The sequence below is a fragment of the Etheostoma spectabile genome, chromosome 3, assembly GCF_008692095.1.
Source record: "Etheostoma spectabile isolate EspeVRDwgs_2016 chromosome 3, UIUC_Espe_1.0, whole genome shotgun sequence".
NCBI classification, from domain to species: Eukaryota; Metazoa; Chordata; class Actinopteri; order Perciformes; family Percidae; genus Etheostoma; species Etheostoma spectabile.
The window spans coordinates 16,332,003-16,589,348 of NC_045735.1; the positions used below are offsets into that span (position 1 = coordinate 16,332,003).

The window sequence follows — 257,346 nt, forward strand, 5'->3', positions numbered from 1 at the left end:
GCTTTTTGACTCGTAATTTGCAACCAGATCGTTCTTATCCGGATGGAAAGCGAAAGACGGAGAGAAAGGACAACAGCAACAAAAAAAAAATCCAAACCAAAATGCCGTGAGTCTTGAAGTTTAGGGGCTTTGTGTGTCGGTGGATTCTCCTATTTTGGCGACCAATCGCTCACTTTAAATGTACAGTTCTTCCTAGTCGGTTCTTACTATTTAATAAGTGTGGCACATTCGCGATGAAGTGAGAAGACATTGTAGCTTATACCAGCCATCGATAGAACTGAAGTTGTGCGTGCTAAGGTTTCGAATCATCCGAGGGCTTCTTATTGAATGTCATGCATCCGTGAGCAGAGGTCCAGTTGTTAAGCAAGAGTGGATTCATTCCAGCTGCGAGTCCACGAGCCTTTCATGTGTGTAAATCATCTCAGTTTTTAATTCTAAGCTGAAACAGGAAGAAATCACTCATACAAATCTGCAACATTGGGACTTTTTTATGCCTCTGTGGAACCCAGAATGAGTTTATACTGACCTGATCTTACTTTGTAGACAAGTGTCTTTGAATCTTTCCCCTCTCTCTCATCACTTTGACGGATAATTGTGCAACCTTTCAACAAACAGGCTACACCGTCTGTCTCTGGGGGGACTGTGCGTGCACTGGAGTATTTGTCTTTCCACATGGGATCCTAGCTGAGTCCATACGTCTCGTTGTCTTCCATGCCCGTACTGTGGTCCAATCTAAGCTCAGCGGACCTCAGTGTAACCGGCATGGGAGAGGCGACCCCTGCTCAGTCTGCCGCGGGAGCGTTCGTGCCCATGTTGGGTGTCGGTTTAGGAACTGTGCCCGGCGGGGTCGGCAGCGGGCCGGTGGTGGCCCCATCCAGGGGCTCCGCGGTGCCTCAGCTGCACAACGCCATAGTGGAGCGTCTGCGCGCCCGCATAGAGCTGTGCAGGCGGCACCACACCACCTGCGAGAACCGCTACCAGAGGGGCCAGGCCGAGAGCTCGGACCGGGAGCACGAGAGCACGCTTCACCTGCTCAACATCGTCCATCAAGGACCCGGGACCCGGAAGGCAAAGGGAAGCCGGGGCTCGAACCAGCAACCTCCAGAGTACAGCAGGGCCAACGGGGAACAGAAGGGCTCAGAGGGGGAGCAGAAGATCAACACGCGCATAGCGGTGAGTTTGGCCCAATTGGTGATTGTGTGTGTGTGTGTGTGTGTGTGTGTGTGTGTGTGTGGGGGGGGGGTGATACTGGGTGATCACCAGTACCAATAACACTAAAGATGAGTATGATGAGTATGTTAATGACGTTAAAGCTTGTGTTAAGAATGATGCCATTACATTATAAGCATTATAAGCTGTTTTTTATCAGTTTATTAATTAATTAATCACCAATCACATGCATGCAACCCATACTAGTAAAAAGCCAGTAATGGATGGGGTGCAGGACTTTAAACCTGTATGACCTAAGTGACCCGAAATGTCACAGTTGGGATGTCTCCTCCAGGTTTTATTTTTTCTTAATGGCATACTCCTCTTTCAGGTAAAGTTGTGCTTTTATGTTATTCCTAACCTCACAAAGGACAAAAACCATCAAAAAGCAACAACACTTCCTTACAATTCAGACTCCGAGCGTTCATCAGTTCTGCTCAAACCTACAGGACAACTAAACTCAGACCGTAAGAAATTACAAGCATTGTTTGTGCGTGTCGATCTGCCGGTCAACTGAGAGCTGTAGTTTCTATATGACAGTAAGTAATGTTTCCACACAAATTACTCAAAAATACACCGCTCTGACTCTTGATCAAAAAGCAGTTAAGGCTCTGTCCAACCTTACAGGACAACCCAATCCAGGCCAAATGGCAGGCGATGGTTTAAAACCAGAATAATAAACTCTGGGTTCCTGGTTGTGCTGATTACAGAGGCCCTGGAAGTAGATGGGATGATACCGGATCACAACGCTTGTTTGCGAAGCAATCCATTCAGAGGAAATAGTTTTGGGGTCATTGGGCCATGGGGATGTTTTGCATTTACCGCAAAACCTTGTCAGCCTCTGTACGGTGCAGCTGATCCAAACAGATGGATGCAGATACATTCTGTGGCTTCTTTGACCCATTTCATATGCACCATTATCTCATTTTGCAGTACAGATACGTCAGTTTCCTTTGTGTCACCCAGATTACCAAACCCTCAAGAGGATGCTACCTGTCATTGAACAGGGTTTCTCAGAGTATTTCTTAACACGTTTTTTTTCTTCTAAAGGATGCTGTTAAGCAAAAAGCGGTGTGACTTTATTTTGGGTAGTTTTAAGAATTTTCTGAGAAAAGGATATTGAGCATAAAGGACAGTATAGTTTGCATGTTCTCCCTCAACATCAGAGCCTTGCAAAGAGCGCAGGGTTGGGAAACTCGACTGTAAAACACAGCGGGGCTTTCTGTGTGCCTGCTAGTGCTGATAGGACTGACTTCCTGTATGGCATCTGTTAAGGGCACAGCCAGTAAGATGGAAGATTTATTTAGTTGTTTTTCTTTCATTGGGCATGAGGGAGCGCAGCATCTAGACTATAAATTATTTCCCAAGCAGTGTTTCAATATAATGTCAAAAGGGTGAAAGCTTGCAGATGTTCCTGCTCTAGATTTGCTTGAGATGCTGGATGGAAAAATAAACAGTGTAATATTGTTTTTTTCTCCCAGTAAAGCCATAAAAGGACAGAGATGATTGTTCTGTCAGTTCATTTATTGTCATCACTAGAAGTGAGCACGGGATATCCTCTACATATCATGCAACTGTATTAGCTTAAGCCTGGATCGGGACTTTCACATCCAAGAAAAGTTGATTTTCCTGTGATTTATAGTGCTAATATAAAGAGCCATTTAGCCTTCCACATATTTAGTTTTCATGCTGTTAGGTACAGTACAGCCTCAGAAAATGGTGTTTTCCGGGGCAACCCAAAACATCAGTAATATTTACTGTCTTTTAAAAAGGGTCAGGGAACATCATTAAACATGTTGTTTCAATTTTTTCCCATTTGATTTGGGAAATAGCGTGTTCTACATAAAACTGATGAGTGCGCAAAAGGGGAGGAAGGGGGGAAAAGAAAGTTTCCCGGCGCAAATTTTATACCCCCCCCGGGGGGTTTTTAAAATGTTTTCCAACTGAGGTTTTTGAAGCAGGAAAAAAGCAGCCCCCCTTTTTCAAAAAATCCCCCCCCCAAAATTTTGTATGGATCTTCCGCTTAACCTGCAGAGTTTTCTGGGGTTTTTCCAAAAATTTAAAGGAAAGGGTCAAAAAACTCTTTCAGCCAAAAAACTGAAAAAAAAAACTGCCAAAAAATTAAAAAAAAAAAAAAAAGATTAGTTGTCAAAGAATCGTAACTTTTTTTATAATTGATGTTTAGTTTGGGGTAAAATTTTTTCGAAAAAGGAAAACAACTTGTGTTTTTTAAATATGTTATTTGGGGGGCTTTTAGTAGTTGACCGTACCACATTCTTCTGAATTGAAACGTAAGGCTTTTACAATGGCCACATCTGTGCACGTTATTGACTGTTCACATTGGAAATGGAAATTTGCGATGGAAATGTACACCAAGTGAGGGGCAAACAACACAATGGATTATGACTGGCTGGGAGTGCAGAGTGAGCAGCACCTAACAACGGCGCTCATTGAGACCAGATTAACAAAGGATATTCTTTTAGATGAAATTGGAGAAATGGGAAAGAAGAAGGGATGAGAGCTGACTTATCCAACCACTCAGAAAATGATTTTCCATAAGCGAAAAGTGAAAAAACCCCTTCCCCAAAGCTTTGGGGGAATCCTAGATTAATTTGATAGGGGGTTCCAAAAAACCGGTTTTCCCGGTTTTTCCCTTTAACCTGTATAAGTAGATTCATTCAGCACAAAAATGGGTCAGAGTAGAGCTTAGAAAACATTAGCCCTGTATTATAATGTACAGACGTTAAGTTTCATCAGATCAGTATTCAGCAACCATCTTACATTGTCTATCAGCAGATAGAGTACACAAACTAACGGCTTAACAAACAGTGACACAGCCGCGCTGCATGTAGCATGCCATGCATTGTCATGCCCTATTATCACGCCTTTAACAAATGGCTCACTAAGCACCTTCTTGAAAGATGTGCTGGCCATGAAACTGTTTGAAGCACAAGGCCCCCATATAAATGTTTGGAGCCACTGAATACATTTCCTGCACGTGTTTACTTTAAGTCCAACAGGCCTTGAAAAAGCAGTAGGCGAGGGATGCCTGGTGATTAACAGTCCTGTGTGCACTGGGAGGATTTTGTTATTTCCCAGTCTTGTTCTAGTGACAGATTTGAGAACTATAGGCCGAGAGCAGCATGCGCTCGCAGAGAAAGTGCTCTGTATGCTGATCTGTTTGCCCACTACCACACGGCAGCAGCGCTTTTTTAAAAAGCCGGCGTGCGAGGTCTCAATATTGAAATCACGATTGTTTACTTATTGACTTTTGGAAAGATGTTGCAATTATTGAATTAAAAAAACAACAGTGAAATAGCTAAACATACACACAGTAAAACACACTAAACTGTGAAATTTCCCAATCCCCCCTTCAGAACGCAAGACAAAATCAGAGTGTACCTGTAATAATGTACAAAAAAATTGTTTTTTTGATTGTTGTCATTAGATTAGATTAGATTAGATTAGATTATACTTTATTCATCCCACGACGGGGAAATTCTGTCGTTAGAGTAGCAGCATAGCAGCAACAGCAAAAAAAAAAAAAAAAAAAAAAACTACAACACCAAACAAGTAAGCACGAAAGAAATACAGGGCAAGAAATACAGGCAAGAAATAGACAATGAAAATATGGTAGACTGAGTAAGTAAAATGCCGTCAAACAAAAGGAATTTTAAAGTGCGGTTGCCATGATAAGAGAAAACAATATTGCGGTGTAAGTGACGTTAAAAATTAAGTTGAATGTGTAATTAGAGCAAAGAATCATTATCATTATCATTAGGACCCGCAATGGTGATCACGATTAAAATGGGATTAAGTGCACAGCCCTAGTGCGATGCATCTTGGTCATCTTCCCAACGTGCCCAGTTCAAATCCGGCCGAATAATTTAGTCTTTGTCATCGGCGTCTCTCTCCCTGTGTGTCCTGTCAGTGTCTGCAGCGAGGGGCCCAATGAAGGCACAATGCCAAAATGCTCTTTAAGCTTTATGTGTTTGGCCCGATTGCAGCACCCTGCACAAAAGGTCAAAACTGGCAACTGCGGTCAATTGTACTTTTGTTGACAGATCGGATGTTTCTGACTTGGGGTTCAGGACCCCCACAAAAGGGTTGCAAGATAAATTGGTCAACGGGAGGAAAAAAAAGATGTTTTCTTGTTCAGACTTTGCTTATATTAAGACTGTTCTTTTACCATTTCTTTCATATTTCCCTCTTCCAGACTTTAGAAATGGTTATATAAAAGAAAGATGGTTGCAAACCACTTTACAATGCCATTGGCTGCTGATTACGGTCGATCAAGGCCAATGTGCAGAATGTCATTTTCTGCTATTACATGAATTAATTATTCTTTTTGAGCAAAATAAATGCATCACTTCTTGTACATCACTCCACTTTTCATAAGGAGAGTGTTACACCCTTATCTCACCCTAATCTTTTATTTTTTCCAGATTATTCTTTGGGCATTTTAGGCCTATATTTCCACAGGACAAATTAAAAAGATCATTATTATAACAGACATTTCACAATTGTTGTTTGAAAAAAATGTATTATGTTTTTTTTCTTCTCCTTACAAGCAAGGAGACAAAGACAGTCCTTAGAAATGTGTCCTTTCAGAAAAAATGTCCCAGAATACAAGCGAGGTGAAAGGTGAGAGAGAGGGGGGGGAATGACATGCATCAAAGGGCCGCAGGTCGGAGCCGGACCCGCAGCCGCTGCGTCAAGGAGTACACCTCTATATGTGTGCGCCTGCTCTACCGACTGAGCTAACCAGGCCACCCACAGTATAATTTTTGTGTGACATTGTTTGTATTTACATTTAAGTACATTTTGTTACAATTGATTGTGACAATAAAACATAACAATCACACCTCTTAGTTAATTCATCATGGCTGAGGTAACCACCAACTGACTGGTGGATTGACAGCTTGCTCCAATAGCATGGAGAAAAAGAAATTCCTTGTACTCTCTGGTGGTCATGTATGATGGAGGGTGTGTGTGTCTGTGTGTGTGAGTGGGCTTGGGTGTGCACTGTAAGTGCTTCCTGGCATACCCTGTTTGGCTGTTGAACTGCCTGAATCCGAGCTGCCGGTGGTCTGATCTCAGCCGGGCTCGCCTGTGATGTGAAACAATTAGCCCTGGTCCATGGGGGCCACCCACAGCGAAGCCCTCAGCTTTACCCAACCCTATGGGTGCAGCAGGAATCCATGTTCACATATGCACAGATCCCATCCATGCTGTCATGGGAAGGCTAAAGTTCTTCTTAGCTGGTTCTCCGTTGGTCCGCTGAATGAAGTCCCCTTCAGGGAGGACTGGAACGGCCGCGGCTGCTGTTTATTGACAGCACGACTGCACTGTAAGCCTGATGTGATTAAGCTTGTCTCATTGTATACACTGTAGCTGTGAGATGAGTGGAGCAGCTCACAGTGCTCTGATTAAAAGACATTAAGATAGGCCGGCGTATACTGTAGTGAAGCCATCTGCTAATCTCCTCCTTCTATTTGGGATTAGTGCTCATTCCAAGGTATGGTTTAAACACAGCCACAATCCCATTCTAATTAAGCATAGTGCCGTTTTGGGTGTGGAATATGTATTTTAAATGTCCTGTGTACATGAAAGTTTTTTTAATATAACACTTACATTTTGAATGTAATAACTGTCACAATACGCTGTTTTCATAATGTCTTCTGATATGCATCTAAACTATCTAATATATTCTAATATACAGTCTACACTACACAGTCTACACAGTCTATAATCTAACATACAGTCTACACTGTATACTATGATAGTTGAAAAAATATATAATTAGTTTTGTCAAAAGGGTGTTTTTTGACAATTTACCTAAATAGAGCTGCAACAATTAATCGGTTAATCAAATAGTTGTCAACTATAAAATTAATTGCCAACTATTTTAATAAAGGATTCTCTGATGTCAGCTTGTAGAATGTGAATATCTTCTAGTTTCTTCTCTCTGTGACAGTAAACTTAACATCTTTGAGTTGTGGACAAATCAAGACAGTGAGGACCATTCGCCATTTTCTGACATTTTATAAACCCAACAACTAATCCATTATTCCAGAAAACAATCCACAGATAAATTATATATTATTTTATTATTATAATAAAAAATAATCGTTAGTTGTAGATAGACATCAGCCAGACTTACTGACTTGTGTAATAAAAATGCGGGCCATGTAACATTGTGTTCTGGACATTCCACAGTCATATCCAAGGAGAGTTCATAAATAGTTTTTACACTCTTCTGTGCAAGCACAGCTTGTTTTTTTGGAAGGGGGAAGTAGTAGGTTCATATCATATTTGTTTGGACGGTATGTTGATTCTGAGCATCATCTTCTGGTTAAATGGTGCATGAAATGAATGTCTCTGTTCCCCGGTAAACATAGATCTATGGCAACATCAGCGTACACATGTTTGAAACAACTTAGCTACGCATAGGGTTTGTGATGATGATTGCTATGTCCTCGAGGGAGAGCGGGGTACAAGCTCCAACAGGCTTCTCTTTTGGGAGCCAACCCAGACACCCGGGTTTTAAGACAAAAAACTCACTGATGACTGACATTTCTCAGAGGAGCTTTATTTTCCAATCCCTTTTGAGTTAATGAATGCATATACTAAATATATTACACAGACTGCATTTCCAATCTTATAAACTGCAGCTTTTAGTATTATCCAATGTTATGATGCCACAAGTCAGGATCTTCAGCACATCATTAGTTCTAGCATGATGATGTCTGAATATGTCAAATGAAATTGTAAGTGGTTGTCCAAAAGATTCTGGTTTTTTATTTATTTTCGGGACTTCTTTAGTGCTAAGCAGTCATTTTTCCTTTTTTCCTTGTCTACCTCCATGGTAGCTGTTGTTGACTACCCTGTTCCAAACAGTGTTGTTGCCAGAAAACATGTCTCACTTCCTGTGCACTGGCGGGTTTTCCCACAAAAGACCTACGAGACAGTATGTACACTAAAAGCTTTCATTAGCTGAGTGTAAGTTACATCAGCAAATGATAAGGAACAGTGAAATGTCAGATAACTCAAAGGCCTTGACTAAAGGAAAAAATGCCCAGGGTTGTGTTGCTCAGCAATGCAAAGTAAATATGTATTGATTATGCAGCTTTAGTCATTAATAAAGATGTCCTTATCCTAGTCCCTTTTTTGTGAACTGCAACACTTAGTGAGCCTTCTGATTAAAGAAATCAATGTAAGTTGATATTATTCATTTAACGCTATTGTCATACTCTTATTGGATAACACAATTAATGTTAGAAAGAAGTGGTACATTCAATATAATATTCCATGCAGCAGCAACATGTCAGAACCAGTGCTGTGTGAATCTGGGACATCTCTGTACCTGGCAGGATTTGCATTCCCTTTTCCTGCTGAAATGAGCACACATTCATTCTTTTTCTGGACTAATTTGGATTTTGTTAACAAGTTCCATGCGACCAAAAAAACACATACATAGAAAATTCAGAAAACAAAGAAGAAAGTATGAATCAGGACAGACAAAAGCTTTCGGAAACCCAGCAGGGCAGTGAGGATGTGTGTCAAATCAAAGGCATTCGCGGCTCATCTGTTATACAGTATGTCTAATAGCTAATAGTGGTGTCTTAAGAACCCCCGCTCCCTCCTTCCCTCCTCCCACTCCCCCACTCAACCACCCATCACACACACACACACAAAACCCACCCTGCTGCACACGCCTCATGTTTAATTCAGCAGCCTATGGGATGGCTGTATCTGTCTTTGAAGAGGGCTGCTGAAATCATGTAGTAGACCCATCTCATCCTCGGTCTTCAAGGGATGATACAATCTAAGTGAGTACATGCTCAGAGGAACATAGGCCCCTGACAGTCCAGGTGGGCCAGGTCTGCTGCTGGATGAGCTATATAAAAGCCCGGCCTTCAGGGTAAATTTAGCCTGTAGTTGTACTGGAACTGCTGCCCGTCCCGGGTTAAAAGCCTTTCCTCCGTAGACGTGTTGCAGTCCTTGGCTGTGGTCCGCGGCCTCTAGCAGAGCTTGCAAGGTAACAGCTTTACCTTCAGACACAGCGTTGACATAGTAGAAAATACATGATCAGCATCAACCTTGCAACATCTCCTCCCTGGTGGTGCAGCTTCTGTTTGTTTTTGTGTCTACTCTGCTGATTCACCCCCCAGCAGTAATACATCACAGGACACCTATACGTGTTCACCATAGTTTATTCTCACATGATAAAAAAAGTATAATGTGATATGTCTAGTGCTGAAAAAAACAATTGATTCATCATCAATAGAAAAGTAATCTATGGCAATTTTGATTATTGTTTGATCATTTTTAAATTTGTCATTTATCAAGCAGAAACACAGAAGATTTGTTGGTTTCATCTTCTTTAATGTGAGAATTTGCTGCTGTTGTCAGTTTAATGTTATTGTAATCTCGCATTGCCAGACCTTCCTCTACAGCGCTGCTAGTGCGCACTGCATTCTGGGATGGGAGAAAAACCTGCTCTGGTCTATTGGCACCTCTTTAAACCAATCATATTTGCCTTGGGCGGGGCTAGGTGCTGGACGGAGCCACGGTACCTCTGATCAATCTCCTCGGGGAGGTAGTTGTTTTGGTGGAAACTGTCCTTGTTCAAATGTTTTAGTCATGCAACAGGATCTCAGATCTGGCATCTAAACAATCCCTATAATGTAATGCCGTAGATACAGACTAAAGTTATTCTAAATGGAATATTTAATGGCCTTGGATCGTTGGTTGGAACAACAATTTGTTTCTCTCAGAACTGTAATGGGCATTTTTAAGTATGACAATTTGTGAAAAATAAATAAATTAATATAAATCTACAGATTAGTCAATAAGAAAATACTAATAAGTTAGTTGGAGCCTTACTTGTGTCAATATATGTATCTAATGCTCGAACCTGCAAACTGATGAGGTCCCCTAATGTGAAAATGAGTTCCAAAAAAGCTGCACAATTGTTTGAATTTCCTCGCTCATCCTCCGACTGCAAATTAGGCTGTGCAATAGACTCTTGAGAATATGTGTGGATACTTGTTTCATGTTTTGAATATGAATTACCTCACTATTCAGTGTTTTATCCAAGTGAACATTTCACTGGATTGAAAATACCTCCATTCCCAAGGGGTTTGGATTAGAGAGTCCCCACTGTATCCCTTTGTTTCGGATTTGTGCTTTCAGCATGCTTCCGGTTACTGCCAGCACTTTGTTAGAATATCGAGCATTATGTGGACCTCAAGACACAAAAAAAATCTCATCTGTGCAACTGAAGTCAATTTTAGGCCGACTAATATATAAGAACTCTATCGTTGCTATTACATTCATTTGACTCAGGAAACATGTTATATTTTTCCATAGCTTTTCATCATCTGGAATTTAGACAGAAAAATATATGAGAAGCTTGGGGCAATCACTAAGCAAGAAAAGGCCATGTTTATATACATCTAGTATATGTTCAGAGGGGCCTTGTAGAGGTAACCATTCATGCCTGATGTGATTTCTTCTCCGAAGAGAGCCTCTTTGAGGTTTGTCAGGTTTTTCCTGCTTGACTTAATTGAAGAGAGGGGCAGGATTGTGTGGAGAGGGGGGGGGGGGGGGGGGGGGGGGCGGTGAGGGGGGTGGAGGGTATTGCCTTGGAGTGTCTTTCCACAAGTGCTTTGCTACCCAGTGCTGAAACTGGACCCTGTGGGAACCAGCATGTTCAGGTGTATCTTACGTGCAGTGCGTGGAAGGTGAATCGAGGGGACAAATTGTACGCAAAAGGAAACACAAGCAGTAGCAGTATGTTGCTGCCTTGTTCACGACAAAGCCTAGAAAATAGACACCCAGTTTTCCTGTTTTATGTTCAATTTTTCCATTTGTATTGTGCACCAATTTAACAATGAATGGAGATTTTGTTTTAGAGCTGACAGTTGTGTGATGCTAGGATAAACAGGCACTTATCTATCTAACGGTTGTCACACTCATCTGATGATCAACCCCCTGATATGTCACAGTTTCCTGGACTTGTAGCTTCAGTTGTAAACAGATCTGATTATCACAGTTGCCCCTGGGGAACTGGGTGTGGATGTCCACTTATGCGTTACCATGTTGACATAATTTCCTCACCTTGCTCGTATTCTTTACTCCAGCCTGGCTTTATAGGTCCACAACAAGATTTATTTATCGGACAAAACCATTCGAAAGCCTAACATAATCAGCCATCTCTCTCATCTGCTGAGGAACAATTGGGTTCAGAGCTAAGCAGCTTTCTTTGCAGGACTTCAAACAGCCCATTCTCCTCAGGGTCATTACCCTGCTCAGGAAATGAGAAAGTGGGCTCCTGATGTCACTGGCAAGCCCCTTGCACAGAATTCCGGGTTAAAGTGGGAAGGGGGAGGGGGAGGAGAGGGCCATGCTAGATCAGAGTTCAGACATGTTTACATTACAGCTTAGGATATTTCTCAGAGCCCGGCCAAGCTGCTGAAGTTCCCAGGCTCCAGAGCTGCGGAGTGCTGAAAAGAGGCACAAGCATTCACTTTTTCTTCTCTTCTCTCCCTCCCGCTCCTGTGCTCTGTGGTCTAAGTCACAGTTCAACCCAATTTGCATAGTGGTAATTTTCTGTTCTTTGCTGTTGTCCTTTGGGGAATATTATAGATGTGAATTATATGCAAGGTGAAAGTCACAAACGCGAGGTTGCTGACATTGTTTTTGAAATGAAGGACAGGAACTAATAGCAAATTCCTCTCAAGTTTACATTGTTACAGTTTTTTGTTTTTACAGTCTCTAGTCCTTGACATCTGCTTTTCTGCATCTTCTTTTCCTCTGAAGAAAAATTGTTTAATATGCATACCCTTTTCTCTGTCTCAGCAGTGACAATAACAACATGTGGAAAAATGCACAAAGTGAACACCGTCCTATCTTCTAAGCATTTAAATTGGAGTTAAAACTACAGATTGAGCTTATGTTGGAGTTTTATCAAATATCAGGCCTAACCACAGAAAATTAATATGTTTAATTGTTTTTTTTATTTTTTGCCAGTTGTGCAGTGTGGTGGGAATTTATCTAGGAGCATCATGGATGGCACAACGGCCTTACCTTGCCTTATGGAGATGCTTCAGTGGAGAATTTAAAGGGTTTTTCAATTTTGTTTAACATCCTGGATCTTATTTTCATAGTTTGGGCCATTGCTTTGTTGGTTTTGATAATATTGTACCCACCAAGATAATATTTGGGAAGGTGATGACATTGCTGAAAAGGAATCAGACTAGGCAAGAAATGAGACCATCAGACTTCAGGTTAGCCAATTTATTTGGAGGCAAAACAAAGTCAACCCAAATGACATGACAATTTCACTGGGATCTACCTTACTTCCCTTAGTTGTGTGCACACAGTGTTCCAATGCAATAAGGGATTAACAACTCTAGGGATGTGCTATGACCTTTGGCTTTACCTCCAAATAAATTGTCATTTAATCTGGCTTAACTTTAAGCTGTCTGATCATTTGACCGCTCATTTTTTGCCTCTTCAGACTCGGTTGTTGCGATGCTACTGTGATCCCAGATGAGTACAATAATAGTATAACCAATTTGTTGCAAGACATGTAATAAACTGGAATTTTCTTATAGTAATTGCAATGTTAGAGGTTTCCCCACCCGTCTGAGTGTAGAAAGCTCAGGGAACAACTAAATCCTTGTCATTTCTGAGCGTGACCATGGTTGTATATAAAGCAACTAAATATCAATCACAATATTCTGGCGATCAACTGCTTATAAAATATAAGCATCTGTGCTATATCCGCCTTCAAAATCCCACAGCTGTCAAATCTGAATTCAAACATTTCAGTGCTAGACCAGCCTGTCTGGAGCATCAGATCAGGGTCTAGAGGAGGAACATAGATGCTCTTGTTTCTCGCCTGGGCTCTGCCAGTAAGGCTGAGAAGTGGCAGCTGGAATGTTTGTGTTAGTGCTGTGCTGTGGTGAGATGTCACGGTGCTGAGCAACGCTCCGGCGCCTGCTCTCTCTCTCTCCACCGTACCTACAGACACACAGACACTGCTGTTGAATCTCCAGCACACAGGAGGTGAAACCAGGGGACGGTCTCTGGGCTTTACCTTCCCCGACCAACCCTCTACAGTCTGGTTTTAACGGGAAGCAGGCCTATAGTGGCAGGGCAGCTGCATGGGGGTAATTGCAGACTAATTTCAGCCTGTACTTATAATGGCATGTATTTGAACACTAATGCTTACTAATTTGATGATTAAAATGATACCATGGCTCCAGTTTAATATCAAAACGTATTTTTATTTTTCACTGGATTTTTAGACAAAGTCCTTACCTGCAGATGTCCTAGTGGCAAACAACAGCAGTTCCTCTAATTCAAATGAGGCCAACAATTGATTCTTGAAGTGGAATGTAACGTGCATAATGTTTCACAATGTAAACGCTATGTGGCCTTTGCAGTACACGTGAGAGAAATCTGTTTTCCCACTGTGAAAGGATTACATGAAGGGGTAATGAGCAGGAACATGGAGCCTCGCACTGAAATCGTGTAGCAGACAGGAACAGAGTCTTGCCTGGATGATGGATGGGAGGACATATTTGCCTTCAGCCTCTAAGTTTTAGTTAAAGTTTGTCCTTAATGTCAGCCAATTTGTGTAAGTTGTGTAAACATAACTGCAATATTCATCTTGAGTTCCTGTTGTGATTTGCCTAACATTTATGGCAGCTTTGATTAGTTTAAGCATCAGATACATATACACTGTGGTGTTGTGCTGGATTACATGCAGAGTGGTTTCTATGGTTTTTAGGTGCATTCTAATCTTACAGAGAAAAGAAAAAACATATTAATAAAGGGAAGTTCAGGAAGGTGATTCCTATCTCTGTAAGGGCTTTCATTTTCAACCTCTTCCTCTCTTTTAAAGTCCTCTGCACGCTCTCACGGGAGTACAGAAATGGTTCCTAATTCTCTTAAATTGTTGTTTTTAACCCCTTTACGTTTTCTTATCTCAGTTTTCCACTCTCAAAAAGTACAAAGTATGTCTAATCCATCTGGTAAAGCCAGGTGGGGAATGTTGCCTCCAGGAGATGAGAATGAGTCTTAAAGCAATTAAGGAGGTGAATCCTATAAGTATATAGCGGGATTGTGGAATAAGTCCAAATGGGGCACACTATCTTAGGTAAGCATTTTCATTATTGCACCATAATGTTGCAAAGTTGGGGCAAAACCAGATCACATGTGTAATCTGCTGATTGGACTAGGGTAATTTTGGTATTTTTCAACCTGGACCCTATTTTCCCATGCGTTGGTGTCTAAGCGACGAACAAAAGCCTTTGAAATTGGTCCAGTATTGAGCGAGAACGCTGCAACCAGCCATAGACCGAGCTGCAATGTAATCCTAAAGGGCAAACGTGCATTCTCAATGTATAGTACGTCCACTAAAAGTGCTGTTTATTCCACTGGCAGGATCAGACTGTTACTGAGTGTCTGACAACATTGTGGAAAGGATCTGTACAGAGATAAACCTTTTTTTCAATCTTAAGAATATTTTGTGGGCATTTTCAGCCTTTACAGCTGAAGACACAAAAGGGGAAAGAGAGAGGGGAATGACTTGCAGCACAGGGCCGCAGGTCAGAGTCGAACCCGGGCCCGCTGCATCAAGGAGTAAACCTCTATATATGGGCACCAGCTCTACTAACTGAATTATCTGGGCGCCCAGAACCTTTTGTGAAAGAGTAACAAAAGATAAAGATCCTTTTTGTTTAACCAGAAACAGCCCTGAAGCCATCTCCAAACTCACCAGACTCCATTTAATAATCATACTTTTAGCGTGTACAGAGCCAGTATACTTTCACATGTAAACGGCTGAGTTAAGGAATTATTTCAACCAAACCAGAGTGGTGATTGTTGGAACAGTGGAAAGGTGAACCGAGACGGCTTTTGACAGCATTTTGTTTCTGTCAACCTTGAATTGCTGTTTACATAAATGGAGTCTGGTGGGTTTGGTGATGGTGATTTCGGGGCTGGTTCATGTTAAACTAAAAGGATCTTACTCTTTAACAAAAAAAGTTGACCTCTGTAGAGATCCTTTCCATAATGTTGTTATATACTGAGCACGTCAGTGGCAAAACAGTTCTTAAATGAACTGACTTAAATTAATGGTGCTTAACTGCCCATTAATGTCACATCGCTGCTTCTTTCACCGTTGCTTTCCTAGTACTGGACCAGGTTCAACAATTGTTGTTATAGTCACTTAGACACAAACACGGCACATGAGTGGTCTACACCAGAATCAACTTTGATTAAATGTATGCTAGCTAAGTGGACCCTTAAAAAAAAACTTGCATCATATCAGACTATATCTGGCTCAGGATGGGGACGTATGTGAAGTGCTGCCTCCTAATGATCATTAATCAATGAATTATTAAACTCTTCTCCATCAATTTCCCAGTGTCTCAGCCTGTCCAAAGAATGAGACGTATTTATGCATGCAGCACGTGAGATCAGACTGAATTCTGAGTAAAATGAAAGAACATTATCAATGTTGTTGTTTGAAAAAGATTTTTCTGTCTCTTTTATGTCAGAGATACCTAAAAAATGCTTAATCACGCAGTGTGAGTACATAGCCAGAGGGAGCGGTTCCTGTCATAGGGCCCCTTGTAAATTTATTTGAGCCAACTGGTTCTTTTGAACTGATGGCAAACGATCGTTAAGCAAGTAAAGGCTTTTTCTGCTACCCTGCCCTTCTGCTTACGGAGAGTAAACTGTGCTGCTGCATTCTTTTCATAGCTGCTAGTAAGAAAGTGGGGTTATTATGTGTGTGTATGGATGATAACTAGAGGGAGAACGAGAGTGAAGAGAACATTCCTTTCTCACTCCCACTCTCCACCACCACACCCCCATCGCTGCTCAATGCCACCCCACCCCCAGTTTCCTTCCTGTGCTTTTTTTAGAGTCTATTGGATGTTTTCCCCACATCCGGCAACAAAGCCAGCCTTTTTATGCCATAAACTACCAGCATAGTGTTCTGTGGTTCAGTTGCACAAGAGCATGGTCAAATGGGATCAATAAATTGAAGCCCACTCATTCCTAACCTCACATCCTTGTTCTCTTCACTTGACAGATTGCTTAGGTAGTGTAGTTGGGTGGGGTGTGTCCTTAAAGAGCAGAATTTTCTCTAATACTATAGAATTATTTCTGTAGTCAGTGTCCTGTAACAATGGAAGATGCTAATACTGAGATGTATATCGGTTGTCATATCTTGAACTTCAGCCTTGGCACTACATAGGAATTTACGACTGCAGACCCCTTTCTTTTGAGATTAGTTTTCCCAGAAATGTAACAAGATCAGAGAGCAGCTTGAAATCTTGAAAACAATCCAAATATTTACAAGTGCTGATAGAATGTGTGAGGGAACGGTTTTATTGCTTGAGGTCTGGACATAATATGCTAAGTGGACCATATTTTTTGTCCTATTTCTTAATGTAAGAGGTTAACTGAGCCTAATGGAGCTGGTTTGTAACTCACAGACTGCAGATTCTCCTCAAGGTAGAGTGCTTGGGAAAGTAAGAAGGAAATGGATAAAAAGTTGTGTAAATATAAAACCTTTTTTGTAGTTGAATGTGTCCTGTCAACAGTTTTCCAAACTGTTTGCTTCTGTGTTGCAGATCCACAGTTAGCCACTTGGACAACATATTGGCAGCAAGGCTGAGTGGAACCTAGGGATGCTAATTTAGTATTTTAATTAGTATTTTAATTTTCTGACCAATAGTCGACCCTCATTAACCGATCATTAGCCATTAACCGACAAGCAGGCAAATTAGTCCCAGTAGTGCAGACTTGTACTACTAGCGCAGCCACAATGTTGTTTGCATTATTGTGGACATCCGCCACTTTCCTGGAACCGCTTGTGCGTCCAACGTATTTTGCACGTGCTCTGTAGGAACATGTCCACAGATGGAAGATGGACAGCACTGTGTGCATGGCTGATTTAAAGAGACATATACAGTATATGGCAAAAGTGCAACAAACAGGAGAGTCATAGAGCTTTCTCTACTGTTGATGCTGGGAGCAGCAATGGTAGATTGGGTGGTGAGGTTGTCCCGACTTTCCGAGTGGGAAATCCGACTCCAGTTGACATTTCAGACTGGAAAATTTAAAATTCTGACATCCCAGTTCAACTGCAATGCACCATGTGTCCGAGCCTGCCTCCACCGCATCCACCTGCCAGGCTGTCAGCTGTGTGTCTGCCTGGCATACTCCATGCTACGTGTTTGAGACGGCTGATTTAACCCGCCAGTCTTCGTTGATATAGTACATATAGTGATATAGTGTGTCCCAGAGCACTGCATTGTGACCAGTCAGCCGTGAAAGCCACAAACTGGACAGAAGAAAAGCTTAGAACCCAACCAGCTAGTGTCAAGTTAGCTTTAACTATCAAGTCCTAAATGGGGCTTGTAACTAGCGGTGGCGAGTATTACCTTGTTTGGTCCATGGTCCTTGTTTCCATGATCCTTTTTAAATGGATCTAAAATAAAACCATAACAGCTAGAGCATTATTTGTGTTTTCAGCAGAAAGCTAAGGCTTCATTCGTTCCTGATCATCACGATGCACGCTCGTGATGACGTCATCACGCTACGTGACAAAACTATCAAAACACCTTTCCACTCTGCTCTTAAAAATTAGCATATTTCAAAAACTAAAAAATTTACATAGTTCAAATAACTTTTGCAGTGTTAAGAAATATTTTGTCCATGTTTGTCCTTTTGAAAATCCTTTGGTCCTATGTTTTGTGTGTTTATTTAGAAAACTTTGATGAAAACACATGTCTTTCTTTCTTTTATTTATGGGTTTGACTTTAATACTTTTATTAATTATTATGGTTTATTGACTTACATAACCTTTTAGCTTAGGTTGTAATGATTTCAGGGATGTAAAGCATTTACGCCAAGAAATTACATCACAATAAGGAAACATGCCAATGTGGAGGAGCTTTTCTATTGCAGTTCAAACGGTTAAACGGTTAATTATTGACATCCCCAGGAGCACCTTATCACGCTCTCATTTATAAAGTTGCCTCTTACAGGCAACAATGTAGTGGCACTGTTAACACATGCCCCACCTAGAAGGGAGTGTTAGAGCTGCAGCTGCTCCTGTCCTGCAGATTGGTGCCAGGGGTCGGACTCCACTGCAGAGCCAGATCTGTCTGAAAGGGATCGTTGGCCCTGCTATTGGTACCATGTGCTTCATTTACATCAATGACACGGGCCATTTAAAATGACCTGCAGTTTAGTATGTGTTCACCATAGATTTTATTTAGTGTCTTTAAATTGTCACTTAAATGGATCAACGACCTACAGAATATCCAGGATTTATAAATATGTATAATGTTTAGCCTTTTCAGTAGTTAGTTCATTATACCAGAATAACCTTTCAAAGCACTGACTAAAATACTGACACTTGTGTTTATCCGCGTTGTCCTCTTTGTCATTCCCAGTGAATTAAATCACTTGGTAAGAGGGAATTTTCCCCTCTATAATGCTGCCTCGGCTGAGTTTGAATCACCAAGCTCATCTGTTTTGCCTGAAGTAGTCAAAGCAGGGGAAAAAAACAGCTGTCTAGTCAGTGAAGGGACGCCTTGCTACTTGAGCTGTGAAATCCACACAAGCAAGCAGGATAATCTCTTCCACCTAAACCAAATATCACATCCGGGGATGGAAATACAGAGAGTTCCATGTGCACAGCCTTGACCTAACAGGGTGTAATTTAATGTGACAGCAGGATAACGTTGAAGTAATATCCCAAAACACTCACATCGGCACTAAAAGTAAATGTTGCTTTTTGTTGCGATCGCATTTCTAACTGCAGACCAAGGTAACCTCAGACAATGTTAACTTCAATAATACACATGCTTAGATCTTCTTAATGTATTAAATTATCAGATTTACACAGCCTCCAGTAGCGACATTACGCTAGCTGGGGAACTTTTGTAGAGTACACCGTAAGTGAGAGATTGATTAACTCCCATTTCCGCTTCCCAATCCAATTTCTCCAACTTGGCCCATCGCTGCAATCTGCCACTTTATCTGCCACATGACAGCCTCTGTCCGGTTAGGTGAGGCTGTTGTTCTACAGCCCATACAGACTGGGCAGAGGGAGCAGGGCCACATTGTGTGCTTCCTCCTTCCTTTAGCAGATGCTGTGAGGATAACCACATGGCCGCGAGTCCCTCGTTTGAGCAGTTCTCTTTGCTATGTTTTCAGGATTCACTCTGTTTAGTTGCAGCATACACTAATACAAACTACTTTAACATATAGTGCCAGTTGAAATAACAGCAGCCGGATTGTACTTTTCATAGTAAATGGCTTTTTGAATTTAATTTACTATGGAATAAAGAACGTAGATATGTATTTGGCTGTAGTATACAGTATGTTTTTATCACTAGTAGAATTGGGACTCGGCCTTTAAACTGCTGTTGTTCACCATTAAGAACAATTTGTCTTTCCAAGCAAATGATTTGATGTGTACTTGACTAGATGCCACTACAGGTACAGAGGGCCTGCTTGTAATTGCCATGGATTAGTTTTTTGGTTGAGATAGAATACTTACGATACCATTTCTTTCAGCACGTGTCTTTATCAGCACAAATCTTCTTAATCAGGTTGATCACAGCGGTTGCTTTGTGTTTCTCTGAACTTTGAATGAATGGCTGTGATCACATCATGGGAAAGTATTTTTTTTCCTCTTGGACAGATTACCTGAGAGCACACTGTCTCTTTCTCACCAGCTGCGACATGTAAAAAGCATTGACTCACAAGGCCCACTTAGACACGGGCAAAACACAGGAAAACACACACACACACACACACACACACACACACAGACACACAGAGCTGGCTGCATGCAGAAACTTGCTTCGAGATGTACAGTAGGCTCTGATGAGCCAACCTTGAACTCTCCCTGCCACAGTGAGAGCTACCGCTTGCCCAGAAAGTGGTGAGCTCAGAACCTGCAGGGCTCTATGGTAAGGCAATTTAACCAACCCTTGAAATAGAGTTATTTTTTTATTCTACATGTGCAGGACTTTAGACATTTTACCTTTTACATGAAAGCTGTGCTTGCTAGCCTAAATTTCAAATTGTGGCAAGGATAAAGAAGAGTGTCCTGTTGGCCCTTTCCTGCAGCACTTTGCAGTTAAGGCGGCTGCCTAAGTAAGACGCGCATGCTGCATTGACTACATTGTCCCAAAAAAAAATATGTATATGTATATATATGTTTATTGCAATATCCGCCGTGTTACGCATATTGACAGCGAGTGGAGCTGCGACAAACACACACTCACACACGCGCAAAGGCATGGGCAAACGACATTGGCTCTGCGGCTTTGTTGAAGTCACAGTGAGTCACAGCAATGGCCATAAAGTGGTTAAATATGTGGTTACAGTTTTTCAAACACTACCACCTAAACTAACTAATTAACTAATTTCTGCGGGAAACACTGCTGTCTGTGCACAGGAAGTCTCGCATTGCCAGATATTCCTCCATCGCCTCGTGGAGGAAGGAATTTATTAATAGAGCTTTAAGAGTTCCAACCTGACACCTCAGTTACGTCACACCAGCAGCGTTCAAAGTTATCTAGTGCAGCTATTAATTTACTGCTCTACCTGATGATTCCCCTGGGTTTCTTTTTCTTTTTGTGGCAGTCAAACTTGATCCAAAGACTTTTCACCAGTCTGAACAGTGTGAAAACCAGTTGGGTTTTAGGCCACATGTGTCCAGAATCAAGACCAACAGTTTTGAATTTAACTGATTTTTTTGTTTGTCATGGACGATGGTACAGTATCTAACTAATATCTAAGATACATTATGTGATGTTTTGTTTTTGTCCTTCTGGGAAATGTCAGGCTAATGATAAATCTTTAGAGGTCACATTTTCTGCACCGCAATCCCCAGTGCTCCCCCCCAAACACACACACACACACACACACACACACACACACACAGTTTTTCCTTGGTTTGAGTCTGTGAGAGCTCTGCAGTGTTTTCTGTGTCCGTCTCTGCCAGCACCGGTCTACAGACCTTATTTGGAATGTCAGAACTGATAGGAGTGGGAGTCAAACAAAGCTTCCCACTCATTTATTTTTTCTTCTTACTTTCTAGCTGCAGCAGTCCCTTTTTAAAACCAAACTAGTAGAGGATTGTTTCAGAGCGTGCGGATTAGTGCGACTGCTTGCCAGTCTAATGCATGTGTGTGTGTGTGTGTGTGTAATTGAAGTGAAAGCTGAGAGAGATGACAAAACTCAACAAGTATACCCTTTACAACCAGTGGATTTTTCCAAGCTTTCTCCATTGAAGCGGTTTAAAACACTAAATGTGTTTCCTCTGTCTAAAAGCAGGAGGCTTATCAAGACCTGGCTGAGTGAAGCAGCGTTAGCACAGCATTAACCACTCAGCCCAGGTTTCCCACGGGATGGAAAATGGATCCTTGTTTCACTGGGAAATCGCCACAGCAATGCTGCTAAAGAGCACTTTCCTGCAATCAGATATTGACCAATATTGTTTCCTGATTTGGAAAAGCAGTCACTGAGCTTAAAAAGGAGCATCAAACAATTCATAATTCATATAGCTGTGATAGGACATAAACAGCTCTTAAGTACTTATAAGGTACAATTAAAGATTAGCTAATCAATAGATGCTGCAGACTAGTGGGCTGCTAGTAAAGCTAGATGGTGGTTTTCTTTCTTGTGGCCAGAGATATGAATGGAATGGCTCAGGACTGTGTTGCTCAACTCAGCAGTGGCACTGTTGGCTCTCACCGTGCTGCAGCTGCATGCTGAAGAGCAGCCAGATGTTGAGATGGCGAACTGAGCCTAGCGAGCAGGAAACGGCTCCGCATGCCATAGGAATCGTCTTTGAAAACAGGAAGGGAACTTGTTCCCTGCTTATGGGCCTTTTCCTGTGGCATGGCCTGAGGCAGGCCTTGTGTTTGACGGTTGCTGGGAAAAAGGTACTTGTGGTTGTATGGCAATGGCCTTTTAAGGGTACAAACATTCTCGGAGAGTTTTAGACCTGTTTAACAAGGGATTGGTTTTCAGAGAAGCTGAAGTCATCACAGTGTCTTTTATCTTTATCTTTGCACATGATTGTTTTACCTCTGCAGTGGTTACATCTTGTCTAATGCCATAGAAAAAAATTCTACAGAACCTAATGTGTTAATCAATGTCATATAGCCCCAGGCTGCCTAAAGACACATGTTTCAGTGCTAGTATTATCCTGGTTTACATTCTTTAAAAAACTAATTCCAACACCCAGGATTGTGAACTTGAGGATTTTTCTTTCCTTTTTGTCATGCTCACAGTGACCTCTGGTGTCTGCAGGGTTGATCAATTCTTGTTTTGAAGTCTTGGCTGTTAGCGATCCTTTAATGTTCTGATTTATGTTAACCCACCCACACCCTCAAGCTGTTTTTCCCCATCCTGAAAATAGTTCACCTCCTGCCACTTACATTTAAGCGGGCACAGTTCATATACAGTATACCAATTTAAAGAAACGTGTCATTGCGTCCTTTCATTTTTGGTGCACAACATGCAGCACTTTTAAATGTGGGAATAGTAAAAAACTGATAAAGGGTGTTTCCTGCTCAGAGGGTGCTGGACCAATTAAAACTAAATTAAACCCTTTGCGCAACCATAGCATCTTAGCCTATATGCGGTTGGATTGTAAGATTATTATATTATATAAGATTGTTATATAATATGTTATCTGTGACTAGCTCTGGGCTTGTTAAATGGTGGGGTGTCTTCCTGCCCATCGCCTTTCTCTCACTCACAATGACTAAGTGAAGACAAAGGTGGTGGTTGCTTTTATAGGAACAAATTGTCCTGTGGCCAAAGATCAGGATGTGGCAGTTCAACACGGAAATTATTTTTCAGTTTTGCTAAATGTGCATTTTGAAAACGTGCTGTGGTTTCCTACTTTTAATCATTTGTTGAAGGCATCCCTTTTACTCTGGAAGCTGCAGTGAAGCTTGCTGCATGGGATTGTTCCTGAGTCCTCAGTAAATGTCTCCGTGGTTGAGAATGACATGTGGATGAGAGGCGACAGCAGTGTCAGAGGCTCTGTGAGCCACATGGCCATGGGTGATGTGATGTGACGGCTTGTCACTGCGATGTTGGTGACCTGTGGTACGTCTGCAGTGGCGTGGCCTAGCTGGTGCTGCGCTGATGCCTTGACAGAGCCGGCCTAACCCCCCCCACACACACACACACATACCTACACCTACCCCCTCCTACACATCCTACACACACACACACACACACACACGCGCACACACACTCACGCCCATATTTGTTCCCAGGGTCACTTTTACTGTAACTCTGCCATCTTTGATATCTGACAGGATAATATACTCTATGGAAGTGATGTAGGCTGCTGTTGGCCATTCAAACTACCGGACATATTATCATTTGTTTTTAGACGATACAAAGCGATGGAATACATTTGTATATAAAATTAGCTTTAATGACTCAACCTATCCAAGAGCAGCTTCACACACCTTGTCCTCTCACTCTCAGTTCTTAGCCAAGGCTGCAACTAACCAGTATTTTCATTGTTGATTTTCTTGCTCAATCGAACAAGGGTTTGCTCCATAAAATAGATGTAAATGTCAAAAGAAAGGTTAAAAAAATGTCAATCGATGCATTCCAAAGCCCAAGACGACATCCTCAAATATCTCACTTTGTCCACAACTCAAAGACATTCAGTCTACTGTCACAGAGGAGAGAAGAAAACAGAAAATCTTCTCAAGCTAGAGTCAGAGATATTTTTATTTACCAAAAATGACTCAGATGAAAAGATGATCATAATAGTTGGCATTTGATTTAATAGTTGACAATTAGTCTATCATTCTTTACAGTTTGTCTCTCATCATTGTGATGGGTGTGCAGGGGTCGGTGATGGCATAGATAGCAACATTGTTGCTTTTTTTTTAGGGGCCCCACGTATTTCTTTTCTGGGGTCCAAGCATATTTTCAGAGCTGCTTCCTTTCCCTTTTCTAGCCCCGGGGATATCACATTAAACTCATCTGCTTGATTCGGAACAAAAGACACGGCAAAGCAAGAACTGATTGGAATGCTGGATTTTCTTTGCATTTGGCCCACATTTGAATGGGAAATGTCTCCAACAATATGTTTTCATGTGCAAGCTGCCTTTGATTAGAATAGCAAGTTTCTCCATGGAATGTTGAAGCAGAGTTACATTAACTGTTAAAAAAAATTCCTCCTTCAGTAAACATAATGGATGAATTCTCTTCAAAGGAGCTCTTATCATCTCTTCCCATTTCCCAGAGGCTGGCACAAAGCTGCCTCTCTTTTTTTTTTCTTCTTCCTGCTGCTACTGCTACCGCTGCTGCTGTTCATCCTTCTCTCCTGCCTGCTCTCTGGAGGGCAGCCTCAATCTAATACAACTGTGTCAGGAAGTGTGGGGATGCAAAGTGCTGATGAGCCAAAAGTAGCCCACCTCTGCAGTGTGCTGCTCGGCTCCAGCCTGATTAGGGAAGCACACCATGAATCTATACTCACATCCTTGTGCAACCGTAAGCCACACGCCCTGCAGAAACAGATTCAATGTGTTTCTTTTGTTTCAGGAATATGATTTCTATTCCTATTTTCCTATGTGTTTGCCAGCTATTATATTAAAAAGGTCTATTTTGTTCTTGTTTTTTTGTTTAATTTAATGCTAAAAGTTGCTGCCAAGATTTCCAAGAGACAGCTATGTCATTTGTCTGCTAAAACTATCTAGTTCCTGTTATATTGTCATAAAACACACCTTTGCTGGTGTTTCTTTTTTAAATGTTAACTCAGTTATAATTGCTTGGTGCACGGTTTAAAATTATATAATTTCCATTTTTCTTATGCAAATCTTGCCTTCAAATTAAATCTATGTAAGCCTTAAAGCCAAAAGAAATCTTAAACTTAGCTTAAACTCAAACTAAAAATGCTGAATTGTCAGTATTGAGTTTGTATTTTCTTCTGTTTGTAGCATTTAATCGCGGCTATCCTGGAACATATTCAGTTGTGCACACCTTGCTGTTACCTGAAATGTGCTGGTTAAAACCACGCCGTGGACGGGTGGTCAGTTGGTAGAACAAGCGCACGTACATAGAGATTTCCTCCTCGGTGCAGTGGCCGCGTGTTCAACTCCAACCTGCACCCCTTTGATGCATGGCATTCACCCCCTCCCTGAAAATAAAGGCCTAAAAATGCCCAACAAAATAATCTTACAAAAATAAAAAACAGCTTACAAAGAAAGCCCAGGGAGAATGTGACAACCCCTGACCTGCTTTGACTGAAACTATAAATTGCCTTGTACTACTATTTCTAACACTGTACCGCCTCAGCTTTCTTACCTTCCTTTAAATAATTCAACTTGATAGGTTATCCAGGATGTTTTATTCAATTTCTTTGGCTTACAGCTAGTAGAAACCCTATAATTACTCTAAGCCCTCCACACTGTCTCAGTATTCTGCAAGCTGATAGCTGAATTTTGTATGACAGCTGATCATTGGCACTGGTCTGAGGGCTCTTGTTTCTTATCTGGCAATAAACGAGCTGAAATCCCCTCTTGCAACAGTATGCAACCTGCAGAACCGCATAAATATTATGTCTCCTTAGGAACACAATAGTCGTATTTATTCCTTTATTTTGGGAATGTTTTTTTCTTCCATGTCAAATGCAGAGAGGAAGGTTTCAAACTCTTACAGGAGCGGATTGCAACATGTTTTAAGGCTCTGGTGAATAGATTAAAGGCTGGCGAGCTCCATCTTTTGTTGAGCCACCCTCTCATAGTCAAACACAGGCCCAACGCCTCCGAACAAACCTCAAACCTATACTCTTTAAGCATGCATGGCTCTGAGCGCTGTGCCACTGGACTGACAGATGGTACCAGGAGGCTGGTGTTGCGTCCCTGTGACGGCTCACCCGGAGCCCCATCCACAGTACTCAGCATCACCACACTGCTCAGCGTGACACACGGGCTAGCAGCCCTTCAGCTCCCAGGAATAGATAGCTTCTGTTGACATGGTCAAGGTCGGGTTCCTCACTGCCAAAGTCAAAGGGCATCAATGAGCAGCATTGGAAAGGTTATAGTCAAAAAATTACAGCCATTCTTGACTCTCTTAAAATTGTTTTCTGGGAAATTGTTTGTCCATACGTAGTTCAGTTAAAGCACGTAGGATGGATGGATTACACAAATAAGTTACACCAGAATAGAGCCCGACCGAGAAAGGGTTTTTAAGGCCGATACCGGTACGAATATTTGGTTATTTAAAAATCCAATATGCCGATATATCTCCTCTGATATTTCTACTATTTGTGCAACTGCAACACAGAGTTTCCCTTCGGGGATCAATAAAGCATTTCTGATTCTGATTCTGATTCAGCCAATATACAGTACTTTTTTTTACAAAAAATAAACAGATTTTTACCAAAATAACAGTAGTTATTTGTAGATATTCACAAAAATAATATAATAATTTGTTTTATTGTCACAACAAAAAAGAAGAACATCTAAATATGTTAAAGGTGGAAGAACTTTTGAGGCATATTCTATCCAAAAAGACTAAAGGTAATGTACCAGAAAATGATGATCTTTGTCTGATCGCTCTGCTGTGCTGAGAACTGATCATGTGCTTTATATTGCATCGTCCAAAACTGTTTAAATCCATGTGCGATTTAAACGTAGGTTTTATTAATGAATAGTATCTCGTACATACAAGTTACATTTTTTAATTCCTAATGAGGCTGTTTTAAGGGCAAGAAAGCCGTTCTGAAGCACTTATTGCATGATGCAAAGGGAATTGAAAACAAATGCAACATACACAAAAGGTTTTAGCTTCTTAGTTAGCAACAAATGTAAAACGTGATGGAACTGTGTGTAGCGCTGGTTGGGTTAAAGTGTCCGATGTCAAAGACATGTCATTTGTAGGATTTCACTGTTGCTGCTGTGTAATGGAAGCAGATGACTGAAATATAGGCTCGCTACATGTTTAGGCCTGTTAAACATCGGCTTGTTTCCCTTCTTCTTCTGGCTTTCGGGCAGACTACATGCCTTGCGGCACATTGCTGCCTCTCACAGGTCAGCTTATTTAATATTTCAAGGTTTTGGCCGACGACACCTTGCCTTTCAGGGCTTCCATACCAACAAATTCTGGTGGAACCATGAAATTCTTGAGTACACGTTCTGCTTACTCCTAATCTAGACGTTGACACTGGGTGAATCACTTTTTAATCAACACAGAAAATAAATACTAGCAGTTATTCTTTCATCTCTTAGATGATCAGTATATAATACATATAGTTCATTTGAGCCTCTCGTGCAGCAGGAGTCACTTTCATGTGATTCAGAGCTTCTAAGCTCATTAAATGTTAATCAAGAAATCTATTTTCAGATCACATGGAGATCTGTCATGAGGATTTCAGGCAAGCTAGGAGGCCACTGCTTCTGTGTAGTGAGCGCTGGGTGAACAGGATGGTCCTTTATCTAAGATCAAACACACTTTATTTTTTCAATAAATATATATACCGTATATACATATTTTTTTAGCCAAATGAAGGATGCACAGATTACAGTGATCTAACTAAATCTCCACTGCACTTCTCATGAAGCTTCAGTTTTGAATTTGAACTAAAAACTACTCCTGACAAGAGTCCATTTTTAAATGGCACAGAAGCAGTGCTTTGGCAACCCTGTCTAACTATGGCTTTTTGCAACACATCCACTGTCCTTTCCATTATTCATGATGTGTTTTCCCAGACAGTGCCTTGAACCATGAGGAGTACTCCTGTCTGTCTTCTCCAGAAAGAGCCCTCTGGAACGAGAGAGAGAGAGAAAGAGTGCATGAGCTGCACACACTAGAAAGCCTGTTTTTGTCTGCATTTGGAGAAAAACAGATGTCCAGTAGTCTGGAGAGAGGCACAATGTTTAATAGTCTGGATCTCAGTTAAGATGGTATAAGGGAGCTAGTGAATGAGCCCTACTGTAGATGCACTTATGGAACATCTCCAAGTTAAAACTGTATGTGTCTCTGTGTAATTCTCTGTATTAACTTGGCACCATCCAGCCTGTCATTACATCACCTGACAAGATTTCTCTCTCTCGCTCTATTTTCTGTCAAGAAATTTTCTACTGAGGTTTGCTTTGTGGCAAAGTGTATCTAACTTCAAAATAGCAGTTGCTTTTCTTTTGACAAAAAAAGCTAACTGTGGTAATACACTATTTATAAATATGTACAAAAATACCATTAGGCAAAGACAGAATTACACTACACTTTACACAGGACCATATTACTTTAACCACAACAACATTTCTTGCCCATTAAGAACAAATATTGTGGATTTTACATCAATAGTTAACTAAGTGTTAAAGGCACGGTTGAAAACTTTTCCCATATGCACTTTTTTATTGTTTGAGAGGTTTTTACACCCCAAAACAGAAATTTAAAATAAGAATTCTAAAAAAAAATAGAAAAAAAGCTTGTCTTTGGCATTGTTTAACACGCCTCGGGGTCATTTTGGAAAGAAAACCAATGAAGTCTCCTTGTCCCCCCCCATGACACCCGGAAATAAAATCCCTTCCCTGTAAAGAGTAGTTTTTTTAAAAACATTCTTCTGATAAATGGGCTTTTTCTTATGGTGAATGACTTTTAAAAGGGGAAAGGGCGCCCGTCCCCGCCCTGCTCGCAGCAGCCCCCACGGGGCTCGTGCAGTCAGTGTGTGGTTTGGAGCCCCCGAGAGATGCACTTTCAAATTTTTAAAAACCTTTTTAAGTTATCAAACCTGCCTAAGGGAAAAAATTAAAAATAGTTTTCCATCCCTATCATCCCATGCACTGTAGGTTGAAGCTCTGTTTTTTAAAGCCCTTTTGTTTAATGAAGGGGCTATTTGATCAAAATATTATTATTATATTATATATATTTTAAAATATAATATTTATATATAATTTATAATATATTATTATATATAATATATGTAGTGCCTGATTTAAATGGAAAAGTATTCTGAACAATTTTTGACCAGATGCCAAACTCTGTTTCTTAGCCACATGAGCTTTAAAAAGGGGCTGGGGGAGTTGACAGGTATATGAACACATAATCTGAAATGTGCCTTGTTTTGAAATTATCTCTAACATTGTTAACCAGTAGCATGAAATAACAAAGTCTAGTGAACTGCAGGATTCACTCCAAACCCTCAAGCTATGAATCATCTTAATATAATGTGTGCCAGCAGGTGGAAATGACTCAAATTTGTTCCCACAGTGAAATATGCTCCACACTGATTCTCCTCTCCTGCGCTGTGCTGTGGTTGGTTGTACGATCATTTTGTTTCCATGCAGGCACCACAAGATGGTCAGATAATCAGTCATTTTATGTGTATATAGCAGTGTTCCAGTATATTCCACTGGATAGACAAATTCTCTCTGTGAATTATTGTTAATGACTCATATGCTCAATAGCCATTGTTTTGTTGAAATGAAAAGAAAATTTTCCCCCGAAAATACAAATAATCTGTTTTAAGCATGATACAGACATTTTGTTTTGGGGGTTTTTTAAAGCTTTTAGATTTAGGAGAGTTACTGAGTGGGTTTGATTGTGAGTGAGACAGGGGGGTATAGGACCAAAAAAAAGTCTGATATCTCCACCAGAATGTTAAGCAGAATCTCAGCCACAAAGGAGGAACCCTATCTAAGGAAGCACAATGGAAGAAAATATAATGTATGCAAATGAGGGAAACAAAGACCCTATTCTTCTCTCTGCAGTCTGCTGACTGTATCAGATTCCCAGCTATCTTTTCAGCCCATCCTCTGTGCTCCAAGTACATTATATCTAAACATGTTGCCTCACCAAGTATTAAAATAAAACTATAAATGAAATGTATGTATCTGCTTGATTTAACAAAGTGATGTGACTGGCTGATTTTTGTCAGAATACCGCATTTGAGATGTCACCACTGTTGTAAAATCAAGCTATTTTACTGAATGAAAACACTGTCTATTAATAAAAGTAATCATCCTAAATTCCACAAGCTGGTCGAGTGTGCAGCATCTACAGGCCCTGGAGCGAACTGTAAAATCGAATTAATTTACATAGTGATACTTTGAGCTGCATGTAAATGTAATGTACCCATACTCAGAACTATCACCAGAATTTAAATTGGATCACAAGACCGCTTTTGAACCAAGTACAATAATTAAATTCTTGTTATAAAAATGTTTTCTTGTGGGTAAGGCTTCTCATGAAATTCAAACTGCTTTACCATGGAAATCTTTTTTTGAAAAACACTTATAACACACTTATTAACACCCTGTAAATATACATGGATGAAATGAAGATGAGGTGAAGGTACCCGGTATTTTCTTAAGTGTTTCTTATCCTCATTCTGATTTGTTTTGCAGCTTCAAGGATCTTTGCGAAGAAAGATTGAGGGACACGCACCAGGACACGCACCAAAGCAGAATGGGCTCTCCTGTGGTTTCTCTGGATCCGACTTTAAGCGGGTCCGTGTGGATACTGGTGGTATGGGACACGGGCCCTGCAACCATAACATGACACAGTCTCATTCTTTGCAAGGGTCCTCAACCATGGGCATGCAGAGGAAGAATTACATGATGCCGCATGGAGTGGGATCAGACATATTCAACATGACCCTGAAAGAAATGAAAAAAGAGCCTATTGAGGTCCAATCTTGTGGCCAGTCGAACGCAGAGATGATTTTCGACTTCAAAGACGAAGGTGGTGGTCAGATTGACCCAGAGCTGCAGGATCTTTTTGATGAGCTGACAAAGACAGTGCCAACACTGAACGACCTGGAGTTTGAGAAGATGCTGAAGCAGGATGATACATTCGGTTTGGATCTAGGCCGGCCGAGCTCAGCAGGAGCAGCAGCCAGTCTGTGTTCCCCAATGGATAAGCCCATAAAGATGGAGCACTCCCCAGACTTTGGCCAGGTTCACGGTGGCTCCCCACAGCTTCGACCAGCCTCGGCCGGACCCTCTTTCACGTTGACCAGCACGTCTTCTACCGCCACGTCGCAAAAAGCTAACACTCAGGCAGGACACCCCAGAGCATTGCCCTGCTGGCCAGAAATATCCCACGCAGAGCAGCTGAAGCAGATGGCGGCCAATCAGCAGCAGCCGAGCTCTCTGCTCCATCACCACCATCAAACGCCACCTGCAGGATTGACCAACTGGGCTCCTGCCATGAGCACCCACTCCTCCACCAGCGCCTTCCCCCAGGACAAGGTCTCCAGCCCGGCCCCGCTTAGCCAGCAGAGGATTGGCTCACAGAGTAAAGGGATCAACAACTGCCTGTACAAGTCAAATGGCCACAATGGCTCCCATCATTTGGACATGAAGGTTCTCAGCACCAAGCCCACGTTGCACTTCAGCCCCAAAGCCCCCCATTCTGCCAACCAACCGATGCCAATCATGGCAGGCTCAGTGAACAAGACTTCAGGCCAGCAGCAGCAGCAGCAGTCACCGTCAACCGGCCAGAATCAGCCACATTCAGCTCTCCACTTCCAGAACCAACAGATCTCCACATCAGGGGCTCTTTGTCTGCAACCCAAGCCGGTTCCCGCAGGGCTGCCATTCAAACTGTCACAACAGCGACAGGTAAGAACTTAAGGCTTTAAAACGGTAACACACAGACAGCGGAAGGTGAGGGCTACCGGCGGAGGCAATTGTCCTGAAAATAAACTGTCAATGATTCAGACTAATAGTGCCCCAATAAAGTGCTGTGGCTTAAATGTAGAGTTTTGACTATTTACACATTTCTTGTATTATTTATTCAGCAGACGTTAAATGTCTGTCACACTCGATATACAAGGTTAATACTTGCATCTTTCTACTGAAGGTAGAGCAATCAAACTCACTCGCGTTAGTCTTCTTCATCAGCCTGTCTGACACAGCAACAATGCAACGCTGTGTGTTTCGGGGCTCTATTTGCATTGTTCTAGCTGCCTGACTGTGCCTTTGCCGTTGTGACTCCCTTGAATATGCATTTCCCCTGAAAGTGTTTTGACGATGACACAGATTGCCAGAGCATGCTAGATTAACATGCAGGACTTCTAATTTCTTTGCTTGTCATGGTGGCTCCCCGTCAGGGCACAGATATGCACAGCGGGATTTGCTAATTGGAGGTTGTTAGCTACAAGGGACAAGTGGTGGAAAATGACAGTAATCTGCTTAGCCTGGTGCCGGAGGTTGAATCACTGATTTGTTATGATTTGGGAGATTTAGACCGTCCCCTTCTTTCATTTTTGCTCTAACAGTATCTGTAGCTGTCTTTGTGTGAAATGATAATGCGAGCCACACAAGAGAGCTCTCGTAACCTCTACAGATCAAGGGAAGTGCTTAAGTGACTGGTAGAGGGTGGGTGGGTGGGAGGGAGGGAGGGAGGGAAGGAGGGAGTCACACAGGCGTGTAAGTAAACAAGGTAGGATGAGAAATAGTGTACGTCGTCACACATGGGTAAAAGAGAACCCGTTTTACCACTATACTGTACCAGAAAGACATTTACACTCTAAACAGGACGGGTGGCCGTGTGTGTTCATGGTTTTCTTAAAACATCCCTTAAACATGTTATGGTATTAATGTTATTAGAAGTTTTCTATGAATGAGTGAAATATACAAAAACCTTTAAAATGAGTGAATTTCAGGACTGTTTTCTATACACACAATCATTAAATAATTTTTATTAAGGTACAAATGGCAATTTGAAGAAATAAGGGGAAGAGACTTAGAAGAGCTGCATATCAAAAGCTTGAATTGATATTGAATAAAATTATTTTAAAAAGCTGCTAAAAGTAAATGCTCAGTCAACGTTGGTCTTTAAAATGCTGATGTGACATGCAGTCGTGCTCAGGTGTAGAATAGTTACAGGCTTGGGGAGATAACTTTCCCAAGGACAGTGTGTTTTAATGTGCACTTTGTTTGATCAAATAATATATGCAAACATGAAGCTAGGCTTATGACAGCGTAGGAATTAGGAATGACCCCTTGAGATGTACCATATCGCTTTCAAGGGGGTCCTTAAAGGCACAATATACAGTACATCCACCATTAGACAAGACAAAACAGCTTGAGGGGACCTCAAGAAAAACATACAGTACATACATACAGTACATACTGACAGACAAAAGACAAAAGTGCTCCATCACACCCTAGCCACTCATATCCTCCCCATTCCAACCATTAGATATTAGACCATAACCAGTTAAGGTCATTCATATAGACAGTTAAAAAAAAAAGGAGGAACCATAGTTTTAGAACAATTATTTGGGGTTTGTGTTTTGCAGTCAGCATTAACAGGGTTAAAAGTCTAGTGAATGAGGAAGGGACAGCTCACAGAGAGGAGAACAGAGTGGAGCCTTTTCCCACAGTGAATTGAATTAGTAATGGCAGAGAGAGAAAGGTCCTGCAAGAGTACCCTGATCCCCTGTGTAACACTAGCAAGTAGCAGCGGGCTTCCTCCCACTGAGTGAAGCCGAGGAGCCTTTTTAAAACAGCCAGAGACGTGAGCTTTGCTGCTTGTTTGAAGCTTCTTACAGTTTAATAATCGGTTGCTGAGTCAAACATGTCAGAATTCAAATCCACCACTCTGCAACTCTCTAGCTATGAGGACACGCACCACACCACACACACACACACACACACACACACACACACACACACACACACACACACACACACACACACACACACACACACAAAGTAGGAATCTTACAGTAGAGGACACTGAGGCATTATGAAACCTGAGTTTCTGTGGTTGGTTGGCGATGCTATTTCTAGGACAAACTGTAGCTAGTCCCATCAGTAGTGGAGCTGTATGTTGTATTTAAGATTTAACAAGAAAATGGGATCCATTTTAGGGATCCATGACAGTGTAAATAGCAAAATAAAACACAATTCTGGTGTAGTATTACAGGTATTTGTTATGTATTATGTCTGAAATAAAAGGGATTTCTAATTCTTGCCACTGTAGAAAACTATTGGTACCCTCGCAGTTAAAAACCATATGTCATTTACTGGTAACTAAATGCAATACAGCCATCATACAGTAAAGAACTACTTTAAAGGCATATTTAAACTACATGTTACAACAACACTGTGTTTGACCTATTTACTCATCTCCTAATTACATTTTTAACATTCATTTTCACAAAAGGGATTATTCAACGGCATACATTTCATGTTATCTATTTATATTTTGAAGCATCTAAAGACGAGTTGAGTCAAAACAAAGAATTTACAGTTTTTTGTATATTTGACTTTTAGTCTCTAGCGGTACACTATGTACTAATATGCTTGTATTTTTAATTATACCTAAGCATTTACATCCTTTAGCAGACAATCTTATCCAGACTACCTTACACTTCTGCTCAGCATAAGACAGTGCTGTTAGATCAAGTGAAGACAGACATTTGGCACCAATTTCATCATCCCAGTGATTCGCTTCAGCTCACACAGATTTCCATTTAAATGCTACACAAGAGCTTGTACTTTGCTCTCCGCAGAACAGAGTGCTCTCTTTACTGAAAATGCAGAACCCCAGCTTTCAACTGCAACTTAAAATAAAGGTTTGCTTGCAGTGAATAATGACTCCTCAACTTTTGTTGATGGTCTTGTGGCACCACATCCTTCAGTTAGGATACGAGTGGGGCCACGGGGTTGGAGCCTACCAGGTCATTCCGCCAGTGCTGTGAAGGGAGTACTTGTTTCCTGGGAAAGGGAGCCGCGGCCAAGTCCAGATGCCGAGGCACTCCCCAGGGACAGTGTCCTGAGTCCAGACTGGAGGAAGTGCAGTGTGAGAGCCGGGAAGGCTGGGCCTGGATCACTGTCAGCTGCTTGCACTGCCACAGGATGGGAGACTAAATCACTCCGCTCCTTCTTGGAGGCCGGGGCCACATGTGGTATTCATTAACAACAAGCTTGTGAAGAATGAGAGGGGGGGGGGACATGGAAAACAGCTTCATGACACATCGGGATGACAGGGAGGATTACTCAGTTGTAGATGCTCAAACACCGCTCATTGGGTTTTTCTTACAATAAAGATGGAATAAGCCCTCTTCAGTGTACCTCTGCCGGGAAAATGTCTGCGATGGTCACAATTTCTCACAGTCTCGATAAGTGGATACACTGAATCAAAGCCAGTGACTGCTTTCTGGAGTAACAGGAGGTAACACTGTTGCCATGCTTGGTTTGCTGTGTGGGTTGAAGTCGGTGAGAAGGCGAATATTAGCTCACGTGAACTGACTTGTGACTCCTGATGAGTTTCGACTTCCCTCATTCTCAAACCCTGTCTCGTTAGTTCCCCAAATTTCAGCTCTATTCATTATCACACACACACACACACACACACACACTTCTCTCTCTATTTTCTCTCTCTGGGTCCACAAAGTCACCACCATGTAGAGATTCATCCTCTGCGAAGAATCTGTCCTCTAAGTAATAGCTTCTGCTAAATGCACTGTTGGATCTCTAATCCATTTCAACACAATGACTGACGTTATGTACACAGCGTATGTTGACTTGGATTTGGTGCACATTAACCTCCCTTACAAATGCTTGCACTTTTTTGAATCTTGAGCATAGTGAGAGTGTCCTTGTGTCCACAAGAAAGATAGGTTTTACTTGGAGCGCTTGGATGGGCTGCACAGCTGCCTAAATAAGCTAAGAAATATGCATTACAAGGACATATAACATCTCATACACCCGTGGTGGGGAAAGCTTATCCGCAAAAGCATATGTTCAGGACAAGACTTCAAACCAAATGCTAGTTTGGCTATCTCAATTTGGTTTGAGTGCTGCCGACTCCAACATTTTAATCAGTGTGATAGTGTCAGGAGCCAAATGGGTTTCTAGTGGATAGAATGCCTCCCTGCCAAACGCAACACAGTGATCAGTAAAGGAGAGCTTATTAAATGGAGGTAGTCATGGTGCTGGCGCTTAACCCCCCATTGGCACACATTTCCTGCTGTCTCAGGGATTCTTTCCACTCTCTTTAGACACAATTATCAAGGGAGAAGCAGGCCTTGAGGAGCGCTCGCACTCCCCCTTCCAAAAAAAGCCTCTCTCTGAGTCTCCCTTTTTCATCTGCAGAGGGAGTAGCCTTGACCACATTCTGGAGGTTGAATAGGATCTTTCAGACAGATCTGTGATGTCTTGTAGAGTTTCGCCCTCTAGCGGTCCATTTATATTACTGCATTATTGTATTTTTCCCTTGGCTCTAGGCATTAATCAGAGAAGAGAAAAAAAGACGTATTTAAGAATGATGAAGTAAGTCCACTTACATTAGTGTTTTACCATCATATGTCTCTTTTTCAAAGGGTGTTCCTCCTGGTCCGAGGCTCCCCACCAATGGAAGCTTAGGAGTCCTGTCAGCCCAGTCCCAGCCACGGCCCCCAGCACCCAACAACCAGCAGAAAGGCCCTGCCAAAAGTCAGGCCATGCAGAGACAGCTTAATCAACAACAGCACACCATCAGCAATTCAGTAAGCTGCACCTTACATCATACTGCTTTCGCTAATTAATAAGCAGTTCAGATTGTGAGGAGTTTGTAGAATTGATCAATCACATAACCAGTATTCCCAACTGTGTCTTTCCTATTTCAGGACAAAGACAATGCACATGATCAGTTCAATCGTCATCTCACAAGACCGCCGCCTGATTACAAGCAATCGAGAAGTATGGTGGGAGTTCAGCAAGGAATCTTCACAGGTACTGTACTGTTCTGAGAAGTCCGAAATGCTTTGCATGCTGACGAGTGACCATTATTATAATCAGTATTTGTTGCTATATCTTTAGGTCCAAACTCATCCCAGTCTTCCAGCAATGGCCTTGAGAATGACCTCCAGTCCCTGCCTTGTCAACTCCCCAGTGGGTCTGGTCCGAAGATGATTCCTTCACCATCGGACCGCAGATTCGGTATCGGGACTGATTGCCGTCCAAGTTCTTGTATCGGTCCATTCCAGCAGCATAACAATCAGAATCGCATTGGACTAAATCAAAATAAAGCTAGGTTCCTGGGGCCGAGCACGCATGGGAATTCTTTTGGGATGAACAATGTAGCAGGTGTCCAACACACAAGAACCACAGCTGACCTGCATTCCTCAGGGGTACCAGGACAGGCTCTCGGGGGCTTGATGAAAAATGTCAACATGGGCTGGGGCTCAGCCAACAAGCACGTAACAACTGGACTCGGTGTTAGGGGGCTACTCAATCCTCTACAGTCTCAGGGGGCGCACCTGGACATGCCAAACCATCCGTACCAACAGAGGCATATCGGCCCCCCCAACCAGGTAGCACCAGACATTGGGATGCTCCCTCTTAACCCTTCGATGAGAGACACAGGCCCGCGGCCAGGCCAGCCAATGATGGGGTCTCCATCAGCAGTGGGAAACCTGAACCAGGCCTCTCCTGAACAGAGGGTACCAGCAGGCAACTTTGCGGAGCCCAGTCCCAGCTCGAGCAGCTACCAGAATAACCGGGCCAACCGACTGACCTTTGACTTCCTCCCCGAGGGAGACAACACGGTTCCAGGGATCAACACAGACCAACTTCAAACTTCTCCTCATTCGGGTCTGGATACGTTGATGAAGATATATTTGGATAATCCTGGCATCCCTTGAATTTGGGTCCCATTTTCAAAATAAACCCGATTTAAAATAAGGGGTTAGGATTAGGTAAGGGTCACTTTGTAAAAAATTTAAAAGGGGAATTTTAAACCATATTTTTTTGTTATCCAATTCTGTATGTTTTGTATTGTATTTACTGTGAACTGAATTTGTGTTCTGTCCTCTACTCGCATATTTTTTTTCCCGGAAATTTGGGCCCAAAGAAAAAACTTTCTTTGCAGTTACTTTTTTTTTGTTTGCAACTCATCGTATGCGTCGTATAAATAAATACCATATTCCACGGGAAAAAAAAACTTTGCGGGTTTTTGTTTTAAGTTCATCTTGGACCCAAGTTAATTTTCCCAAAAATCTACATCCACTATTTAGCATGATATGGTATTTACAATCGGACGTTTTGCCTCCATAAACAGAGAATCTCGCAACAAAAAATTTCCTCACTTTTTGTTTTTTGTTTTTCATCTTGGTAGTTTTTTTAGCAATTTAAATATTACCTTTTTTTTTCCGGGATTTAATACTTTGGGGAGTAAAAGGGCATTTAATACGTTAATTTAAAAAAATATTTGAAAAAAAATTAGGTTTTTGTTTTCTTCTTGAATAGATGCTTTGTTTTGCCTGATCTCTGTGGCTTATACTATATTATTGAAATAGAGTTATTGTTTCAAACAGTATTATGCAATACCTTATTAAAAAAGCTGTAATTTTTTTCTTGGTTATTAAACAAAAACGTATGATGCCAATATGGCCAGCTATACATATCAGTTACAATTTGCTTTAACTCTCAATGATAGCTCAACATCATAAGCTTCTTAAACAAAATGTCTGGCACTGCCTCAGCATGAAGGACTTTTAATGGGTTTCAAAAGTAGAAACTGATATCTGTTTTTTTTTTTGTATGAGGTTGAAACAAAATCCATGTTGTCTGGTTGAGAAAGAGTACACTGCAAAAAATAGTCCATTCCATGCCCTGTCAGAATGATTTGTAGAGAAGTGCACTGAGCATCTCAAAATATACAAATTTATCTTTCCATGTTCCAGTCAAATACAAAGCAGGCAACTGTACGGCCAAGTGTGGTTGCAGAATGTTCTTTTCAGATCCAATCTCCTTGCACCAAACATGAAATTAAAAACTCATTATCTTTCACATCCAGGGTTATTTATTGGTCGCAGAGCGCCTGTGACACAGTTTAGATCTGGGAAAAACCACTGTTCCTTCACCGAGAATTACACAAACATGGAGATCTAGAGACTAACTTAGCTCATTGATAAGGGAATATTATATCTTGTTAATGAGTGTTTGCACTGTTATACATTATAAATGTACATACAGCTTTGTCCTCCATTTGTGTAAGCCACGTCTGATAAAAGACTACAATACCCGTAATGTTAGCTATTATATAAAAATCTTACGTTATGTTGAACAAAGTCATAGTATGTTGGAAAAAGTGCTCCAGGGATCCATGTCCATCCTGGACAACTCCTCCCACCCACTCCACAATACACTGGGCGGTCTGAGGAGCACCTTCAGCACCACAATCAGACACCCACAATGCAACAGCCTGTGGCCATTAAACTATATACCTCCTCCTTCTGAGTAGTCTTTAAGTTTCTGAGTATGCTTTAAGTTTAGTTTTATCTTGGAGTTAAAACTGGTCCCAGAGCACGCATCCCCACATCACAATATCGACATACTATACCATGACTTTTTCCTACATACTATACTTTGATTTGTTGTCACATTTTTTAACATAATACACAATGATTTGTTTCAACATACTACAATTTCACTTTTTTCGACATACTGTGGCTGTTTATCACTTTTTTTACTATGACTTTTTACAATGTGCTATACTATGACTTTTTTCTTCTTACTATACTATCACTTTGACTTTTTTGACATACTATACTATGACTTTTTTATCACTTTTTTGACAAACTATGACTTTCTTCAAAATATTATGATATGACTTTCAACATACTTTTCTATGACTTTTTGGAACATACTATATTCTATAATCTTTTATCACTTTTACGAAATAATATGCTATTACTGGTTTCAATGTACTACAATATTACTTTTTTCAACATACAATACTATGACCGTTTTCAAAATACTATACCACGACTTTTTCCAACATATTGTAAGATATCTGACTTTTTCTTCATACTATTACTATGATTTCTATCACTTTTTTCTTGATACTATACTATGACTATTTATCAATTTTTCAAATAAAATACTATGATTGTTTATCACTTGACATGACTTTTTGTCATACTATATTATCACTCATTATCCTTATCATGACATACTATACTACGAGTATTTATCCCTTTTTGATGTGCTACACTATTGTTTTTTTTCTTCATACTATACTTTCACTTTTTCTCAATTTTTCCAACATACTATACTATGACTTTTTTGAATTTTTACTATAATATGATTTTTATCACTTTTTGTGCTATGATTGTTATGATGCTATATGATTTTTTTTTGACATACTATAATATGACTTTTTTTCTTTTTAAATGCTATACCCTGATTTTTTCCCAACATACTATAAGATATATGATTTTTTCTTCATATTGTTACTGTGCATTTTGTATCCTTTTAGTCGTCATACTACACTATGGCTTTTTTCTTCATACTACACTATGTTTTTTCTTCATACTCTACTATGACTTTTTCTCATACTATAGTATGACTTTTTTTTCTTCATACTACTATTGACACTATATAGTGCTTTCTTCAGGTAGGGAATGAGTCCTTACCCCAAGTGAAGGAGTTTAAGTACCTTGGGGTCTTGTTCGCGAGTGAGGGGACCATGGAGCGTGAGATTGGTCGGAGAATCGGAGCAGCCGGTGCGGTATTGCATTCAGTTTATCGCACCGTTGTGACGAAAAGGGAGCTGAGCCAGAAAGCAAAGCTCTCGATCTACCCTCACCTATGGTCATGAAGGCTGGGTCATGACCGAAAGAACCAGATCCAGGGTACAAGCGGCCGAAATGGGTTTCCTCAGGAGGGGGGCTGGCGTCTCTCTTAGAGATAGGGTGAGAAGCTCAGTCATCCGAGAGGAGCTCGGAGTAGAGCCGCTGCTCCTTCGCGTCGAAAGGAGCCAGTTGAGGTGGTTCGGGCATCTGGTAAGGATGCCTCCTGGGCGCCTCCCTAGGGAGGTGTTCCAGGCACGTCCAGCTGGGAGGAGGCCTCGGGGAAGACCCAGGACTAGGTGGAGAGATTATATCTCCAACCTGGCCTGGGAACGCCTCGGGATCCCCCAGTCGGAGGTGGTGGATGTGGCTCGGGAAAGGGAAGTCTGGGGTCCCCTACTGGAGCTGCTGCCCCCGCGACCCGATACCGGATAAGCGGATGAAGATGGATGGATGGATGGATGGATGACTATTTATCACTTTTTTGATGTGCTATAATATGAGTTTTTTCTTCATCCTTTACTATGTCTTTTTTCACACTTTTTCTGTTATGATTTTTTTTTTTTTTTTTTTTTTACATATTGGCACATACTACCATATATCATACTCTTTACAACATAAAAGTCAAAGTCACATCAATACTTTTTTTTATCAATACTATGCTATAACGTTTTCCTTCATACCATACTTAGAGTTTTTTCTTCATACTATACTATGACTATTTATCACTTTTTTTGACATACTAAACTTCATCACTCTTTTTTCAAAATAATATACTATGACTTTTTTCAACATACTATACTATGACGTTTTATTGTTTCATTATTTTTTTGACGTACTATGCCATGACATGTTATGACTATTTGACATAATAGGACTTTTATGACTTTTGTCAACATACTATCCTATCACTTTTAATGACTTTTTTGACATTCTCTACCATGACTTATTTTCAACTATTTTCAAAGTACTGTACTATGACGTTTTTATGACTTTTTCAACATACTATACTATGACGTTTTCATAACTTTTTCAACATATGATATTAATAAAACAAGACCATAAACATTTCTGGGGGAGAAACTTATACTACTAATGCTTCCACTGGGGAATTAGCTCCGATGGTAGAGCGCTTGGTTCACACATGAGAGGTAGTGGGATCGATGCCCTCATTCTCCAAAGAGTTAAAGTATCATTAAAAAAAGTCAAAAATAGTCATAGTACTTGTATGCTGTGAAGAGCCAAAAGTCATAGTATAGCAAATAAATTGTCAAGGAAGTCATAGTATAGTATGTTGAAAAATATCATAAAAAGTGTTTGACTTGTGACACATATTTATCATGAAAAAAGTAAACTATGACTTTATTTCCCGACTGAGAGAGTGTTGTGTCCTCCTGTGGGTTTGACTTGTGACCCAAATGTAACTAAACCCTGTAACTGTGTGTTGGTTTCTGGAGGCTTTCCAACCACGTCCTGGACCTGGTTTACTTGAGGAAGAGATTGTTGTTCTTGACCAGTGGTTCCCAAACTTTTTCAGCTCAAGACCCAAAAGAGAAATTTGGTGTCTCCCCGGGACCCAAATTTACAAAAAAAAATACCATGAATCATTGTAACATCTACATTTTTTAACTGTGGACAAAGGACGGAACAAACCATGAATTTAAATGTATGTGAAGTATAGTTATTCCATTATGAAAGTAAACAAAAACAGAAAAGGTCTCTATTCTCCTTTCTGTGTCTCACCCCTTTCTCAACTCATTTTCTTATCGCCCAATAAAACGGGTCTGCGACCCATTCTGGGTCCCGACCCTAAGTTTGGAAACATTGTACTATAATATGACTTTTTTCAATGTACTATACTACGACTGTTTTCGATGTACTATACAAAGACTTTTTTCAATGTACTATACTATGACTTTTTTCAATGTACAATACTATGACTTTTTTTGATGTACTATACTATGACTTTTTTTGACTTTTGTTAATGTACTATACTATTACCTTTTTGACATCAGATACCATTGAGTCAGCTGGCTGAGTGGTTAGCAGTTCTGCCTCCCATATAAAAGATTGATGGTTTGAATCCATCTCCTTCCAGTCTGGGTTTTTTTTGTGGAGTTTACTCTGACTTGTTTTCGATGTACTATCCAGTAATTTTTTTGATGTACTATCCTATTAATTTTTTCGATTTACTAAACTGTGACTTTTTTTTAACTTTTTTCGATGTACAATCCTATGACTTTTTGCAATGCACTGTTCTATGACTTTTTTTCGATGTACTATACTATGACTTTCTTCGAGGACCAATTTCTATGGGTATTTCGAAGAATATTTCAAAAACTTTTTCGATGTACTAACTATGACGGGTTTTTTGATGTACCAAAAACTTGAATTTTTTCGATTGGGGGTATATTTGAATGTTTTTGATGTCTTTCTATGGAATTTTTTTTTTTTATTTTACTATCCCATGCTTTTTACAATGTACATATAAGAACTGTTTTCGATGTACCATACAAAAACTTTTTTGATGTACTATACTAGGACGTTTTTAATGTATATACTTGGGGGGAATGGTTTTTGAAAAATACTTCCGCAACTTTTTTCGATTTTAAAATACTACGACTGGTTTTTTTGATTGTAATATACAAAAAACCTTTTTTGAGTATATATAGACCCTTTTTGAGGTAATCCAACGAATTTTTTTTAGTAATATACCTTTACTTTTTTTATGGACATGACTGTTTTCGGGTGTACTTTATATGGGTTTTTTCGATGTAATATATTACTTTTTTTTATTTTTCGATGTACTATCCCAAAGATTTTTTTTCTTTTTTTTGATTTTTCTATACAAAGACTTTTTTTTGATGTAATTTCCAATGACTTTTTTTTAAATTTTGTTTTTATTTTTATACTATGACTTTTTTCAATGTAATACCCATGATTTTTTTTTTTGGGGAATTTTAAAAACTTTTTTCGATGTACTTACATGATTTTTTTCGATGTCCCATTCTTTTTGGTGTTTTTTTTATGTTAATATACTAGCCCTTTTTAAAAGGACCCATAAAAATGATGTTTCGATGTAATATTAAAAAACTTTTTCGATGTACTATACTGTGATTTTTTTTCGGAATTATGAAATTTTTTAGGGACTATGATGTTTTCGAGGGGGTATACATGGGGGGTTTTTTTGATGTACTATATATTACTTTAAATTTTTCTTTTTTTTTATGTACTATCCAAAGATTTTTTTTGTACTATCGATGAATTTTTTTTGATGTACTACCTAGGATTTTGTTTGGTTACTATGCAAAGACCTTTTTCGAGTAAATTTCTAGGGCTTTTTTTATTTACTTACTAGACTGTTTGTGTACTATTCAAAGATTTTTTTTGATGACTATACACAAAATATTTTTAAGTACTTACAAAGACTTTTTTTTGATTTTACTAACCCTTTACGTTTTTTACTTTTTGTTGAGTACTTACTATGACTTTTTTTTTGATGTCAAAACAAAAGACCCTTTTTTTTTGTGCTATTTCTGTAAATTTTTTTTACTTTTTTTGATTTTTCTACCATGACTTTTTAAAACTTTTTTTTTGTGGGACTATAAAAAGCTTTTTTCGAGTACTAAATTTTGACCCTTTTTTAGGGCATATAGATTTTTTCGAGGGAATATTTAGGGCTTTTTTCGATGTTACTATTTCTAGGGCTTTTTCGATGGACATCTATGAAATTTTTTTGTGTCATCCCGGATTTTTTTTTGTAATAACAATAACATTTTTTGATTACTTACCATGAAATTTTTTCGATGTAATATCCCTGAATTTTTTTACTTTTTTTTGATTTACTTTTATATGCTTTTTTCAATGTAAGATCAAAGAGTTTTTGATTTTGTACATACTTTTGATTTTTTTCGATGTAATTCAAGACCTTTTTTTTTATGTACTATACAGGGCTGTTTCAATGTACTATACAAAGACTTTTTTTTATTTTACATTTATACTTTTTTTTGAGGTACAAAACTAAAGATTTTTCGTGTACTTCCCGGGGTTTTTTTGATGTAATATAAAATAAAATTTTTTTGTATATAATAGGGCTTTTTTTTTATGACTATACCAAAGATTTTTTTTTCTTTTTTTTGGGTTTATAACTATGATTTTTTCAATGTTTCATCCTATGCCCTTTTTTTGATGTACTCTTCAAAAAAAATTTTTTTGAGTATATACAAAGACTTTTTTCAATGTATTAATTGAATTTTTTTAAGCCCAATTTTCTTGACTTTTTTTTATGTAAATATAATAGGGCTTTTTTTGACTTTTGTTTAAGGGAATATACTTTCCCCCTTTTTTAAATCAGATACCATTGGGGTCAGTGGGTGGTGGTTAAACATTCTGCCCCCCAAAAAAAGATTTTTTTGGGTTTTAATCCAAACTGTTCCCGTCGGGGTTTTTTTTTTTTGGGGAGGGTTTTCCTGAATGTTTTGATGGAATATCCAGTTTTTTTTGATGGACTATCCTATTTAAATTTTTTCCCATTATAAACCTTTTCTTTTTTAAAATTTTTTTTATGTACAATCTAGATTTTTGCAAGGCATGTTCTATGACTTTTTTGATGTACTATACAAACCTTTTTTTTCGAAAACTTACTAGACCCTTTTTTCGAGTCAATGTAGACTATTTTTGAAAAGGATATACAAAGATTTTTTTGATGTTTCTATCCCATTTACTGTTTTTTGAGTAAAATACCCGGGTTTTTCCCATGGTTTCTATACTTTTACTGGTTTTTTATTTTTACAACTATGATTTTTTTCGATGTTTAAAACTATTTACTTTTTCCCAAGGGAAGTACTCGATGTTTTGAGTACCTTTCAAAGGGCTTTTTCGATGGAATATACTAGGAATGTTTTTCAAAGTACTATACTTTTGGAAAGTTTTTCGAAAAAACCTTCCCGCAAAATTTTTTGAGGAATATACTAGAAGTTTTTGATGGTTTTACAAAAAACCTTTTTTGATGTATTATACGACCGTTTTCGTGTAATCCAACGTTTTTTTTTTAGACTAAATATGGGCTTTTTTAGGGACTAGACGTTTTTTAGGACTTACTATGATTTTTTTGATCTTCCTTTTAAATTTTTATTTTTCTTTTTTTGATGTAATCCCATGAATTTTTTTTCTTTTTGTTTTGGGCTATACTATGACTTTTTTTTTTTGTACTATACTATGGTTTTTTTAAGGGAACTGTTATTTTCTTTTTCTTTTTCGAGTGCTTTCCCATGACTTTTTAAAATTTTTTTCGAGGGACTTAAAACTTTTTCGAGGGGGTATTAAAAGGGCTTTTTGTGTTTTCTTACTATGACTTTTTTTTATGTTCCTATATTATGACCTTTTTTTTGATTTTTTTACTTAAATAGACTTTTTCATGTACTTACTTGACTTTTTTTGGGTTATATCCAGGGGTTTTTTGATGTAATAACAAAAAAAATTTTTTGAAAAAATACGAAAAACCCCCCCACTTTTTTTAGTAATATACCTGGGCTTTTTTTTTCTTTTTTGATTTACTTATATGACTTTTTCAAGGACACCTATGAGTTTTTCGATGTATTTACTATGACTTTTTTTCGATTATTTTTCAAAGGCCTTTTTTTTTATGTAAATTTTAGGGGGTTTTTAATGTAATTCCCAAAAAATTTTTTGTGGACTTATTATGGAATTTTTTCGATGTACTATACTAGACTTTTTTTTATGTACTATTTCCCGGGGTTTTTTTAGTAATATCCCCAAAACTTTTTTGAAATACATACATGACTTTTTTTGGTCTTTTCCAGACTTTTTTTACTTTTTTGGGTTTACTATTTTTGGGCTTTTTTCAATGTACTATCAAAGACTTTTTTTTTTGATTTTTAATATTCAAAAACTTTTTTTGATGTTTCTTAAAAAAGATTTTTTAAAAAGTTTCTATCCCAAATTTTTTCAATGTACAATACTAGACCTTTTTTTTTAGTACTATACTTGGATTTTTTTGACCCTTTTTTTAATGGTTTCTTTTACTATTTCCTTTTTTGGGCTCCCGTTTCCATTTTAGTCCGCTGGCTGAAATGGACAGTTTTTGCCTCCCAAAAAAAAGATTATGGTTTGAATCCGTTCCCCTTTCCCGTTGGGTTTTTTTGTGGAGTTTTCTCGAGGTTTTGAGGACTATCCCGTAATTTTTTTGGTGTACTACCATTAATTTTTTCGATTACTAAAAATGGGATTTTTTTTAACTTTTTTTTGGGGGACCCAATTTCCCATGAATTTTGGGAAGCAGTTTCTAGTTTTTTCGAGTACTTACAAAAACTTTTTTTGATGTACCCATAAGACTTTTCGATGTTTCAAAACTATGACTATTTTGAAAGTACTATACCCAAAAACTTTTTCGATGGACCCATACTATGAATGTTTTCGATGTACAATAACCCATGACTTTTTCGATGACTATTTTGGCTGTTTTTTAGGGATATACTAGACCCTTTTTTCGAGGACATACTAGGGTTTTTTCAATGTCTATTTTAAAAGACTGTTTCGATGTACCCTACAAAGATTTGTTCGATGGACTATTCTAGGGAAAGTTTTTTAAAGGGACTATTTTATGGGTGTTTTCGAATTATACTGCAACTTTTTTCGATGTAAAAAATTTTTACGACTTTTTCGATGGCTATACAAAAACCCTTTTGATGGACAATTTCTCCCACCCCTTTTTGATTTTTACTACCCAAAAAAAATTTTTTTGATGTACTAAAACTATGACTTTTTTTTATGTACTTTAATGTTTTGATTTTAATTCCCATGGGCTTTTTTTGATTTTTCTATACATTTCTTTTGTTACTTTTTCGATGGACATCCCAAGGGTTTTTTTTTTTCTTTTTTTGATTTACTATTTCATGACCGTTTTCGATTTCCCATACCCCGACTTTTTTTTTCTTTTTTTGATTTACTATACTATGACTTTTTTTCAATGGAAATATCCATGACTTTTTTCGGTGTTTTATTCAAAAACTTTTTTGTGACTATACATGATTTTTTGGGTTTGGGACTATTTTAGGAAGGTTTTTTATGTACATATATGATTTCCCAAAGGGGGGTTAAAAATGGGCTTTTTTGATTTTTACTATTCAAAGACTTTTTTTTGAGGGACTATTTCTGGGACTTTTTTTCGTTTAATTTTATATTTTTTTATGTTTTCTATGACTGTGTTCGGTAATACTATGACTTTTTCGATTTTTACTTTTTACTATTTCTGTATTTTTTTTTCGAGTTTTATCCCCGGGGTTTTTTTTATGAAAATACGATGACTTTTTTGGGGTTTCATCCTATGAATTTTTTTGGGTACTAAAGCAAAGAATTTTTCGATGTACTATACCCGACTTTTTTTTATTTGGACATACTTTTGAATGTTTGCGAGTCCCATTAAAGACTTTTTTGATGTAATTTTTACAAATTTTTTTCAAAAAACTAAACCCAAGACTTTTTTCGATGTTTTTCCCTTTGACCCTTTTTTTACTTTTTGTTCGATTATACTAGGGCTTTTTTTTGATGTAATACTTGACTTTTTGATTTACTATACTAGATTTTTTGAGTGCTTTCTGTCATTTTTTTACTTTTTTCGAGTTAATTTTCCTATGCTTTTGTTTTTGTCCCATGCAAAAAACTTTTTTGTGTATATATATGACTTTTTCATTGGAATTTTAAATGGGCTGTTTCGTGTTTATTCAAAGGGGTTTTTTTAATTTTCTATTACAACATTTTCAATGTAATACAAAGGGCTTTTTTTGATTTTACTTTTCCCATGGAATTTTTTTACTTTTTGTTTGATTGTACAAAACTATGCTTTTTTTTAGGGAAAAAACTATGAATTTTTTCGATGACTAATGACTTTTTTTTATGTGGATACGCACTTTTTTTTAATTTTTTTGTGTCATCCCCTTTTACTTTTTTAAAAATTTTTTTGAGTACCCTAAAAGACTTTTTTCGATTTCTATAATAGGGGTTTTTTTATGTACTATAAAATTGCCCTTTTTTTTGAGTATAATTTTGACCCTTTTTTTGATTTTACTATACTATGATTTTTTAAACCCCTTTTTTGGGTAAATACTATGACTTTTTTTGATGTACCCCTTTTTGACCTTTTTTTTGATGTAATAACTAGGGCTTTTTTGATGTACTTTCTATGACTTTTTCGAGGATATCCGGGGGTTTTTTGGGTTTTACATCCCAAAATTTTGTTTATTAACCTTCCCCTGACTTTTTCGATGTACTTAACCCTGACTTTTTTTTCTTTTTATTGAAAAATTTTTTTTTTTTTAAAAAATTTTGACTTTTTTTAAGGGATTTTCCCAGGTTTTTTCCCCATGGACATTCTAGGGTTTTTTTTTTAATGTACTATAATTGGGTGTTTTTGATGTTAACTTGACTTTTTTTTCGATTTTTACTAAAAGAATTTTTTTTTTGGGGCCTTTCTGACTTTTTTCAATGGACTTACAAAAAACTTTTTGATGTATATATTTGACTTTTTGGGGTCGATACTAGGACTTTTCGATTACATCCAGGGTTTTTTTAAGTACTATACAATAAATTTTTTTGATATCTATACTATGCTTTTTGTGAGGGACATACCAGGGCTTTTTTTTTTCTTTTTTTTGTTTACCCATACCCAGGTTTTTTCAATGTAAAATAATATGACCCTTTTTTTTCGAGTACTATTTAAAGACTTTTTTTGTTTTCTTTATATGAATTTTTTTTGATGTTAAAATTTTATGACGTTTTTATTAAATATACTAGGGCTTTTCAAAAGGATATACGGATTTTTTTCGATTGTACTATTTAAAAAAATTTTTTTGAGTAATAACTGTGACTTTTTTTTGATGTACATTCTATGCTTTTTTTTGGGCTATTTCGGGCACTTTTTTTTTTCTTTTTCGATTTTCTATACAAAGGGCTTTTTTTTTTACGTAATATGACTGTTTTGAGGGGCATCCATGGAAAGTTTTGGGAAAACAAAACCCCTTTACTTTTTTGGGTTTTTTTTACTATGACTTTTTTTAGTCCCAATTTTTAATAGCTGGTGAGTGGTAAACAGTTTTGGGCCCCCCAAAGGTTTTGGTTGAAAAACCATCTCGTTTAGGCCGTTTTTTGGGGGAGTTTTCCTGACTTTTTTTTAAAAGTACATCCTATGACCCTTTTTTTGATGTTAATATCCCCTGACTTTTTTTACTTTTTTTTGATTTACATACTATGACTTTTTTCAATGTACTGGCCCATGATTTTCGATTTAAACTATGACGTTTCAATGTACTATACAAAGACTTTTTTCTATGTCTTTTACTAAGAGTTTTTGATGTACTACCTATGATTTTTTTTGTACTTTACTATGACTTTTTTTCGATGTACTATTTTTGACTTTTTTTTTAGTATATACTATGACTTTTTCAATGGCATACTATGAGTGTTTGAGGACTTTCAAAGCTTTTTTGATGACTATTAAAAAACGGTTTTAAATTTTAATCCTATGACTTTTTCGGTTTAAAAAATTTTGACTTTTTCGAGGGATATCCCAAGGGCTTTTTTTTTAGGATATAAAAAATTTTTTTTGGGGGCTCTTTTCGAAAAGGATATCCCATGATTTTTTTATGTACTAACTTGACTTTTTTGTTACTATACTTTTGATGTTTTCCCCCTGTACTTTCAAAGGGTTTTTTTGATGTATTTTACTAGATGTTTTTTATGGACATCCTATTTACTTTTTTGATGACAAACTATGCTTTTTTTTTTTTGTACTATACAATTTTTTTTTTTTTTTTGACTGTAATAAAAAAGCCCTTTTTTGATGTACTATCCAAAGGGGTTTTTTTATGTACCCGTTTCTTTTGACTTTTTTTTTCGAGACTAACCCTGACTTTTTTCGATTTTTACACCAGGGCTTTTTTGATGTAATATATGACTTTTTTTCTTTTTTTATAACAATACCCATAAATTTTTTCCCTTTTTCTATACCAGTGGTTCCCAAAATTTTTTAGCTCAAGACCCAAAAGAGAAATTTGGTGTCTCCCCGGGACCCAAATTTACAAAAAAAACACCATGAATCATTGTAACATCTACATTTTTAAAATGTGGAGAAAGGACGGAACAAACCATGAATTCAAATGTATATGAAGTATAGTTATTCCATCATAAAAGTAAACAAAAACAGAAAAGGTCTCTATTCTTCTTTTTGTGTCACCCCCCTTTCTCAACTCATTTTCTTATCCCCTCCTAGGATAAGAGAAGATAGAGAGAGAAACACCCCCCCCCACAGCATCTGAGCTGAATAGACCAGTGTAGCAAAAAGGAACGCTCTTTGATTGAATCCAAGATTGATATGCATTTTACTCTGCCAATTGGCGACCCAATAAAACGGGTCTGCGTCTCATTTTGGGTCCCGACCCTGAGTTTGGGAAACATTGTTCCAGGCTGTTAAAACCAACAATGTCACATAGTATGTTTGTTCAACATACTATATTGTGACATTTTATGACTATTTTGACATACTATAGTAAGACTGTCACTTTTGTTGATGTGCTATAACATGACTTTTTTCTTCACACTATACTATGACTATCTATCACATTTTTCAATAAAATATACCATGATTGTTCATCACTTTTTTCAAAATAATATACTATAACTATTTTCGACATACTATACTATGACCTTTTCAACATGAAGTACAACATTATGACTTTTTTGACATATTATACCATGACCTTTTACAACACAAAAGTCAACGTCATAACAAGATATTTTTTGACTTCTTTTAAAGCTTTTCCTTCATAACATACTCTGACGTTTTTCTTCATACTATACTGTGACTGTTCATCACTTTTTTATTTATAATACACAATGACTTGTTTCAACATGCTACAACATCACTATTTTTGACATACTATAGCTGTTTATCATTTTTTGGACATACTATACTATGACTTTTTTCAATGTGCTACACTATACATTTTTCTTCATACTACACTGTTTTTTTCGTCATAGTAAACCGGGATGTGTATCACTTTTTTCGACATACGATACTGTGACTTATTCACACTTTTTTGACGTGCTACATCATGACTTTTTTTGTCATATTATACCATGACCTTTTCCACATAAAAGTTACAGTCATAACAATACGACTGACTTTTTTTAACACACTATACTATGACTTTAGTGATGTGACTTTTTAGACTTACTATACATTTTATGACTATTTTGATGTACTGTAGTATGATTTTTTTTCTTAATACTAAACTCTGACTATCACTTTTTTCAACATACTACAGTATGACTTTTTTCTCCATTTAACACTTTTTGATGTGCTATCCCGATACCGGATAAGTGGTCGAAGATGGATGGATGGATGATGTGCTGTAATATGCCTTTTTTGACATCGTAAGCCATGACTTTTCTCACACTTTTTTCTACATTATGAGGGTGTTGTTACTCAGTATCACATACTTTTTTCAACATAGAAGTCAAATTCATAACAACATGACTGACCTTTTTATCACTTTTTTCAACATACTACACTATGACTTTTTTGTCACGCTGTAATGTGACATTTTTTGACATGCTACTATAATACAACTTTTCTTGCTGTGACATTTTATGACTATTTGACATAATATGACTTTTATGACTTTTGTCAACATACTATCCTATCACTTTTACAGACTTTATTGACATACCATACCATGACTTATTTTCAACTATTTTCAACATGCTGTTGCGGTTTGGGTTTTTGTTGGGGGCTATTTTCCCTTCCCTGTGTTTTTGTCTCGGTTTTCTCCCTAGTCTGGTGTTATGGATCCTGTCTTATGTTTCCCTGGATCTGTGTGTTCTGCTTCCTGTTTTTGATAGTCAGCTTCCTGTCTTGTCTTGTCTAGCTTCACTTTGTTTGTCTGATTGTCCCGCCCCGCCCTAATGTGATCCACCCGGTGTCTCACCTGTTCCCCATGACCTTGTTACCTCTTGTATTTAACCCCAGTGTTCCTCTTGTCTCGTGTCAGATCGTCCTGCCAGCCTTGCCAGTCTACGTGAAATGTTTGTCTTGTTCGTCTACCTTCCTGCCCGACTTTGCCTGCTGCCTGTTCCCGTTTTTCCGTGAGTTTTTCACTGTGGAGTTTTCCCTGCCTTGCCATCGCCTTCCCCTGTTTTTGGATTGTGGATTTTTGGATTTCGTTTTGTTCCCTGTGCTTGGTTGGACTGTTGTTTGAAATAAACCCTGCTTAGTTCCCTGCTACTCTGCATTTGGGTCCTCCTTCCGCTCCCATAACACATGCTATACTATGACGTTTTGGGCTTTTATCAACATATCATACTATGACTTTTTACAACTTTTTTATGACTTTTTTTTTTTTTTTTTAAATACTATGTAACAACCTTTTTCTTCCTTCCATACTTAGTCTTTTCTTCATACTATACTATGACTATTTATCACTTTTTTCGACATACTATACTTCATCACTCATCACTTTTTCAAAATAGTATTCTATGACTATTTCGACCTTTTCACATTTTTTGAAGTACTATATTATAACTTTTTGTGACACGTTATACCCTAACCTTTACAACATAAAAGTCAAAGTCGTAACAAAATATATATATATATATATCTTTTATCATTTTTTGGACATGTTTAACTATGACTTTTTTCAATGTGCTGTACTGTGATTTTTTTTTTTTTTTTTTTTTTTTTTTTTGTCTTCATGTTATACACTGCTTTTTTTGTCATAGATACCATGATGGTATCACTTTTTTCAACATACCATACTATGACTTATTACGTATATTTTTTACATACTATACGACGATTTTATTTCTTAATACTATACTCTGAATATCATTTTTTACACATACGTTGTATGTACGAATGACTTTTTTCTTCAAACTGACTATTCATCACTTTTTCTTCATACTGTACTATGACATTTTTCACAATTTTTCTATATTAAGAGTTTTTTTTTTAGATATTATCATATACTACCATATACCATACTTTTTCCAACATAAAAGTCAAAGTCACATCAATATGACTAACTTTTTTATCACTTTTTTTGTCCTATAAACATTTTCTTCATACTATACTATGACTATTTATCACTTTTTTTGACATACTATACTTCATCACTCATCACTTTGTTCATCACTTTTTCAAAATAATATACAATCACTTTTTTTATTTATAATATACTGTCACTTTTTTTATTTATAATACACAATGACTTGTTTCAACATGCTACAATATCACTATTTTTGACATACTATAGCTGTTTATCATTTTTTGGACATGCTATACTTTGTTTTTTTCGTTATAGTATACCATGATGTGTATTACTTTTTTTGACATACCATACTATGATTTTTTTTCTTAATACTATACTCTGACTATCACTTTTTTCAACATACTATAGTATGACTTTTTTTCAACATCCTAAGCCATGACTTTTTTCCCACTTTTTTCTACATTATGAGTTTTTTTTACGTATTACCCCATCCTACCATGTACGTACTTTTTCAACATAAAAGTTAAATTCATAACAATATGACTGACTTTTTCATCACTTTTTTCGACGTACTATACTCCATCACTCATCACTTTGTTCATCACTTTTTCAACATACTATACTATGACATTTTATGACTATTTCGACATACTATACTATGATTGTTTACCACTTTTTTCAAAATAATATACTATGACTGTTTTTGACGTACTATACTATGACCTTTTCACACTTTTTTAAAGTACTATATTATGACTTTTTTGACATATTACACCATGACCTTTTACAACATAAAAGTCATAGACATATGTTGTTTTTGATTTCTTTTATCACTTTTTTGACATACCATACTCTGACCTTTTTCTTCATACTATACTGTGCATTTTTTCTTCATATTATACCATGACTGTTTATGGTATCACTTTTTTATTTATAATGCACAATGACTTGTTTCAACATGTTACACTATCACTATTTTTGACATGCTATAGCTGTTTATCATTTTTTGGACATACTGTACCATGACTTTTTTCAATGTGCTACGCTATGAATTTTTTCTTTATTTTATACTACGTTTTTTTCGTCACAATGCGTATCACTTTTTTTACATACTATACTATGACTTTTATTACTTTTTCAACACACTATACCACGACTTTTCTTGACATACTGTACTTTAGCATTTATGACTTTTTTGACATACTATGCTGTAACATTTTATGACTATTTTAAAGTACTATAGTAAGACTTTTTTCTTAATACTATACTCTGACTATTGTTTTTTTCAACATACTATACGATGACTTTTTTCTTCAAACTGACTATCACTTTTCGATGTGCTATAACATGACTTTATCACAATTTTTTCTACATTATGAAGGTTTTTTAGATATTATCACATACTACCGTATGCCAGACGTTTTTCAACATAAAAGTCAAATTCATGACAATGTGACTGACTTTTTGTCACTTTTTTCGACACACTATACTAAGACCTTTTTGTCACACTGTAATATGACTTTTTTCTTTACATGACCTTTTTTTCATACCGTACTTAGAATTTTTTCTTCGTACTGTACTATGACTTTTCATCACTTTTTTTGAAATACTAGACTTCATGACTCATCACTTTGTTCATCACTTTTTCAAAATATTTTCTATAACCTTTTTAAACATACCATACTATGAAGTTTTGGGCTTTTATCAACATGCTATACTGTGACTTTTTACAACTTTTTTATGACTTTTTTTGACATACTATACTATGAATTCCTTTGACATGCTATACTATAACGTTTTTCAACATGTAATACTAATAAAACCAGACCACAAACATTTCTGAGGGAGAAACTTATTCTACTAATGCTTCCACTGGGGAATTCGCTCAGATGGTAGAGCGCTTGGTTCGCTTGTTAGAGAGGTAGTGGGATCGATGCCCTCATTCTCCAGAGAGTGTTGTGTTATTATAAAAAAAAAAAAAAGTCAAAAATAGTCATAGTACTTGTATGCTGTGAAGAGCCAAAATGTCATAGTATATCAAAAAAAGTGTCAAGGAAGTCATAGTATAGTATGTTGAAAAATGTCATGAAAAGTGTTTGACTTGTGACACATATTTATCATGAAAAAAGTAAACTATGACTTTATATGACTTTATTTCCCGACTGAGAGAGTGTTGTGTCCTCCTGTGTGTTTGACTTGTGACCCAAATGTAACTAAACCCTGTAACTGTGTGTTGGTTTCTGGAGGCTTTCCAACCATGTCCTGGACCTGGTTTACTTGAAGAAGAGATTGTTGTTCTAGGCTGTTAAAACCAGCAATGTCAATACTATCACTTCATAATCAGTTTGTTCAACATACTAAACTATGAATTTTCTTGGCATATTACGCTACGACTTTTTCGACATACTATACAATGACTTTTATGACTTTTTAGACATATGTTATGACATTTCATGATTTTTTTGTCATACTATACCATGCCTTTTCTTTACATACTCTACTCTGACTGTAGAATTTATGACTTTTTTGATGTACTATACTATGACCTTTTTTGACATGATATACTATGACTTTGTATGACTATTTTGACATTTTCTTATAATACACAATGACTTTTTTCAACACACCATACTTAATAATAATAATTCCTTAGTGAAGTATTAATGCGTTTGCAGCTGGTGGAGCTGGAACACATTTCAACTACTTCAGGTGAAGTAGTTTAATCTTTTCACATTTTATAAATTCATCATAGTTTTTGTTTGTAAAAAAACAAAAAACATATTGAATACAGTATTTCCATCTGATTAGCGGAATTGATTAACTAGTGGAGCATAAGAATAAAGTAAAAATAAATCAAACGTAAAGTAGTAAAGTGATAGTACCTCTATATATCTTTATAAATGTATTTAAGAAAAGAACTCGAATATACATGATTGATTGTTGATTTGGAACATTGTTTACTACCACCTACTGGTCATAGTGAGAAACTGCAACACATAATAAGCCTTTCCGGTGAATAGTTTCAAAATAAAACGTCATAAATGGAATAGAAAAAAAGTGTACTTTTCTAATCGTGGTGATCAGTTAAAGACAAAATACTGCGTAGACCAACACTGTTGGCAATTTGTGTATGCTATACGTTTAAATCTGCATTGCCATCTGATTTATTGATATGCACCATGTAATGATCAATGTTAGCATTCTTTCATAAGTTTCAAAGTTATTCTATTAAATCTACATTTGATGTAAAAATGAGAACCAGCTATTCATTCAAAGCTTTTAGGGTAGGTACAAACAAGAATATCTTATGTATGTATATTTAGAATGATGCAATACAATACCACACAAGGAAAATATTACCACAAAGTATATGCTTTATTTCAGGCCAATTTCAAAGTATCATATGAAGCAAGATATAATGTAACAGAATTTATTGTTCTAAAACACATGCACATAGCTATCAAAAAAAAAAAGAACAGATCATTACTGAATATAAATTCATTTCATGTGCATTTAGAAAACTCTAAATACAAAAATCCTTTAACTTGTGTGATTAGTTCTACTGTTACAATGACAGTCAAAAGCTAATACGCTCTGACAGTTACACACTAAGTAAGCATAAAATCAGGTTTGTGTGACAAAATGCGTCATTGCATCAAAATGAAAACTCTGTAGCTGTGCAATACAAGCACTGTAGTGTACCACTCGTTTTAGTTGCATTGTTCTCACCAACACTGTTTATCCACCGTAAATCCATCAACACGTGATTTAAATGATCAATAAAATCAAAACTAAAAACAGGTTTCTTCACACAGAATAAAAAAAAATTGTTCATGATCTCTGATCTACAAAAAGAAAATCGTTGTTCCATCAAGTTATTAATGCTACCAATGAAGTGTTGTTTGGCAACAGAGTCAGTGTGACACCATGCAAGGGCATGCAGTTCCTGCAGTCATGGTGTAAACATGAAAATAATGGGATTATGAGAGAATGGCCAGTGTGTTGTCTCCACTGTGGCGCTCAGCAGTTTTATGCTCCGAGATAATGTAAACATGTGAATCGCTCGCTTCTCTGTTCTGAAACCTCATCCTTAAAATCTCAGGGTTAGTCACTCATAAACAACCATCTCGTCTAGAAAATAAAAAAAGAACCTCTCAGCTAGACCTATTCAGACATGTCCATGAACACTTTAAACCTACACCGTTTTCTCATTAGCTTATACAGTGTGTTCATACAGAGGCTGATTTACAAATCTGGGAAAATGGAAGCGAAAATAATACGTGTTAGCGTCATTACAAAAACATCTTTGGAATCTGCCACAACAATTCCTGACTTGAGATAATAACTGATTGTTTCTTAATTACTTCACACACACAAAAATTCAACAATCTGCGTAACTCACCGCTGTCAGTCAAACCCTGGCCTTCTACACCGCCCTCGACGTGACTCTTAAAACCTGCTTTAACTTGTCCCAGCTGTAGTCTCTAAACCCCCCCCCCCCCCCCCCCCCTCAACACACAGCATCGCACAGAGGGGTCCGCTCCCTCCTTAGGAAGACAAACACAAGACTGAATGGATCAAAGAGCTGTGGTTTCTGTTTAGCCAAAAGATCTGCCTTTTTGGTTCATGTTTAGGAAATATAGTCAAAGCTGCATGTGATCAACAAATAGACAATAACACTAATATGTATATAGTAAATCACAGAGACAAGAAGAAAATCAGCTAAATGGTTAAAAAGGCCTAACTGAAGCGTTCTGTCTGGGCAGACTTCATCATTTGTGAAGCGTTGTGCTGTGATAACAGTCGACCCGGTTAAAAATGCATTAAAAACAATAGGCAAAATGCCATTTGATCTAAGCTATCATAGATATGTACTAACCTAAAAAATAAAAGAATACTATTAAAGATAAAACAAAGGATGAATCATGAATTAGGCTTCGATAAGACTGAGATACTTAGGGTTTATAGAAGGGTTTGAAGAAAAAAAAAACTAAACAGAAATCCCTAAATCCCCTTATGATGTGTTTATGAAACAAAAATACAATTTTGATTACTGAACAATAGATTGAGGAAAGTGTGGCTGATGTATATGAATACAGCCTAATGCTTATTGCTGCGTTACAGAAACTTTATAATTGTTCGCGTTGCGTCTCAAAAAATACAACCGAAGGCACTTGATCTATCAAAAGGTTTAACTTAGACTTGCTGGCACAGCCAAGCAGCAATGTAATCGGTCCCCAGGCTCCAACCCCCCCCCCCCCCCCCCCCCCCCCCACTCACCCAGCAAAGCTAACGCGTGGGCCTCACGTTACCTTTCCTCCAAATCAGTATTGTTCTTTATGCTTCAAATACATCATTTTTGGTTGCTCAGGCTCGTTGAAAACACACAAAAAAAGGAAGAATAAAAACATACAAGGCCAAATAAAGCTAATTAAGCTAGATGCATTAGTCCCAAATGCAGTTATGTAGTGCTGCTTCATGCTATGTTCCAAGAAAAACAGGCACCAGAGCCTCCGGGTGATGTCTGGTGATGGCGGCCCTTGAGACCCGGAGAGTGCATGCACTAGCTCAGCTCAGCTATGAGGGGGGACCAGGGGGGAGGAGCGACCCCTGCTCTAGGGAAAGATGCCCTAGAATCACGGACAGACCTGTGAAAAATTTGGGGACCCTCGTGTAATTGTCTGTTCATGGGCCAGCCTTGAAGACACAGACAAAATAAAGAGATAACACACCAGTGAAAAAGAAAAGAACAACACTGCCTCAGAAGAGGTCGGCCTTACACGCCGAGCCAGAAACAGAAGTCCAGAGAGGCTCGCTGAAATGTCTTGTTTAAAAGCATCTGTGGCTCCTTCACAGAGTAGAGCAGGCAGCAGTTCAGAGTGTGGCGAGGAGTACGGCGCGCCCTGCTCAGATCTTCTATAACCACGTGAGGAAGCTCTCCTTGTCAATCTTGGTAGCTGCCAGCACTGTCTCCATGTCGTTGAGGATGTCGGAGCTCAGGGCCTCCTGGAGACTGGGCATCAGCTCTTCGCCCTCCACCGCCATGCTCTCACTTTCCAGGGTGCCCAGGTCCACGTCTGTTCCCGGGATGGCGTCCAGGTAGTCGGGGAAACGACTGGGCTGTGTTGCCATGGAGGGTGGGAGAGAGTCCCCTAGCAAACAGGAAAAAAAAAAAAAAGAAGTCATTAAAATGATTTGACTATGAGCATGTTTTAAAGATAAGGACAATGGAGTTGAAGCACTACTGGGTATACAGACACTTTGCTGATTGCAATAGAACATATGTTGTTTACAGACTGTGGTTGTTTCTATGTAGGCCGAGTTGCAGAACATAAAAATGCCACCCGCACATAATTGTTATTATACTACGGCATTACAAATGGGACATTTGGAAGTCATGGTGTTAGAAGTGGTTGACATTAGAGGACTACTCTAATGCAATACTTTTTGGATTGTACAACTGAAAAGCAACAAAATACCCCAGCCTTAACAATGAGGTAGACTTTTCTCCTTTTCTGTGAAATATCACTTCAACAATATCGGGAAAAGAATTGTATTACACATATGGAACTCTTCATTTGTAACCCTTGCCCTCATCTCCTCCTCTCTCTCTCTCTCTCTCTCCTATTAGTACAAGCATTTTGTGAGAAAAAAAAAAGGTGAATCTCCCACATATCTGACAAATGATTATTCATCAGAAAGGTCTCCTCTATAACATACAGTATGAAAAGAAATCCAAGTGGTGGAACGTATTGAAAGCCAATGCATGGGAAAATAGGGTCCAAATTAAAAAATGAACACAATTATTTATGTAAATTGGCACATATCTAATTAGACAATGCCTAATTTGCATAATTAAACATAAGTTCAGAAAACATGCAATACAAAATATTATTGTCTTAATGTCAGTAGTCTACTGGGGAAGTTTCATGGTGATATATGTTAGTTAAAATAAATCACCTTAACGTGGGCCGAGTTCAATATTCAATACTTTCCACCACTTGGATCTCTTAGGACATTTATACATTATAGAGGAGACTTATGAGATTTTGTCCAACCAATAGTCTTGCACACTACACAACCCCTCCACTGATTAGTATAACACAAAATAGGTGTGCAAGCTACTGCTAACAATAACCGTGAAGGAGACACGTGTTGTTGGTTGTGTTAAATGCACGTTGCCATTTTTCAGTAAAGGCGTTTTCATTTGGTCTCAAACCCTACAGTGTGCCTCGGATTGGTTTTTTGAGGGACACTTGCATTTCAGACCAGATTCTACCCATGCACGGAGCCCTGCACACGATGGAAATAAGCATGTTTTGAAGATTTTGTCAGCTTGGTGCTTTACAGTAAAGACAATAATTGGAAGTGTATTTCTATTCCTTTTTGTACAGACTGTAATTATGAGCAGCCACGTGAGTAAAAAAACTAAACGGTCACAATGGACTCCTAGTGGTAATTACCAGCAGGAGATTTGGGGGATTTCTGACAGCTACAACATCGCAATATCAACAAGCCAAGGCGGCTAAAAAGCTACAAAGACAAAAGAACTATTAACACTACTACAGTCTATTCAGGTTTGTTTTGCACTAAAATAGTTCATCTGAGCATCTCGTCCCGTGTACAGTATGAGAGTAGCTAGAGATGCAGGTAACCATCTATGAATAATAATCCCCTGTCGATAATAACAGGCTACTCTCCTGTTCTTCCTATTTGGCAAACATGACTACAATGTGATGTTATAAAAAACTAATCAAAACCAAAACAAATCACCAACTACAGAAACTTCACATCGCTGCTTATCCAAGCAAAGAGCTGTCCTAACACAGACCACGCTGACGCCGTTCACATGCACATCGTAGTCTCTTTTTTGCCCTTATTCTGAAAAGACCATATTCTGACTAAGCTGTTTAGAGGGCTAATGAAAGCTGTATTCCACTTACATTCCTGTAAAATTTTCAGTGTTTTTCTTGTTCGACCGTGCAAACACAGCCTCCCTATTTCATTGCTTCAACCTTCTAGAAAAGGTTGGCGTTGCAATGTTTTCCACAAAAAGTATTTCTTAATGATAAAAGGTGTGAACTTTTACTTTGGGAAGCATCTCTACCGCAACCGTGCAAACTGTTGAGAGCTGACTGCAGGCCGTAAACAGGCTAGAGGCCGTAAACTTTCACACACTGCAGCAAAAACCCTGATCAGGACGCAGATTCTGAATGATCAGTACATGTCCAAAGAATGCCTCTAAAACCTGAATAATACCAGAATATCCCATATGATTTTATTAGAAAATGCTATTTTCAAAATATCCAAACAGAATATGGTGTTTACATGATCTGTATCAAATTTAGTGTACGTAGTATGTAAATGTAGTGAATGTCTGACATGTGATTATGTTTCCAGCCTCACCTGTGTCCATCTCGTCCACACTGTTGAGGAAGTCATCTGGAGTGCGAGGGACGCTGTAGCTGCTCATACTCAAGCCGCTGTCTGTGCTCTCATCCCTGGAGTGGTAGGTCCCGCTGGAACATGCAAAAATAAAGAAATCTGGGTTACAAACTCCACACAATGGCTAATAAACATTTCCCATTTCCATCAATCCCGAATGAAAATAAAAAGCTTTTTGTCTGTGGATGACCTTAATGACCCACACTGGAAAGTGAACTACGTGAATCTAATTAACTGATCCAACAATGCGAACACACTCGGTTATTAAAAGCACACAGGCTGAAAAGTAACAGTGTGGCCTTAATTCCCTTCTGCACACATCCAAGTTTCAGCAGTTCTGTTTAACGACTGTGGTGACCGAGCTGTCCTGTTCTCGTCCTTTATTGCAGAATATGGCAAAAAGAGCAACGGTGAACGGGGCAACAGAGAGACAAAGAGGCAGAGAGAAGACATTTGACAAGCCTATACTAATTAGCAGAGGAAAAATATGTAGGCAGAGTATGGCGGAGGCAGGATGAATGAGGCCATTGTGAGAGGAGGGGAGGAGGGGAGATTAGGTTGGCCTGTCTACTGACTGGACCACATGTTCTCATGGCCTGCTTGCTATTCATCCCTTTCCTCACTTCATCCGCTCACAGAAGAACTAGAGCTTGAACTGCTAGCAATGATTTCCCAAAATGCCATGGCGCAGCCATTTTTTTTAATCTAGTGTCAGTCCATGGGGCAGTTTTGTGTCTTTACTACTTGAATTGTGGAAGTTGTCCATCCCCAGTTTGAATACAAGTGTGGATTTATTAAAGTTTGTTTCACAGGTTACATCACCATTTAGGTCGGGATTGCCTTTATTGCAGCAGTTGGACACCAGAGGTCCTCATTGTGCAGTGAACCCCGGCACAGAGCTGCTGGAGTGAATGTGACATTACCATGTGAGGAGGGTTAAGAGCCCCCCCCCCACTCCCCACCCCGAGACCGGCCTTCTGTTTTTACTCGAGGAGCTCTCGCCACAGCTCAAAAGGGCCGAGTCTGACGAGCCAAAGCGCCTCGCCAAGCGCAACTCGGTGTGAGCCGTGTTGTGCGTTTGCTCCACATACACATCGACATACTCCTGGGCTCTGTACGGAACCAACCTGTTGAGGAATGGGTCAGAGCTGTTGGTGGTCATGGTCCGGGCATCCTGGGCCATGGGGGAGGACACAGTGTTTGTGCTGCCATCTTGATCCATGCTGGTAGGAAGCTGATTCCTTATAGCGAGCTCCTGTGGACGATAAAGCACCAAACCCATGAGCAACACAATGGACCCCACACCTAACCCCAGAAGCTAAATATACACAGCTCCAGCTTCATTTGCCAACTGTCTTTTAGCCCTGCTGCTCTGCTGTCGCTGCAGAAAAAGTTAAATTAAGGAATTACACACAGATGGTGCTCTCCATTTCTGCCCATACAGAGTGTCAAATTACATGAGGGGCCGACAACAGTTGGAGACAATTGTGTTCGACACATGCTCAGATCATGCTCTGATCAGATAAGGCTGCGGATATGAAGTCATGCTGTTCTTTTTCACCTCCTTCCCCTAGACGTCCTCACAGGAAGGAGGACCATTTTGAGATCTCATTCAATGTTTAGAGTCACAGGCGACTGAGGCAACCAATACGATGTTAAAGAAATGGATACTATTTGAGGCAAAAAGATGGATAAAAAAAAAATCATATTTTTGTTTTTTCATTATTTTGTTTTTATTTCCGCTATGCTCGAAGCAGTGCTTGAAGGTGTTTCCTCCTCAGACATTTATCCCAGAATCCCATGCACACATGTAAACAATCTGGTTTTGATTTAGAGGGAATATCAGGGCTGTGTACTGTAAACAACCTTTATGGTTTTATTGGCTTGCTCTTTTTGTGCGTGACAGAGCAGCGTCAGCACTGGACTGCCACCAGCAAGTTGCATACATCGCCAGCCGTTCCTCATCATATTTCTGCCATGTGGAAGCCATTTGGGTGTGGCAAGTATTGCCCCAAAGCTGAACTCCCTACATAAAGCATATAGCTTGCACGATTGCAAAATGTCCTGCTGTACTCATGCTCTCACATATTTGAGAACCCAGAATGTTCTCTGTATTCCGAACATTTTGTATCTGAGAAGTTACAGGAATGAGGCGTTTACTGGAACATACAGTAGTCTAGTAGCCTGTAGCGCTTGAAATGTATCCCGTCTGGTCTGCAATCCCATCTCCTCCTTTTATTATTTTCCATTAAACTCACTGGTGAATATGGGTGTCTGGAGTTTGGATAACCGAGCTGCTCATGTGTCATCAACTCTGTGTTTTCTTTGCATCATTTATTAATTCCATATCTTTTTCTACATATGCATGCACACAAACCAGGAGAAATTAACGTAGGAAGGCAGGGATTAAAAAAAATGCATGCAGTGATATAACCTGTTACTGTATGACCAATGTTTAAAACGCACAAACAAAGGCGTGTAACAACCAAGTTTGAAATCAGTTTAAAGGAGCTTGGCGTGGCTAAGAAATCAGGATTCTCCAGCAACAATCTATCTGTTCTAACCATGTTTCTCCTAATCCTTTACCCCATTATGCAAACCAGATTTCTCCCTCACATGAGCGTTCAGAAAGTCAAAGATAGCCAGGTTACTCAAAGGGTAATTTTGGTATTTTCTAACATAGACCTTATTTTCCCATGCATCTGTGTCTAATGTGAACTAAAATCTTTGAAATTGGTCCAGTGCTGAGTGAGAATGCTGTAACTGGCAGCTGCGAACCTGACTGCAATGTAACCTCTAGCCGCAAATGTGCATCGTTAATTTTCTCCACTTAAAGTGCTGTTTTTGCCACTGACAAGCAGGCTCGGGTTGTTATTCTTAGTGTCTGGAAACATGATGGGAAGAATTTCTACAGAGATAGACCTTTCTTTAAAGAGTTTGCTTAACCAGAAACAGCACAGAAATCTGCATTTAAATACACTACATGTAGCGTGTATAGAGCCAGCATATTTTCACATATTAACGGGTGAATTAAGGGTTTATTTCAACCAGACCAGAGTAGTGATTGTACAGTGGAAAGAAAAAACCAAGATGGGTGTTGATTTGAATTTTCTGGGTTTCATGTCAACAAATAGGATCTTACTCTTTAAGACAAAGTCAACCTCTGTATAGATCCTTTCCATAATGTTGTCAGACACTATATATAATCTGAGCAGGTCAGTGGCAAAACAAGCCCTTTTAGTCAACGTAAATTGAAGATGCAGTGCAGCTTGTTTCGCTGCTGCTGACTAGAGGAGTCTCGCTTAATACCGAACCAATTTTAAATATTGTTGTTCCCATCAGTCACTTAGACACATACATGGGGAAAAGAGGTTAAACAATACCAAAGTTACCCTTTAAGCATGTAGTGCATGTGTACAGGACTTTCAGTCAGGACAGTCCAATCGTCTCTGGCCCTCTACAGTCTGGTGCATGAACACGCTCAGGTCCCTTCCTACACGGTGAACTTTAAACAACCCACGTGAATGGCACGGTAAACAAAGTCCCCAGCACCCTCATTCATAATCATAAAGCTCTGTTTCTGCTAAAGTGACACGGCCTTGAGTAAACTACTGCACTCGGTTGCACCACCCTGTGTGGGCGGCACACTGACACATCACAGTTAGGAAGTGATAAAATGACCACATATGACTCACGGGACGTCATCACAGGGTGGTGTTAACAATAACGATTGATCAAAGGGGCTTCAGATCCAAGGCTATACCTATAAAATGATGACTCATTTTTAAAGGAATATCCAAAATGTACATTAAGTTTTTATTTATGACATTAACATGCTGCTGATGTCCTCATTCAACTAGTGAGCACTTGTCCAGTGTCTCGTAGTGAAAGTATTGACCATGTGGTGTTTTTTTAAGATAATTCTTTTGACATTTTTAGGCCTTTATTGTTGACAGTACAGCTTAGACATGAAAGGGGATAGAGGGGGGGATATCACATGCAGCAAAGGTCCTCTGTATCCGGGTGTGCGCTCCACTAGGTGAGCTACCCAGGCTGCCCTGACCTTGTGATGTTTTTGATAACAGTGAGTTGTTCCTCCACGGGGCCACCGTACATGGCAGAAGAAAAGCTTTCACTACGATTACTGACCTGTGGCCTCTGCCGAAGCAGCTCCTGTTGCTTCAGCCGCAGCCTTTCCTTCTCGATCTGCTGCAGCCTCATCTGGTTGTTGCCTCCCATGATTCCGGGAGGGAGCTGCCCTCCCTGCTTCACTGGAGCACTCTGGGAGATCCTCTGCTGGTTCAGGGCTGCAAAAGAGAAATATAAGAGTTCAAATATGTTGCTATTGTATAATATTTAGTGCTCATTTTAAACTTTGCATACATAGACACTATAAATACAAATATAAGTACAAATGGGGTGGCAGAAGCTCAGTCAGTAGGGGGTCGGGAACCGGAGGGTCGCTGGTTCAATTCCCGTACGAAACAAAGCATGGTGGTGGACTGGTAGCTGGAGAGGTGCCAGTTCACCTCCTGGGCACTGCCAAGGTGCTCTTGAGCAAGGCACTGAACCCCCAACTGCTCGGGCGCCTTTCCATGGGCAGCCCCCCCACCCCCACCCCCACTCTGACATCTCTCCATGTGTGTAAATCTGGCGTGTGTGTAATAACAACAGAGTGTAAATTGTAATTTCCCATAGCGGGACCAATAAAGTGTACATTACATTATGATATAACATTTAAACTTTGTAAAAATGGTCTACGACTTTGTTCTATCAAAAGAACTCGAGAAGACAAGGATAAACCAATGGTTCCAGCTTTGTCTTCCTCCTGAAATATCCAAAACCAACAGCAACATTTCTTTGGGGCGAACAGAGGAATAATCTGTGTCACTACACCCCGACGAGGGCTCAAGCCAACACGCGTTTTAATAACTTGCCAAAAGAACTAAAGGCCTTTTAGTTTTTTTGGAACCAACCTTGAGTGCTTGGATAGGGTTTTTGTGACTTTTCTGGTCATTATTCTTCTCCTCTTCAGGAGAAAAAAATCTGCTGGTCCTCGATAGGACAGCTTCGTTTTTTGCATCCCCATTCTATGTTATGCTAATAACCAGGCAGCAGACAATGTTCAATATTGGATGTATAAATAATACATATACTGTATGATCTCCAGCAGACTATAAATACACTACCATCACTGCAACTACACGTTTTAATGCCTGGCTGCATTTAAATGCCTCATAACAAGACTGACAACTTGAGCGTTTTGTGCGTCTCACTTGAGAGCCAGTGCAGCAGGTTGTGTGGTGTGTGAAACAACCCCTGTTCCTGTAAGACCTGATCCCCTCCCACTCACTGACTAAGACAGCCTTTGTTAGTTTTGTACATTGCATCAGTTATGACTTATCCATTCATTGTGCGTTTGGTTTCCTTCTAAACAAATCACAGATTGTGCCTCCTAGCCCGGGCCTGAAGGGTCCAGATATCAGACGGTTGGAAATAGACCTGGATCAGGTTCTGTAAACACTGTCCCACTACCAACTTTAGTTTTAAAGTTCTTTTACCCCAACACATGTAATTGGATTGTAGCTAACTACATGTTTACATTATCAGAAGTAATGGGTGTGTGTTGAAAACACAGCTGTTCCCCAGTGAAATCTTTGTTATTCTTCACTCTAGCATGGGTGGGAATGAAAAAAAAAAATGAATATAAAGCAACACAGCAAATGTATGCATGCAAAGTAGGTCACACATTTTATCACTATAGTAAAGAAAGAGACGCAAATGAGGTTTACCACGAGGGGAGGAACAGTAATGTAACCAATGAGGAGGGGTGTTTGCTTATGCGCTTGAAGCACCAACCAAAACAAAGCCTTGACGGGGGCACAATTTTCATGCGGGTGGGGGGGCTCTCTGTGCTGTCCTAACCACCCCGGCACCTTTCTCATCACCATTCAATCACCGTCTGTTTACACTATCTCAGGAGCTGAATGAACCGCGGCTCAGGGCTCTCCCTGGGAAGCTCTGGAGGCCCCGCCCTGCCTGCCGTCTACCCCCCCGCCCCCCCCCCCTTAATCCCTCCCTCCCTCCCTCTCTGTCCCTGCTGCCTCCCCCAACATCCCCACCACAGCACATACACATGCAGACAAACACACACAGAGTCTCGGAGCCGCCGCCGCCTCTCTCCCACACACATCAACTGAAGCCATGGGAGAGTGTTACTTCTTATCTTTGGCAGATAGCGAGGCCTTTTGTGGCTGGATCACTCCACCATACGGGCACCATAAGCTGTTTCCAATGGTAGAGGTGCTGCACATGGGCCATGTCAGCCGCTGTAGATCTGCTAAGGCCTGCGCTTTGAAGCAGAGGCCTATGGAGAAAGATTCCCTGATACAGACCGATTAGTTGGTCCATTAGTTGTCAGCTATTAAATTAATGAACATTAAACCCTCATGTTGTCCTCGGGTCAAATTGGCCCGTTTTCTTTTATATCAATGTTCTTTTTAATTACCCAAAATAACATGATTGATTCCACACAACACTCTCTGGCAAGTACATATCTTTACTTTCATAAATTTTGGGATATCTCTTTCAATTTTATAGCATTTGAAGAAAAAAATGGAAGTGTTTTTGAAATAGTATTGAGTAAAAGTTGACATATTCCAGTTTGTGATTATCCATCAACATCCATTCCTTTAATTTTAGTCTAAATAATTCCTAATTTATGCTTTTCTAACTCAAACATTAGGTATAATTTCCTAAAAATTAGGTTTATTGAACATAAATTCCAAAAATAACTGTCAAACTAAATTTAATAAGTTAGTGTTAAAACGTAACAAACAAGTGACAAACATTGAAAAAAGGGACAAAAGTGTAAGAAAAAGTTAAAAATAATGATTAAAAAGCTAAAGTGCTGATTTTTAATTTTGACGGGAAGACAACAAGGGTTTCATAAGTAAACTATTTTGATAACTGTTTGATCGATTGGAGTCATTTTTTAATGAATAAAAATGGTCTCTGATACCAGTTTCTAGTGTCTTCTCTCCTCTAGGACAGTAAACCGAATTTCTTTGAGTTGTGGACAAAACAAGACATTTGAGGACGCCATCTTGGTATTTGGGAAACACTGATCCCCATTTTTCACCATTTTCTGACATTTTATTGACCAAACAACTAATCCATTCATTGAGAAAATAATCTACAGATTAACTGACAATGGAAAACCTAATTAGTTGCAGCCCCATATTGTACTCATGTATTAACGCTAATAGGAAGTCTGACGGGGCAAGAAACCGCAATCAGACATCTAAACCTGTTTGGAAGAGAAAGTAAACCCTTGTAACTTGACTTGTTTTACTTGTTGTAAAGTTATCCCCATGAGAAGTTTACAGACTACCAGTTTCATCTTTAATCAATCTTCCCATTACTTTTTCACCACTGGGGATAAAACGCTGGCTTGTTTACAACTGTCTGATCGTCGACTTGCTGGGGTTTCTTGCCCCGACTGACTTTATTTTATTGATACGTGCGGCCATGTTCCCAGACGTAAGCAATCACTATGGTGGGTACAATGTTCCCGTAGCCTATAGAAACCACGGCCAAAACCATGTCAATATAACCCCAGTTGAAATCAAGTACAATGTTCCTTTAAGGTGGGAGTTTTAAAGAAGTGTATGCATTAAAAAACCGAGTAGGACATGTATGCACAACCGTATGCTGGCGACTGCAGTCTTACAGCTGAGTTTCTACTGAACCACCACGTCAAGGACACCCCCCACACAGACCAAACAGCTAACAGTAACCAATGTTACTGGAGGAACTATGCACAAACAATGAGCATATCGACGCAGGGAATTACATCTGATAGGAGCGAAGGACGGGTTCAGCTCAGGGCCAGAGTGATAGCATGAACCATGGAGTCCAGGTCTGTGTGTGTGTGTGTGTGGGGGGGGGGGGGGGGGGTTTGGAGGGGGTGGTTAAGACAGCAGCACATATGGGCGGTGATAGCTGGTGGGCCATGCAGATAAGAGACAAGTTAATGCTGTCTGCCTTTTGTCTTCTTCACGCACCCCTGCAACACAACAAGCCAGCAACAGAAGCCCTTATCAACCGATCACACCGCCGGGCTTATTACACCACCAAGATCACCTGGGGCAGGTAGGGTGGAGGGTGTGCCAGCTGTGTGAAGTAGTATATGACCAGGGCACAGCTCCTTTGAAGGCTCTGTAAATATGTGTCTGCCGTCGATTTAACAAGTTAAGAAATAAAAATCAAAAAGGCCCCTTGGGAAGGTGTTGTGATTTTAGCGTTGAGATAAGCAAGGTGGAGAAACAGACAGGATGTGACACAAACACTGTTTCATCATTGTGTACAGCAGTAAGGTCTGAGTAAAGCCAGCAGCCTGTGTTGACCCGACTCGGCTTGGCGAGGAGATGGAAAGAAAAGGGAGCCAGCCAGGACACATCGACAGTGTGGGCCAGCCCAAAGGGGCATTACTTACACAACAGCTTCAAATTGGAAGTTGCGTTGGATTTACCCATTGGATAGAAGCACTGTCGTGTTATTAATAAAAGTTTTCAAACTGAAAAGAAAAAAATAGCAATCTGATGAGTTTTGTTTTTATCACTTCAACATCTGTGAAGAAAACCTGAAAGGTTTCCCTGTTAAAAGGGTCAATGTCTCCAATAAAAAAGTATTCAAACCGGGGTCAGAGGGGTCAGTGAGTTACGTAAAATAAGTGACATTGTTTTTGAAATAACAAGTTGCTGAGTTTTTTGAAATTTTCCAATGCCTTTTGCACCACAATCACAATTCAGTTCACCTGCACAGTACTGACGTCAGTCAGCGGGGGCTGAAATCTGTTGTTGAAATCTTCAGCCGCTAAAACCAACACTGTCCACAAAGATAAACAGCTCTAGGGGTGAGTTAGAAGATCCGAACTGACCCTTTAAAGTGGCTCACTGCTGCCTCACACGACTTTTTCTGACAGCAGAGGCAGCAAAATATCACGTGACAAAGAGCTTTACATTAAGGCGTCAAAGCAAAACCTCAAACTCTGTCTATATGTGCACTCCAGTACCCTACTAGTATGTTTTCCCCTGCTGTTCTTCTAGACTAGTACACACAGAAAACAACGAATCCACACAAAGCCCTTTCAGACTCAGCCACAGCGCACTCATGGCCTGTTTGCTGTTCACCACCTCCTTGGATCTTAAAGAGGATGCATGCTTATCCCGTCGGCATTTTCCCTCTGTTCCTCTGTTTTTCTTTCTTCCCCTTTCGCCTTGCCTCTCCCTGCCCCCCTCCCACCTCCCCGCTCACATTGGAGTTCCTTGACTGAAAAGGTCTGGAACAGATTAAGAGTTGGACCACAGAATAAAGAGGCCTGGCAGAGATTCAAGTTTGTCTGGAGCTGGAGCAGAATGGGGCTGTGCCTTCACTGGGCCTCACGCAGGGGAAAGCCAGCCGCCAACAGGCCTCAGTTAAAGGCGCTCTGCTGCTTTTCTTCTCAAAGCTCAAATTAGCCTCCATTATCAAAGCAGCTGGCTTAGGACTGGAGACCTACATAGCAGCAGTATAGATGCATCTGAAGCTGAGCAGCCCATATCTATTCACAAAAGTGAAAAGAAATATGATTGGAAATAGAATTCAATAGACACACAAGAATACAATTAGGGTTTCCTTCAAGCACCGAGCCACACTTGTGAAATATCAAGTAGCAATCTTTCTAAAATCTAAAAGGAATCAAAAAACTACAAACAACAGCACATTTGCAACATGAGTACAGAAAAGTTTCCAATGCAGAACAAAATTAGGTCTGATGGCACATAATGAGTTAACATGATCTCCTTCTCCCTCTCACTGGCTTTCAGGGGCCCAGCAGCCTTGTGTGTTCAAGACTTAGAAATCTTCAAAGAGCTCTGCCGATCAGAGCCGCCATCTCTTCCCAGCTGCTCCCCTCCCCTTACAACTCTGTTTTGAACTTTCCTGCCTGCCTTCAGAGTGAAACTCACAATTGCCTACAGAAAGAAAAAAGAAAAACAGGCCCTTTACGTGCCCAGGCTTGATAAAAAAAAAAAGTAAAGCTAAAATTAAAGAGGATAACAGGCTGTGTGCTGATTCACACGTGTTGCCTTTGTGAACCGGGGTGAGCTTCCCTGGGGAATGCTGCTATAATGAAGGGATGGCACCTGAAGCGTGAATGAGTCAGAGTGACATACGCAGGAACCCTTCATCTCTGGAAGTCTTCCTTTGCACAGGAGGATTAGCTCATTCCCATGGCCACAGAGACGTATCAACACATGTACCAGGTCCTGTCACTAATTCACCAACCCTGGCCACCGCGCACTCAAAGCTGACTGTCAAACCGAAGCTTGGCCTGGGGGATTAATGGCCAACTCAGCTGTTGCTCCAACACTAAAATGGCTGACAAAAGGTTAGGTGTGGATTTGGAACGGGTGGGGGGGTTCGATGAAATCGGATTTCAACAGCCAATGGTGTGGCTACTTGGTCACTCCGAAACAATGTAGTGTGGTTAAAACGCACAATGAATCACACAGAACTCTACTCGCTATTTCAATTGTAACGATACATGCATCATTTATGGATTAGCAAGGGCTTTCTACTGGGGAAAGTGAATGGCTGTCACAAAAACCAGGTGTGCAAGAAACTCTTTACAGTTGAGGCAGTTCCTGGTATAACTCTCTCATTTTACTTTAAAATATAAATATTGTTTTTAAACTCAAGTAGCTATCTTCAATATTTTTGCACATCCTGCCCTAATCCATACAGCCTCTTTTTTTCCTTTCTTTAAATTACATAGTTACATGTTTGCGTCATTTGTTTCTGCATTTATTGTTTATTTATTTCTTATTACTGTTCAAAAAAAATGTATGTATGCGCCATCCACCAAGGCAAAGTCCTAGTAAGTGCTACTTACCTGGCAATAAATTGATTTTCTGATTCTGATTACAATAACCTCCGCTTGCCCAAGAGTAATCTGCCCTTATTTAATAAATAGAAAATTTGACTTCAATCGAGAACTGAAGATAGACCATAAATCCCCGTCTACAGCGAACTCACCGAAGCGTGGGTCAAGTCGTGGGTCGAGCCAGGACGTGGTCTTGTTCTTGTGGTTGATGTAGTAAATTTCTCCCTCAGATGTAATAGCTTGTTCCCAGCCCTCAGGGAGAGGACCTGAGGGGTGACAGGGGAAAATAATGTTGGAGACATGCCAGGGGGGGGTTCCCTCACTGCTCAGAGTTGGATTTTCCTTTCATAATTGTGCAACATACAGCAACATTACCCAACTAGAATGCGTGGTTGGGCATACATACAGCATACTGTAGTTAGATTAGCTAGGATACATATATATATGAACTGCAAAGATGAATTGATAGGTTGTTAACTATATATTCATCGCCAAATATTTTGATAATCACTTAATCCGTTTGCATAATTGTTTTTACAGGAAGAAAGGAAAAATCTTAGTTTCCAGCTTGTTAAATGTGAATATTTTCTAGTTCCTTCTCTCCTCTGTGACAATAAACTGAATATCTTTGAGTTGTGGACAAAATTAGGTATTTGAGGACGTCACCTCGGGCTTTTGGGAAACACTAGCAAACAACTAATCCATTAGTTAAGAAAATTAGCGTTAGTTGCAGCCCTAATATAATATATAGTATATATATGCTGAGTTGCACATGCAAAAATAAACTATAGCTATATTGGAAAATGATGTCCAGACAAATAGCAGCACATTATTTGTCATCTTTGAAAATGTAATAACTCTTTGTCATTTGTCACTGATAACCCAGTGTGTAAACATCGGAGGCTATTAGATTTACTCAAAGGTTTCCCGATAGAACCCAAACGATATGCGAATGCAAAGAGACTTCATGTGTAAACCCTGTAATCTGTGAGTCACGGAGCTCCCCAAACATGTCAGACAGGACCTGTCATGTTCTACCTCCGTCTTACCTCACCTAGGGCAAATTCCAACTGCACGGCCCCAACTGTGCTACACACAGTCTTTGGGACATGTAACGACTAGACAAGGCTGCAAACTCCTGACTTCTACTGTATGCGTATCAACGTATGGAAATGCCCAGATATTACCTCAAAGAAATGTAAATCTAAGTTTATTGCTTAAAATCCTCACAATGTGATGAACATGACCTGTAATACATGCCAAGTGCTGCGTTTCTTTTTCATCATTTAAAAGGTAGAATGTAATATTAAATGTAAACAGATAAAATGTGCATTAAATCATGGGGTTTTCAAAAATACACTTATTATTAAACTCTGTTTAACGCTGAAAACCCCCCACAACATGATGACCAATTATCCATGTGCAACAAGTTCCACATATACTGTACATACCACTGGCTGGGTTCATAATGTTCTGTTGCTGGACTGGCACAGAACTGGGCGGGGGGGCCTGGTTCATCTGGAGCAGGGCCTTGCGAGGATCCTGCCAAGTGGTGGTCTGATCGATGTGGCTGTAAGGAGACGAGACAACATAAATAATTCTAAAAAGGACTTATCAAGGCGTTTCTGAGCAGGAATCAGTAGTAAGGTCGAACCAAGGGCCATATCAGAGCAAAACAGCAGGTCACATGCAGGAACCGATGACTCAGACCAGTTTCAACAAGCTCTTTGATGAAAACACGGAATCTAACCCCTGCTTTCTGTAAATGATGACTGTTACAGGAAGCCAAGCTCAGCTGTGTCTGTTTGGACTCAGTCTGACCCCACAACTCAATCAAGATTCACACAAGGCTTTCATTCTTAGCTTTGATTAGACGGTGCTACTTTCTCCTTATAATCCACTTTAGGTTGTACACAGATCCAATCGGTACCCTTTTTTCAGTGATTATCCACAATGGAAAACTGCAGAATTCAGCGGACGTTTTTTCTGCTTGGTGTGGATTCTATTTTTTATTTATTTGTTTAAGATCTGCAAAAAAGCTGTAGAAAATTTTGCATCTGCAGATTCCGCACGGCCCTGGTTGTACGAAACGAAGGAGAATGGATAAATCTGACCCTTGATTATAAAAAAAATAAATAAAGTTAGACATAAGTAAGACTAAACCGACAGTACACCACATATATATATATATATAAATCAAGTATGTGACTGGAGGTCAGCTGAACACTTCTTCTAGAAGCCGTCCAAGAGGCTATGATGAGTTACTATTGTAACGTCACACAATGTTGCTCCATCTATTTCATGGCTTGTCTTTGCCGGGACAGGAGTGGGGAAGGGGGGGGAGGGGGGGGGGGGGCATTGTGTTGCATTCGGTGAAGGCATTGATAATTAGTGCTTTGTTGGTACTTGTTGCTTGATTAAGATGGAAAGCTAATACAGGAAGCCCTCCTCTCCCGAGCAGGACCCTCTCTATTGAGGGAGGGTCAGTCCCAGGGCTCAACGCAGGGGGTCCTTTTTTCCTGGAAGTGGCTCCGACACTGTGGAGTGTCAGGGGCTTTAACAATCTGGCGCCACATTAACAAAGCTTTCACCTGCTTGACAAAGGCACAGACTGAGCTACGACCTAAAACCCCACTATTCACTTGTTCTTTTTTTGTTTGTTTTTTGAAACATCCCATTTAAAAAGACCCCCCTCGCCTCAAACAAATAGGCACCAAGCTCCAGTAGCTTGTTTACGCAACACCACAACTCTTGCATTCATATTGTTGGGAGTGGCTGATTCACTGCTAAACTGTGTCGTTGCTAAAAAAACAGTGACAATAAATCTCTTTTCTATTCATTTCAGCACTCATGACAAAATAAAGAGAGTGTGTTCACAATGCAATTACTCTCGGCAATCTATATATTGTACCCTGCAATAATCGTGTTCTGTCACCCACTGGGATTCTTTACGACTCGCTGTTAATTTGATCTCAGAGCGCCATTAGCCCAGATTTTGGAACAGCTGTCTGAAGTGAGAGATTGGGAGTTTCTCTTGGCCTCTGCGGTAATCCCAGCCTGCCTGTCTGCTCTCTATCCCTGGCCAGAGAGCGAGAGGGCCTGACTCAGCACTCCTCCCCCCCACACACACACCACACACACACAATGCAACCCATTTTGAAGCCCCCTCTTGTTTATGCTTTACTGATCAAAGGAGCTGCCAAATCCCCTACCCCCACCAACACACACACACACACACACACACACACACACACACACACACACACACACACACACACACAAGATTGGAGGGGGCCCCTGAGAAAGAGGGGTTCACAGGGAGCTGGTGAGACAACTACAGAAAAGAAGGAAAAAAAAAAAAAAAAAAAAAAAAAAAAAAAGAGTGAAAGAGGGGGAAAAAAAACATCTACGGAAGCAATCCCTCTGAATTCCATTGGCTGCATGAGTTGCTGTGGTCCTGTTACACTCTGAGCGACCGCCCTGCCCCCTACCCACTCTGGAAACTATGACATTTATTATAGAGGGGAGGGGAGAGCAGGGGAGGAGACTGGGAGAGGAGCACTGGGATAAGGAAAGGGAGGGCTTATCGTAAATAAGAGGCCTGCACATCCTGGTACACCAATGCTGGACAGAAATGCTACAAGTGGATGGAAATATGCAACCTCAAAGCCTCCAAGAAGTCAGATTATAAATCATTACCCACACCGCTTAAACATGTGCTTCTATTAGCACAGATGAAAGTACAAATATTGGATTTCCTATCAAACCCCAGCCCTGGAAGACTAATGTGTGTAACTCGAATCAATCAAGACAGATGTAAACAAAGCCTTGGTTCAAAACAGAGGAGATCATAATCAAAAAGTGTGTGATAAAATCCACACACTGAGTCAGCACCGCACTGTATTTAAAGAGCCTGTCTGTGGGAACTCAGAACTGGTAAATAAGTTACCGAGAGCCAGTAATTCATCACCAGATTTTAGAACTAAAAGATGATCCATTCAGTCAACCTGCCGTGAACCCTCGCCAGGGCTATACGCTGCTTCCTGTAGGCGAAACATGAAACAAAACAATGTCATGGCAACTGTTGGACCACAACGGCTGGAGGCCACCAGTTGCTGTTAGGAATTGCTGATGATCTGCAACGTCCACAGTCACAACTGCTCGGTGTTGTCTTTACACGTCTCTGACACCATGGCGAGCTCAGCGGGGAGGCCACCACACCCTCCCCCACACCTCCGTCCCCGGGGCAGGGCAGCCCACTGGGTACATAGCAGACCGCTGGTGGGCCGGGCCCGTCCACAACAATGCAGTTACATTTGAGAACAACGTTGACGTAGGGCTGTCGATTTCCCTTTTCGGCTCCTAATGTTCCCAAAAACAATGTTATTGAGAAGAACAATAAACTTGCACTTTACGTGTTGCAAGAAACCTCTCACTTTGGTCTAAGGCTCTGAATGACACATGCACTTTGGCCCCTCCCAAAGGCTCAACTCCCTCAGCCAATATTTGAATATAGTTTTTATATACAATATATATATTTATATAAAACGGGAAAAGAATTCCGGGACATTTCACAGTTCAAGATGTTTTCACTGCTGATTTGTTAAACTGTTGAACATCTTTCCAAAAGCCAACGAGTAAATCATTTTAGTTTCAATATTGGCCGAAATAATTGTGGTTATGATTATTTTCCACAAATCGAGCAGCAGTTTGATAGTTTTCTAAAAAGGGTTGCTGCCCAAACTGACATGCCAAAACATTAAGAGGATGCTTTAAGTGATAATCTTGATGATTTGTATTTCAATAAATGTCTGTTAAGTCCCTATCCATCACCCAATGGTGACTGAGCCTGTAACCCACTGATGAAAGCCAAAACATTTGCAGTGTTACAAACTGAGCGTCTGTGGCGACATTACTGGGAAAAATCACAAGGTTCCCATCACCCAGCAGCGGTGGGTCCAAAGAGGGTAGGAGGGGCTACAACGCAACACATCCGTTCTTCAGCTCACCTGTGTATGAAGCGATGGTTGTTGTTTTTTTTTTACTGTGGCCCAACAATGAAAATAGCAATGACAACCAACTGACGTCACACAGGCGACACTGTTTGGATCACTGGGTAATGAGATCCAAAAAACACACTGCAATTACTGCTTATCGCCAAAGAGAACAAAATACAGGTCTTTGAGATTGTTACTTTAAAGTAAATCTATCTTTGGAGTCTTCATGAAGAACTATGGCTTTGGTCACATGTGTGGAGAGCAGAGAAGTGCATTCCACTCTAAGAGCGGGTATGTTACTCCTTAACGCCATTAGTAGCTGACTGTAACTGATGTAAATCCCAACTAGCCAGTTGCTGCTTATCTTTACCAAGAAGCAAACTACCCTCTTTTACAGCCACCTTTCAAGCCTTGAGAGGAGATGGCAGCTTTATACAATTTCTGCCAAGTGGTTTACCCCAAATATTAAAGCTCTGTTTGATGAATGGAGCACTCCATTTCTTTCATAATCAACCACTTTCAAAATGTTTTCAAATGAGTGTTATTGATATAAATCAAATCTGTTAAGTGTATCTGTGAAGTGTATTGCGATAACTCTTGTTATGACGGGCCAAAACAGTGAAACAAATCAATGTATCTGCATTATTGTTATTAGGGACATGGTCTTAATCTGATATTTGACATTCTGATTACAAAACATACCCCATCATTAGCTTCTTCATGAGAAACTCTCAGTAAATAGGCAGGTATTGCAGCAAAGCAGAGCCGTGTGGTTGCCTGCGGTGCCGTGCCGTATCATCATGGTCGACTGTGGCTCAGAGCACCGAGTAGGACTCTTGATCCACCCAGGCACTTGACATCTCCTTGACTGATGGCCCAATTATCAAGGTGGCGTTTATTGTGCCAGCGTTATTTATAAGGTGTCTTGCTGAGGCGGAGGGCGGGCGACCTTTCGCATAAAGGCTAAACTTGACTTTGCTTAAACGATTTGGCATCTTTTCCGTTTGGTGAGTTTCACATGTTTTCACATTCTAACTCAAGATAGAGTGTCAATGAAATCAGCAGCGACTGAATCCAAAGATTTGACTGGATTCAGCTCCAAAGAGTAGCTCAGCAGCGGTTCATTCTTTAAGAGATCTCAAGTAAAGAAGTTTGACTGTTGCACTTGTTTCACAGACCTCATCGGATTACAGGAGAGTGACAAACTTTCCCAACAGAGATTGCCTGTTTACATCCATGAAAGCTGTGGCGTTCACATCTGGCATTGAGGAGAATGTTCTATCCAAAAAAAAGTCTGCTCCGTGGTTTAAGTGTCTCTAAAGAAGCTCTGTACCTGCCAAAACAGCAGATCAAAGCTAGATTTGACTGAAATTGACTCTCTTCACAAGCCAGATGTCAAAAGCTGCATTGCACTGGTGTGAAACAAGGGAGTGAAGCTATGGGTGGTGCAGCAATAATGAAGCACACCCCACAGCTGAGTTGTCAAATGTTAAAAATGGGATCCTCAGGCCACAGTGGCTCCACCCAGGGAGTATATGCTTAGAAGGTGGTTGAAGCCAATGACTAAAGAGTGCACTGAGGGAGGCAAGATGTAATCAGCCTCTAAGACGAGGATGACCACCTCCACACTGGGGATGCCTGGCTGCCCCTCTATCAGCAGGACATCATCAAGAGAGATTATTGGGGCAACCTCTGTGACCCCATTGTGGCTTTAAGTTTCCCTTTGAAGGAGGGTTTGTATCATCATACTTCCTAACGAAGCAACTAATTCACAAAGGACTGAGTGGAGCTTGGGAGGTTTAGTTTGACTGCTGTTTATTTTCAAAGAGGAATTCAAAAGCCTCATTTATTTAAGTGGCATTAAAGAGTGCCATGTGAGATTAATCAGTCAGTTGGAGGTTGTTGCTTTTTTAACAAAACCTGTGGCTAAATTGTGTTGACCACACTACATATAAGCACCAAAGACTCGCATGCAATATCACAATTTTCATACATACATTAAAAAAAAGGAACTATTTCAAATGCATGCATGCAGCAAAAGACATAGATTTTTATATGTCCCACCCCCAATATTTAGAAGCGGTAGATTTGTTCCCCCTCAAAATATATGAAAGATAACCAACTCCCCAAGAGGGGTAAAATAATCTGAAAACAAGAAGTGTGTCTACCTTGAGGTGGTTAAAGAACACAATTTAAAGTGTGATGTTTTAAATATGCAGAAAGTTCAAACGAAATAATAATTTCCTCTACTTACATAAAGACATGTGCACCATACAATGTTGCGTACAAATTCACCAGAATGCAGGAAATGATGCGTTTGACGCTCAACATTTAATTGGGTAAGACCCCCAGACCCTCCGGTTATAATGTGTCTCCCCCCCCCCATTGTTGAAGCTAAACCTACGCCCCTGTATGAGGTGCTATGGTTAGCTTTGGGAACTGTAAACCCCACCTGAGCGGCTCCACTTCTCAGCTCCTACATCTCTGTGGAGATGCCCTCAGTGACAGGGCAGGCATTGATGTCTGGGCCAGAGGTGTTACATCAAGTCTTTGGTAAACACTAGCCTGACTTTCTCACAGTCCCATTTGTGTACTGAGCTGACAGGCCCCGGTTGAACAGGAAGGGCCTTGTCTGTGTGTGTGGTCAATAAACCAAAACTTTGTCAAACACAAAGTTGCTCCGAATGAGGGCTTTAGGCCGGCTCACGGCCCAGTCTTCCCAGGACCGTCTGGGACTCACCGAGTTTCCTCGGTTCATAACAGCTTAGTTGAAAATCCAATTTGCGTACTTATCACGTCAAGCCTTAAGCAGGTTAAAGTAAATTAGTTGCTACTGAAAATATTTAGGTATTATGTATGATGTTTACATAAGATGTTGAGTATGGGATCAGTGTTAGCCAAGCAATAAAACTGAAATCCATTTCAGACAATGGACGGACAACTGTGATACAAGACAAGACGTCAGCAACAAATGTGATGCAGGCCAGGTCAACTTCATATAACAAAGCCACGGCATGTGGGTATGTCTCTCAATGGACTGTGGGTATTGTAGTATTCAAATACGCCATAGATGTATATTTATGCATGAAAAAAGTCATTTTCATTTCACACTAAAGGGAAAAGGGATTGCAAAGGGATTTTTCTTTGCTCACTAGTGTTAAGAGATTTTAAAATAAGAAGCTACCATTTTTGCTTCACACAAGCAAAATATTACTATGAGGTACATCAGTCCGCTGGAAATCCCATGATGATGTCATAGACACAGATACTGACTGCATGCAATGAGAGCATAAGGTCCAAATAAACACTTGGTTGATCTTTCCTGCTCCAAACAGGACCTCTTGTATTAAGTGCAACAGATGTTCAGGAAACCACACACACACACCACACACACACACACAACACACACACACACACACACACCACACACACACACACACACACACACACACACACACACACACACACACACACACACACACACACACACACACACACACACACACACACACACACACACACACACACACACACACACACACACACACACACACACACACCCACACACACACACACACAACACACACACACACACACACACACACACACACCACACACACACACACACACACACACACACACACACACACACACACAACACACACACACACAAAAGTGTAAAAACACAGAAAACACCAACCTACAGTAAATTACAGTATGAAATGCAGAAATGAATAAATGTGCTCACAGGAGTAAAAAATGATTATTCATCATTATCATAATCATTGTTCGGCGTATTTAGGAAAGTTAAATTTGGAAAAACATGATTCAGCCGGAACTGGTTGCGGGAAACTGGCTCATCAAAACAGTTTAAAATCCAATTGTGGAGAAGACAAAAGTGTCCATCAACACACAGCTCTACCTGCCCCTGAGGGCAGACAATAGCTGCCCCCCCCCACAACCCCCTCCCCACCCCCAAAGCTTTCCTCTGCTCAGGGCTGACTTCCCACGGACTAAAAGCTCATTCAAAGCTGCATTTAATAAGCGCCCGGAAACAGTGATTACCCCTCCTAGTTGGCCGGTGTGTCTAAATTAGAAACCTTCATTAGTTTATGACCCAGCCCCGGAGAAGGGCCCTGCCCCCACACCAGCACCGAGCAAGGTGACCCAACCTCCCTGCCCCTGCCGTCATAAATCAAAGGCCACAGCAAACTGTTGGAAGAAAGAGGAGGAAAGGTCAACAGACTGTGTTGACATTCTCCTCGTCTTCTCCCAGCTTTAAGCTTATTCTTATTTGTGTTATAGTCAAAAGAAAACTGGGATTTTTGCAGCAGACTGCTCATACCTGACTCCTATTTCAATCAGATTATTTACATTGTTAAACTGTAATTTTTTTAATTTATTAATATTTTCATCACAATTTCCCAGAGCCTAAGGCGACGTCTTTAAATTTGAACAGTTTGAAATACAAAATACAAAAAAAGATTTAAAAAAAACTGAAAACAGCAGAAAGTCCTCACATCAGGAAAGCTGTAAACAAATATAATTCAGCTTTTTGCCTTTACAAATGAATCAAATTATTGATTATCGAATGTCACCGATTAAGTTTTTGAGGACTTAATAATCAAACGATTTACCAAATTGTTTCAGCACTTCTTATTAATAAATACATTTTTTTTTAAACTCAAGCTGTCTGCGCTGTCTCCCTTGCACAAACTCCGTCACTTCTAAACTCCAAGCTGAACATTTCAGATGTGAAGATCGTGGTGCAGCTCTTAGGAAGCCGCTGCCCTCTCTCACCGCCATCTTTAAAACTTCATGTCAACCATTTGTCTATTTTGGGAGGGCTCACATGAGTCTCAACAGGCCTGTGGTCTGAATAAAGATCACTGTTTCAGAGCTGGGACAAAGGGGAGGGCCGGAGTTTCTCTTGGCCCCTCTTCTAGTCATCTCCACATGGCTGCCATTTAACTCCATTGACACAAAAGAGGCACCATCACAGCACCACGGCTCCATTCATAGCAAAAACCCAGCCTGGCTTTTTTTAAAGGGAGTGGGACATCGGCATCCGTAGCGCGGCTGTGACTCACTGGGGCCGATCACCCCCCCCCCCCCTCCCCCCGTATGATCCTACAGTGTACTAGTAAACAACAGAGGTGGAGAAACACATTACTTAAAAAAAAAGAAATTATGATTTATCTCTAAGGACATCTGCGGCCACCTGAGTGAAATGTGACCCCCCCCCCATCCCCCTGCTCTCTCCTCGGCCATGCAAGCTGGTGACAGACTACCCACCCCCACCCGTCCGTCCCTCTGTCCATCCGCCCACCCACCCACCACACTCTCTCTCTCTCTCTCTCTCTCTCTCTCTCTCTCTCGCTCGCTCGGCTTCACTCCTCTGCAACGCGCCTCGGTCAGACAGGCCCCGTTTATAAATAGGGGAGTGTCTCTCCCAGCAGCTCTGCTGAGGCCGCCTGTATTCCAGATCAAATATCTGCACTTTGATGTGCAGGCGCATGGAAGATGTCTCCTACCGTTTGTCCTTACTTGAACACAAACACTATACTACACTCGCGCTGGTTGGATAACACAGTTCTTAACAGAGCCACACCACAAAACAAGCTCCGGTTGTAAAATAGACAATCACATATGAGCAGAGACTTCCTATGATCTTCATTTTCTATGAATATTTTCAACATTACACTTTTAAAAACAGCATAGCGTTGATATTTCGAGGATTTTGAGGAAAATGATTCTATTGTATAGAAATTGACCACCTGTTGACATATGGTACAAACCTACATAGTGAAAAGAAGGTCTTCCTTTAGATTTCACTGTGCCTTTATCAGTGATCAGTCAGTCCGAGACAGTGGTTTCAATATAATAAACTCAAATACAGCTTTGACAATGACGCAATTGTTACATAACAAGGAAAAAAATTACACATTGTTTCATTTACAAAAGATAAATGTATTCATACAAAGAGGGAAAAAAAAACAATAGCACAACAGATGTTTGAACTATAAGTTATACAAGACTGTTATACGAGACTAACAACATAGCTCCATGGTCTGGAGGCGCTTTAGATCACTCAGTTTCTAAACAAGGGATCTTGGGAGAGAGTCTATGAGAATACTTTCTTCTCTCTGCTAACCCCCCCCCCCCCCCAGTTCTTTGGAACAATTTAAGAAGAGCCTCCCCAAAACGGCCCAGATGTTCTCCAGATGTGAGACCTTAAAACATCTGGTGCAGAAAGCTCTTTCTGGACCCGAGTACATGCGAGGCTACCATGCTGGTTCAGACCCCGTGTACCACAGGAATATTTCCCTTTAACTGACAACATAGATAGATAACATAGAGTAGATAAACCAAACAAAAATTGTTCACTTTTATGAAAAATTCCAAGTTATCTGTTCACTAAACTACAGAGCATTGAGTCAATTGTATAAGAAAGTAAAGATTAAAAAGAAAACCCATCATATGGCAAAATGTTACCAATGAACTCTGCGAAAGGCCTAAAAGGTGCTATGGTATAGCTATCATACATAAGCTATGGTATAGCTACCATACATAAGCTATGGTATAGCTACCATATATAAGCTATGGTATAGCTACCATATATAAACTATGGTATAGCTACCATATATTTATATATATGGTTTAGCTACTATTTAAAAAGCTGACTTTGGCTGGTTACTGTGGACGAGATGTGCCGGTTAGCAGAGTTTTTGCAGAGATGCCTGTCCATAGCTGTCTGGGAAAGCTACAATGATCCATTGTTTCTACTGAAACCTGAGACCAAGAAGCGGAACACTACATACAGCAGCAGGCCCTCAAAAGACGCCACCAAATTTAATAACCTACAATTCAACTATTGCAATTGTCTCTTTTCCAGCACACTGGCCACCATTGTGCACTGTAGCAGATTTGCAAATTAATGTCCACTGAACAGAGCTGTATTATAAGAGTCAAATCTCAAGACCACTTCTCTGCTAACTCGACCATTAGCGCAAATTTCATTTCTGCTCTAAAAAATGTCCAATACGTTTTATAACACACGCTTGTAATGCTGCATGAGTTAGGCATGAGGTAGGCAATGTACCGCTGTGGGTGGGGGCTGCAGCTAAACACATTTAAGACACCTAAAAAAAAATCAGTATCAGTTTAAGTGTACACTACATTCAGAATATGTTCACCGCTTTACTTTGTCGTCTGGCAGCCCTCGTCTTTGGACGTACATTACATCTGACGCGTGGAACATCAGTATTCCTACGCATAAGGAATGTGACTGTTATTTTTATCTGTGTTTGCTGCCTTCATGTACAGCACTTTGTTCAGCTATTGCTGATGTGAAAGCGCTTTATAAATAAAGTGATGATGATGATAAGCGCAACTGTGCCGCGCCATGGTTTATGTAATTAAATAAATACTTGATACTAACTTTGATAATGACAGCCACGAGGAAATGTGATTCACTGTGAAGATGCATTTATGAGCCTGAGTGTACACAAGAACTTTTGCAGAAGGAGACTGAACAGGGATAAGAATACTGATGCTCTATGTTTGAGAAAATCTAGTGCCAAAGAAAAGTAACATTCAATATTCAAAATATAGTGGACGCCTAAGCTTGATTGTTTTTGGGGGCTGAAATACATTTAGCTGCAGCAGAACATGGCTTAGCATCCATGTCTGTACTCCTGCCTGCTTCTCCAAACTGGGGGGGGCGAGCCAACCCCCATCTACTCATGGTGATACACCGAGTACTATTGCTTTTATGACAAATTTTGTTGTTTGCCTTAAAAAAAAAGAAATATCATTAAATATCCTTCATCAGGGTGCGAGTGGGTGCCAGTAGGAGGGACGGCTAGAGAACTGAGGCATAGTGACGACTCTATGAGCTGGACTGTACATCATAAAACTCATTTCAAACCTGGCCGTTCATTTTTCCTAAATATCAATTTAAATTGCAAACTTCACCAATTTTTTCAAGACACGTAGCCTCCAAGAACCATCGAGCTACTCAACAAGCACGGACACACACTTTTCAACTCTTGACTGCACTGACTTGTAGAATGCCCTTAAACATGTATTTATGCATTTTCGGTGGGGGGGGGGGGGGTTATATGTTTGTCTTTTTGACAGGTTATGACTTGCTTTGGGGGGGGGGGGCGGGTTCTGTAATGAGCTCACTGAACCAAATTCCTAGCAACGTATCTGCATGGCAGTTAAATATTGAATATTAAAATTGAATCTAATGCAGGAAAACAGTACTGACACTTGTTGCCGGCGTACTTACTTGAGGAAGTATCTCTGGCCCGAGGCGGTTTTGGCCATCTCCCAGCCGGGGGGCAGGGGCACATCATCAGGAATCTCATAGGACGACTGACGCAGATGTTGGGGGGCAGCACCTGGGGGGGGCATGCCAGACAGACCCGTAACAGCTCCCAGCTGCAGGGAGGCCGGGGACGAGTGTGCACGGACATGGTGGGGGGTGAGCACTCCGCCGCTCCCAGCATCAGTGCTGGCCTGGGTGGGACAGACAAGCAGGGTGAATGCAGGTGCATCGTCTTTTGGAAATACCTCAAAATGTAAAAGTTTCATCTTGTATTGTTATTATGCAAAACAAAAAGTTGGTTTGAGGGCATTACACAAATGGCACTGTACAAATTTGTAAAAGAAATTATAAACTATATGTTATTAGTTTTTGACCATAGTGTATTTGAGGCCAGTTCACAGATAAGAACAGGGAACTGCAGGACCCACACAGGGATTTTTTGTGGACATAATACTAATAATAATACAATAACTGATTTACCAGTTCATTCACTTCTCTTACGTTACTATCACTTAACGTGTTTGTTAGGGGGGGGGGGGGGCGGTTGGTCCTAGGCTCCCTGACTTGTGTGGGACAGAGGAGAGCGCAGACTCGCTGTTCATGAACGCATGCGCACTGACGACAAAACTAACAGACCATAGGCAACAGTTGTGTGTGTGTGTGGTGTGTGTGTGTGTGTGTGGGGGGGGGGGGTTAATAGGACGAACTCTACATCGTATGATCTGCCAATCATGTTGATTACCAACTCTGTTTTAGAGACTGCTTTGATTTATTTCCACATGGTTGGGTCACTTCTATAAATAGTAAGCAGCCATGGATAAACCAAATCCCTTCCACATTATTCCGTGGAGGTTGACAACTCACTTCAAGTGTAATAATGTCTTCCTATCTTCCGCGGATCCATGTTTCCAATAATAACGCTAAAGGACACACAAACGGCTTTGAGCATATTTCGGTTAGTCGAACTTTTACGCACAGGCCCGCGGGCCTTGGCTCCGCACTGATTTGACCGATCTAATTACAACTGGTTGGAAAATGTAGAGCAAGTGAAATAAAAGTTAAAGAGTGAAGGGTGAATGGATAAAAACGGCTACTGGATCCAGCAATATCGGACGGGACTACAAATACCGTGAAGGCTACGACCGACTACAAATCACTGGTGGAATGTAACTAAGTACATTTACACCAGTACTGTACTTAGGTGCAAAGTAGGCAAAGTATAAGTACATTTCACTCCACTATATTCATCTCACAGCTTTAGTTACTAGTTACTTTGCACATAAAACACATAAAGTTAATAAAATACGATGTTTTATTATAAATATAAGAGTCCAGCTGAGATGATGAGACCATTAAGCACACAACTGGTTGGATCCTTCACACTTTCTAACATGGGAGGACTGCATGAGTACTTCTACTTTTAGTACTTTAAGTACATGTCCCTGATGATATATATAGCCTTTTATTATTTAGACTCATGGTCCATAACAAACTTAGCCAATAGTTTTACTTAAGTAGCCTATCATTTTCAATGCAGGACTTTTACTTGTGACAGAATATTGTTTTGTGGTATCAGTAGCCTACTTTTACTCATGTAAAGGATCGGAATGGTTCTGTGTGTAGCAGTCAGTCCCGTACTGTGTGCCTGGGCCCCCACAGGATGGGCCCGGGCCCCCACAGGATGGGCCTGATTTCTGGGAAGGGGCAGAAGAGAGACAGGGCGGGCTTACTTGTCTAGAATGGGACTTTGGTTCAGGGGGTTTGAAGAAGGAGTCTGGCAGTTTCCTCATCCTCATGGGTACGGAAGGGGGCACGATAGTGTTCTTCGGGTTCATCACGGCGTTGAACAGAGCCTCCAGGTCGGTCTCAGAGTCGCCCCGGACGTGGACGATCTGGTGTCCGGCAGGAGGGTTATGCTGGCTCGGATCCATTGTCCCAGAACAGTCGGCGAACTTTACGTGTCCGAAAATGTCGCGTTCACAACTCACAAAAAAAAAAGAAAAAAGTTTGAGCCAATCCCAAACTTTTTTTTTTTTTCCTTCTCCCTTCCACACAGCAGCAGGAAATCTCGACGCCACTCAGCAGCAGTGATCCCGAGTCATTCTAAAGTCGAACAGTCGAAAGTTGGATTTTGTCCCAAAGTGTGTTAGCTGTCGAAATCTGCGGTGAAAGACAGCGCTTTCCTGGTGCTTCTTGCTGGCATACTTGTGAATGTAACAAAGCGCATATCTACTCCACACTGGAATCTGTGTTGTCGTCCCGGACCCGACTTTTCCCCAAAAACAAAAAAACAAAAAAACAAAATATGCAGACGCAGCCACAAAAGACGAAAAAAGCCAACACGCGCTCGGCTGGAAGGGTCTCCCGCTACGAGGTGAAGCTCTTAGACAATATTCATAGTTCGTAGAACAAATCTCTGCAGCTCACTTTCTAGAAAAAAAACTTTTTGCTCCAGTCGGGTCTAAACTTTGGGCAGGACATCAAACTTTATGACTCATGGGATGTCTGCTCCAGGGGCGGGGCTTGGCTCCAATTGGGACAAGAGGCTTTAAAGGTACAGTCTGTGTAAGCCAGGGGCCCCAAATGGCCCAGGGGCCTCTACTTATATTTGCAAAAGTTTTCTGATCGAAACATAAACTTTCATTAATTAGAACAACCCTCCCCCCCCCCCCCCCCCCCCCCCCCCCCCCCCCCCCCCCCCCCCCCCACACACACACACACACACACACGTCACAGCTTTTAATGGGAAAATCCCCTCATCTCCATTTTTTAAAACAACTTTTTTGCACTCACAGGTTGAACATTACAACTTTTGTTTAACAAAAATCTTTTTATTTGATTTATTGGGATCTCCATCAGCTGGCTCCAAAGCCACGGCCATTCTTCCTGGAGTCCACACATGCATAATTACATTAAAAATAATAAAAACTGCTTACTGGTTCCACTATTATTCCATTTATTTAGTATTTAGTCATCATTCTCATTCTCATATCTCACTTATTATCCATTATTTATTCATCATTCTCATTTCCTATTTCAGAACTGTTCATAATGTTCATACTGTAATATAATAACTTAATACTATTTATCCCAGTACCCTTTGCACTATGTTCCACATTTAAATAATTTTATTGGTCTCTTCATTGCACTCATCTCTCTATATTGTTTCTGCTTAGAGTATGTATATTAGTGTGTCTATATTAGTGTGTATAGATTAGTGTGTCTATATTAGTGTGTGTATATATTGTTTGTTGGGTTGTTTGTTTTGAATGTGTAAGCACATTGTGAGCAACTATGCTCCAAAGGAAAATTCCTCGTGTGTGTCTTCATACCTGGTCAATAAAGCCGATTCTGATTCTGATTCTGAAAAACAACCAAACTACATTCAATAAATCACAGACACTATGACAACCAAAAGTAATGAAAGCGACATAACAACATTCAACTCCGCACAACACAGGACCTAGTTTAAATTATTCACAGAATGAAGAGATAAAACCATAATGTTAATCACTGATGGTCAGACCAAGCAAAAACACACATAAAAAACCCTTAATGAGACATTAAATATTGTTAATGCAGAGACGTGCTCCGCGAGGAGTCTGACAGTCTTCATATGTTTTGTTATGTTCATTCAACAATAAATGAGACAACGGAGCTGTCATTCTTACATATTTCCTATTTTGTTGGCAACCCTTTGGCTCCAACAAGGGCCCCTGCTGATGCCAACGTGGGACAACACTGAGTTAGGACTGTGCCAAGGTATAAAATAAATAGAAAAACACAATAAACACTCATGTTCCATCATTTGTTCAGCTACATTAACCTCACTTTTAGAGTTCTAAAAATGCACATGCATGTGGAAAAATGTGTGCGTGGAAGCAACACGCTAACCTCAGCTGAATACAGAATTCTGCAAAACAATTAAAGTTATAATGTACAGGTAAATGTACTTTTTTTTTTTTTTACACTTTTATCTGCTTTTAGTGTTTTTAGGCTTGGGGTTACACAACATTCTTAAATGATTTACTGCATTTTTACAGCTTTTTCAAATGTGTTCTTTTATTTAAAAACAGAAAGATAGAAATAGAATGCCCATATTTATATTTTGGCTACGGATGATGATGATGATGATGATGATGATGATGATGCAACATTTTCACAACTCAAGGATTTTAACAATAACTCAAAGCCACACTCCCATCAGTATATAATAGTACTATTTTCTCTCTCTTCTTTTTTTTTTTTACAGTGCTCATGAAAAGTAGATCAATGCAGTTCCCACAATTGTCATGCTAATGAGGCCCCTCTTCCATTGAGAAATCATTTTGTCAAGATCCACTCTCTTTGGATACAGAGGCTCTGTTTCAGCTCTTTTTCCCATACATGCACTGAATGAATGATTATGAAGGGCCATTGAAGAGCCACAGACACTGTAAAGCTGTAAAGTGTACAGATTAAAGAGCCAGTCACAGACATATACTCTCTGTTATTTAAGTTATTGTTTTTTTTATTATTTGATTTCGACACTTGGGCAACTTTAAAACATCTATGACATAAGCAAAGTAAAATTGTTCAAAAGGTTTTCTTGTAGCGAGAATATCAGTTTTTTTTGTTATCTGTGTGTATTTGAACTTGTTTCCTCTTACTCTTGTTTTATTTTCATCACATTTATGTAATATAAACTTTAACTTGAACTTAAAATATCAGAATGCCACAGGTTCAATATTATGACCTACTGGTAGACAATTATACCATCCCTTGTGGACTTCTTGGTCACTATGTTTCACTATAATTAATTATTCATAAAAATGTCAGAAAGAATTTATATTTCTCATCTTAGTTTCTACTATTTTTACTCCAAAGGATCATATTCAGACCACAGCTGTGTGAGACCTTTTTAAAGTCTGTGCAATACTTATAATTGTTCTACAAGCACACATATTTATATGAAGGCTATGAAAGATATATTCTGTGCACACATGCTGCCAGTCAAGAGATGGCCATTGTTTGGGTCAAAGGGGCCATTTTGACATCATTGTAACACACTCAGACACATTAAAGAGATGGACTGCAGTTTCCCGGCAGCCCCTGGGGGACCACCCACTTAGCAGAGTTTGGTCACTTTTGGTCAACATCTCTTCAGCCCTCTGAAGCCACTCGGTCTCACTGCTCACTGGGCTCTGGCTGGGTGCTGCAGGACTTCAGCAGACACTATTCTCTGCACTCTATTTCACCGAATGTATCTAAGGTCATGAAAGGCAGGGCGGCTATAACAGTCGTCTCTGTTTAAAAGGCTTTGGTCTGGTGTTATTACCGGAAATAGTGACGCACAGTGTTGCTACAGACAGCTGGGGCAGATGGGATCTCGAGTGCCCCCTTCAGTCTTTAATGGGTACACACAGTCTATGGGCAAACTTTGTTTTCCCCTCTCTCACTGAATTCATCTGTTACAATATATATAGGCATACCCACCATGGAAATATATTACTTTGTTAGCTTTGAGTATTTCTTATCATACATCACTGTATGCATAGGATCTTGATGTTCTTTCCTCTGTTTTATACCTCTCCTCTGTTAATAATGTGTAGCCTATATATTGTTATATGATAGAGTAAAAATGAGCCAGCCACTTTCAGTATGTATTCTTCATTTTTAACATTGCTGCTGTATAAATAGCAGTAGCCTATCTTTGTACATGCATCCAACTAATTATGTGGTTTGACAGAAACTGAGCCAGACCAGACGCTCATTCGCTGCATGTTAAATGTAGAAATGATCTGTAACAAAACATGAGATTACGCTTCCCAACGAACCAAACACAAGCTTGAACTTGCATCTGTGGAACTGTCTTCCCTTATTTTCAGCACTCTCGCCCTTTCTTGTTGAGTTTCTGGGTGTTGTGCTTGTTACGGCTTAAATGTCACTGAGCTCACCATTGTATGGTGTAATGACTGCGAACATGATTGCAGGCCAAGGGGAACACATTTCAGAGAAAACCTGCTGTAAAGTACGCTCAGTTAAAGTGCAAAAATCAATGCGGTGGAGATGGTTTGCAGAACTCTTATTGTTCACAATAGTAGGCTACTGGTTAATTTATCGGTGCATTTGGTCACGCACTCACTGATGCAAGTGGAGGAGATAGAATGAACGAAAAGAAAGTTTTCTGCTTTGAGACACACACACACACACATTCAAATATAGTAAAACAGCTATGTATATGATCTGAAATTGAGTTGGTTAAAAAGACAGGTGGAGATGAAGGAGGCCTGGTCATTTGGTCGGGTTGGTTGTGTCAACTGGACTCTTTTTTTTTATTCAGCAGCAATTAAATAAGTTAAATACCAGCATTGACCTATGCAGATGAAGTGTCTCTAATCACCTTCTGCTCATTGGCTTAGAAAGTGACAGCCATGTCCCTCCGCAAATAACCGCAGGGGTCATCTTTTGTCTTTTTAACGAGAGAAGCTTTGTGCACGCAACTCTTCAAAGGGGCCTCTGCTGCCGCACGCAGCATCATGCACCACAGCCGAGCATAAGCTCTCTCTTTGTGTCTCTTCTTAGTTTCCGTGTAAGACACCAAGGAGATGGTGCATGACGCTACGTTCACATCATGGTGTACAGCTCCATGTTTGAACACTGAAAAGCGTATGCATGCATAGAACCAGAAACCTGCTAGTTAACCCCCCCAAAAATGTCCTCACCGACAGGAGTCTGGCTCCTCCAATGAGTTTGGTCTTCCACCACCTCTTGGAGCAGGTCCTAGCAGGTCGACTGAGGGGCAGATCCAGACAAGCTAGTGAAGGAGGGGCAACACATCCATACTCCCTACAGTCCCCCCCAATGCACCTCATTTTTGGTAAGGGAGATTGAGAAACATTTACAGTAAACGGCAACTAAAATTAATTAATAATAGTCTTTAGTTGACTGATGTCACTCTAATTCAAGGACCTTCAATGATTTTTAAGCCAAGAAAGAGAGAAAGATCGGGGACCCCCTACTATATATTGTATTATATTGAGCTGCATATTAAATTGGGCCTACAATAACATTTAAGACAGCCTTTATACATATATTTTTTTGCATAGAATACTAAGCTATTAAAATAGCCTAATAATTGTATGCATGATTTTATAAATCATGTTTTATTGGAAAACATGCATGTGGCACAGTGAATCTTAAGCATGAACTGTATATGTGGATAGACTTAGAGCCTACCTTACATATAGGCCAGAAAGCAGTGGGCTATATTTGATAATAAGTTGGATTCATGTTAAGGCTTTTTATTAATTTTCTTTCATTGTTTCATTTCAAGATCATCTTTTTGGGCATTTTTATTTTCACAGGACAGATGAAGACATGACAGGCCAGAGAGAGGGGAATGACATGCAGCAAAGGGCCGCTGCGTCGAGAAGACTTTTTTTGTAACTTTCAAAAATTGACAATAAGTTGAAGGCCCCCCTGAATTGACTCTGAGGACCCCCTGCATTAGTTTAAGGCAAAAGCAAAAGTGAAGTTTCACACAGATGCAATTGCGACAGAAGGCTGGAATGGCTCACCTTGCTGAGCCAGTAGGTTGAGTCTCCTGCACAACGTATAATTGTCCTTTCCACAGCCGTCGAAGAAAGACAAACACACCTTCAACGTTGCAACACTTCTCTCTATTAACCATTTCCGATCCTCTGTCTATTTATTGACTTTGCAAGGCATCATTGAGGAAATAGTGACACTGCACTGCACCCAGTCAGTTTATCAGTGCGTTGACAAACAGCTTTATTCAGTTCCAATATGGTCCCAAAATAGCTTGCATGAAATTCTAGTTTTCACTATATAAAATAAATGAAGAATGAGACATCTTTGGACATAAATTCAAATATGCAGTGTTTATTTTGCAGTCAATCTCGCCATGCGTCAGTTTTAACAAGGGCCTTTTCTTCATTTGTGAATGAAAACCAAAATGAAACCAGAATCCTTTTCAGAGGCACTTTGATCGTAAGTGGCTCAACAAAAGCTAAACATGTGTTTTTGTTTCCAAGCAAAGGGAGATAATACAAAACTAACTTCCACTCACCAACCTGGTCTAACGATGCTGCTTTATTGCCTCTACAGTCTGTTGCTGCTGATCTTTTAGATCTTGAAGATACTCAAGCAGGCGTGTTTAGTTAGAAATGAGACTGAACTTTACAGGGCAACACAGTCTTTGCTTAGACCGGATGACAGGACCAGTATAATGCACTGATGGGAGAGAAGAACACCGTGGACCACACGCTGTAAGTCACAATCTCTTCTGGCACCGAGAGCGGTTGTTAGCCGAGGACGCTCGAAGCTTGTGATGGTTTGTGCCTTTCACTTCCTTTGTCTGAAAACAGTGGAAAATGGTAAATAATATTACATGTTCACCAAAGTCATCTCATGTGTTAAGGCCAAAGACTGTAAAAACAGTGGACGTAGCAAAGAAATGAATCCCTTAGAAATTCATACTTACAGAGGATGCATCAATAAGTACGAGTCCACGCGTGCCAGCATTACCCCCCACATGTTCCCGCACACCTACAAACAGAAACAGACAGCAGGGGTTCTTCTGCATTGAAATGATGACACATTCAAACTTTTCTGTTTACACACAGATCACAGCAATCAAGTGGATTAGTTCTGGCCTGGTACAAACACAGTGCTCACAGTACAGCTGGTGGTTGAGTCTGTCCAGAGAGAGGAGGATTTTCTGCTCCTCCATGGAAATGGTAGTGAGTCCCTGTTGTTGGCTGCGCTGCTGCACCGTGCCAGGCCTCTGTGTTTGGGCTGTTTCCATGGCAGCCACAATATCCATGTCTTGCGGTGGGCCTCCAGCATGTACTTCAGCCAGGTGTAACTGGGCTGCACTCACCAAACCTGTAAGCACAGTCAAAGTCACAACGGAGGTGTGCATTCTCACCTGGTTCCACTCTACTTTGGTTGTTGTTTTTATGCATTTATGGCTAACATATAGGTAATATATATCTGTGCTGTTGTATTGCAAAATGACTGACAACTGTACTGGGTTAGTCTTCATTTCACTTTCACATTATACCTAAGAACTTTTGGCTTCTTTCAGGGTATAAATTAAATAATATACAGTGGTGTATTCTAATGTATTTTAGCGCGTATACTGTACTATATAAATACATGGACCAGACTGGACATACTATATAAATACATGGACCAGAATGGACATCAAAGTGGGGTGTCTGGATGTCCTTGCCCGGGGAAACTTTGAGGGTCAGAGACTTAATTTCCTGCATTCTGATACACTTTAATACACCAATTTACGGTGGAAAATACCTTCATTTAGCATATTGAAAGAAAACACAGATGACAATTCAAAATGTATATATATATAAAAAAAATTTCACTGTGCATTTTTAAGTGGGTATATGGAAATCCTGGAGAGATTTCCTTTGAAATGTTGAACTCAACAGAAGACAGACATTCTTGTAATACTGGTGATTATAGAAATAAAAAGTGAATTTTCACTCTCATAGAAACAAAAACAGAGACACACAGCGAACACGATACCTTGATCTGGACAGGCCATGTAGTAAGTATTGGAAAACGGTGTGACTGGCTCTGTGGACTGTTTTGTTGGCTACACAAAACAAAATAAACATATTACGTAAGTCTCAGATTAATCTTAAGTAATACTTATGTAACCTGTAGTACACTGCCAAAATTCTAGATAATAGGCATAAAGCATATAATAACAGGTAGAACAAGTTGTAAACAAAAACGTTCATCAACGCTTATTTTTTGTCAAACGCTGACAAGTCCATCCGGAAAGTCTTGTCTTGAGAAGCATAAACTGTGACGTCTAGTCAGTTTTAGTCAGTTTTAGTTTCTAGTCAAATGGCAGCATGAAACTGATTTAACAAGTTCAAACACACGCATTTACTGATCTTCAGCAATTAATCTCCCTCTTCCTTCCCACAGGGCAGCTGCATGCATGTACCTGAGCGGGCTGAGGAAGCCTTCTAGTCACGGAGCCAGGAGGCTGTCTGCTCTGATCCACGCAGGCTTTCCTCCCGACCCGCCCACTGTCCGCCGCCTGTCTCCTAAGCATGGCTTTTGCTGAAAGAAGATATGTTCGTGGAAAGCATAAAAATAACACAAAAAAGTGCATACAAAACAAAATAGTTTCCATCTTTAGCCTGCAATAAAAATGACAGAAAATCACAAGAGATATGTCAGAATCAGAAAGCAGTTTCCTTGTGATTGGGTGCAAGCAAACAAAAAAACATATTAAACATTATCAAGAAACAATAAATACAGAAACAGAGACAAATACAAAATAGCTGTTTAAGTAGTTTACGCGTGGGGATAAAAACTGCATACTGCATACATACCGCTATATAAATACAGCACATTTACATTTACATTTACATTTACATTTACTGAATGTGTTGCATTTTTCCTTAATATGCAAGAAATATTACCACTTTAAAACACGGCACTGTAATTGTTGTTGTATGTTTTCTGTCTGTCTTCCCAAAAGTGATAATGCAAGCTAAATTGAAAATGTTGTCTAGATTTTGCAGCTAAACCTGGATCGATTCAACTGTGCTATTTTAAATGGTAGTGCACAAACATATGATAGGCTCAAATTAAGTAGTTTCATTGAAAGTATTCTTTGAGGCGCTGGAAAAATGTGGCTTTGATCCACTGTTTGATCTCCCCAGTAGAAGAGGTAAGAAAGAAGCCACTCACTTCTGTTCCGGCTTTATTGCGGCTGATAAAATTACCAGCGCTGCTGATGCTAACATGGGACAAATTAGCACTGGGTAGAGGCAAGGCAGACAACAGGCCACTGTGAGGCTTTTAGGGTCACCTAAGTCCACATTTCCGGTATGACTCGCTTCCTTTTGTCAAGTTAAGTAAGCAAGACTTCAACTTCACAGACTTTTCAAATTTAAAACACGAGATGATGCAAGAAGACCAGTATGTCAGTTATTATATTGACCAATTTGAATAAATTGGTGAATTGTGGTCAACACAAAGCGCCCATAGAAGACATGGCATATTGATAAAAATAGATTGAAAAATAGCTTGCCAGTGAAAAGGGAGCTCTTGGGAATCTTAAAGGTGCCCTGCCACACAAAACCATCTTTAAATTTTTTGAAATGTGTGAGGTCCATATGTGTGTGTGTTTTATGTGGTGAATGTGAAGATGAACTGCTTCCTCCTCTATCAGCTCTAGCCACTAAAAAGAAATAAGAGGAGAAATCAGACCAATCACAACAGCTGGTCAGTCTGACGTCATGTTGCCTGAGCTCATTAATATTCATAAGCTGGGTAAAGGATGCTGATAGCCAGGCTTTGATTGGCTAGCTGTTAGCCAATCAGAGTCACAGCTTATCTAGTTGAATATTAATGAGAACTGGCCCAAACGGTGCTGAGTCTTCCTGCAGGTTTTCTATACCACGCTAGAATGGCTTGAAACAAGGTAACCAAGGTAACCAAATTACAGAGTCCATGGTACAACTTACCACAAAGTCATGAAATACGTGTGGCAGGGCACCTTCAAACAACTTTGTGAACCGGCAGTCACACAAACGTCTCGCAGCTCAGTCAAGGTATTTTCTTTTCAATGTAATTAGAAGGACAGTTTCAGATAAAAAGATGGATTCAAAGGACCACTGGGATTGGTATTAAGAATAAAGCATAAAACAGATCCGGGTACAGTACTGCAGTGGTTCCCCCACAGCTTGTCAGATGAACTTATGTACCAGTACAACTATTTCCAATGTTTTCCTAATGTATTATACTATTTATTGAATACAAGTAGATCTTTTTTCATACAAGTGAAATGTCAATATTTAGGTTGGTTTGGTCAGCAATCAGACTAATAGTACTTGGAGTGAAGCTGAATGTGTCAACCATTTATCCATTACTTTTAGCTAACTATTTCAACTGTTTAGTCAGTAGTTTCAGCTAACTATTTCAGCCACTTTTGGAATACTTTAAGCTATTTCTTCCTACCATGTATGTATTTATTACTTTTAGCTACCTGTTTAAAATTCTTGTGCTCAGGTGTTACAATTGATATTTCTTTTAAATTAAATCATAATTTCTACATTTTTCCAACTAGTTGAGCTGCTTCAAAATCTTTCATGTACCCGCTGGCACTTGCAGAAGTAGCCCCTAGGGTACAAGTACCCCTGCTTTGAAATCATTAGAGTACTGTAGCCAGAACCCACATTGTTAACTTGATGTTTGATAGCGTACGGTTAGAAACAAATAAGCTTAAGAGAAACGACATGTACATTTGTCTGACACATCTCTGCAAACACCCAAACCAAGCCTGAGCTGTGTAAGTGGCTGTCAGCCAAAATATATTACCTTCATTGGTGGCTAAGGCAGTGCGGACACCGAGCCAGAGCTGCGAGATCTCCTCATCTGTGGGAGTGCAATCTAAACAGAGGCCTTTATCATTGTACACCATCCCTCTTAGTCTGCTGCAGCCCTGAGCATCCTGATGACCTGTGCTGGGCGCGGCCTTCATGTTGCTCTTTGACACGGGGTAGGCATACGAGGGTGGTAGTGGTGTGTACATAACGTTGCTATCTGCTCTGATTACATTATGTGTGGAAGGTGAGGGAAAGTCTTCAGAGATGGACTTGTGCAGGGCATGCTCTGCAACCAGAGCTTGTTTACAGCAGACACCAGCATGGTCCACGCCATATGGAGTCCTAGTGATGGACAGTGTCTTGTCCTTCACCGATGGATCCATCCGAGGAGGTGGGCGGGGCGCCATGATCTTCCCTTGGGTTTTGGCAATCTGACTCACCTCGGTGGCAGATTGAGGTCGTATGACAGTGCCCTTTCTAGTCCGCGAGGAAATAGGAGCCGCTGCAGCTCTGGAAGGGCGCTCTCTCCGAGGGACGTTAGGGCCAACAATCCGGGTGCTACTCTGTGCCACCTTGACCTCGTCTGACCGTTCTTGGGGCAAGCTGACTTGAACCCCAACATCTGCCCACGCTTGTTTTGTAAAGTGATAACCAGCAGAGGCCGGAGGGGTCAAGCTGGGTCCAAGCTTAGAAGCCCCTGAGACTGTGGCTAGACTTAGCTGGTGGTCCTCAGAGCTGTTATCTGACTGAGAGAGAATGGAAGACCTGCCTTTGATCTGATTCATAATGTTCTGTTCTCTGTCCTCTTGTCCCTTGTGTACCTCATCAAACCAGCGTAGCTTCTTTTTGACAGAGCTGCTGCTCTCTGCATCCTTAGTTTTGGCCCTAGTCAATTCCACACTGTCTCTAATCGCTAAAGCTACTTGTTTTGCAAAAATAAAATGTCCTGAGCCATACACACATGTGTATGGCTCATCTCCTGACATATATTTGGACTGCTTTTTAAGAATTCCTTTAATGAATCGGACACCACATGCTGAATGAGATGTCCTGTCTGAAACAGGCATTTTTTGCACTTCTTCCTCAGGACACTTAAGGCACTTAGGAGTGTTTGATTGAATGTTAGATAAGCATGTGCGTTGCAGCAATGCTGCATTAATGGGCTTTTCAGGTTTGGGCTCTGAGTTTAAAACCTTATTGAGGTTGTTTATGGAAGTTCTAGGCTCCTTAAGGGATGACAGATTGTGTTTTTCTCTTCCTGTTTGCTGAAGAGTCCCGTCTTGTATGGCATTATCTGTTGTGCTATTGTTCAAAAAAGGGGGAGCCTCAAACAAATTGTCTGCGCTGTTGCCATTTTTGTCACGTAGAAGAATTTCTGCAGCTGATGGATGTTTTGATTGTTTGTCATCATGCACCCCCTTCTGCCTGAGATCCAACAGAGCCTCTTCCTTAGGACATGGAGACTCGAGTGCTATGTTGCTGGTAGAAACTATATTTGTAACAGTATTTTTGTCGTTGGGATTGTTTTGTGAGGAGTTCACCTCAAAGTGCTCTGGGTCTGCACTAATCATTTCACAAAGAGTTAATAAGTTGCAGTTGTGCGGAGCAAGCTGTGTCTCCGTTTCAGGTGTTTTCTCAACAGATGTGAACCCCCAAGAAGCTTTGGGAATGTGCATCTTACTGTTGGGCCCTTCCGAATCCATTGGTGTTTTCTGCTTTGGATCATGCAGTTTCCTTGATTGTGGAAAGTCATCAGCAAGCAGCATCATCGCTGAGAAAGCATTAAGGTCTGATGGTGGACACAAATCATTTTGCTGTCTCAGGTCTGGTTGGGGCTTCTCTGAGTCAAGCGAGAATGATGAATAAGAATGCTGTAGATTTTTTGTGCTGAGGTTGTGGTCCTCATTCTCCAAACTGTCCTTACTAGAAATGCTTTCAGAATTACAGCTATCAGACAGTTGGCTGTCCTGAAATATGGAAGCAAAAGAGAAGAGATAAGTCAAAAATAATGATATGATTTACATATGACATATATATCTCGGCCTGGAACCCAGATCTAAAATAATAGTTGTGTCTGAGAGGGAGAGAGTGGATAATAGAAATGAAGGGGTTACAGTGTTGGATGGGCCATATACCTCTCTTAAAGTGCACTTGTATGATCTGGTGATGCTAAGCTAAATATTAGTAGGCAATTACAAGGCTAAGATTACATTTGTTTCTTAAATGTTTTTATTTTTCTTAATGTTTTTTCCCCCCCACAAACCTCCTAAAGCGGTTTTGCAGATTCACTTTTCAAAACTTGTTTCTCAAAGGTGATAAGAACTCTACATTTTCCCTTTTATATTCCTGTAATTTCTGAAAAATAATTTTACACACATTTCACCAGAGGGTGCTAAAGCCAGTAGCAGCCAAAAGGGGTGTATGTGGTGCAGGAAAGGGATTACGTCACACTGCTTCCCCCTAGGGGTAGACATTTGAAGTGCCCAAGTGTAGCCAAGCAAGTACTTAAAGGTCCCATGACATGGTGCTCTTTGGATGCTTTTATATAGATCTTATTAGTCCCCTAATACTGTCTTTGAAGTCTCTTTTATATAGACCTTAGTGGTCCCTAATACTGTATCTGAAGTCCCTTTTATATAGACCTTAGTGGTCCCTTAATACTGTATCTGAAGTCTCTTTTATATAGACCTTAGTGGTCCCTAATACTGTATCTGAAGTCTCTTTATATAGACCTTAGTGGTCCCTTAATACTGTATCTGAAGTCTCTTTATATAGACCTTAGTGGTCCCTAATACTGTATCTGAAGTCTCTTTATATAGACCTTAGTGGTCCCTAATACTGTATCTGAAGTCTCTTTTATATAGACCTTAGTGGTCCCTAATACTGTATCTGAAGTCTCTTTTATATAGACCTTAGTGGGCCCTAATACTGTATCTGAAGTCTCTTTTATATAGACCTTAGTGGTCCCCTAATACTGTATCTGAAGTCTCTTTTATATAGACCTTAGTGGTCCCCTAATACCGTATCTGAAGTCTCTTTTATATAGACCTTAGTGGTCCCTAATACTGTATCTGAAGTCTCTTTATATAGACCTTAGTGGTCCCCTAATACTGTATCTGAAGTCTCTTTAAATAGACCTTAGTGGTCCCCTAATACTGTATCTGAAGTCTCTTTATATAGACCTTGGTGGTCCCTAATACTGTATCTGAAGTCTCTTTTATATAGACCTTGGTGGTACCCTAATACTGTATCTGAAGTCTCTTTATATAGACCTTAGTGGTCCCATAATATTGTATCTGAAGTCTCTTTCCCGAAATTGAGCCTTGGTCCAGAATTCCAGCCACTAGAGCCAGTCCCACAATGAGCTTCCCTTAGTATGTCCCATTTCTGAGTCTATAACTTTTGAGGAGGAGAGTATTTTAAACTTATAATCTTTTAGCAGCATACAATGGAGTATTGGGGCTCCTGACACTCCCTGCGTGGCGTGAGCGTGGCGTGAGCGTGGCGTTTCTGTTGCGTGGCAGCTGTGCGGCGTTTTCTATGTCTTTGCACACCAGAAACACGTCTCCGACGCCGGGCTGTTGCTGCTAGCCTTGTCTGTACACATATATGTTTACCATTATCTCTGCATATATGTCAAAACCTAGAGACTTTCAAAGATCAAAATGTTATTTATTAAATGTATTTGTGCCAAAATGACAACATTTTTGTATTCTACTTTTTGCCTGGAAATGCTTCCAACACTCTTGCATGTTGCGTGAAAAATAGGCGTTGGTCCTATTTCTAGCATGCACAGGTTTTTTTTCCGAGCCGTGTGTGTCACGCAGGCATTGTGCAAGCTCTAACCTGTTAACAATGGAGCTGAAATAAAAACAGACACGCCACGCAGCTGACACGCTCATGCCACGCAGGCAGGAGCCCTTAGTGGGGGGGGGGGGGGGGGGGGGGGGTGTATCTCTGTATGAGAGACAAAGCAGCTTACAAGATTTTTGTATTAATTTTTTTACCAATGAGTCACCTGAATATTTTCTGTTCATACGATACCGCAGTGACCACATCATGTCAAATCATATTTTTCCAGCAAAACAGAGTTAAAGCAGAAAATCCATGTGATCTTTACAAATGTAGTAAATGTCAGACTGACATTCTTCTTAGAAAACAATGTCTAATTATTCAACTTTTTGTTAAAGAAGGGGGAAAAAAAAGCAATACTCAATAGTATCGAATCACAATACTTCTAGAATCGGGAATAAATGAAAATCGCAATACAAATCCAATCGAGAACCCATGTATCATAAAAGAATCAATTTGGGACGAAAGTGTATCCTCCCAGCCCTAAAAAACCCGGGAGGGTTAAATAACATTTCTTGTGCAAATTGTTTTGTTTCCTGCTCATTCAAATGAAATAGGCAGCATACCTGTGGACTGTGATCTGGTCGTTTCTCTTGTGCCTTTTCAGAGGATTGACTGCTCTGCTCCTGCAGCAGTTTGGTGTAGGCCTCCACAGCAGAGAGGGCATGGCGGTGGGAGGATTTAGAAACGGTGGGAGGCTTAGGGGACGGAGAGCAGCTTCTTTAACAGACAACAGACAAAAAACTATTAGTGCAAATGTGTGATTGCAAATCAAAATGTATGAGCATAAATACTGTGTGAGGTTTTAAATCCAACAGCAGTGGCTGGGTTATTTAGCATGTAGAGTAGGCCACATGAGAATAATGAGAAGCAACTTTTTTTTTACCTGCTAACGTTAGAATTGCTTGACAAGAAAGATGACTGGCGGGTGTAGGAACTGAAGGAGCCTTGAAGTTCATTGAGTGCATCTTCAATATTTGGGACGTTTCTTCTAAAAGCTGAAACACCATAAGAGGAAAACATACAAACCAACTGAAGTGTATTAAGACTGTTGTGCCATATTTCTCAATTCTAAGAGACTATATATATTTAGAGCTGCAAAAATTAATCAATTAGTTGTCCAAAAATCAGTTTGATTTTTTATAAAAAAAACTGAATAATTCTCTGATTCCAGCTTCTTAAATGTGAATATCTTCTAGTGTCTTCTCTCCTCTGTGACAGTAAACTGAATATCTTTGAGTTGTGTAAAAAACAAGACAATTGAGGACGTCATCTTGGGCTTTGGGAAAAACTGACACAGATGTTGTTTTTTAACCATTTTCCTTTCACATTTTCATAGACCAAACAACTGCTTGATTAATCTTCAATGAAAATAAAGGTTTGTTGCCGCCCTAGCAGCATCACTAACATTGTCTACGTCTCTGAGAAGGCGGTAAATGGGCTCTCTGGAAGCGCTCGGTAGCATCCTGTACTCGCTGTCTGCGTTGCTTCAGGATGTTCTCTATCAGCCGTTGCTCCTGCACATCCCTCTGCTTCCGCCGCTCCTCCTGAGCCCTGAGCCGTTAAAGAAACAACAGGGCATCAACCTGAGGCACAGTGTCATTGGTTAAAATGTAGACTGGCCATGTTTTAGATACAGAAACCTGAGTCTGCTCATCCAGACATGTTTTCAACACAGCCATTAATAAATTAAAGCTACCACTCAGTACGCCACAGAGGAAGCCAATCATAATATCAACGGGGTCGATCAGGTTCAGCATTTGTGTTTTTGGTGGTCATCAGAGCTGGGACCATGTGCCTTTGTCCCAATTTGATTCTTTCCCGATTCATGGGTGCTGAATGGATTTGTATTGCCATTTTCCAAGTTGCGAAGTGCCATTGCCAAGTGTTACTATTTGATAGTATTGAATATTGCGATTTCTTTGACAAAAACAAAAGTGGAATAAAACATTTCTAGAGACAATATATCATGAGACATTTCTAAAAATCTATTTTTTAAAGAAGAATGCACATCACATGTCAGTCAGTCAGTCTGACATGTATTTCATTTGTAAAGATGATCACATGGATTTTATGCTTTTTTTGCTTTAACTCTGTTTTGCTAGAAACGGGTACGATGTGGTTGCCGTTGGCGCTACCGTATGAACAGGAAATATTTAGGTGACTCATTGTTAAAAATAATAAATTAAAAAAATATTGATTCTAGGGAAAAGAATACATTTGCAAAAATCCTGATGCATACGAATCCCCCCCACAAACCCCTACCCACCCCTAGTGGACGACGTTAACAAGAACAACATTTTAAAACAGTGTTGAGAACTAAAAGCAGCTCAAGTTAGTTGACATATTCCATTTCAATTCAAACTTAACAGAATCTTTATTGTCTTATATTTATTAACTAATATCTTTATAGGACTAGAAAGATTGGAACTCCAACATTTTGATTAATAAAAAGCATACCATTTAAACCTAATAAGGCAAACCCAATCATCCACTATGAAGATGTGTTACATTAGTCATTATAGTTTAAATATGCAAAGGTTGCTTTACAATGAACACTTTTTGTTTATAATGTATCTTCAAAGTTGGAATCTTTTCTGCTTATTTAATACCATTAAAAATATATATATAAAAAAATGTATATAAAAGCAGTCATGTACCCAGGCAGTATTTTGGTTAGCAGCATCAGTGTGCTATATTAATGTTTAAAAGGGATCTCTTGTATTTCACATCGATTTTTAAACTGATAATCTATAAAAAGTTTGTTATAAAGTTTTCATTCAGACAGTTTTCTGCTGGACATTTTTTTTCATGTTCATGTAATGTTGGAAAGCTTATCCACCTCCTTTAATTTGCATCATTATTTTATTATTAATAGACAGGTTGAGGAGGTTCTTTGTCCCCAGGGCTGTCCAACTCTTCAATCCCACACAAAGTAGGAGGGGAGAAACGACTGTCCCTCTCACCTTAGCATTACATCACTTTGTCTGCTGTCCACCTCTCTGTCTCATAGGTTATTGGTCTTCCCACACAATTTGGACTGTGGTCATAACATCTACTTCTTATAAATTGTTCCTGGTTATATATTGTTTTTTTAAGTAAAATATTTTCTTGTTAGCTTGGCAATTCTATTATGTTCACTTTCCTGTCTTTTCTTAGTCATAGTTAATTTTTAATAATAAGCTAGTGCACTGTTCCCTTGTGCACTATCACCACTGCACACACTCTACTATAGCATCCTATCATGGTCATTGCATCACATGGTCAGTCCATACACGACATTTGTAATCACTTCACACATTGTTCATTTTTTAAATTACTGTGAGTGATTTTTATGTATGTGAGATATATGTGTGGATGTGTGTTTGTTGTGTTATGGTTGTCTAAGCTACTGGATGCCTAAAATTTCCCTCCGGAATATATCTATCTATTTATCTATCTATCTATCTGTCAATCTGTCTGTGATCACCTGCCTCTGTAAAACCAAAAAACGGTCTCTGATATAACCCCCCCCCCCCTCCCAACCCTACAGCATTAACATACTCTCTCAAGCTCTTTCAAACAGCATCACTCACTTGTAGCCGCTGTTGATAACTATGGAAACACACATTTAGAAGGTTATTAATGTCTGTAAGGGATTTGAGCCTCTTAGGGTGCTGAATTTAGCAGCTTTAGTTGTCAGAGAGGTGGCGCTTCAGTCACAGCTCGGGCCCACAGCTACCCTCTGGCCAACAGATCTATTTCCAGGTCTAGACTGCAAAATCCTGTCAGCAGCGCCTATCCCTGAAAGGTGCTAAGCCTAGGACAGAACCATAAGCTGTCTGTCCAGGAGGTAGACACTGTACCCTGCACCAGCAGAGCAGCCTCTGCTTCCAGGAAGAAATGGGAGATGCTCTGTAGACAACTCTGGGCTGCAGAAGGCACACACTAGTCATCAGTTACTGAGATGACACATCATATTAGTGTTCGAACAAAAACAGCAATGCATAGTTGTTAGTTACACTAGGGCTGCACGATATTAGAAAAATATTTGATAGTGTGGTTGAATGTGGCCATAATGATATTACTTGTGATAAAGAGATATTTCAGAATTCTATTCAATTTAAAACAAATGAAAGGAAATCATTTCCAACATTCTTGAATTGAACAATTGAACATTTAATTGAATATAAAAGGCACCACTAAAAAAAGAATGAATTACATTATAAAGGGTCAGTTTTCTACTAACATAAAAAATCACTGAGTCTTTTGCGATATTCCGCAGCCTTTTTGCGGTGTGTGTATTGCACCAGTTGATACCGCGATGACGATAAAAGAAAACCGACATATTGTGCAGCCCTGTTATGCACTAAAACTGACTTCCTGCGTCGGTTGGTTTCCAGCGAGAACTTGCGAGCTCGGGATCTGCATAACTTCTGCTCTTCGACCAGAAGTTGTCTCTCATCTCCGAGGCCTCCATCAGCTCCCAACCTCGAGTCTCTGGAAGTGAGCGGCTAAGGAGATCAGGGAGTGGAGATATGTCACGAAAACCTAATGTTGACCTTTGATTTGAGAGAAGGAAAACTGATTCACATTATGTTCTCATGAATTACAGGCTGCTGGTGGAAAGTAACAGAGTACATTTATTTAAGTACTGGACCTAAGTATAATTCTGAGGTACTTGTACTTTACTTGAGAATTTCTTTTTTTTGTTGTTGTGCACTTCTACTCCCCTAGCTACATCTCAGAGGCAAATATTGTACTTTTCACCCCACTACGTTTATTTGACAATGTTAGTTACTTTGCAGATAGTATAAAATAAAAAGACAAATGAAAGTAGAATCAACAAATACATTTGGATGTATTCTTAGGGATAAAGATAAGACTGCATTGATCCCTTGGTTCCCAACATCTCAGGCAGTATTTATAGTAAGAAATAAGTCCCTCCCCCCCCCCCCCCTTTGCCAGCTGTAACATCAAAGAAACGTACACATTGATGCATCAATAATTATAATTCAATCATATAATATAATATTCTGAAATAGACTATTCTGAATACTTTTGCTTTTGGTACCTTAGCTAGGTACATTCTGATGCTAATACTTTTGTTTGCTTAAGTAACATTCTGAATGCAGGACTTGTAAGTTGACGTTTCTTGTATTAGAGTATTTCTACACTGATAGTTACTTTTACCCAGCTTCTCTAACGTTAGCCACATTTACACAGGTCTAACGTTAAGTAAGTAGCTAATACACATTTCTTCAGTAACTGTACAAGATAAATAACTCAACAGTTATAGGATACGAGTGGAAGAAGAAGTTGCCCTGACCAACATGCATCCTCCGAGGCTGGTGATCCTTGTTGACACCGGGCAGACATGCAGGTTTAGCCCGCTGCAAAGCTGCTAGCTAGCTAGCTGCTAGCTGCTAACTCGGCTTGTTGGGTCCTTTTTAGCTAACGGCGGCCGTTCTCCGTTCAAACTCCTTTAACCATTTTCAGAGCGAAGATAGACGTCGAAAGGAAATGTGCGAACCCACATCGCAGCAACCTCTCCTGAACAACGACAGCCTTTTTTTGTCGTTTAAAAAAAGTCAGAAATAATTCGGTTGAATTGGGACTTTTCTAGCTACTTCACCTGAGTCTGTCTGTGTAACTTACATGATGGCAACCAAGGACGCAGCTCCTTGACAACGGGCACTGTGGTTGTTTCCCCCCATGCCACATGGGCCCAGGACCTTTGGGGCAGTTTTCGTTCAGTTTTCACCGGAAGTTTCCCTAAAAAAACACACATCAAAAACCCGGTAAATACAACAATGGCAAATAAAAACAACAAAATAAAGGTTTAAAAAATCAAGAATGAAATAAAAAAAGGGTGATGCATTAAGGTTCAGACGGGTTTGAAAGTTTTATTTCACCCGGGTACATAAAGCATATCCTCTTTTAAAAATTTCATTTAAAACCCCGGGGCCTTTTTAGTGAGGCCTAAATCATGAATGATTTAATTTAAAAAAAAACATTTTATTGACCAATGACAAAAAGTTTTTATGTTATCTCCCTAAAATTATCTGCCCACTGGGGAAATCTGCATATAAACATAAACTATTTTAAAAAATGCTAATTTATTTTAAAATTTTTATAAACAAAACTTAAAAAATTGGTTGAAAAAACCCTTTCCCCCCAAGACTTTTTGCACCTTAAACCCCCAACTGACTTCCCTAAAATTATATTTTGGAGAACTAAATATCTACACTTTCATTTTAAACAGAATTGTTTTTGCTTAGCTTAGCTGCTGGGGGATGGTGCCTCTCTCGTGAAATAAAGGTGTGTTGGAATTACCTTTTATATTTGATGGCACCAGAGTTAAGAGGATTTAGGAAAAGCTTTTTTCCAGATTGTTTATGGACATGGGCCACTGCATCAAATAATCTATTTTCAGGGAGTCAAACGCCATATAGAGTATGAGTGGTGATGTTGCCTGCAGCCATCGCACTGACAAATAGCTCGTAATAAAAGTACCTTCGTTTTCTGCCTCAGTTTAAACAATTAAAATAAATGCTACGACCAGTAAGATCATCGCAGTCTGCTGTCCTTAAATTAGTTTATGGGAACTCAAGGAAATTAAATCGAGATAAAACAATTATATAGGCCTAACCTCAAAAACAGGACCCAAGTGTATTCGAGAAATGCTAATATCCTATTTTGTGAAACACACCTTATGAGCTGCTAGAATCCGCCCACTGGGCGTGCAGAGGCAGCGCCGTCAGCATCCAGAGCCATCCAGACCCAAGGTGGGACCAGTGTTATATGCAGTCTATGGGTGGGACGCAGGGTGTCAGACAGGTGGTCTGGAGGCTGACATGGGCTGCAGCTGCTCGCTTTAGGACGTAGTCTCGGCTCGCAACGACTTAATGAAGAGAAAATGAAGTCATTTGGCACACCAGTCGTCTGTGGGAAGGTGAGTGGGCCATCCTGTTTGACTTTGGAATGTTGATGATGTGACACATATAACATGCATATTGAATATTATTGCATACTGAATATAATTGCCTTCAAAAATCAATTGAGAAATATTGGTGTGTGTGTGTGTGTAAGTAAAGCTACAAAGGAAAAGTCTCTGGCCCAGGATATTGCTAAAATGTCACACTGATACTTAGTGATCTCTTCCTATCCAATGTCCCATTGTTTTTAAAATCTCCTATCTTGCCTCTCATTGTCACATTTACACTGATGTCTTCTGATCTCGCCTACATGTTGAGAGATTTGATGTGACTTTTGTTTTTTTAAAGTTGCTACAAATGTTTGGTGTTAATATCACATGCAAATGCACACAGCTCACCTAACGGCATTCATTGCAGAATAAGCTTATCTACAATTTACGGTATAATTAAAGTAGTGATGGTACTTCCAGTTTGGACACTATCATGCTACGTCAATTTTGTTGTTGCTTTTCCATCTCCTAGTACCTCCTAGTTGCCTGTCATAATGAAATAGAGCACGAAAAACAAGGAACTCTCAGAAACCCAGGCAGGTAAATCTACATGGAACAAGCTATGTCAGTTGAAAGGCAAAAAAACATTACAGCAATCTTTTTTTACGTCATATTTATTCTATTTGAGTTGGGATTTCTGCACCGTCCCTGGCTGAACAGCATGGTGCCATTTTTATATTTGATCCTTTCTCAGCCAATACAAACTAAATGCCAAAGACTGGTAACTGGTCTGTATTAGACTATATTCTGTAGGTCACACTATGTGCACTCATCAGATTTCTCAGTCATGTAAAATTGTATTAACACTAATTATGATTGAATGAAGGGGCGTCGTTATCAACCGCCATTATCTGTAAAGAAGCTATTAGCTCCTGAGATAACCACATTACTCAAATGTAATTAGTGAACAGAAATTGCATTATCTCGTTTGACAATGACACAAAATAGAATTAGTATTAGAGATGGTCACTGTCATTTGATAGTATGTGTTTCATGAAGCAGGACCATAAAGCAGAGAACAGCAGGCGGGCAGATGAGGTTTCAAAACGGAGTCCAAGCAAAAAACTAAAACTAAGGAAGCGGGAAAAACAAAAAACCGGAGCACAGGGGCTGGCAAAAACCTCACAGGGAAGGTAAACTTGCAGGAAAGACATGAGATGGTGAAACGTGCTGGACCACATAACACGTCAAACAGAAACAAGGATCCGACACGGGACAAAGAAAGCACAAAGACTAAATCCAGAGGGTAACGAGGAAACAAGAGGCAGGTGACAAGAGGGCTGGGAAACAGGTTGAAAACATCAGGTAATCACGGAGGCGGGAAAACACAGGAAGTAGAACTAAATACAAGACGAGACAGAGACCCAGACTTCAACATAAACACATACAAGACCATACACAAAAAAAACTTACAAAAAACGCAAGACAGAACCAGGCTAAGAAACATGTACAGGAAGACTAAACAATAACACAGGACATGAACACCAAACCACAACATTATGGTCATTAATGAAGATAACACCATGATTAAATAAAAGTTTGCAACTGGACTTATGCTCAAATACTTGATGACGCTGTGTACTATTCCAGGAAGGCAACATGTATTTGGTAACTACCAGGCAGAGGCTGAGTGGATGACAGTGCCAGGCCATGAAACGCAGGAGAGCAGATGATGAGTCTGTAGGTGGTGTCACACATGTAGGGCAAGTTATAAATCAGCAGAGACCAGCTGTCCGTTCACTACTTCAACTAATCATGGAGAAGCAGCGTTCAGTAATCATGCTCCACATATCTGGAACAAACTCCCAGAAAACTGCAGGTCTGCTGCAACTCTCAGTTCTTTCAAATCGGAATTGAAGAATTATCTTTTTGATGCTGCCTTTTTTAATGAATTGTTCATTTTGTACACTGCACTGCAACTTTTTTTTGTTGCTTGTATTTCACACCTGTCTTATTTAATTTGAGCAGTTTCTAAATTCTCGTTAACAAATGTTTTACTGCTTATTGATGTCTTGAATTGCCACGTTGCTGAAATGTGCTATTCAAATAAAGCTGCCTTGATTTACCTTACTTAGGTCGGTGTGGTCTCATTCACGAGGCCTTTTTTAAAATATAGCTGGAGCCGATGTTAATTTACCTGAACCGGTAGACTAATCAAAGTAGAGTGTCTGCTTTGTAAGAAAAATACATTTAAAAGACAGGTAAGGACAGGGTATGTGATTTGGATTTTGAGAGTGGAATTTGTATATATTAATATTTTGGCTTACATTAAACATAGTATGTGATGTTAAGCCAATACACTTTTTGTCAAATTCAGCGACTATCTCCTCACTGTCACCTAGCTCTCCATTTTCTGTTGTGATGTTAAGAAATACACAGCCCTGGCTGTGTAAAGTGGAAAACGAACAGAAAGGAGGGCATGAGCCAAACCACACTATTCCAGCCAATCAGCAACCGTTGATTGGGGGGGGGGAGGAGGCAGCACGTGAATGTGGTAGTAGTTATCTTTCCATGAATCTGGAGGGCAGAGCTTTTGAAGGGGGGTTCTATTTGTTTGGTATAGTTGAGTTCAAATTCCAAAGGTCTTTGCCCAGCATCACTAACTGCACCTTTAGTGAATTTACAAAGAAAAGGTCTTCAGCCACATGCTTACCTGTGTTTAGGTGGAGCAATGAAGGGGGAGCCATGATGCAGCGGCAGCAGGCTGTAGTCAAACCCAGGAGACAAGCGCTACGGGGAGCCGGTTACCTGTACCATGCTCAACCCTCCTCCTGCCTTTCCCTGACAGAGGAACTCTTCTTAGAAGCTGCAGAATATGGCAACATTCCAGAAATCAGGCGGATGCTGGAGGAGCTGCCAGACCTTAACGTCAACTGTGTGAATTATATGGGCCAGAATGCACTGCAGCTGGCAGTTGCCAATGAGCACTTTGAGGTAACAAAGCTCCTACTTAGGAAGAAAGAGCTCTCTAGAATAGGAGACGCATTGCTTTTAGCCATCAGTAAGGGCTACATCCGTATAGTGGAGGCCATACTGAGCTATCCGGCCTTTGCAGATGCTCAGAGGCTGACTAACAGTCCCAGCCAGGCGGACACAAACGACGACTTCTTCGCCTATGACGAGGACGGCACACGTTTCTCTCACGACATCACTCCCATCATCCTGGCCTCTCAGTGCCATGAGTTTGAAATCGTTCATATACTGCTTATGAAGGGGGCCCGTGTAGAGCGGCCCCATGACTACTTCTGCCAGTGCAGGGCCTGCAGCGAGCAGCAGAGGCATGACTCATTCAGCCATTCACAATCTCGCATCAATGCATACAAATGTCTGGCCAGTCCAGCGTATCTGTCCCTGTCCAATGAAGACCCAGTGATGGCGGCTCTGGAGCTGAGCAATGAGCTGGCAGTTCTGGCCAACATTGAGAAGGAGTTCAAGGTGCAGTATTTCAAACAACATACTTGTTTTTATACTAGAACAGGGGTCTGCAACCTGCAGAACCTAAACCCCTCTCTAGTTGCTCCTACAACTTTGACAAAAAATGATATTGAAATGACTAACGGTTCTTTTTAGCATTTTAATTCCTCACTGTTATGTTAACCTTGTCATCATTGTTACTCAATCAATATATATAATCAATTTACATTTCACTCAACTAAAATGTGCGTCATGGCCAACATCCCTCTAAGGCCCAGTGCCTTATCCTCTAAATCAGGGGACTTCAACGTTTTTTAAGCCAAGGACCCCTTAACTGAAAGAGAGCTGGAGCAGGGACCCCATACTACATTTATAAAATTAAGTTGGATATTAAACTGGGCCTACAATAACTTGTAGGTCGGCCTAAAGCTTTATACATTCCATTTTTGCATAGAATACTTAATTTCTATTAAAATAGTCTTTTAATCGTTGCAATGATTTTATAAATCTTTTTTTTTTTCCTTTTAAAATATACATGTGGCACAGTGAATCTTTAGGACTAACTGTATCTTTGGATGGCTACCTTAGAGACTACCTTACTTATAGGCCAGTGAACCTATGTTCAGTGGGGATTTATATTTGCTAATAATATGTTGGATTCATTAAAAAACTTTCAAATTTTAACAATAATTTGCCTCCCCCCTTGCACTGATTCTGAGCACCCCCTAGGGGTCCCGGTCCCCCTGTTGAAGCTCCCTGCTCTAAATGTTGCCCCTCTCTACAGAGACTGCCAGAGAAATTGTTGACAGGCTCAACTACGTTTTGCAGCTCCAGACAGATTAAAAACAAAAAACAAAAAAAGTCAAAAAAATTTGACAGTAAAGGTTGCTGACCCCTGTACTAGAATTGCAGAGACGAGACGTGCATATCAAAGATGCACTTAAAACAAGACTTGAGGTTTTGTGGTGCTATAGGGTGCTATCAATTGATAGGTTGCCTTTGTCTGTTATAGAATGATTACACAAAACTGTCCATGCAGTGTAAAGACTTTGTGGTGGGACTCCTGGATCTGTGTCAAAACACAGAGGAAGTGAAGGCCATCTTAAATGGGGACACCGAGTCCAGTCAAAGGTCTGAGACCGTCGGCAGACAAAACCTCATCAGGTTAAAACTTGCAATAAAATATGAAGTTAAAAAGGTAAGCATGTGAGAAAAGCAATTTCATTTTTTTAAGGGTTAGAATAGATGCACTCGTTTTTCAACCTTGTGTTTTTCTTGCACAGTTGTGTCTGCAAATAATCCCCCTCTCCTCTCATCTCCTCTCCTTTCCTCTTCTCTCTCCTCTCCTCTCTTCTCCTCTCCTCTCATCTCCTATACTTCCCTCTCCTCTCCTCTCCTCTCATCTCCTAAACTTTCTTCTCCTCTCAGTTTGTGGCACATCCAAACTGCCAACAGCAACTCCTCTCCATCTGGTATGAGAACTTGTCAGGACTCCGTCAGCAGACCACAGCAGTTAAACTCCTCCTAGTCCTTGGTGTTGCCCTTGGGTTGCCTGTCCTGTCCCTCATGTACTGGATAGCACCGTCAAGTAAGGTTAGTTCAGAAAAAAGTAATTCTTTGTTTTACTGTAAGAGTTAGATTCAGCATTTATGGTTTTGTCTTTTTGGGAACATCTTCAACCCTTCTAACGGAGTTAAAATAGAAGTGACATGACTCTAATGTTGCTCCATGACACTTAATAAAGTCAAATGTTGTTCTGTTTGCCTGTCTCTGACTTGTGTCAGATAGGGAAACTCATGTGTGGACCGTTCCTGAAGTTTGTGGCCCATGCAGCGTCCTTTATGATATTTCTATGCCTGCTGGTCCTGAACGCAGCAGACCGCTTTGAGGGAACGTCGCTGCTGCCAAACATGACCATCCACGATCACCCCTCCCAACTGTTTCGTATGAAGACCACCACCTTCACCTGGATGGAGATTCTCATCATATCCTGGGTCATAGGTCATAAGTGTAAACACCCCCACCCCCCACTCTTTCCCATGTATACAATCACAACTAGCTGTCAGATCTTTTACTATGACGTTCAGTATATCTTTTCCCATCTCTTTGTCACTCACACACACTCTGTTGTTGGAAGGCCAAGGATATGACATGCCCAGGGTTATAAACCCCCAAACATCTATCACGCTAGGAAATTGCCCACATAGATTATTATGTATTCTTACAACATCTACCACGATAAATCAGACTGGTAATAAGGCGGTTTCCAAAGGCAAAAAAAAAAAACAAGGTGACACTTTCCTATATCACTACAGGCAAGACTTTGTAGCCATATCACACACGCTTTTCCAGCATTCAGAATCAATAAATCCTATGTGATTTGACTATCAATTCAAGCCTTATTTATACAAAGATATTCAAATCATATCAGCCATAGCTTCATTTGAGAGAGAAAGAGTGTGACTGTCAACCAAATGTGTGATTTCCTTTGCCTACAGGGAAGATCTGGGAAGAATGTAGAGATATTTGGTCGCAGGACATCCGGGAATACATCTCAGAACCCTGGAACCTTCTGGACTTTAGTATTTTGACCATTTTCATGACTTCTTTCATTGCCAGATTAATGGCTTTCTGGCATGCATATTCTGCCCAGTGTTACGTTGACAAGCACTACACGGACCTGTCCAACACGACCTTGCCTTTTGAGATACAGTATTTCCAGCTGGGTAAGTGTGCTCCAAAGAACTCAAATATTATCACTACATTCAATAAATGAGTTTACACACACACACACACACACACACACACAGTCAAAAGAACAAAAAATGGTGACGCATCGCACAAAACGTACAGAAAACATAAGCATACATTATCTCATCCGAATGTGATCAAAGAAATCTGATAAACCTCACACAAGACCCCCCTACCTCCCCCCTCTCTCACAGAAGAGAACCCACAGCATATCCTCCCCCTCATATTCTACTTAATTCCACCCAGATTGCACATTTCCCCTAAATCATGCTGGGATCAATAACTCATGTACTGCACAATGCCGTGTCAAATTAAAAAATATTGCACCAGTACCTTACCAGATATTGCACATCCTACAGTCATAATGGTGAGTACCACCCCCCCCCCATTCCATACACACACAGATCTTATCCCTCAGTAGCTTGATTGAAAGCCACACTAAAGAGAAATTCAGCTTGCAGTTTGGTAACCTGTCCCTCCTGCCTGATGGCGTTAGATCATTCTGATTTGGGTCACCGCCTCCTCAAAGATCTCCTAAAGAAGAATTGATGGGCTCTGGCCAATTCTTTTTCCAAGCCTTTTTTTATCAAGTTTAGGAGCTCCAATTAGTTTGATTGACAGGTTACCAAACCCTAATAATGCAATAACAAACAATAAATTCAATGTCTGCCGTATAGCATGATGTCTTTGTCCACGCCATGAAGTCTACTTCATGGCGTCTTCTTAAAAATGACTTGGTTGCATCAGATACACTGCATGAATTAGTAGTATTAAAGTATTGATCCGAGTCAATTAATCTTTACCGGATTCTTTTTTTCATCTTCATAATTTTGAGACCTAGAACATGAAATCCCTAACAATAAATAAAGAAGTGTAATGTATCTAACTGTCTGGCTATATTGTTACGGAGAAATGCCCATGCTAAATGTAGTCCCCTGTTTGAGTTCTATCGAGGTATCCAAATGGAGTGTAAAACATGAAAACTGCGAAAACAACATTGTATAAACATTGTTTTGCAGCTCGAATCAACTGGGTTCCCTCAGACCCGCAGCTCATTTCTGAAGGCCTGTATGCCATCGCAGTCGTGCTGAGTTTCTCTCGCATTGCCTACATCCTTCCTGCCAACGAGAGCTTCGGCCCTTTGCAGATCTCTCTGGGAAGAACCGTTAAAGACATCTTTAAGTTCATGGTGATTTTCATCACTGTATTCGTGGCTTTCATGGTGGGAATGTTCACTCTGTACTCGCACTACCTCGGAGCCAAGCACAACGACGCCTTCACAACGTGAGTGATGACTACAGACTCTTGCAATTACGCTTTTGCCTGAAAAAGTAACTAACACGGTGGTTGCACTACACTTATTCAATTCCCATTTCTCTGTTCCTCCAGACTCGAAGAGAGTTTCAAAACGTTATTCTGGGCCATCTTTGGCTTGTCAGAAGTGAAATCAGTGGTCATTAACATCGACCATAAGTTCATTGAGAATACCGGCTATGTTCTGTACGGGGTGTACAACATCATCATGGTGATTGTCCTGCTGAATATGCTCATTGCCATGTTCAACAGCTCCTTCCAAGAAATTGAGGTACGCCTTAACCGTTCATATATTAGTATTAATTTATGTGTCTTGTATACTGATGGAAGCTCTGAAAGGAAAGGTGAAAAAAGAAAATATGGGCAATGTTTCCCACACGTTTATCTCCTACGTAACAGATGTTTCCTCCTAGAAGATAATACCATAGAGTGTATTTTCTTATTAGGAGACACTATACCATACGTATTTATGAGATAAACTTTTAGGCTTAAAGCTGTAGTGTCTAACTTTTTGATATTAATAAACGTCTGTTACATTTAAGCCATTGTTAAATGAGTTGCTACAAAGCTAATTAAGACCATCAGCTCCACACAACTCTCTCTGGACGTCTTAGTATGGCTATGTTCAGAAGATGGTGGCACCCAGCGAGTGGAGATAAGGACCTCTTCTGATGAGTTCATCATGTTTTTTTAATCCTCCGTGTTGTCCTGGTGGGGGGGGGCTGTATTATGTGGATGCGCCGACAGGTTGGTGCCATTACTTAGAATTGTTCAGGGGGGTGACGGAAACTACACACTTTAGCTTTAATTAGGCGGTTTTGGGAGCGAGAAAGCCGTGCAGAATGAGGCACTTGGTGCACAATACAAAGGGAATTGCAAATGCATCATAAACAAAAGGTTTTACCTTCTCAGTTAACTACAAATATCCACTCTCAAACATAAGGAAACTGTGCATAAGCTCTGACTTAACAGACTGACTTAACAGATTTAACAGTGACGATATGTAGTCTGATGAAATCATGTTGTGTGGAAAATTAGGAGATACACTTTGAGGTATTATCTCCTACGTGGGAGATCAAATTAGGTTTTGGCGAACTTTGCCATATTTGTTTTCCACTTATCCTTTCAAGGCTAACGTACAGTGATAATAATGAGCATTTTGTTGTAAGACCACAATTATTTGGGAACAATTTAACTTGACGAAGTGTCAATCAACGTTTTGATTTACTGCTGATTCATGCCAAAGTTTTAGTTCAGTTTTGAATAGGTGCTGTATATGTAATGCATACAATAATATTGCAGATGTAATGGACAAATGTAGATGAGTCGATGAAAGTGGCACATTAGACATACAAAGTTTCCCCTGGCTAGTACCCCTCCTTACCGATTCTTCATGTGGGGGCAGGATGATGCTGATGTGGAGTGGAAGTTTGCCAGAGCTAAGCTCTGGTTCTCGTACTTTGAGCATGGCGGCACGCTGCCTGTGCCCTTCAACCTCGTCCCCAGCCCCAGGGCTGTGGTGTCCCTCTTGCTGGGGATAAGGAGATTTCTCTGGGATGTACTTAAAGGCAAAAGCAAAGAAAATGCAAATGATGAGCCGGAGCTTAACAAGGTGAGACAACAGCTCTTGACACAAGTGATATTTCAAGCAGGGAAACAACTACATTTACTCTGTTGAATGGATGGAAATGAATAGCTAGAGACATTTCTAATAGGTCTGGTAAAGTTGACCTATGTTCTTTGATACAGATCTACAGGGCCCTCTTGTGTCACATTTATAAGTTGCAGGTGTAAAAGTGTCTCAAACATTCAGTGCTTCTTCTCTTTTATCTCGTGGTCTTATCTTAGTTGAGGCAACAGGAAGATCTGAGTGTGGAAGGATCGCTTTGTCGTCACCAAGTAAAGCATTATTCATTTCCTAATTAACCTGTTCATAACTGTGGGTAGTAGTAGTTTTGTACATATACACATGTGAACATAATATTTCAATGTTATTTTAGTAGGCTACCTCACATCTAGAGGACACTTTGAGGTACTTGCACCAATAAAGCGTGTCAATGAAAACCATACTCTATAACAATAGAGTGAAAAAATGTAATTTCCTCCTGCAGGATCAATAGAGTATCACTTAATTTTAATCTGAATCAAACATGCTCAGTGGCAAGAGTCTGCATTCGTTCTTTTTCCTTCTGAATCTTTAGAAACAATAAGCTCATCAGTTTAAGACTTAAAGCCTCTATTCTTCATTCCAGGATACAATGAATCGCCTCATCAAGAGATACATCTTAAAAGCACAGAGAGATAAAGACAACGATGAAATCAAAGAAGGTGAGTTCAGCAGGTGTTAGATACAGTGTCCGGATTGCCGAATTACGAAACACAATTTGACGCTGATTGACTTCCTGTCCCACATATCATCAGGTGAACTGAAGGAGATCAAACAGGACATCTCCGGTCTCCGGTACGAGCTGCTGGAAAGGGCCAACCACGACATGGAGACCCTGGCACAGCTCATCAGGCAACTGGGAGAAAATCATGTTTAGCAGAAAGAGGAGCAGAAGAATGAGCCGGCTATACTCTCCTGAGAAAATATAAAGATTGGAAATGTATTTACTGGACACACTGCACTGAACACACACTACTAAACCAAAACAACTGATAAAAATGGAAATTCTGCTTTTTTTTTTTTTTTTAAATGGTTAACATCCTTGATTTTTATCCCTTAGTGTAAATGCATGTACTGTACCTGTCCCTATCAGTACAGTTCTGATATACTAATATGCACTGCTGACTGCTGACATATGATGGTGCTGCCTATTCCCAGCTGTTATATGATATGGTTTTACTTAGAGAATATGGTTTGAGGAGAAACGCTATACATCTAGCCCAAGAAAGGCCAGCTAAGTGACCAGGTTGGGACAGTGTGGAGGCAGGAGCAGACAGGAGGACAAAGGCATGCAACTAAAGCCATATTGGGTAACACGTCTCACCCTCTTCAGTTATTCCTCATCCGAGTGGAGGGTCAAAGGGTAGAGAGGATGTTGTGTGCTGTAGAGATTGTAAAGTCCCTTGAGGCAAATGTTTGATTTGTGACATATAGATATGTAAAAAATAAATTGATTTGACTTGGCCTTGTTGTTCTTGTTCTGCTGTACAGAGTCAAACTCCTTGTATATGCTAGGCCAATGAAGCCGAAGACACTACCAACTCCATAACGTGAATGCTTCACCCATCGTCATCCTGGCAGCACACAAGATCTTTACTATCACCACAGTTTCAAGATTAGTGTCACCAGTTTATCGGCTCAAATGTGAAATATGGTCCCAATCTATCCTTTTGTTACTACCATGGCCAGAGAAGAGAACATTATGACTAGAGCTGAAAAGATTAATTGATTAGTAATCAACTATTAAATCAGACACCAACTATTTTAATAATCGATTACTTGGTTGGAGTAATTATTTTAGAAAGAAAGTCAATAATTCCAGCTTGTTAAATGTGAATGTGTTCTAGTTTCTTCTCTCCTCTGGGACAGTAAACTGAATATCTTTGAGTTGTGGACAAAACAAGAGATTTGAGGACGTTATCTTGGACTTTGGAAAACACTGACCCATATTTATTTTAAGTATTTTTCTGACATCATACTGACTACTTAACAACTCGATAAAAATAACAACACAAATAAAATAAAATAGTCTACAGATTGAGCAACAAAGCCCTAAATATGATGTCACAGTGAAGTTGACCGTGGAGCTAATGGATATAAAAAGTAATTTGATACTGTACAACATTAGTGGGAAATGTAGTCATTGACAGCGTGTTGACAGCACGGCTGTGGCCGGCACAGAGGTGTAGGAAAATAAGAAGCATGTGTTTGGATGTGTCTGTGACAGGTTCATCAGTCAGACACAACATAAAATTAAATGAGAATAATTACTGCTCTCAGAGCTTTCTGTGACTCTCAAGTTATGAGATTTCAGTTTTTTCTGTTATGTAGTATCAATCAACAGGATTCATTTTCCTTCAGGACATTAGAATCTTTAATGTGTGTTATTAAAATGTTGAGCACTTAAACATACCGTTTAATGAATATAATGAAAATATATGTTGATTATCTTCACTTTAATGGAGCGCAGAGGGTTTGTGGGTTTTTAAAAGCGTGGCAGAAGATGCTGTTGTGCTCTCTCATGCTCGCTGTGAAGCAAGACAAATGTCTGGGAACAGTCTGACCTGGCACTGAGCCAAACAGCTCACCTCCATCTCAGCCAGGCCCGGGGTGGGAATGCTACCACCGGACTTTAGCTGTCAAGTCCCTGAGCAGAGCTACTGTGATGCCTTTAAACCAAGGGAAGCTAAGGTACGGTACAGCAGTTATTACAGCAGCCACACTGATTAAAAAAACATACCAGTTTGGTATAAGATTAACACCATGTGGTCCAGTAAAATGCATTTAGTGACTGCAATATTACTTTTGATGAGGGTCCATAGGGATTGTCTTTAAAGTTTTCTTAAATAAATGGTGATGCTGCAGCTAGAACAGTGTGCAGGATTTTCCTTTTCTTCAAGTGTCTGCAATTTTTGGAAATGTGATGTTAAAAAGTAACAGAAGATGGGTTTGCATAAGAAATAGTCTATATCTACGATGTTCGACTTCCAGGATTGCTTCAGTGCGGCCTGAAATTCCGCCGGATGTCAAACTCTTTCCAGCCGGATGTCCGTTACCTCCCCCTTTCTATGTGTTGTAGGTTAATATTAAACTTCGATGGATTTATGAGGACTAGGTTACCTGGTCCTCAGATCTCTGCAGAGTAAATCCAGACAGCTAGCTAGACTATCTGTCCAATCTGAGGACTATGGTTACCTGGTCCTCAGATCTCTGCAGGGTAAATCCAGACAGCTAGCTAGACTATCTGTCCAATCTGAGGACTATGGTTACCTGGTCCTCAGATCTCTGCAGGGTAAATCCAGACAGCTAGCTAGACTATCTGTCCAATCTGAGGACTATGGTTACCTGGTCCTCAGATCTCTGCAGGGTAAATCCAGACAGCTAGCTAGACTATCTGTCCAATCTGAGGACTATGGTTACCTGGTCCTCAGATCTCTGCAGGGTAAATCCAGACAGCTAGCTAGACTATCTGTCCAATCTGAGGACTATGGTTACCTGGTCCTCAGGTCTCTGCAGGGTAAATCCAGACAGCTAGCTAGACTATCTGTCCAATCAGAGTTTTCTGTTGACGACTAAAACTACTTCTGAACGTACACCTGTTCCACCAAAACAACTTCCTTCCTGAGACTATTAAGCAGAGACCCCATGGCTCCGTCTGGAACTTAGCACCACCCAGGACCATTGTGATTGGTTTAAAGAAATGCCAATAAACCAGAGCACATTTTCCTCCCATCCCCAAATGCTGTGTGGACTGGTCAGACCCTCCTCCGCAACGCTGTGGAGGAAGGTCTGGCAATGCAAGACTACACAAAAAAATGAAGGCTGGTGGAGCCATGGGCGAAGTAAAAGTAGGCCACAGCATGACAATCCTCTCTGATATCGTCCGGACAAATGACGTAGGAGATAGGGCCAAGGCCTATGTGTGCATCATGAGCACATGCATCAGCAACATCCGCACTCAGCTGATTAACTTGAATAGGAGAACACTGGCTGTAATCTCACCAAGATAACAGAAATGTAAATTTGACGAGTACAAAGCAGGTGAGAGTGCCGTATGTTCTTAAGATAGAGCACCACCATACAGAAGGCGCATTTGAAAATATTCACACTGACCTAACATAACCCTCCATGACAGGGGAGCTACGCCCACAGAATGCATTCTTCCTATGGTCAAAGGCATTCTGATAAAACACTAGTGAACATGAACAACTCTCTCCCAAATCCAAAAACTAGGGTGGTGAAACTTAAATTTGTGATGTCATCATGTAAAAGCGTGGAAGCGCTTCATAGACAATAAATTGGGACAGATGTTATAGATGAGTCTGAAGGCATCCAGAGGAATATTCTGAGTATGTGGGAACATTTTCTATTTTAGAAATGAGAACACTACAAGAGAATAATTTTGGATATATATTTAAAAAAGTTTTTTTTTTAAATCAGTGTCCCAGTCATTGTCTATGGAGCAGCTCCACACTCTATAACTGATGACATCACAACTTTGAGACTTGATTGATTGAACTTTGCTAGGCCAGAGGAATAAAATGGAATTCTTAATTTAGGTGGTGTTCCCCTTTAACTTAGCTCACTGTCACTAGGATTGCAAGATGTCCCAAAGTAGAAAATACAACTTCACCTCCACCTGTCTATTGGTTACAAACACCATTCACATGGGCCAGATACATATATACATACTAATAATGACAAAATTGGGTTTTGGCCTACAGTTGAACTTAGGAGGGCTGGTAAGAATGACTGATTGAGTTTTGTAATAATGATTAACTTATTGAAAGCATTGTAGTATCATAATGATAAAATGGAAACTTTTGCAAACAGTAGTAAAGGCACATCCAACAAATGGTCAACATTCATAACATCATATAATGGATATACTCTATAAGTAATATAGCTACAAATGTAAAAAAAAAAAAAAAAAAAAAAAAAAATCTTATCCTTTTGTATATTAAGGAACTTGGTACACATACTTGGTTAATCGGCATGCCCCGCCTCCGTGTTGTCATTAACATGTCAGCAGGGTCCCTGCTATTTTATGGAAATGTCTGTGTTTCCATTAACCATAAATTAAATCTTGTTTGGAATCCATGATTTGGAGAAACAAATGGGAGAGGATATTTCAACAAAAAATATTCTCCTGAACAATCTGCCCCCTTCACTTCTGAAATGACGGATACACCCCTGGTATTATAGTCTTACCTTCAAAAGGCACCAAGTCTCCAATATCTTCTCATTTGGCCAAACCATAGGGCCAAACACGTCGTCATGGGTGGAGTCTAGTGACCCTGGACATCGAGGTGATCCATTCTCCTCATTGGCTGGCTGTTTGGCAGTAAGGGTAGTATAACGCCATACATCTCTGGAGTGGATGCGCATTGATTCAGACCCTGGCACCTGAAGGATGGACTATTCAGTCTGAATGAGGAAAACTAATAAGAATCTGTAGCAAAAAGGGAAAAGAACCCCCCCCCCCACACACACACACACATTCAGCTTTGAAACATGACACCTACAGCCAGAAAGGGGAACTATAGGCCTACTTGTAATATACTTAAATCTGCCAGGATTATTTTCTGAAAGTACTCATAATTGCGCACGTTCCATCCCCATCAACGGCTGCCTTTCTTTATTTTCAACTGCAGTTACATTGTTCAGAATACCGTAAATCTGTCTGAGTGAAAGAAAAGACATAGTCACAGCCTTTCTCTCGACGGGGAGGAGGATTACAGGGAAGTCTCTGAGCGATAACCTCCACACAGTCCAACCTCCGCGCGCACTCCAGTCTCCGCTGTGCGCTTCACGGTCCACACCATGGAGAATAAAGCAAACGGGAGAATGAGCACTATCAGCACTTCGATCGCGGACTCCACCGACACAAGAGTAAGTGACTTGGTGGAAGCTGGCTACATGAACACTAAGTTATCGAACGAGTCCCAGTCTGTAACGTGCATTTCCTCCTCCGTGCGTCATTTTGGAAACAGCGGCGCACTGTTCCAAGGTCTAAACTCAAGCGGCGACAACGCAGTCTCCCTACTCGATGGTTCACCTGTCGGGAAACATTTTTATGACCGCAGCAGTGACTATGTGAAGTGTGACAGCGTGCCGTGGGAGGATTTCGCTGAAGTTCAGAGGACGAGTGTGGCCGCATCCGAAAGGGGAAGCCTCTCCTCGATGACCGGAGCGTGCAAGTTCATCAAAGATGAGAAGGAACCTGCTGTGATTATGGACAGCCCCTGTCCCAGCTTTCATCCATCATCGGACATGCCTGTTCTGGACCCCTGTTGTGACAGCGACAGGAAGCAGCAGCTGGGGCTCAGTGACGGGGAGTCGGCCGCAGCCGTTCCTATACCGGGGCTGGACGGAGCTCCGAACTTTCTGATGGACATGAACCAGTCCGAGTCCAGCCAGCTGAGGACGGACTCCAGGTGTGCTTTGTCCGGGAAAGCACCCATCAACTTTGACGCAAACGCGCACGCAGCCCAGCATCTGGCCATGTACAAGAGCGACTGTCCCCGCTGGCAGACGCACACGGCTCCGGCTGAGCCCCATCACTGGTGCCAGTCCGTAGGGGGGCCCGAGGACCCGTTCTTACACGGCAGCGGCTACGATGGGATCCAGAACCAAGTCCTGATCCAGAGGAACCCGTCCCCGTTCTCCACATTCCCCGGGTAACTACCAAACGTTCGCCTGAAGGCACATGTGGAAATATATATAGATAATATTCCATCTGACCTTTTGATCAAAGCTGAGTCAACAAGGAACTTTGAATGTAGGCCTAAGTTTGCTACTTGTGCGACAGTTGGATTTAAAATATAGAATAAGACAGCAGTTTTACCAGATCATAGAGGTGTGCCTACTTAAAGTGATGATCATGGTAATTAATCACGTTTTAGGAAAAATGATTTGCCACTCCACAATAATTCCCCGTTATAAACTCATTTCTGAGTCAAAGAAAGTGGAAAACAAACTAGTCTTATTAGAAGTCATCTCATAGCTGTCTGTCTAAACTGTAATTTGTCTTAAAATAACATTGGAAACGAGATAATGAGAACATCTTATCCAATTTGGTCTGGTTTTAGTTTTGCCACTTAAAAAAAATAAAAAATAAAAATGTTTTAAACATCTACATCTGGATATTTTAATATAAATATGGGCACTAAATGGTCCTTCCTTCTGTCTTTTCCTTGCAAACATAGGAAGAGGCCTCTTAAACAAGCTTCACATTCACTCAAGGGTTAACACACCAATCATGAATGTAAGAGTAGAGAGTAAAGCAACATTTAGTTCTTACCTTTGATCCTACGTGGATCAAACTTTGGTGATGATTTACCCCGCAATGTTACTCAATGTAGCTACTGCCCGTTTCACCCACATATCCCATGTTTCACAGGGGCTTACATTTTAAAATCAGAGTGTTCTCCTTAAAGACACAATGGGCCCGTCTGCCGTGTTGAGATGAGTTCATCACTGTGTGTTTTTGTTCTTTTCTTCAGCATGCCGCCTCAGAGAGTGTGTGTGATCTGTGCTGATGAGGCATCTGGTTGCCACTATGGAGTCCTAACCTGCGGGAGCTGTAAGGTCTTCTTTAAAAGAGCAGTAGAGGGTGAGCATAAAAGCACTCACACCAGTTTTCCACGTTAAGCACAAGTCCTACAATTTCTTTTCTTTTTGTACACACTTTGTCAAATATTGAAGGGGAAAACACTCATCAGCTACAGAAGACAGGTTAACTGCCTTTTCCACAGATTATGTTCTATTTTAAGATGCCTTTCACATCTGGCCGGTGACATCTGATCAAAGGTATTTGATTTTTAGGGGTGCCTGCAAATGGAAATGCTACATTTTTACCTTTCTTCTGTTGATCAGTGGGCTTTGTTTGCAACAACTTAAATAAAAAAGACTAAAGGAGACGCTACAGGCTGTAATTAAATATGTATCTCCACTGGCAGCTATCACAAGTCTTCAGTGAATGCTTTGGTACATTAAAAAGGGAGTTAGTACATTACATTTGACTGACCTTCTTTGCCAGTCATTAGCAACTGTATCACATTGACCAGTGTTCACTGTGTTCCTCGTCTTGGACTTGTTTTTCCTTTTTATCTTGCCATGTGAGATTATATAGGAGTCATTATGTCTCAGCATGGCCGTGTCACTCTGTCCTCACAGCCTTGCCTCTATCTTATTTTCTTCTTTAGCTCTCTCCTCAGAACGCTGCCTCTGTGCGGATGGAGTAGCCATGTTAATAGTCAAAAGCCCCTCAACACTTTCCCCCCTCATTATGTGCCTCTCCTCCTCTCAACATATTTAAAAATTAAGTGCTGTTGAATTGCCTTCTCCTCCTTTTCACTCCACAGGCCATCATAGCTATCTCTGCGCCGGGCGGAATGACTGCATTGTGGACAAAATTCGGCGGAAAAATTGCCCAGCCTGTCGCCTTCGAAAGTGCTATCAAGCAGGAATGATGCTCGGAGGTACTGTTAAGTAGGATTTCTTTTTGCACGCTAACATGGAGCTAATGCACCCATGTGGCACAAATGAAATGAAACCGATTGGTTCTGTAACAACAAGTCACACTTTGAATTCATGATCAGGAAAGAGAATGTTACAAGTGCTCAGATCCCAAAGACATTAATAAATCGGAATCAAACAGGATTTTTTTGCAAAATGGAATTTACTGCGCATAGATAATAAAAGCTCTGCGAAGTTTTGTCGGCACAAATTGGGCTGTTTGTCATCAAATCTAACCATGCCTTGTTCTCATAACACAGGCAGGAAGCTGAAGCGTTTCGGGGCCTTGAAAGCCTTGGGTTTGGCCCCGGCCCTGATGTTCCAGTCAAATATGGCCATGTCCAGCGACAGCCAGGCCATGAACTCCATGTCTTGCATACCAGGGATCCGTGAGGTGCAGCTCTCCCAACAGATCCTCAACATCCTGGAAAACATCGAACCAGAGATCGTGTACTCTGGTTATGACAGCACCCAGTCCGAGGGCCCACATATTCTGCTCAACAGCCTCAACAGGCTGTGTGAGAAACAGCTGCTGTGGATCGTCAAGTGGTCCAAGTCTCTGCCAGGTAACGGCTCTCTGCGGCTCAGGGTCACCACATTTGTCGCCCTAGGGATCTACCTGCAGGTCCGGCCAAAGGTCTAAGCCTTAGACACTTCCTGAGATGGAAGGCTTTGTAACGCCATGCATATCTGTTACAAAAAAAGTGATTCCAAGTGGTATAAAATTAATTTGTCATAGAAAGGTTTTTTGAAATATTTAGCAATAAAGGTGTAAACTGAGAAAAATGTTACAGGAAAAGTAGTCCAGTCTCCATAGCGCTGTGGAGTAACATCTGGCTACGGCGCCCATGCATTCTGGGATAGGAGAAAACAACGCTAGGGATGCACAATATGAGGAAAACTAAATCTAATTGCGATCATTCTGACAGATATTGCAATACGATTCACGATATTAGAGGGCCACAATACTTCATTCAGAACTCTTTGACACACATTTTGCCGTTACCAAATATTGCGCCCCATCTGCAATTTGGATATTGTCCATATTGTGATTTTGATAAATTGCCATTAATTGTGCATTTGCTCCTACCAGTGTATGGCCGTGTGCACTTTGTCCAGAGCAATCCCACCAATCGCTCCGTAAACGTCCAAGTTAGAGATATTATAATAATAATAATAATACATTTTATTTAAAGACGCCTTTCATGGCACTCAAGGATGCCGTAAACATATTCTTTGTAAGTCTTTATTAATATTATTATTAAAGTTTCTGGTTGTTTGGTGAAGCGAAGGGATTCGTAGAGCGAGGAAGGGGCCTTACATCGAGTGCGTGAGCCACCTCCCAGATGTCAGGCTTTATCCTGGAAATGTTCTCCAGTTGATCCCGACTACTGGAAAACTATATACTGCACCACTTATATATGTACTTGATAGTATATTAGTGCACAGATGTTTTGACAGGTTACATCTACTGTGAAAAAAAATCAATAAGTACAGGATTTTCTTTTCTGTCTAAGGGTTCCGTAATCTTCAGATCACCGATCAGATGACCCTCATCCAGTACTCGTGGATGAACCTGATGGTCTTCTCTCTCGGGTGGCGCTCCTTTCAGAATGTCACCAGTGAATATTTATACTTTGCACCGGATCTGGTTCTTAGTCAGTAAGTTAACCGTCATCACACAGGCAACTCATCATTATTCCTGATGATTTATTATTAAGCATTACAGGCATGAGAGTGGTCGTTTTTCACAAAGCAAGGAGTTTGGATGAAAAGGAGCGAATTGTTCAGACACATGAACTATTTTCTGTTTCTGTCTGCCAGGGAGCAAATGAGGAGATCGCCGATTTATGACCTCTGCCTGGCGATACAGTTCATCCCTCAGGAGTTTGCAAATCTTCAGGTTACCCGAGAGGAGTTTCTCTGCATGAAAGCCATAATATTACTCAACACAGGTAAAAGCCAGAAGACGTCCTGAATCAGACTCATGATTCCCTGTTTGTTGACCTTCTTGTTTGAACTAACCACGCTGAGTAATACTGTGTTGCCAACCGAGATGTGTAGCTTTGATGATTGTCTACTGTAGAGCTGCACAATAACGGGAGTGTACAGGGTGACTGGACCATGGCAAGATTTATGTAGCCGCTGCTATCAAGTCCAATTTTTAAACTCACTGAAAAACATTGATTTACACGGCAGCACGTTAGCTCTTAGCAAACCATCATATTTGGGTGGCACCTCAGTTACATTTCCTTAGTGTTCGTTTTCCTTTTTAAAGTGCCCATATTATGAAAAAATCATGTGCTACATACAAACTTGGAAAAAAAAACATCCATGGTGTTTTGAGTGAGATCCGGTTTCTGAATGTCTTCAGTCTCCGGGTGAGCTAGTTTCTACACACCTAATGTTCACAGCCCAGACTAGCAGCTAGCTTCTAGACACCTAAGTAGCCTGTGGGTGGAGATGTGTTAACATTCAGAGTTTTTTTTAATTTATTCATTCATTTCTTTTTTTAAATCTGCAGAAAATTCTGTGGAATTCGACTTTTGCCATGGCCCTGCTAATCATTGTTCTATTTTAGAGAAAAGTATTGTTTAACCTGTGTTCTGCCTGTTTGCAGTGCCTCTTGAGGGACTCAAAAGTCAGGCAGCATTTGAAGAGATGAGACAGAACTACATCCGGGAGCTGACCAGGGCTATCCACATGAGGGACAAGGGCTTGATGGCCAGCTCCCAGCGGTTCTACCACCTCACCAAACTGATGGACGCCATGCACGAGGTAGGCTCTGCTCCCAGCAGCACTGACTCATGTCTCAGGCTACATCTACACTGCTGCGTTTTCATATTTCAGTAGCGTTTTGAGACAGAAACGGGAGGGTGGTGGTGGTGGTGGTGGTGGTGGTGGTGGTGGTGGTGGTGTGTGTGTTGTGTGTGTGTGTGTGTGTGTGTGTGTGTGTGTGTGTGTGTGTGTGTGTGTGTGTGTGTGTGTGTGTGTGTGTGTGTATGTGGGGTGGGGGTGTCTAGACTGATTGATTGACATTTTCCAGAATCTCCGTAGCCCTGTTGCACCTTTTAGGACCAGACAAATGACAGATTCATCATTTTTATTGGTAGAAAAGATTATACTAATGAATAATAATGAATAATAATGAATAAAACTGCATTCCAGACACAGTTTTTAGCCCACAAGTTACAACTTCCAGTCATGAATCACGTGGCAGTAGCTCAGTCCGTAGGGCGTTGGGTTGGGAACCGAAGAGTTGCCGTACAGACCAAAGTACAGAGTGCGGATTAGTCACTTTGGCACTGTACACCCCCCCCCCAACTGCTCGGAGTGGTGGTCCAGCTGGCAGCCCCCTCACTCTGACATCTCTCCATTAGTGCATGAAAAGGAATAACTTTACATTGCCTATTTATTTCTATTTCTCACCGTTAATCACCTGCGTCTGTACGACATTAACAGGCGTCGCCATTGTTGTTTATGTGTGTGCCGTCAAAAACTGTAACCAGGAGTAATAAGATCAGGTATGAGGTCACGAGTAGTAAGTTACGGGTCGTTCCAGGGCACTTTTACAAGTAGAAGGTTGTGAAAACACGGGTAACAGGTTGGTGGAACGTAGCATTTGCTCTAGAAAATGTGCAACCTGAGTAGAGGTCTAATCAGCTGGGAAATCACCTGAGTGGGGTTTGTTCACACGTCACACGCTTTCAGACCATTCACGCACACACTGGGCATGTGCATGGCGGTGTAAACAGGAAGCAGATTGTCTGATGTTACCATGCGGTTGGAAATCATGTAAGCTACCTAACTGATAAGACTGGCTGACGTGGATCAGTCTCACCAAAAGGTCTCTGTTTGGGCCCGTCTAGACTACTAAGCAACCACAGAGTTTTCAAACCAAAACGGCAGCAGCAGTGTTTCCAAGTGTCTCTGTTTTAGGGACTCAGAAACGCAGCAAACGATTATTTTTTTTAAAACAAAACGTAGTAGATAGATAGATAGATATTATAGTGTTTATGTAGCCTTAATCTAACTGCTACTTTAATGAAAACTAAAACAATCATGAATGTCTCCTTTCTGACAGATAGTGAAAAAGGTCAACCTGTTCTGCCTGAGCACCTTCATCCAGGCGGACGCCATGCGAGTGGAGTTTCCCGAGATGATGTCAGAAGTCATTGCCTCCCAGCTTCCCAAGGTCCTGGCCGGCATGGTGAGGCCCCTCACGTTCCACACCAAGTGATGACGCCGGCACAGACATCACTAATCTGCGGAGACATCTTGGGACTGGATTATTCATCCCACAATTACTGGATACTTTATAGCCTTCACTATTGTAGTCATCATTACTTTTCCTAAGGGCCTCTAACGCTCTTAGTCCTTTTACATTACACGGTAAAACAGAATGAACATGTTTAAAATATGTTTTTTAGTACAGAACTCTTCAATTTGATAAATTCAGAGACACAAATCAATAAAGCTCCTGTGTATAACTCTGGTTTATCCACCCTTTACCATCCTACAGCTTCTGTATAGATAGTACTTACTAGCTGATATACAATAGGTTTTAAAAACCACCAGAGATCCTAATATTTTTGTGCTGAAGCTTCAAAAATAAAAATAAATACTTGCTTACTTACCATATTATAACATAAAGTTAATATAGGAGACACTGAGACCTGCCAGTTAAAGGAGAATTACAGTTGATTCCAACATGTAGCTCTGTTGTCTGTAAATGTGGCAGCCTATCAGTAGAGAGAAACTAACCAATCAGGTCTGTCAGTAGAGAGAAACTAACCAATCAGGTCTGTCAGTAGAGAAAAACTAACCAATCAGGTCTGTCAGTAGAGAGAAAAACTAACCAATCAGGTCTGTCAGTAGAGAGAAAAACTAACCAATCGATGCTGCCTACACCGAGTTATCCTCCTGCTAGAGTTAGTACCCAACAGGCTTAAACAGGGCAAGTAATAAACCTGTTTTTAGCCTCTAAATATGTTCAAAATGTCATTAAAAGTGCCCCCCCCCCATGTGCAGTGATTCCTTCTGAGTGAACACAGTGAATCTGATGCTGGAGATGTGACATAAAGGCATGAAATTGGTAGGCAGTTAGAGAGCTTAGGGACCGTCTGAAAATTACAACACAGAAAAGTAAATATGGAGGCTTTCAATTAAATGATTAAATAAGGTAGTGTCTCCAAACTGACCTCAATTATAACTTGTCTCCTGCTAGTTGTACTACAGCCCTTACCTTTCAAAATAAGCATATGCTTATTTTAGAAAATAAGTTTGTATCTCTTTTGTGTTGTAGTTTGTAGACGGTCCCTAAGCTCTAACGGCCTCTCAACACAGGAACTACACACAGCTGAATTAGTACAACTTTCATGTCTTTCTGTCACATCTCCAGCATCAGATTCACTGTGTTCACTCAGAAGGAACCACTGCACATGGGGGGGGGCACTTTTAATGACATGTTGAACATGTTTAGAGGCTAAACCAAGTTTAAAACTAGACCTGTTTAAGCCTGTTGGGTCCTAACTCTAACAGGAGGATAACTCGGTGTAGGCAGCACGGATTGGTTAGTTTCTCTCTCTACTGACAGACCTGATTGGTTAGTCCTTCTCTCTACTGACAGACCTGATTGGTTAGTTTCTCTCTACTGACAGACCTGACTGGTTAGTTTCTCTCTACTGACAGACCTGATTGGTTAGTTTCTCTCTCTACTGACAGACCTGATTGGTTAGTTTCTCTCTACTGACAGACCTGATTGGTTAGTTTCTCTCTACTGACAGACCTGATTGGTTAGTCCTTCTCTCTACTGACAGACCTGATTGGTTAGTCCTTCTCTCTACTGACAGACCTGATTGGTTAGTTTCTCTCTACTGACAGACCTGATTGGTTAGTTTCTCTCTCTACTGACAGACCTGATTGGTTAGTTTCTCTCTCTACTGACAGACCTGATTGGTTAGTTTCTCTCTACTGACAGACCTGATTGGTTAGTCCTTCTCTCTACTGACAGACCTGATTGGTTAGTTTCTCTCTACTGACAGACCTGATTGGTTAGTCTCTCTCTACTGACAGACCTGATTGGTTAGTTTCTCTCTCTACTGACAGACCTGATTGGTTAGTTTCTCTCTTCTGACAGACCTGATTGGTTAGTTTCTCTCTTCTGACAGACCTGATTGGTTAGTTTCTCTCTACTGACAGACCTGATTGGTTAGTTTCTCTCTCTACTGACAGACCTGATTGGTTAGTTTCTCTCTACTGACAGACCTGATTGGTTAGTCTCTCTCTACTGACAGACCTGATTGGTTAGTTTCTCTCTACTGACAGACCTGATTGGTTAGTTTCTCTCTCTACTGACAGACCTGATTGGTTAGTTTCTCTCTACTGACAGACCTGATTGGTTAGTTTCTCTCTCTACTGACAGACCTGATTGGTTAGTCTCTCTCTCTACTGACAGACCTGATTGGTTAGTTTCTCTCTCTACCAACAGACCTGATTGGTTAGTTTCTCTCTCTACTGACAGACCTGATTGGTTAGTTTCTCTCTACTGACAGACCTGATTGGTTAGTTTCTCTCTAATGACAGACCTACATATCTACAGACAGAACTACATGTTGAAATTGACCGGAATTCTCCTTTAAACTAATGAAATTCTTTTCGGGTCATCAGCAGTGACTCACAGGGAGGAGAAGCTGATAAGAAGATAACCATCAGTAAAATATTTGATTAAAAAAAAACTTACTGTTCTCTTAAGTGATTAGATTTGACCCAGTTAGAGCACATCTCCACCAAGGCAGCACTACGCCCTAATCAGAGACCCTTAATGTGTTTATAACAACATATTCAAGAGATTTTAATCTACGTACGGATCTGCATCAAAATCACACAATGACAAATGCTGATGGGATGTATGTGACAGGTTGGAAGTGAGTGCATTAGTTGTACAAAATAGTACAAAAATCCCCCATTTCACAATGTCAGAATGAAACCTTTAAATATTTCGGGTTCAGCCTACAGATCGGAAAAAAAAACATATGATCCCTTTTTCCTTGGCACATGGTCTTACTCTAAATGAAATGGAACTGAAATCAGTTCATATGTTTTTGAGCTGTACGATTAACAAACAAAATTTTAAAAAAAAAGTTACCCAAAAATCAAACTTCCATTACATGGATGTGAAGAGAACTGTATTATCTCTATGTCTTTCAGTGAAAAATACAACCATATACAGCTTAAACTCTCTAATTGTGACAAAAAAATTGGACCACAGGTTGAATAAATCACGCTGTTTATTTAATTTATTATTTTATGAACCGTCAAAACACAGTAGATGATTGCAAGGAAACATGCTTGACATATAAGATAGGATATGAATCATTCATCAATCATTTCCCCCTGAAGATTCAGACTGTAAGGAGTATTATTCCAGCATCAATGTTCAAGGGCACCTCACATTCTTAATGCTGTAAATGGAAAAGAGGGCCCTGATCCAAGCAAGTACCAGACCTCAAATACCTTCTCAAATACATGTACGGCCCCCAGAGAAAGAGTCTTAGTGGGGAGTCATTTTTCAGTTTGTAATAACTGAAGGGTGAAGGTGTTGATTATTGTATTTATTTTATATCTTTTTCTTTCTGAAACATTATTAGAACATTTAACATGAAATGGTATTGTTAACATAGTATAATCTGATACATGTCTAGTTGTCATTAATAGTTCATCAGTGTACTAGTGAGTACAGTACCACAGGAGGCCTTAACGGTGAAAGCTCCACCTTATGAACACAGCATTCATGACGTGATAAAAAACACTTTTAGATAGGGCATATAGCTGGTGTGATCATTTATACTAATAAACACTTACAAGAAGTAAATACTTTTTAAATAGCAACTACAGATGAAGAGCAAAAAGCTAGGGATCGGGTAGTATCAGAGCAGGAAGTATCGGACAGGGAAATATCAGATCGGGTAGTATCGGACAGGGAAATATCGGATCAGGAAGTATCGGACAGGGAAATATCAGATCAGGAAGTATCGGACAGGGAAATATCGGATCGGGTAGTATCAGATCAGGAAGTATCGGACAGGGAAATATTGGATCGGGTAGTATCAGATCAGGAAGTATCGGACAGGGAAATATCAGATCAGAAAGTATCGGACAGGGAAATATCGGATCGGGTAGTATCAGATCAGGAAGTATCGGACAGGGAAATATTGGATCGGGAAGTATTGGATAGGGAAATATCGGAGTGGGTAGTATCAATTCGGGAAGTATCAGATAGCAAAGTATTGGATCGGGTAGTATCAGATTGGATAGTATTAGATCAGGAAGAATCGGATCGGATAGTATTAGATTAGGAAGTATCAGTTTGGATAGTGTTAGATCAGGAAGAATCGGATTGGATAGTATTAGATTAGGAAGTATCGGGAAGTATCAGACAAGGAAGTATCGGATCGGGAATTATTGCATTGGGAAGTATTGGATAGTATTAGATCAGGATGTTTCGGATCAGAGCCGATATGGGCATTTTTTAAACTGATCGAGGAACCCCTTTCTGTATTTTACAAAACTGCTGTTAAATGTATTAAGCTGGTAAACAAAAAAACAGTGTGCAGCTCTTTTATCTAGGCAATTACAAGTAACAGATTTCTGGATCGGGGGTCAAGTAAACTGATGGAGGCATCCCTAGAACGAGCATGGATGTGGAGCACAGTAGCGTGTAGCTCACCAGAAAGTGCACTGCAGCAGGGAGCAGGTTCAGGGGAGGAACACTGATCACAAGCCATACACGGGAAAGTTAAGGTGCAAACCTATTATGCTTTTTCCACTAGATTCTCATGGATTAGATTAATGTCATTATTTTAAATCACAGTTTGTTCAATTACAGCTATAGTTTAGTCATAGCTGTAATTGAACAGCTATAATAGAAAATGTCTATGAAACTACAGATATCTAGAGCCGCAACCAGGATTATTTTCATAGTCGATTAAAGTGTGGATTAGTTTCTGGATGACTGGGTTAGTTGTTGGGTCTATAAAATGTGGATCAGTGTTTCCCATAAAGCCCAAGATGGCGTCCTCAATGTCTTGTTTTGTCCACAACACAACACAAAGGTATTCAGTTTACTGTCACAGAGGAGAGAAGAAACTAGAAGATAATCACATTTAAGATGCAGGAATCAGAGAATGTGTACTTTAAAAATGACCTAATCTGATTGGTCAATTATCAAAATAACTGGTGATTAATTAAATACTTGACAAATAATCGATCAATTGATTAATCTTTGCAACTCTACAGTTTTCCATGAACAACTTGACGAAAGGAAAGTGGGGTGTTTATATAATGGGAAGTTAAAATATAATATATTTCTGAGAATAAAAACTTGTGAAATTGAATGCGATTGTTTTTTGATTCTGTCGGCTATTACTGGGACTAAAACATCAGTGCAGTCGATGGGTGATATATATTTACATCTAACAATAAAATATCATTGTATTACATAGTTCTTTAGCTTCTGAATCTCAAAAAAAGCAATTACTGCCCTGTTTAATATCTGCAAAGACAAATGTCAGTTGCCAGCAAAAACACGCACATCACACACATCATTATTGTGTATTATTAATCTTTTTTTTTTTCATGGATGCCATGAAAAAGATGCAATGTTTCAAATCTTGTTAGAGGAAGACAACATAATTCTCAGGGATTAAACCTTTTTTCCCCTCGTATGTTGCTTGGAGCCAGCCTGGTTCAACAGACGGGTAGACTACAGGACAAAAAGAGAGAGAAAACACTTTAATATCCAAGAGAAGCAGACTCTTGAACCAGTATAACCTGATTAGAATCACTGAGTCTGATTTGGTTCCACTATGTCCAAAACTTGATGGTTGAAAAAAGATGGTTATTGGTAGAAAAATAAACATGGACAGCGTAGCAGATAGAGAGAGACTGCTCTTTGAATTCGGTCCCTATGGAGCACTTTTGCAGGCTTGAAAGCAGCATCGGCCGGCTTAATCACACACATTTAGTATAAGCCGTGAAGACAACCGGGATAAACATTGCACTGATGGACCAAAATTAAGATGACGGCTTTAAAAATGATCTGCTAAGGCAATCTAGAAGAGTTAAGTTGAATAAGGAGGCAGAGAAAAAAAACAAAAAAAACTGGCCTAATATTATTAAGAGCAATAAAAGTCCTGTGAGGGTTTGTTGTGGCTGCTGGCTCTGCTGCGTGTGTTAACAGGGAACAGGCACTAGTGCCTTCCATCCCCGGGTTACAGTGACCTGCCTGCACTGGTTGTGGGCCAAGTCATCTCCTCATGGAAAAAGCAAAAAGGCAATAAAAAAAAAAAATCCTGGACTGTTTCTACTTTCAGCAATGCATATGGGGGTGTCGGGTTGGGAGCAAACCAATGTGATGCCTCCAGGGGTGGAAGAAGTATTCTGATCCTTTACTTAAGTAAAAGTACTAATACCACACTGTGAGAATACTCTGTTACAAATAAAAGTCCTGTATTGACAATGTTACTTAAGTCAGAGTGTGTAAGTATCATCAGAGAAATGTACTTAAAGTATTAAAGAAAAAACACTCAATGCAAAAAAAAAACTCCCATTGTAGAAAGTTTAATGGTCTAATCATTTCAGCTGGACCGTTATATTGTCTGGGAGTTTCATTTATCAACTACATGTGTACAAATCATAATGTGTAAAGTAAGTAACTAAAGCTGTCAGATGAACGGAGTGGAGTAACTAAAGTAACTAAAGTAACTAGTAACTAAAGCTGTCAGATGAATGGAGTCAAAAGTAGGATTTTTCTGTCTGAATTGTTGCGGAGTAGAAGTAGAAAGTGGCATGAAAAGAAAAGACTCAGGCAAAGTACAAGTACCGTTACAATTTGTACTAAAGTACAGTGCTTGAGTAAATGTACTTAGTTACTTTCCACATAACACAGGGAACTAGCCTTGGTGTATGCTGTCAGCACACAACAGACAGGAGGCACGCATGCTGTTTGGGAATACTTCTGTACTACTGTACTTACTAGGAATGTTGAGGTACTTGTACTTTACTTGAGTCTTTTCTTCTCATGCCACTTCCTACTTCTACCGCTACATTTCAGAGAGAAATATTCTATACTTTTTACAGCTTTGGTTACTAGTTACTTTAGTTACTCCACTACATTCACCTGACAGCTTTAGTTACTAGTTACTAGTTACTCCACTACATTCACCTGACAGCTTTAGTTACTAGTTACTCCACTACATTCACCTGACAGTTTTAGTTACTAGTTACTAGTTACTCCACTACATTCATCTGACAGCTTTAGTTACTAGTTACTAGTTACTCCACTACGTTCACCTGACAGCTTTAGTTACTAGTTACTAGTTACTCCACTACATTCATCTGACAGCTTTAGTTACTAGTTACTCCACTACATTCACCTGACAGCTTTAGTTACTAGTTACTAGTTACTCCACTACATTCATCTGACAGCTTTAGTTACTAGTTACTAGTTACTCCACTACATTCACCTGACAGCTTTAGTAACTAGTTACTTTAGTTACTCCACTACATTCATCTGACAGCTTTAGTTACTAGTTACCTAGTTAGTTACTTTAGTTACTAGTTACTCCACTACATTCACCTGACAGCTTTAGTTACTAGTTACTAGTTTCTCCACTACATTCATCTGACAGCTTTAGTTACTAGTTACTAGTTACTCCACTACATTCATCTGACAGCTTTAGTTACTAGTTACCTAGTTAGTTACTTTAGATACTAGTTACTTTAGTTAATCCTCTACATTCATCTGACAGCTTTAGATACTAGTTACTTTAGTTACTAGTTACTTTAGTTACTATTTACTTTACACATTACAATTTCTGCACACAGAACCCACGTAGTGTATAAAACACGTTATATTATAAATAAAACTACCCAACAATATGTAAGCACTTGTCACGTTCTTTTTGACTCTTCTGAAGCTTTTTCTTGACGCTTTCGACCCTTTTTTTGTTTCCGGTTTCTAAAATGTGAGGATTTTTCTGCATTGAGTACTTTTACTTGCAATACTTTAAGTACATTTTCCTACTGACATACGTTTACTTGACAAACATTTTCAATGCAGGACTTTTACTTGTAAAAGAGTCTTTTTACAGGGTGGTGTTTACTTTTACTCAAGCGGAGCATCCTGCCTAGTGGTGGCTCTGCTTACCGTTTGAGAAGTGCGCCCCCTGGGGGAAGCTGAGCTCGTGGCTGTGCTCTGCCTCGCAGGAATACATCGCTTTGGCGTCTCTGGAAAGACAACAAAAAACAGGCGATGTCACGGCAGATTGGAAGAGATGGTAGTTTAATTTATCAACTACATGTGTTGCGTGTGTAAAAATCTTAATGTGTAAAGTAAGTAACCAAAGCTGTCAGATGAATGGAGTAAAAAGTACGATATTTCCATCTGAATTGTTGCAGAGTAGAAGTAAAATACAAGTTACAATTTGTACTTAAGTACAGTGCTTGAGTAAATGTACTTAGTTACATTCCACCGCTGGATGCCTTCACATACCACAGGGAACTACTACTACTACTACTACATACTTTTACTTTGAATACTTTGAGAACATTTTCGTACTGAGTTTACTTAATTAAAGTTTTCAATGCAAGATTGGAAGAGATAGTAGAAGAGAAGACTGTTAAAGGTGGTGTCATGTTTTTACAGCACCTTCCAACTGGAACCGACTGCGGGGAAGTGGCATTTTCAAAAAGCAGAGCTCTGGCAGCGACCCTGAAACAAAATAATAGAAACAGGATTTCAGCACACCTGATTGGGTCAGGGATACAATGAACAGCTGAAAAACAATGTGTTTGGTGAATCATGTCGCTGAAAGAAAAATGTGCTAATAATAAAATACTAGTGTTATCTATTTTGAGATATCATTGTCTATAAAATCAAACCTAAACCAAAACAAGTGAGTCCACTTTCCCTAGGCCCTGGCAGCGTCGCCTCATTGTTCAGAGCGAGGTGAAAGGTCTGACTACACATAACGGGAGGTTTCCTTCCTCTGGGCGACTCGGCTCCAGCACGGTGCTGGACCGAGTAAAACTATGTAACCAAGTTGCTCTTGACCCTGTGGGCAGCACCCTCCGAGTCAACAGAGCCGAGGGCGAGCTGGCTGGGTGCTGTACGAGGGAGCTACTCCAGAGACTGTGTGGCTGCTTCTTAAGTCAAACAATGTGTTTGTTCAGCGAGGAGGAGTGCAGCCTGCTGTTGGGTCACATCAACCCAGAGCAGGCACAGTGGAATCAGAGCCAGAGAGGAAAATACATAAATCTGTCAACACGCACTCATCGGATCTGAGAGAGCTCTCCATGCTCAGTGCTCATAAACAGACCGAGGGGGGGGGCTGGCGGTTAAGAGGGGAGGGACAGAGAGAGAGAGAGAGAGAGAGGGAGAGGGAGAGACGAAGAGATGGAGAGAGGGAAGGAGGGAGAAAGGGGGAGACAGAGAGAGATAGAGACGGAGAGAGGAAGAGAAGGAGAAAGGGAAGGAGAAAGGGGGAGACAAAGAGAAGGAGGGAGGGAGGGAGGGTAGGAGAAAGGGGAGACAGAGAGAGGGAGAGACGAAGAGAGGCAGAGAAGGAGAAAGGGGGAGACAAAGAGAGGGAGGGAGGGAGGGAGGGAGAAAGGGGAGACAGAGAGAGGGAGAGACGGAGAGAGGCAGAGAGGGTGAGTGGGAGAGAAGGTGAAAGGGAGGAAGGGGGAGACGGACAGATGGAGAGAGCGAGGGAGGAAGACAGTAAGAAATGTTGCTGAACTCCTCAAGCCTGATTGACTTGCAGTTATTTTGTGTGGGCACATGAAACTGCAAGTATATTTCTTTCCATAAATCAATGCTCCGGGCCCTCCTTGACATCTGTCTGTCTGTAGGTTTTACAATTTTTTAAACAGTGACGAGGCAATATCCTCTGACTTTGGCGAAGATAAATCGCTCAATATAAAGTTGTCAATATATAAATATATATATATATATATATATATACAAAGACAGCAAACAAACTATTGTGGTCATTAATAATTTATCCTATTATATTTTCCTAGAGCCAAGTTAACACCTTTAAATCACTTTTCTCAGACAGACAGAAAACAAAGTAAAACAGCAGCACAAAAGATAACAGCTGTTAATCAATTATCACAACTGTAATATTCGGCCAAAAGCTAATTGAATATTGAATTTATCATTTCAGCCCTGGGTCTTAGGCAAGGAATAAGAAATAAAATGTCCACAAGACAAGATTTCATAGACGGCATTACACTGCAGTTGATATGACATAGTACAGTATTAGAAGCGGTCGGTAGGTGATTACACTGAGCCGGGTCTTTGGTAGCCGTTGCTGACGGAGGCGTCCGTCCTGCAGCGCAGCACTTGTTTGGGTGGAAGGTCTGGCTGCTTGGCAGGCTTTAAACTCTCACTGGGATCCAGTTTGGACAGACTTTGGACGGATCCAGAGCAGCTCCTAAGGCCTTGAGGGAGACACACAGATAATACGTCTCCTTGTTAAAGACACAAAGTATGAGGGCGTGCCCTGACAGTACCTAGGTAAGGACTACTAGCCAGTCAGAAGCAGAGTATGAGGGCCCTGACAGTACCTAGGTAAGGACTACTAGCCAGTCAGGAGCAGAGTATGAGGGCCCTGACAGTACCTAGGTAAGGACTACTAGCCAGTCAGAAGCAGAGTATGAGGGTCCTGACAATACCTAGGTAAGGATTACTAGCCAGTCAGAAGCAGAGTATGAGGGTCCTGACAGTACCTAGGTAAGGACTACTAGCCAGTCAGAAGCAGAGTATGAGGGCCCTGACAGTACCTATGTAAGGACTTCTAGCCAGTCAAAAGCAGAGTATGAGGGTCCTGACAGTACCTAGGTAAGGACTACTAGCCAGTCAGAAGCAGAGTGTGAGGGCCCTGACAGTACCTAGGTAAGGACTACTAGCCAGTCAGAAGTAGAGTGTGAGGGCCCTGACAGTACCTAGGTAAGGACTACTAGCCAGTCAGAAGCAGAGTATGAGGGTCCTGACAGTACCTATGTAAGGACTACTAGCCAGTCAGAAGCAGAGTATGAGGGCCCTGACAGTACCTAGGTAAGGACTACTAGCCAGTCAGAAGCAGAGTGTGAGGGCGTGCCCTGACAGTACCTAGGTAAGGACTACTAGCCAGTCAGAAGTAGAGTGTGAGGGCCCTGACAGTACCTAGGTAAGGACTACTAGCCAGTCAGAAGCAGAGTATGAGGGTCCTGACAGTACCTAGGTAAGGACTACTAGCCAGTCAGAAGCAGAGTGTGAGGGCATGCCATGCTAGTAGCTAAGTGAGCATTATAACGTGTGTTACAAAGTGACGTATGTTTGTCTCTGAAGTAAAGGCTGGACTACAACAGAGCTGTTTGGAGCAGGTTGTGAACAGTGGTTTCTGTTGAAGTCCCTTTTGGGGGGGGGGGGACTTTGGGCTTTTTCACTTTGTAAACAAATGACATGCACAAATAGATATATAACACAATAGAGGAAATGGGAAAAGCCAAAATGGGAGATTATTATAATTATATTATTTTTTTTTTTGCATTTTTAGGCCTTTATTTGACAGGACAGCTTAGACTTAAAAGGTGGGGGAGAGAGAGAGAGGGGGAATGACACGCAGCAAAGGGTCACAGGTTGGAATCAAACCCGTGGTTGCTGTGGCGAGGACTGGGCCTCTGTACATGGGGCGCACGCTCTACCAGGTGAGCTACCTGGGCACCCTGAGATGATCAATTCTTAATGTAAACATCAATCTGGTGCATTACAGAAAATATATACTTGAGGATTGCTTCTTGCTTGAACAATTTCACAGCATGCATTTTCTAAGAATATCTTTAATGTCAAAACAAAATTTGTATTGTAAGTGATATTTCCCTAACCTAACGGATATTGACTCGGGAATGTAATCCAATCGGGACCTTGTGGATCAGAAGGAGATCGATAGGGGAAATCACTTGATGATCGTCCTACCTTCAGATATATGCAGGGATTTCAGAGAGGGAGCAGCGGAGCGGTTCAGCAGAGCTGGCCTGAGGTCCATGCGGCAGTGCGGGGCTTTTTTGGGGGCGGGAGACAGCCAGGGCACGGTGCTGATTGAGGACAGGCTGAGAGCGTCCTCGGACTCGCCGTCTGTACGCCCGGTGTCCTCCCTGGAGCTGGACTCGGGGCTGCTGACACACACAGCGCTCCTGGGCCCGTCTGAGAGCTGGGACGGCGAGCGGCGGAGGTCCAGCAGAGACTTGTCCTTGGTCTGAGAACAGGAAGCGGTTTTGGAGGAGCTGTTCTGCTCCGAGGAGTGGGAGGACAAAGACTCCATGCTGCCCATGGGAGTGCTGCTCGGACTGCTGCTGAGAGTGTCACCTATGCAGGGGCCAGAGAAGAGGCAGACAGGGCCCTCATTAAAACCTGCGGAGTGATGGAGTGATTACGCTCACAGAAAATGAAAATGTTTTTATTTTTTTTCCTGAAGAAATATTTTCCATCTGGAAGCTCTGCCAGCTTTCCTATGCTGGATGGTGGGGCGCGTACGCGAGTGGCGACACAGTCCCTGCACGTCAGATCCGATCCTGAGTAGTCTACCTCAACCACGTTTCATTTAGGGGATCGTTCCGGTGTCACCGGATGTCCCTCATTTTTGTCCAGATGTCCCTCACCGTCCTCTTTCTTTTTTTAAAAGATTGTTTTTTGGGCATTTGAGGCCTTTATTTATAGGACAGCTGAAGACATGAAGGGGGAGGGGTGTGTGTGTGTGTGTGGGGGGGGGGGGGGGGGGGGGGGGCCTTTGGTGCATTTGGCATGCACCAAAGGGCCACAGGCTGCAGTAGAACTCACAGCCGTCCACTTTCTTTATGTGGGCATTCTAAACTCTAGGACGGGGGAAAAAAGATTGATACAGCATAGTATTGCAATATTTTCAGTGGCAATACTGCATCGATACACAGGCAAGCATGGATCTTTTATAATATACTGTATGTGTTGGTCAGTTCGTACCATTTTAAGCAATAAAATTGAAGTGATATAAACAGAGAGAAAAAAAAGTTTTTAGAAAAAACAGATGTTGACTAAGTTTCCTTTTGGGGACGTCATTGGAAATTGGGAAAAATTTGAAGTTTGAAAAATAGGTTATGAATTGCATTTTATCGCACAATATTGCAACACGTTTAAAACGCAGTAATATTGTATCGTGGCATAAGTATCGTGATCGTGATGCTTTTCTATAGAAGGTTTAATCAGATTTTGAATCACTTATTGCTTGTCAGAACTTGCTATTGTCTTATGCATGGTTTGTATACTGCATGGTCCATACTGACCATTTGTTAAAGTGTTTTCTTTTTCTTTGAGAAGTGTAAGACCACAGGAATTTCCCCTTGCCAGATAATCAAGTTTACTTTGAATTCCCATTTAAACATACTAGAAAAACCACCAGCTATTACAAGTTGAATTTTCAGAAATGTTGTGACACAGTGTGTTCAGATGTGGGAGAGATAATAAAGGTCACCAGCAGGTTTTGGAAATTTGAGAATGATGACCTGTGGCGGTAATCGCTGCTTTGGTACTCACTTTCTGCATCTGCTAGACACAGTGTTGGGGTGTAGAGGCTGCGGGGCTTCCTGGGCCCCGTGGACAGACAGATGGCCCTGCTCCTGCGAGAGCCAGGCCGGCTCTGGGGTTGGGGCAGGGGCACATTGGGGTCCGGAGGCTGGTGGAAGATCTGGAGGTCCAGAAAGGAGCCCTGATTACTACACCATGTATTCCTTACCAATTCAGACTGGTATACAATAGAGACAGACTTTTCTTTTTTAGACTATTTAGCAGAGGCACTGTGGCTCCGTCCGGAGCTTAGCCCCGCCCACGATGATCGGGATTGGTTTAAAGAAATGCCAATAAACCAGAGCACGTTTTTCTCTCCTCCACAGAGTTGTGAAGGAGGGTCTGGCAATATGAGACTATGTTAAACCTGCTGCAAGGTAAAATACAAACAGAGGTGTGATACAATCAAACTTGGTTATTTTATCTATAAACAGTTTCTCAATTTAATTATTATATTTCTAATCTAATAAATCAAGATATGTGGTATATTAATAATGGAATATTAAATTGCATATACCATGATAAAAACAGGCTAAGCTATATTTTCTATCTGCATGCAGTGTCATGCTCAGTGTCTTTTGTCAAACATATAAAAAAAAAAAAAAAAATCTGGTTTTGGCCATAAATCCGTTCTTGGAAATATGATAAAACGTGTGTAAAAGCAACGTTTAGGTGAATTTTGCAATAAAATACATTTTAAGTAAATAAGTAAGTAAAGTTTATTTGTATAGCACCTGTCACAGATAAAAATCACAAAGTGCTAAAAAATAAAATCTGATACAATACAACAAATTAAAATACAAGAACAGTTAAATACAAAATAGAAAACACAACAAACAACCATAAAAACCTCTCGACTAACTGAAAGCCAGCTTGAACAGCAGAGTCTTCAACTGCTTTTTAAACAAGTCGACAGAATCCACATCGTAGAGGGGGGGGGGGGGTCATTCCACAGCTCGGAGGGATGGACCCCCTCTAGTAAGCATTAAACGGCGTACTGTGCGTTCAGAGCCAAACGACGACTTACCTTGTTGAAGTTCTCGATGAGTATCTCCATCACAATGTTCTGAAACTTGATGTTCATCATGGCGGCCACGGTTTCCTCTTGTGACCGCATCAGGGTGGGCCCAAAAATGACCCCCAGGTTGGACACCGTCATCAGGTTGGACTGGCTTTGAGTGGAGACCCTGCAGGTAGAGGACATGGACGTGACATGCGGTCCTTCCCCAGCTGGTGACAGTTACACAAACAGCATTAAAGTGTCCCCGAAATTGTGAAGACAATATAATCAGTCCCAGGCTAGCCATGTCTTTGAGACTGCAGTGGAAGGGATCCATTCCGGGAGAACGTACGTGACAAGGTGTTTTATTAGAAGCTCCAGCATTTCCCTGTTCTTTTCAGGGAGCTTATGAACCAACGCATGGACAGCACACACCCTGTAGTTCTGGTCATCTGACTCTGAGGAAAGGCAAACGGATAGAAATGATCAAGATCACACACTAATACAAACAAAAAATAATTCTGTGACAATTAATGATTTTAGATCAGTCCAAGTGTTACAGTATATGTGATCAGAGCAAAAGAATATTCTAATGAAATCGTTACTATGTAGGCATGGTAATGTCCAGCCAATACAAATGCAGTTGTTTTGTGAAATGTTGTTTTTAATAAAATGTCTGTTTTGTGAAATTTCATGTTTTCTAATATGTTTATTTTTTATTTTTTTTATGTTGTGTTTTGTGAAATGTCTTCATGCTTTGTGAAATTTTTTTTTGGAATGTCATGCTTTGTGAAATGTTTTTTTTTTATTTTTTTAAATATCATTTTTTCTAGAATATCTTCATGCCTTTTGAAATGTTGTTTTTTGGAATTTCCTTATTTGAGAAATGTTTTTTTTTTCATAAAATGTCATGTTTTGTTAAATGTTATTGTGTTCGGTGAAATGTCTGGTTTTGTGAAATGTTGTTGGATATTGTAAAATGTTTTAAATAAAATGTCTGTTTTGTGAAATGTTGTTGGATATTGTAAAATGTTTTTAATAAAATGTCTGTTTTGTGAAATGTTGTGTTTCCTGATATGTCGTGTTTTCTGAAATGTGTTTTCTAGAATGTCTTCGTGTTTCGTGAAATGTTTTTTTTTTGGAATGTCATGCTTTGTGAAATGTTGTTTTTCGTAAAATGTGTTTTCTGATATGTTGTGTTTTGTGAAATGTCGTGTTCTGTGAAATATGGCTGTGACTTTTCCTTGAGGGCCGCCGTAGTAAACTGATGTGGTGCTGCATCATCTGCGGTGTGTGTTTTAAATTTGACAATGCTCTGCCAACTTAAGAATCTCTCTTTCCTGTAGGCATATTATAATAATAAAATAATACACGGTAAAACATATGTTATATCATAGCTCTTACAGGAACGTTTCATAACTTACTAACAGCCAGGACAAAGTCTTTGTGGAGCTTGAATGTCAATAGAGGCTCAGAGAGACACCTGGTGAATAAAGAGAAGAGTGGTCATTGATTTCCTGAGTGACGCGGCTCGTCTGAATGCAGCCCCCTAACGTAGGGAGTAACTGGCAGCCCTGAACGCATCACTAACACCAGGGAGGCTTCACAGATGCATTATGGAGATAATAATGACTCCTGAAAGCTAAGGACAGGCAGACGGTGGGGCGAGCTGACCTGAGATAATTCTTCAGGCCGCTGGTGATAGTTTTGTTGTCCCACGTCTCCGGATCCAGGTCCATATCCACAGGTGCCTTGGTTGCTATTGGAAACACATAGACACGGAGATTTTATAGCACCGCAGCAATAAACTGTGTGAAGAAGCCAACACAACCTGACATGACCTGACAGCCTGCTTATCTGAGCATTAACAATACCGTCTTCCTGTGTAGAGACACTCAATAGGAGCATCTGAAATAAATAAAGTGTGGTGTCTCACAGAGACGGAGATCAAGCTTTAGAGAGAATTTCATGAATCATTAAGACATTTAGACAAGACTACTTTGGGGCACGCATTAAACTGGTAATGACAAAGTAGTATAATATGTGGTAGTGTGGACCAGATGGCTGTTACACTGTCCCACCACAAGGAGGACCTCTTACCTCACTCTGCAGAGTCACATGACGTTTGCTAAAGCTGGTGGATGGTTGTGAAAAATGAATTGTTCATACACTTTCACCGCACTACTGCACTAATGCAACCTGGACATTTGGCTTATTTACATTTATATTTTAGCACATTATTTAAGCAGTTGCACATTTTTGTTCCCCCATCCTGTCCATATTCAAATATTTGTTCTTTTTACTTTATTTCATGTATATTGTATGTATATTTTTCCTAGTATTTCATTTATATTTTGTGCTTTGTGACTGATTTTGCTGCTGTAACACAGGAATTTCCCATTTTTCTTGGGATCAATAAACATCTATCTATCTATCTATCTATCTATCTATCTATCTATCTATCTATCTATCTATCTATCTATCTATCTATCTATCTAGAGCAGAGATCTTCAACAGGGGGTCCGTGACCCCTAGTGGGTCCTCAGGGGGGCTGCCAAAATTATGTTTATGAAATGTATTTTGTAAGTTTCTTTGTTGGAAAAAATATAAATGTATGACAATATACATTAATATGAATCCAACATATTAATTGCAAAGATACATTAGCCTATTTGTGAATAAATGATGTACACGTTGAAGATCTGCTTGCTGTATGTAGGGCAGCCACTGGGATAGCCAAGCAGTTAAGCATAAGGATTCACTTTGCCATCCAAATGTATGTTTAATGTTAAAACATAATGTATACATAATAACCATTTATTTTCATCCATCTGGCCCAGTTTAACAAGCAACTGAAATTGTATTCAATATATTTGGCAGAGGGTCCCTACTCGGTCTCTCTTTCAGCTAAGGGGTCCCTTGCCTTAAAACTGGTTGAAGACCCATGCGCTAGATGGAAGAGAAGATGGCCATCAGGCATCTGGAAATTAAATAAGTATCTATTTATATTTTTACTGTGATGGGAGTAAAAATGTAGGGGTCCTTGAAGGGGTTCCAGGTGGTCCCCAGCAACAGGAGGAATCATTTGTATCACTTTAATTCCATTGATAAGTAACACAATGACATAATGTTCTGTAAGACTACAGTGATTGTTCATAGGATTCACACACATTCTGAAAAAAAACATCTAAAAGCAAGAAACCTATCTGACGGGCGACCCAGGATCGACATCAGGGATGCACCGATACCACTTTCTGAAGATCAAGTATGAGTACCATGCCTTTTTTCTATTGAAAGCTCAGTGTCTGGGTCTGGACATATCCCAGGGCTAGTGGCAATAAAATAAATCATATCATTCCTAATATCAGTTTAGAAAGAATAAAGAACGTAAAGTCCGATGACGTCATTCCCGTGCACGTTAAGTACCCATGTGGATTTAGTGATCCAGACACAGCTGCATCTACTGTCCCCCTATTACAGCTACACATGCATTCATGTTGAAAGTGAAACCTGAATCAGTTTTTTCCTTTGTAGTTTGTTAGTGTTGTTAATGCTTTCATTTGTACGGTTTGTAACCTATCTTGTTCCTATTTTATACATTTTAACCAGTGCTGATTTGAATAAAATGAATGAATTTAAATGAATGCATAAACAAACATGTTAATCAATTGTTATTTGGACATCAGTACAAATGGGTGTCTCAACTGTATCATGGTACTGTGTCAAATGTACCACATATGGGTACAGTTGAGCCAAAAATCACCTTATTTTTATGAGCTAATTGTGGAAATTATAAACTACGTATGGGTATTATTGATTTATAATGTCTTAGTCTTCAAGCTAATGAAATGTCATGTGGCATGTCATGTGGTAATTCACTTCTTTTCAGTATCTATTTTTGTGTGAAAAATCAAAACGCAAAAAGGGTCTCAACTGTACTCAGTCTACCCTCTTATTAATTATTAATGCCTGGTTGTCAAGTGCAATCATGCATTGGGCAAGAGCCCAGTTATTTTTTTTAGAGCCAAAAATCTCCAAACAGCTGACAGCGCTCCTCTTCCGTCGCATACACCTGCATGACGGAGAAGTTACTGTCACATTGCTGTGAGGTGGTATCGGGTGTGGTGGTATCGGAGTGATTTTATGACTGCAAGTACGAGTACATGCGCACGGCATCGGACCAAAACCAGATACTGGATTGGATCTGGGTCAGCTGAGGGTCCTTGATATGAAAGAGTTTGGGAACTACTCCTTTAACCCTTGTGTTGGCGTCCATTCGATCATGCACTTGTCATCCTCCAAGGTCAAAACTGAAAATCATTTAGTTTTTTTGCCACTTCTGGCATTTATTTCAATGTTGTTGTTTTTTTTACATTTAATGCTTCTTTTCATTACCATATTTAAACACCACAAACACCAACTTATTCCTAGTTTTACACTTATTTTTGGAATTTATGGCCAAAAAACCTCATTGATAGGAAATTATGCCTAATCCTTGAGTTACAAAAAGCAGAAATTATTAGACTAATATTAAAGGGAAGATAATCACAGACTGGTATACTGTATGTCAATGTTCAGCTGAAATACTGTTTCAAAACATTTCAATTTTTTTTTTCGAATGCTAAGAAAATTCAATGAGACCAGAGAGCTAATCATCTGTTGTACTCACGGAGCACATTGCAAGGAATCATACTTGTTATTTTTGGTTAATTAACAAGAAACTCTTATTTCTGATATAGAAATTTTATAAACAGGTCAAATTTGACCGGGAGTCAACACAAAGGTTAAACTACGGCTCTAGTTCTTCTTTCCTCTGATTTTCAGGCTACTTACAGAACACCGTGGTCATCAGCTTCTGTACTTTGGAGTTGACTCCTCCGATTCTGTACAGTCCCATTGTAGTTAAGCCTGTGCAGAAATGCAAAAGGAAATGAGCGAATTGGAACAAGGAACAAAGATTTTCTGTTTGGTTAAGACTTATGCAAATGACGCGTGCCGTCATGTCCACTAATGAATGAAACACATTGGTATTCATAATCAGAGCCAGGCTGCATTCAAGCCATTTGACAGATGAAAGCTGAGAGATTTAAATGTCTCACCTCTATTCTCCACCAGGTCAATGCATTTCCTTACGAAGTTAAAACCCGCCTCATTAAGAAATGCTGTAATACAACACGAGAAAAGGGTTGACATGTCAATTACCGCCCGGGTTAGCCACGCATCATGCAGGAGTAACAAGCACTCCCCAATGCCTGTGCTCTGACTAATAAGATACAATCCTCGTGCTGGAAGGCTCCCCTATGTCATTTGAGTGGGTGGATGTCAAGTAATTGTGTTAACGAACAGAGATTTCTATAGCATGTGTTTATATGTGACCGTGTTGGGGATTTTATTCCAAGTCTTAAAAAGCTAAATTTATGCATTTCTATGATGAAAGGGGTTTGGAAAGATTACAAAAAAAACAAACACTTACTCTCCTCCTTTTTGCTTAAAATGGCTGGCAGGTTGTAAATCTAGACAATGTTTACAAAAAAAAAACATGAAGTTAAGAAACCATTTAGTTACAATTGGACAAAATCCCAGAAATCAGAGAATATGAGTCACAGTTTTTACCCAGCGGTGCTGTGCATTGACTGGACTGTCCTATTGTTAGCACAAGCCGACGGTGAGGTCATAGTTTCTTAAGAAGACTTAAGCTGAACCCACCAGAAGAGGGTGCCAGTGACAAATGATTCACTTCTTGGTGGTGTTTTCTTGTCAAACAAACAACTAAAAAAAAAAAACCTCCTGGCCAAACATCAGCCAGCCCAGAATGAATATTTCACAGACCAACAGGCAGAGTTCCTCACCGGCTCCTTGCCATCCATGGCCTCCAGCCACAATCTTCTGTTGGACTCTGACTGTGCCTGCAGTGTCATCACACCATGCCTGGAAGAATTTCAGAGAAAAGCTGCTCTCAGTCTGATTTCATTGGCTTGGGGTCCCTGGACAGACCTTGTTTACACTGGCTGAGACCGCTATAAAAGGACTAGTGTGACTAAAATAGCTCATATGCTAATGCTTGACTTCAAGCAGGTGCCCTCGGTTGGCTCGGTGCTTCACATCCCACTCCCAATTAGATGCCACATGTGCTTAATATTAGAGTGATTTTTTTGTTGTTGTTGTTGTTCACCCAACATGCATACACCTTCACGTCATCGGAGTTCTTGTCTCATCTCAACATGTGTTACATAGCCTGTCTGAGCATTACGTGCAGTTGATACACAGCACTGCTACAGGATGCAGTAAGCTGGTGATAACATTATCTGATCATACTGGCAAACAAGAACACCCCCCACCCCCCACTCAGTAGTGATATTAGTACTAGCATGGAGCCATGTCAAGTTGCATGTGTTAACGGGTAATATTAACCAAATTATGAAAGTAAGCCAACAGATTTTTAACGTTCCCTCTAGTGGTTTCTTGCACTGCGGATAGTTTTGGATTTATTTCACTAAGTTTTTAGATATCTGTGTCTGATTTAAATGCCCCACTCCCCAACACAGTGGAGATGGAAGGAATCTCATTTGTGATGCTCACAGCATTGAAAGCATTCAAAATATCATCTCCTTCCAGAAAAAGGGACTCGTGTTATCAGTTTGCTTTGGAAGTACTTTGTTGACGTCCGTATGAAAACTGCAGACAGTTATGTCTGTGGATTATCTAGAGTACCGGGGACACGCTGCTGTTCAGAATCAATAAATAACATTAATTTCCTTCCTTTGAGCACCACAAACAAAATTCTGTTCATTGGGCAAATCTGGCCAATAGAACTAAACAATTTGCATGGCCGAATTTAGTAATTTGCGTGAAACAAGCATTTAAAGATGAGTTTGGGAGCTAGTTGGCCTGATTGTGGCGGGGCTATAGGTTTATTATAATAAGAATAAACAGATAAGCTTGAAGCTGCCTGGAGCTTAGCCCACATTGTCCTTGTGATGGGAACAAGCATGTTGGGGCATCGCCGTTTATGATAAATGAGTTATCCTGCAAATAAAGTGCAGTTATTGTCCAGGCTCAGCAACACTCACCAAGGGCGAGCAGTGTAGGCAGCGCTGGCGCTGGGCAACACCAACGCCTAGCGCTGGTGAGCTACCTCTGTGTTCTCAAGTACACAGCACAATAATGAGCTCATATCAAGCTCTCATAACGTCTGACTAGATCAATTCAGCCAGAGTTCATCAGCGGGCAGCCAACTTAGCAATGTTTGATCTTTGTCCAATCCCTTATCCTATTCCCTCAGTACAGCACCAAATACACAGCAGTTACGAGTGTTCCCATCCAGCTGAATGATTTCAAACTTCTAAAAAGAAGGCAAAACGATCAATTGATTCTCAGAATGACATCAATCAATGTATTATTTGAGTAATTGCGGGAAATCATTTCAGAGTATGTCTGGTCTCCCTAAGCCCATATTGACCCAAGTGATTTTGTGAATGCAACAGTCTTTCATTAGAAGAGTTGAACAGTGACACTTTACAATAACGATCATTCATCACTTGAGTTAATAGTCAGGCTACAAACAAATAATGAACGTATGGCTGCAACCTGATCTCACAGAATCCCGTGAAATGAACACGGCCCCTTAAGTTGAGGAAAAGGTCGTGGGGGGGGCGGGACAACAATGGGACGGTTGGGGTTAGGAATCTTGACACACGGGACACAATCCCCGGTCTCCTGGGTGAAAGTCCATTGTTGTTTGACCCCCCCACCCCCAAAACTTCTCGCTACAGTTCACGTCATCTTCCCATTGGCTTGACTTTGGCGTGCGCTGGTAACAGTTCCTGATCATTTCACGGAATCCTGGGAGACCTGGCTGTATGATTTATAATCTTTACTAATTATTAGGAATGCTATAATTGATAATCTTATCTTTTGTTTAGTGTAATGTAAAATGATTAATTTGTAATGTAGATAGTTAATACTTTGTCAGTGGATATTAATTGTTTGCAAACAATGGATGGATGCTATTAAGTTGCAACTAATGCTCATATTAATTAACTAATGTTAACAAGTGGTTGATTAAGCCTCATGTGACATTATTTTGGCCCCATTAAATCTTTTTTTTAAATCTCTAAAAGAGAAGATTATTCGATTATACGTGTACTGATAGTAGCTCTCTAAATAACATCAATAAATGCTTTACAAATTATTTATTAACCACTACCCGGGGTTTTAGCCAGGACCAAAGAAAATTCACCAGCGCCAAAATGAGAAAAAAAATAGCAATTCCAATCTTCTCTGAATATGTTTGATGGTATTTTATCAAACAACCGTTGAAAAAGCAGAACATAAACTTCTTCACAAGTTCTTATTTTAAATTGTTTTATACAAAGAAATTTTGTTTTTTTTACATAATAATATATAAATTGTTTTTAAATTGCTAAATGTAAGTGTTTCTATGGGGATTTCCACTTATTAAGCCCCTTGAGAGTTTTTTGGCAATTGTCCATCACATCTTTTTGGGAAACATGTAAATGTAAATGTAAATGTGCTGTATTTATATAGCGCTTTTCCAGTCTTAACGACTACTCAAAGCGCTTTTACATCTACAGGAACCATTCACCATTCACACACATTCGTACAAGGTGCCACCTGCTCATCAGATAAACACTCACACACATTCACACTCCGATGCGCCGATGGGCAACTCGGGGTTCAGTGTCTTGCCCAAGGACACGTCAACGTGGGACTGCAGGGCCAGGGATCGAACCACCAACCTTCCGATTGGCAGGCAACCGCTCTACCACTGAGCCACATATAACACTGTTTTTATGTTTTTGCTGTTAAAATAAATCAAATCAAATAAATCCAAAGTCGGGCTGTGTTGGACTCTACCGGTGATTTTTACGCCAGTATTTAAATATTATTATTACATTTTTAAGCAGTTTTGTTGATTGGAGTTTCATTCACTCAAGCATAATAGACAGTCGTGTTTATCAAATTGTCAGAAATAACATGCAAATGCATAGATTTCTGTCAAATAAGGTAACACGGGACTTATTGTCTTTACTGTACGGAGAACGATCATGCTAAGCCTACTATTGTGCGTAGCCCCCCCGCCCCCCCTAAAAAAAACCTGCTAACAAGGTATTGTAATCATTAGTTGCAACTTTATAACAGCTGGTTTGGAAATCATTTGGTAATCATGAACACATACTAAATAGAATATACAATTTTAATGACGTGTGCAACAATAAACTGTTGAAAGAAAACTTTATAGCGTTACTAATGAATAGTAAAAAGTATATAATGTATATAACGTAGCATTTATCAGTGAAGGTTATTATAGAGTGTAGTTGAAGGGGTGGATTTGAGATTGAGCGAAGGTTAGCAGCACACATGCAGCACATGCAACTGCTCTGAAAGGGCAGCACTGGTCAGTTCACATACCGGACTTTACAGAAAAACTGAAGCGGTCTGAAAAGAGTTCCACGACAGATGTCATTTCTACATCGACATGAACACAGAGAAAAGATGGAATGGGTTCAAAAAGAAAGGGAGTCAATATCGATGTTGAGAGCATACAACAAACAGGAGCTTGGGGGGGGGAGGACCATGCAGGGTACAAACAGAGCTGGAAACATCTGGCGGACCGGGGGTCTTTGAAGATGTTAATCAAACCTGAACAGCTCTTGCAATGCGGAGTACTCCCATGATAATCTAGGTCAATTGCAAGTATCAATTGGGTTCAATAGAACACAAAATGCACGAGTACAAAAAACATCCACATGCGCTTCCTCAGTCTTTATACATGTTAGTTGTAAAAAAAAAAAAACATGAATTTACCACTGTTTGCATGAGGGGGACTTTGGCTTTGATAGACAGTGAAAGGATTGTTTATTCACACCATTTACCAAAAGGCAGTATATTATACAGTATATTGACATCAAATAGATATTGAATTTGGTGGAGTGTAATGTTTTCCTATAGACTGTAAAAATAATGAACGAAGCTTCCGAGTCTGAAAAGTGAAGCAAATGCTGAAGAAGCTCATTTCCAGCGGGGGGGGGGGGGGAGACTCCACAAAAAGAAGTGTTGTTGAGAAGTCTATGGGAAAATGAGCCGACTTCTGTCTTGATATATTACTCAGTAAACATATTCAACATGAGATTATGGTCTCAATCGCTAGTTCTCAAGTCTTCTTCAACAGAGCATGATGTTCCTTTTGTAAATTATGGTCCCATTTATTTTAGAACACACGATAAAGCACGGGACGCTTTGGGACCCGTCAATCAGGACAGTGTGGACATTAAAAAAGACAAAGTTGTCTATGTTTTCATCTCAAACTTTGACCATATAACGTCTTGGTCTCATAAAAAGTCTTAGTAAGCGTTCTGAGAACTAAAATCACTAGCTGTGCTAGTGTTAGCTGGTAACTTAAAGGAACACGCCACTGTTTGGTGGGATATGGGAGTATATTGGGCTCAAGCACCGTCCCGGGTCAATGTCTGCCTAGGAAATGGTCTAGCCTTAATCTGCAACTTACAACATGCTAACTGGCAACATAGGACTCCATTGACTACGCTAGGCTAACTAGCGGCGGCGCTGCCAGTGTAGCACTAGACTAAAACAATGCATGCACTGAGACAGAAAATGCGTTGGCCCACCTGTCTCCAGCTAGGGGAGACCATAATAAGCCCTATTTCAACAAACGGTGGCTTGTTCCTTTAAGGGAAAGTTGGTTTCTCGGTAACGCCGTACATGCAGATGAATCTCGCCAAATCCCGCCGCTCCGCGTTTACCCGCCAGTAAATCTCCGCTGGATGACTCGCTTCAGAAGGGTTGAAAGTCAACAACCCTTCCCCTTCAGCCTGTAGCGCAGCACCATCGCAGACATAACCAACGCTGGTTTGCCCTCGTCATCCTCCCCACCTTCACCCCCTCATCAAACACTAAGATGGCCGCAGCCTACAGCCAAACTCCAAGCTTCAAACCAATGGGTGACGTCACTCTGGGATACTACGTCCACTATTTTTACTATGGTTTTCTTTAAATGCACTCTTATAACTAATGGTGATCAAAATAAATAGAGCTGATGGTTATAGTGTTAAATATCATGTTTTGTGTATGTTTTTAGTCCAGGTAAGATGTAAGACATTTTTAGGAACATGCAGAAGATTCAAACAATCCCAGACCTCTCCATCACTTCGATGTCGAAGCAGAAACGCTTGTCGATGGAGTCCGTTTTCCTCCGAATGCAGGACTTGAGCTTGAACATCTCGGGCTGGTTCACGACAAGACCATTCTGGAAGAAAACACACCGCACAGCCATCAAAACTAACGGCAATGAAGAATTCTGAATTCTAAAAATAGCAACACAATCCTCCTAATAGTAAATACAAAAACTTGTAGGATTGTTGTCTCATAAAGTTTGTACTTATTTGTAAGAGCAAAAAAGGAACCCCAGAGGTGACATGGAGGAAAAATAAAAAAAAAATAATGTATACATTTTTTTTTTAAACATATACTGGGGGACAAACGCTAAACTCGAGATCTCAAGTTTGAAAGTTGAGATCTCCAGTAGACGACATGTTTTTTACTTTTTTCCCCTTCCAGTCGAGATCTCAAGTTTGAGGACTCATTTTTATATTTTTCACTTATTTTATTTATTTTTATTTTTCCCTCCGTGAACGTTAAGATCTCGACTTTAGGGATTTTTTTTGTCTTCATTTTTTTTTCTTCTCCATGTCACCTCTGGGGCTCCGTACATTTGCTTGTAAATGACGTGAATCTGTTCTGTTGAACGTGTAAAACAACACTCTCTCTGCTAAAAGGCGTTCATTCCTTTCTGGTTATTTGTGGATTTTGTTATCTCTGAACCATTTTTGTCAAGCCTTTCATTTTCTGTTCCCATGTCACAGTCCTGTCATCTCGACTTTATTTTTCTTTTTTTTCCCTCTGGGGTAAGACATTCTTAGAAGACTCGAGGGGGTTCGTTGTTTCACCCGCACAGATCATACTTCCTCAGTCGTTTCTCAGCTTTTATCATTTCCACTTGCAACTAAACTGAACTAAAACTAAACTAAAGTACCTGTTTCCCGGCAGATTTGGTTTCAGTGTTGCTCATGGTGAAGGCCTTGCTGCCTTTCTCATATGTGCAGTAGTGACGTGTCCAAGTGCATCCCAGGGGACCTGGGACAGAAAAATGAAGAAAATAGTGCTCGCATTTTCCCCTGAAAAACAGGCTTCTGGAAAGACTTCTGAAAAGCAATTTGCAATCAAAGTGTGATAAATCAAATGTTGTTTATCACTGCAGATAAAGATGTGGGTATCTCTCCCCTTGTTTGAGAGCACATCAAAGTGAATCGGTAAAGAGGATGAATTATGAGCTTCTGTGTGAGAGGATCTTCTCTGCAGAGGCCTGGGAAAAAACTTAAGAGTTTATGGTGATAGATGTAAAACCATGCACTTATATACGCGGTGGGGGGGGGGGGGATGTAAGAGGGCCTGGCTGGCTGGAAGCCTGGCAACAAAAGACTCACGTTTCTCCTGGACGTACAGGAAGCCTTCCATCGTCCACTGGCCCGGGGGTTTATAGTCCTGATCTGCAGACCTTATCCTCTTCATCAGCTTCTCCACTTCCTGCTTAGTGCTCATAAAGTTGTTTCGTGTCTGCGCAGATCAAAACACAGGATTAGGTTATAATTGCATTGACAGAGGAAGTCTTGCGCAACTGTTTTCTGCAACTTCTCATCTCGAGTACCATTATTTTGCTTACAGTACATCATGGAGCAGACTGAAACAGATGAAAAGGAAAGAGATTCGGACAAATGCTGCACATTCGTGCAACGACATGAGAACACCTGGGGAAAAGTGCACATTGGCGAGCCGTTTGGAAATACCAGTCACAGTGTCTAATTGAAATGAAATACATTCATATTGGACAAATACACTTGTTAAGAGGTGATCCAAACTAAGGACAGAGACTCAATTGTTAATGCTCCCAAGAATCCTCTATTTGGGATGGTAAAAGGTCAGTACAGTATAAGGCTGTTTCATATCCCGTACTAGAGAGATGCTGAGACAGCTTCACCTTCTCCGACTCCTATTAGAGCCCTCTGCTTCTGAGGACACGGAGAGAGGGTTACGGAGTGGAAATTGTCAGGGCAATGGCGCTGACATGTTGGGTCAGAGAGAAATTTGAGCCCTCGGGCTGCAAATGGTGAGGTCATGGTGATGGAAGGAGAGGGCATGGCAGCAGCTAGTTTTACTCCTTAATTCTAACTCTTTTTTGACACAGTACCATTAAAAGGCCTGCAGTAACTGCCTGCAATGCAACACTCACAAATATTGATCCACTGTGCAGCAACAAATCTCATTTAATCACACAACTATCCATTTGTGAAAACTGGGCTTGTTATACCGGTGGTATGATAAGCTGCAGAATCTGATTACGTGGCTGGTTGCCTTTGTGTACAACCCCCGAGGTGTTGAGACTTACGTTCTGTAGGTTGAACTGCAGCTGCTGTTTGTACGGCTCGAACTCGTGAGCCAGCTCATATCCTTCATGGTAGAATGTGAATAAGCCCTGGAGGAAGGCCAGGAGCTGGAGAGGAGCAATGTTTAAGGGTGATTTACTGAGTTAATATAGAGTATGATTACTAATTTACATGAGAAAGCACATTTAAAAAAAAGGTACATTGCAAGATAAAATGCTCCATTTTGAACACCCAAAATGATAATCACTACTATAATCACACAATTATCATTCCGTGTCTCAAAATCACAGGGAATCCAGTCTGCAGTGGTTTCTATTTTTCAACCATGAATTTAATTTTAATACTGTTGTGTTATGGTGATAATGTTGTGTTTCCTTTCATTTTGTGCCATCAATCAATTTGTCACCAAATGCCACACTCTGTGGATATCCACTTTTAATTGTAATGTACATGTGGCACTCTCAGCTACAAAGAATTAACTTCTCATTAAACAGGATTTTACTTTGTGGAAAAATTAATTTGCAAATCTGACAAAATCCTATATTTTCATCTCGATGCACTGAATGTTGCACAAAAGAGGCCAAGAAAAAGAAAACTTTTAGAAAGTTGTAGTTCTTTATGGCTGACAGATATTGATCTTATTTTCTGTATAACAGCCTTGGCCGTCGTAGCAAAAAATAAATTTAAAAGGCACCGGCAGTATTGTTGGAGGGAAAGAGCTGATCCCATCTCATAACATGGAGGATCGCACAAACATTAAGCCGCTCTCAGTCAAATCCTCAGACACAAGCACAGATGTGATTCCAGGATGACGCTTGCTATACCAAATGTTCAAGGATGGAGCATATTCTGTGTGCCCAGATTCATCACAGGCAAGGTTGAGCCTTGTCAATGTGTCCCCCCCCCCCACTACCTGGGGCCGGGAGATTTACATGTCTGGCCGGGCTCAGGGGTGAGCTGCCAATGGGTGTGAACTAAATGGGTGTATTTCTGGGATTCACTTCGCTCCAATCTTCACTTCACACCTAGAGAAAAATTGTTTCCTGGTAACATATCTGCTAAATATATTTATTATAAATATATTTGACAAGTACGTGGGGGCTTTTATGGAGGCTTTAATTTGCACTTGCACTTTGTCTTGTCTTGTACAGCCCTTTAATCTAATTTTACCCACTACCGCCCCCAAATGGATCGACTTTATTGCAGAGAATTTATAATGAAGATGACAAATGTGTGGAATACACAACGGTAGACATGTACCTGTTAGAGAGACATAATTGTGCAAGTCTTCAGGAGACAACAAACATCTAAAACTTCATCAATAGTGAGATCAAACTTTTTAATTATATGCCACTTATTCTTTTAGATGCATATTTAGTAAAAAAATTAATAAAGAAAAAAAGAAATACAAAGCAATTACTGCATCTTCATCTTCTTTTCTTACCGGCTCTACAAACTCAAATTTCTTCTTTTCTTGGACTTCTTGTATTTTGAAAACATATTCCAGGGACGCGTCATAGAAGAGTTGTCTCTCCTTATCAATCTGCGTGTCAGCCTACGAGTGAGCAAACGGACCTGGGTTAGTGTCAGGACAAAGACTGAGCACGGGACAGAGAGAGAATGCTTGTTAGGGGTGCACGACTCAGAAAAGGTCCCGATTCCATTCAATATCGATTTTTAGGCTCATGATTCGATTCAAAAATCAATTTTCAATTCAAAAACAATTGTCAATGAAAAAAAGATTCAGAGTATGTACAGTACATGTAGTTACTTTTCCCATGGGATGGTATAATTGCCATTACAAAATGAAAAAAAACTGAATTGATTTTTGGAATTCTATGAATAGATGTTGAATCGGTAGAGCTTGAATCGATTCATAAATGTGATTCGATTTTTTTGCACACCCCTAAATGCTTACATCACCAAGAGGAAACTGTTTGTGCTTAGGGAAGTGATGAGCAAAAAAAGAATAGTGCACAAACAGCTAGCTTTTTTTTTGAGGAGACACTCAGCCATAAAACAGCCTTATTCAAAGACATGTGTTTTTTCACCTCCTGCAGATAGGCTTCCTTCTTTTTGGATGATAAGTTGAGGTGTCTCTCAAGAGTGGAGTAGTATTTCTCTGTTTCCTTGTCGAATTTCTTCTTCCCCTCCTAAAAAAACATCCACAAGACAAATGAAAGTGGGGTGTGTGTGTGTGTGTGTGTGTGTGTGTGTGTGTGTGTGTGTGTGTGTGTGTGTGTGTGTGTGTGTTTGAACTGCCACTAGGTGGAGATCTAACTGCATTTTCCCGTCATTTCAAATTCCGGTCTATAGATTTTTACAGGTCATTAAAGGGGTCACATGACTGTGGAATGACGAGTAGACACCGTTGGCATGGTCAATCAGGACTATCAATAGAAATATACTCTATTATTCTCACCATCACCAGCCACGAGACAGACTGTACATTCACGTAAAAATACACAGGAGTGTATATAATGGATAGCATAATGCATATGGCACTATCACAGACAGGACTGGCTGGCTGGATTGATGGATGGATGGATGGAAGGATGGATGGATGGAAGGATGGATGGATGGAAGGATGGATGGATGGAAGGATGAATGGATGCCGTTTGCATTTTCCTTCCTTGTTATGCTGTACCTGCAAAGACAAGTCAAGCTCCATAGTTGCGAGTTCCACAATTCAGACAGGCTGTCCCAGAAGGCTCTGAGGAAGGAACAGGAAATGGGCTTTTCATGCCAGATGCCCATCTATAAAAGCATACGGACTAAGAGATTGAACATTTCACCCAAAAAACAAGATCCACTTCACAGGCCGTAATCCAACTCTGCCCAAGCAGAGAGAACCTGTCTGTGTGGGGGGCATTCAAGTGTCTCATCTGCAAGTCTGACCTCCAAACCAAGCTCTGCCCACTTAATGCCCATCTCGCTATGCAAACATTCAGAAAGGGGCTAGTGGATGGACATAATAAGAAGCGGGGGTGGGGTGGGGGGTATGGGACAAAACGACCAATGTAACCAGATCCTGCTTGTTTGTTTTCATTCCCATGGCCCTGAAATTTAGCAAGTCTAATCTACTAGCTACTGATATGACCTAGAACAGTGTTCTGCCTCTGCAACCCCCACAGCAGTTAAACACACTGGAGGAAATTCACCACGAGACACTGTAACCCTCCTACATAACTATTACAAGTGCAGCACAAAAATCAATACATAATTTCATGTAGCAGCATCTTATTTCCATCTTTTTTACCATGTCTTGTCCATGAATGAACGATCTTTTCAGGAGTGGGGGAAAAAAAAAATCAATTCAGAAACAAATAGAAAATAAGCAGGTGGATGGTAAAATAAACATATGATTAAATAAGAGGACAGGAAATACATTTCCCTTAAGGATTGAGTGTTTTTTTTAATATTAGAGAACAAAAACAGAGCTGACTGTCTGCCATTATGACTGCTGTTGACGTGACATTATTTTGTGAGCACTCATACTACTGAAGCCCTGGGGAAAATATCCCACACAACACACACCACACACACACACACACCACACACACACACACACACACACACACACACACACACACACCACACACACACCACACACACACACACACACACACACACACACACACACAACACACACACACACACACACACCCACACACACACACACACACCACACAAAACACAGGATCACATTAAATTAAGACCTTTAGGTTTAGCTGAGCCCCAGCATTCACAGCAGGATTCTCCCTGCGTTGCTGACCAGTGCGAGCGTGCCAGAAAGCTCCTCGCAATTTCCCCCCCCACCCCCGAAAAAAATACCTCCGTATGTCTGGACAAACTCTTTCCCACTAACAAAGAGAGCGGGGAGTGACTCAGCGCTGCAGTGAGTCTGTGAGGCAGAGCCAGCCTGATTAAGTCATGCAAAGTGTCCTGCTTTGTTTTGATCCAGGCAGGACGTGTAGAAACTAGCGCTACCGTAATAATACCCTAGCAGAACACCAGGTGTTTGTTGGTGTGCCCCCCTCAATGGTTACATTTATGCAATCAGAGTGGAATATGAGCAATGTAAATTGCACAGACTCTCCTAGAGAAGGAGGGAGCAGAGCAGACAAAGGGCTTTGATGCCCAACACGTAATGGCAGAGGACACAGAAATACTATATATATATATATATATATATCTACACACACCCAGAAAAACAAATAGGGCAGGGGTTTCTGACACACAGCTATGCCAGTGCCCCAGAGTAATCAGCTGGCTGGCAATGGATGAAGCAGAAGCACCTCCCAACACTCTGTGGTGCACAAAACACACATGAACCAACCACTTGGGAGATTTCCTCATCTGATTGCTTTGTTCGGGCTCATGAATAAATCAGATGCAGGAAGAGAATGTTCGGATGCAGATCCCCTTTGTAGTGGAATTTATGACGGGCGAATCTCATGTTGCTGTTAGGAGCGCTTTGATGCCAGCTGTAGTAAGGGTGAGTTTGCTAATGCAGCGTTGCAGGGAGGAAAATGATGAAGGAAACTGCGGGCAGCTTTTCTTCTGGTCATCGGGTGTTCTCGGCGTGCTAAAGAAAGGATGCTGAGAACAGGCGGGAAGACGGCGGGAGGAAGATTTGGACGCTAGCTGTACAGCGCCGGTTTTGACACCGGCCCTAACGAGCCTCAGGGCCATCATTTCTGAGGCTCTCATCACCATGGTAACAGATGTAAGCAGCAAGGGAGTCGAATGTGTCTGTTTTAGAGGAAAGAAGCCCAGATTTCACACACCACACACACACACACACACACACACAACACACACACACACACACCACACCACACACACACACACACACACACACACACACACACCCACACACACACACACACACACACACACACACACACACACACACACCACACACACCACCACACACACACTACACTTCCGTCCAACACCCTGGAATAATGCAAACACCAATCACTGCAGCATATCTCGCCATATATTCCTTGTAAATGGATTCTCCGAGCGGTGACATGAAAGGGAACTCCGCAACCTATCTTGATGAGCTCATTAGAGCAAGCTAAATTGAGCAGGGGTCCAGGATGGAGATTAAATTGCAATAGCCGGGTTGTTTTGATGCTCCACCACACATGAGCCGGGCTCGCTTCCACGGGGGAGACACAGAGAACACAAGGCTTCAGCGCGAGTTACTCTGCTGCAAAGAGAACAAACGTCTCCCTTCTTACCTGGAGACAACTTCCTGAGGAGACATCACACACAGCAAGAAGTTGGCCAATTAACAAGAAATAATTACAAACATCTGCTTCTGCAGAGTTTAAGAACAAACACCCTGACTTCTAAAAAGACCAGATCTAGTGTGTGTGAGGCAAAATGCAAAGTGAAGACTCATCCATGCCTCTGCTCTCTCTGACACATGATGCAATAAATCTAAAGTGATAAAAAGAGGAAAAACTAGGCAAACCTTGCTGGTGAACAAAGAGAATTATTTTTGTGTCTGATCTGAGACCAACTCTGAAAGTCTGAGCAGAGATGCAGGGAGAGAAAAAAAAGCGTGCATCTTCATCAACTTTCCAAAGCGTGTACTGTATCCTCGCCTTAAGCTTCTCCCTACAAGATCAATTTTCTTGAAGACTATGTTAAAATATAAAACAAAACTTCAATTTAAAAACACTGGACAAAAAATATAAAATACAAGATGTTTCCGTGTTCATCCAAAGTAACTCTGAAGCTGAAGGGACACCATCTTCTCTGGCAACCCAAATGGACTCCCTCTTAGCGGTCATGTGACTCCATGCCATGAGATCATGTGACTCCCTTGAGTATTAAGACCAGAGTGACTTCCTGTGCACACTACACAACTGATAAAACGTGTTTGGATGAACACTGAAACATCTTGCATTTTATATTTTTAACCCAGTGTTTTTAAATTAAAGCTTTGTTGATGCATACATGAATCCCCATAGACATTAGGTGACATTTTTTTCATTATTTCTAAAATATAACATTGCAACAACAATGCATAATTCTCCTGTCTTACTTTCCTTTCAGGCCCTCTACCTTTAATTCACTTCTGTATGTTGTTGCCATTTGTATATAAACTAATTTAATACATAATGGCTGCTATATTTGCAGTGGCTGGAGCTGCCTTCTAACAGGTAAAGACCGACCTCTCAAGGTCTACTTTGACAGCCTTGTGAAATTCTAGCGATCAGGAGAAAAAGTAATTACTTGCTGAAAGATTGTTGTAATGGTGTTTCTGCTTTATTGGGTAGGGCACAGTGGGAAATGATGGGACAGACATGAGAATAATGGAAATTTTTAATTTGCATCATCTTATTCATGTGTTTCGTTGTTTTTTTGCAGCAGAAAGTTTGCAGTCACCTTCATTATTTCCACTTCAAACTCTGAGAAGTGTTTTCAACGCCTACTAAAGTTTCCTTGTCTTATCGCAGTGTGCATTTCCTGCTTAATCATGAATGCAAACTAACCATTATTTTCATTGTCGATACATCTGTCGAATATTTTCTCGATTAATCTATAAATTGTTTGCGCTATAAAATGGTGAAAAATGTGGATCATTGTTTCCCAAAAGCCCAAGATGAGGTCCTCAAATGTCTCGTTTTGTCCACAACTCAAAGATATTCAGTATTCAGAGACCAAACAACTAATCGATTAATCAAGTAAATAATCAACAATGAAAATAATCGTTAGTTGTCGCCCTAGTCTCGGATGTCCACACAGCATTCCCAGATGGGAGAAAAAAACGTGCTCTGGTTTAATGGATTTCTTTAAACCAATCACAGTGGTCCTAGGTGGTGCTAAGCACCGCACAGAGCCGCGGTAAAATGGATGTGCTGGAGAAGGCAAGGCAGCTGCAATTGGATAGGCCATTGCAGCAACAGGGCAATTCAAAGTGCTTTACATAAAAAAGAAAAACAAATAAATAAAAACAGAGAAAACACAAGAATAAAAGTTACAGTGTAGAATAAGAACTTAAACATTAAAGAAATTAAAAACCATTTAAAGAAAGGTCTTCAGCCTTGATTTAAAAGAACTGAGCTGCAGCGGATCTGCAGTTTTCTGGTTTGGACAGATAGTCTAGCTAGCTGTCTGGATTTACCCTGCAGAGATCTGAGGACCAGGTAACCATAGTCCTCAGATTGGACAGATAGTCTAGCTAGCTGTCTGGATTTACCCTGCAGAGATCTGAGGACCAGGTAACCATAGTCCTCAGATTGGACAGATAGTCTAGCTAGCTGTCTGGTTTACCCTGCAGAGATCTGAGGACCAGGTAACCATAGTCCTCAGATTGGACAGATAGTCTAGCTAGCTGTCTGGATTTGCCCTGCAGAGATCTGAGGACCAGGTAACCATAGTCCTCAGATTGGACAGATAGTCTAGCTAGCTGTCTGGATTTACCCTGCAGAGATCTGAGGACCAGGTAACCATAGTCCTCAGACTGGACAGATAGTCTAGCTAGCTGTCTGGATTTATCCTGCAGAGATCTGAGGACCAGGTAACCATAGTCCTCAGATTGGACAGATAGTCTAGCTAGCTGTCTGGATTCACCCTGCAGAGATCTGAGGACCAGGTAACCATAGTCCTCAGAGTGGACAGATAGTCTAGCTAGCTGTCTGGATTTACCCTGCAGAGATCTGAGGACCAGGTAACCATAGTCCTCAGATTAGACAGCTGTCTGGATTTACCCTGCAGAGATAAAAACAAACAAAAAGAAAGCAGAAAGAAACGGGCATCGGAGAAAAGAGGTGCATCCTGCAGCTCCAGAGCAATCCCGGAAGTGGAAGGTTAAGGATGTAGACTAGATCGATTTAAATGACAATATTACGCCGCTCTGGCCGGGGCGACCACGCGCACCGTCCACACCGCTCTGACCGTGCCGCATGCACAAAGCATGGAATCCCTTTTACTTTGGCACCATCTGAAGACATTAGGACGGAACTCTGAGGCAACTAACATCCCCACGAATTACTTCAAACAATATCCCAGTCAGCACAATGCAATCCCACTTTTTTTTTTTTATCAAAGTATTAACATGTACTGTGTGTGTATATATATAGACACACACACACACACACACACACACACAGTATATCTGTATGATTGAAAAGTTTATGTGTAGCCTATAGCTGGCGAGCATATCTTCAAACCACTTAAATTGATCCCTTTACCCCACAGCATCTTGATTTGCATATTTTTGGGATTTCATGCAAATGTCATTTCTGCTTCTGGAGACCACTAGTAGCCAAGAATCATCTGACGTCTGTGCACCCTTTGTAGCATGAGGACAGCTCAAATTATCGTGACCATCTGACTCCCGTCTGGGTCTGTCTGCACTCATTCCTCACACTCAGCAAGTGAAGGACCCCTATGGTGCCCCCAATGTTGAAGACCCTTAAAGGGAATATAATATTGTCGGGATTTTCACCCACCCGTTTAACACTTCATGTTTTTTTTTCTGTTAAAGTGTCCCTGGAGTCTTAGAGAATCTGACAACCAATAAAGACACACAGTGTGGACCCAGCTTTAGGCACTTTCCCCTTAATGGTTCTCAGTTTGTGGGAAGAAAAATCGACACAACAACAGGACTATGTGAGAGTTCAGGCCTAAGGTTGAAGTTTTAGGAGATCAGTTAACAAATTAGTGGAAGTGCAGAAGAGCTAACTGTGTTGCAGGCCTAGATGTACCCTGAAACCAGGACAGATTTCCATTCCTTATTTCAGTTCTGAAAGTATTGTTCTTTGCCTGGAAAGTTATCAACTTCCAGTTTACAAAAATGTATCTGAAACTGACAAAAAAAGTCTAACAGAAATGTCAGCTCTACATCCTTGTTTGGCAGCCAGCACATGTGGTAAATCCATGTTCCAGTTCAAATACATGATTGTTTGAATGCTCATGGCTTATTTGATGAGTACTTGTTATACACTGTGCAAAGTTTAAGGCTATTATTCAAAAAACATTTGGCTGAGGCTTGTACGAAGCAGATTGTGCCTATAATATGGTCTGCAGTCAATCTGCTGGTGGGTTATGGCCATGGAAGTGTTGTGCTTGTGCCTTGAAGAAGCTGATACACTGGTACGTAACCTCAGTGGGATTACTCGCAGTATGTCCAAATAAGGCAAGAGCTCCCCGTTTGTCCATCTGACGTCCTCAGACATGAAGCGCAGTAAGTGGAAGGGTCAGACAGCCTGCAGATCTCTCCACATTCTCGGAACAGTGGAAAGTTGCTCAGCCACTCGTGATGTCTGCCTTTTATCTCACTCTTGTTGGGCTAATGTTTAGCGGGGGATGGGCTGTAGGAGGGGAGAGCCATTAGGAGGAAGTGGTGGGAGAAAATAAGAGGTAGTGGGAGTGACGGGGGCTGTTGCTTTTAAGAAACCATTTTATAAACATGGAGAGTCGCTGCAATAACACTGAGCACTGTGATGGGGGGCGGCGGGGGGTGGGGGGCAAAATGTGCCATTTCATTATGGTCGATACATGCAATGGTTGAGACATGAAGCGACAATGGTTTTCTAGTCTGGGCAGTAAAGAGGAGAGTGAGTAATGTTCACACCTCAGCCCTGGGAAAAGAAATGCTTCTTCAACAATGCAGCTTTGCCTGTGATGACACCAATGTGGAAATGTAAATGGACTGTTCTTATAAAGCGCTTTTCTAGTCTCACTACTCAAAGCACTTCTACATACTACAGGAAGCATTCACACGCATTCACACACTGTGGCCGAGGCTGCCGTACAAGGTGCCACAACCCATCAGATACACACTCACACACATCTACACTGCAATGGGTCATCGGGGGCAACTCAGGGTTCAGTGTCTTGCTCAAGGACATGGGACTGCAGGGCCAGGGATCGAACCACTGACCTTCCGATTGGCAGTTACCGCTCTACCACAGCCGCCCTTAAATGTACAGCACCATGTACATTTAGTTATGATGCTATGATGACGCTACCAGACTCAACCAGTGACGTTGTGGGGGTGGAGCTGGACTCTCTGTGGGGGTGTCAGAGAGGAGGACGCTGTCCAAACTACATGTCATCTTGGACAATGTGTCCCACCCACTCCATGGCTTGCTTCTCAAACACAGGAGCACTTTCAGTGAAAGACTTCTTCCCCCAACATGCACCACAGAGCGCCACAGGAAGTCCTTCCTGCCTGTGGCCATCAAACTTTAGAACTCCTCCCTCTAAGTGTCTGACACACACACAGTTTGAAACTGGACAATAATATCTGTTTTGTGCAATAACACTATCTTAAAATTTGTGCAATACTCTGCTGCTACTATTAATCATTATTATTGTTCACCATTCCAACTCCTTAATTATGTAAATACCGTATCATGAAAAATCCTTTAACTATGTAAATATTGTGCATATCCATACTCCTTATATTTCTTTATTTATATATCTTCTCTGATATTTATATACTTCGTGCAACTGTAACACAGAATTTCCCTTCTGGGATCAATAAAGTATTTATGATTCTGTTTCTGATTTTGATACAGTGTGGATATGTGTGACTGTAATAGTTAGTACAGTAACAGTAGTACATCTTGTCTGGGATTTGTATTCTTTTCTTTAACTATTTTAAAAAATCTACATTCGTTTGTAAATTGGTGGCAAGCATGTACAGCCGTCTTTATTATTTTAATGTTAGGTTCTTTTTACAAGACCTCAAGGTTGTTTTTCTCACCCCAGAGGTGCATTTTCTTATGCTATTGTATATTTCTTGTTTTTCTCTTTCTTTTATATGCACAAAAACAGAAGGAAGACAGAATGAAGTTTAGTAAAATGACTACTTTTGTGCAGACCAGTGGCTGTCAAGTCAGATTGGTGAGAGTGTGACTGTGAGGCTGGAATGTGCCTTCCAGCCTTAGGGCGATGTAAAGAAGTGCAAATGATTCACAGAGTTCAGTGTAGAGCGAGCAGTGGACTCAGAAAGTCAGTGGGAGATCTGTTTAAGGGCTCGAGTTCTACCCGCGTGTTCATGTGTGATCTGATCAAGGCACAGACCACAAACACGCTGCTGTACTTTCATTTGATGCCTTTGCGTTGGCCAGGAATGAAAGCATGGCTTGTAGCAACAAGCCCACACTGTTTCTACGCAGTCAACTCCGGCTACAACAACATATCGACTGTGGATGCAGGATGCCTTCGAGCAACACTTTGCACAACCCCTGCTGATAGTCATCCAATAGGTCAGGGAGAAATGCATTGCATGTAACAGGATTACAAAAAAGGTGAATGCAATATAATGCATTAAAATGTCTTGATCATGCAGAAGCATCTTTGAAGGGGGAACAGACTGTTTTTGCACACTTTCGTGTTTGCCTTTGCGTAGAAATGCATGAAATGAAATACTGTGTGATAGGGCTGGGTATCGTTTTATGTTTTCGATACCACTACCGTGACTGCCATACTGATTCCTGAAAGATACTTTTTCCAATACAGGATTTTTAAAAATCCATTTAAACAAAAATAAATGACTTGGTTTTTATATTTCAATTCCTTTACATCCATGTAACGCACACTGTAGGCAAGCCTCAAACACACACGTGGGCCCCGTCTCTGTGTGTATCCTAGTGTTTCTGCTGCATGCACCTACCGCGTGTAACCAAGGTTACGACAGCTAATCACACGCATTCTTAGATCTTGGTTTTAGGATTTACTCCTTTAGGTACTGAATGACAAGGCATTTGTTTCAGCATCTGGGTCAGTGCCTAACAGTATCTAAGTCCAGTATCTAGCCCCTAGGGGTGAAATACAGTAATCAGTTAATTAATGTGGTTGTCAAAATCAAATGTGTAATTTGTGTTAGAAGGGAATTGCACCCACAGCTCTGTTTGTGAACGTGCCTGTGAAAGACACAATTGTGTTGTTCATAGGCGACACATAAGCTATCCGCCTTCAAAAAACGGATTATCTTTTCAACCCACAAGTCGTAATATCTTTTCATATCGCACTCGGAAACTCACAACTTTGCTTACCCCCCTACGGTCTGGTTAAGCCCCTTCTCTTGGCAGTGACATGTCTGACTTTTAATTAATGATGTACATACTGTAGGGGGGGATGAAAGGAGGTGAGGACCAGAGGCTAGAGTGTCAGAAAACACAATATCTTCTGCTTTTCACTTGCTAATTGCACATGTATGTGGTGTGCTACTGTACCTTGGCAGCCCCGATTTGCTCCTTCCGGAATCTCTCCAAGGGAGTGATCAACACATCATCTGCATTCTGAATCTAAAATGAAAAAAATAAAAAAAGGAAAATACAGACACGTCAGACTGAAAGATGGGATCTGACTTACTGGAACCTTCTGAATAATTCAAAATGACCATTAGACGGTAACACATCACAAAACCCTTTAATCTAGCGGTCATACAGATTTATTACAATGGTCTGGCTTTTCCCAATGTGCCAGAAAGTGTATGACACACAGGACATTATAGCACAGAGAATTATCCAGCACAAGTAGAAAAAAATAAATAAATACAGATAGAAAGAGTCCAAACACAAGTGAAGGACAGAGCAATCACAGTCATTAATATCTGTTAAGCCTGTGACAATGGACAGTGTGCTCCTGAAAGGTACCCAATATGAGCACAGCAACGATAAGACATGGAGTCAACAATACAAGAAAATGGAGTCTTTTTATGTGAGCTGTGAAGCACCAGCATTGTCAAACCTGGCTGAAATATGACGCAGCACAGCAGATGAGGGAGCTTTACAACTGCAGCCTGCCATGCATTTTAATGTTTGAGGTATATTTCCAGATATTGGTGACCTCTCCTCCGCCACGACTGGAGTAAAAAGGTCTCTCCTGGAGCCGCTGCCTTCTCATTCCAGACAGAAACAGATTAGGTGAGATGTATTGTACCAATTACAGTCAACGCCCAATCCCTGCGACTGAGAGTTTCAAGGAGAGGTGCCATTAAGGTGCTTCTGAATTTCCCCCAAGATGGGCTTTCACCCACTAAGATCAGATGACATCAGGCTGGTGGCGCTGCTCTACGGGACGCGCCGTCACAAATGACATGGCTCTCAGGTTGATTTAAGGTGGTTATTCTGCGAGGTGAGTTGCTGTGATAAACTAAGGGTTGAGCTCTATGATACTTCCATGATACCGGCACTAATTTAGAGGTGTCGGCTCAGATGCACTCGGCGGCAACAGTCCTCTGAACGCACAGAGTGTCGGGATAGGGTTTTTTGTTTTGAACCATTAATCACAGCGCATTTGCCTTGTCCCAAAATAACCCCGTCAGCTCCATCACCACAGCCAGTGACACCGAGCCAGAGTCATGCCTCTGAATAAGCAACCGGCGAAAAAGGAAATCAACGACATTAAGAGGTCGCTTGACTTTCTCTCTGAAGAGATTACAGGTGTCAGGCTGCAGAAAAAAAAACGTTGGAACTGGTTGCAGAAGTAAAGGCTAGTAAAGTAAAGTTGAAGGCACTCGCCTTCCTACAGCACAGAGTGGCTGATCTAGACCAGGGGTTCCCAAAATATTCAGCCCACGACCCCCAAAGTAACGGTGCAAGTGACTTGCGACCCCCCCACTATAAACGTATATAAGCATTGCGCGTAACCGCGCACGCACTATAGGCGTATCCCAACACAAGCATATTAACACAAAATAACAACAGCCATAACATTATTCTACAGTAATTTACTCATTACTTTAATTTGAACGTAACCTCGCCTAATGAGATGGATGTGCAACATGTTTGGAGCACAGCAAGTCCAGTCTTGGTTTAATGTTGGAGACCGCTACTCGGGAAGAAAGAAAATCAAAAGAGCTGTTCCCTTTTTATTTATTTGCTTGGTTTTATTTTAAATGTAGCCACTCGTTTTATCTTGTGTTAAAATCATGGCTAACATGTGCTATTTCTAATCGTTTTTAAATTTTTATTTTATTTCTGGAAATCAACTTGCGACCCCCCCTCACGGGCTCGCGACCCCCCTGTGGGTCCCGACCCCCACTTCGGGAATCACTGATCTAGAGCACCCAAACCTTGGTTGTACGCACGGGCAGTGGCAGTGACCGACCACTGACCACGATCAGAAGCTCGATGAGCTTTCTCCATGAAGCAACAAGTGACAGCCTTTCTACAGTCCCAGGGCATTGAATTGGACTGTAACACCATTGAGTCTTATCACCTCCTGCCCTGGAGTAATAACAGCCACAAACCAGCCATAATAATGAGGTTTGTTAACACAAAATTCCAATACTGAAACAAGGAAGGAAGTTGAAGGAAACCGACATCTACATGAATGAACGTCTCCCCAAACAAAATGCTGACATTCGCCTGGAAAGCATGATCCTTGAAGCAGCAGAAGAAAATACAATCTACTTCAAAAGGAAGCTACAATCTCTTTGGAGCCTGCAACGTTTCCATCTCCTTTCATATGCAGGGTTGTGAGATGTTATAAGCTTGTACTGTGAATGTGTAGCTTTGTTGTAATAACACTGTAATAGCCATTTATGGTCCTTCAAATATAGACGTTTCACACTCAAGACCATACTTGTCCCGATTAAGGTGGATACATTATGTTACAATTCCAAATATTTGCAGTCCTGCTGCCTACATTATCCCTACATTGCATCTATATCTCACATTAGCCTAACAAGAGTGAGAAGAAAACAGTAGTATTCAATTTATTAAAAAAATAAAGTAGTGTACATGCATCGGCCAATATGGTTTTGCTCCAATTTGGTTGTTTTGCTTGGACTACACACTGCATACATTTTATAATTAGAATTTTCACACAATAAAACAAATGATCAAAAAGCAAAAGTTAAGTGACTAAAGTAAAACCGTGCTGAAGTGATGAAAACTGGCATTCATTCATTAGAGCAACCACATATTTGTAATATGTTGCATGCATATTTCAAATCACTGTATATGTAGCATTGGTTTTGCTGACTGTTGGTCACACTTAGTACTTTATATTTGTCCTCGTTCTTGTCTGCTGGTGTCATTAGGCGCGTTCTAGACCAGGACCAGGCAAGAGTATATGGCTGCAGCCTGGAGCGTCCCATGTCATCCGTCCCGTCTCATGCGGTCTCGTCTCATGCGGAGGCGTGTCCAACGGTAAATCCAGAGGGTCAAAAATGCAAAATCGCGATGTATGTAAAGTATGTTTTTTTTTTTTTACTAAACATGTCTATAAGATAAATGCAGACTATCATACTGATGAATAAAAACACTTAAAATATATGTTTGTCTATAAAATAAATGCAGATTATAGGCAAACTAAAAAAATCCCAGAGTTTCTACTTTTCAAAATAAAAGCTTGCATCTGGAATAAAATACTAATATCTCTCTTACTTTTCAAAGTAAAAGCTCACGTCAACTATCATGCTAATGAATGAAATATGTTGTGTGTTTTTAAATATTTAAAAATATATGTCCGTCTCTAAAGTAAATGGCTGCAGCCATACCCGTCTCGGACCAGGGGGTAACAGCAGGGGGCGGGGGCAAAAAGCTAAGGTCAAGTTGGACATTTCAGAACCTTTTCCAGCAGCCTTCATTCTCCACAGGAAGTCAGAGAAACGCTCACATCCTGTTAGGTCTGATTCAGATGTATTCAAATGTTACCTGTATGTCAGCTTGTACACCGTCTCCAGTTGTTTTTATTCTGACAGAGTAGCTGTTAAAATGCTCTACAGGCGATCTGCCGCTGATGTTACTGTACAGCAGACTGCAGATGATCTGATTGCTGAACATATTCAGTCTCTCAGACTCCTAAACGTCACCATCAGCAACACCATGTGTTCTGTCAACAGAATAAACCTTTAAATCAGACAAATGTCAATCAAAATCTCTCCAATTAAAAAACAATCACACTTTTATACCAAACGACATAGTGTAGAGTCGATTCTGAGCCAATCAGATGTCAGATCAGCTGAGAGCCAGGCGTTTCCCATCATGCCTGCATCAAAACAAAAGGCTTTTGTGTTGCTGTGTTGCAGGTGCTGATGGCAGTGATGAGCTGCACCTGGGCAGCAGTCAAACAGCCGAAACAATTACCTCCTCCGTCTTTTACGAACCACGTCTCCTCAACCCCCGATGGGATAGGCCATGAGGTCAAGGAACAGACGGGAAGGAGAATTCATGAGGGCGTAGGAAAAGACAAGCGCGGTGCGATGTTATTGACTTTGGTCTGCCGTGGTAAATATACACGCTTCCAATGGCTGACTGCAGAATTTGCATCTGGATACTGTGCATTATTTTCCACCTTATACTGCATTAATTATGTCTATTCATGTGAAGCACTGGGTGCATGTCATTTGGTCACTGTAAAGCATTCACCTAAAGGCTATTTCTTGTATGAAAAATTATGCAAATAAAGTTTATTATCATCATCATTGGTTGCTCACGCTCACCCAGCTGTCCACTCATATTTTTCCACATGAATCCCAATCGGCTGATTGTATGAATTATCGGTTCCACTTCACCTGAAGGTATCTACATAAGAGTGACATGACACTGTCATAAACATTATAAACAAGTCATGAACATTTATGACATAATGCTTCTTTTAGTAAGTGTCTTTCAGTTTTGTCATGACAAGTTATGGTTAGGGATCATGTGTCATGACACTCTAATGTAGATACCTTCAAACAATGTTTGCCGACAATAATTGTTACATTTATGCAAGGCTAACAAATCTATGATGCGTGTATTGGAGTTATACTATTAGATGCTTGCGAGTGCGTGAAATAATAATACATCATTAATGAGGATAATATTAATGACATTCTCTAAAACTGTATCCATGACAGAACAGACTCTGCGCAGCGGAACTTCAAGGATTAAATGAAAAGTTGAGTTCTGTTTTCTCTGTCCAGTTAATAACTGGTGTTTAGTTAAATGACCCACAATATTTGCTGCAGGCACATTACTGCGTCCATGGAAACGTTTGCAATAACTGAACGGAGCCTCTGTTTAAAGAAAACACTCATACATCACTGCAATGCATCATTTAAAAAAGCAATAGCCGCCCTACAGGGTAGTGGTGGGGGAAAAAACTGATTCACGTAGTATGTATTGTCAGTTTTTTGGGAGCAGATTTTTTAAAATTGATTCCTTTCCTTAGAATCAATACTTATTTATTCCACCTAAATATTTTCTGTTCACACGGTACCGCCGATGGCGACTACATTATCTCTGTTTCCAGCAAAACAGATCGAAAGCAGAAAATCCATGTGATCATCTTTACAAATGAAATAAATGTCAGATTGACAGACATTTTAGAAATGTCTCATGATGTATTTTCTCTAGAAGTGTTTTATTACCCTTTTGTTTTTGTTAAAGAAGGAAAACTAAATTGCAATACTCAATACTATCGAATCGCAATAAATGAAAATGCCGATTCAAATCTGCTGTTTGTTTTTAACGCCATTTATGGCTTGTCCCCCTCTTACTTGTCTGAGATTTTGACTTTTCGCAACTGTGGCAGAGCCTTGCGCTCCTCGGGTCAGCTTCTGTTAGAGGTCCCTGGGTCAAGACTGAAACAGCTTCTGTTAGAGGTCCCTAGGTCCAGACTGAAACAGCTTCTGTTAGAGGTCCCTGGGTCCAGACTGAAACAGCTTCTGTTAGAGGTCCCTAGGTCAAGACTGAAACAGCTTCTGTTAGACGTCCCTAGGTCCAGACTGAAACAGCTTCTGTTAGAGGTCCCTGGGTCCAGACTGAAACAGCTTCTGTTAGACGTCCCTAGGTCCAGACTGAAACAGCTTCTGTTAGAGGTCCCTAGGTCCAGACTGAAACAGCTTCTGTTAGACGTCCCTAGGTCCAGACTGAAACGGCTTCTGTTAGAGGTCCCTAGGTCCAGACTGAAACGGCTTCTGTTAGACGTCCCTAGGTCCAGACTGAAACAGCTTCTGTTAGAGGTCCTTAGGTCCAGACTGAAACAGCTTCTGTTAGACGTCCCTGGGTCAAGACTGAAACAGCTTCTGTTAGAGGTCCCTAGGTCCAGACTGAAACGGCTTCTGTTAGACGTCCCTAGGTCCAGACTGAAACAGCTTCTGTTAGACGTCCCTAGGTCCAGACTGAAACAGCTTCTGTTAGAGGTCCCTAGGTCCAGACTGAAACAGCTTCTGTTAGACGTCCCTAGGTCCAGACTGAAACGGCTTCTGTTAGAGGTCCCTAGGTCCAGACTGAAACAGTGGGGCGATGGTTCTTTTGCCATCGCTGATCCCAGACTGTGGAACAAACTACCCCCTGACATCCGCACCACTACTGACCTCAGCCTTTTTAAAACGAAGCTTAAGACCCACTTTTTTAAATTAGCATTTAATTCTGACTAGGGCGATACTGTCTCTAAGGTGTCCTCCTTCTGTCTGCTCCTTTCTCTGCATTTCTGGAAGGCTTTTAATGTCCTGCAGCGCTGCACCACTACAGCACTTTTATTTGAATCTGTATGTTTTGTATGTGTTATGTATTGTTTTATGGCTTTGTTGTAAAGCACTTTGGGTACCTTTCGGCTATTGTAAAGGGCTATACAAATAAACTTGATTGACTTGATTGAAATCCAATCGGCACCCAAGCACCGTTAGAAAAATCAAATCGGGACGAAAGCATATGGTCCCAGTCCTACTACAGGGACAGGTAGACATGGATTCCAAAGGATTCATTTTGGGTGTAGGAGCCTAATTGGTTTGAATGCCATCAGAACCGATCCCAGCATTCTCACACAATATTCATACTTTCACACATAGTCAAAATAAAGGAGTCCTATGTGTGTGTGTCTTTATATTTGTATGACTCGTTTCTAAAGCGTTTTCTGGACTTAAAATAAATCCATGTCCAGTACGCTGTATAACTTTGCGTTGGGCGATCCATTTATCATTCCCTTTCATAAAGGATGATCCAGTGCTTGCTATGCTAAAGGAGATAAGAAAGGAAGCATTCAAGCACCTTTCCTGATCACTCAGACAATTTGACCGGCTCCTGTAGTTGCTTAACGTCGGGACTCGGAATCAGGAGCTGGCAATGAAGTCAGACCCGAGTTGAACGCGTTTCATTAACAAGTTGGAATTTTCACTGTGGGGTTTGCTGTAGCCAGGTTAGCCACCGTTAGCAATACCAGTTGATAACAACACATTACACTGTTTTTTGTGCGTACAAATAGCGTGGCAACATGTCCACGAATAGAGGTTGGACAGGAGTGTGTGTACGACTGATTTAGTGAGACACAAATCAGTCCCTCCAGGATTTTGCAGCTTTTATTTGAGATTGCTGCGGCCCTAAATGCCTGATTTTGCGGGAGCTTTTGTAAAAAATTGGGACTGCTGTGATTGGTTGAAGTTGCGGGAAACTCCGGTTCTTGGTCAAATTTGCAGTAAAGTTGCAGTGATTGGTCAAAATTGCAAGTTGTACTGAATTCACAGTGATTGGTTGAATTCCCATGAATTTTTGCAATTGCAACATCGCAAATTCCTGGAGAGATTGACAAAATAAACCATAAGTTACTAAAGCTTCACTGCTGTGGATCCACGTGGCAGCCATTTTGGATTTTGAGCTGGGGGTACTCGGAGGTAGCCCGGCTCCGCCCTCCCTCGTACTTCCGCCCGATTTTCATTTTCCTTCAGTACCGTGTCTGGGTTTGCAGTATATTCTTGTGTTTTTACTCTGGTCAAATTTGGATCAGCCCAATCAGCAAACAGAGGGCGTGGCTGAGGACGATGACGATGAGGCCGTGCGCTAGAGTTGTACTTCTGTAACGGCGGTGGAGAAAGAAGTTAGTGAAGCCATTTTGTTTGTTGTGGAAACGCTGGCAAATATCCAGAAGTTAAAGCCTGAGAAAGAACAACCTTTGCTGAGTTTTATTAGTACGTTGGTTAAGTTATGTTTTTTGATCATTAATGACAGTTGATATGAATTAAAAACGGGTTTCTTTGACGGCCTTTTCTCGCCGTCTCTGTTTTCTTGTCACGTTCTTTGAGCTGGGCGGTGACACTCTATTAGCAAAGTAAAGGACAATTGATGGTCATCAAATGTAGCCGTAAAAATCCCCCAGTGATATCTTAGTCATCATGTTATCTACTTTGTCAACAGCAAGAATTATAGTGCTCTGCCAGTGTGATAATGTAATTTCCTCCGTCTTATCTCCCACGCTCTGTGTCCAAGTATTACCGTGCTTTAAATGTAGATTTCTAACACCATACTGTACTTTTTCATTTTCAATGTAAAGAAGAGGACAATTGAATATACAGCCGATAGTTTAAGTATTTCAGAATGTTACTGATAGCTAAAACCTCTAACATTTGGATGTTTTCGGACCACAGTCAGACTTTAATCTACACTTTAACATGGAATAAGAACAAATTTGTTATCTATCATTCATTTCAAAAGAGTACTGCTCGTGGCAATTAACATTAATTGAAATCAGGGCAGAATATAGACAAAAGAGATTGTAATCATCATGTTAATAATGAAGATTTCAGATCACTTTTGACTATTAATTTCCAGAAAGGTGATTCAGATATTTAGATTTAAAAGAAGACGACTTATTTACGACTCAATGGTTTACTTTCAAACTGGCATTGTGCCCAGTGCCCTCAGCCTTTCTAAAGAGGATTAAATCCATATGAGCGAGCACAGTGTGATGCTTGAAAGGATGCAATAGCGCTAAGCAATTTCATTACCAGATAGGGGAGGAATGTCAATGTGCTATATTTCCTTTGCTCCAGCTTTTAGCAGTCTAAATATCAAGTGGATCAAAAGTGTTGCTCCAAGGTTAATTTGCAGAGACAGACGAGAATGCCACCAAGGCCAGACCAAATTGAATAGTGAAAGGTTTACCAATTGAAATTTGACCGTTTATATCAACTCACATCTGGTCTTCTCGGCCTCATTCATCCATCTACCTATAAAAATGCCCCGATGGATATTACACCTTTTTCCCCCACAGCTTTTCCAACACATTCAGTATATTCCGTCTGACACTTTCTCGTCACAATGTGCATACATAAGCATAACTCGCCATCGTCCTGGTACAGCACTCATCAGTCGTACTTTATTGGATCACAGAACACTGCAAGAACACATTTTTGGACAGAACAATGTTGTTTGTTCTGCAAATGTTGACACTACAGAGGACCAAAGATTCTCTTTAACTAAAGATTGCATTACACGCTGCACCAAAGGTATGAAACGGTCCTAAATGGGCGTGTCCTCGTTTAAAAGTCTAGTGAACCTGGTGTGGATGGATGAAAAGTTACATTTGTATGATTTTTTAATTTTCCTTTTGCTATTGTAAGATATTTACACAGCTAAGAGATGTTCAGCATTACTAAAATTAGTTTTGTTACCAAATAAAAAAACTTGATTACAAAAAAATTTAAGTTAGTTGACGTTAGCATCTCTCTGTGTTGCCAGATCTCGTGGAAAGTTGGTTCCCGAGACAGAAACAGGTCTTAAAAAAGTTCACTTTCTCCTGATGTGTCCGTTTGAAAAATGTAATTATAGCGTCAGAATGTTCTGGAGATATGTAGCATGTGAAGAACGGGTCCAAAATGTGTTTTGGTGACTGCGGGGCGAAAGAATCGCTCAGAATCTGTTCACCTCCTGTTGGAATCAACAAACTCAGGACCTGCCGCCGGTCTCCTAGAGAGGCGTGGCCGTGGTGAAACCCACGTGACACAGAGCCAGGAAACTACTCTGAGTAGGGGTTATAGACCGGCTCTGACAGCATATTGTTTTTCCGATTGAATGAGTTTTAGTGCATCCACTGTAGGATGCATATTTCAGATTCCTTCCTGGGGACCTGTTTGTGTAATTCTGTTTGTAAATGCCTATAGGTTATAATCATCGAGGCATTTAACTGGGAATGGCTATGTCTGGGTACAGCACGCAAGTCTGTAACGGGGAAGTAAATAACTTTTATAGGCGTTTTGCCTGGTACGTTTTGACATTGTCCTCACAATGAAAAGCCATCTTAATGCACCTAAAGCCCCCCCCCCACACACACACACACACACACACACACACACAGCTGCATTCAAGTGAGAAAGCAGATTAAATGTGATTGTTCTTCAGCAATTTCTCTCCAACATACAATATCCAATTAAACGTGGATCCATGTGGAGACGAGATCTGGAAATGGGCAACTGAGCTAGTTTTCCAGTTCAAATCTGCCAACAATGACAATTTAGTATAAGCCAGGTCAAAAAGAAGAGAAAATGTTAAGAAACTGCTGAATACGGGGCGCCCTGGTAGCTCACCTGGTTGGGAGGATCAGTCCTTACCGCAGCACCCTGGTTCTACCCCAACCTGTGGCCCTTTGCTGCATTTCATTCTGCCTCTCTCTCTCTCTCTCTCTCTCTGTCTCTCTCTCTCTGTCTCTCTCTCTGTCTCTCTCTCTCTGTCTCTCTCTCTGTCTCTCTCTCTCTCTCTCTCTCTCTCTCTCTCCCTTTTCTGTCTTCTGCTCAAAATTGAATGCCCAAATGGCCAAAATAAATCTTTAAAAAAATGAAAAATATTGCCTAATTATGCTTTCAACATATCCCTTTATTCTCTTTGTGTAGCCAACTTTGCATAACTATGTTTATGATACATTACTGGAAACAGTACTGTCAGTTTACTTTAAGGGTAAAAGCACCTCGTAATTCTGTTTTGAGATATATTCAGAGATGTTGAAGATGTTTCCAGGTGTTAAATATGTATCGTTTTACCTATGCATACTAAAAAGGGCCTTTGTTCTTGGAGGTGATTGCATTCTCCTGTTAGGTCCTCGCTAAGTTTTGCTATCACGCGTGAATCCTCGACTAAAGCCTCCGACACTCGAATGCAGCTGATATGAATGTACAATCGTGTTAATTTATGAAGTGTAAGATCTCAGTGTGAGTGAGTGTGAGCGTCTGACTTGAATAACTCGGTGGTTTGATTTTTACATGGAAAAACCCTGCGTGAGTGCCGGACACGTGCACTTCTTTGTGATGAGTGGCATTACAAGCTAATGATAGCCAGCAGCATCAAATAAAAACATGCACATCCCTCGCACCAATAATCACAATGACAAGCAGCAACCACAAGGAATTAGCCTCAGTCATTAAAGTAGGCGTGAGCAAAGCCCCCACAACCTAATTAATGTGTTAATGCATAATAAACATTATTGCCCTCATCATTATGACGCAATGAAACGTGCCATTTCATGCTGACGGTGTGATATGACCTTTATCAAAAGAGGGAGTGACCTAGCTGTGTTCAGTCACTTCTGTCTGCAGATTGTTTTTGAGGGGGGGAGGTGTGTGTTTGTGACTGTGTGTGTGTGTATGTGCGTGCATTTTTGTGCGTGTTTGTGTGTGCGTGTTACAGGGGTTGGGAGGGGGTAAAAATCTCATCGCAGAGCTCAATCTTTATCTGCTGCAGCGCTGGCACCTGCAGCAGGCTGAGAAGTCATCTTCCCCTAATTTTTTTTTTTTTTGGGACGAGCTCTGAAATAAAAACAAAGCTTTTGCAGAACAGCGCGAGAGTAAATGTGACACATCTGCCCTACACATTTCATTGGAGCGCGAGCCGTTAAGCACGGATATGAAGCAGCCGCTGAAACGGCGACAGTAGCTGCTTTGTGGGTCCCAGGAGGATTTCCTGCTGCTTGTTTTAAGTACAGTTTGGTTCCCCGTGATATATTGTAATGCTTTTCGATTCCAGAGTTAGGGGCTGCTGTGGCTGTCTATGTGTGTGTGTGTGTGTGTGTGTATCCTTGTGTATTAAACTGCTTTCTTCAAATGAAGGGCTGTGGTACTTTAAGAACATGTCATTATTTTTTGCGACACACATTTAAGGTACATTTACAGTGAATTGTTTTTATTTTTGGCGATGGGGTGACCATGTTTACATTTGGTTTCACAAAACATCACACTTGTATGCAGTTATAAAAACATTTTTTGCAATTTTGTTGTCAATTAATGTGCAAATGGTCAGAAAATGGTGTCCCAAAGCCCAAGATGACGTCCTCAACGGTCTTGTCTAGGGAATCTTATTGATTGGATAATTCATTTATGCAGCACTAATCTGGATTGCACTGTGTGTAATCCTGTGTACTAGGGATAGACAGATTATGGGACCACTTTTTGGCAGTTTGCAGATTATCTGTATCTGTGTTGTATTTGACTGATAATTTTAATGATTTAAAAAGTGTGCTACCTTGGCTCGGCTTCAGCTCTGTGTCTGTTCCTATGCTTCGATTTCACTCACCACTAAGTCTGATTTAATGCCCCCCCACAACACTATCTGACTATCTGTCAATGGGTATTCATGTTCAAAGTTCCTCATTTATGAAAAAACTGCTTAAAGCATGTAAAAGTTTGTAAGATTCCAGAATCTTAATTTCGACTTAAAGGTACACTGCCACACGCATCTCATGACTTTGTGGTAATGTTTGAAGTCCTAACATGGACTCTGTAACTTGGTTACCGTGGTAACATGACGTCAGCTGTTGTGATTGATCTGATTTCTCCTCTTATTTCTTTTCGGTGGCTAGAGCTGCCAGAGGAGGTAGCAGTTCATCTTCACATTCACCACATAACACAACACAAACGAAAAAAATGCAAGTAAAAATGGTTTTGTGTGGCACGGCACCTTTAAGGATTTTCATTTTCACTGTAAATGCATATCGGATCCAGATATTGAACATAAGTTTCATTACCTACTAATAATCTGTTTTGGCCTTAAAAAAACTACTACTGTGTATATGTATTTCAAAATCATACATTTTTGTTGTCTAATAGTGAAACCTTTATTATTCTGAACAGATGAGCTTAAAAAACCCATCCCACTAAACGCAACTTCAGCAGGGAGGAATGACAGCGACCTAACCCTATTATTTACTCATGCTACCTGTGTGTTAAAGCAGGGTAACCCTAACCCTAACCCGTCAGTCCGCTGTGTGAGTTGACCACATTATGTGGAGAGAGACCCTGCAAAAGCACAGCCGTCCCCACGCTGCAGTCCCTAATGCAGCGAAGCTAAACATTTACAACGACAACCCAACTGTCGCCATAAAAATTCAATTGGATCCTAAAAAATGTAGCTAGCTGGCAGTGAGTTAGTAAAGCTGGCAGGCGGAGTTTACTGAGCGCCCTGAGTGAGGGAGATCATTCATCAGCCACGGTAACACAGATATTCAAGCAGCATATTTCATGTATTAATTAATGTACGCCCAGTAAACCTTCAGGTTGATGTATCGTAACATAAAAACCCTCGCCTAGCAGAGGTATTTCAGCACGCCTGGCTCGGTGGGACCCAGTCCCTCCGTAGCAGAGACAAGTGGCAAGAAAATACACGATGTCAGCAAACTGCTAAATGCCTTCTTTGCTCTCCATGCTTTCCAAGAAACAGCCGTCTCCAGACTGACTGCTTAGATCAGAAGAGAAAACGCTCTCCATCAGAGAAATGTGTGACTGTGCTACACTGAAGTGAAGCAGGAACCATAAAGACATCGAGAGCAGTGACAAGCCAAGGAAATCACTGCAGTGCAGAGCAAAACACTGACATTCGATAGCTCTTTATCAGGTTTGTTCTGATGCTTTGTCTCAGCCCACGTGTGATCTGGAGATATACACCTGAGGCTTGTACTACGAAGCCAGGTCAACAGGCCCCGGATTTATTCTCGTTACCCGGCTTCACCTAACCTAACAAGCACGGCTCCGCTTAAGCTGTGACACGACGGTGGTTAACAACCGGTTCACTCAACCCGGGGTTTCCCAATCCAGAGACACATAAAAGAGGTTTTTCTCCATTTGAACAATCCCAAACATGGACAAGAGCCGCATATTTTACACAAGAAGAGCAAACAAAAACCCAACAGAATTATAAGAACACAGACATGTGATACAGGCACAACGCAATACAATCGCTGCTTCCTAAAACAGGAAGAAAGCTGAATATATATTACACCGCTTATCAATATCACTTCCCATCAGTCAGGCACAAGATCTGATCTGGTTTGGTCTGACTCAGGTTGGCCAGAAAATCTGGAGGAAAAAAGGGATTTTGTTTCTTGCCTGAGGTGCTTATCATATCAACGGAGTCTTTGCTGAGGGAAAATAAAGTGATTTTGATCGAGATCCACTGAGATAGGATTTATAGATTAAACCCATTTCCTCTAGCCTTCACTAAGCTGCTATTAAAAGAAACCCGAAGCCTAAATTAGCATCAATAACCCAAATGTAATTTGTTGGATCTCATTACATTACAGTCCTCTTTGTAAAACAGCATGTATTTATGTATTTTAAGACTTAATTTCAGTTTGAATTGGTTGACGGAAAAAAACATCACTTACAGTACTTGCAAAGTTGTGAGAAACATGGTAGCCTTCCAAAGTACTTACCCTTGTGTTTTCAAAGATGTTAAAATCAGAAATATGGGTTTCTTACAACCAAATTGCCCATAATTAACATGGATGAATGGATGTATGGAATATGGAAGCATCCATTTTGACAAATTAATGATTACTTCTATTAAAGTTTGGATGTTTTATTAAATTGTAGAGCACTTGAAAAAAATGTTTAAATGGTTTCCAAACAGTTTATCCTGTTACAAGTTGGACATTCTGTTATAAACTCAATATCCTCTAATCTTAACTATTCGTCCAAATAATTCACAATTTCTGCTTTTTTTAACAACAAAATGTGGTATAATGTAAATAAGGTTTGTTGAGCATGAATTTTAAAAAGCGTTGAAAAAAAAGACAAAATATATTATAATATATATATAATAAGCTAGTGCACTGCTCAATCCCTGCACTGTCCACTTGTGCACTACCCCCAAAGACTGCACACCCTCTACCATAGCACCCTATCATCTTCACACATTGTTTTGTTTTTAAATGAAATTAAATTACATTTTAAATTACATTTTTAATGTATGTGACATACAGTATATGTGTGTATATGTTTGTTGTGGTATGGTTGTCTAAGCTACTGGATGCCTAAAACTTCCCTCAGGATGAATAAAGCATCTATCTATCTATCTATCTATCTATCTAAAAAAACATTTTTTTAAGTGTCAAAAGCTTTGAAGAAGTCTAAAAAACGGGTCATTTTCACTTGACCCTGAAGGACAACAAGCTCATGGTCAACGGGAACAAAGGGTAACACGTGGGTTAATAATTATTTGTTTAAACACTAAGAGAAAATCATATCCACTTTATAAGAAGTAGCTTGAAGGATTGTGGTCCTTTTGGATTCAGTGGTCTAATGGGTCAGAACACATCTGTCTCAGGGGCGGCGGTGCAGTGGAATCACCTGAAACAGCGGTTCACTGAGCACGTTTGAAGGGGTCTTAACCCTCAACCATCAACCATCATCTCCGGCTTTATCCCATGTTTTAGCTGTTTTTTTCTTGTTTTGTTTTTTAATTCATAGCCTACTTTTTATTTTACATTATACATTATACAAAAACAATTTCTCTTTTTTCTGTCTCTTTCCAAAAAATTCAATACAACAAACTCGGTGAAAGTACTCATTAATTTTACCTGAAGAACATTGTATGGCATCCATGTTATTTTTAGGCAATTCGGTTGAAAGAAAGCCAAGTTCCTGATATTAAAAATTAAAAACAAACGGGTCAAATTGGACCTGAGGACAACACAAGGGTTAAAGAAATGGTTACACAGTAACTATGCAGGATTCCCCGTTTCAATTCTAAATGTTTTTTTTACCTTTAATGACCAAGAAAGCTGCCTGCTGTTATACGTTGATTGCATTGTCTGCACTTGTTGGGCTGTTTTGTCCTGTGGAGTGATAGGTGTGTGTGTGTGTGTGTGTGTGTGTGTGTGTGTGTGTGTGTGTGTGTGTGTGTGTGTGTGTGTGTGTGTGGTGTGTGTGTGTGTGTGTGTGTGTGTGTGTGTGTGTGTGTGTGTGTGTTACTTAGCGCTGGCTACTGAACTCAATACTTTCTTTGGCAGTGGATGAATTACCTCCTTAGTATCAAAAAATGTCATTGTCATTCAATACCAAAAGGAGTAAATCTCTTCCGCGTCAGTGAGCCAATCAGCATGCAGCATGCCTCTACCAAGATCTAAAAATGGATGTGATTGGCTGTCTAGTGTTACATGTTGTAGAGACACACAGGAAAACCTCTCGTTACACAGAGAGACAGGGCTCAAAGTAGGAGCTGGATAATAAGTACAAAGATTTGTGCCTTAATGTGTAATTTCTTTTTGTTAAAATGGATCTATAAAATTGATATTGAAAAATGTGTTGTTCAGAAACAATATGAATATCTGGTATTGGCACCAACATTTTTGAAAAGATACCCAGCCCAAGGAGGACCACAATGGAAATCCGCCTTTGGACTTCATTGTGTTTATATGCTGATTTTTAATACATAAAAGGCCTATGTTATTACTCTGTGCAATGTTTTATATGGTGCTTTTTTTAAATCATCAAATAAAAAAATAAAGACAATCAGGTGAGGATTTCCTCTCTCCGTTATCATTGTTTAGACACAGTATACCAGATCAAATTTAGACTTTCAGCAGTGTACCTGATAGAGGTGAATAATGATATAAACAGTGCTATCACGCTACCTAAAGTTAATATAAGCTGTGGCGGCAGATAGCACAAAGGTTTGATACTGTCTGTTCCGAATACCTTCAGACTTTCATTAAACCAGCCACCGTGGGCGTTACCGAGAACAATGGCCGCCTTTATTTCACACTGTTGTTTCAGGGTCAACAGGACATTCCTCAGTTCACAGCTCAGCACACAAGTCACCCACAGAGCCGAGCTGCTGTACTGTTAAATCCCGAGAACAGCAGCGGCACATGCCTTGCCCCAGACAAACGCACGCACACGCGCACCACACACACACACACACACACACACACACACACACACACACACACACACACACACACACCACACACACACACACACACCACACACACACACACACACACACACACACACACACACACACACACACACACACACACACACACACGCACACACTGCTTCCAGCTCTGTGGCATAGACACATTATGTATAATTAAACATGTTTTAAAGGCTGTCAAAGAAAATGTAAACCAAAGGAAAACTCTCAACGTGGGAAATAAATTGAACGCATTGCAGGAAATCAGCATTTTAGAGACTGTGAGGTTTTTGGTTTTTTTTGTTTATCTCATGGAAGAGCAGAGAAATCGGGTCTGAATTACAACATGTATCTTGCACAAATTACTGAGAAAAATGTTGATGCTACAGCTTGTTGAATACTGACTACGGTTGGAGAGAACGCTCTAAAGAAGAGAGAGTTCGCCATGCTTTTTCTCCCAAAACTTTAATAATGAAAAATAAGATTCTTAATAGTGATTTCATGTCAGTCATATCAAACCCCTTAATGAACACTGAACACAAACTACGCCTTTACTTTTTCTCCGTCTGCCATGCATGGGTCCTCGAGCCATTTAAAGGGTCGTGTTCATTTTCAGGAATCCTTTTTGAACATGCAATGACGACTAGCTAAGGGCTTTCTTTGTGTCAAAATACTCTCAACACACTCTGGCTAAAACTGGTAGGACCCTTTTCCTGAAATACTGATCACATTACAAGAGCAGAAGAGGGCATAATAAAAGGCACACAGCAGGTCTCACCTTTAAAAATACATAACCTGACACTATAAGTGGGATATCTGCTTGCTGTAAGTCCTGGTCTATAAGGGGGATTTCTGACCATTTTCTTTAAGAATTAAAACAATTCAGACAACAAGTTAGTTTTCATGACATGTGGTGAGAAAGATTCCCCAAAAAAAATAATAGCCGGCCTAGGAAACAAAAGTTATAATGGAAAGTGGAGCATGGAACAAAAAAAATGAGATAGGAAGCTTTATGGTTAGCTACCTTAGCTAAATCAGCTACACCACATACATATCCTCAAAAATGATTTCTTCTTTGTTTGTTTTGGCAAATCTGTGGAATGGAAGTTTTTTTTTTTCCAATTTCCAAAGTCCGTCTAATGTTCAGCCCAGAGGAGGGAGTCTGATTAGAGTTTGGGAGGTCCAGTTTGATAGAATTTTAAATTGGTATGGTAGGGATGAGGATTAATTGATATTGCAGTTTTCAATGCTGAGTCTATGTCTTTTTTAGCCTCGACTACATAAAAGAGCATGTTAATGATGCCAAGGTGCCACTGCTGTGAAAACTGGGAACAATATTGAGACAGAAATATGCTTGGTGTAAGTTCTGGTCTATAAGTGGGATTCTTGAAAGAATTCACACGTTTATGTCAGCCTGTCGTCATAAACCATAAAGTGCACGGCCGGCTGACTTTCATACCAGGGAGCAGAGTTTGTTCTCACCCAGGAGACGCATGTTCCTTAGGAGTGTTTTAATCCAAACCGGGATCGCTTTCCTAAACTTAACTATTCGTTTTAGCGCCTTTATGTAACTCTCATCGCTGCATGGCGCTCACTTTTTGTTGCCTAAACTGAACTGTAATGTCCACCGATACGACAGGCAGCTCGTGGTGCTCTGTACCCAGCCCACAGTCACCTATTCCTGGGAAACCAAACCACCAACTAGCGCACCGTAGCACCATGTGGAGCACTGTAGCCAGCGTAGCAGAGCTCTGTAGCGGGTAAACACATCTAGTTTCTGCCGCTGATACCAGGAGCTGTGACGGAGGTCTGCAGCCGGCGGCAGGAAGCTCTGTACCAGCTCCAGTCCAATCCATTTTATTTATATAGTACATTTAAAAAAACAAAGTGCTGGACAAGAAATAAAACATGGAAAACACATATGAAAAACCCATAGAACACATAAAACAACATAAGACCACATAGTTCTCATGCTGGGCTAAAAGCCAGGGACTACGAGTGAGTTTTGAGACGGGGTCTAGAAGCTCCGAGGGTCCTGTGGAGGTAGCTCATTCCACAGTGTAGGGGCTGCAGCTGAAAAAGCCCGCTCGCCCCTGGTTTTCAACCTGGTTTTTAGTGACCAACCGAAGTTGATCAGCAGACCTAAGTGACCGTGAGGGGGGGTAGACTTGTAAGAAGTCTGAGATCTAGCGAGGTACCAACTCATTCAGTGATTTAAAAACCAACAATAAGATCTTAAAATGTATTCTAACATGGACAGTCTGGTACAGTCTTCTCTGAAATGTTTGAGATAAAAGAAAGCTTCGAGATAGGGGTGTAATTGGATAAAACCGAGTAATCCAGATTTTTTTTTTTCCTTCTTATTTTTTTTTTTTTTTTTAAATCAGGGGTTCCACAACTGTTTCTTTAACACATGTTGGAACAGCACCTGCTTCCAAACTACTATTTATGATTTCTTGGGACGGGTTAATAGTCTCCCAGGCTTCCTTAAAGAGGCGAGTGGGCACAATGTCAGAATAACTTGAGGGTTTTAGTTGAGTGACAATTTTAGTGCGATTTAAAAGCGACAAACTGAGGACAGTTGAGCAATTGCTAACTATGGAAAGGTCAAAAGCGGGGGGGGTGAGATATGGGCTCTCATAGTGGCAAGCTTGCCTAAAAAGAAGTTAAGAAAATGTTCACAGACTTCAAATGAAGCTTCCAGGCAGGAGGATTTTGGAGAGCTTAAAAAAGAATCAATAGTTTTAAAAGGACCAGAGGGTTTTTTTTTTATTTTGGGAGATTATGTCAGAAAAATATCTTGTTTTTTCAGCTTTGACAATTTTCTGATATTTTCTCAAGCTCCTTTTTTCAACACCTTTGACGCTTTGTTGAATCCTTTGTCACTTTTTTGACGTTTTTAACACTACGTAACTAACTTATTAACTTTGGTTTTACAGTTATCAAACCTCATTTATAGAAGACTATACCTATTGTTTGAGTTAGAAAAGCAGAAATTAGGAATTATTTATTAAAGGAATGAATGTTGATGGATAATCCCAGACTGGAATATGTCAACCTTTACTCAATACTATTTAAAAAGCAAAGCAATTGTTTTATCCAAATGCTATAAAATTGAACAAGACACCTCACAACTAATGAAAGTAAAAGAGCGTTGTGCAGAATCAATCGTGTAAAAGAACATTGATATAGGAAAAACGGGTCAATTTGACCCGAGGACAACATGAGGGTTAAGGACTTCATATGATACAGGAAGCTTGTCCTTTCTCCACCTGGCCCAGCTCTCCTGCACACTGGCCTGGCCTCACGGGTGGGGTCGGTGAGCCATGGCTCAGATTTACGTCTGACGCACCTAACTTTTGGGGAGCAACAGTGTTAAGAATGTCGACACAGGTGGTAAGGAAGGAAGAAAGTAATTGCTCTGTGTCAAGGTTAGCCCGATAACTACTACCAGACGGAGTTATATTAATAAAAGCAGAAGTAAAGTGAGCAGCAGTGGAGGGCTTAAACACACAACACAGGCGCATAGGAGCAGGCAGTCTGAGACTATGAGAGGGCAGAGAAAGATCCAATAAGACAGGCATGTGATCAGAAAAGCAGCACTATGTAATTGGATGTTAGAAATGGGCAACCCATAAGATAAAACAAGATCTAACATCTGGCCATGTTCCTGTGTCGGTCCCGTAACATGTTGTGAAAGATTAAAAGCAATCATATCTAAAAAGTCCTTAGCAAGTGGTTTTGAAGGCCAGCAGACACGTATGTTTAAAAATCACCAGTAATTAAAATCTTGTCATAATCATGATACCAGCCAGGAAATTCTTTTTTCCGTTTCAATGAAATAACAAAAACAACAACAACAGGAAAACACTCTCCTTTTTCCAGCGTAGCCATAAAAGGCTCCTTCCCAGGGGGGTACGATCATCACTCTGGAAGCCACAACATCAGGGCACTGCCCTTCCACTCCTAAATGCCATCCACGCTCAGCAGTGCTGAACCTGCTCAAACCATGCATAACCCAAACCACTTTCACTCTTTTTACGCTGCTGAAAGTGTTATCAACAGGGGAATTAAGGCAGAAATCTTTTTTTTTTTTTTTAAAGATAGATTTTGGGAAGTCTTCCCATTTGAAAGAACACACTTGGCTAGGTGGTAAGCCAATCATAAAGTGCACAAGCAAAAAAAGATTTCAGGGCTGGCCACCCGCCAAGTCAACAGAACAGACAATAAAACGCTTCATGCTCGACAAGGCCGACAGAAATCGGTCTACTGGCAGAGTCTAGCTCATGCAGCAGGGGCACCGTAGGTATACAGTATGCTAGACAACATTCCACAAAAGGACAGGCTCCATTTGAAACATACAGGTTACCTCTCCACCTGCTTTAAATGTTAGAGTTTCAGTGACTCTTATCAGTCTGTGTCCTTCTATTTTTAGTTTCTAGATTCAGTCCAGATGTGAAATGGGAGTAAGGGCAATGGAGGGAATCTGGGTTTGATTTCAGGAGCTGCTGCTGAAAGTTTATACCCACTCAGTGTGAGTGTGACATGTTTCTTTTTTATCAATGCGTAGCTACAGCTGCCACATCTGTCTGCCGTAATCTATTAGCAGTTACATACCTAACAAATAGAAACACCATCTGGGAGCCATTGCAGTAAAAGTATAGCACACAGGCAAGTCTGAGCTAGTATAATTCGCAATATTTCATGTTTGGCAGAGAGTATACTTCCCTCGTTAAGATAGATTTCATACACTTGGCGAACATGTGTTGGTTTGAAACGCGCTAATTGAGTTCTGCAGGCCAACTGTTTTTCAAATTACATAAAAGAGAAAAATAAAACCTTCGGGCCTTCTTCACTCTTCTGCCTTTTCCAGCCAACCAGATGACCCAACCAGAACACGTGACAGTGAACAGTTATCATATGACAAAAGGTGTTCAGTGCAAAGTGCTCTGACGACGATTGAGCGCGGACAGATGAATATGCACGTTTGGCACTCTCTCCCTGACAATCACACATACCTCATCTCTACATTGTACTTTGTGGGCTGTCATCCCTCATTTTGTATCTGTGAAGCTCAATTTGTTTGAAAATGCCATAAACGCATTCTCATGAACAGGTTTGTATAATATTGGTTGATGATATAGTATAAAAACATACGCATATCCTGCGTAATGTTGGCGACTGCCAGCCAGTCACTTGACGGCCAGTCACATGACCGTTAAGTTTAGTGGTCTTTACAGTTGAGTTTAGCTGACAAAAAGTTACTGTGAGCCGGGTACAGGGCTCCGAGTACAGGGCTCCGGGCACAGGGCTCCAGGCACAGGGCTCCGGACACCGGATACAGGGCACCGGGTACAGGGCTCCGGGCAAAGGGCTCCAGGCACAGAGCTCCGGACACCGGGTACAGGGCTCCGGGTACAGGGCTCCGGGTACAGGGCTCCGGGTACAGGGCTCAGAGTACAGGGCATGGAGTACAGGGCTCAGGGTACAGGACACCGGATACAGGGCACCGGATACAGGGCACCGGATACAGGGCTCCGGGTACAGTTCTCAGAGTACAAGGCATGGAGTACAGGCCATGGAGTACAGGGCTCAGGGTACAGGGCACCGGGTACAGGGCACTGAGAAGTGACGGTCCTTTCAGAGGCCGTTCCAGTTGAGTTTAGCCGACCAAAGGTGGCAGTCCTGTCTTTTAATAACTTCCTTAACATAATTACAGAAATGTGCACCATAAATTGATGCAGAAAAGGCACAAAGTGTTGCAGAAAAAAATCTCCAGAATGCAGGAAATAAAAAAAAGTTTTGATAGGCTCAAAAAGTTGGCTCAAAAGTGGAGATCCCCCCCCCGCAGTGTCTCTGCTAATGGTTCTTTGTAACTTTGTATTCTCTGTTGTGGCTTTGCTGAGCTCGGCTGCATTTTTATCAGATGTGATGAACGGTGTGCGGATATGACTCACTGTTAAGTTATGAAAGGGAAGTTTTCACCAAAGATCACTATATTTTCTTTTATTCCTCATGTGCTTTCAACTATTAGTTCCTTTGCCACTAACATGTCTTTTATAGTCAAACAATGAATTATTCAACATCTGTAGAACAATATAAATGTAGTCTATATATCCGGTAGCATCACATGGGCTATCATTCTTATTTATGACTGCATTTCTTTTGCATTTATTCTACAAAAGGGCGCGATTAAAAGACAAATCTGACATTATTTACTTCATCAGAGCATTAACAAATGCTCCTGAATTGCTGCTTGTCACACCAAACGGCGGCCATTTCAGCCTGCGACTTTATGATGGATCCATTTTGTCTTTTGCATAAAGAAAAAGAAAGACTATTTAGAGGACCTGACAGCTCTGGATCTTGCTTGATGAGCATGGTGTATGCAAGCCATTCATCATAGTTCTTTGTCATCTGTAAATCACAGAGCCTGTGGACTGGAGTTTGTAATCCAGCAGCACATAATAAAAGTCAATAGGAATATGTACGCTACTTTAAGAATATGAATGAAGTTAATGCTCAGGGTCCTACAGTGTAAGCAAAATGTGAATTCAAGCTGTATCGAGCTGTATTTCCCAATATTACAACTGCATTACTGCATAACTTGATGTTCAATACATTTCCAAGTAGCTATTATAGTATTTCAAAAGCGTTGACTGAGATTATGACCAGTGAAGTTAACGTAATACATGGGGTGAGAGAAATTCTGAAAGAATAATGGCAGGCATAGGAAACTAATTCTATAATGGAAAGAAGACCATGACACATAAAAAGCAGGTTAGGATGCGTTTAGCTACACCTCAGCTCAGCAGTGGACCACATACCTATCCCGGCAAATCTGTGGAATGATAAGGTTTTATCTAATTGCCAAAGTCTGTCAAATTGGTATGTCACGATTCTCCAATTGTATGCTTTGATTCAATTTGATCTCTTTTTCTTTCCAACAGTGATGGCAATAACACAATAAGAGCCACTGGATGGCAGAAGGGTACACTGAGTTTTGAGAACAGTTAACATTTAATATTGTATAAGGCGTTTTCTTTTGCCAGGTGCAAATGTTCCATTAAAACAAGTTCCTTCCTGAGACTATTTAGCAGATGCTCTGTGGCTGCGCCTGGAACTTAGTGCTGATTGGTTGGTTGAGTGGTTGGTTTAAAGAAACCCAAACAACCAAGAGGGTTTTTTTCTCCTATCCTGGGATGTATGTGTGGTGTAGCCAGACCTTACTCCACACAGCTGTGGAGATAAGTCTGGATATGTGAGACTACCACACCAGTGACTTCAGGGAATCAGGAGGACTTTCTGTTCTGTTGTTTCTCTGTCCTCTCTGACTCCGGCAGTGGCCATTGTGTCTGGAAAAGTCAAGCTAAGCTAACGTCACCCTGTGTCTTTAGCTGCATGCTACCAGCCGGTAAGCTACACTGTGTATTTTGTTTTTCTACAGTCGTGCGCAAGTAGGCAAGGCGTGGCGAGAGAATAAAAGATACTGGAGGAATCGCTGATTGAGCGACAGTCCCAATCAAAATCTCATTTTGATCGTGGCACCCCCACTGCCCAACGTTTATCATGATGCACAACTGCAGGACAGAGCTGGGACTCTGGATAGGGTTTCTTATTTCCACTGTGATTGAATTTTAAATTGCTACAGTGGAGATAAGGGCATTTAATGCAGTTTTCCATGCTGAGATTGTTTATTTGGCCTCGATTTTATAAAATATATATATTTTTTGCATTATTCATGATGGAGCTCAATTTATGCCAAGGTGGCACTGTTGTGAAAACTGTGGCTGAAATTGAGACGTAGAAAATGCTTGGTGTGAGTCCCGGTCCTGGCAACCTGCCTGATCATCACTCAATAAAAGGCCTTTTTTTTATATAAAAAGCGCTTGAAAATGAAGTTAGACCAGTGTCAATCACAGTTTTACACCCCCAAGTGAGGTGAGTCATTAGCAGTTTACAGGTATATATATATATATATATATATATATATATATTATATATATATATATATATATATATATATATATATATATATATATATAAGAGCAGCAAAGTCAGAAAGGAAGTTACTTTCAGTTCAAAGTAGGCACCGCATCAGTAATCGTCTTAGAAAACTATATCAAAAAGTCTTTTGTATATATCATAGGGATTTTAAAATACTACGTTTACATTTGGCATTAGGTGCCTTGCCGACACTTGTATCCCAAGAGATTTGAAACTCATGCAAGTGAAGACTAAGCTTTTACTTCCTGCTCAAAGTGCAGGGATCAGAGGCGTGTTCCTGTGATCTGATGAGACAGGAGACTGCTAGGTGAAGAGGAAAGACATGATGCAAAGAGGATGCCTTTCAAGGCAGGAGAGAGGGATACAGTACACCAGGGAGGGGGTCTGAGCTATCAATAGGTTCTTACTCATTACATCTGTCACAGCTGATGAAGTACTGCATCCTATAGCCTCTGTGACTAGTCATGGATGCGTTGATTTATGAAGTTTATTTACTTTGCAATCGCGCGTTTTTTTATAATCTTACATTTTTTCCTTCTTCACAGCTGTGATGTGCTGTAATTTCATTTCTGTTGGTGGTTCAGCCGTGTCGCTGCCTGTCATCTGGATTTGTTTTGGTTTCTTTGAACCTTTTGAAATTAGATGCTTTAGAAGAACTGCAAACACCTGCCTTAAGATGCGTTTGTCGCCTTTCTGTCTTTCTATTATTTGGGAATACATATGCCGTAAAGCTGTCACGCTGTAACGCAGTGTTCCCTCTTCGTGCCATGGAGATTTCAGACCCCAAAATATATACTGGATGCAGTCACCTTCGCGACATGCACTCAAAAAAAAAAAAAAAAAGCCTGTCTTAAAAACAATCGTTAAATCTGCCACGGTTAAATGATCCTCACTACTCCAGAAAAATTATTTGGTTTTATTTTACACATTATTCCTGTATCCTTATAACACAAAACTTTAAAAAGAAAATGGTAACTGTGAATAACCATAACATTTCCACTTTTTTAATGAACATAGACATTTGTTCTAACATGAAAAGACTGTTTAAATGCACCCACAAATGTATTATAATTTCACAGACATGAATGTTTTATTTAACAGATTAAACGGTTAAATTCAAGTTTGAAACTGTGAATTTCTTTAATTAGATTAAATAATTGAACAGAGAAAATTAGTTTTTACAAGGGTTGAAAAGCAAGGGCGCCCGGGTAGCTCAGTTGGTGGAGCGGGCGCCCATATATAGGAGTTTACTCCTCATCACAGCGGCCACAGGTTCAACTCCAACCCTCCCCTTTCATGACTTCAGCTGTCCTGTCAAATAAAGGACTAAAATGGCCAACAAATAATCTAAAATTGAAGATTGAAAAGCAAAAGAAATATGTATCAAATCAAAGCTGCAAACTGTATTTATTATTAAGGAAAACTACTGTATTTTTACAAGAAAGTTATTTTTAGTTATTTTTTTCGGTATTTCTTTTGGCGCCCCAGCTACCTATTATTATACTATTACAGTTTTCATACAGTTTTTGTTTTTAACAGTGCAGAGTCATGACCTTATGAGTGTAGTTGGGACCGTGGGCAGTGAGAGCCAACCGGCCCTGCGTATGTCACATCCTGATTTTCCCCCTTCCTGGAGTAAATGGTTCCAAACTGTGACTTATTGCTAAATTATCCAGATATTACCGTTTCAGACTGACTTGGGTGTTACAGCCTATGCATCATGTACAGCAATTAAATAATTTACAGATCAAAGTTGGGGACAAGGCCATATGAATTCATGAGCGGTGCCTTTACGCTTGTCAAAATGATTAGGATGACACAATATTCCATAAAGCTACATGGCCTGCATGGAGGTGACCCACATCTTCAAAGGGCAACTCTTTCCATCAGAAAATTAAGCTGCACTTTGAATGTCAGCAGGGAAATGCTCACATGAATTTGAGGCTTTATGTGAACATCTATAAGATGCTCCTATGTTGTATCCGCCATTACCGTAAAAGCTATAAAATGCAATAGTAAAGAAGAGGTACAGTACATGTGTGCACCCATATGGAAATGTTGCATAATGTGAGATCTTAAGGAGTTAAATCACATCATTCTCACATTCTTAGAATCTTCTTCTTCTTCAGCGGTCACTCGAGACGAGTATGACCGTCCTCTCTGTCGTGTCGTCTTATTTGTGGATCTGGACTTTCCTTAATGCTAAGACAACTACGGAGTTCAAAACACATCTCCACAATAAAAAAATTAAAAAAAAATCCACCTTCAACTAAAATGTCCATCGGTTTGATTTTACAGGGCAAAATACTTGTAAGAATCACAAAAGCAACAAGCAACAAACTTTAAAACCTTCATAAACAGATGCTTATGAAAGATCTACTCTTCAAACACAAAAATTAATGAAGAGCTCTGGAAACACAAATCACACGCAGGAAATGGGTCTGGATTGGGCCTACCTTGAGGAAACCACCCTCCAGCACAGCCACACAGGCCTTACCTAGCATTTCAGGATAGGAGAGAAACATTCTCTGGTTTATTGGCATTTCTTTAAACCAATCACAATCATCTTGGGCGGTGCTAAGCGCCAGACGGCGCCACGGTGCCGCTGCTAAATATTCTCAGGAAGGAAGTTGTTTTTGTTGACCATAGTCCTCAGATAGTCTAGCTAGCTGTCTGGATTTACCCAGCAGAGATCTGAGGACCAGGTAACCATAGTCCTCAGATTGGACAGATAGTCTAGCTAGCTGTCTGGATATACCCTGCAGAGATCTGAGGACCAGGTAACCATAGTCCTCAGATTGGACAGATAGTCTAGCTAGCTGTCTGGATTTACCCTGCAGAGATCTGAGGACCAGGTAACCATAGTCCTCAGATTGGACAGATAGTCTAGCTAGCTGTCTGGATTTGCCCTGCAGAGATCTGAGGACCAGGTGACCATAGTCCCCAGAAGTCAGCCGGACGTTAGAACGCCAACTCAGAGACAGAGGACGGGGACGGATATCCGGCCAAAATGAGGGACATCCTGCGGAATTACCGGCGGCACTTGAACAATCCGGGAAATTAAACGTCCTCGACATAGACTATATGCTCCCTAAAGAGCCAAGTGGGTTACATTATATCAACATCTGTAGTACAAGCCTGCGTTTTAGCAGCTACTACTTTTTATTTTCATATTTTTAGAATTACTTTAAACTTCAGTGTTTGTCCTAAGAAGCTCCATCTAAAGTGTTATTCCAAACTACTGTCAATCTTTGTGTTACCAAACACTCATGCCCTTAGATGAAAAATAAAATTAAATAAAAGTGTCTCTTTCTCGGAGTCCTAATGAAAATGTCTCAGATTGTTACAAAACCTATGGCTGCAAACCTGCAGCTGATCTCATTTGCATATCAGACTCAAATCAGAGTATTGAATGAATACATTGATCTGCCTTGAGGCACCCCTCTGCACCACCTTCTGAAATACTACTTTTCACAAACAAAATGCTAAGTGCAGGCCCAGGCTTCTCTCTGCACAAACAGAGCAACACTGTGATAAAGCTAAGAAAGTTGTGCTGTGAACCGTGAAGCTGGTAAGCCAAATTACACTGAAATAAGCAAACATAGGGAAATAAATGGGAAACTTATCACAATGTAAGTCCACCAATGAAGTACCAAGCATTCCATGTTCTGCTGTACTGGGTATGTTCTGTCCCAATTTTCCTCTTTCACTTCCTAATACTGCTACTTTGTAACTTTTCGAGGCGTTTCGGGGTAATTCCAACCTCTTTGTGCTTTGATAGCGCACCAATGTCTTTCCACAGCTGAATAACGTGACTGACTGTGAACAGAGAAAGTCCAAGGGTGCTATTGAGCTCAGTTTATGTGCAAAATGGAGATTCCATTTTTTACCAGATGTCTAAGCCAGTCCAAATTATTACAAATAAGACAACACAAACCAATTTCTGTCCAAAGGCTTATCCCTACAGAGTGGTAAAGTCAGACCTCTCTTTGTTTCCTACATTTACAAAATCATCTATAAAATCAAAATATCAAAAAAGTTGCATTCTTACCAAGCGTCTTCTTTCTTCTTCTACAGTGGTTAAGAGCTGGGAGAACTCTTTGAATGACTGGGCTGAAATACAAAAAAAAAAAAGAAAGATCATTACATATCATTAAAAAAATAAAGCCAAAATTAAAGTAAATGAGATCGTATTAGGTGAAATATGTTTGGTCAATAAATGCATCAACATGAATGAAACATCCTGCACAATATGTTCACCATTGAGTAAGTACACAGTGATCCACTGTGTTATGTTCAGATGATGAAGAAAAAAAAGGATATTTTAACACAGTGGCTCAGTCGTTAACCATCAGATGTTCATGGCACCCCCACAAGCACTGTAGGTGCTAAAATGTTTATTTGCAGTGCAGATTCAGAGCTTTCACTGCAGCACATTTTAGAACCTAATAAAATCATGCAGCTGTCCAATTTAAAAGCAAGACTTGCAGTATAAAAAAAAACAATACTTCAATTGAATGGAACCCACTGATTGCTTCCCTTTATGTTCTTCCCCTGCTAGGCTTTACAATACATCGTCACAATGTAGGAGTGACTGATGGGGTCCCGATATATTCACGCCATCTGGGCTATACTTTAGCAGCTTATATTACATTCTGCAGGGCCGGATGAATTCCGCATACAATACATCTAATCTTATTTGCCAGAGAAATGTGCCTTGATAGCTTCACAGCTTCATTAAATAGAGGGCCAGATACCGTGTGGCCTCTGTTGGTCAGCCCCCTGTGTCACCCCGCGTCCAGCCATTTAGCAGCGGTCGAGCTGCTCTGCTTGCCAACACAGTAACATCATTATCAGCGGCGACGTCCTGGCATAGGGACCCATGCATCATCTAAGACACTTTGGTCCATTTACACACCAAAGCTTTTAAAGACCAGGGAGCAATGATTTTGTGCCAGTGATCCTGCAGGCAAGCTGGTCCCCTATTAACGCCACTAGGTCCTTTATCAACAGCACAAACCTCTCAGGGGGTAAAGGGCACAGCTGGAGCTGTTGATGGGACAAGATTAGACTCTGACGAAAGGAAATGGGAGTCAAAGTGAGGTTACAGCTTGCATATCATTCACTGGTAAATGGAGGAAAGGCAATAGACCTGATGAATCACTGAAGGAAATAAAACCTCAAGAGTGGAAGCCTATACAGAAAGAAAGAGTACTGTACAGTACAATTTTCTGCCTATTATAAGAGGATTTTCTAATAATCAATTGGATGGGTTAAAATGGTGCCTTTCTGCTTGATATTTCACTTTTCAGATCTAGACCTCATCTGACTTGTTCCACCCCAGAAGGCTCTGAACAGCTCTTGGACACTAAAGGATTGACCTTCTGAGAGAAGAGCATGTAACTTTTCAAAAAAATCTAAATTTCTATTGCCACGTCTATCTTTTGGCCCCATTGATTTCTGGATAACTGGCATGGAATGTGAATGTCACTGCAGGAAGTCATAGCGTGAAATCAATAAAAGGTCAGGTGAACCCGCCTGGCAGCACATACAGGATGGTGGATGTTGTGTGTGGAAGTTGGGAGCATCAAAGTGAACTGTACCGATACTGCATCAAGATCATGGCTGGCATTCACACAAGGGTCTAGCTATGTCAGTTAGAAAGCTCAGTGTCATTGATGACTAGATTGATTTCAACAGGCTGTTTCACTTTTTTCTCAAATAGTAATCATGGCTGAGATGGTGGGTGAACACGGCAGTCTAGTCTGAGGAATTCATTTCTCTTTAAGAAAATATTGAACGCTTAGTTTCTTGTCCGATAACTGGACTCGGTGTGTGTTTTTTGGCTTGTGTAAGCATTGAGTTTGTGGCTAGTGGATGCAAAAAATGTAACGTTTTGCGGGAATACTACAGTGTGTTTAGTGTTATTTCCCATGATCCAGGGTTTTTCCGACCATAGAACAGCTCATGCACCACCTATTCCGAATGAATGTAACCAAATGAGTTTTCTCAGATCTAATGGTTGTAGTTGGTCCCAAGTGGACTTCTATAGGATGTTTTGTCTTTAAGCTTTATAAGTCTTATTTATTCATTATTAAGGTTTGGACAATATGCTTTTTTATCATTTGATTCTTTAACGATTCGATTTGTATTTTCATTTATTGCAATTCTATAAGTATTGTGAATCGATAGTATAAGGCTTAAATCAATATTATATTGATACCGATTATGAGGCTAGATATTTTCTTGATTTTTGGATATCCTAATATCGTGATTTGACGTAAGTGTTGTCTTTTCCTTGTTTTAAGGGCTGCATTACAGTGATGTCACTTTCTGAATTTAACAATATGTTTTAGGTATTTAATTTGCCTCTACCCACTTAGTTATTATATCCACATTACTGATGATCATTTATCTAAAATCTCATTGAGTAAATATTGTGAAAGCACCAATTGTCAATCCTACAATATCAACAATATGTATTTGTTCAAAAATATTTGATTTTCTCCATATCGCCCAGCACCATTGTGATTTTATTTTCCCCTTTTAATAAAAAGAAAAGTTGAATAATACACTTCTAGAGACAATTTATCTTTATTTTTTATATTGTTTTTGGGCATTTTGAGCCTTTATTTTGAAAGGGGCGAGAGAGGGCTAATGACATGCAGCAAAGGGCCGCAGGTTGGAATCAAACCCCTGGCCTGCTGCGTTGAGGAGTAAACCTCGACATATGGGCGCTCGCTCTACCAGCTGAGCTATCCGGGCGCTAAGAGACAATAAATCTAAGGCATTTTCTAAAAACTCTTTGTTTTCTAAGAAGAATGAACATCACATGTCAGTCTGTCAGTCTGAGATGTATTTCAGTTGTAAAGAAGACCATAACGTGGATTTTCTGCATTTTCTGCTTTTGTTCTTTTTCGGTGGAAACAGATATGATGTAGTCACCACCGTTGGCTCCATTTAAACAGAAAATATTAAGGTGCAATCGTTAAAAAATAGTAATAATTCTACGGAAAAGAATCGATTTTAAAAATTCCAGCAGTCCTCCCAACTAAATGTACTGTTTCCAAACAGATGCCTGTGGCTGTCATCGGAGCCCCAGGCACGGCCAGACCACTGGCTTGTATTGTGCCTGTGGTTTGCACTGCAAACACTGAGCTGGTCCAGCTCCAGAACAGGTGGGCAGCTCAAATATCAGTTGTTCAATCGGAGATCAACACCGCTCTAGATTGAAGGCCAGGGAAAAGGTGCATTGTCTCCAATTAAAGCATGCTTGATTCTAATGAGGCTTGGATTTGGGTGTGGATTTTTCCAAGAAGCATAATTGCATGCAGCCTCTTCGGCTTTGGGAGAAAAAAAGGAAAGCAGGACTCCTCATTACGCATTCAAAGGGGCACATTACCGCCTCATGTAAAGGAGGTCGATATCCAGTCTAGCCCTCACAGATGGACAGTAATTCAGCATTCTCCAGCGCCAGGGAGAGAAAGACCCAAGCTGGGGATAATGAGCAGTGTGAAAAAAGAATAGGAAGAAGAGGCCAGACTGGAAGCCCTGCCCATTAGAGCCAAGACGCCCTCTGCACAGCTGCTTTCAAATTCCTGTTGGAGGCTAGGAGGTTCGCACCTCCATTAATCTCTGACACTGATCACAATTAGTCCCCTTGATCTTTTATAGGCTTTTAAAAAAAAAGATACAGGGGAAGCATCATAATGTAATCAATAGCATTAATTATATATGCATCACAGATAACTTTAAGACCTAAGTCTAAAACCAGCTCCCAAAGACTCTCCAAAGGTTTTACGTTTTTTATTATCTACTTTCACTGATGTAAAATTGCTGAAATAAAATAACATAGTTTGAGCACCTGGTTCTTAGCCGGAGGATATTGGCTCTTATGATACGTGTCAGCACCACAGCCATATGTGTTCAAGGTAGGGCTGCGTGATTATGGAAAAAACATTTCTTTTTTTTAACATTAAAATCACAATTATTAGACAAGGTTACTCATTGACTTTTGGAAAGATGTTGCATTTATTGAACTTAAAAAACGGAAACAAATCAACAGTGAAAACACCTTGATCTGTGAAGAACAGAACCCAAGACAAAAATAAGAGCTGACTTGCAAAATGTTACGTGCAAGATTATCGGTTTTCTCGATTATATTTCTTTTGGGATCATAAGGGGCCGAAATCAAAATCACGATCAAAATTGGATTAATTGCACAGCCCTAGTTCAAGTATCTCCCCAGAGAATCCCTACAGAAATGTAAGACAAGGTTCTGATTGAGGGGGCAGGCTGACTGAAAGAAGAAAGAGAGAGCTCTGCCCCCCACGGCCCGGCCCAACTGGACTTACCGATGTTCACTTCGTCATCGGTTTCTGCATCGCCGATGCACTCAAACTGGAACTCCTGCAGGGACTGGGAGAACTTCTGGACTGCGGCGGAAAGATCTGGAAAATCAGAGCGTCTGAGCATCAGAATAAATCATTGCATAAATGAATCATTGAACACATGGACATAAAATTGGCAGCGATATAGAAAGTAGAAAATCCAAGCTCGATATTACAACTACAGCATAAAACTGTGGAACTTAAGAAGACTATTGCTTGACAATTTAAGGGAGCAGAAGAGCAGAAATAATGCACTTTTATAATCTGCTGACTATCCAATTCCATGCCCACTGACATTAATACAGTAGCAGTTCCATAAGTGACTGCAACATCTGTTAAATTGACTTCATCTCATGTCCATTGATCATAATACCAAGACCTGTCCAGTAGAACGAAGACGAGCTGAGCTGCCTAACCTTTGAGTCAAAAATGATGCAGGAAACATAGGGTTAAAATCTTTGGATACTCTAACTGCTAGATGTGAATTTATGATGTGTATGGCATTCCAGGAGTTTGGTTGTGATAAAGTGCTGTCATAACATTTTTTTCATTTGATATTTGACTTTTTGTATTCCAGCTTTCCAGCTGAAAAAAGTCAGTCGTGCCTTTTATTCAAACATTCACAGGTGATGTCAGGGGAAAACTGCTTTCCCTCCAGGTCTCAGAGGTATTTGTCCATTTTTTTAATAACTTTAAATTAACACTAGATACTTTGACAGATACTGCAGTGACTTTTGTTCAGGAGACTTTTTTCTTTGGTCCTACAGTACAAATACTACAGTACCCATGAGCTGTAGCAATCATTGTTGTAGAGAAGAAGCCAACTAAAATGTTCTAAACAGTCTAAGTCAGATATCTTCAAGTGGGGGCCGGGGCCCTCAGAGTTACTGCAGGGGGGCCTCCAAATGACTGTTAATTTCTTTTGTACATCTATAATGTGAGACACGTGCGGCGGGGGGGCTATGGTTACCTGGTCCTCAGATCTCTGCAGGGTAAATCCAGACAGCTAGCTAGACTATCTGTCCAATCTGAGGACTATGGTTACCTGGTCCTCAGATCTCTGCAGGGTAAATCCAGACAGCTAGCTAGACTATCTGTCCAATCTGAGGACTATGGTTACCTGGTCCTCAGATCTCTGCAGGGTAAATCCAGACAGCTAGCTAGACTATCTGTCCAATCTGAGGACTATGGTTACCTGGTCCTCAGATCTCTGCAGGGTAAATCCAGACAGCTAGCTAGACTATCTGTCCAATCTGAGGACTATGGTTACCTGGTCCTCAGGTCTCTGCAGGGTAAATCCGGACAGCTAGCTAGACTATCTGTCCAATCTGAGGACTATGGTTACCTGGTCCTCAGATCTCTGCAGGGTAAATCCAGACAGCTACTAGACTATCTGTCCAATCTGAGGACTACTGTTACCTGGTCCTCAGATCTCTGCAGGGTAAATCCAGACAGCTAGCTAGACTATCTGTCCAATCTGAGGACTATGGTTACCTGGTCCTCAGATCTCTGCAGGGTAAATCCAGACAGCTAGCTAGACTATCTGTCCAATCAGAGTTTTCTGTTGACGACTAAAACTACTTCTGAACGTACACATGTTCCACCAAAACAACTTCCTTCCTGAGACTATTTAGCAGAGGCGCTGTCATTGTGTCAAGGGATTAGCCCCGCCCAAGAGGATTGTGATTGGTTTAAAGAAATGCCAATAAACAAGAGCAGGTTTTCCTCCCATCCCAGAATGCTGTGTGGACTAGTCAGACCCTCCTCCATGTGAGACTACTTACTAGAACACAAATGACAAGATTTAAATTCCCGAACCCTGACCACCCAACATAAAACCCTAATACTTTTTTATTTGGCTGAGTTGTAACGCTAATTGGCTCAGTGTGAACATTTTTCTAAAGTTTATGTGGAGTACCAAAAACTTTAACTTTGCAATTAGGCGACATCAAGGCGTAACCAATAAAGTGCTCGTGGTTTAGGAGTTCTCTCTGAAATAACATGTACGAGCTCAACAAAGGGTTCTCTGAGGCAGAGGAGCTGATTCTCCTTTTAAATATTTAAAAAGCATTTTTGTATAATGGCATGCATTTTGAGTTACCATGGTGAAATATGCTTTAACAACTACTAGAACTAAAAGACAAGGCAAAAAATAAACAAAGTAAAATGAAATCTGGATTGCATCTTTAATATTACTCAAAAATGCATGAAAACATATGTATACAATGATCTGCATGCTGGTAATACATGGTCAGAGGATCTGATCTCAGTTAGACTCACATGTAAATCAAAACATGTTGTGAGGATACAATGTGGCCATTTTTTTAACGCAAGGGGCAAGACAGCAGCATTAACCTGTGAGTAGCATGAATCTCTTCTGATATTTTATTTTTATTATACAACTGACTTCAATTTGTTCCATGCCTCAGTTCCATAAAGGTTAGTGTGTGGGTCTGTTGTGTTAGCACTGTGACTTTAGTCCTGCTCAGGTGAAAGTAACCTATGTTTACAGCTACTTTAAAGAGTGGGATGGAGCTTCAGCACGTAATGGAGGCTTTTAACAGTTCACAATTCTGCGGAACTCATAATTAAAAGCAAAAATGGAATTTCTAAAATACTCTGACATTTTAGTTGTCAGCCCACACAGTTTGAAATGTACACATATTTCTCATGTCCATTGTTGACACTGGCCCACTAATTGCTTCTCTCCTTTCTTCTCTCACTGACAATCATGTCTTTACTTCAAAGAACTGCAAACAGAAAAGTCTCCTGCCTGGAAAGTAAGACAATGCACACATTAATATACACTGCATACTGTAGACACTGAAACGGTGATAGACTGCTCTACTATGGTGCTGTACATGAAAAGCAGAGGTCGAGCTTGTTATAAATTGTACTGCAGTGACTGGGTTTAAAAGGCATCACAGGGTTTGGAACGGTAATTACTGTCTAGACATTTACAGTTACACACGCTTTTCCTACTGTATGTGCTTCATATCTTGGTAATATGCATTTAAGAAGGATCTCATACATAGCCGTATTTAATACAGAAACAACAAAAGCATAGAGTGTGACCGTCTGTTATTGGTAGTAGCCAACCAAACATCCCATTTTTAACATAATACAAAAACGATGATTTAACCGATATTTAATTGGATCTTTATCAACAATAATTATGGCTTAAAGATAAAAGCTATAAAATGACGAAACGTTCACACTGTTTGAGTCCATGGATATTGTGTTAAACCCTACTGAGACAACAGTTTATCTAGCAGACGTCCCAAAGTACAAACGGGCCTTAAAAGCTCCCAAAAACGATGCTCTCTTCTCCACGGGAACATAAATTGCCTGGAAAGCCTGATAAAAAAAGACCCGTGTGAGATCTGTTGGTGAGTATATTTTTCTTTACCTAAGAGTTGTTATATTGTATTTCAGTGTTTTTTAGGTATTAGCAGGAACCAAATAACAAGGTGAGACCGCAGATTGAAAGGCTCTTAAAGACATCTACACTACAGTGAACCAGTATGTCTGACCCCTGGTAAATGTTGCTGAGTCTTTTCCAGAAGATGTATTGTGCCAGTGATGTGCTCCTATCATTCCTGCTGTGACTCAAACGCTGCCGATTTGAAATCAATAGCTAGCTGCAGTTGTCTGGATATGCTCGCAGGGCCATCAGTAATGGATGATCTTCAGCGCTGACGTTCAAACAGGCCCGGACCTAACAAACAAACAATCAACTGAATGCATTGTTTACCTACAGCTATAAAGAAAAACCAAGGAAATCAGTCAAGTTTTTAAAATATATTTTAAAAATCAACAGTCATCTGGTCTTCACTTTCGTTGTAATAATTCTTAAGTAACAGAATCCAATATAAAGTCTGGCTACTCAGTGCCCACTGAAAGTATATTCCAAACATGTATGTGTAATGGTGTGGTTAGTGTTTTAGTCAGATAGTTCCTGATTTCAATAACATTTATATTAATTTAAATTCAGACAAAGTTGCACATTTTACATTTGAGAAGCTTGGCTCCTTTTGTAAAATGATAAACATATTCTGTTGCAGAAAAACACATTACTATCGCCGATACCGATACAAATATTTGGTTAATTAAAAATCCAATATGCCAATATATCGGCCGATATACAGCATTTTTTTTTTAATCCAGAAATGCGTTACAAAACATAAACAGATTTCCCTAAAATTAGTTATTTGTAGCTATTTATGAGCTCTCACTAAAATAATATGATAATAATTTGTTTTATTGTCACAACACAACAGAGGAACATCAAAATAAATTAAAGTTCTGGAAGTTATGGAACTTAAAGTCCTTTGAACAAAAACACAGAAAAAAAAAGTGTTACCAAAAGGGACGCTATAGAGCGTCCTCTGGTGGACAGACTATGCAACGCCATCACTAACAGGGATGTTGTAGAGCGTCCTCTGGTGGACAGACTATACAACGCCATCACTAACAGGGACGTTGTAGAGCGTCCTCTGGTGGACAGACTATGCAACGCCATCACTAACAGGGACGTTGTAGAGCGTCCTCTGGTGGACAGACTATGCAACGCCATCACTAACAGGGACGTTGTAGAGCGTCCTCTGGTGGACAGACTATGCAACGCCATCACTAACAGGGACGTTGTAGAGCGTCCTCTGGTGGACAGACTATGTATTGCTAACACTAAAAACATGGTTGACCATCCATTTTTATTTTTAAAATATTCATTTATCAGAATACTTTATTCATCATTATAAATGATTCTGATGAATGAATATTTAATTCGGTCATTATAAATGCCGATTTCAATAGATCGGGAAATGCCTAATATCAACCCGCCGATATATCGATCGGGCTCTAATTCTGAGCACCATATAATTTCAACAAAGCCAAGATAATGACCAATTTAGCATTCCTCATTTTCATTTCACAGCTCCCATTGGGCTTTGACAGAAAATCTGCATCAAGGGCTCATGGGAGATGTGGTTGAGACAGCTACTGGAGCAAAAGCTAGCCTTGAAGTGGGACAAAACGTTGATGCTTTATTGCTGTGATACAAAGGACTACACTACCCACAAGTTCTACTCGCTCACCTCACCTGAAGCAGCAAGGAAACTGATGACGAGTAGTTCATGGCATCTTAAATAAAATGGATTATTATCATCACTATCAGTCAAGCTCACTGTTCATCCTGATAGGGCAATATTCAGGGAAGACCTGGCACAACAAGGTTGGGTTTACTTTCTACTTCTATGCATTTTTTACTAAGTTGGGGAATCGCCACACACGATACGGCCCACTGCTCGTTAGTTGTTATACTGCAGAAGAAATTGCTCAAGCAGTTAGAAAGAAACCACATCACTTAAAGTAATCACAAGACTGAGCAGCAGAGATGAATGGAAGAAGAATCAGTATAAAGGAAGATAAATGAACAGCTTGTATTTTTTAACCTTAGGCAAGCAGTAAAGGCACAATCAGTGTGACACACTGCAGGTTGTGGAGACAATGCAGGCAAAGACACTTGGCTGTCTTATCAGTTTAAACATCAAACAAAGACAAAAGCCACAGTCTCCTGATACACGGAGACAGGTCCCAAGCTTCAGAGTCCTAGGTGTTCATCTAGCGGAGGATCTGACCTCACTCCAGTAGGCTGCAGAGAAGAGCAGTAAGCATCAGAGCGGACCCTATACACCCTGGACATATCCTATATGACACCCTACCCTCAGGCAGGCTTATACAGAGCCCCGGACGTGACATGGAGAGAAAAAAAAAATGTACTGGGGACAAACACTTGTGAGATCTCGACTTTGTTTGGCAATATCTCCAGTTTTATTTGCAAGATCTTGCAAATCCACGTACTCAATAGAGTACAAAAATACAAAATAGGCTACATAAACACAGATAACAACCCTACTTCTGAAACAAGCTGGAATTTGGAGCTTTCCACGTCAGTAGCGCTATTTGGCATGAGCGAAGCAGGCAGCCGTCCGGGGCGGCGTATTTTCATGACACATGGGGGGGCAGCATGAGCACTTAAAAAAAAAAGAAGAAAAAGAAATCCTTGAAGCCGTTTTCTATTATCTATCATTTCACCGTGTGGGGAATTGGCAAATTGCCGCCCCCTGCAGCTGCAGGCACCCCTGCACAGATAAGCTGTGTGAGAGGGGGGGGAGTTCACCTCTGGGTCGAACGGGTTGCTTGACAAAGGCGCCGTGGGTGCTCCGCTAATACTGAGCACCCACGAAGCTCCAGTCCTATCTGTATTTGTGAGAAGTGGCGCTGTCCTGAGATGAAAGATGGCCGACTTTACGGCTTTATTATCGAGTTAGTAGGCGTGTTTGTTCGTGTTGGCCGCTGTCCATTTCCTTAGATTCTGAAATGCAAACATTTTATAAGTTTTCTTTTGTCAAAAAAGGGCGAGCACCCATCAAGGGAGGCCAGAAAGGTCAGGTTTTAGTTCTAGTTTGTGTTTCTGCTCTTAGTCAGTACTGTAAGAATTAGATTCTCTTCAGTGTGTTTTCACATTTGTGTGATGAAGGATTTGTGCCATTTAGAATATATATTCTATATTTGATTTGTATATTATTCTTAATATTTTATATTATTGTTGCTCTCTGCTCTTGTTACATTTTTTATATATCTGAATGTATATGTTTTTGGCACATTTTATATATATCACATACAACTTAACACTTTAAGGTGCACAATCTCCACCTCCAACATTGCCAAAAGACAATAAACACAATTCTGAACTTAAAATAAATTTACACTGTAATATAAAATTCTGCAGAATTTTGTGGGGGGGTTTTGGGGGGGGAGGGGTTCGAATGGGGGCTCGCCCAGGGTGCAATTCAATGTAGAACCGCCACTGTTACACGTTGATGATGTGTGGTGAAAAAGAGTTGTTCTGTTCGGGGGTGTAATAAAAGGAAAAGAAGGGTGACTTTGATACGGTCTGAATCTAAGGATGTTATTTACTACATGAAGTGTAAAAAATATATTGTATTGCACAAGTAACAGAAGTACAAATAGAAATCTTGACTCATTAATTTACTCGTTATACCGCTTGTAACAAATAGTGTCTTCTAATTTTATTACACCCAGCAAACATTGTATCTTACCCTGCATGCAACTTTCCTAACAACGTCTTTGACCTCGGATTCTTCACACTGCGGACATGCAAAAAGGGGAAACCGAGCATAGTTATGGTGTGCAGCCCTCCTATGCAGGCTTTAATCAACGAGCTGGGAGACGTGGGAGAGGACTACGGCTGTCAGTCACCACACAGCAGAACCCCCTCAGTACACCCGTTATCTCGTCTCCAGGGCAACCGCATACTACCAAGTTCCATCAGCTGACAACCATGACAAAACACAGACAACACTGCAGGAAAGACAGCTGAAGTGCACGCTTCCTTCAGCAGCTATTAGGGACAATAGCTATAATTTAAGGCCATGCATCAACACTCCCTACTGCACTCCCGACTTTTAAATGGATAAAATCTATTTTTTTGATTATTGTTGTATTACATCTACTCTCTAGGGTATAGCCCTATATGTAGGCATGTGTGCTGTTATGGATGCGTGTGTTGTCTGTAGCTGCTCTGAACTAACTGCCCCTTATGGAACTAATAAAGTTGTTGAATTGAATTGTGTTGAATTGCATGAACACATTCTGCAACAGCAGTTTTGTTATTCTCAGTTGGGCTGCCACAAACCACATATGGGTAGTTCTGAGGTTTTACTACTCATGCATACTGTACATCTTTGTCATATCTCAGAAATGCCCTCAGATCTTATATTGCAATATTACGTTTTCTTCCAACTTCTAATATTTCCCCAATTTCAAATGATGTCCCCAAAAGGAAACTTTGTCAACTTCTGTTTTATCTAAAAATAAACATTTCTCTGTTTGTTCATATCACTTTGATTTTATTGCTGCAAAATGGGACAAAACTGACAACACATATATAAAAAAAGATCCATACTCGGCGCCTGTGTATTGATACAGTATTGCCATGGGAAATTTTACTATACTATGCTATATCGATCCCCCTCCAGTAACTAGTGGATGTGTAAAACACAAATTGTGGTGCATAAAAAAGACAAATAATGGAATCTTGAATAATTTCTACTGAGAAGTGTCTAAAATGTCCTGTTGACTGGCACATGTTGAACATCACTGTACGGAACTCCCAGCACTCTGCGTTGCATGACTGACATACCCATCACAACAGTAATTACTAAGCAGCAACCCTGTTGTGCTTTCACACCTACTGATATTCTAAGAGGTTTTAATGAGGTGCTTTAGCACCAATTTATGCAGAAAAGCTTCTAAAACGTCAAGTCACATGCACAGTGTTCCATTAAAGAATTCATCTTCAGCTTTTGCTAAGCAGCTACGCATTTACACATCCCCTAAAATGACTCAGAAATTCAGAATGCACTCAAGGTATTTTCTGTTTAATATGTACGAGGCACATTCACAGACTTTAATATACATATTTGTCTCTTTTTAAGAGGCAAACAAATGAAAGCCAAGTTCACTGTGGGCCTGTACATTAACACATTAACACTGTGACACTGCTGATTTCAGATGGGAAGCTCTTCAAAGGGGAACGCCTTTATGCACCCAGCTTAACGAGAGACGGGGAGATCTCTTTGATGCAACAGTAGGGTGCATTGTGCCACTTTGATTCCATGTGGGGGGATTGTAATGGGGAAGAGGAGCGGCCCTTCAGGTAAGGCCTCCTCCACCTGCTTACTAATACGTTTGCCTGCCAGTCGCCCAGCAGGGGAGAAGAAGAGCTGTGTGAGGAGGGCCAACCAGATGGGCCCTTGCACTCCCAGAGCATACCAAACCTTTCCCGCTGCCAACTGTTGCCTGAAACAAAGCCTTATCTAATAACTGCACTCGCTGCTGCTGCTGCAGCAGCAGCAGTAGTAGAAGTAGTAGCAGCAGGCTGTCACTTTAAGTAGCAGGTTTACCTGTAAACTATTTCTGAAGTGACAGAAAGTTATTAAAAATAGCAGGATAAAACATTAAAGGAAGAGATAACAGAACGTAGTCCCTGTGGGACAATTTAACAAATGACAACTGTTTTCACCACTTCTTTCAAAAGCAAGAAAGCAAGTTTAGGGTGGTGTAAGGACATAATACTAGGGCTGGGCCATATAAAGAAAAAACATACAACATTTTTATCCAAATACATCAATGTTGCGGCGATGTTGTAGGGTTGACTATTGATGCTTCAAAAAACATACACACAGTGAGATTTTTGATAAATAATCACCAATAATGTGGATATAAAGACTAGATGAGGAAAGACATAATAAAACAGCTACAACAGTCTGGAAAGTTCAGGAAAAAAAAAAATCACTTTACTGTAATGCAGCCTTTATAACCAGGGAAAGACAACACTTTTGTCCTATTACAATAATCTAAGACGATATCTAGACTCATATCAAGATATCGATATAATATTGTTATATTGCCCAGTCCTAATTAATACCTGGACCTTCTTTGGAAGTCCTTTTAAGAAGCATGTCACTCAAGCACACTGTGTGTCTGGTATTTTGATGGAATAAACATACGCAGTATATGTTATCAGCAATCTGCGGTATGCGTGCTGATTATTGGCCGCTTAATTACATCAACTAATATGAATATGTTGTAGAAATGCTCAGAATATGACAGGGAGAAAAATACCTTGTATACCTGTCTATCACTGCACAATACACTTCTGCGATACTTTATTCTTTCTTGAATTGTTTAAAGCTATTGAAGAAGAAGAAACGGATCCCGGGTCTTTGATATGAGCCTGATGCAACGCCACAGCCTATTCTTAAGCTCCAAAGAAAAAGGTGAGAGTTATTAGCCCTGCAATTCTGCTGGAATGAAAAAAAGCCAGCCAGGCCAGCCTCCACCATTCATCACCGAGTCTACTGCCTTTAGACTGAGTTGAGAGATTTCTCTTTTAGAACACACACACACACACACACACACACACACACCACACCACACACACACACACACACACACACACACAACACACACACACACACACACACACACACACACACACACACACCACACACACACACACACACACACACACACACTTAGAGAGGTTGAAACTGGACAATATTATCTGTATTATCTGTTTTGTGCAATAACACTGGCCTGACATGTGTGCAATCTCAAATACCACAATTATTATTATTATTATTATTATTTAACTTTTCACCATTCCAAATCCTTAATTATGTGAATTATGTAAATAATGTATAATAACATTCCTTTATGTAAATACCGTACGTATCCAATTCCTTATATTTCTTTATTTCTTGTATTTCTACACTATTTATAATATTGTGCAACTACAACACAGAGTTTCCCTTCGGGGATCAATAAAGTATTTCTGATTCTGATTCTGATTCTGATTATTCAGATCTTCGGGCTTCCACACTACTCTCTACCATAGTCGCTCCTAATGCTACGTCATCTTCTCATTGACTTTACCTTGGCATTGTTTTCCGTGGTGGCCACCACAGAATGCACTGGTAACACTGTGATCATTTCACCGAATTCTGGGAGACCGGAAATGTCCCATTTATGCAACATAATTTGAGTTAGACATCAACATTTTAAAACTGCAGACCTGTCTCTTTCAGTCAGAGGAAAGAAAGCAAGCAACCTTTTAAGCCCACTTGTTTTGTTTTGCCTCTGAAAGAAAAAGACTTTCACATTTGTAGCATGAGTTGGCATTGGTCTTTTCACAAATAAGACTTCACAAAACATCTATTTTGAGAGAGGCCTTCTTGTTCTTATCAAGGCAAAGTTCAATTAGCCAAGAGCATGCTTCAAAGTAAGACAATTAAACATAAAAAGAGGTGTGCAAAACTAATTTAAACCCCCCATTGTCCAAACCCATTCTGATAAAACTTGTCAGCCCATGGGGCCGGGAGACTTTCTCATGTGCCATCCAGAGTCTAAGTTTAGCATCTGCGTAGGCTACGTTGAAGTGACTTTGCCATCTTTTACCACACAATCTTTTGGCTCATCACAAGAATATATAGCACATTCACAACGTTTTCCAGCCAAGTTGTGTGAGTTGTTTTTAACAGGTAGCCTACACAAATCATCCGTTGTTTCCCAAAGCCAAACTACGGCAAGACATTGGGAATAAGTCCTAGTTTTATCAGCACTTTAGCTCAAATGAAAGGAGCACTTCCTAATAGTGAATTTTTAATGATGTGGAGGAGACACACACAACAGATCACCTTATACTTTTATTGTCTAAAAAAGCAACCAAAGCACGGGAGTGCGATGTCAGGCGACGGCGAGCGCGGCAATTCTGCACTCGGTGTGACAATCACTTTGACTGACAGAGTAACAACAGAGTCCTTCAGAACAGACCTCGAATCTGGAGACAAAACCCATTTCCCTGCACAGTCTGAGGGGAAGCAGCTTTTAGAAATACAACGTCTAATCCTTTTATCAAAATCTGTCCACATAAACACCCGCGTCGCTCGCAGTGCTGCGTGAGCTGTGCTTACCGCCTCACTCAGCTTTATTGCTAAACAAGTCACATAATGCACTCGTGTATTTCATTTCCATTACATGAGTTCAAATTCATCAAAGTTGTCAAAGCGCCAGCAATACATTATAAATGGTAAAATCCTGCCACACACACACACACACACACACACACACAGACACACACAGAGCTATCTGAGGGAGGATGGGGGATGGTTATACAAGCATGTTTACAGGTCATTTCCTGTGGCTGAGCCTTGGGAGCATCATCTGTCCTCAGACAAACAAACACTCATAGTTCCCAAAGCTGAACACTTTTCTGAAATCTTTTAACAACACGTCATGTCTTCATTTACTAAAATAAGTCATTCATTATGGCTATATAAAGTTGCAGAAATACATCAGAATTACGTAGCCACGGGTGGAACGAGTAAAGATCCTGTGTACAGACTTGCTAAATATTGTCGATTTTATAATGTCGCACATGCGTGTCAGCCGTTCATTACTGCATGTATCCCAGGGAGGACGCATCACTCTGGCTGGTGAACAGGCATGGGCATGGGAAGGCGGCAGAGACTCCCAGGCAGCTTACATAATAATGGGCTGTCTTCTAGTTTAGACTGAGCTAATCCGGCTGCATTCTTTAAAGCTCGTGGAAATTAAATGCTTAGTCGGATTCATGAATCTTCTCAAAGGATGACATTCTTTAAAAAAAATAGAAGCTTTTAATAATAACTGTGAAGAGAGGGGGGAAAACTACTTTTTTAATGTACAATACAACCGTCAATTTGAGAGTTATTTCAGTTTTGCAGCAAATTGAAGTTGCAGGCCTAAACAGCCCCTATCTGGAGGGAGGGCAGTGATGCACAGCGTACATGCCCTACCTGCTACCACTATGCGCGAGGAACAAGCAGTTGGTTCATTATTTTTACAAATTTGTACAAATTATGCGTGAAGGACACACATAGGCTGCCCGAGTCTGAGCGGGTCTCTGAGGACTCTATCACTGCTCTGGGACCAGCTGTGGGTCTGGAGTGCACAGTGTTTTCCACACACATTCATCAGTGACATTAAACTGTGATAAGGGCTGCTCAATATGGGGAAAATATGCAAAAATGCTGTTGAATACTGCGATAACTATATTACTCGTGATAGCTAGATACTTAATTCTGCTGCTTTCTGATAAAATACAACAAATTGCTTGCCAGATATGTAAAAGGTCATAAACATTTCACTTTGTTTTTCACTTTTTGTTTTTTTAACATTAACATGCATTCCCCAAGCCTCCCTATGGCCCCCCCAGGGGCTAGAAATGGTGATAGGTGTAAACCGAGCCCTGGGTGTCCTGCTCTGCCTTTGAGAAAATGATGGGCCGATCTGGAATCTTATGACCTCATAAGGAGAAAAGTTACCACCCCTTTCTGTGCTTTGCCCGTCCAAAGAATTTGCCCCCTCCCCCCCCCGTGAGAGAGAAACATCCCGTCTAGTAAACAAGCTTGTTGTTTTGCTTGTTTTATGCTGGACGGATCAACGGTGCCGCTGCCAGTCTCAGGAAGGAAGTCGTTTTGCTGGAACATCTGTACAGTCAAAAGTAGTTTTAGTTGTCAACAGAAGACTCAGATTGGACAGATAGTCTAGCTAGCTGTCTGGATTTACCCTGCAGAGACCTGAGGACCAGGTAACCATAGTCCTCAGATTGGACATATAGTCTAGCTAGCCGTCTGGATTTACACTGCAGAGATCTCAGGACCAGGTAACCATAGTCCTCATAAATCCACCAGAGGTTTGAACACAGAGACAGAGGACGGGGACGGACATCCGGCCAAAATGAGGGACATCCTGCTGTATTTTTGAGGGCACTCTATCAATCCCAGACGTGGAACGTTGTGGACACTCTATGTTGCATTTCACAGTGGTTATTGTGCCTTTTGATATTGCGATTACCATAAAAAACTATATATTGTGCAGTAATTGTGATCCATATGGTGCATCTGTTCTATAGCTAAAATGAAGACCTAATGTACAACAAGATCATAGGTTTGTGGCTTGGCAGTGCCAATTGAAACAGCTTTTAACAATAATCAATTTGCCAGCATCTCAGTTTAAACCGGTCTGCAGAAAATATGGATGGAGCAACTGTAACATCACCCGTGGCCCTGTTCCAGGATGTTGTTAGGCTTGTCTTCTAAATCTATGGGCCTGCTGTATACAGCAGCCACTCTCAGGACACAAGCTCATACACAAGGCCTCTGGCTACAGGCCTCTGTGTGAAATGACAAAAGCCAAGTCAACAAGAAGTGGTTGTTGAGAAAAAGTCATTTAGCCAGCTAAACAGTCTCAAATATTATTCTTGGACACTGGCCAGTCGATCCGCGGCTAAAAGGCTAACGAATATTGGATTTACAGTACATGACAGGTGGTGAGAAAAGAAGATTGCAAATGGGATGCCCGTGGTGCTCTGTGTGGGTTTGATGTAAGTGATAAAACATGATGAGGTGTTCTGATATGCAACAATGATGGATGAGGTACAAGGGAAAAAGCATTCCTCTGCCATGTCCATTATTTTGTATATATAGAAAGTCTTGTGTGTTCAAATTGTCTTTTTCAATGTAATCCATGTTTATGTATACAATTATACGCTAACATGAACCATGAACATTATTTAATCAGCTGCAGGCTGTAGCTTTATATTCACGAGAATAAACATGAGAACGGTATCCATCTTCAGCTTCCCACTCTCAGCAAGAGAATGAGCACATTTCCCACGATGCTTCTTTTTTAGTCCTTGTGACTGTCGCTTAGTCGCAACAACAAAAACTTGATATTATGGTTAGTTTGGACCTAAAACTGCAAATCAGTGTGCACAGGTCAGTTGCTTAGAGTACTAACTGCTTTTTGGACATCCTATGTTACCCACCCAACCCTAACCCTCTCAACGTTTGAACGTTGGCGTATAAAACATTACAGCCTCCAATGATGCTTGGCTACCTGCCCAGGCGCTTTGTGGACAAACTTACCTTCCACATCTGAAATGCATCATTATTTGCCTTGTATCTGTGGTTTCTCCCTCTCCTACTCACAAATGGGATAATTAGAACCTTTAATGTATTTAATTACTGCAGCCAAGCAGGGGGATTAATACAAGTCAGCAGTCCTTATTTACACCAGGTGTGAACAGTCAGTGCCAGGCAGACACAGACAGTACGGCAGGGACCATCTATCTACAGATGCCGTCTGTATATTGACCACATCTGCAGATAGATGGTACTCACACCTGGAACACATTATCCATACCGACAAATAATAACTACATTCACAATGGAAGGGGATTGGGGAATGTTTAGACCAAAATCATAATCACGAGCATCATCCTACTATAAAGCAGAGATTCCCAACCTGGGGGTGCTTCCGCTATTGCCAGAGGGTACTAGGGGTGGGGGAAAAAAATGGATACAGCATAGTATCGCGATATGTTCAGTAGCAATACTGTATCGATACACAGGCACCAAGTATGGATCTTTTATTATATATGTGTCAGTTTGTCCCATTTTGTGGTAATAAAATTGAAATGATATGAACAAACAGAAAATGTATCTTTTTAGATAAAACAGATGTTGACAAAGTTTCCTTTTGGGGACATTATTTGAAATTGGGAAAAATTAGAAGTCGGAAAAAAGGTTATAAATTGCAATATATTGCAGAACATTGCAATATGTTTAAAATCGTAATACTGTTGTATCGTGGCATAAGTATCGTGATGATATCGTATCAAGAGACATCTGGTGACCCCCCCCTCCCTAGAGGGTATGTAAAAAGATAGTGAAGCAGCACAACTAATTTTAACAACTTGAAATTATGATTTGAAAAATGTATCAGCTGTAACACCTGAACATTAGATGTTGCAGGTGTGTACGAGTGAAAACTAGTTAGGAAGCGAGCACAGAAGTTTAAACAGGTAGCCAAAAGTAATGAATAAAGGGTTATAAATAAATAAATAGCGACAAGTAATGACTGTTGAACAGAAAGCATAAAGTTACGATTAAAACGGTAGACATAGTTAGAAAAAAGTAATGATTAAACAGTTCAAATGATTTGCTAAAAGTATTGGACACATGTTGAAATAGTTAGTTCAAAGTATTGTTTAAGCAGCTGAAAGAGTTAAGTGCTAAGTGTAATGGATATATATGATGGTGTCCATCATATATATATATGACTACTACTGCTTGGAGTGAAGCTGAATGTGTCATTCAGCTTCACTCCAAGCAGTAGTAGTCTGATTGCCGAACAAACCAACCTAGATATCAACAGTTGAAAAAGCATCCACTTTTATATGATGGATAGTGTTATACATGTGGAACATACACATTGAGAATTGATGAAGGGATGCATGGGTTCATCTGTCAGAGCTGGGGGGGGGGGGGGGGGGGGGGGGGGGGGGAGGGAACCACGGCTATAAAAAGCAGGAATCTGTGAGTGAGTCTGTTTGGACTCGCCTGCCAGCAGACGCTGTCAGATTTTTTAACGCCGTTCAGTGAGACGTTCAGGGTGACAAAGATCTTTTAAAACGAGCAAAGTTAGCCCTCTGAGCTAATGAGTGCTAACTACTGTAGCCAAGGGTAAAATTTAGAGGCTGTGTGTGATCCAAGATGGCCAACACAACTTTTAAAAATTCTAATATTGTCGAGCTGTGCTTATAGCCCGCTTCGCTTCTCCCTGTCCAATAAAAACCCAACTTAAATTCACTCAGCATTTCGCTAAGAGATCAATCAATAACACAGCTACACTACGCTAAAGTTTTGAACAGCCACTGCACTACATTAAAATGGAGATATGGCTGATATGGCTTAACATATAGAGAAGGCAATAATGTAATGGATATAGATGAACTGTATTTAGATCAAGAAAAGGACACGCCAAGACTGCTGATGCTAACTGATTTGATGCTATCTGAATTTGTTTGACTACATTATTTCAGCCATAGTCTTCCTTAGGCTGACATCACGTCCAACACTCTCCTCCCCTTCTGCTATCTTTGCTATCTACTTTGCAAAAGTCGCTGTGTCTGGAGTTTAGCGCCGCAGACGATTGGGATTGGTTTAAAGAAAAGCAAACAAGCTAGAGCTCCCCCCTCCCCCCGTACCCCAGAACAATAAGCGATGTAGGCAGACTCCATACATTACAGGAGCTAGGTCTAGCTATGGGAGACTATTTCAGCCACAATTAAGAGTCAACCATGGTCAATGTAATTCCATTTGTCATTTCCTACATGGTTAATCCTACAAAGAAGTAAGTAAAAAACAAAGCGCCATTTCTAACCATAATTATTGTCTTTAATTGTCCAGCTGGCCCAGAACTCAGCCGCCAGACTTCTCACCGCTTTAAACAGACATCACATGACTCCTATCCTAGCTTCACTTCACCGGCTCCCTGTCCTTTTGAGAACTGATTTTAATATTTTACTTTTAAGGCTCGTCAGGGTCTTGTCCTCCTACATCACAGAAATGCTGACCCCATATGAGCCCGTTCGCAGCCTTAGATCCTCGAGCGGGGCCCTTCCAACCGTTCTAAAGTCGGGGCTCAAAACCAGAGGTGATGGAGCCTTGTCCATCAGGGGACCTCGGCTTTGGAACGACCTGCCCGAGGAAATAAGGCTCGCCGAATCAGTGACGTCTTTTAAATCATTTCTTAAAACACATTTCTATAGACTTGCTTTTGCCATCTTTCTCGTTGTCGTTTTACCAAATCACCTGTTCATTTCATTTTGTTTAATGAATTGTCATTTTTTTCTGTCCTTAAAGACAGAAGAAGACAAAAGAAGGATTTGGGGGTGGGGGGGTGTTAGTGCGCGGAAGCACAGAAGGGAGGAAACAGGATGAGGAGGAGGGAGGGGCGAGCTAGCCTCGTTTGGTTTGAACGTCAACAAGAAGTAAAATCAACCAACATCGTTTAGAGCTCCTTTAATGGGAAGACCCATTTTAAAGGTGATGTATTACCATGAGTCAACCTCGGCTCAACGGCCTCATTCACTCGGACCTCACATGTGAAGACGGATGAATTATGGTATACTATTCAATTTTGAAACATGAGATGAAGACTATTAAAAAAAGGGTCCATTAAGGTCTTCCAGTAATATAACCACTGATGGCGGGTCATAAAGGGTCATAAACCTCTGTGGCATCCTGTGGCATCCTGAGTTAAAGACCATCAATAATTTACCTCCGTCTGCTCACTTCCTGCGCTCTCACTCCGCCCCTGACTGAAACTGGGCTTTCCAGTTAAAAGGACTGTTTCACTAATCACTACAAAGGCAAGACCAGCACAACCCAGCATTCCTGCCTATAACCGGCGGAGTTGGTTGGTGTATTTCCTGTAATAGTTTACACATTGGAGGTTCACCACCAGTTGATGTGAACTTAATTTTTCAAGAGACCGGACTCCTGGGACCTTAACTATACAGTTCTTTTTCTGCATCAATAAATCAATCAAAAGCAACCAAAGTCTCAATTCCCTCCCCACCGTCTTATATGCATAGTACAACCTGGAGCATTAAGGTCTTATTTGGTTTAAAGCACCTGGAGCTTAACATCCTGCTACTGAGTATCTGCCATGAATAAACCATCCTGCAGGGTATGTCTCTGCACCTTTGGGACCCTGCCCACTGACCCAAACGTTTTCCTGCAGAAAAAAGGTATGAAACAGGTTTGGCCTAAAGCTGCCCTCAGAAATCGGTAAGGCATGATGATCCAAATGCTAAGTGTTCCTTACTGTTTTTGTTGACATTGAATGTACCCAGACAGACCACAGACTGTAAAAACAGGTAGACACATGCGCACAACTGTGAGCCAGTGTGAACAAAATCTATTTAGCTGTGTAACTACTTAACTTTGTCTTCATTTGCCCCTCCATCTCTTCATCATGCTTTAGCAGAAAAATAGAAAGGGGATATTGTGCACATCTTGTCCCATTTTTGAAATGACTGATTCATCCAGGAGAGCTGATTACTCTAGCCCAAATAAATATAATTTCAAGGACGATAACTTTTTATTTTTTTTAAATAACTTTTATAACTTGCACAGTGGCGTTGCTTTGTTACAATTTAGCTCAGTTCTCACTACACCCACAGACCCACACAATGTAAAAAAAGGCTCACAGTATCCTAGCTTGCACTCCCAATTTAGATGTGCAGATAGTCACAAACACATACAGACTAATAATTAGGGCTGCACCATGAGGTAAATATGCAATATGCGTTAACGTTATTGATATTACTCGCGAAAAACAAATAGCTACTAAAGTGTATCAGGTTTGCATTTGTGCTGCTACAAAGAAATCATTTCCAACTTTATTCATCAATTGAACATTATCTTAAATACAAAAGGCAGCACTAAAAAAAGGAATATGTTTTCTACTCATATTTTCTTTCCTCTAACAAAACATCTCTTTTGTGTCTATCACGATATGTCACAGCCTTTCACAATGTGCCTATATTGCGCCTGTTAAAATTGTGATGACGATACAAAAAAACTATATATAGTGCAGAACTACTAATAATTCTGCATGGCAAAACTAATAAAATGTTGATATTTTATGTGTTTATGTTAAAACTTTCAGAAGTGCAGCTTCAACCTGTCATTATGCCCCCCGGTGGTATTTAGTCACTGCCTTGTCCACAAAAGCAGCAGAAAGCCAAAACACGTACAGTACATATCATGTGTAAGAATGCATTAATTGAATGCATGAAAAACCCGATGCTTTCTCAAAGTAAAGGGTGACAGGGCCTTGCTGGGGAGAACTGTGAACAAAAGGATTATTGCACTGAGTGATGTGTTAGTGCATGCACTACACAACACTGCTGTGGCTGTTTTCCATATTTATTAGGCCTATATTTCTAATCTTGCTCCATTTTACAGACACACTTCTGAGGTGAACAGACCCACCTCCCATCCCTCCAGACATCAGCAGAACAGGAAGTCCACTTGAATCCGAATAGTGAAACTGGAGATAGGGCTTGGAATTTGAGAGGACAATGACCCATGACAAAGTGCTTGCATCGTCATACAATGCGGTTTTCATTCACGCACGTCACTAAAGACCAGTGGTGGAAAGTACGTTTTTACCCAAGTACACATTTGCGGTATAGGCTACTTGTACTTTTCCTTTTCTCCCACGTTCTTCTACTCCAATAATTTATCTTATAGCTTTAGTTAGATTGTTGCACACAAAACACGTAGTTTGTAAAATCGGATGTTTTATTATGAACAAAACTAGCCAACAATATAAAGGCCTGCAAGTCCAGCTGAAATGATTAGACCATTAAAACACAGCTGGGAGGACTTTTACTTTTAATATTTTAAGTACATTTCCCTGATGATACTTACCAGAATTAACTTAAGTAATATTTTTAATGGAGGACTTTTACTTGTAACAGAGAATATTTAGTGTGGTTTTCCTACTTTTAGTAAACTAAAAGGTATCTGAGTCCATCTTCCACCTCTGTTGGAGAGTTTGCACTAACTTCTGACGGGTTTAAGGTTTGATGGTGAAGGCCCATTTATATCTCATTAATGGAAAGTCCACCTCTGCACTAATGATGTCCAGATGTCTGGCTGTGTCCTCCTGATGAGCTAATAGAGCAGAGTCAAACCACTCACACCACCAAGACAGTTTGGACTCTGATCCTGCTGTATGGATGCTGCCTCCCTGCAGTGGAGCCAGGGACAAAAAGGCAAAATAAAAAAAAAAAATCTCTTGGAATTACAGAGATTTCAGAATGATGAAGCATATGTGTGGGTTTGTACAGATTTAAACCCTGTCACCAGCAATAAAGCCAAAAGTCTTTCCCAATGGGAGACCACAGGGTTATTCAGCTCCACACTGCATCCTCTAATTCTCAGGTAGTCCCAGATAGAAGAGAGGATTATGGACCCCTAGAGGGGGGGGGGAGAAAAAGGAAAGGGCCGTGTACGGCTACTTACTTTTGAGCGCAGTGATAAGCATGTTCCCATCTTTGATGAGGTCTTTGATGAATTTATTGGTCCGCTCCAGCTCTATTTCATGGCATTTGATCCGCTCTCTGAAGTCCGGGCTGTCCAGGAACGAGTCGCTGAACTCCAGCGTGGGGAGTCCCATTGTGCCTCAACGACCAAGGTTGCCTTTGAAACTTAACTCGACTTTTTACTTTGCATCCCGCAGCTCCGACGTGATGCAGCGTCTCCAAGTTCCCCCCCCCCCCAAAAAAAAGTTTTCCTGCTCCGCTTAGCCCCTCACTTCCGCTTTGACTTTCTCCGGGTCTTTTCGGCTCCCTAGGATAAAAACAGCGTCCGTGTGACTCCTGCTGGTTAGTTTCGGAGAGACTGGAACCGTTTCTGGAGACCAGCAGTCCATCTTTGACTCAAACATTCAGCCACGAGATTTTAGAAATGAATTCTTTATTTGGAACGATAACACACACTAGACCCGTTTGGAACAGGGACATTAAGAATCCTTGGCCTGGTCCAACCCCAGTCTTCACTATGGACAAGTGCCCAGTCAAATAAGATTACTAAACAGTTTTTAATAGTCTGATGCAAAAATACTACTCCAGTTGACATCATAGGCAACTCTAATCTAAAAAAAAAAAAAAGTGAGCTTGACACGCTCCATATTCTTCTGCTCAAATTACATTCCACGTAAATAAAGATTCCTCCTAGTTATACATTATTATGTGTTGATTAGTATTCCTGAGTTAAAGCAGGGGGACTTTTCTGGGTTTCTAGCAGAATTTGACCCCCATCCTATGTCACAAAATCACTAAAAGAAGGTAAAATGCCCACATTAACCTATGTAGGCGTTTTAAAGGCCCATTAATAAATAGGCCTGTTTCCATGGGAGACATTTTGACTTGTCACACTAGGAAAAGCCTAGGTGTGAATAATATAATGAATACAAAAATAGCACAAAACCATGAGATACTATATGTAAACGTACTTATCTTCGTGACCCAGTAGTGGCCATGATGAGCTTGTTTAACCCTCCTGTTGTCCTCGGGTCAAATTTGACTTCTTTAAAAAATCTCTATATATGAAATATGAGTTTCTTTTTAACCAATATTCCACAAAAAATGGATTGGATTCCTTACAACGCTCTTTGCAAATACAATTGATCACTTTCATTCTATTTCAACTGTTAGTCAAATAATTCATAATGTCTGCTTTTTTAACTCAAATATTAGGTATGATTATATATAAATGAGGGTTAATGACCATGAATTCCAAAAAGTAAGGTGGTGTTAGTGAAAACTTAAAAAAAAGTCTGCTACATTATGCGCAAAGATGACGCAAGTGTCTCATAGTTTAATACCGACACAGTCGTCAATTTCCTGTCCAACACCGTCGTTTAATAGCAAATGTACCTTCATCCATTTATGTGCCCGTGGGCGTGCTGGTCTTACATTCTGGGCATGCTTGTCTTACAGGGAGGTGTGTTCAGGTGCATTCTGGGCGTGCTGGTCTTACAGGGAGATGTATTCAGGTGCATTGTGGGCGTGCTGGTCTTACAGGGAGATGTGTACAAGGTGCCACCTGCTCATCAGATAAACATTCATACACATTCACACTCCAATGCGCAGCACCGGGGGAAACTCGGGGTTCAGTGTCTTGCCCAAGGACACTTCGACAATGACTGCAGGCACGGGGATCGAACCACCAACCTTCCGATTGGCAGGCAACCTCTCTACCACTGAGCCACAGCCGCCCCCGTGTGTTCAGGTGCATTCTGGGCATGCTGGTTTTACAGGGAGGTGTGTTCAGGTGCATTCTGGGCGTGCTGGTCTTACAGGGAGGTGTGTTCAGGTGCATTCTGGGCGTGCTGGTCTTACAGGGAGGTGTGTTCAGGTGCATTCTGGGCATGCTGGTCTTACAGGGAGGTGTGTTCAGGTGCATTCTGGGCGTGCTAGTCTTACAAGGAGGTGTGTTCAGGTGCATTCTGGGCGGGCTAGTCTTACAGGGAGGTGTGTTCAGGTGCATTCTGGGCATGCTGGTCTTACAGGGAGGTGTGTTCAGGTGCATTCTGGGCATGCTCGTTTTACAGGCAGGTGTGTTCAGGTGCATTCTGGGCGTGCTGGTCTTACAGGGAGGTGTGTTCAGGTAAAATCTTTTTGCTATCTTGAGGCAGCAGAAGTCATTGCTCCATTGACCAACAAAAACCTGGTCTAAAGGCAATAACGCAGCATTTTCATTGTTATTTTAACAGAAAATTAAAAGAAGCGCCAAGACTCATGCACAGCATGCAGCACACATGCAAAAGATTAAAAACCAAAATATTACACTGTGAAATAGTATTGTGATATGATCTGCTCGCACGCTTTTCCTTCACGCGCGAGCAGATTGGTTTCTTCTCCTGAAAATCCCTCCTTCCTGCTTAGCACATCCACCATCAAAATAGCACTTGGCCAAGGTATGTGACGCCCAAAACACACCTATAAATTAATTAAGACACCAAGTACAGCCGCTTTAAATCATGTGCCGGGCGCACCGACCCTCGTAAAATTAGCAGAAGTGGATTAATGAGCCCACGCTATAAACACACCTGTGCTTGGATTGTTCCAGATCGGGCCCATTTTATTATATTTATTCAAAAAGACATCATTTTCTCATACTGTGTCTGAATACACCTGTATTCACCCTCTGACTGAAACACTCCATTTTAGAGCCTGTCTCTCTAAGCCCCCCCCCCCCCCCCTCCCAATAAAAAAGCCCAGTCTGCTCTGGTTGGTCAGCCTCAACCGTCATTGCAGCCGGGAATGACTGTATCAGCCCTGTAACAGCACTTTCTACCTACACACAGTATAGTTGTGACATCACAACCTTACAGAAGTCCTGATGGCTCATTTAAAGGCACAGTTTATGAATAATAATAAAAAGGACAGCTTTATAATAATAGGGGACCTTTGAAATTATTTACCCCTGACAAAAAAATGATATTCTAAATGGGACTGTGTGACAAATTTGTTTTTGATTTACATCCAAAACAGCTGAATTCTGTAATAGGCATTTTTCTCAAATTTGCAATATAGTCACTTTGTCATTACTCAGTGCTTCAATTAAAAGATTACACATTATTTTTGCTATATTACACTTTCATTTCTATCTTATTATGAGTCAACCAGATTTTTGGTTTAATGATGCCAGTGGGCTTGCTTATTTTAAGTAATGAACTGTGTGCGTGTGTAGAAATTATGGGTGACAATGCATCATACTGGAAACAGTGAGGGTTTCAGGAGAGGGATCGGAATTAATACCTTGGTGAATGCGTAATTAAACTAGAGCCTAATTGGAGTCAGTGGAATTTGTCACATTCTCTTCATGCAGCAGGGACGGATGGTGATAATGATATCACAGGCCAAATTAGTATTTTGGTAGGCATGAAGTGGAGGCTCTGTCACCAGTGGCACTAAATCTTTTGGATGACTTTCTACTTATGTTGCTATTGAGCATCAGGGGACTGAGGAGAGGCTTTATCTTTGAGCAAAATATAAAAAAAAAAACTCTGCTGAGAGGCCGACGTTGCAGCATCGGCTACAGCCAACACACACAAATGAAAATGCATTAATAATTTAATGCCGCGCTATCAACAGCAGACCACAAGCTCTGGGAGTGGGGATGGGCTCGTGCTCAGTGTCATTTGGAAGGTACACCTTGTACCCTTCTTCCTCCATAACTAACTAGCAACCTTTCCTAATAAGATACCTGCTTTAATTTTAGGTAGCAAAGAGATAAATCATCGGAGACAGATAACCTTCCTGGGCAGCGTCATGTGGCTGCAGCTCAGTTGTTTTCATATTCCAGTAACGGCCAGTTGGCCTATGGTCAAACGGCATTTTCAATGTACTGTACTAATAATGAACTATATGAAAGTCATGCTAGGCTGCTTTATCTGATAGGTTACAAATCACGTAAGCAGTATAGCAGGAATATTTTGTCAGAGCTTTGACGAGCATGTCCTGCTGCACCCAAGGGACCACAATGACATTATGAATCTGCCAAAACAAGTGGGCTTAAAAGGTTGCTTGCTTTCTTTCCTCTGACTGAAAGAGACAGGTCTGCAGTTTTAAAATGTTGATGTCTAACTCAAATTATGTTGCATAAATGGGACATTTCCGGTCTCCCAGAATTCGGTGAAATGATCACAGTGTTACCAGTGCATTCTGTGGTGGCCACCACGGAAAACAATGCCAAGGTAAAGTCAATGAGAAGATGACGTAGCATTAGGAGCGACTATGGTAGAGAGTAGTGTGGAAGCCCGAAGATCTGAATAATCAGAATCAGAATCAGAATCAGAAATACTTATTGATCCCCGAAGGGAAACTCTGTGTTGTAGTTGCACAATATTATAAATAGTGTAGAAATACAAGAAATAAAGAAATATAAGGAATTGGATACGTACGGTATTTACATAAAGGAATGTTATTATACATTATTTACATAATTCACATAATTAAGGATTTGGAATGGTGAAAAGTTAAATAATAATAATAATAATAATAATTGTGGTATTTGAGATTGCAACACATGTCAGGCCAGTGTTATTGCACAAAACAGATAATACAGATAATATTGTCCAGTTTCAACCTCTCTAAGTGTGTGTGTGTGTGTGTGTGTGTGTGTGTGTGTGTGTGTGTGTGTGTGTGTGTGTGTGTGTGTGTGTGTGTGTGTGTGTGTGTGGTGTGTGTTGTGTCAGACACTTAGAGGGAGGAGTTAAAAAGTTTGATGGCCACAGGCAGGAATGACTTCCTGTGGCGCTCTGTAGTGCATTTTGGGAGAATGAGTCTGTCACTGAAAGTGCTCCTGTGATTGAGCAACAAGCCATGGAGTGGGTGCGAGACATTGTCCAAGATGGCATGTAGTTTGGACAGCATCCTCCTATCTGACACCCCCGACAGAGAGTCCAGATCCACCCCCACGACGTCACTGGCCTTGCGAATCATTTGTTGAGTCTGTTGGCGTCCGCTACCCTCAGCCTGCTGCCCCAGCATGCAACAGCAAAGAGGATAGCACTGGCCACCACAGACTCATAAAACATCTTCAGCATTGTCCTGCAGATGTTGAAGGACCTCAGCCTCCTCAGAAAATAGAGACGGCTTTGGCCCTTCCTGTAGAGGGCTTGAGTGTTCTTGGCCCAGTCCAGTTTATTGTCCAAGTGCACTCCCAGGTATTTGTAGTCCTCCACGATGTCCACACTGACCCCCTGGATGGAAACAGGGCTCACTGCTGCCTTGGCTCTCCTTAGATCCACCACCAGCTCCTTGGTCTTTGTCACATTGAGCTGTAGATGGTTCTGCTCACTCCATGTGACAAAGTCCCCCACCACAGCTCTGTACTCAGCCTCGTCCCCCTCGCTGATACATCCAACCACAGCAGAGTCATCAGAAAACTTCGGGAAGATGGCAGGACTCTGTGTGGTAGTTGAAGTCTGTGGTGTAGATGGTGAAGAGGAAGGGAGAGAGGACAGTCCCCTGCGGGGCCCCGGTGTTGCTGACCACTCTGTCTGATACACAGTGTTGCAGGCGCACATACTGTGGTCTGCCAGTCAGGTAGTCAACAATCCAGGACACGAGGGGGGGATCCACCTTCATCGCTGTCAGCTTCTCACCCAGCAGGGCCGGCCGGATGGTGTTGAAAGCACTGGAGAAGTCAAAAAACATGACCCTCACCGTGCTTGCCGGCCTGTCCAGGTGGGCGTAGATGCGGTTGAGCAGGAAGATGATGGCGTCCTCAACTCCCAACCGGGGCTGGTAGGCGAACTGGAGGGGGTCCAGGAGAGGTCTCACCATGGGCCGCAGCTGTTCCAGAACCAGTCTCTCCAGGGTCTTCATAATGTGGGAGGTCAGTGCCACGGGTCTGTAGTCCTTGGCGTCACTGGGACGTGGCGTCTTTGGCACAGGAACGAGGCAAGATGTCTTCCACAGCATGGGGACCCTTTGGAGACTAAGGCTCAGGTTGAAGACATGGTGAAAGACTCCACATAGCTGAGAGGCACAGGCTTTGAGCACCCCAGGATGGATACCATCAGGGCCTGCAGCCTTATTAGAGTGGAGTCTGGTCAGCTGTCTTCTCACCTGGTCAGCAGTGAGGCACACAGAGGTCACAGGTGGGGTAGGGGGAGGGGGAGTCAGGCTGGAGAGAGGTGTTAACCGGAGGGCTAGAGGAGGGGGAGGTAGGGCTCTCCTGGAAGGAGGACAAGGGACAGTGAGGGGGGGAGGGGGAAGTAGTGGGGTTGGAGGTGAGACAGCAGTTGTGTTAATGGGGGGATGGGCAGGAGCAGGAGCATCAAATCTGTTAAAGAACAGATTGAGTTCGTTGGCCCTGTCCAAGCTGCCTTCAACTCCTCTGCTGCCAGCTGGTCTGAAGCCAGTGATGGTCCTCATTCCGCTCCAGACCTCCCTCATGTTGTTCTGCTGGAGTTTACGCTCCAGCTTCCTCCTGTACTTCTCCTTAGCCTCCCTGATCTTCACCTTCAGGTCCCCTGAATGGCCCTCACCTCCTCCCTATTCCCAGCTCTGAAAGCCCTCCTCTTAGCATTCAGGATGTTTTGATGTCCTTTGTTACCCACGGTTTGTTGTTTGGGTAACACTGAACAGTCCTTGCTGGGACAGTGCAGTCCACACAGAAGTTTATGTAATCTGAGATACACTCAGTCAGCCCATCTATGTCCTCTCCATGTGGCTCACAGAGTGCATCCCAGTCTGTCACCTCAAACATCCCTGAAGTGTCTCATAGGCCTCCTCCGACCATCTCCTCACTGTCCTTGAGGTCAGAGGTTGCCTTTTCACCAGAGGCACATAGCAGGGTTTGATGTGAACCAGGTTGTGGTCGGATCTGCCCCGTGGGGGGAGGGGGGAAGAGCTGTATGGTCCCTGACATTAGCATACAGCAGGTCCAGGGTCCTCTCCTCTCTGGTATGGCAGCTCACGTACTGGGTGAAGTTAGTTAGTGTGGAGGTCATGGTGACATGGTTGAAGTCACCCGAGATCACAATGAGGGCACTCGGGTGTTGAGTCTGGAGTTGGGCAATGGCGGTGTGGGTGACGTTACACGCCGACGTCGTGTTGGCAGAGGGCGGAATGTAAACAGCAACGGCGATGGCATGTGAGATTTCACGTGGCAGATAATATGGCCGGAGTCCCACAGCGAGCAGTTCAATGTCCGGGCTACAGATACGCTGTTTAACCGTAATGTGACCGGGATTACACCATCTGTTGTTAACTAGAACGGCAAGCCCCCCGCCTTTACGCTTACCGCTCTCGGTGCAGTCCCTGTCGGCCCGAACAGTCTGAAAGCCGTTGATGGAGACGTTGTGGTCGGGAATGTCCGAGTGTAGCCAAGTCTCCGTGAAGCACATTAGACTACACTCCCTGTACTCCCGCTGACTCCGGACTAACGCTGTTAGCTCGTCCATCTTACTAGCCAGTGACCTCACATTGCCCATGATGAGAGAGGGGAGACACGGCTTAAAACTCCTTCTCCTAAGCCTTCGTTGCCTGGACCCCTCTCTCTTCCCTCGCCGTTTCATTCCACCTCTGCATCCTCGATGTGTCCTCCTCCAGATTTCCGTGGGGATGTCTGTGGGCCGGGGCGCCCAAGACGGCGCCTTGTTCGGCTTCAGCGCAATCAGCTGGTCCCGAGTGTAAACAAAGCGGGCATTAAGTTGCTTCGCGACGGTGCCATGGCTTTCCAAAATTCTCCCAACTCGCATAATTTGGGAGAGTGTAGTAAAGTTGTGACTTAGTGTCTGGAAGTCACACACGTAAGAAACAAAAAAAGACGGTTGAAAAGAAACAAAAAAGACAATTAAAGTTAAAGTAAGAAGACTGAAGACGGAGCAACTACAACAGGCTGCATGCACGTTGGCGCATGCGCACTATTCAAGGAGGTTGGTTGGGGGGGGGGTGGATGGGTCAAACACAGGGCTGTCACCTGGGAGACCGGGATTGTGTCCCGCATGTAATGTCTCCTGAAGTCGCTTTCTTCTTTTCCTCAACCCAACTGTCCCGTTCTTCCTGCATGTCACGAAACTGTAAGCCCCCCCACAACCTTTTCCGTGGACCCATCACATAATTTTGGCGATTCTGTGAAACTGCCACAGATTTTGAGTTAAGGGGCCGTGTTCATTTCACGGAATTCTGGGAGATCAGGTTGGATGCAAGACAGGGCCATGATGGCCTGATATAAGACATTCTCATTAAAAACCTACAGCCAAAAATTGGCTCTGAAGAACACATTGGAAAGATATGCTACAGTACGGAGGTTCCCCAATGTAAGGTCATGCTGGCTCTAAGGTCTGCCTGGATTATCTACACCCCCCTCTTCTACGGCCTCATGTTGGTTATTGTTTCACCTGGGATTTTAGTTTACAGGTTTCACTCACTGTTGCTCTATTTCTGAGTCTGCGTCCCACAGACCCTTCAACGCCTCAGTTGTGGTGGGAGTGAGCTACAGTCAAATATCTGGGAGGACATGGAACTGCGCCTGAGGAATCAGCAACAATGGCTGCATCGTTTTCTTTACACATATGCATTTAGAATGATGAAATCAAGGTCTGCTAATGAAACCGAATGAGAAACCTTGAGTGATTTATTGGGAGGTGTAACACTTAGTGCGGCCACCACTAAAATCCATATTAAACTTGTGACAAAGCTTTGCCTGGGGATGTGTGATTACAGCAGCTGGAATAATGCCCCCGCGTGCACTATCCATTTGTTGGGATATGACCGTGGGAAAAGCAACGGTTCAGTGATCAGGTCATTTTCCGAAAATAAAGCTAAATATGCAGTGCATTCCAGCTGTATGCTGCTTTCAGGAGAATTATGCCAGGAAGTGTTCTGAAATATTGCCTTAACAACACACCAGTTGAGACTTGTGGACGAGCGGATAGCCGTATGAAGCATGGCTAATTGCAAATCTAAAATAGCTGCCTGTAGAGTCTTTGAGGGGAATTTGATTTAATTAAGATGCTACTCAATAGAGAACTGTGTCCCTGTACTCCTCTCTCATACAAGCATTCACACATTCATATTAGTCATGCAAACACGAGTCTATGGAGAAACACTGCACATGTCTTTCTCTGTGACTGCACCTATGGAGACCATGTAAGGGCCACACAGAGACCGCCTGTAAAAATACACACACAGGCTTTTCACACACACTAAACGAGTGAGACATCTTTCACATGTGGGGGAGGAAATTAGATATGGGACACACATCTTCCCACATCCTCAGTGTGGTTCTCACTGCATTAAACAGGGCCACATTGGCGTTGCCTGATGTAAAATCAGCAGCTCACATGGAACAAAGGCTAGTATTTTACAACAGATATTAATAATCCATGCAGAATAAGCATTGATTAGCTTGGCAATGAGTTATGTACAAGTCATGCAGCTTCTGATTAGATTTTGTCTGGAATCACTGCATCACACAGTGGGGCAGCCAGTGCATGTGAGATGTCTGGTGTCCTGGCTGTGGGGGAGGTGGGGGGGGTTGTTGGTTCCCAACATGCCCCCGTCAATTCCAGCACCCGTGCCATCATTCTGCGGCAGCAGCCCTCGGGGGTGCAGTTTGTTACATTGACACAGTGAGCAGAGAAATGTGAGACATTAGTGGACACCCTGTTGCTCCCAGTTAATTGCTGTGTGCGCTCTGCAGTGCTGGACTGGGTTACTGGGTGAATGATGATGACTGGGAGATGGACGACGAAAAAAAATAAGTTTTCTACTCATCGCACAGCTTTCAATTTTCCTTCTGAGAGTGCAACGATGATAGAGTTTAAGATGTCACACTTGACATGTAGATTACTGGCTGGGATGCAGCTAACCGTTCCGACTATGCCAGAGGAAGACATTTCATATAGATATTCAGAATCAGCCTTAACTGCGCATTTTACATAAATTCATTTCACCTTCATTTTCACAGGTAAGTCATTAAGAACAAGTTCTTATTTACAGTGCAACCTGACAAGTGACAAAGCCACTTAGGTGAAGGAAAGGAGGGCTGGGAAATAAAGCACATTAGATATAGTTTAAAATGAAACAAAATACTATTTAAATACAGACAGCTGTCAACACGTATGATGAGAGAAGTGGGTGAAAGAAAAGAAGAAACCCAGTTTAGCTGGGAAAGTATGAGTGGAAAAACAACTGCATTTGTCAGAGAACAAGGATTGAAAGATGAAATGGAAATGAGTTTGTCCAGTTTAAGAATCTTTACCAGAGCATTCTAGTTGTTAGCAGATTTGAAAGAGATGACTGGGGAATAAAGGGAGCAGTGATGTCTGTTGAAAGGGACATTTGTGGCAAACCACATAGCAGTGTGGTAGAGGGTATCGAGTTTTGATCGAGTGCTATTGCAAGCAACCTTGTATAAAGTGCCACCATAATCCAACATGGGAATAGTGGTCATTTAAATGAGAGTGAGTTTGGTGGTGAAAGAAGAGCCGTTACTTCACCTCTAGAACAGCATCAGATATAGGCAGTGGTGGAGGTATCCTTTACTTAAGTAAAAGCACTATTACCACACTGTAAAAATTCATTAAAAATGTTACTTACGTAAAAGTGTGTAAGTATCATCAGAAAAATATAACATAAAGGGTTCAAAAGTACTCCATGCAGAAAAATCCTCACATTTTAAAACTGGAATTGATCCAAACAGTTCTGTCAATCAACTAAGTGTTTAATCAACTTATCATTTAATTATATATTGTTGGGCGGTTTAATTTATACTAAAACATTGTATTTTATAAACTGTGTGTTGTGTGTGCAAAGTACAAGTGTCTCAACATTTGTACTTGAGCAGTGTACCTGAGTACCACTGATGAATTTAAGATCATTTCATTGCGTTAATTATGCATTCGAGACAAACGGATGCACCATAAAAGAGACAGGATTAGATATCTAGACTTCTTGAGATGGCAATTACCTTTAAATAATATGAGCTGTTTTCCCCAATTAACAATTGACACTGCCATGCATGCTCTTCATCTAAATCAGGTATTAAGGTAATTGCACAATTTCCGGGTGGCACTCAGCTTAGTTCCAGAGGAGAGCCTTTGAGAACAAGACCTGTCACTGTTTTCCCAGCTCATGATTAATGACCCTAATTTTGAAGTTTTTTTTTTTTAATCCAATCATGCTCTGACATTTCCTATCAGATGATTCCTTCCTCATTCTTTCCGTTGTTTACCTCCTGACAGTGCAATCTGCCAAAGAGGCGAGTGCCGGGCTCTCGTTTATGACTCCCATGTCCAGATGACGTTTGAGCGGTTATGCGTGATTACCTCCTCTTTACACAAAGAGGCATTTCTAAAGTGCGAAGGTCCACAGGGATTCCATTTATTGCTTTTCACTGCACAGGGAAAATTGGGATGGTAAGCTTTTTTAGCTTGAAATGCCACGGCTACATACGAGTCGAGTCTGATGTCAGGCAAAGGACACATCCTTTGGAGAGAGCAAATGCAACCCAGCACACATGAAAGTCTCGTCTGGGTCTCTGCATCTATAGCGTTTGACTTACAAAGCTTCCACAGAAGAAGGCTTGTCCTTATTGTCCTTCATAAGGTGATACCTGTCCAGGAAGACCCCATGCACGCGTGTGAGGCTGGATGATAAATTACAAGAGACTCTCTAACAGCTTTGTAAGCAAACAGTTTGTGTGCTTCGCTGGGACTTTGGCTTTAATTGGGAGCAAATTTAAAAAGAGGTCTCTCAGCCGCAACGCGTCCCTGTCGACCCACATAAACTACTGTTTGGCACCGCTGTCGTTTGGCCCCACACTGTGAGGATGTCTGGTATCACCAAGCACTGCACTGAACGTGAACATCTGAAACTGGGTGACAGAGAATAGGGCTTAAGAGATTTTAGAGGTACTACACTGGAGAAGCCTTTGTTCTTATTTTTAAAACCAGATGTACTTCAAGTGTTGGGAGCTGCCTTTGATTTCCTCCGAATCTCCGAAAAGACTGATTCCATTTTAGCTCAAAGAAGAATATTTCACATCTAACACATCTTTAGAAAATGATGATTCACTGCTCTTCATGAGGCACCAGGCTCTTTAATGGCACCAGAAACAGATTATATCCACCTGCCCTTTGACCATGAAAATAATATGATGTTTGCTTTGGAAGGAAGAGCAAAAACAAAAAATAGGTAGATATTTATAGATATTTTAAAATGTGATATGCAAATGCGACTCCTCCGTACCAGTTATTCCTCACACTTTTACATGTCTGAAAGTTTTATAAAAAATCTCACCTATTTACTCTGAGAATAACATGGAATCACATTAATTATTTGGGGTAGTTTTTGTGGCTGTCCAACTCAACAAAAATGCTGCTTCATTAGTTTAAAAACCTCAAAAGAACCATGGTTGAAAAAAAACAGTTGCATGCAATAACTGGGGTAATTTATTGGACAATTAGTTTTAACCATCTGGGAGTTAATAGCAAAGGATCAATACAGTCCCAACCGAAAACAACAGATTGCATGTAGAACTGGATCATAGTCGTTGGCAGCTTCTTCCATCTGGACACCATGCTTCTGACCAGACAGCCATTCCCACTGCCATTTTGGTTGAAAATGATGCCACGGCTTTTGTTTTTCTCTCATCAAACACTGGGCTTTAGTAGCTTCTGTGAAAATGATTTGAAACTGGGTTTGATAAAGTTAAGGGATGCACTTTTTTTTCCCCAGACCAAAAATAAATCATATCCGGCATTTTATTTTCCACATGAATACCAGGACTCTTCTTTGTTTGAGTGAGATTTAGCATTTGCAGCTTTTTCCCTTGTTTTCAGACTGGTGTTAGTAGTTAGTTACTTAATCATAGTGTTTGTGTCAATACACTTGACAAATGATATTTCATTTTTGAGAGTAGGCATATTTAAAAGTGAAAGTGATCACAAAATCTATTTTTTTAGCAGAGACAAAAAATATCCAACACGGCACAGTTATAAGCCAGGGGTGATCAAATGATGTTGTTTGTAAGGTGTGTTCAGTTATGTTCCCAAAGAAGGTGTTGCTGGTTTATTAGTATTCCTCGAGCAGACCTGAGAGAGCTGTTGAGATGCTCTTGATCAGATAAATCAGTATTAAGGGTTTTCATCAGAGAGAGAATTACACAGGTCCTCCGATGCTTCAGACTCCTCCTCAGGGACATTGAGGAATCATTTTACATTCTTCTGAAAGTTTTCCAATCATGTTACCTTCTCATGGTTAAATTTAAAGCCCATTAGTTTTATATCACCTGGCGTTTCTCTATCCAATATAATTCTTCTGCTGACAGAGAGAGAGGGGCCAAAGAGATTGACTTCCAAAGAGCATGCTAAAGGTGAAATCAAGCAAACAATTCTCCCCAAATTCAAAAATGCAGCCATACGATACTGCGAGCTCCTATAGGCAAAGAAGAATTATTCTGTTTCTCAGGGGAGCAATAAAAGCACCATCTGTACAGTAAGTACATGGGGTAACTCTGGGTGGTTACCAGCGGTGGAAGAAGTATTCAGATCCTTTACTTAAGAAAAATTACTACCACCACACTGTGAAATACTCTCTTACGAGTAAAAGTCCTGCATTTAATGTTACTTAAGTGAAAGTAGATAAGTCTCATCAAGAAAATATACTTATAGTATTAAAAGTAAAAGCACTCAATTTAGAAAAACCCTCAAATATAAGAAACTGGAAAGGATCCAAACAGTTGTGTGTTTAATGGTCTAATCTAATAATCTATCACTTCAGATGGATTTGTAGGCCGTTATGTTGTTTTTAACAAAACGTTGTATTTTACTGTATAAACCACATGAAAAAATCTCAATGGGTCAAGTAACTAGTAACAGAAACTGTAGCAGAGTAGAAGTAGAAAGTGGCACATTGTAGGTATTGGTCACATTCAGTAATTGACACAAAGGCAACCTTTGGCCATTGGCGATAAAACAAAAAGTACTTTGGAGTTCAGGCTCAGGCTGGAGCTCAGCTGTTATTGGGTCTATTTCATGTGTGAAAGAATATCAGTGAGTTGAGAAAAGCTCCCTCAGAAGAGATCAGTTTTTCTTGCAGAAGAAGGAAAGGCTTAATAACCACATAGCCTCCAATTTTAAAGGCACACAAGTACATGCCTCCACTGCTGGTGATTGACTGATAAAAGCTTTGTTTGCTCTCTCTGGGATCCCTATAGCTTTGAGCCAGGTAATTGAAAAGGGAAAAAAAGTCTTTGTTTGGGTACCATACCTAAAAAGGAGCCCGCACAACTCAAAGCAGCGTGTGGCTGAAAGGAACACCAATCACAACTGTTGTTTTTTTTCGTCTGTTCAACACAGATATTAATAAAGCATATGCTTCCATGCTTGTTAAGCATTAAAATGAACTTAAGGTTTGCACAGTCTGCCTCAGTGTGGTGACCAGAATATCGTCTGACAGATTAAATGCTGCCACAGAGCAGAAAGAAAGGCTAAATCCTGAGCACTGGCACAGATGACAGACAACACATTCGTAACACTACCGGCCTCATCAGCAGTTACATAATCCTGAATAAACTCAATACACTGATGCCTCACAGACCATGAACCATACTGCACCGCAGCTGTGCCATTCAATCAAGCTACTTTAGATGGTTTGTAATGACACCCAGAAACAAGGAATTTAATGGCAGGTGTAGTTGCGGTTTCCAAATGGCTAATTGTGCCAATACAAAAACAACATCAGCCTTACATATGTGGGGGATATTGTCATAAATTTGAATTAAATACACATTTTGCTTATCCTCTACAAATGTGGCACACAAATCATAGACTAGGGGGGTAATTTCTAAATCACATGAGGTCCCCTGGTAATGCTAGTCCCATGTGAATAGGGCTAAAGTCTACATCTACGACGTTCCACTTCTGGGATTGCTCCAGTTCTGCCGGCAATTCCTTTTTTGGCCATTTCATTACGCTTTAGGACTATGGCTACCTGGTCCTTAGATCTCTGCAGGGTAAATCCAGACAGCTAGACTATCTGTCCAATCTGAGGACTATGGTTACCTGGTCCTCAGATCTCTGCAGGGAACATCCAGACAGCTAGCTAGACTATCTGTCCAATCTGAGGACTATGGTTACCTGGTCCTCAGGTCTCTGCAGGGTAGATCCAGACAGCTAGCTAGACTATCTGTCCAATCTGAGGACTATGGTTACCTGGTCCTCAGGTCTCTGCAGGGTAGATCCTAGACTAGGTTTCTGTTGACGACTAAAAAATTTGAACGTGACACACCAACCTGACGGCAGAAAAGGAAGGAAGGTGTGCCTCGGAACACACCGAACCGACGCTGGGGGGTAAGGGCCCCTTGTGGTGGAAAGTTGGAATACAGCATACAAAATGAATTTACACCAAATGGAAGAAATGAGGCCCTTACAAAGCAATGCACACATGCCGACTATTCAATATATGCATAATTAAACCACATAATGTGACCACACATTGCTGGGCGTCACATGTACTGTTGGGTAGTTTAATTTGTAATAAAACGTTCGATTTTATAAAATGACATTAATTTTTAAAGTAACTAAAGCTGTCAGATTAATACAGTGGAGTAAAAAGTACAATATTTCCTTCTGAAATAATAATAAACGGAGTTAAAGTAGAAAGTGGCAAGAAAAGAACAGACTCATGTAAAGTACAACTACCTCAACATGTGTACTTAAGTGCAGTACTTGAGTAAATACTTTGTTACATCCCACCATTGCGTAAAAAATACGTGCATTCGTGGCTTTATGTATGAATGGTTCATGAGGACAGCCAGCAGACACGGCACCATTTATCACATTAAGGAGTTCCACTCTTTAATATGTGGAGTTTAAGGACATTTCCAAAGCCTTGGAAACTGCAACAACCTCTGCATTTATAACCATCCAGTGGGGATTTGGTCCATTAGTTGAATCAGTTCAGTATCCGAGCAGGCATAATGTTAGCTAACTAGGCATAATGACATTATGGGCCCAGCCATTTCTCAATGCTGTCCAAAACATTTTCCCAAAATGGACAAACAAGACCACATTTCTCATCACGGCCCCCACCGTACAGCAGATGCTGTTCTCAAATGTCAAGTTATTATTTTCACTCTCACACACATTATGCTAAACATTGAAGAAAAAAAAAAAGCCTCCGTCCGAGCGCCAGGTGAGGTCATGACTAATGACAGTCTTGAGTGTCTGTAAAGACAGCTTCAAAACTGTCATCCATCTCTTCAGCACAACGTCCTTACACAAGCACAAAGCTGGTAAATAAGCAATGGAAAGTGGAGACTGCAGTTGACAGAAGCTCAATAATCCAAGGTCAGGGCATTTAACAGACAAAGACAAAAGGCTTATCTAGCCACTTTTCATTTGCCTCACATCACTAGTAATGCCAGTCAAACCGAATGAGTGACAGCTTCCACTTTAAAGATTTATGCTAATCTAAATGGTTGGGTTGAGCTCTCAGCGTCGGCTGCTGTTACCCGTGTCACGTTTTATGAGCAAAAGATGCTCAAAACAATCAAGACAATGTCTCGGATATTAACTATATGCAGTTTATTGTTTTGATAAATGTTGTGTATATTCACAACTTCAGGAATCTGTGTTAAAGGTGTTTCTGTTTACATAAGAAATACCATGCACCGAGAGCTATCACACTATCAATAGGTCACTTTCAACCTATGTGCGGATTTATCCTTTTTCTCTTTCTTGAGAGCAGATGTTACCCTTAGCTTTCACGTGTCACGTGTTTTGACGTGCAGCCCTTCCAAAAATATCTCATTGTCGAATGTGAGGTTTTACAGCAGGGGCAAAAAAACTTCTCAGGTGTGACACATTCCTCTGTGAATGTGTCATAAAACAGCTGCAGATTATAAAACAGGCTGCTTAGAGAGGGGTCCAGGGACACAGCGGAATGATACAAAACAATCAAGTTACATGATTATTATGTTTTGTATGGATAGAAAACAGTCAATGAAAATGTACCATTTCAATCGTAGTTTTTCAATTTAATTTTCTAAAGGGGAAAAAAAGAAGTACACGAAGTAAAAGTGTAATTCCCTTTAAACGTATATATCATGTAGCTGCATGGATTATGCAGTTTGTTCAAAAGCAGCTAATGCACATTGATGATTAAAACCTTTGCAACAACACAATGTGACCGCTGATGGACCAAGAAAAACCTGGTCTACGGCCAGTAACGCAGCATTTCATTGTTCTTGGATTTTAGACCTCTGCATATTGTTGCTTTAGTTTTCTATAAACCTCTCAGCTTTTATTTGTGATCCCAGTAACGGTTATAAATAGCCGGTGCGTGCAGGATTCGGCAGTTAGCACGGGGGTTCATTAGTATGCACGGCAGGAATGATAAACCAAGTATGGATTTCAACAGGGCCCAGTGGAAATGCTAAGCATGTTACAACAATATGCTAGAACGGCTGTAGCACTTTCTAACCCCCCCGCCAGGAGCTGGGAGTGTGTGTTCAGACTTTCAGCCTCTTGTGTCCTCAAGTGTTTGGAGGGAAAGCAGGTGAGATGATCAGCCTGTAGTAGGGTTGGGGGTAAAAACCTATATAACATAGTATGGCGATATTGTTCGTGGCCCTTCTGTATTGATACCTGAATGCCAAGTAGCAATCTTTTTATAATATAAATTGCACATGATAGTTAAACTTTTTGGTCTGACATCAATTGCATTTTTAATCCGCTAGATCAGTGGTCCTCAACCTTAGAGTCTCGACCCCCCAGAATAATTGGTTTGGTGTTTGCACCCTCCCCCCACCCCGCTGGACAAGGAGAGAAAGAGCTGCAATCAGGTATAAACAGCTTTTTCTACACGCCTCCCCCTGCAGATTTCAATGATTTTTTATGCATTGAACTGCATTTTCACATATCTTCTTCAATCAAAATGTTCAGATCCAACTCAGCTTTCCATTGAGTGACGGAACAATGTGTAAAGAGATTATTTGGCGCTAAACCTGAAACGTTTTGATTCTTGAAATTCCTCAAATCTCTTTTAAAAACAACCCTTAGTGTACAATGTGTTTTACAAATTGTTTCAATTCTTGAAATGACTTCACCAAAGTCTTAGGTTATATATGATTAAAATAGTAAATAAATGTCTGAAATGAAATGTTTGAGTATTGGTTTTGAGTAGGGGGTTATGTCAAACCTCGTGTCTCAGAGGGTAAACACATGGAAAAAAACTGATTTCCTTTAATGCCAGTTTACTTTAGCACCTATCTTGTCCAATATGCACCAGGCTCTGTGGAGTTTTGATTGGTTTGTGACTTTTTATCTATCTGGCGACCCCCAAAAATCATCTGAGGTCGGGACTCTGGAATCTGCTCCTGTGCGTTCCCATTCAGGCTCCTGGGACCACATCACTCGTCCCAAACCTCCACTGGCTCCCTGTCCTGCAACCGATTCATTCAGCCAGACCCTCCTCCACAGCGTGGTGGAGGAGGGTCCGGGTAGTCCACCCAGCATTCCTGTATGGGAAAAAATGGCTCTGGTTCATTGCCGTTTCTTTAAACCAATCACAATCGTCTTGGGCGGCGCTATAGCCTCAGGAAGGAACTTGTTTTGGCGGAACACATGCACATGGGGAGGTGAGCTCTTGAATTAAAACGGCTGTCGAGTGCGTAATGAGAATTTTACTGGAAAATAAAGAAAGAAGAAGAAGAAGTATGATTTTATTGTTGTTTCTGGCTCGGAGGATGTTTAAGGGCCAACACAAAGAAAGTGGAAGGTGAGGGACATCCGGCGGCACCGGAACTGTCCAATCACATGAAACGGCGTCCACAGACCTGGGGTGACACAGCTTCTCCATAGCTCCCCCCCTTCCTCTGGAGTTCTGTCCACAAACCCAATCTGTCCATGTTCTCATCACATGATGTGAACAAATCTGATTAATGTGTATTAATGTACTGTGTGTTAATGTGTGTGTATTTCATGGATTGCCATTTAAACACTGTAAAGTGTTCTTAAATGTGCTATATAAATAAAATGCATTATTGATAGATAATATTATTATTATCACCTGCCTGAAGAGGTTAGTCTCATCTAGTACTTCATGTGTCTTTCATTTAAAGCCTGCATTGTGCAAAACAAATGTGTAGAAATATAGCTGCTGTCCTGCTGTCCATACAGAAAGAGTCCGAAGCGTTGTCGATGCCAAAGGATCAAGGCGTCGGGGACAGTCCGCCGGGAGAGCACTTGAGCGGCGGCTTACATGTACAAACTGTCACTTCAGGACGATCGAGAACTGAGGGCTACTTGCCATTGTGTTCACAGACGGCCTGATCTGAGGATTCTAGTGGTCTGCCATTGTTTGAGTAACCACAAAGACAGCTTTTGTATGAAAATGCTAAACTGAGATTAGCTCCAGCCGTCCAGCAGGCTACACTGAGCCTCTGAAGAGCGCGCAGTAATCACACAGTTGCTCCAACGGCGTGGAAAGCTCTGTAACTGAACCGCTTAAAACTGACTGTACGGCTGCTCGAGAAGAAACCCAAAGGAAATCTCCCAAGATTATCCACCAATTGCACAAGTTAAGACGTCTAACAGGATATTCTGAAAACCCGCATTACATTGATTTTGTGCCAGTGGACAATACAGAAAACACATCAGTGGCTCTATTGATTTCAGTGGTTCTGTTATTGAAGGATAAATGGCCGTCTTGATATTAAGTATGTTCATGCAAAATCTCCATTTTGCTCATAACCTCCAGGATCCTCAACATAGGCTGAAAAATACCACGACTTTATTACAGTCATCTATCAGTACATGAGGTTGACATTGATGCTGCCATGCAGTGCCTTTACAACTATTCCAATTTCACTGCTGCATCAGATCATTTAGATTTCACGAACATAAAAAGGATGTCCATAAATCACCGTTCTCTGTGCACTCAGTTAGTTTTTCTCCAAGCCTGATAAGAATTCCTGGTTGTTAAAATGGATAAATAGTCTCTAACAGTATCTCCTCATGTGTGGCATCACATGCGTATGCGTGGCCATTTTAAAACGAGTGGCATCTCATCTGCTGTGAGGAGTTTGCATGCTGTGATTTGTGAAGACGACAGCTCCAACAGCAACCACTATTATTTGAGGATTTATTGGAATTCTTTCAGCATGGGCATCTGCTTTGTTTTCAGATCTTTACTCTGGGCCCCCCCCTGTGGCCCTTTCCTGTCGTGTATTTGTCCCAACCATAAAGGAGCTGTCTAACATGCAGATTTTTCTCAGAGACCACTTTAATCAAGAAGCCCTTTCAACAGTAAAGACCATGACGTCCAGTCCACCTGAGCACACAGTACAGCCATGTCCGGCCCATCCCAGCTGTTTGTAGAGCATTTTCAAAATTAATTTGGCTTCTCTCCCACTTCTGCACAGGAAAATGGGTCTGACCAATGTGCCATTCAAGGAAACACGATCCACACATGAGACACGCTGGTCTGAATGAAGGGTAAAGTGCACCGCTCTCGAGAGCAATTTCCTCATTTGAGCTTTAAGTCAATAAGGTCAAACATGGGACATTAATCACCGGAGTTTGAAAAAAAAAGAGAAAATCTCTGCGCTCAGTACAAAGAGAAGTGGCTCACTGCTCAACCTATCAGCACAAACCTAGATTTCCACCCTTACAGCTCATTAAATCTGAATTGAATTTCTTTTCCGTTGCCTGTGTTGCAGATCTGTATTCACCTCGGGTAATAAAGCTCTTCTGGCTACCAATTAAGGAAAAACATTTACATGAACAGCCCAATTTAAATGCACCACCATCAGAGCAGACATGCACAATCACCTCCAAGCCTGTCTCATTCATCACGGTCTTACTTACAGCTGCAATCTCCGTGCATATTGATTGTGTCTGACATCACGTCGTAGCTGGGCTGGGACCACACCTGGGTTTGCTGGTGGGCTTTGATGGTGTGCAGCTGTCATATGGGGAAGATGTACCCACAGCACCATGTTTAAGACACCACAGGTGAATGATTTGAGCCTCGAGGGTATTGGCAGTCTGTGTCCGGTATCGACGGCGCCATTGATTCTACAAGTATCAGTGTTGGATCCAGACTTTAGGTGTTGGTCGGCTGCAGGGGATTGGAGGTGTACACGGACTAGTTTATACTGTCATGTGTTCCTGTGGTCAAAGAGAAGGAAGTTTGCATTTGCAAAAGCTTGGTTTGTTAACATTACATTTTCTTTCTCTCACTTATCCCTGTTGTTTAGAGTTTTCTGTCCATGAATCTTCTGCTGCCATCCCAATTCAATGGAGGTCGTTTTTATTTGAAAAATTACAATTCAAAAACTCATCAATGTATCTCATCCCCAATACTTGACCTCAGTGCCAACTGTGTTATTGGCACTATTTCTTCAGTAAAAAGAAGTTCCAGTGAAAACTGTATACTCTAAGCACAACTACATTGGACTAGCTTGCATTGTATTGGGGTGGAGTTATTAAGTCTTGTATTACTGTAAGCTAATTTATCATTATTCTTTGCTTTCATTGTTGCCTCATCTTACATTCTACATGTGTCTTAAGTAGAAGCTAAAAGGATCCTACAGGCGACACACAAACAATCAACTAGAGGTTTTCTTTGTAATTTGTGTAAATTGATAATAATGCACAGCCTTTAAATCGCCTAAGGAACAATATTTCATATTCTGCTGTAAACTTAAACCACAATCAAAGAGGAGAAGCAACATAATACACAGCTTAGATATTTCACTGTGAAAACACATCTCACAACTGGCCTTTCAATGTGTATTTTCAATATGCATCTGTGTGTAGCATGTTTCACACAATAGCTCATGGAGAAGGCGTTTACTAATGCTTTCTTTTGAGTTATAAGGTCTATGCTGTAGAACTCGATTTGCATGCATATGCTCCCTTCTTTCATCCATTCTTTCTCTCTTGTTAGCATTTACAGACTTTCAGAATAACATAAGTAAGCTCAGTCATCTTTTTACATAAATACTTGCTCTTGGAAATCTTAGGCACTAATTGAAATAGCTGTGAATAGAGAGAAAAGACGCTGCTGTTATTGCTTCTTCTTCTTTTAACGGAGATGCAATTTAACGAGTGCTTTATGCTCTATACATTCCATGCGCGCTGTCAGATAATACATTTTGATTTTATGCATCGTGAAACAAAGAGTGCTTCAGTAAATTATTTGAAAGGCTCCATCAGCAACATCCCTACAAAAACACTTGGTTGTTCAATGTCACAATTATAGGATTGGAAAGACACAGCTGTTGTTACTTTGCACATTGCAAATTCCATTTGAAAGTCCCATATCATGCTCCTTCTCTGCTTCAGGCTTTTATTTTGGGATTCTACTTACACATGATTACAAGCTTTAATGTTTTTTTCCCATACCGTCTATCTTCTTATACATATTCCCCTTTTATTTTTGAATAGCCCAGTCTGCTCTGATTGGTCAGCATTGCTGGGTCTTCCGCATCTGCACTCTTTGTAACTCTGTTCTGTCATTGCAGCCGGGTAATGGCTGTAAGACGACTCGTTTGAAGGCACAGTGTCTGAAAACGGGCTGGGTGCATTTCTCTGTTGATTGAGAGATTTGATACTTTCACAGTATTTATTTATACAGCACCTCAACCTGCTTTATAGTCAAAAATGGAATGAAAATCTCACTTTTTACAATATGCAATGTTTTAAAATCAGGCACATGTCAGTCAAGCTAAATATAGCGCACAACTGCTTAGTTGCCGATGTGTGAAAGCACTTCAACTTTCAGTTATGGAAATTCAAAGACCTCTTCTACTGCAGAGTCTGAAACGGGCAAATATAGGGCTTTCTGATAATCCAGCCTAAATTGGCTTGGAGAAGAACAGCAAAAAGGAGCAGGGAGACGTGGAGAGCGTGGCCTCTTCACTGTTTTATTACTTAGTTTCACTTTGAAGGAACCCTCAGATTGCTTCAACTGATCCCGGTTTTACGGTGGCCTGCCACCCAGGGAATCTTTAAATCAGGTAATATGTCAGCCCCGTGAAAGGTTCGCTGCACCTGGCTTTACTGTAAAGTAGGCAATGAAGCTGTAAAAGGCCAAGCAATGAACTGGATGCTCCCGTGCACAGACAGGCTCCAGACCGAGGATAAACCCAGCATTTACCTTTCTCTCCGTCCTCCATGGAGAGTGGAGGGTGGGGGCTGCAGCAAGGTCTTAGCGACACTTCAATCAGGGAGAAGCCAGTGCATTAGGGAGCTGATGAGACTTTGATTCATCTGAATCTAAAAGCAATGAATAAAACATTGGGCATTACCTTCAGAGCCACTTGTTATTAAGATCTTAAACTGAATGTGCCCAAGGTAATGTAATGATAATGGTGAAGCTGGACTGATTCACTATAATTTATAAAAACCTCGGAGAAATATTTGTAGTTCTGTCAACTTACCCTACAGTCACACATGCTACAAATATCTGATAAGTTTGGCATGTTATCTCATGTATTTGATTACTTCTATCGATAAATAAATACTTTTAAATCCAAAAACATTATTCTTGTGATTTGACAATACCTCTGAAGTGACTAGAAGGTAGCACTAGAGAATTTCTGTTTACTGACAGGCAGCTAGCAGATAGTGAGGAGATGTTTTTTACAGTGTGTTCTGGGGACAGGCAGCTAGCAGATAGTGAGGAGATGTTTTTACAGTGTGTTCTGGGGACAGGCAGCTAGCAGATAGTGAGGAGATGTTTTTACAGTGTGTTCTGGGGACAGGCAGCTAGCAGATAGTGAGGAGATGTTTTTTACAGTGTGTTCAGGGGACAGGCAGCTAGCAGATAGTGAGGAGATGTTTGCTGTATGTGACAAAAAATTTACTAGCTTAAAAAACGCGTGACAACGCTTAGAGCGCCTTCAAATAATGAGCCAGGGAGTCTTAATTTCAGTAGGAATATGGTTACCTTTAAAAAAAGAAGAGCAGCAACAGCAGCCTTTCGTTCTGTTCTGAGACAGGTAACTCCACCTAGACAGTTAGGTGTGACCATGTGTGGGCACCCTGCATTCCCTGGCCTTCAGATTGGTGATACACATGTCGAGAAGGCATGCATGTGACAGTCTGTTGATTTACTTGTGTTTCTGTTCACAGGTGCTCAACCTTCTCACATTGTATTAAAGATGTAAAGGTTAGCTTTCTTTACCATTTAAGAAATAACTTAGGTGACATCTGAGCTTTGGACTTAAAACTAAAATCAAAAAATGTGTTGCCTTTTCTGTTGGGGAAAGTTAAATGTCACTCAGCTCTCAAACTTAAAACAACGCTAGCCTGAGTCTCAGGATGGCAATGCTTGAGAGTCTGTCAGCCCAACACTTTGGTACAGATAGATATCAATGGACACGCTTCACTCTCACCAAGGTTCATGAAAGTTGGGTCAGTATTTTTTTCACTGTTACCCAGTGACAGACAAACAAACATACCAACAAACAGACAAACAGAGTTGAAAATAGAAACTATAAACTACATTAGAGCACAGGGACTTCAGCAGCAACATAACAGAAACCTGTGCAGTGTCCTACTGAGGCACAAAGAGTGGGCATGTTTGAACCAAAACCACAGGTTGCTTAAAGTGGCAGATTCCCACAGTGCTTACATGCATTAGTATGTGACAAGTGGGCAAGCTAACAAGCTAAACATTAGATACTACCAATCATCTTGCTAGTTGAATGGGATTTGACTGTAACTGTGGTGTTAAATATGTAATACCATTGTGTATGAACTCTTCACTGCTGCACACATAGCCTCGCTTAGCCAGACCGTCCTCCACAGCACCGCGAAGGAGGGTCTGGCTAGTCCTCACAGCAATCTGGGATGGGAGAGAACCGGGGTTGGTGGTCTGGATTATTGGCATAACCCTCTGGACAGCTGTTTAAAAATCATTTTATCTGAAATGCAATAGTTTCTATGGTGGAAATTGCATATCAGCTGTTAGAATGCTTTCTGCTGCCCCCCCACATTGAGATTTATTCAGTGGTTAGTTGTTAACTACAAGTGAACGTCCACTGAATCCAAGATGGCCGACAGACAGCCACACCTGTTGACCACTGGTGGAATAGCCCAACAATCTTTCTGATCATTCTGATGAATGGTGTGCAGGATTATCTAAGGAACATTATTTATATTATTATTTTAGTTTTGAAAATGTTATTTCAAATAAGTAGTAAATTGCAATTAATCATGTGTTCAATGAAATGGACGTCATGCATTGCTTCATGAAGTCATGTGGTTGATTCATCTTTTATTAGGACTAGCTTGGTTGCAATTCATTGGTTGTATTATGGGTCTATTTATGTTAGTTTCTAAAAAGTATACATTTTTGTCCATATTAGTTGTAGTTTGTGTCAGTAAAATCCTATTTTTAGATCACAGGTGCAGCAAAGAATAGGGATGACTATAGAATAGTCCAGGACACTCCCTCCGACTCCAGTGAAGATGAGTGGCTGCCAGAGAACAATAGAGACATAAGAGATGAGGATGATGAAGGAGATGCAGGCAGTCAGGACCATGAGGGGCCAGATGCTGAGGGACAGGATGCAAGGGGAGGGCAGCATGGTGAGGGAGCTGTGGAAAGTGTCCGCATGGTACCTGCCCAGAGAAATGTTTGCGAGGCACCTGCCTGCACTGAAGCCCGCAAACATGTCTGGAAACTCCAAGACAACAACTTTGGTGGAGACTTGTCCCCTTTTCCTAGGAGACTGGAGAGTGAATGTCAATGGGAAGAGAACCAGTCGATTTCCCATGGGTCTCAATGATGTGCACAACACTAACATGTATGCTCTGCAGAAAGGGAAAGAAAATGCGGCCGTGAGAAGTGAAGACATGTTAGGGATCAACATAGTCATGGAGTACATTCAATGTCCTCGGGCAGGAATGGACTGGTCCAGTGAGGATGGCCTTCATCTAGGAATAACTGCATTGTCACAGCAGTGGTTTGGGAATGGCTGGAGATGTAGTGATGCACCTTGGTGCTTATATGAAGGTGCATCACTACAAGGTGTTTTTGGACAATTTCTTCTGCAGCATTCCACTCCCTGAGGCCTAGAAAGACCTTGGTATTGGTACTTGGTAAACCAATGAAAAAGGAGGGCAGAGGGTCTTGTTCTGTTGTCAGCACACACGGAAACATCACTGTCACACGTTGGCTTGACAGCTCAGTCCTCCACATGGCGTCAACCTGTGCCAACCCGTCCCTGGAAGACGTGGCCAGCAGTACGCTCAAGAAAGAAAAAAATAATGATCAGGGTCCAAAGACCCTTCTCGGTGGCCCTGGGTGGGGTGGATCTTGTTGACCAGTGTGTGGCAACGTATCCCCACAGATGTAGAAACAATCCAAGTGGAGGTGACCGTTGTTAATGCCTGGCTCTTCTTCCTGATGTCTGAGTTGGAAAAGATGAATCTCCTCATCTTTAAAGCTTCTGTAGCCCGTGCACTGATAAATGCAGGCTCCCTCCAGCAAACCAGAAGAGGAGTGAGGGACCCCCCCACCAGCAAAGCGCAGAACAGTGACCAAAGTACCCAGTGAGATCCGGTTCAGCCGAGGAAATCACGGGCCCAAGCTCACCCAGGTCAAAACCAGATGCCAAGACACTGCATGTACACGGAGGACCACACACATCTGCATGCAGCGCCGTGTGGCACTGGGCCCTGGATGCTTTGCCAATTTTCATATAGCCTAGGATTGATAAACTGAGCATGTCCTGAGGTTTATTCGAGAAAAAGTAATGTTTGGAGAGGTTTTGGAGATGTAGATGTTCAGTGAACCAGAGACTGTCTACTTAAATGTCCAATTAAAGCTATATTTTGAATCTTTATCAGGTTGTTAATCAAAGCCATATTTTTACTCTTTTTCAGGCTACTCTAAAAAGGAATTCTTTAATTAAGCCAGATTGCCACAACGATTCTTGTTTCTGAAAATGACCTTGTAATACCAGTCCATCCATCCATCCATCTTCATCCGCTTATCCGGTATCGGGTCGCGGGGGCAGCAGCTCCAGTAGGGGACCCCAAACTTCCCTTTCCCGAGCCACATCAACCAACTCCGACTGGGGGATCCCGAGGCGTTCCCAGGCCAGGTTGGAGATATAATCTCTCCACCTAGTCCTGGGTCTTCCCCGAGGCCTCCTCCCAGCTGGACGTGCCTGGAACACCTCCCTAGGGAGGCGCCCAGGAGGCATCCTTACCAGATGCCCGAACCACCTCAACTGGCTCCTTTCGACGCGAAGGAGCAGCGGCTCTACTCCGAGCTCCTCTCGGATGACTGAGCTTCTCACCCTATCTCTAAGGGAGACGCCAGCCACCCTCCTGAGGAAACCCATTTCGGCCGCTTGTACCCTGGATCTCGTTCTTTCGGTCATGACCAGTAATACCAGTCCTGCATCCTTAAAGATGTGTGGAGACTCACAATGTCTTTACAGCTCTGAGCGCTGTTTGTTTTCTTATTCAGACCTGAACAACGGGGCTAGATAATGTTAAAGTATGTAGAAGTATGGTTAAGTGCTTAACAAAGCATAAAATCAAATATTCGTTCATGGATTTATGATAAAACTCAACTTGATTCATTCTTCCATTAAGTTTATACTGTTTCTGTCGAGTGCTTAAGCGCGTGTAGTCCAGTGTAGTGGACATGTCTGTAACTTTCTGAAAAAAATCTATATTTGTTTTGTCATGCGTAAAAACACATTACACATTTCTTTGACCTAGGCTTTCATAATTCATGCATCAGAGGGACCATGGGTGGCACTGAGCACTGCACGGAGCCCCGGAAACTCACATTGGACAGATAGTCTAGCTAGCTGTCTGGAAGGAAACGGAAATACACAAAAATAAGGACATCCAGCAATCCCGGAAGTGGAAGGTGGTGGACACAGACCACTGCAAACTAAACATCTGACTGCGTAACCAACGTCTGATAGACTAGCACCACCAACAGCTCAGATTTCTATCTACTGAAGCAGACATTTCTTTTGCACGTGCATGCTTCCATCAGGATTTGGGGGACTTTCTCTCGTGCCACCATCGAGGGAAATGTTGGTCAACCTTCATATACCTTTATGGTTATCTACATGATGCAATACTGACTGTGAAATTAGATTAACTGTGGAGATTAAACTCTTGACAGAGGTTGGCACTGAGCCTATTGCTTTGTTACTTGGCCTTTAAATCTCCTCATGCAGCCCTCTTCCTCCCGCTGTATATACATCACACTTAGATTATCCCCAGATTTACAAATCTATCCCATTCTATTTCCTCAAACAATGGGTCTGGAGAAAAGTAGCTTGGATCTCCTGATAGAATCACCACCTTCACCAATCTGCAGGGATTTGGCTCAATTCCAAGATCTGTATACAACACTTACCTCATGTGACGTTTACTTCCTGACAGGATTTACACATGCACGGGAAATCTTGACTTTTTCATTTTTTAAATTAGGATTCCACACCCCACCATTTTAGAAATATTTGCAGTTTGACATCATGTGGTTCAGCAAGGGCAAAACATTTTTGAAGTCCTCAACTTCCCAAAAAGCTTTCTGAGGCTTTTAATATTTACTGTTGGGTCAAGACTATGTCAGAGCAATAGAAACAGAGCTGAACAATGCATTTAATCACTACATTTCAGTATTATATTTGGTAAAGTCTGGGAGTAGAATAACACAAGGCCTAATCTAAAAGGGTTGAGAAGTTTAATCAACTAGATTTGTCTTTTTTCTTTTCAGATTTACTCTTAAATGTGCATCCCTAATGAGGCTACGCAGCAGGGCACTTTTACTTTTAATTTCTTATGAGAGCAGCTTCACAGCATATTGAATTAGCTGGTGTTTCTTAAGATGTTCCCCTCTAATAGTACAGTACACCATCTGCCATCACACAGGCAAGAGCATTTATTCTGGAAAAAATATAATGAAGTTTTGCAACTAGTGTATGTTTAGTTTAGCTTGAAATGCTGCGTGGCTCTGTTGCATGCAAATATGTTTATACTGTAGCACATCATCACGATTAAATGATGCAGGGCTTTCTTTTCTTTCAAATGTATCTAATAGCATTGCAAAGAAACAACAGATGTGTGAAACCAGTTCCACAACATACTTTCTTAAAGAGCCCAAAAAAATACAAAATTAAAAATGCGGGTAAAGTGGGGCTAGAACCAAACCCATTAAAAAGGTAAAAACCCAACCCTTTAAATGAGACCCGATGTCCCCTGGGACTTTAAACCCATTTTTATTCCGTAATCTTAGATTTTTACTACTACAAGTTTTTCCCCCCCCTGTGGGGGGGGGGTAAAAAAAATTTTTGTTAGGGGGGGGAAAAAATCCAAAAATTAACTTATTTGTGGTCAAAAAATTTCAATAAAAAACAGTGCCCAACAGGCGCTTAAATGATAAAAAGTAAAATTTTTGAAAAAAAAATAAAAAATGTGTGTCTCAAAATTAAATAGACCAAAAAAAAGTTGGCGGCGAAGTGATTGGGCCATGGTTGGTCTGACCAGGGGGGCTTTTTCCCCCCCCCCCCCCCCCCCCCCCCCCCCCCCCCCCCCCCCCCCCCCAAAGCTCCCAGGGGGCACCAATCTGTCATAACTCAAGACAAAGATAATTTTAAAAACCAAATGGGGATCACTCCCCCAGGGGGTTTACCTCACTGGATCCCCCCCGAGGCCGTCAAAAGTGGGCTCGTGTGTTTGCAGGGCGAACCGCACGTGGGTTTAAAGGTGGCTGGGTGCGTGGCAGCACTTCAGTTTTAAATTTTTTTAAAATTTTACATGGTTGGGCCCCTGGCTTTATTAATGTGGTTAATTTTGGGGAAAAATGTCGGAATGTTGGGTTTTGTCCCTTTTATAATAATTAAAAGCTATAAAAAGGGATTTTATCTACAACACTACCCAAAAACCAAAAAGGGCCTTTTCAGTTTTTTGAAAAAGGGAAACCACAACCAAAATTTATTAAAAAAAAAAAAATTTTACAAAAGATTTTTCTAAAGGGAAAAATGTCGACTTTATTAATGTTTTACCACGAGTCACATTTGAACTTTTTCTTGTTTTTGTTTTTTTTACTTTTTGGGGGCTGTTGGGAAAAATTGGGGGCCCCCGACCCTCGATAAATAAAAACCCAAAAAGGGGAAAAGTAGTTGTCAAAACATTTCAAATCTTTATCCCAAAATATCGGCTGGAGCGGAAAATGTAAGTTATGAACCAGTGAAGCCCAAAGGGAGAATAACAGTCTGATGAATACGCTGTGGAGGGACAGAGAGGGGACTTTAACCGGTACAGAAGGAAAAGGACAGAAAAACCCCATGTGCGCGGGGGATCCGACAGTACAGCGGGTTTTGGGCAAATGAAACCCTTTTAAATTTTAACTTTTATAATAAAGGGGTGGAGCAAACAATGCTGGCCCGTTGACTCTCCCGCAAAAGCGGGCCCCTTAATCCCCCGTTCACAGTCTTCAACAGAACATGGCACTCTTCCCCAATTTCCCTTCTTTTCCAGGGGGCCATGCCGGGCGGGGCCAAAAGGCCCAAAATCCAAACTAAAAGGAACCTTACGCAAACACAAAAAGTAGTGATAATGGCCTTCGTTCTATTTTTTCTCCCCCAAAAAACCCCCAAAAATTTGTAGCCCTGCAAAAGGGAGGAAATAAATTGCTGTATTTCACTCCCCCAGCTAGAAAAGGGCCTTAGGGTGGAGAAGGTTTTATTCCCCCAGGGGTTTTTCACACACTCAAGCGTTTAATTACTAAAGGGCTATTTCCCGACAAAATTGATAGACAATTTGACTAAGGAAAAACTTTTAAAGGATTAAAACAAAGCAGAAACAGGGAAAATTTTTGTGAAAACCCCCAAAAGGTTTTTGGGCCTGAAAAAGACAATTTTAAGAAAAAAAAAAACAAAAACACCCACACAAAACCAACAAACCCAACACACACAAACACACACAAAACACCAACACACCACACACACACAACAAACACACCCCAAACACACCCAACCCACACACACACCCCCCTTTTTGCACCCTTTGCAAACATGTTGTTTTTTTAATCCCCGGCTTCCTTATTTGGTGATAATTGGACAAATCGCTGCCTTGATTCAACTTCCCAAAAAAATATCTCACATTGAATTTCACCACTTTAGTGTCACTTCAAGTATCAGCTGTTGAACTATTCTACAACTGTATGCCAAAAGGTGTGATGTAACAGTTTTGGTAAATGCAACTCAGTTCTTTTGTAAACAGAAATATCAAATACAAGAGAGAAAATCCCAGGTGTGACCCGTTCCGGATGGTCTTCCAGTTTAGCTCGTGCTGCAGCAGCGCCTGTCGGAGGGCCCGGCTCTTCTGGCAATTTCAGGATGAGTATTAAACTGTGACCCGCCTGAAAAGCAGAGTCACAGCTCAGCTCTCAATCACGGAGCCGATCCTTCAACAACAATGCCACCGAGGCGGTTTAATACTTTTAGAAGGCTAAAGGACATTTGTGGATGAATGAAGACAAAAAGTAGTAACAATTGATATTTCTGGGATATCATATTTGAAGGTTACTTTTGGTGTGTAAGGTTTAAAACTGAGCAGGAAAGAGAAGAGAAACCTAAGCATGTGCAAATGGCGTGCCCTAAGTAGACCATCGTTGTCCAAATGCACACTCCAAAAATGATATGTATTGCAACAGCATTAGATTATAAATAATGTATGTATGTGTATGTCCTTCTACTTTTGTTCCTGTGGTCCTAAAAGCAGCCTAAAGCCTAAAGTGTATACGGATGTGCAGGAGCGGGTTTATTTTTTAGGTTTTTTAAATAACTTCAATTTTGAGTCAATTTCCCTCAGTGACAAATTAACAAAGCAAAAGTTATATTACTGGGGAAATATCGCTGCTCAGTCTGTGAAATATATAATTGCCTCTTTTTAGGTGTCAGGTTCCTGTGTTCTGGTTTCAGAATGATGAAGATAGT

General features: G+C 40.9%; 6 protein-coding genes across 14 annotated transcripts; 3 read left to right on the plus strand and 3 right to left on the minus strand.

The window, feature by feature from the left end:
- Positions 1-451: 451 nt before the first annotated feature.
- maml2 (mastermind like transcriptional coactivator 2) lies at positions 452-38,401 on the plus strand. Its single transcript, XM_032510002.1, has 5 exons — positions 452-1,173; positions 30,654-31,871; positions 36,587-36,751; positions 36,872-36,977; positions 37,065-38,401. Exons 1-5 carry the CDS (start codon positions 712-714, stop codon positions 37,886-37,888), a joined length of 2,775 nt encoding a protein of 924 aa, XP_032365893.1. The 5' UTR covers positions 452-711; the 3' UTR covers positions 37,889-38,401.
- Positions 38,402-57,236: 18,835 nt separating this feature from the next.
- On the minus strand, positions 57,237-89,049 carry yap1 (Yes1 associated transcriptional regulator). The gene is made up of 8 exons (XM_032509806.1): positions 88,315-89,049; positions 86,546-86,775; positions 74,704-74,822; positions 73,405-73,518; positions 66,475-66,632; positions 63,453-63,580; positions 62,287-62,399; positions 57,237-60,032 (listed from the first exon to the last, which is right to left on the minus strand). Exons 1-8 carry the CDS (start codon positions 88,513-88,515, stop codon positions 59,797-59,799), a joined length of 1,299 nt encoding a protein of 432 aa, XP_032365697.1. The 5' UTR covers positions 88,516-89,049; the 3' UTR covers positions 57,237-59,796.
- Positions 89,050-94,521: 5,472 nt separating this feature from the next.
- cep126 (centrosomal protein 126) lies at positions 94,522-108,522 on the minus strand. Of its 5 annotated transcripts, none has more exons than XM_032509742.1 (11): positions 108,122-108,507; positions 107,173-107,306; positions 104,222-104,367; positions 103,700-103,811; positions 103,380-103,533; positions 98,954-100,928; positions 96,567-96,685; positions 96,137-96,206; positions 95,264-95,473; positions 95,070-95,134; positions 94,522-94,943 (listed from the first exon to the last, which is right to left on the minus strand). In XM_032509742.1, the coding sequence occupies exons 1-11, from the start codon at positions 108,125-108,127 to the stop codon at positions 94,860-94,862; spliced, it is 3,075 nt and encodes a 1,024-aa protein (XP_032365633.1). In that variant the 5' UTR covers positions 108,128-108,507; the 3' UTR covers positions 94,522-94,859. The 5 variants fall into 5 exon arrangements, with proteins under 5 accessions (XP_032365633.1, XP_032365632.1, XP_032365629.1 ...); XM_032509741.1 differs by having other exon boundaries at positions 104,231-104,367; positions 107,173-107,292; positions 108,097-108,507; XM_032509738.1 differs by having other exon boundaries at positions 96,567-96,679; positions 107,173-107,292; positions 108,097-108,507.
- An 839-nt stretch (positions 108,523-109,361) lies between these two features.
- On the plus strand, positions 109,362-120,231 carry trpc6b (transient receptor potential cation channel, subfamily C, member 6b). Of its 2 annotated transcripts, XM_032509745.1 has the most exons (12): positions 109,364-109,747; positions 112,444-113,215; positions 114,207-114,392; positions 114,623-114,787; positions 114,979-115,204; positions 115,693-115,920; positions 116,965-117,229; positions 117,335-117,530; positions 118,665-118,871; positions 119,108-119,158; positions 119,512-119,587; positions 119,681-120,228. In XM_032509745.1, the coding sequence occupies exons 2-12, from the start codon at positions 112,466-112,468 to the stop codon at positions 119,800-119,802; spliced, it is 2,472 nt and encodes an 823-aa protein (XP_032365636.1). In that variant the 5' UTR covers positions 109,364-109,747; positions 112,444-112,465; the 3' UTR covers positions 119,803-120,228. The 2 variants fall into 2 exon arrangements, with proteins under 2 accessions (XP_032365639.1, XP_032365636.1); XM_032509748.1 differs by lacking the exon at positions 119,108-119,158 and having other exon boundaries at positions 109,362-109,747; positions 119,681-120,231.
- A 4,247-nt stretch (positions 120,232-124,478) lies between these two features.
- On the plus strand, positions 124,479-132,127 carry pgr (progesterone receptor). Its single transcript, XM_032508199.1, has 8 exons — positions 124,479-125,605; positions 126,431-126,540; positions 127,292-127,408; positions 127,706-128,011; positions 128,963-129,107; positions 129,270-129,400; positions 130,066-130,223; positions 131,530-132,127. The coding sequence occupies exons 1-8, from the start codon at positions 124,749-124,751 to the stop codon at positions 131,683-131,685; spliced, it is 1,980 nt and encodes a 659-aa protein (XP_032364090.1). The 5' UTR covers positions 124,479-124,748; the 3' UTR covers positions 131,686-132,127.
- Positions 132,128-136,369: 4,242 nt separating this feature from the next.
- Positions 136,370-225,748, minus strand: arhgap42b (Rho GTPase activating protein 42b). 4 transcript variants are annotated; one of them, XM_032508188.1, is made up of 25 exons: positions 225,352-225,748; positions 204,800-204,895; positions 200,497-200,558; positions 171,783-171,854; positions 161,622-161,723; positions 161,015-161,125; positions 159,573-159,677; positions 158,614-158,743; positions 158,163-158,263; positions 157,267-157,376; positions 155,522-155,578; positions 151,939-152,017; positions 151,563-151,602; positions 151,189-151,251; positions 150,923-150,997; positions 147,764-147,848; positions 147,514-147,572; positions 146,442-146,547; positions 146,117-146,276; positions 145,060-145,210; positions 143,470-143,859; positions 141,797-141,953; positions 140,155-140,217; positions 139,654-139,733; positions 136,370-137,208 (listed from the first exon to the last, which is right to left on the minus strand). In XM_032508188.1, exons 1-25 carry the CDS (start codon positions 225,503-225,505, stop codon positions 137,120-137,122), a joined length of 2,697 nt encoding a protein of 898 aa, XP_032364079.1. In that variant the 5' UTR covers positions 225,506-225,748; the 3' UTR covers positions 136,370-137,119. The 4 variants fall into 4 exon arrangements, with proteins under 4 accessions (XP_032364079.1, XP_032364069.1, XP_032364085.1 ...); XM_032508178.1 differs by having other exon boundaries at positions 143,470-143,871; XM_032508194.1 differs by lacking the exon at positions 155,522-155,578 and having other exon boundaries at positions 225,352-225,747.
- Between the last annotated feature and the right edge of the window lie 31,598 nt (positions 225,749-257,346).

Excerpts from the sequence above, each read along its gene's own strand:
- maml2 (XM_032510002.1), top strand. The coding sequence starts at position 712 with ATGCCCGTACTGTGGTCCAATCTAAGCTCAGCGGACCTCAGTGTAACC. Across the intron at positions 1,174-30,653 it reads AGATCAACACGCGCATAGCG|CTTCAAGGATCTTTGCGAAG; the intron begins GTGAGTTTGGCC and ends TTTGTTTTGCAG. Across the intron at positions 31,872-36,586 it reads AACTGTCACAACAGCGACAG|GGTGTTCCTCCTGGTCCGAG; the intron begins GTAAGAACTTAA and ends TCTTTTTCAAAG.
- arhgap42b (XM_032508178.1), bottom strand. The coding sequence starts at position 225,505 with ATGGGACTCCCCACGCTGGAGTTCAGCGACTCGTTCCTGGACAGCCCG. Across the intron at positions 159,678-161,014 it reads AATTTGAGTTTGTAGAGCCG|CTCCTGGCCTTCCTCCAGGG; the intron begins GTAAGAAAAGAA and ends GCTCCTCTCCAG. Across the intron at positions 150,998-151,188 it reads TGACCTGGTGGAGAATAGAG|GCTTAACTACAATGGGACTG; the intron begins GTGAGACATTTA and ends ATTTCTGCACAG.
- trpc6b (XM_032509745.1), top strand. The coding sequence starts at position 112,466 with ATGATGCAGCGGCAGCAGGCTGTAGTCAAACCCAGGAGACAAGCGCTA. Across the intron at positions 114,788-114,978 it reads GGATAGCACCGTCAAGTAAG|ATAGGGAAACTCATGTGTGG; the intron begins GTTAGTTCAGAA and ends GACTTGTGTCAG. Across the intron at positions 117,531-118,664 it reads GCTCCTTCCAAGAAATTGAG|GATGATGCTGATGTGGAGTG; the intron begins GTACGCCTTAAC and ends ATGTGGGGGCAG.
- pgr (XM_032508199.1), top strand. The coding sequence starts at position 124,749 with ATGGAGAATAAAGCAAACGGGAGAATGAGCACTATCAGCACTTCGATC. Across the intron at positions 129,108-129,269 it reads CCGGATCTGGTTCTTAGTCA|GGAGCAAATGAGGAGATCGC; the intron begins GTAAGTTAACCG and ends TCTGTCTGCCAG. Across the intron at positions 129,401-130,065 it reads CATAATATTACTCAACACAG|TGCCTCTTGAGGGACTCAAA; the intron begins GTAAAAGCCAGA and ends GCCTGTTTGCAG.
- yap1 (XM_032509806.1), bottom strand. The coding sequence starts at position 88,515 with ATGGATCCGAGCCAGCATAACCCTCCTGCCGGACACCAGATCGTCCAC. Across the intron at positions 73,519-74,703 it reads CATTATGAACCCAGCCAGTG|GTCCTCTCCCTGAGGGCTGG; the intron begins GTATGTACAGTA and ends GTCACCCCTCAG. Across the intron at positions 62,400-63,452 it reads TCTGACCCATTCCTCAACAG|CGGGACCTACCACTCCAGGG; the intron begins GTTGGTTCCGTA and ends TGCATGTTCCAG.
- cep126 (XM_032509737.1), bottom strand. The coding sequence starts at position 108,131 with ATGCATGTTGGTCAGGGCAACTTCTTCTTCCACTC. Across the intron at positions 103,534-103,699 it reads AGCAATTCTAACGTTAGCAG|AAGCTGCTCTCCGTCCCCTA; the intron begins GTAAAAAAAAAG and ends TGTCTGTTAAAG. Across the intron at positions 96,686-98,953 it reads TGCCTTAGCCACCAATGAAG|CAAAAGCCATGCTTAGGAGA; the intron begins GTAATATATTTT and ends ATCTTCTTTCAG.